The sequence below is a fragment of the Dunckerocampus dactyliophorus genome, chromosome 12 (assembly GCF_027744805.1).
Source record: "Dunckerocampus dactyliophorus isolate RoL2022-P2 chromosome 12, RoL_Ddac_1.1, whole genome shotgun sequence".
In the NCBI taxonomy this organism is placed as follows: domain Eukaryota; kingdom Metazoa; phylum Chordata; class Actinopteri; order Syngnathiformes; family Syngnathidae; genus Dunckerocampus; species Dunckerocampus dactyliophorus.
Window position 1 is genome coordinate 5,801,106 of NC_072830.1, and position 216,805 is coordinate 6,017,910.

The 216,805-nt window shown below is 43.6% G+C and overlaps 13 protein-coding genes, 1 long non-coding RNA gene and 2 other non-coding genes across 28 annotated transcripts; 8 read left to right on the forward strand and 8 right to left on the reverse strand.

The window, feature by feature from the left end:
* Positions 1–2,067: 2,067 nt before the first annotated feature.
* Positions 2,068–17,833, reverse strand: si:ch211-137a8.4 (cilia- and flagella-associated protein 251). Its single transcript, XM_054793472.1, has 4 exons — positions 17,683–17,833; positions 6,534–7,978; positions 5,143–5,595; positions 2,068–2,550 (listed from the first exon to the last, which is right to left on the reverse strand). The coding sequence occupies exons 2-4, from the start codon at positions 7,786–7,788 to the stop codon at positions 2,528–2,530; spliced, it is 1,731 nt and encodes a 576-aa protein (XP_054649447.1). The 5' UTR covers positions 7,789–7,978; positions 17,683–17,833; the 3' UTR covers positions 2,068–2,527.
* LOC129190857 (uncharacterized) lies at positions 7,005–30,167 on the forward strand. 2 transcript variants are annotated; one of them, XR_008573090.1, is made up of 3 exons: positions 7,005–9,872; positions 10,094–10,133; positions 29,686–30,167. It is a non-coding gene; the product is annotated as an uncharacterized LOC129190857 (long non-coding RNA). The 2 variants fall into 2 exon arrangements; XR_008573091.1 differs by lacking the exon at positions 29,686–30,167 and adding an exon at positions 11,763–14,825.
* On the reverse strand, positions 28,610–37,832 carry si:ch211-137a8.2 (uncharacterized protein LOC777613 homolog). Of its 3 annotated transcripts, none has more exons than XM_054793462.1 (12): positions 37,696–37,832; positions 32,048–32,215; positions 31,816–31,966; positions 31,558–31,740; positions 31,357–31,491; positions 31,097–31,291; positions 30,878–30,986; positions 30,683–30,811; positions 30,525–30,616; positions 30,293–30,454; positions 29,697–29,962; positions 28,610–29,181 (listed from the first exon to the last, which is right to left on the reverse strand). In XM_054793462.1, exons 2-12 carry the CDS (start codon positions 32,188–32,190, stop codon positions 29,007–29,009), a joined length of 1,740 nt encoding a protein of 579 aa, XP_054649437.1. In that variant the 5' UTR covers positions 32,191–32,215; positions 37,696–37,832; the 3' UTR covers positions 28,610–29,006. The 3 variants fall into 3 exon arrangements, with proteins under 3 accessions (XP_054649437.1, XP_054649436.1, XP_054649435.1); XM_054793461.1 differs by having other exon boundaries at positions 29,697–29,770; positions 29,834–29,962; positions 30,525–30,811; XM_054793460.1 differs by having other exon boundaries at positions 30,525–30,811.
* Positions 37,833–40,053: 2,221 nt separating this feature from the next.
* On the forward strand, positions 40,054–41,550 carry dharma. Its single transcript, XM_054793516.1, has 3 exons — positions 40,054–40,932; positions 41,022–41,227; positions 41,367–41,550. The coding sequence occupies exons 1-3, from the start codon at positions 40,644–40,646 to the stop codon at positions 41,481–41,483; spliced, it is 612 nt and encodes a 203-aa protein (XP_054649491.1). The 5' UTR covers positions 40,054–40,643; the 3' UTR covers positions 41,484–41,550.
* A 200-nt stretch (positions 41,551–41,750) lies between these two features.
* Positions 41,751–52,166, reverse strand: clip3 (CAP-GLY domain containing linker protein 3). The gene is made up of 14 exons (XM_054793457.1): positions 52,030–52,166; positions 47,718–48,106; positions 46,476–46,615; positions 46,255–46,348; positions 45,999–46,160; positions 45,817–45,935; positions 45,480–45,716; positions 45,218–45,353; positions 44,981–45,124; positions 44,777–44,908; positions 44,435–44,558; positions 44,292–44,359; positions 44,099–44,171; positions 41,751–44,020 (listed from the first exon to the last, which is right to left on the reverse strand). Exons 1-14 carry the CDS (start codon positions 52,149–52,151, stop codon positions 43,966–43,968), a joined length of 1,995 nt encoding a protein of 664 aa, XP_054649432.1. The 5' UTR covers positions 52,152–52,166; the 3' UTR covers positions 41,751–43,965.
* A 2,645-nt stretch (positions 52,167–54,811) lies between these two features.
* timm50 (translocase of inner mitochondrial membrane 50 homolog (S. cerevisiae)) lies at positions 54,812–81,554 on the forward strand. Its single transcript, XM_054793504.1, has 10 exons — positions 54,812–55,767; positions 55,853–55,884; positions 63,721–63,742; positions 71,777–71,835; positions 71,912–72,031; positions 74,557–74,661; positions 75,256–75,354; positions 80,313–80,469; positions 80,568–80,674; positions 80,753–81,554. Exons 5-10 carry the CDS (start codon positions 71,912–71,914, stop codon positions 80,849–80,851), a joined length of 687 nt encoding a protein of 228 aa, XP_054649479.1. The 5' UTR covers positions 54,812–55,767; positions 55,853–55,884; positions 63,721–63,742; positions 71,777–71,835; the 3' UTR covers positions 80,852–81,554.
* Positions 81,555–84,500: 2,946 nt separating this feature from the next.
* Positions 84,501–106,715, forward strand: dlc (deltaC). Of its 2 annotated transcripts, none has more exons than XM_054793454.1 (10): positions 84,501–84,696; positions 84,834–85,076; positions 85,151–85,211; positions 85,310–85,567; positions 86,058–86,249; positions 86,351–86,520; positions 86,600–86,816; positions 103,431–104,166; positions 105,920–106,037; positions 106,131–106,715. In XM_054793454.1, exons 1-10 carry the CDS (start codon positions 84,646–84,648, stop codon positions 106,134–106,136), a joined length of 2,052 nt encoding a protein of 683 aa, XP_054649429.1. In that variant the 5' UTR covers positions 84,501–84,645; the 3' UTR covers positions 106,137–106,715. The 2 variants fall into 2 exon arrangements, with proteins under 2 accessions (XP_054649429.1, XP_054649430.1); XM_054793455.1 differs by having other exon boundaries at positions 105,923–106,037.
* A 12,703-nt stretch (positions 106,716–119,418) lies between these two features.
* On the reverse strand, positions 119,419–123,975 carry LOC129190854 (cytochrome c oxidase subunit 7A2, mitochondrial). 3 transcript variants are annotated; one of them, XM_054793522.1, is made up of 5 exons: positions 123,768–123,975; positions 120,302–120,356; positions 119,912–119,998; positions 119,738–119,822; positions 119,419–119,574 (listed from the first exon to the last, which is right to left on the reverse strand). In XM_054793522.1, exons 2-5 carry the CDS (start codon positions 120,314–120,316, stop codon positions 119,516–119,518), a joined length of 246 nt encoding a protein of 81 aa, XP_054649497.1. In that variant the 5' UTR covers positions 120,317–120,356; positions 123,768–123,975; the 3' UTR covers positions 119,419–119,515. The 3 variants fall into 3 exon arrangements, with proteins under 3 accessions (XP_054649497.1, XP_054649496.1, XP_054649499.1); XM_054793521.1 differs by having other exon boundaries at positions 123,647–123,809; XM_054793524.1 differs by lacking the exon at positions 123,768–123,975 and adding an exon at positions 123,656–123,697.
* rnaset2l (ribonuclease T2, like) lies at positions 119,449–126,559 on the forward strand. 3 transcript variants are annotated; one of them, XM_054793499.1, is made up of 10 exons: positions 119,449–119,609; positions 122,927–122,977; positions 123,787–123,989; positions 124,204–124,271; positions 124,347–124,404; positions 124,470–124,537; positions 124,666–124,779; positions 124,854–124,902; positions 124,991–125,065; positions 126,264–126,559. In XM_054793499.1, exons 3-10 carry the CDS (start codon positions 123,792–123,794, stop codon positions 126,441–126,443), a joined length of 810 nt encoding a protein of 269 aa, XP_054649474.1. In that variant the 5' UTR covers positions 119,449–119,609; positions 122,927–122,977; positions 123,787–123,791; the 3' UTR covers positions 126,444–126,559. The 3 variants fall into 3 exon arrangements, with proteins under 3 accessions (XP_054649474.1, XP_054649475.1, XP_054649473.1); XM_054793500.1 differs by lacking the exon at positions 119,449–119,609 and having other exon boundaries at positions 121,371–122,977; XM_054793498.1 differs by lacking the exons at positions 119,449–119,609; positions 122,927–122,977 and having other exon boundaries at positions 122,989–123,989.
* On the reverse strand, positions 124,665–147,250 carry supt5h (SPT5 homolog, DSIF elongation factor subunit). Of its 3 annotated transcripts, XM_054793443.1 has the most exons (32): positions 146,417–147,250; positions 146,260–146,304; positions 145,274–145,402; positions 137,919–138,017; positions 136,378–136,531; positions 136,204–136,272; positions 134,625–134,636; positions 134,478–134,547; positions 134,334–134,402; positions 133,872–133,937; positions 133,758–133,788; positions 133,608–133,676; positions 133,267–133,518; positions 132,294–132,383; positions 132,159–132,229; positions 131,944–132,049; positions 131,694–131,784; positions 131,469–131,605; positions 131,207–131,362; positions 130,966–131,112; positions 130,742–130,888; positions 130,544–130,669; positions 130,334–130,418; positions 130,117–130,224; positions 129,941–130,043; positions 129,729–129,835; positions 129,530–129,635; positions 129,262–129,420; positions 129,014–129,182; positions 128,714–128,911; positions 127,007–127,102; positions 124,665–126,912 (listed from the first exon to the last, which is right to left on the reverse strand). In XM_054793443.1, exons 1-32 carry the CDS (start codon positions 146,609–146,611, stop codon positions 126,772–126,774), a joined length of 3,603 nt encoding a protein of 1,200 aa, XP_054649418.1. In that variant the 5' UTR covers positions 146,612–147,250; the 3' UTR covers positions 124,665–126,771. The 3 variants fall into 3 exon arrangements, with proteins under 3 accessions (XP_054649418.1, XP_054649419.1, XP_054649420.1); XM_054793444.1 differs by lacking the exon at positions 134,625–134,636; XM_054793445.1 differs by lacking the exons at positions 145,274–145,402; positions 146,260–146,304; positions 146,417–147,250 and adding an exon at positions 138,194–138,474.
* Positions 138,690–139,507, forward strand: triap1 (TP53 regulated inhibitor of apoptosis 1). Its single transcript, XM_054793525.1, has one exon. The coding sequence runs from the start codon at positions 138,822–138,824 to the stop codon at positions 139,044–139,046; it is 225 nt and encodes a 74-aa protein (XP_054649500.1). The 5' UTR covers positions 138,690–138,821; the 3' UTR covers positions 139,047–139,507.
* A 2,358-nt stretch (positions 147,251–149,608) lies between the features above and the next one.
* Positions 149,609–159,037, reverse strand: LOC129190812 (mucin-12-like). The gene is made up of 6 exons (XM_054793442.1): positions 158,910–159,037; positions 158,690–158,827; positions 158,486–158,611; positions 156,327–158,181; positions 155,941–156,166; positions 149,609–154,502 (listed from the first exon to the last, which is right to left on the reverse strand). Exons 3-6 carry the CDS (start codon positions 158,489–158,491, stop codon positions 151,394–151,396), a joined length of 5,196 nt encoding a protein of 1,731 aa, XP_054649417.1. The 5' UTR covers positions 158,492–158,611; positions 158,690–158,827; positions 158,910–159,037; the 3' UTR covers positions 149,609–151,393.
* Positions 159,038–159,999: 962 nt separating this feature from the next.
* Positions 160,000–206,813, reverse strand: plekhg2 (pleckstrin homology domain containing, family G (with RhoGef domain) member 2). Of its 3 annotated transcripts, none has more exons than XM_054793469.1 (15): positions 206,572–206,813; positions 195,293–195,373; positions 183,786–184,297; positions 179,327–179,427; positions 173,569–173,635; positions 173,189–173,235; positions 168,206–168,356; positions 165,184–165,315; positions 163,364–163,546; positions 163,199–163,291; positions 163,003–163,089; positions 162,773–162,806; positions 161,834–161,926; positions 161,618–161,719; positions 160,000–161,547 (listed from the first exon to the last, which is right to left on the reverse strand). In XM_054793469.1, exons 2-15 carry the CDS (start codon positions 195,339–195,341, stop codon positions 161,396–161,398), a joined length of 1,803 nt encoding a protein of 600 aa, XP_054649444.1. In that variant the 5' UTR covers positions 195,342–195,373; positions 206,572–206,813; the 3' UTR covers positions 160,000–161,395. The 3 variants fall into 3 exon arrangements, with proteins under 3 accessions (XP_054649444.1, XP_054649443.1, XP_054649445.1); XM_054793468.1 differs by having other exon boundaries at positions 195,293–195,376; XM_054793470.1 differs by lacking the exons at positions 195,293–195,373; positions 206,572–206,813 and adding an exon at positions 184,365–184,735.
* Positions 200,404–200,496, forward strand: trnar-ucu (transfer RNA arginine (anticodon UCU)). Its single transcript has 2 exons — positions 200,404–200,440; positions 200,461–200,496. It is a non-coding gene; the product is annotated as a tRNA-Arg (tRNA).
* trnar-ucu (transfer RNA arginine (anticodon UCU)) lies at positions 201,490–201,582 on the forward strand. The gene is made up of 2 exons: positions 201,490–201,526; positions 201,547–201,582. It is a non-coding gene; the product is annotated as a tRNA-Arg (tRNA).
* A 5,732-nt stretch (positions 206,814–212,545) lies between the features above and the next one.
* On the reverse strand, positions 212,546–216,324 carry LOC129190839 (P2Y purinoceptor 14-like). Its single transcript, XM_054793490.1, has 5 exons — positions 216,176–216,324; positions 215,987–216,094; positions 214,471–214,612; positions 214,151–214,404; positions 212,546–214,083 (listed from the first exon to the last, which is right to left on the reverse strand). The coding sequence occupies exons 2-5, from the start codon at positions 215,995–215,997 to the stop codon at positions 213,447–213,449; spliced, it is 1,044 nt and encodes a 347-aa protein (XP_054649465.1). The 5' UTR covers positions 215,998–216,094; positions 216,176–216,324; the 3' UTR covers positions 212,546–213,446.
* Positions 216,325–216,805: the final 481 nt, after the last annotated feature.

Consider the following 216,805-nt stretch of genomic DNA (forward strand, 5'->3'; position numbering starts at 1 on the left):
TGTGACACGTTTTCATGTTTCTATCATGGTTATCACACCGATGACAGATGATAAAAAATCTTTGCTGATGACAGCATCCTCTATCCGACGTGGCACACTTCACCTGTGTGACCTTGGAGTTTGCAATGTTCATTTAGTAAAATGGGGACAAGCTTGTGAACAGTGGCGGAGCTGCGGGGTGGCCGTGGTTACTCTCCAGTCGCCCCAGTGGCCACCTCCGAGGCAGAGGGCCAATTTTGACACTCGCGGCTCAGTGGTGCGGAACATTAGTTCACTCCAACCGCCGTTTCCGCTTGGACGCATTTCACTGCAGCACACAACAGAAGAAAGCTGCCTATTTCGTGGATGAGCTGTCAATAAAACCACTTCTTGCATGAGCTGCAAGCGGTCGGTAAGTTTTCCATGATTATTTTGGTCGGCTCTGGTCAAGTTTTCTCACTATATAGACTGGGCATGGAGACCAAGGAGTGTAGAATAAAGCGGGGTGCCGGTCGTCATCCACTTCCGCGTTATTCCCTGCGCGGGGTTTGCCGCCATGATGGTGAGCAGATTCCAGAAACTACATTGAAAACATGTCGTCGTTACACTGCTCAGCTATTAAAAACTGTGGTCACTCTCCGGCCATCCCACTGGCCATGTAGACAATTCAGGTATCAACTTATTGCCACCCCTATGTGAGTAATGGTGTCACCTTGGCCACCCCGATGAAAAGTGTCTGGCTCCGCCACTGCTTGTGAAGTTGAAGAAGTGGAGAAAGGACGCCAAAGAAGGTGAGAAAAGAATTTTAGTTGACCACTTGGACGGCGAACAAGTGTGAAAAAGAGCTTCAACAATCATGCTTGTTTTTGTTAACATTTTCGCAGTTGCTGCTGGCTGGGAACGCCAACCGGACCACCATGGTCTTCACACGCATGGGCGTGATGAAGACCACCACTGTGCCTGCGGTGAGTCATGTGATATATGTGAGTGCGCTTAACAAAGTCGTTTCTTTTTCTTGGACGCTTTACAAGGATAGGCTGAGGTGGGCGTCATCCTGTTGTAGCTCTTCGGCTGGGCCTGAACGTGTGACTTGCGATTCCCTGCCTAAACGCTAGGAGGCGGTGTTTGCCAACCATAGCTCTGCGGTCCACGTGGCCGTTGACCCAAGGCTAGGATTTTTTTGGAGGGGCATATCAAGTTCTGCAGGAGGGTATGGAAGGGGTGGAGCCAGTGTCACTTATGCCGGTGCCGAGACGTTTTTTAGCCTTTCCTAAAATGTGAAAAATATATAAAAATATCACAGTGTCCCCCCCTCCCCCTGCATTGACCCTTCATTACAAACCTCATAGGGATTTTGATAGTTTTAACACACCAACTGGTAGCACTTCTGTGTGGGGGGTGCACACACGTCTATTTGAATACAAAGAAATGTGCTATTATTGTGACTGTTACGTAAAAGGATGAGATTATCGATACACGGATTAATGAGGACCCAATAGCGTTGCAGCCAAAGGCTCACCCCCCCCCCCCCCCTTCCTCCTTCCCACTCCACCATGCTGACCAAAACAGAAGCCACAGTTAGTTTAGTTGTTAGATTTTAGTCTTTATTGTACTATGGTTTGTTTGTTTTTTCTTGACAATTTGCTAGCAGACGTGAAAACTGGACCAACAAAACATCATCATCATCATCTTCATCATCATCATGGTGATGAGCGTGATTCATGACAGTGACAGGATGTGCTCTTACAAAATAAGACAGAAGAACCAATCATAGTTTTGTCCACCACACGACAGTCTAAAACATTGAACACACAGCTGGAGACATTGCAGTGTTGCTGGGTGGGTGGGGGGGGGCAGTCTTCGGGGCGGTCTATATACTGGAGCAGTCTATTTACTGGAGTCCTGTTGGACCTTCATATCTACTTGGACGGAGGGGTGCTGGGGGCGGGGGGGGGGGGGGGGGGCGACTACAAAGCAAAACAGCTGTCAATATAAAACTAACAGTCTTTTTTTTCTTATTTTTATGTCATTTTAAATCCACCATCAGGGCTGGGTATAGACGGGGTGGCGGGAATAAAGGGGTTGGAATGTTGTTGTTTTTTTTCCAACTTTACATTTCCGCATTGTTTTCTTCTCTTGTAGACAATAGAAAATGTCACACATAAACAAGCAGAGAAAACAGGAGAAACAGTGTGTGTGTGTGTGTGTGTGTGTGTGTGTGTGTGCGTGCCAATGATGGAGGAGGATGGGGGGGGGTGAATTATTGCTTTCTGAGTGTTTATTTTTATTTTTTTCATTCACATGAACTCTCGCTGCCGCTCGCTCCTCGTCACCATGGCGATCTGTTAACACGTGATTACTCCTTTACTTGGGAGGGGAGGAGGGATGGAAGCAGGGAGGAGGAGGATGAGGGGGTGGTGGGGGCGTGTGTGGGGGGGGGGGCTGAGCGTGGTTAGGAAGGAGGATTTGAGAAGGAGGGGGGCAGGGGGGCGGGGCTCAGAGCTCCTTGCTCAGCGAATCCCGGGCAGTTCTAATCCTCTTTGTGGCCTCACACGTTTCCCGCCTTTTTGTCTGGTGAATGATAACAGAAGACATCGAAAAGAACAAGCATTAAAAAGAATAATAATAATAATAATGATAATAATAAATTATAGACAGACATGGTAAAAGGTTGACGTGTGCTTGAGTGCAAACCTCATTGTGCTGTTCAAAAAGTATGACATCATCATCACATATCAAAAAGACCGCACCAGACTAGACTAGACTAGAGTGGACTAGACCAGTGGATTGAAAAATCAAAAGGATGCGAGGGCCACTATTTACATTTTGTAAACAGGATAAAAGCAATCCAATGTAGATATGCTAACAAGTTACGTGTATATACATGTATATATGTGTGTTTTTGTGTGTGCGTGTGTGTGTGTACATACAGTACATACGTGCAGCTCAATGAATTATACTTTATTGATTTAATATTTTACTTATTTGTATTTCTGTAGCTCAATTCAAAAAGTGAAACTCTTATATTGAATAGATTCACTAGAGACACATTTGCCTAATGTATTTCTCAATAATTTGACGATTATAGTTTACAGCTAATAAAAATCTCATAAAATGTGAAAAATGGTCAAAAAGTTTAAGGCTGTAAACTCTTTGGTTCTTGCTCTAACCAAAAAATCAACTGTGAAAACTTCCGGAGCCGTTAATCAGTCTCTTTGTTGTAATCAAATATATTTAGCACAATATTCAGATTTATTGAGATGCGCCTGTATGTACAGTAATCCCTCGTTTATCGCAGGTAATTGGGTCCACTCCCGACCAGGACGAGTGAATTTCTGAGAGGACTTTAGACTTTATAAATTAAGTACTGTATTTTCATAGTTAGAGCACAGATAGCCTGTTTAGGACCTTATAAATATGGGTTTAACATTATTAGAGCCCTCCAGACATGAAATAACACCCCTATAGTTATTTTTACACTCATATTACCCAATATAGTACACAAACTAAGACATTTAAGACACAAATAAGTCTTGTGCTCATGTGTGTTTCTGTAAATGCGTTCCGGTGCGAGGGGAGTTGAGTGAGGAGTGGACAGGAAGTGACGTTGGGGGTTCAGAGTTGAGAGTTGAGCGTGGGTGACAGCCGCAACAGTAGACCGTGTTAGGGATTATTATGCTTGATCATTCAAACCTGCAATAAAAGCCTGTTGTTCCAGTGATCAAGTCTGGTGCTTGTGTTTCTCACCAAACATTACAGTACCATTACTGACACCTATTGACCACTGTAGAATACTACATATCATCATGTCTTTGAATGCGTCTTATGAATGCCTTACATTTGTATTTTAGTTCATTTAGCCATTTTTGTGCTTGAAAATGCTTAATTTAGGCGAACAATACATATAATTTCCTTACATTTTCATTTGTTTTAAAAACTGATAATCGGTAGTAGTCAACCACAAAACTGAGTTTATTTCTAGATATTTTTGTTAACTGAGAGTGAAGCAATGAAATTTGAAGCGTAACTTGGTGAGGGATTACTGTACTTTCGGCCTCACTTTAAAAAAAACTTTTTTAGTTTTCCGGTAGAATGTGCCACAGGTCACTAAAAACAGCAGCTGCGGGCTGCAAATGGCCACCACGCCGCACTTCGGACATCCCTGGACCAGCTTAAATATTACAAGTATATGGCGTAAAGATCAAATCAAAGAAGTGCGCTGCTTCAAAGGTGCCGTGCAAACATGGAGCCTTTCACGTGAACGTGTGACCACGCTAAGGCTTCGTTGTGCTACACCGTAGTCAGTCTGCCGGCACTTTGGATGATGTCTTGATTCTGCTATAGCTCTTCAGCGGGGGCTGAGTGCGTGACTTGCATTGTTTTCCTGAGAGGGAGCAACCACCGCTCTTGTTGACTAGCTGTTTAGTTTCCTGTGTGGTAATCCTGACAATGGCAACTGAAGCGTTATTTTTGGCAATTTCCCTCAATGGGTTGTTGGACATCTGGCAATCCTTGTTATGAGGCCAGGAAGTATTATACAGTATAAGTGCTTATGTTTGTGAATTTCTTTTTTGCTCCATTGTTTCTTTTGTTTTTTCGCGGATTTAAAAGTGGCGCTTTTGCAGCAGTGGAAAAATAGTAAAGGCAATGGCTACGGAAATTATCTGCTAAAAAAACAAAATCAATCACAGCTCTGAGGTTCGCGTCGCCGTTGACGGAATTTTGGCCGGCGCCATGACGCTGTAGCATAATGAAGCCTTTACCTTGAAAGGGTTCACTCGGTTAGCTGGCTGTGCTAAGCTAACCGACTACGCGCTCGCTCTGTGGCGTGCGCAACTGGCCGTTGTTGTGTGTGCGTGTGTGTGCGTGAACGTGTGACGCCCCGTGCTGGTGTGTTAGCATGCTAGCATGTGGAGGCAGCACCATGGCAGCCGTTGAGAGCGACGCACGGCTCCCGCTCTAACTGGTGGGCGGCTGCCGACATCACGCTGCGCACGATGGCCACCGCCGCATCTCGCAGCTCTCGCTTCCTCATCTCCTCTTCCTCCTCTCCCTCCTCCCCTAGCTCACCGCTAATGTTTGTTAGCGCCAGTCTCTTGTTAGCATCTCCTTCCTGGCCGCCGCCGAGCTCGTCAGAGTCCAGGTGGGCGTGATCTAACTCACCGCTGTTGACAGGCGCCGTGGCATTGATGACCTTGGCGTTGGCCTCCTCCTTGGCTCCTCCCGCCTCCTTGCCTTTCTTCAGGGGGCTGCTCTTCTTCTCTTCCTCCTCCTCGTGCTGCGTGCCGTTCTCTTCCGCCGAGCCGTTGGAGCAGCCATTCTCGCCATTGGTGACGGGAACTTCGCTCGGCGTCTGCTCCTCTCCCTTCTCCACCACCTGCTCGGTGCCACTCTTCTCGTCTTTGTCGTTGGTCTCCTCAGTGGTGTCAGTGTTGGCCGTGGCTCCACCCTCGGCAGCTTCCTCTTCCTCCTCCTTGGCGGCGTCGCCAAGGTCCACACTGGTGGACTTGCCTTTCCGCAGGATGAAGTTCTTGAGGGACACCGCCCGGCCGAAGTGGGACCGCTTGGCCTTCGCCGACTTTCCTTCTTTGCCCTCGTCTGTCACGCCGTCCTCACCTGTTTGCAAGGCAGAATAAAGTAAATAGAAAATAAAATAATAAACATAACCAATCAGTGCACAGCAGTGTCTTGAAGCTCCGCCCTACATGAGTGAACCACTGCTACTCGTATGAAATGTACCAAACTGAACTGTGGGGTGGAAATGAGGCTTTTGGACAACGTAAGAGAAAACACTTTGTGTGTCGTAACAGTGAACGTTAGCAAGGAGCTTGTAAGTGTCCAACATGACTAAACAGCTTCTTGACGCTTGTTTGGTGATCTTATCAGGAACATGGAAGAAAGCCTGGCATGTCGTCCTCAAGCTGTTCACACAATGCTGTGGGACGGCATTCCACTCCTCAAGGAGTCATCAACGTGCTTGTCGGTCACTCGAGCGCCAACAGCAGATCCCGCAAGCGTTCACTTGATACTCCATTCTCTGCACTCCCTCTCGGTGACGAACATCACACTGTGGGGGTGAGCCTTGTTGGCTTCTGGACTGTGGAAGTATAGGATTGTCTCATGGCGATGGTGATGAAAGGCTGCATTTTCCCACAGATGAAGATGCTAAGGTCTCTTTGCAGCATGGTCATCTTCTCCATCCTCAAACTTCCACAATCTGCACTCAAGGTTGAACACAACCTTCCTCCACGTGTTCATGCCTACGCTTGCTAAGTGCTGAAAGGGTGGTTGTCATCTTTTTGGGATGCCCACTCGGCATGCCGTCTCCGATATTTGATGGAAGTTGGAAGTTGGAATATGGTCTACAGCCTAGATCAGCCAAGATCTGACAAAAGAGTTCTTGGAGTTCGATGCTGGCTGGTGCCGCCAAAGAACCCCAAACCAGCCAAGAAGATGTTTATAGATTTTGAAATGGATGTTTTCTAAAAGTTTAGAAGAAAAAAAAAAGTTTCTAAAAACATTTACAGGAGGTTCACAAAGTGGGAGGGTCTCACCTGAGACAGGGGCTGCAGTAGCGTCGTCCTCCCCGCTGGGGGGGCACTCTGTGTTGGCACGCTTGGACTTGGGGATGACGCGCTTCTTGAAGGAGGTCCAGATCTCGTTGGCGTGTTGCGTCACCGTTGCTCCTCCCGCCACCTTCTCCTCCTCGCTTCCCTCCACCTTCTCCTCCCCGCCGTCGGTCTTGGCCTCCTCGGCCCCTCCCTCACCCTCGGCTTCCTCAGCCTTGGCTTCTTCTGTGTCTGGCGCCTCCTCCTGCTTATCGGAGCTCCTGGTCTTGGAGCTGATGGCGACCATGGAGGTGTCCCTCTTGAGGCCCTGGAAGGTCCAGGAGCGTTTGAGCTTCCACCTCTTTTGGCCCGACTCTTTGGAGTCCAACGTGGAGGAATCGCCACCTCCTTCTGCTCCTTCCCCGCTCTCCTCACCACTGCTCCTCTTGTGTGCTTTGTGGGCCATCAGCTTTTTGAAGGAGTGCCAGCGCTTCATGTGCTTGGAGGAAGCGGCTGAGGAGGAAGCTTTCTGCTCAGCATCCGCTCCTCCTTCTGCACCTCCTGCAGCTGCAGCTGCTCCCTCCTCTGTGGAGGCATTGAGTGCTTGGGGGTCCTCCAGGCGGTCTAGGGACTTGGAGCGTTTGGGAGCTTCTAGAGTGGCGGAGCTGCGATGGGAGAAGATCTTTGCCACAGGCCTCCTGATCAGCTCTCCCACTGAAGACACTTTTCCTTTCTTTTCCTCCTCCTTCTTCTCTTCCTCCTTTTCTCCGTTTGCCACCGCCTCCCCCTCAGCACCTCCTTCTGCTCCTCCCTCAGCCGCGGCTGCCTCCTCTCCTTCTTTCTCCGCCCCCTCGGCTGCACTCTCCTCCCCGCCTCCTGCTGGGATGCTGGGCTCCTTCTTTTTTCTGGCCGCCATCACCTTGCCCAGCCCGCTCTTGTTCAGGAAGGAGTCCAGGAAGGAGGTCTTGTGCTCTGCGTTTTCTGAGCTCTGAGGAGCTGTCACCTCGCCGCTCGATGCTCCGGCCTCCTCCTCCTCGCCGCCGGCCTCTGCCCCCTCCTCTGCCGCTGTGTCGTTATTGACAGTGTCTTTGCTGGGGACAACCTCGCTGTTGACGGCAGCGCCATCTTTGTCTGGCAGCTCGCTGTTGGCGCTCTCTGAGTTCGCCTGATTGGTCGCTTGCTCCGCCTCCGGCTGCTTGCTCTCCGCACTTTTCCCGTCTTCCTGAACTGCAGGCGCCGCGTCGGCTTCCGTCGCCGCCATTTCCGAAAGAGGGAAGAAACCACAACAAAAAAAGTTTGTTTCTTTCCTTCCCTGGCCTTCTACACTCCTCTTCCTCTCTTTCTGCTGATTGGTTCCTCCCGTAAGGTGGCGCTCTCAGCTCATGGAAAGCGGCGTGGAGAAGACTGGCATGGAAGGAAGCTACTCAGCATCCTACTAATCCTCCTGACTCCTGTGGAGCAGCAGAGAAAGGTAGAAAGAGTCAACAGAAGGAGACAAGCCAGGGAGAGTTTTTATGATTGACTGTGGACATTCTCCAGGTGTCTGTCTCGCTCTCTCTATCTCTCTCTTACACACACACACACACACACACACACACACACACACACACACACACACACACACACAGACTCCATGAATGAGTCAGCACGTCAATGACTGTGAGTCACTGGGGCGAGCACACGTTTAGATATTCTCTGAGGGATTCGGGTGGAGACAGCATCAGGTGGGCGAGTTGGGGAGGACCAAGTGAGAGAGGCATAAAAACTAACGTGACGTGATCCAAACTGGCTGCCATACTGGATTTCACACCAGAACCGCAGGTGAATGTCTCAGCCGTCGTACATCCTCAAATTACCGTACAGTCAAATCTCGTCCTCCCAACGCCCCCGTTTTTGTATGGGTCGGTTTTTGTTCAAAAATGTGTTGTACACCGTCGGTTGTAACAAACTAGTCGTTTTGCTGTGTACTGTATCGTTCCATGAAATCGAGTGCCCAAACAAAGCACCGTACACCTTGCTGACTCATTGTCCGTGCGTTTTTTTGAGCGAGACTGCTAAATAACCCGCCATGGGGTCAAAGAAAGTTCAGAGTGCCAGCAATTTGATAAAGGAGGTGAGAAACACTATTGAATTCCATCTCGACAGAATGTGCAGAAAGTCCACATCAACAATAACATCCATCAATTCGTCATTTATAATTATTTCTCATTGTTTTCTGCATGTAAAACAATAATTACTCTCTATAGAATGTATCTTTTGTTCATATTTTTTCGTGTCTTGATCAGATTAATTGGATGTTCATTATTTCATACTGGCAAAATTGCCTTGGTTTTTGTACATTTCAGTTTTTGTTGAACCTTGGAATGAATGAATAACAAAAACCGAGGTGCCGCTGTGTTGTCTTTTTCAAGTTCACAAGTGTTACACGGGTTTCGAGGTCAGGGTGTCTGGTGGTTTGATGGATGTCTTCATAGTGCACACACACAACATTTAGAATCGACTCAATGCTCTTTAACAGTTGACAAAATGTCAAATGTCTTTGACAAAAAACAAAGAAAGTTTTTCCCAACCTTTGCCGAGCCAAGTTACACATTTGACATTGGAAAAATGTCACAGCACACCACCAAACGAATGTATGGCAACAGGTTGAGACACAGGTTAATTATGTACCTTCTGCCGTCTCGTGGAAGAACATTTAATTTATACGTCGCTGGCATAGATAGATGAACAAAGACGCATTGTGATCTCTCACGGCACACTAATGTAAAAGGATGTAGTGGTTTTGTTGTCATGTTGTTGTGCCGAGTGAAGGCAGCCAAGATGCAAGTGTTTGAGTTGAATAATTCATCCACCACAAGTCCAAATAGTCCCAACAGTCCACACGCGAGCCTCACATGCGCTCCCCTTCTTGCTTTATGTGCTTTATCATCGTCGCATTCTCATCTCTTCATCAGTGTCAGTCGTCTCTGCAGGTTGCCGAAGGAGGAGAAAGCTGACACTTGACTGACAAGCAACACACATGAAACGAACTCCTGAGGAGTACTGAGGACTGCTGTGATAGATGTAGAACAAGTATTCTCAGTAGAAAGTCCCCTCAAGGTGACATTCAGCTGACCTTCCAGGTGAAATTTGGAATGTGGAAGGCTGAGTGGCGACAGCGTCCCGCCATAAAAGCCATGAGACCAGGTTAAATGGACCAGGCCTACAGGAGTGTCTCCACTGGGGCAAGAAGGTTCTTCGGATAATACACACGCCTCCTCAAAACTCAGCCGACACATGACTGAGACGGCGACATTTCACACACAGGTTAAATGGACCAGAACCGGCCTTTGGACCCGCACACCAGTGAGTCATATATATTTCTTTCAAATCAAACATGGACTATGACTGGTGACCACTGCAGAACATTTCTACACACACACACACACACACACCATTCAATCATTGCACAGCGGTGGTCCGCAGCAAGAGGTAAAGAGATCGAGTCCTGTATAAAGACACTTGCTGGAACTCGTAAGTAAACTCCTAAAGTTTCACGACTCCACATTTTTTTTTGTGCTTCACAGGACATGGGGATGCAAACAGGAAGTACTGGTCCAGATGAAGGTAAAGCAATGATTTGTTTGACGCGATATTACCCTTTCAATTTTAATGATGATGATTACTGACTTTCACACTGTTTGCCGACACGGAATGGGGGTCAATGTTCCGACTTCTGAGTTAGTGTACGAGCCGCCCTGTTGTGTTGGAAGCAATTGTCCCTGTCAGAGTGTTTTGATGGCCGCGTGGAAGCATGGCAATATCCCGCCATCACTGGATTCTGTGTGAAAGACCAATAACTTGCACATCTGTTAGGGTGCTTTTGTTGAATCCCTTCCACCAAGAACAAAATGCAGTGTGCCTGCAGTACCCCAATCTTGCACTAAACAGCGATGTGTGTGCAGCAATGGATCCTAACTGGAGATGCCCGATATTGGCTTTCTTACCGTTATCTGATATTGTCCACCCCTTCTTTATCAATACCGATATCGGCAGCGGCGTTTCCATCAAACTAATGTGATGTAATGAACATATTATGCTTCATCTACTGGGTGCATTTCACAAATAAACACTTTTTGTGCAAAATAGGACAAATACTGCAATATGCAATGTGGGTTGCGTGTGATTCCAAGTTGCCCCTGAAATGCTTGAAATTTCAAATTGTGCTTGAAATATATTTTTTTACAAAAAGCTGGTTTTCCCCCTTTACTAGTTAGGAACTGCTATTTTCCTGAAACTTACCTAGGTTCTACGTCTGATTACTAAAGAACGGGAAAAGGTAGAAACAAACTTTTTGTTTTTAATGAAAGACGGGAGTCTATTCTTTCTTTTGGTACGTTCCATGTTTATATAGCCATAGAACACATTATTCTCTGTGCCTTGAAAGATCCGTCAAAATCGTCTAAAATGGCCGGTACTGAAGGGGTTGTGTTTTGAAAAATGGCTGGGATTGAGTGAGTTAAATGTTTACAATCTAAAGGCGAAACCTGATGACACGGATGATACTGCAGACTTACGGAGCTTGTTGCTCTGTGGGGAACGATGCAGTTTCCCGAGGTCTCACTCGTGCACCGATATCATTATTGGCAGAGCAACCGATACCATTATGATCCAATATCTCATTTTTATGCCAATTTCGGTCATCCAAAACACCCTCAAAAGTTAAATTCACAGTTTTAAATGTTAGTGTAATTTACAATTAAAAAGGAGAGAAGAACAAGTGTGTAAATGTTGTGATTGCTATTTCCGGTAAGTGTGTGAAGTCTAAGTACATAAGTGGGCGAACTGAAGCATAACTGTGGACTGAGGTGCCCTTGTTGTTGTCGTCGTCGTCGTAGTTGTTGTCATTGCGATGGATTAGAGGCGCCGCGCTCCAGCAGCTTCCCGCCCTCACAGGGAAGGTCGGACCTTTTAGTGTGGCGGCTTTAAGCGCTGCTCTAATCCAGCGCCAGGAGAGCAGCCAATTTCAAATGGGTTCACGTCTCAACTTGACTGTTTCAGGACCTCTCGCGCTACCTTCGTCATATGCCTCGTGCTTCACTAGGGGGCGCCATTCGGTTGGCAGCACAGACTCAAAATGGAGAATGTGCCAATAAAAAGTACAGGCCTGGTTGTCATGGTGATGAAGCAGCTTTTGATAAGAAGCGACCCATTTGGCTGGGCTGTTCAACTCCTCACTTCCTGTTTCTATTTCAGGATTATATTTGGAAGCAAAGCAACTTTCAGTGCAGTTGTTTATGGCCTGGGCCGCACAGCAACCTGAGGGCAACACACCTTGGCCCCTGACCTCTGACCCCTCAGTGTTGCAGGTCAAAAGGAAAGCGGATTTGCCGCGCAGGCTGCAGTGAAGATGACACTACAAGCAAGCCTGTTAAATCCATCAGTGGATCAGCACAGGCCGCACGCAACGCTCGCTCAGGTTACCACTTGAAGGACGTCATCGTCATTGTTATTATCAATATCAACATTTTCATCATCATCTTCCTGCTGCAACTATGATGCTTGGATGGAAACCCCTGGAAGGACCTCCATGGACTCACTAGGTTTTGTTCATGTGAGAAGAGTCCAAGTTTAGCAGCACACACTCCTCGTTAATCAATTAACTGTCCCTAAACAGGATTGTTTACATTAGCCTTCGTTAGAGCCGCTATGGAGCACCAAAACAAGTCAGCCAGCTAATGAATACAACTACATGACTACAACACACCTACAACTATAACACAACCGCAATACAGCACGACTACAACACACCTACAACTATAACACAACTGCAATACAGCGCGACTACAACACAACTACAACTATAACACAACCGCAATACAGCGTGACTACAACACACCTACAACTACAACACAACTGCAATACAGCACGACTACAACACACCTATACTACAACACACCAACAACTACAATAAAGCACGACTACAACCCAACACACCTAAAACTACACTTGTAATACAACACACCTAAAACACAACTGCAATACAGCACAACTACAACACACCTGCAACTACAACACAACTGTAATACAGCACAACTACACCTGCGATACATCACAACTACAATACAACACGACTGCAATACATTACGACTACTATATGATTACAACTACAATACAACACACCTACAACTACAACACAACTGCAATACAGCACAACTACAACACACCTAAAACTACACTTCCAATACAACACAACTACAACACACCTACAAGTGCAACACATCTACAACTAAAACTGCGATACAACACACCTACAGCTGTAAGAGAACTGCAATACAACACGACTATAACACACAACTACACCACAACTGTAATACAACATGACAACAAGTCTGCAGCATGACAACACACCGACAACACCACTGCAATACAAAAGGATTCCAACATGACTACAACACGTCTACAACACTCCTACATTTGATAAAAAGTTGTACTGTCTTTCTTTTCTGCTGAAGGCTTTAGAAGAGAATGTGTATGTCAGGTGTAATGTCACCGCCTAGTGGCCTGGCATGCATATTACACTTTTCACTTCTTTTTCCCATATGCACTTTGACGTTGTCGTCTGTACGTGAAACTTTTCAAACTGGCTGCGGTTCATGTCATGTGGTTGTGGTGTAAACCGACAACGCTAGAGCCCTGCTGTGTGTTGCCGTGGTAACAAGATTTACTTGAGTCTTTCAACATGACGACAGCGATGACAACATAAAGGAGAAGAAGAAGGTGTTGAGAAGGTTGGTGGGTGGGACTGTGGTGGTCAGCAGCATGCAGTGAAAGGAGCAGTGTCCATAGCGACGTGCTATTATGGGTTGCCAGCTCAAGGCACCATGGGAGTCTTCTATAGAGCCTCAGCTCGCTCCTTCAACAGAGAGGCCCCTTCATGTCCTTTCATCCTCCTCTTCCTCAGACACAGACCAGCCTTTATCTGCCCATCATGTGCTCGCTCTCGCTTCTCTCTCCTCCAGCCTGACCCTGTTTTCTCCAGCCAGCAGCAGGAGGGGGTGGGGGAGCACATGCACAGTGAGAGTGAAGGGGAAAAGGCTGATTTGGAGGCTAAATATTTGATCCGTGGCTACGCTAGTGTCTGTAGCTTAATACCCTTTGGATGTTATCTCATAAGTCTGTGCAGCTTTTTCCTGCTCAAATAATCTCTACATCTCAACTCATCCTCCTCACGTCTGCTGGCTGTACGTGTGCACGTGCAACACATGACATTTTCATCTGTCAAGACGTCATTCATGGGCACTCTTGGTTTCCAAAGGTGAAGGTTCATCATTTCTTAGGAGTCAATGCTGGCCAAGTGGCTGGCATGAAGTTTCATCTTGTCAGTCAATCAATCTATCACATGCTGTCAATCATCAACTTTTAACCATCAAAGTTTAGGACCAGTACCTTCTCATGCCAGAGATTGTAACTTGTGATGAAATGTTAACACAACACACAATAGGCAATACACAGCATCTTCTCATTTTGTCTCTGAGTGTCTGATGACCTCCAACATGTCCTTCATCAAACATCTTCATCAACTTTGTCTCAGCGTTTACATATGTCCTCAGGCATGTGATGGCTTCACAGTGTGGCCTCATCCACCTTCTCATTCTACTCTAGCATCTTCAACCTCATGATGCGCAGTATCTCACTCGTCATCTCTCAACAATCTCACCCTTGTTGTCCTGCCACAGGCGCCATCTTCCTCCAACATCGCTCCTCATCACATGCATGCAACGACTCATCCGTCTGCATCCTCATTCCAAATACCTTCTCATTAGCCCCTCACACTTTTCATTTGGTGCACCTCTCTTATGTTGTCTCATATTCTCTCACTCTGTCTCATGCTGTCTCGTACCGTGTCATGCTATCTCATGTTCTGTCATGTTGTCTCAAACTGTGTCATCTTCTCTTGCATTCTCTCATACACAAACCTTCTCAATAGCTCCTCACATTTCTCATTTGATGCACCTGTCTTGTGGTCTCTGATGCTGTCTCATATTCTCTCATTCGGTCTCATGCTCTCCTGTGCCAAATCATGCTGTCTCATTTTCTATCTTGTTTTCTCATGTCTCATGCTGTCATTTTCTCTTGCATTCCCTCGTGCTGTCTTGTGTTCTCTCATATTGTCTCATGTTTTCTTGTGCTGTCTTGAGTTGTCTCGTGTCATGCCTCATACACACATCCACTGACTCATCCGTCTGCATCCTCATTCCAAACAAATACCTTCTCATTAGCCCCTCACACTTCTCATTCGGTGCACCTCTCTCATACTCTCCCATGTTGTCTCATATTCTCTCACTCTTTCTCATGCCGTCTCGTACCGTATCATGCTATCTCATGTTCTCATGTTGTCTCATGCTGTGTCATCTTCTCTTGCATTCTCTCATGCACAAACACAAACCTTCTCAATAGCTCCTCACATTTCTCATTTGATACACCTGTCTCATGCTCTCTGATGCTGTCTTATAATCTCTCATTCTGTCTCATGCTCTATCTTGTTTTCTCATGTTGTCTCATGCTGTCATTTTCTCTTGCATTCCCTCATGCTGTCTTGTGTTCTCTCATATTGTCTTGTATTCCCTTGTGCTAAGTTGTCTCATGCCATGCCTCATCCCATTCATCCACTGACTCGTCTGTCTGCATCCTCATTCCAAAAACAAACCTTCTCATTAGCCCCTCACATTTCTAATTTGGTGCACCTCTCTCATGTTGTTTCATATTCTCTCTCTCTCATACCGTATCTGTATGCTGTGTCATCTTCTGTTGCATTCTCTCATGCACAAACACAAACCTTCTCAAGAGCTCCTCACATTTCTCATTTGATGCACCTGTCTCATGGTCTCTGATGCTGTCTTATAATCTCTCATTCTGTCTCATGCTCTATCTTGTTCTATCATGTTGTCTCATGCTCTGTCATCTTCTCTTGCATTCTCTCATGTTTTCTTGTGCCCTCTCATGTTGTCTTATGTTCGCTTGTGCTTTCTTAAGTTGCCACATCACACACATCCACTGACTCATCCATCTGCATCCTCATTCCAAACACAAACCTCATTAGCCCCTCACATTTTTCATTTGATGCACCTCTCTCATGGTTTCTCATGTTGTCTCATATTCTCTCACTCTATCTCATGCTGTCTCATGTTCTATCGTGTTCTCTCATGTTGTCTCATTTTTCACTTGCATTCTCTCATGCTTTCTTGTATTCTCTCATGTTCTCGTATGCTGTCTTAAGTTGTCTCATGCCATGCCTCATCACACACATCCTCCAACTCATCCGTCTGTATCCTCATTCCAAACACAAACCTCATTCTCTCATGTTGCCTCGCTTTCCCTCACAGTGTCTTATGCTGTCTTATGTTGCCATGTATTCTCTCATGTTGGCTCATGTTGTCTTGTGTTCTCTCATGTTGTCTTGTGCTCTCTCTCATGTTCTCTTGTGTTGTCTTATATTGCCTCATTGGATCACTTGGAAACAAGCAATGCTGCATGAACTTATGCTGCTGCTACTTTGTGTTCCTTGTGCAGGACATCAAAAAAGAAAGAGTAGGTAACATCCACTAAACATTTGTTAACTTTCTGCTGCTACTTTGCTCAAGTTTCTCCTTCTCGTGCTGTGATTGGCTAAAGTTGACCACCTATCATCTGGCAGAACCCTCTACCACCAACAACAGACAATTGAGGCAGGAAGTAGTTTACCTCTCACCAGCAGTAATTCTACTTCCAGGTCAGAACTCTGATGCTAAGCTAATGTGTGACCATGTCAACAGTCACATGAATCATTGAACGACATCTCAGGACGTCTTTTGTTGACAAAGTCCTCCTCTGCTTCCTTTACTCACTTCCTTGCTACCTTGTGTCCTGAAGTCATGTAGAAGTTCATCTTGTTGTGGAGTCTTTAAAGAGGGTGCAAATCATTCTAACGTGTGTGTGTGTGTGTGTGTGTGCGGGGGGGGGGGGCATCCTAGACACAGCAGGTGCTCCAGCCTGCTGAAGACAGAATTTGCATTTCTAATCAGCCCCCACCCCCTCTCCCCTTCCCTCCATTTCGGGGGCAAAGCAACTTCTAACATGGCGACGACGTGTTTGGATGTCAGTGAACAATGCTCATGAAGTCACAGGAGAACTTTCATCACTGCTGCTCTCACAACACATGCAGCACAGCAATACACCATGAATACTACAGATAGTACTAATAGTGAAAATACAAGTGATGGTGGGTGCTAAATGGGCGGGAAGTATGTGGAAGGGGGTTGGGGGGTCTTTGGGGCTCTCAGTGAATTTGTCATTGAACAAAACAAGTGAAGCGCCAAATTCCCAACAAGCAGCCTCCTTGTCTATTGTGTGTGAGTGTGTGAGAGAGAGGGGCTTCATGCCCCCCCCCCCCCATGACCCTGCAGCATCAAAGTCAAACAGTTATAACATCTACAGTATAGTAATAACATAAATAATATTTCAACGTGTTTGTCTGCTTCATAGAAAATGGCTGAGACACCCCCCCCCCCCCCCACTACGCCTCATTACCACCCCCCCAACACACACACAAACCCACGTCTCCCCGCCCCCCTTAGCATCGCTCAGTCTTTGTGCGCGCGCACGGTGTCATTTTTGGCTCCATTCTGTTTTTTGAGCGTTTTTTCGGGGGGGGGGGGGGGGCGCATTTTGTTGTCGAGGCGCGCAGACAAGTTCGTGCGTGTGCGGGATTTGAGCTGCCTCGTGCACACGCTAGCGTTAACACACATACGCGCGCGCATGTATGACAGACGCACACGTGCAGGATGGACAAGAAAAACATCACCTCCGTGTGCTCCCTGCACACACGCACACACACACACACACACACAAACAAACAAACACACGTTTTGCCAGACAACCCCCCCACCGGTCCCCACCCCCATTGTGCCCCTCCGCCGCCCGCGCCAAAAAGCCCCTGTGGGCATCAGTGGACCACCAGAAGGTCTTCTGCAGCGACAGAGGCTTCTAGAAGCTTCCCGCTTCGTGCACATTGGTCGCCATTAAACATCAGAAGGACCTGTAGCCTCACCTGCCTCCCCACGACACCCCCTCCCCCGCTAAATGGTCGCGTGCATGGGTCGGGAAATTAGAAAATAAAAATAAAAGAGAAACTAACCTCCTTCCGTGCGTGTAAATCCGTGTGCACAAAGATAATAAGCTGCAAAAGACAAGACGACACCGCCGAGAAATCCTCCTAGACGTCCTCTCTCTCCCTCTGTCTCTGTCTCTCTGTCTCTGTCTCCCTCTCTCTCACACCCTCCCATCTCTCGCTCTCTCCTCCCCCTCCCCTCGTGTAATACCCCCCCCAAAAAATGTCTCTCGGTGTCCTAATGGGCGTGAGGGGTCTCACAGCAGGACATCAGCAAGTCTAACACGCGTGCATGGGACACCTTACCCTATGGTTGCCCTTAGCAACCGTGAAGACTATCACCGCCCCGCCCCTCACCAATTTAAACCTTATCTCTCCATATGGAGGGGGGGTGCAAATAATCTCCAGGATGTGAATGTGCTTGTGAAACGTCCATGCTAAAAATGCAAGAAGAATTCCCCCCCCAATGGCCGCTCCATTCACCTCATTGTGTGTGTGTTTGCGTGTGCGTGCGTGCGTGCGTGTGTGAGCAGCAGAACAATAGGGCCAAAGCATCAGGCTGAGTAAGAAAAGGTGGGGGGGGGGGTGTCACTCGTTCAATAGGAACTGAAAAATCTCCCACAATTCCACTCTGAATGTCCTGGCTCACGTCATGTCCACAATCTCTAAATGTCTCCATGAGTGCTAAATGTCCACTGGGGACGTTTGATGACGCTATTCTAGTTTCATCAGTTGTCACTTTGTGTTTGTGTCCACATGTGAGAGCCCGTACACTCAACTTTAATGAGCGTCTACTTTCACGCCATCGGTTGTCTCATGTCTCCTCATGGCTGCGTCCATCCTTCATGGAGGACCATTCATGTCAGGTGTGAAGAAGAACATGTGGCTGTCGTCCTGCAGCACCATTGCAAGGAGACAGAAAGGACCACAGGACACAGAACAGGGAGACATGAAAAGGACAGAGGACATGTTGCCAGTGTGGTGGTGTTTTGTAGTTGATTTCACATGACAGCTAGCATTGCTCCTCCTCTTCCTTCCTTCCTTCCTTCCTGGAGAATGTTGATGATCAGGAGGAGGAGGAAGGATGAAAACATGATGAGAATGATGAGGAAGGAGAAGCGGGTTGAAGATGATGATTATAATGAAGATGAGGAGGAGGAATGGATGGGAACAGGATGATGAGAAGGAGGATGATGATTATGATGACAATGAGGAGGAGGAAGAATGAGAACAGGATGATGATGAGAACAATGATTATGATGACGATGAGAAGGAGGATGGTAAGGAATGATAAAAACAGGATGATGATGAGGAAGGATGAGAATGATGATGAAAAGGAGGATAATGAGGAAGTATGAGAGCAAGCTGATGAGAACGATGATTATGATGAGGAGGATGATGAGGAAGGATGAAAACAGGATGAGGAGGAGAATGATGATAGAAGGATAACGACGAAAGATGACAACAGGATAATGATGACGATAATTAGGAGGAGGAAGGATGAGAATAGGATGACGATGAGGAGGAAAGATGAGAACAAGACAGTGATGACGATGATGAAAAGGTAGACGATGAGGACAAGATGATGAGGAAGGATGAGAATAGAATGATGATGATAAGGAGGAAGGGTGAGAACAGGATGATGAGGAGTATGATGATGATAAGAAGGTAGATAATGAGGAAGGGTGATAACAGGATGATGAGGAGTATGATGACGATAAGAAGGTAGATAATGAGGAAGGATGAGGACAGCATGATGAGAAGTATGATGATGTTAAGAAGGTAGATAATGAGGAAGGGTGATAACAGGATGATGAGGAGTATGATGATGTTAAGAAGGTAGATAATGAGGAAGGATGAGAACAGGACAATGCTGATGTGACAAGGAGGAAGGATGAGAACAAGATGATGATGAAAAGGTAGATGAGAACAGAATAATGATGATGATTATGAGGAAGGATGAGAATAGAATGATGATGACAATCATGATAATGAGAAGGTAGATATGAGGAAGGATGAGAACAGGACAATGCTGATGTGACAAGGATGAGAACAAGGTGATGATAAAAATGATGACAACAGGATGATTATGAGAAGGAGAATGATGAGGAAGGGTTAGAGCAAGATGATGAAGATGAGTACGATTGAGGAAGGGTGCAAACAGGATGATGATGACAAGAAGAATGATCATGAAGGACGAGAACAGGATGATGAGGATGAGAAGGAGGAGGATGCTGAAGAAGGATGAGAACAGGAGGGCAAGGATGAGGAAGGATGAGAACAGGATGATGAGGATGACAAGGAGGAGGATGATGAAGAAGGATAAGAACAGGATAATGAGTGTGAGGAGGAGGATGCTGAGGAAAGATGATGAGGATGAGAAGGAGGAGGATGCTGAGGAAAGATGATGAGGATGAGAACAAGATGAGGATGTGACTTCCCTGGAGGAAGTGAGGCACGTGATGACGTCGCTCATTACTTGTTCACTTTCCTCATGTGTCACCTTGTCGTCATGGCGATATCTTGATGACATGCTTTACAAGCCCCTCCCACTGTGGTGAATGTAGAGCGGGCGGGGCTTATTCCACCACCTCCTCTCCCATTGACCCCACCCACCAGCGCCACCACTTTACCTTGTCTTAGTAATGAGTGTTTTGTGTTTTGATGCTAGGAAGACAAATTCCAATGCTCACTGGAGGATTGACATCTGTGTGTGTGTGTGCGTAAAAATGTAACACACTCAAGGACACACGCACACACGCAGTCCAGTGTCAGCAGAGAGAAGGTAGTCTAAAGAGTCCTTTGGCTCTCGTGACAGCTGAGTGTGCGCGTGTGTGCGTGTGTGTGTGTGTGTGCGTGTGTGTGTCAACACAAAATGAAGCCAATGAGGCAGAAGAAGAAGGAAGAAGAGAGTCAGACATTGAAGGGTGATGGATGTAGACATAAGCAGCATAGAGACAGAAACAATGTGAGCTAATTAAAGAGAGACATCTTGCCAGGGGGAGGGGGGGCTGTTAGTAGGCCAAAGCAGAGGATGCTGGGTAATAAATAACATTCTTCACTGTGTCGTCACACGCTTGACGCGTCCTACTGGACAGCAGGTACGAGTCACATGACACACGCACACGTGTAGTAAGACTGAAGTTGTAAGCTGTCAATCATGTTGGGGTTGATTGATTAGATGCTGGTTCATTTGGGATGCAACGTGACAGCTGAGTTACCAAGACAATCACGTCAGTCATGTGACCCTGACCAGGATATACTGTATGTAGAAAATCCTCTTCTTCGTTTGTTGTTAACAACTTTGTTGTGCACGTTAGTGCCACTTGGAGGACTGGAGTGACTTCTCATGATTCACTCTACGTAAGTTTGGTGTGTGTGTGCTGTCACATCCATTTCTCGCTTGCTCATCCCTACTTGTGTATTTTCAGACGTGCACCGTGCACATGCAACACCATGCAGCGCTACCGTCAGGGTGGAGCTTAGAGCCACCCCTGGGCAGCGAGGTGCTCTGTGATTGGCGGAGGCGAATGAGCTATTAGTGGAGGTGTTTAGGCAGGATTAAGTCAGCTATCTAATCAATGTTGACTGCTACACTACACACTACACTACACACCTGCACACTATGCTGCACACTACATTAAACAGGCAGTCTTGGTGCAGAAGATGACGAGAGGAGCAAAAACTAAAGAAGAAGTCAGAAGAAGGGGGAGAAAGAGTAGAGGAAATGACGAGAGAAATTAAGAGACATGAGGAACTATGGAAGGGAAGAAGGAGGAGAAAAGACTGATGAAGGGGAGGAGATGGAGGTGGAGCGAGTCTCTTTTCATTGGCTACGCTGTGATGCATGGCAGCACATTACCCCCCCCCACACACACACACACACACACAGTGCCCCATTCACTGTGTGTGTGTGTGTGTGTGTGTGCAACTAAAGAGCAACAACTAAACACAAAGCTATGACTCATCATGCACATACACAACAAACACATTCCTCTGGTGTCCCTGTAGAAGCTCCATGCGTCGTCATGGCAACAAGTGGACATGTCTAGCAATATGGCCGCCGTGCACGTTCTTCACGCATGAACGTTCATCAGGAGCAACTTTGACGCGAGAGGAAGCAACTCTGTGCTTCCCAAGGCGCTTAAAGATAGAGTTCTTGACCTGCTAAACAGGCACGGATTTGACCTTTGACCCAGGCTCAGCTACTCTAGCTTAAGATCTGAAGTGATAAACACCCACCGAGCTTAGCCGCCCAGTGTGCGCTGTTGTCACCACTTTGATGGTGTTCCCCTCCTGTCCTGCTGGCGGAGCAAATTTTACAACACTCAAGTAAGCATCCCTAGCGAACCTTCCACACCAGGGTTGTCCAAAGTGCGGCCCGCAGCTTGTTTTTTTATTGGCCCGTAGCACAGTGTGATATAAAACTAAACAAAAAGAAAAAAACCCCAGTAGAATGGAAAAAAAAGAAGCAAAAAGGCAAAATGTAAAGAAAAGAAGCTGAAATGTTGAAAGCTTTGTCTTTAACTATATACAAAGGGTTTTTTAGTCTTTTTATAACATTTAAAAATACATAAAACTATCAAAGTGGCCCCCCGCATCATTCAGTATGCAGCCTTAGGTGGAAAAGGTTTGACGATGGTGGTAATGGTTGTGATGGTGATGTCATGATGATGAAGAGGTTTACAAGTTTCTGTATAACAAATGCTTCCAAGGAGGCATGTCGGGTGCTTCCAAAGATGAATGTCAGATCCTCCCAAGGAGGAATGTCTGATCCTTCCAAGGATGAATGTCGGATCCTTCCAAGGAAGAATGTCGGGTCAGACCCTTCCAATTGATGAATGTCGGATTCTCCCAAGGATGAATGTTGAGTTGGATCCTTTCATGCATGAATGTCGGATCCTTCCATGGATGAATATTCGTTCTTCCGAGGAGGAATGTTGGAGCCTCCAAGGATGAACGTTGGATCCTTCCTAGAGAGAATATTGGATCCTTCCAAGGATGAATGTCGGATCCTTTCTCGGATGATTGTCCAATACTTCCAAGGAGTAATGTTGGCTCCTTCCAAGGATGAATGTCGGATCCTTCCAAAGATGAATGTCGGATCCTTCCAAGGATGAATGTCGGATCCTTCCAAAGATGAATGTTGGGTCGGATCCTTCCATGGATGAATGTTGGATCCTTCCAAAGATAAATGTCGGATCCTTCCAAAGATGAATGTTGGGTCGGATCCTTCCAAGGATGAATGTCAGATCCTTCCAAGGATGAATGTCGGATCCTTCCAAAGATGAATGTCGGATCCTTCCAAGGATGAATGTCGTATCCTTCCAAAGATGAATGTTGGGTCGGATCCTTCCATGGATGAACATTGGATCCTTCCAAAGATTAAGGTCAGATCCTTCCAAAGATGAATGTTGGGTTGGATCCTTCCAAGGATGAATATCAGATCCTTCCAAGGATGAATGTCGGATCCTTCCAAGGATGAATGTCGGATCCTTCCAAAGATTAATGTCGGATCCTTCTAAAGATGAATGTTGGGTCGGATCCTTCCAAGGATGAATGTCAGATCCTTCCAAGGATGAATGTCGGATCCTTCCAAGGATGAATGTTGGACCCTTCCAAGGATGAATGTCGGATCCTTCCAAAGATGAATGTTGGGTCGGATCATTCCATGGATGAATGTTGGATCCTTCCAAAGATGAATGTCGGATCCTTCCAAAGATGAATGTTGGGTCGGATCCTTCCAAGGATGAATGTCAGATCCTTCCAAGGATGAATGTCGGATCCTTCCAAAGATGAATGTCGGATCCTTCCAAGGATGAATGTCGGATCCTTCCAAAGATGAATGTTGGGTCGGATCTTTCCATGGATGAACGTTGGATCCTTCCAAAGATTAATGTCGAATCATTCCAAAGATGAATGTTGGGTCGGATCCTTCCAAGGATGAACGTTAGATCCTTCCAAGGATGAATGTCGGATCCTTCCAAGGATGAATGTTGGACCCTTCTAAGGATGAATGTCGGATCCTTCCAAAGATTAATGTCGGATCCTTCCAAGGATGACTGTCGGATCCTTCCAAAGATGAATGTTGGGTCGGATCCTTCCATGGATGAACGTTGGATCCTTCCAAAGATTAATGTCGGATCCTTCCAAGGATGAATGTTGGACCCTTCCAAGGATGAATGTCGAATCCTTCCAAAGATTAATGTCGGATCCTTCCAAAGATGAATGTTGGGTCGGATCCTTCCAAGGATGAATGTCAGATCCTTCCAAGGATGAATGTCGGATCCTTCCAAGGATGAATGTTGGACCCTTCCAAGGATGAATGTCGAATCCTTCCAAAGATTAATGTCGGATCCTTCCAAAGATGAATGTTGGGTCGGATCCTTCCAAGGATGAATGTCAGATCCTTCCAAGGATGAATGTCGAATCCTTCCAAGGATGAATGTTGGACCCTTCCAAGGATGAATGTCTGATCCTTCCAAAGATTAATGTCGGATCCTTCCAAGGATGAATGTCGGATCCTTCCAAAGATGAATGTTGGGTCGGATCCTTCCATGGATGAACGTTGGATCCTTCCAAAGATTAATGTCGAATCCTTCCAAGGATGAATGTTGGACCCTTCCAAGGAAGAATGTCGGGTCAGACCCTTCCAATTGATGAATGCCAGATTCTCCCAAGGATGAATGTTGAGTTGGATCCTTTCATGCATGAATGTCGGATCCTTCCATGGATGAATATTCGTTCTTCCGAGGAGGAATGTTGGAGCCTCCAAGGATGAAGGTTGGATCCTTCCTAGAGAGAATATTGGATCCTTCCAAGGATGAATGTCGGATCCTTTCTCGGATGATTGTCCAATACTTCCAAGGAGTAATGTTGGCTCCTTCCAAGGATGAATGTCGGATCCTTCCAAAGATGAATGTTGGGTCGGATCCTTCCATGGATGAATGTTGGGTCGGATCCTTCCATGGATGAACGTTGGGTTGGATCCTTCCATGGATGAACGTTGGATCCTTCCAAAAATTAATGTTGGATCCTTCCAAAGATGAATGTTGGGTCAGATCCTTCCAAGGATGAATGTCAGATCCTTCCAAGGATGAATGTCGGATCCTTCCAAAGATTAATGTCGGATCCTTCCAAAGATGAATGTTGGGTCGGATCCTTCCAAGGATGAATGTCAGATCCTTCCAAGAATGAATGTCGGATCCTTCCAAGGATGAATGTTGGACCCTTCCAAGGATGAATGTCGGATCCTTCCAAAGATGAATGTCGGATCCTTCCAAGGATGAATGTCGGATCCTTCCAAGGATGAATGTTGGGTCGGATCCTTCCATGGATGAACGTTGGATCCTTCCAAAGATGAATGTTGGGTCGGATCCTTCCAAGGATGAATGTCAGATCCTTCCAAGGATGAATGTTGGATCCTTCCAAGGATGAATGTTGGACCCTTCCAAGGATGAATGTCGGATCTTTCCAAAGATTAATGTCGGATCCTTCCAAGGATGAATGTCGGATCCTTCCAAAGATGAATGTTGGGTCGGATCATTCCATGGATGAACGTTGGATCCTTCCAAAGATTAATGTCGGATCCTTCCAAGGATGAATGTTGGACCCTTCCAAGTATGAATGTCGGATCCTTCCAAGGATGAATGTCGGCTCCTTCCAAAGATGAATGTTGGGTCGGATCCTTCCATGGATGAACGTTGGATCCTTCCAAAGATTAATGTCGGATCCTTCCAAGGATGAATGTTGGACCCTTCCAAGGATGAATGTCGAATCCTTCCAAAGATTAATGTCGAATCATTCCAAAGATGAATGTTGGGTCGGATCCTTCCAAGGATGAACGTTAGATCCTTCCAAGGATGAATGTCGGATCCTTCCAAGGATGAATGTTGGACCCTTCTAAGGATGAATGTCGGATCCTTCCAAAGATTAATGTCGGATCCTTCCAAGGATGACTGTCGGATCCTTCCAAAGATGAATGTTGGGTCGGATCCTTCCATGGATGAACGTTGGATCCTTCCAAAGATTAATGTCGGATCCTTCCAAGGATGAATGTTGGACCCTTCCAAGTATGAATGTTGGATCCTTCCAAGGATGAATGTCGGCTCCTTCCAAAGATGAATGTTGGGTCGGATCCTTCCATGGATGAACGTTGGATCCTTCCAAAGATTAATGTCGGATCCTTCCAAAGATGAATGTTGGGTCGGATTCTTCCAAGGATGAATGTCAGATCCTTCCAAGGATGAATGTCAGATCCTTCCAAAGATGAATGTTGGACCCTTCCAAGGATGAATGTCGGATCCTTCCAAAGATTAATGTCGGATCCTTCCAAGGATGAATGTCGGATCCTTCCAAAGATGAATGTTGGGTCGGATCCTTCCATGGATGAATGTTGGACCCTTCCAAGTATGAATGTCGGATCCTTCCAAAGATTAATGTCGGATCCTTCCAAAGATGAATGTTGGGTCGGATACTTCCAAGGATGAATGTCAGATCCTTCCAAGGATGAATGTCGGATCCTTCCAAGGATGAATGTTGGACCCTTCCAAGGATGAATGTCGGATCCTTCCAAAGATTAATGTCAGATCCTTCCAAGGATGAATGTCGGATCCTTCCAAAGAATGTTGGGTCGGATCCTTCTAAGGATGAATGTTGGACCCTTCCAAGGATGAATGTCGGATCCTTCCAAAGATTAATGTCAGATCCTTCCAAGGATGAATGTCGGATCCTTCCAAAGATGAATGTTGGGTCGGATCCTTCCAAGGATGAATGTCAGATCTTTCCAAGGATGAATGTCGGATCCTTCCACGGATGAATGTTGGACCCTTCCAAGGATGAATGTCGGATCCTTCCAAAGATGAATGTTGGGTCGGATCCTTCCATGGATGAACGTTGGATCCTTCCAAAGATTAATGTCGGATCCTTCCAAAGATGAATGTTAGGTCGGATCCTTCCATGGATGAAGGTCGGCTCCTTCCTAGAAGGAATGTTGGGTCCTTCCAAGGAATGATGAGTTCATCAAGTGAGAGGCTGGTTTCCATGACAACAGTGGATCTGTTTACCATGGTTGAGCTAGTTTAGTTTAGTTTTTGACATCTTATTATTATGAGTGTGAGGGGGTCGAGCCTGGGGCGTGTGTGCTCATCATGACAATAGAACTGATGTTGAGCGAAACATGATGTCAAGCTGGCATCAGTTTTGGTGGTTCAGATCGAGGTCACATTGGGAAAAAAAGGATTAAAAAAAACATTCCTGAGTGTTAGCTTGAGTGGGCGCCATGTGTGGACTGTTTCATCACAGAGCAGCACGTGAGTGTCGCCAACGACCGCAAAGTGACACAAACTATTCACTCTCACCCCCCCCTCCCCGGGCCCTCCATAATCCCATTATGTGTGGCAATGAGCTGCCAGCGTCAATCAGCGTCGTCGTCATGCCAACGTGCCGCCGCGGGCTGGCCCCTGTACAGTCGGCCAATGGGGAGCGTCCTGGTTGATTAGCCACCCGTGATCTCGTTAGATGTCCCCGCCCTTTCCAGGGGGATACACCGAGGATGGAGGGAAACACAAAAAGAACTTTTGGGCTGACGCAACACCCCCTCTGGCAGCCATGTTGGACATGCTGGTAGTATGCATGAAGTGGTTACCATGACTTCTGGGAAGACCTTCTACGAGATTCCATTTGTGAGAGGTCATTGTTCTTCCACAGCAAACTCCTCCAAGCATGCCTTTACGGACAAAGTTGTTAGACACAGCACAAGTTTGTTGTTTCGTTCAACTTAATGTGCACACACCAATGCTAGCTCATAGTGCTAATGATGACATCATAATTTTGTCTGCACTTCATGTAGGGTACCCTGCATGGACATGGAAAAAAGCTGGAGGAGAAGTAAGTCATTTTCTAGACAACTGCGGTTGTTAGTGTGGAAACAATGCTAACTTTATGAAGCTGATGAATAGATTACCTCCACCAAGGAACTAACATGGACTCAACAAAAACAAAAAGTGGATTGATAAAGTCCAAAGATGTGTGGATTCATCCTCGTAAAGTCATGTGACTAAAGTGGATTAACTCAATTTATTCTGTGACCGTGCTCACACACACATACACACACACACTACAACAGCGTTTCTAAACAAAAGTCCTTCTCTTTGAACTGATGACATTTGGAGACAATTGGGGTGGAGAGGTGAAGAGGCGGCGCCACAGATCACCTGAGTGAGGCACCTATCACTGTGATGTCACACTGACAGAGTGGATCTCTAAAGTATCAGTCCAACTCCTACTTGGATGTGTCCCAGAGAGACAGGCCTACTGCTGAGCACACACACGCACAACTGGGACAGCCTGGTCTTAACTAGTCCGTCCTAAAAACACTTTTCTCTATTTGACTTCCTATTCCTTCTCGTGTGTGCATGATGTCGCTGGCAGTCGATGCAGTGTGAATGAGGATGTGGACATAGACAGCATGATGAAGACGGGACGTGTCTAATTGCTGCAATGTTTCCACTCTGGAAACTTTTGTCACACAACCGTCTGATGCAACAGCGAACATGAAATGATTTGCTCTTAACTCAATTGGAGACAATCATGTCCATTATTAACACAACCCCTCACTGACACACACACACGAAAGTGAAATTCAGCATATTTGAGTCTCTGTCATGCTCAGCAAATCAGACTAAAATGATGTCAAAACACACACACACACACACCTCCTAGTGACGGACAGTCAGAATGACTTACCTTGGTATATACGCTCTCTCGCTCTCACTCACTCACACACACACACACACACACACACACAGAGTGTAGTTAATCTCCACTTAATGTATTAACCGTATCACCAATCGCCATGATGATGCCTCCTGCAGACACGTGAGTGCAGCACGAGAACGACAATGCTAATGTCACATGCTCAAAGTTTTTGGCATAAAAGGAACTTAAAGCAAACACATTGTCATTTTATTCTATTTCTCTTTAGTACAAAATACATTTATCTTCATATGATTTTTTTTTTTTACAAAAATAAAAACAAGTGAAATGTTTTGGACTCAAACACATTCTTAACCACACACACTTTGATTATGAGCAATAAAACACTGACTGCTATGAGAGCATATGAAAAATACATGCATATATTTATTTGAAGTCAGACAGCTAAAACTTAGTTACCAATTAGCCATTTTAGCATTAGCTGTCTGGACAAACATCTTTTTTATTCTAGTAGTACTTTTTATTCCATTTTACTGTCATGAAGCATTAATGTTCCCCCACACCAACCCAACCCAAACCAACAGGAAACGAGGTGATTAAATGTCTTGCAAGGCAAAGGACTGTTTTACAGTGTCTCAAGTGGGCGGGGCTCCATTGACGTAGCTCAGGTGGAAGTTGCGCTGCGTTCTGCTCATGCCGCGGCGACACGGCGGCTCTAGGAAGTTCCAGAGTAGACAGGCCAGCAGGGAGACAACGGCGGCCAGCAGGAGGCAGATGAGAGCTGGGAAGGGTGGGGCCCGAGGAGCCCTGCTGCTGGGCGGGAGTGGGGGACAGGAGGTGTTAGCGTCTGAATAATAAATTCAAATAACGTCTTTTTCTGGCACTGAAGATGCAGAGCGGACTTTCATGTAACAGCTGGAGGATATACGACTTTATTTCTTTTATGACTTTTTTTCTCCTCTTTGCGACCACACACACACTAACGAGCCAATCAAAGACGTAATTGTAAAGTGTCACAGCCAGACTTTGTTTAGTCCATCCAGCTAACTAGCAGCCATCTGAACATTCTTATCAAGGCTCATTTATGCGCAACGTTAGATACGCACGCATCCTTCCGTCTTCACTCTTTTTGTCCCCAATTATTTCTCTCTATGGAAGGTTGTGGACATGTTGCAGTACCAGCAGAAACCATGGGGGCAGTGTTGCGATTTAAAGCCAAGCAGAAACGTTGCCTTAGAACGCATGGGTGTCTACACATGGTCACCACGTTCATGCCAGTAGAAGTATGTTGAATTTGTGTGTGTGTGTGTGTAGGACTTGTTCACCTTTGTTGAGGAAGAAGATGCTCAGCTTCATCGCAACATGACCCCTTCTCCTCCTCTTCATCATGATCATCGGTCTGAAACAATAACACTTCCGGTTCGTTTGTGTGGAATGATGCCATCCTCACAAGTGGACTGACCCGTGACTGCCGTCGCTCCCTCGTCCAATGAGGCCAGGAGTTTGAGACGCGAGAGGTGTCATCTTGGCAACGTGGGATCTCGGCGACGCCAGACAGCGCATGGACCGCCGGTTTGTCGGCGACGCTGAACTGCAACAACGTTAATCATCAGAGAGCAAAAGGCTCCGCCCACAAATGGCCAAACATAGGTAAAAACACAAAGTTGTTGTATGAGGTCCATTTATTTTCTTGCCGTGGATCAGTACTTGGCCAGAAGGAACCAAGGGGGGAACCTAAGACGTTAATAAGCAGAATGTGCGGCTAGAACTGTGCCTCAGTTGGTAGCCGCCCTCCACCACGGCCAAAAATCCTAAACTAATTAAGTCTTCCCCACCAGTCGTCTAGGGGGCAGTCATGCACATTTACTTTTTTTTTTCCCAGAAATAAGAAAGCTGATTGACTTATGGAGATGCAACCCACCTGTCCATCAGTCTGCACAGCTTTACAGCAGGAAGGCGGGGAGGGGCTCTGGCCTCCCAGCCACGCCCTCACACGCCCATCAAAGCCAACCGCCTCGCCGTCTTGGTCTTCTGGTGTGGAGGTCACCCAATGGTTCCAATGATGGTGAGCTGCGTTCAAGTCCTGCAAGTAAAGAAGAGACGCGTCAGCGAGGACCTGTCAATCACCACCAGCGTGCGTCCATGTGACTCACCATTTCCGCCTCCTGGTTGATGGCGTCATTGCTGATATCAGAGTTCAAGGAGCTGATGTAGCTCCGCCTCTTTAAGCGTGTGTTACACTCACCTGCAAGCCAAGACAAACAGGAAGTGACCAATGACATCATCTCATCTGCATCCTGGTACCATCCACCTGTGCAGGCGTTGAAGTAGGAGTCGCCACTACAGGAGACGGACCGTCCAACATCCACTGAAGGGTCCCACTCCAGGTGCTCATGGGAAGGTGAGGGTGGAGATGATGGAGGAGGAGGAGGGTGGCGGTCTGAGAGGAGAAGATGATGAGTTAGAAGTTTGAGGTTGTCAACAGCAACAAGAATCACTGAGCCACCTTTAAGGCTGACTGGCAGGTCCAGGGGGGATCCCTCCTCCTCGAACAACATCTCTGATGGACAGCCAGAATCTGGAGGCGGGGTCAGCATGAAGTCATCCTCAAACACCTGCATGAAGAAGAGGAGACAAGCATGATGAACACACACGCACACACACACACACACACACACACACACACACACGCACACGCACGAGTGCGTCATCGCAGGGTGCTCACCAGTTTCATGCTAAGCAGCCGCATGTGTGTGCGTCCGATGTTGTTGTACACGTGACTGCAGCTCCTCAGCAGCTCCAGCAGGTGGCGCTCCACACGCTGAGCGTCAGACGGCTCGCAAAGTTGGATCAGCCCCTCGCCGCGCTTCAGCAGGCCGCTGACCCGACCAGAGTTCACGCACACGCACTCCTGGAAGGCCTAATGTCGACCACACATGATGGTGACCTTGTGTAACACACAGACACACGCACACACGTACACACCTGGAGTTGTGCAAGCTTCTCACAGGTGCTTCCTGTCAGCTGTTGTACATCTAGTAGACGGACTTCCAGCTCAGCCAACCACAGAGCAAGCTCCTCCCTCTCAGCCTCAAACTCCTCCCAAAGGCACACAAAGTTCTGGAAGAGTTTGTCAATTTAGTTCGGATTCTTCTGGCTCAGACCTTCAGCGCAAGAAATTCTAACCGTGAGTCGTCCCGTTATGGACTCCAGCTTGACGTTGACGTCGTCCCATCGCTGGCCGCACTCCCTCGCCGCCACCAGCAGACGTGCCCGCATGGCGCCCTTAAATAGCCGAGTCAGCATTCGATTCTTGTGGGTCAGCCCGTCCAGCTGCACGAGCCGAGTTCCCGCCTCACAGCGCAACCTCTGTCAGCGCACACAAGATGACGTATGGTTCTAACAAGTCATGATTGGTCCTGATCTTTGTGACGTCTTCCTCACCTCAAACCTCCTCAGGTCCTCCTTGGCGCTCGCATATGTCACCTGGGTCCAGTTCTGGGAGCAGACAGCCTGTTCGGCCAGTTGCAGCCAAGCGTCCAAGTGGGCATGTTCCTTCATGAAGGCGTGCCACAGCAGCCAGCGTCTCTCCAGCCTGGAGGTGAGAAGAACCATCAGTGATGTCAGGACTTAGTGGATCGTTGATCATCTCCTGGTTCTGCTCCCAGACACTCACTGATCACACCCCAACAGGTCCCCATCTTGGCTCCAGCCGCTGGCAGCCGCCTGCGTGCTGGTCGGATCAGTCGACGAGTCACAGGACTCCATGGCGGTCAAGTAGTCACTGACATTGGAAGGGGGCGTGTCCGATTCAGACATCCTGACATCACCTCGTCTTCACCGCCTGGAGAAGAGGACATTGTTGAAACCAGCAATACCACTGAGTACCGTGGGGGGCAGTGTTGAGTCAATGTACCGGTACTTCCACCAAGCACACAGCGTCAAGCAAACTCAACTCCTACCACGTCTTGTCCTTCACTTGTTTGGCACGTTGCTTTGTGAAGCGTGTCACCGCCACCCACGGGGCTGGAGCGGAACATCACTGACTGGTACGTCCAGCGAGATTGCTTTTCTGCTCGGTTTCTCTTGCGCTACGTTAGCCACTAAGCTAGTCAACTGCTATTTGATATCACAGGTGAGCCTTGGCTGAGGTCTCCTGAGCTCTCGTTTGTCCTGTCGTGTGATGTTTCGTCTGTGTGTCAGCGATGTCACTCTTTGAGTCAGCTTCATCTTCATCATGATGACACTTTAGCTAGCTGCTGCTCTTTCAGCGTAAACGTTTAGTTCTTTCGTTTCATTCAGCCCTTGCTATTGTCTCCTGAGGACAAAAGGAGGAGGAGGACGGGAACAAAGACATCCTCTGTCCTCTTCAGTCAGGAGGGAAGGTCTCTTGTGACGTGTAGATAGGTTAGAAGGAGGTGAAAGCTTGAAAAGGGACGGGAAAAAGACAGTTCTCATGGTGTCACATGACCGCGTAGTCAAAGTTGTGGTATCGGAGATGTAACAGATCCAACATTTATTCTCGTCTTTCACGCCGAGCCCGGTGAAGCGGGATATTGCCATAACTTTGTGTGCTTCCAGCCATCAGATTATTAGATGACGTATAAAATACTGGCTGACAGCGAGGACAGGCCTGGAGGAGTCTCACGTATCCTCTTCCGTCCCGACATGGGACAAAATCCTGACATACTGTGACGGCTCTGATATTACCTTCAAAAAAGGTGGACTAAACCCCCCCTCCCCATGGCAAAAGCTGGCTTGTAGACAGCATGAAGGCAGCTGAAGGACCTCATGCCATCTTCAAATCTTTCCTTCAAAACCAGCAGGGCCCTTGCTGTAATAGCCCGTGTGACCCCCCACTCTAAAAAATAAAAGAAAGAAAAAAAGTCTCATCTAATAAGAAGAAAATGGACAAAGCAGAGGAAGTTTTTGGTGATTATGTGAGCTTTGGGAATCAGACTAACGTTTGTGAAGGTGTCAGCAAAGCTTTTTGTCTGCAGAGATGTTCATCTGGTGACCCAAATAGAAGGCTCCGGAGATATGAATTTTAAATGAGAAGAATTATATACGGCCTGAAAGCCTTCAGGCTGAGCCGAGGACGTCACGGCGCTTCAAGCTGACCTCAGATCAGAGCTCATCAGGAGATTGTGATGCTAAGTGGACCTGGACCTGCACGGAAAGCTCACCTCAGCATGGAAGGCAGCAGAGTGAGACCTCTGCTCTCAGACGTAATTGTTTGGACTTCCTGCTTGTAAAACAACAACAACAACTAGACCAGATGGATCCCAGGTCCAACCTGGTCTGGTCCGGTCAAATTCAGCGTGGTCAAGTCAGATTTTGTCCAGCCAGGTTTAGCCTGGTCCAGTCAGATTCCGTCTAGTCAGGTCCAGTCTGGTCTGGTCTAGTCTGGTCTATCCAGGTCCAGTGGTCAAATCTCATCTGGTAGAGTTAGGTTGAGTGGTCAGGTTTAGTCTGATACAGTTTGGTCCAGTCAGGTCAGGTTGAGGTGTAGTCTGGTCCAGTCTTGTCCCGTCTCCTCTTGGTCTTGTCTGGTCCAGCCTAATCCAGTGGTCACGTCTCCTCTGCCACAGTTAGGTCCAGTTAGATTCAGACTAGTTAGGTCCAGGTACAGTCTGGTCCAGCCCAGTCTTGGCCCGTCTCATCTGGTACAGTTAGGTCCAGTGGTCAGGTCTAGTCTGGTACACTTAGGTGCTGCCAGGTTTAGTTGTCAGATCTAGTCTGCTCCAGCAAGGACTGGCCTAATTCAGTCAGATTCAGTCTAGTCAGGTGCAGGTCTAGTCTGGTACAGTCCGGCCTAGTCTTTGTCCGGTCTCATCTGGTCATCTAGGTCCAGCCAGGTCCACTGGTCAGGTGTAATCCGGCACCGTTAGGTCCATTTGTCAGGTCCAGCCCTGTCATGATGCAGCAGACAGTCTTCTTTATGACATTATAACATTGTGTCCTTATGGCCACCAGAGGAGACATTATCCTGCAGATGGCGCCGCTCCGCATAAGCTTGGACGGCAGCCATGAGGAGGCGGAGCTACAGGATGTGACGACAACCACACTTCATCAGCCTGCCCTCACGCTGCCATTACTCCCATGAAGACACTTGTCTTATCGTGTCTCATGTCATCGCAGTGAGTCCGGGGAAAAGTGAGAACTTTGTTGCCCTGACAACAGATGGTGGGAAGCGGGTCACCTGGACCGAGGGTGAATGTTGAGTGCAGGTCATACGATACGTGACATGCTCGTCATGTGGGTCCTCAGGGGCCAGCGGCACCAACAATACAACCAAACCCACTATTCATTGACGTCCCACAAGACATAACACTATTTATTTTGAAGAACATAAGTAGCTCGGGTCAGAGGTCAATTAGGGCCATGTCCACAACATGGACAAAAGTATTGGGACACCTTTTTTTGTCAATGTGGTTTATTTCTCACCTGATCGTCTTGCGTGTGTTGGATTTTGTCACCTTCTTGTAACCCGACAGACCACATTGTGGCTCGTCCTGACGCCGAGAGCAGGACGGGCGTGGCTCCATGGCAGGTGATGAAGGTGTACATGTTCAACAAGCTTAATGTGGATGGTGTTTTCATGTCATGGTCAACTACAAGGACTCATTTGTCCTCTTCTCATTAAGTTGCTGGGGCGCATTATCACATGATCACGTGCAACACTATCCTCATTCCTGCAAGATGGTCTGGACCGCTTCACTCCAGCAGGTCTCACATTGACAGCATTATCCATATAACTACTATCACCTGTCACGTCCAGCATGGAAAATACTGTTTTCATCATCAATTGGTTCCAAAAGCTCCTACAAAAACCAAAATGTAGATTTTATAGAATAAATTATAGCTTTAGACAGAGAAAACAATGTGAAGTAATTATAAAATGACAAAGGATGGAACTTCTTGTTGATGTGGATCGACTAAAATAGTGCCTAGGTTCCCAAAGTGGGGTACGTGTACCCCTGGGGCAGGGGTCGGGAACCTTTTTGACGAAGAGAGCCATGAAAGACACATTTGAAATTGCATTTCCATGAGAGCAATATAATAGTTGCCATATAACATTGAATACAACTAAATTCATGCATTTGTAAGCAAGACCAACAATTTTAGAATATAAGTTTCTGAATTCATTCTTTTTAATAAGATTGGTATACTGAATCTAACCAATAATAAATAAAATACTTCTTACCATTAATGCGACTTCTGGTGCTGCATGGTTTTGCACCGTACTCCGTGTGTTTCTTTTTCATTGTCAAGAAGGGTTTGCTCTGCAGATTTAGCTAGCTGACTATTTGTTTAACTCATTCAATCCCAGCCATTTTTCCGAAGACAACCCCTTTGGTACCGACCATTTTAGACTATTTTGACTGATCTTTCAAGGCACACAGAATATTGTGTTCAATGGCTATATAAACATGGAACCTGCCAAAAGAAAGATTAGACTCCTGTCTTCCATCAAAAAAAAAGTTGGTTTCTACCTTTTTCCATTTTTTAGTAAACAGTAGTAGAACATAGGTAAGTTTCAGGAAAATATCTGTTCCCGACTAAAACCATCTTTTTAATGAAAAAGGTACATTTCAAGCATAACTTTCACTTAGACATTATTATTATCCATCCATTTTCTATGCCGCTTCTCCTCATTAGGGTCGCAGGGGTATACTGGAGCCTATCCCAGCTGACTTCGGGCAACAGGCGGGGTACACCCAGGACTGGTTGCCAGCCAATCGCAGGGCACATGTAGACAAACAACCATTCACACTCACATTCATACCTATGGACAATTTAGAGTCTCCAATTAACCCAACATGCATGTTTTTGCAATGTGGGAGGAAACCAGAGTACCTGGAGAAAACCCGAGTTTTATGAACAAGTTAGTTTGATGGTTATGTATTAAGCGTGTTCCCAACATTAAATAAAAGCATCAGTCATAGAAAAAATGATTAGACCACCCTTGTTTCTTCAGTTTCTTGTTCATTTTAATGCCTGATACAACTAAATGTACCTTTGTTTGGACAAATATATAACGTTGACAACAAAAATAGCTCACAACAGTTACAATTTTTGGCAGTACAATGCTACAGCTATCATGTGAGAACTATCATGACAGATTTTGGTTATCATCAAGAAAACCATGGAAGTTGCTCTTAAATTAAACTCTTATGAGCTGCATTTGTTGTCATCATTATATTTGTCCAAACAAATGTACCTTTAGTTGCATCAGGCATTAAAATGGATCAATAAAAGTGATGAAACAGGGGTGGTCTTATCATTTTTTCCATGACTGTATGTAGGACAAATACTTACCTATTTATCAGTGCTCATGTAAAACTTTTAGCAAAATTTGACCATGCAAAATACATATATTACTACTTACTATGAAATTAATTAACCAATAAATCATGTTCAATATTTCAAGTTAATGAAGATTAAGTGTGCAGGAGTAGGGGGTACACGGCTTCAAGTCAACTATCTAAAAAGGGGTACGCGACTGTGAAAAGTTTGGGAACCACTGCAGTAGTGTTTGTCAGCATCTGTAGCAGAATGCTATCGTTTGCAACTTTCTTTGGCCCCATGGCGGGTTATTCAGCAGCCGCACTCGATAAAAAAAACAAACAATGCACGGACATCGAGTCAGCAACGTGTAGGGTGCTTTATCCGGGCACTCTGGTGCAATATTGCATGAAAACCGAGGCAAAATGTAAGCAAGAAATGTCTACAAAAACCCAACGATAGCTATATTATAATATAATAGTGTCTCTGTGTGGCTGCTGCTTATGTCAGGGGTGCCCAAAGTGCGACCCGGGGGCTTTTTTTGGCTCGTAGCTCATTTTTTATTGTCCCGGTATCCTGTAAAAATAAAATGAATTCATGACACTAATTTGCTTTTTCACCTTTTACACAAAGCTAAGATGTTTTGTTCAGGTATTGACCTACATTGGATTGCATTCAGCACAAAACTGACATACTTCCTAGTAATGTTACTTCAGTCGGTTAGCCTGGCTTGACTAGCAGAGTGACACCTGTCACGGTCACGTGCACGCTCACACACACACACACGCTTCTAAAGTCATAACAAGGGGAAACACTGCCGTGTGACACACACACACACACACTTGTGAGCACGCTGTACTTGAGGCAAACCAGTTCTTGAGCGGTGTTAATGATCACCCTCAGTGTCACAACATCAGGCTGCAGACATGCAGGTTTGGGCTCACGTGACAGAGGAGGTACACAAACAAAGCAGGAAGCCAAATTAACGAGGCTGCGTTGTAATGAATAAACCAACATGATGGTCGGACGGCTTACCTGCTGACAGGTGACGTCATCCGCGGTAAACGCTGGCAAAGCAAAAAAAAAAAAAAAGACAGCAAAAAGAAAGTAGAAGTGGTTTGAAGTGAGTGCTTGAGCCACACTGAACAACATGAAGGTAACATGAACCTACCTGCTGCAGGTGGCCACGCCCCCTCTGCCGAACAGGCCCCACCCTCCGCGCACACCTGAAACCGCTCACGAGTCAACCTGTGTTTGCAGAGCGTGACCTAGTTGTTACTCTGAAATGACTTGTACGACTTTTCGGTGACAAGTTGATGGTGAAGAAATGACAGCGTCATCTCTGATGCAAAGCAGCTGGCTTGGTGCCTCATTTGCATATTTGCGTGCGATTGTATTTGCATGTCAGGTCTTGATGACAAGTCATTGGTTATTTTGTTAAACTCAGTTTGATCTAAGAACTTAGTGGACACACACTCACAGTGACCTGTCACCCCTTCAGGGCGCCCAAATGTCCTTTTGTCGTCTAAAGTGACCAATGACACATCTATTGTCCTCCTGTCAGCCAATAATAGTCCTATTGTTCACCCAGTCAGCCAGTCGGAGCGCTCCCTGCCTACAAACTGACCAATCGGCTTGCATATACCCTTTTTGAACCCCCTCCATCATCATCAACACACACATGCACACTGCTCGATTGAACCCCCCACCATTTTGCTGTAATGTGTGTGCTTGAGTAAAACAGGGGTGTCCAAACTTTTTCCATCAAGGGCCACATTCTGAAAAATCAAAGGATGCAGGGGTTCACTTTGATATTATTATATAATATTTTAATTTTGTAAAAGGCTAAAAAAAAAAAAAAGTTATCAATACAGTGGAACCTCGGTTGCCGTCCGCCCTGGTTAGCGTGTTTTTTTTTAACGTTGAAAATTTACGCCAAAATTTTCCCTCGGTTTGCATACATTTTCTGTTTAGCGTACAATATGGTGCGTGTCTTGTCACGTTATTAATACACTGTGTGAGTCCAACTGTGTTCTTAATGTATTTTTTATCACATAACTTTCTTGTTAACAGCCTATTAGCTTGCCCACACATGAAAACAGAAGTCGGCTTTCGCATTTATTCCCGTTTTTTTGTGTGTATAATGTTTTTCTACAATAAAAACGGGACAGTAAAAAAAAAATTTGTCGTGGGTCGCAAATGGCTCCCGGGCTGCACTTTGGACTAGCAACTTTGTGTTTTTTTATGTTGTGTATGTATTTTAATAACCAGAAGACATTTATTTTTGTGTGGAGGTCCAGTGGACTTGTTGCTCGATGACTTGCTGAAAGGCCACAGCTTCCATTCCTTCCAGCTCTTCATGCTACATGCTAGAGATGCTAGCTAGCAGTTTAAATGTGTTGTACTACTTTCAACAAATTTGCCCCCAAAAGATGTTTTAAGAACTAATGAATGAACGACACATGTTGTTTTCATTCCCAGGTGTAAGGAGGTGTGTCACAGAGATTCCTGAGGCGTTAAGTTGTTTGTGTTAAATAAAAACCACACACACACAATGAAGCAGAATCATTCACGTGAGGAGACATCCAGGACGAGGAGGAGGAGGAGGATGATGGCGGTCTTCAAGTCTGCTGAGCCCCCTGGCGGTCAGACCGGATAAGTGCACGTGCAGAATGTAGGTCATGATGTAAATGACGTAAACATAAACAACAACACGAAGATGAAGAATGACAGGAGCTTTCTCAAGATGTGTTCTTTATGTTCTGGTTCTTGCGGCGTTCCCTGCATGTGGGTCAACCTCACCTTACTTACCACCACGCTCCGACCGTGACAAACATAGTTTAACATATTTGCGCTCTTGAACGTGTCCTTTCATGTCTACATCAAAGGGAGTTTTAAAGGCGGATCGATACCATTCATCTCCATTCTCGCTATGTTGAACAATTTGTATTAAAACATGAATGGCGACATAATGAATGTCAATAAAAGGCTTTTTGTGCCTTTCATGTCGTAATTCTGCCGTCTTTGCTGCGCTGACGTTATAACGTTTAAAATAACGCATTACATGACGTCAGAGTGCTCGTGCAAGCAAACATGTGCTGTGCAGGATTGGGCAAATTACTTTTAAAATGATAGTTACAAGTTATTATCCCAAATAATCTAATTAGCAACAGAATTCCTCCTTCATAAATGTTTTGTCACTTTCGGTGTTTAATTGTCACCAGTAGAAAAAAAGCAGAAAGAACTGAACTGTATAGATATAAATAAATAAATAAATAAAAAGGTGTTAAATAAAAAGTGTTAAAACGAAATAAAATAAATAATATATGTAAATGAAATACGTTTAAAATAAGAGATGAATGCATAAATAAATACTGGAGTACAAATCTGACATGTACTTGTCATTGATAAATACAAGTTGATAAATAAGACACTCACGTGGACAAAACTGTACGAATCCAAACAATATCACAAAAGTTGGGGAATTGGAGTCCTTCAAATGAACCACAGCATTATACAGCTGTCAATTTGGCGACACCTGCTGGACACTTGCGATGACTGCACCTAATTTCTTTCCCTCAAGTCAAGAATTCATTGCGGCCAACACTGCAGCTGCTGCTTGTTTGCACACAATGTCTTCATGTTTTCTATCATTTTATTTAGACGTGACAAAATGCTGACGACAGAAGACTGACGATGAATGAATTGATGGATTAATGTGACCACAAAGAATAAGACGATAAATAGTGAAACTAACACCCTGTGTTGTGTTAATGAACTTTTAGCTGGAATGAGCAGTGAAAGAAGCATCAAAGAATGTCTGATGAGAGTTCAAGCAGCTCATTAGCAGATTAAACATCATCCAGGTGTTTGATGGCGGCACCACTCGACTTTAAAACTGGACCCCGCTGGACCTCCGTAGCTCACAAACGTCTTAAACATCCGAGAGAGAACTTTTTTGGAGAACTTCGCAACAGTCCATCATGGAGCAGAGCAGACTGTCGGACTTCAGCATCGAGCGCATCCTCTCCCTGGAGCTCGGACACAAGCCGACCGGACCCAGCTTTGCACCGGACCTCCATGACGCGCCGCCTGCAGGATTCGGCGAGGACGCTGTGAACTTCAGACCAGCAGCTCCGGTACCGATGCCGGCCTGCTTTCAGTACTTCGGGGAAACGTTCTACCCTTACGGAGTCGGCTTCCAGCACACAGAAGCGTGCAACTTCTACCAGAACTCCTCCATGTTCGTTTCCTTCAGCCCGAACTCTGCAGGTACCTTTTGGTTTGGACCAAACTCTGTCTTTGACTGCTGCTGCTGCTGCTAAACGTGACTAACCACGTCTGTCCCCCTCCTCGTGCAGATGTGCAGGCGGTATCCGGCTGCCATGGCTACCACCCGGCAGGACCTCCAGGCCAGCTGCCGCGCCAGAAGACCCGGATGAGGACAGTCTTCACGGACTGTCAGACCAAACACCTGGAGACCCTCTTCTCCATCACTGACTATCCTCCAGTTGAGGCGCGTGCACAGGTGGCCAGGAGCGCGGGCCTCAGCGAGGAGACCGTCAGGGTGAGTCTATCATCCTCAGCAGGGAGGGGCGCTCCCACACATCTGAGGGAGCTAAGCAGGCTGTTATTGCCCGACTGGACACTGGGGGCGCTGCACCGTCATCTTCTATTCTAAAAGGTGTTATTTTGTCTCCTGTCAGGTTTGGTTCAAGAACCGCAGGGCCAGGAGGAAGCGTCAGTGCAGCGGATCAAAGGTCAAAGTGCATTCCCCACCTCCCAGCGCAGGAACCGAGAAGCTCCTCAGAACCTTCGTTTGACTCACCTGCACGGGTCGAAGGTCAGCTGACACGAGCGCCCTCTTAGCCAGTATTTCATTTTTGTTATTTATTCAAGAGTGTGTATCGAATAATTTCTTTTTTGGAACAATTTACAATAAATGTTCATTTGGAAATCACTGCTGCTACTATTATTGTTACCTAACCTCAAAAAAAGGCATTCACTAGCCAGGAAATGAAATGAGAGAAATAAGCAAACATTTCAGTGTGTAGAGGTGATGGCGCATTTGAAATAAGCGTCGAAAGAAATAGAAAAGCAACATCAAATCACTTTAATTAGTAGAATATTGACTGAGTCGGCACAGTAGTCGTCATCGGATGCGTTTCCATGCTTAAAGACAAGTGAACAAAGTACACAGCATGCAGTGACTTTATGTTGGCATCACTACGCTGCCGTCTCCTTTTTAACATCTCTCTCTCACACACACACACACACACACGTACACACACGGGCACACACACACACACACACTTTGGACCGGAACCAGAACACCAAAAAAAACCCCACAAAAGAACTAAAAGTACACTTGGTGAGGTTATTGAAACAATAAAGGTTATACATTACATACAATACACAGGTAGTTAGTGGGAGGGACCAAAAAAATAATATATATATATATATATATATATATATATATATATATATATATATATATATATATATATATATATATATATATATACTGTGTGTATATACTGTGTGTGTGTATACATATACATACATATATATATATATATATATATATATATATATATATATGTATATGTATACACACAGAGTATATGCTCAGAAAACCACTTTGTCAATACATATTGACAACACAAAAACAAGAAAATGATTGCTGACTTTGTTCATGTCTGCTTGCTTTGTTTACTTGTAAATACACTATTGAATACACTGACATGTGCAGTATACCGTAAATACACTGCCAAAGTACAGTAGTACATGTAAAATGTTTTTAGCCTGCCGAGGAGAGTCAATTGGTGTGGTCCTTAAAACAAGTTGACAAGAGCTACGAGTGTACAAGCTAGTATCATATATTATGATAGACCTATAAATCTAGAACTACGAACTAGTGACACATAGTGGCCAGAGCAGTACATGACCTCCAAGGGGTCAGGGGCTCAGTGGAGCTTCAATGAAATCATGACACAACGCAGCTTACAGTATGACAACATGTCACGAAGCTAATGAAGAAACAAACGCTAACAACGCTAAAGAGACAATGATGGCTTCATCTGAAGGCCTCGCAAACGTTGGAATCCTTGTCGGAACTCTTTCAAGTCATTCAGTGACTGCTGGGCTGATTATCACGATCAAATATTGAAAGTATAAAGCTGTTAAGCAGTCGTCATACGCTTTCATTAAAGGCAGCAACGCAAAGACTTTGAAGACTTTTATTCTTTTCATTGTTTGGGCTGTTTAGCAGTTTTGGTGAATGAGATAAACTACATGGCCTTTGTTCAATAACGTTTCGTTGTGACAACATCTAACTGGCTGTTGTTCCTCTGTCGTTCACTTCCTAACTTGACGCAACACATCATCTAGGCCTCTTAAGAGGTCTTCAGACCAGAAGCAGCAAGAAAAAGCTTATTTTTTCTGTTTGAGTGAAAGCTAAAGACGTCATAAGCTGACCTGCTGGCAAGCTAACATGGTAACTAGTCATGTGCAACTGTGTTGGGAGCAGTGTTGCTAACTTTGTACTGTAAAGTAGCTATTAGCTGTCCTAAAAGATGCTAGAAGTTGCTAAACCACATCATCCTGGTCCAATAACACTCCCCATTTCTCTTTAATTGCCACGAAGGAAGCTAACAAGCTAATAGGTTAGTGAAAGTTGCGGTCTCCGGAAAACAGAGCCCCTACAGTTTCAGCAGAGAATTGCACGTCACATGCTTAAGCCCGACAAGGAGCTATGAAAGGATCAAGACTGAGTCGAAAGGGACGACGTAGTGACTACGCAGAAGCATAATAAGAGCAATACATGCTTTCATGTCAGTCTCCAAAGTCTCTAATAACACAAGAAAAAGTCGCAAGAAGGGTCTGAATACAAAGTCCCTAAGTTACCAACACTGGCTGGGAGATCTTCCGTTTTCATGTCATGAAAGAAGCAGAGAAGGTGAGGATTGAAGGCTAACTCTTGTCACTAACTGTCATAATTGTTTTGATACACAAAGCCACCAATGTTCTTCTCTAACGTCGAGACAAACCACGTGGAGCGCTAAAATCACAGGCTAATGCTGTTAGCCTACTAAACAAAGAGCAAGCTAAGCCAGGAGGTGAGATGCTAATGAAGAAAATACCTCAGGTGGGTGGGGTTCTTCAGCAGGAACGTTTGATCAAGATTTCAACAAGGCACTAAATATTTAAAGAAGAAGAAGGTGGACTGAGAGCAGGAGAGTGGAAGCTTTCACCGGGTTGGACGGGCGACAGCGATTGTTAGCTAGCGGGAGGACAGCGGCATGGTTAGGACTGCATCTCAGCTCGCAGCATCCACGGAAACCAACAGCAGAAGAGCAACCTGAAGCACATGAGGACCAGTTGGAGGAAGATTCATGAACATTTGCCATCTTTGCGTCCATGTGACGCGTGACCTCACCTGGATATGGAGCTTTCGGACGTCAGATCTTTCGGAGAACGTACAGTGTTGAAGTTACGCTTGGGCTGCGACACTGCAGGCAGGCAAACACGTCAGTTGCATTGAGGACACACCCTGGATTTTTGCAAGGTGCTAATCTTCACATAGCCTTCTGACGTTTGTGTCCTACACTACACTAGAAGACAACACTTACTGGTGACCTGGTGAACTTTCTTCACCATGGAGTTGTCGTTCTGTGAGGCATCTTTAGGTCCTCCAATCCTGTAAGAAAAGACAATCAAGACATCTTCTGTGACTGCACTTCCTTTTTTAAGAGTCGGAAACAAAAGCTCTTACCTCTGGACCCGTGAAGGTGGAGCAAAGACTCCATATTTGGGCAGGCAGCTGAAGTAGCGCACTCCAAACACCGAGCCGTCGTGTTTGCCTGTGGGCTGGTCCAGCTCAACACCGAACCAGAAACCTGCAGGATGTAAATGTCTGCAGCTCAACACCTTTGATACAACTGAAAGTTGTCAACATCGTCAGTAAATAAGCAATGGATTTGGTTCAGATAGGAAGCAGTCATGTTCTTAAGACAGAGCCCTGAGGGACACCACTTCTTCTGAGGCTCATGGCTGAGCTTCTGCAAGTTTCTGAGTCACTCAAATAACTTTGGACTCAAAAATAAATCACACATACCTGGAGCAAAGTCAGTTTTTCCAAAGAAGCGCACAATGCCGTGCTTCTGCCCGGCCACCAGGACCTGATCGCCAACCTCAATGTTCAGTCCTTCAGGATCCAGACTGACCACTGACGACTTTTTCTTCAGGGCTGCTCACACATATACAGTCAAAACGAGTTCTTCTCACTGGACTTGATTCTCATGCTCCCAAAGATACTTGCCTTTCTCCTTCTTCTCCTTCTCCTTCTTGGTCTTCCCTGCAAGGCGTGAGGCCAGGTCCATGCGTGGAGTCCTGGGGGTGGACGTGACAGATGAGACTGTCTGGTCCACAGCCTTGGAGATCTTTGACACCGGAGCAAAAATCCCTGCCAACCACAAAAGAGTTTATACTTTGGTGTGGGGCTGCAGCACTCCCTACTGGCAGCGAGATGGCAATGGCAGCATGGTGGTGGTGTTACCTAGTTTAGGTGGGCAGATGAAGTAGCGAACACCACCAACGCTGCCGTCGTTCTTTCCCTCGGGCTCGTCCAGCTCTACACCGACCCACTGACCACTGGCAAACTCTGTGGTACCGCAGAACCTCAATGTCCCGTTCTGAAAGACCAGTAGACATTTCTGTCAGAATGATCTCAGGCGTGATCCATTGCCTGGTGAGGTTCTGGTTCTGTGGAGGCGTGTGTCTTTGGTCTCAGCAGTGGCATGTTTCTTTGCGGTTCTGACCTTCATGTCATCCAGAAGAACGCGGTCTCCTAGCTTCATCCCCAGCGAGGACAGCATCAGGTTCCCGGGAATATTGTCATAGTTGGGCAGCGTGGCCCTGGGAAGGTTACAGCTCAGCGGGACGGCGTCCAGCAGCAGCTGCTTCAGCTCTTTGGCCACCATGGCAGCCTCCGCCTTATCCAGACTCATATCCATTGGGTCGGGGACCACTTCTGCTGGGACCTGGCCCTTCTCGTTCTGCAGAGAGAGAGAGAGAGGCCAAGAAGACTCCATCATTTGACTCCATGACAGCCTTATAGTAATGTCTTTGAAAGAATAAGAAGGGTCAAGTTCTGACCCGGACGGTGGGGTTGGCGCCGTGTTCCAAAAGACATTTGACTGCGCCCAGGCACAGGTTGGAGGCAGCGATGTGCAGCGCTGTCCCGTAATAGAAGTCACTGCACGTGGAGTTCAAGACTGCAAGGCAACACAGGACGTTAGAAGACACCTGATGTTACTGACACCTGCTCCAGCATCTACCTCGGGGTTTGGCAGCTTTGAGCAGGACTCGGACCAGTTCTGGGACGTCAAAGTAGGCGGCGTAGTGCAGAGCGTTCATGTTTGTCCAGCGGCTCCTCAAACTCACATCGGCGCCCAGAGACATCAATTGGCTGGTGAGACGCAGTGCTGCTGCCGGGTCACCTGAACGCACACAGAAGACCACGCTGAGACCAGGTCTACTTTTATATCCGCGGTTCTGCTGCAGTGCTGCATATATCCATCGGCAACATCTCACCAACGCCGTGTGCACCCGCCTTGCAGCTGTAGTGAAGCAGCGTCATGTCCGTCAGACCGTCACGGTCGTTCACATGGCAGCCACGTTTCAGGATCTGACACACAGAGACACATGTCAACCATCGTTTGGTCACATGATAAGAGGTTTTCTGCTTGAAGTAGACTGGCTGTTGTCCTCCATGAAACAGACCGGCACCAGCAGGGACCAGCGCGACTTCTCACCTCGTTTCCTATGACGTCGATCTTGTGCTGCACCTGGGGAACCCACTGACGCACGATGGCAAACAGCTCGGGAATGGTGGTGCGAGGGTCCATGAGGATCTCCAAACAGGCGGGGTCATTGGGGTCGAAGAAGGTGAAGGCTGAAGACCACACCAACAGGTTTAAGGTGGATTCACAGTGAGTAGTATGTATAATATTGTCCATGTAATGTGATGCACATTTAGGTGATATGAAAATGTGTACGTAAGCTAGTGTACATGACAGTGTGTATGTAAGGTAGTGTACATTTAAGATGGTAGGACAGTATGTAACATTGTGTACGTATACAGGTATGTACCGGTATTGAATTTCCCAGCTTCACTCTATCACCGAACCAGAAATAAAAGCAAAAATATATGAATGAACGAATCATGCTGTTTCATGGTTGAATGCGACCAATTCAGAAGATGCATTCAAGGATGTTGTGATGATATGTAGTATTCTATCCTGGTCACTAGGTGTCAGTAATGTTACATTGATGAGAAAACAGCCACCGCAGTAAGTAAACTTTCCCAAAGCTAACGTGTATGAGTCTATATTATGTTTTATTTATACCTTATATGTCTTATTTTCCTTTATTATGTCTACTATAACTGGCAATAGGAGTAATGTTACTGTAATGATTGGTGAGTGACACAAGCATCAGATTTGATCGCTGCAGATTAGAACGATCTCACAACCGGCACAATGATAATAACATAATAATCCTAATAATAAAACGGGCTACTGTTGCAGCCGTAATCCATTTCAAACTAAAACTCAACTATGAACCCCCGACATCACTTCCCGTTCTCCACACGTCCAGAACACGTTAACAGCAACACTCACGAGCAGGAGTCTTACTTATGTCTTAAATGGCTTATTTTATGTTATTATGTCTCTTATGTTGTGTAATAGGAGTGTAAAGGTGTATAGGGGTTATTTCATGTCTAGAGGGCTCTAATAATGTTAAAAAAACTTATTCAAAAGGCCGCAAACAGGTTTTCTATAACTACGAAAATATTCCATTTATATTTAAGGAATCCTACTTCGCGGAAATGTAATTATCACAGTCGGGTCTGGAACCAATTAACCACGATAAACGAAGGATTACTGTATAAGACAGCGTATATTTAAGGCCGTATGACAGTATGTAAGATAGTGTACATCTAAGGTGGTATGACAGTATGCATGTAAGGTAGTATTTATTGTGGTATGACGTACCGTAGTCTTTGGGAAGGGGTGCCTGGGCTGAGGGGTGCACCATAGCTCGACGTCGGGGCTCCTGGACAGGACTCTGGAGTGCAGACACTGACAGAGGCTCAGTCTCCGGAGGAGGATCACATTCCCTGTCCACTGTCTCCTCCTCCTCCTCCCCCTCGCGCTCTTCTCCTTCATCCGCCGGCTCCTCCTCCGTTCTCTCCTCACCCTCCCTCCCCTCCTCTATCTCATATTCCTCCTCCTCGTCTTCGTCCTCATCCTCCTCTTCCTCCGTCAGCTCCTCATCCTCGTCCCTCTGGACCCTCCCATCCTCCTGCTCCTCCCGGTCGTGCCTCTCCTTCTCCTGCATCTCCAGGTTCTCCTCTTTAGTCATGATAAGTGAAGCTCCGGGCCTTTGAGATTAAAAAATATGCAGATAAACACAAGACCACTTTTCATTTTGCCTCAGTCAGTAAGTCCAAGAACAAGTCTAAGAGCACTGGAAACAATGAAGGTAATGAGGCTGCAGAAAAGCAAACACCAACACGTCTGTGTCCATCTGATTGAAAGTCAACGCTGCATTTAGCAAATGGACAACAGCAGCCGCTCCCTTCCTCACAAACTAGTGCTCTCCTTTCACACACTAACAACTCCCACAGCATCTTTCACCAGGCGATAAATGCTTTATCGTGATGCAAAAACAGCTGTAACGTTTTAATGGGTGTTGTTTTACAATTTAGTTTCATATTTATTTGATGAAACCTCACACTTCCTGCAGTCACAACCATTCAGATGCTCTCCGAAAGAGTGGACCTGCCAAAAAAACAAAAAAGCCTGCTTTCACTGCTTTGTGTGTCAAAGGAGACGTCACTACAGTCAGAAGCACAAACAGCAGCATTCTTGTTGTTGTGTAAGCTATCTGTGTGCCGTCTCAGCTACATGTGAAACAACCCTGACTGTGACTGTCTGTTGCATCATGCATCCATGTGTACACAAGCTACTCCACAGTTGACATGTTCTTTTCGGTGTTTATAGTTTGTGCTGTCACATGGGTGAACAGCAAGCTACGCAACATGACCGTCTGCATCAGCGTGAACACACACATGTAAAATATTTTTAAAAAAGGCTTTTTGCTGCTGCAGAGTGACTGCTGTGCTCGACTTGCAGGATGCACGTATTGTCTCACAGCAATGATAGACATGCTCATTGATGTCCTTGTTTCATTTGATTACTTTGGGTCAGAAACGCAGAATACCTGTGTTGGATCTCATTTGACAGCGTACCTAATGAAGTGTCCATGAAAGTATGTAGCATGACATGTTAAAGAGCGTTACCATCGGCAGGGGACAACAAAACCTCCATAGTGGAGAGACCACAGTAATATTTTACAAGACAGTAATCACCTGACCCTCACCACTTCAAAATTTCGCAGCTTCACGCTATCATGGTTTTTCAAAAATATAATCATTAATAAGCCATCGCTGTTTTGTGGTTGAGCCGCAAGGTGGCTGAGTGGTTAGCATGTCGGCCACACAGTCGGGGGACCAGGAAGACCTGAGTCCGAATCTCCACTTGGGCATCTCTGTGAGGAGTTTGCATGTTCTCCCTGTGCGTGCGTGTTTTTTCTCCGGGTACTCCGGTTTCCTCCCACATTCCAAAAACATGTCAGGTTAATTGGCGACTCTAAATTGTCCATACAGTAGGTATGAATGTGAGTGTGAATGGTTGTTTGTCTATATGTGCCCAGCGATTGGCAGGGTGTACCCCGCCTCTCGCCCGAAGTCAGCTGGGATAGGCTCCAGCATACCCCCGCGACCGTCATGAGGAAAAGTGGTATAGAAAATGGATGGATGGATTTTTTGTGGTTGACTATGGCCTATTAGTCCAAAAATATGCTTATTTAAACAAATTGTATGTATTTTTGCCTAAATTAAGCATTTTCGAGCATAAAAATGCCTAAATGAAGTAAAATTCAAACATAAGGCATTTAGAAGACATTCAAAGATGCTGTGAATGATATGTAGTATTCTACACTGGTCACTAAGCCTCAGTAATGTTACATTGAGGAGACAACAGCCACCGCAGGAAGTACTGTACAGAAACCCAAAGTAAACTTTCCCAATGCTAACGTGTGTGAGTCTATATTGTCTTATTTATGCCTTATGTGTCTTATTTTCTCTCATGATGTCTCCAATATTGGGTAATAGGAGTGTAAAGGTGACTATAGGAGTGTCACTTCATGTCTAGAGGGCTCTAATAATGTTAAAAAATGTATCTAGAAGGCCGTACACAGGTTTTCAATGCTCTAACTACAAAAATATTCCATTCATGAAGAAGTAATCCTACTTTGTGGAAATTCACTTATCACGGTCGGGTCTGGAACCAATTAACTATAGTCAGCCCCCCCCCAATGGGACTGGCACTGGACATTACCACTTGCCAGGACTCAAACCCTGCATGAAAGGCAGCGGCATTTACCATTATACCATCAGGGATATTATTATAAATTCAGTGGAACTCGCTTACCGCTACACCCCTCAGACTGGCTGACTGACACTGACATAGCCACAGTTTAAATTCCTGGCATATTAACTTGGAATGGGCGATAATGAAGGATTTTGAAACCTACACGGGAGTTTGTTGACATGGGTTTTTTGGGCGTATCGAGTAACAAATAAACCACCCACACACACTTAGTAATGATGATTAAAGGACTCCCTGCATTGCTGGAACCTGTATGTAGTGTCCCAACTCTAAAATAACCACAATCCATTCTTCACAGAAACCGAGTCACCAACATGTGAATGCCTTGTTTGGACACTTGATTCCACGAGCTATAGGCAGTGTTTGGCCATACGATAACGGAGACATATTTTTGCAATAATTCAAAAACCGAGGTTCTACTGTATTAATATTAGATCAATATTGTCAATATATTGGAATATTTACAGGCAAGACAAGCATCTTCGTCTCTTCTGACTTATGTAGGACATTTGAATGTAGATGTGCAGCATGTACTCTGTTTGCAAGAGGGGGATGCGCCATGTGACGTGCAGTAGCATGGAGGCCATGGCAGTATCCTCATCCTCATCTTCATCCTCTCAGCCTCCATTTTACATCCAACGCGACCACTCTCACATACACAAATCGCTCCAATAAACATAAACAAATGCAGGATACATCCTCAGGCATCCTCAGGTCATAACTACTGCCCTGCGTAGTCATGAAGGCGAACAAAACAAAATGAAGGGCTGGCTTTCAGCTTCGGGCCAATGTGCGCAGCAAACGTGAGACGAAGAAAAAACGCCCCGCTGACACAAACACACACGCACACACCATGAGAGAATCATATATGGCGACAAAATACGAAATTTAAAAATAAAAAGACGGTTTATGATGATGACGAAAGAGGACAATTGATGTTTTATATGGACAGCGCCACTCCTCTTCCTCTACATCTTCATCATCGTGACCGCGCGCGCACACACACACACACACACACACACACACACACAAACTAACATGGCTATCAATCACTTGATTCGATCAAGATTAACTTGATTTTTTTACCTGTAAACAAGCCACTTGCTGCTAGGCGACGACCCTCTCTGAAACAACACCGAGATTGAGGATGAGGATGGTGATGACAGACCTCTCTCTCTCGCTCTCTGTATCTCCGCCCCCTCCCCCTAACCAGCCCATGTTGTTTGTTATTGTTCTGCCATCATTCAATCAATTAAAGTTTGTTTTTGTTTTTACAATTGCCTACGTGTGTTTTTTGTTCTAATCAGATGGCAGGAATGTAAAGACAAAAAAAAAACATTAGGACCTGCAGCAATCGAAAGAGCCACGTGCGCAGGTTGTGAACTGTCTAAAGTGAAACACTGCTGTAATTGTCACTATGATTGGACTTTTTTCCTTAAAAAGTTTTTTAGAATAAATTTATACTCCTATTCTCTCTATACACAAAATGTGTCACGCAAGTATTAATAAAGTCGTTATGTCATATAAAACAACGTTAAATTATAGGCCTTGATTTATTAATATGCCTATTTATCTTACTTTTAACGATGCACATGGAGGTCATTCATTGCGATAGAAGAAATATCAGGTGTTATAATAACTTTGGGCTTGTGCCCTCAACCAACATGGCAGAATTGTGTAGCAATCGAAGGTCAGACGCAGTCTTGCTTCTGATTGGAAGGTAAACTGAGAACATGCCTACTTGTCGTCGCAAAGTCCTCCCTCCGAGCAGAGTGGATAGTATGCCTGTCACTCAAACTACACGTAGCCAATCGGGTGGCTTTGTCCTTTAGTTGGAGTCGTAGGCGCTCACCGGCAACTGCCATCCAAGATGTCGGCAACGTGTGTGTTCCCCATGTGTGTGCGAGCGAGCCGGGGCCTTCTAAGGCTCAGAAGCGGGGTGGTGGGTACCTCCGCGCCCGCTGTAGTGGACATCGTACGGACACTCTCCACGGACAAACCGCCGACCGGTCAGGGTGGTGCGACGGGTGGTCTGGCCCAAGCGATTCTCCAGGAGAGGCTCCAACAGCAGAGTCAGGTGAGGGGCGCTGGATTTCACCAAAACGTCAACTTCAGCAGGGTGGGAAAGAGAAAACACAGCAGCACCGTAGCACAAGGTTGCTAACCAACCAATTTCAGACGCACTGGTGGGTGAAACAAACCACTGTATTGGAATGGCCAACCTGACATTAACTTATTTCACGTTCAAATATATTGCAGCGAGAGATAGCGACAAGCAGACCACATTGCAACGAGAAACGTTGTAAATAGAAAGCTTTCCTCGAAGGAATTAGAATAGAAAGAACCTTTGCTTAGGTTAGCTAGTAGTTTCACGATTAGCATGCTAGCACTGTCATTGACTGTAATTCTGGGGTTCCCTAAAGTTAACCATTATGAAAAAGAAACAGCACCTAGAGGTACATATCCGCAATGTTGTTGAATGTGTGCTTGTGACGCCAGTTAGTGATGACAGCTGGCATAATGTTAGCTAGTGTGCGCAATCTAATGTCATAACAGGAGCTTCATCTGTTCACCCTTGAAAGCAGCACCCTGCTCAGTGTTTAAAACGCTGCCCCTGAATGTTGGAGTTGTTAGATAAATGATGTTACCAGTGAAGGTTTGTTGGATGTGAAGGTCAGAGCTCAGCTCGTCCCCCGGTCTCTTTCCCTTTGCTCCCCGCCATCACCCTCGCCCAGTACTTTAGAGCCTTCCTTCGCCCATTTTCTTCCCCTACCTCTTTACTACTACTAACTCTTTAGACCACTTTCTTAGGCCAACTCCTTAGTTCGAATACTTTCTTAGCCTACCTTTTTAGACCCTCCTTAGCCCACTTTCTCTAGCCGTCTTTAGCTCACCTCCTCCTTAGAACACCTTCTTAGTCTACATATACGACAGTAAAGCTCCACCATTGGTGGGGGTTACGTATCGTGACCACCTGCGAATGGCGAAAAACTGCAACTAATTGAGACACATGCAATAAACTGCTTGCGTCTCCTCCTCCAAATCCTCCTGCTAGCTTCTAGCTTGCACGCTGCTAGCTATTTTGGATCGACATTTTAAATAAAAGGGACTGTTGTAATTATTACGTAGATTAGATTCAGTTCCTCTCCACTTCTATTCAATGGCCATTGTTCACTCGTGACGAAGAAAGCTAACAAGCTAATTGCATAGAAGCACAATCTAGGTTTAAGTCCTAAATATGCCTCACACACACATTTTAAATTATAAAATATATAGGTACTCGCAATGACTGATAATGGAAGATGATTGTTAGAAACCTGGGGATATTCTGATTCATACAGGTCATTGTATTGTTAGGGGACTGGACTGAACTGTTCGGGTTGTCTTAGAAGACGTTTCGCCTCTCATCCGAGCAGACGTCATCAGTTTATGCTCAATGACTAGGTTGGACAAAGACTAGTCTGACTAGATAGGACAGCTCTAGTCTGAGGAGAACTTGTGAAAGGGGAGAGTTGCGACCGATTCAATGCCCTGAGAATGACTGGTAGAACAGATGGAATCGGAGTCACGGTCTAGCATTGAGCCTTCCGCGCTTTTGTTGTTGTGGGGCCCCATTTAAACAAATGCTCGATGCTAATTTAAATAGGAAATACCATATATGCGCTATATGCGATAAACATTAGCGATTTAAATATCGTTTTGGGAAGTCTGCAAATATGACAACTAATCAGACATTAAAATGGACATTCCACTTGAACAAATGGTGCATAACATACTTTCAGGCAAACATTTTTCCATCGCTCAACAAGAGATAGGACTGACACATTGCACGTCCCAATGGCAGTCGCTCGTTCCTTACTACGGCAATACCCCCCAAGAGGGAAAAAACACCTGTTCCCAAGGCGGGGCACGACAGAAAATAATTAACAACTGAGTTACTCTTCTGTCTTTCTTATATCTTATATTGTCACAGCCACCATATTGGTTGTTGTGGAAGACAGCATACAGTATGTCCTAGTATCAATGAAAGCTTCTTTTTGCAACATATTTGTGAGCTGACCTGTGTTCAATTCATTCTTTCATCCAGGACCAATTTCCTCCAGAGGCAGATAAAGCTGAGGACGAAGGAGAGCAGACAGGGGGGGACAAGCAGCAGAAGCAGAACATGGCCTACGCCAAGAAGATTGTGTTCAGGTTGGCCGGACTCATGGGTCTTGGCGGGGCCGTTAGCATCGTCTACATATTTGGTGAGTGGACTTGTTCATCTTGTTTGTCTTACTGCAGTGATTTGCGGAGTGCGACAGCAGGGCGAGGCTGGAGTGCGACAGTGCACCCAATCTTGCTTGACTGACGTGTGAATGGAAACCGGTGCCATTTTGTGACTAACACCAAGAGACACATGCTGTTTAGTGAGAGAGCAGTCTGAAACAATGATGAAGTTCATTGTCTAGCTGCAGCCGGCTTTCATCATCATCCCCATTCAATGGTGAGACATGAGAGATGTTGTGACGGAGGGGTGTGATTGGTTTATCACTCCGCTGCTTCCTGCCTGAGGGACGGCCTCCCCAGGTGGGTGGAGCCTGCAGCTGTCACTCAGACTGAGCAGCATTCTGCATTTGCGCGATAAAATGAGTCTCAGTACATGGGTTAGTCAGACAGAAAAGACGTGTATTTCTAACATTTTGTAAAGAAAAATATATATTTCATCTGGGACAACGCAAATATTCAAGATTCGTCTTTAAGAGAGCCATTGGAGTGACGCTTTCATCTTCTGGCTTGTTGATTCCTTCTGTTTGTCAGTCACCCTCGAACAGGGGCAAACCTCATTTGGATTTAATGATACATTTTCCAGGGAAGGAATTATTGTGAGCGAATGAAGAATTATCAGGCTGCAGGAAATGTCACTGACGTCTCACATGCTTCCTTCAGACAGCGTCTCCCTTTGTCCTCCTCTCGTCATTACCTCGGAATATTAGCCTTGAACATTTGAATTATTGAACTTGAATATGCTTGGGGTCCTTTGGAATATATGGCACGTCTGCTGTGTGGATTATTCTTTTGTGACAGCCTGGAAATACCAGAAGATAATCTCAGAGATTTTGTATGCTCATCACACATGTTGTGGTTGCACTTGCATCAATGCACTCCATCAGTATGCATTCTGGAGGCAGCGATGTGGATGCATAGACAACATCTACTGTAAGTCTCCATATCTGTTGGACATTTCTGTGAGTTCACTTCAAATGCTCCAAAGAGACACAAGGACCTGATGGAGTGTTGATGTTGGAATATTACAGTCCTGCACTTGAAATAATTGTAATTGCATTCAGAATGTCAAAGCAGGCCTTTGCTCCTGTGGTTTATTGTGGCCACACAGGAGCTCAGTGAAGGTGTCAGTCAGGTGACACTTGACACTTATTGTATTGAGCTTAAAGGAAGTCTCTGCACTCATCAGAACTAGAAACTAGAAAGAAGTGATGAGACATGAAACGGGAGGAGACCAGGCCTGTCCTCCCGGATGTAGGCTGTATTCATCATCATCATCATTATCATCGTCAAACTGGATGAAAGCCGCTGTCTACTAAAAAATGTTAGTCATGTTTGAATTCATGTTCTGATCCATCCAGAGTTTAAAACCTGCAATGTATTCACATTTTTCTTTCTTTTTTATTCAGGCACCAATTCAGTTGATGAGCAAGGAAACCAGGTAGGTTTTACTCGCACACGCACACACACGCACACACCTAGTTGGCACACTTCAGCACGCCGCCGTGAACGTCGTCGTCTTTAACGTCCTGCTTGCTGTGTGAGCTGGTTTCACGTCCCCCGTCACAGGTGGGAGATCCTCTTCCTGTCACGTGGGGGGCGTGAGGGACACACTTCACAGGTGGCCGCTACGTCTGTCGGAGTGAGAGCACACTTATCTCACCTTTTTTTTTGAAGGCTCCTTTTGTCGACACTGCGTGGCCACGATGGCGCTGCTGATGAGGCGGCACATACGTGTGACGTGAGCCTCTTTCACACAGACTTGCCAACAGGGCGTCTTTTTATGCAGTCCACTTGCTCAACAAGCCGTTTTGTCGGTCTGAGCTGTGACTTTGGGAACGTCAGAGCCATCAAAGAACCCAATTATCCCACTTCCAGCATTTAATGACAGCTACTTGCGGTCCGCACTTCAAAGGGCACACTTCTCACACCGCGAGAAGACTTTTGTTGAACCATTCAGTCTCACAAAACCATTGGACTTCCACTTGGAGCTTCCTGCCTTCTTCCTACCACTTTGAAGCTTCCAGTGTGGGAAAGAAGTCTGCTCCTTTTTATTGACCCTTCTTAAGAAACTTGATTGTCATCCATTTCCATAACACTTGATGGCCTTTTCCACCTCCCTGCAGCCATCAGGTCTGGACTAATGTCCATTCATTGTAAATGGTAGGGACACCTTTTATGCAATTGTCATGTCTGTCACCTTCTTCCTTAAGCTCCTTCATGGGATTCATCAAATCTATTCATACAGTATATGACGATGTAGGGCATGTACAGTCAAAAAGTCATTCATTTTATTTACACGTTTTCATTTGAATACAGTGGTCAAAGAAGTATGTTAGCCGTCGCCCAATACCGGCATAATTAAAGTATAAGTATGTCTGATACCACCTGTAGGGATCTCTGATTCATGAGCCACGTCTGTGCTTTAATGTTATCAGCCAACATAGCCGTCTGCAGCCGTCCTCCTCACACACACACACGCGCGCACACACACACACACACACAAAAGCACTCCGCTTGTTGCTTTCATGGTCACACAAAACAGTCAGGCATCATGAAACGTCCGAGTTACTACAATATCACTGGGACTGTAGAGAGGAGTTTATTAAAGCATCATATAAAATCAACAATAATGATAATATAGCGACTCAGAAGTTATGTGCTGTGTTGTCCAACTGTCTGTGAAGCAGTGAACGCGTCTGGCTGAGCGCTTGCGTGTGTGTGGCTGCATGTTTGATATTCTTCTAGCTACATTTGCACCCGGCGGTAACCTGTTTGGTTCAATAAAGCAATTGTGGATGGCCGACCTCCTCGCCGTTATTATAGCGTCTGTAGACGCCCCAATAATTGTGATATTTCAGCAAACACAGCTCTGGTATCGGACTAGTATTGGCATCTGCAGATATCCAAATTCAGGTGTCAGGAAAATGTGGATCAGTGCATCCCCTACATTTACCGCACGTGCACATCCTGAGACAAGCGTCCGCGCCCAGCTTTCGTCAGACGGCACATGTTACGCATCAGTGTGACGGCACACTTATCTCACCTGTGCCGCCCTCCCCACCACCTCAACAACATTTGCTAGACAGCCAGTCTCTCGTCCAGTCAAAGACCTTGTGTTTGCGTGCGTGGTCTTGTGCAGGTTTTGTCTTGTCAGTAACAAAGTAACCACTTAGTAAGATTCAGTTCCAGCCGACACGACTTTAATAATTCTCTGTTAATTGTCTGTAAGTGCCGCGAGTGATGACAACTCTTTGTAAAACTCAATTATTTTATTCATCTATGAAAATATGTGCTTTGTCCAAGTAACAAGGTCAGTGACAGGCATTACATTTATTAACATATTTTTCATTTGGCTGCTATGGTGACATCTGATTCCAAATGAGAGGTGATGTTGGGGGGGGAGAGACAAGCATCTCTTTAGCAGCGTTCACTTCCTCCCAGCATCCATCAAAGAGCACACTTATCTCACGTGCACATCCTGAGACAAGCGTCCACGTCCAGCTCCCGTCAGACGGCACATGTCACGCATCAGTGTGACGGCACACTTATCTCACTTGCACCCCCCACCACACCTGCTAGACAACCACTTCAAAGACATTAAATCATACACATTGTAGCCCCTCAGTAAGAAAATAACTACTTTAGGGGTGTCCAAAGTGCATCCTATGAGCCAGTGACGGCCTATTGCTGTTTTTTTTTTTTTTTTTTTTTTTTTTTTTTATTGGTCCGCGACACATTTAAAAAATATGATTTACCAAGAAAACAAAAAAAATTAAAAATAAATTTCATTACAATATTATTGTCATATTATGACGATTTTTTTTAAAAGTTGTAATATTATGGAAAAGAGACAAAATAAAGTTGGAATTTTTGGAAAATTTAAAACTTGTACAGTAATATTATGGGAATAAAGTCAAAATATTACAAGACGATTATTTTACAAAGATTATTTAAGAAGAAGAAACATCAGAAGAAATTGACTTTTTCACCCATATCACAAAGCTGAGATGCAGTTTTATCTTGACACACACACACACACACATACATACATACATACATACATACATACATACATACACTGCATGTGTGTGTATATACAGTATATAACCTCTTACCATATTTATGTGTGTTGCTTTACAAAATATCAAAGTGACCCCTGCATCCTTTCATTTTTCAGTATGTGGCTCTAGGTGGAAAAAGTTTGGACAAAAAAAAAAAAGGAAAAGGTTTGGACACCACGGGTCTAAGGGTTCAATTCTAATTCTATTTATGTACTGAATGTGATGACTTTGAAACAGTGATGGACACAGCAGACGACCCACCATCACGCTAAAGTCTGAAGGTGGGGTACAACAGTGAGTCTGTTCTGATTGTTATTTTCAAAGACTTAAATGTGACTATTTAAAAGTGCTTAAATGTAGTTGTAATCATTTTTAAATGCAGAGGAATGGCGCTGAGTGTCGTGTGGGACAGAGGTCATAGGTCATTTTTAGCTGCAGTGATGCTGTGTGACCTGCAGAGGGCAGCGGTGCACATGTGCTGTACACAGAAGGACGGCAGTGGTCAGTGTGGACCACTGATCTGTACTAATAAATCTGGATCGCACGCGCCCCTGCAAGCAGCTGAAGCCACAGAGAGGCCATCTTACCACTCACATCTCGTTCGTAGCAGACTACATTGGCGCAGCGTACATAGTGTACAAAGCAGATGAAGAGGCTAACAGAACATCTATATTTTAAATTAAAAAACGGGGAGATTCTCCCATTCCTTCAAGTAACGCAACCTTCGTCCCTTAAAAACGATTTGATACGTTTTTCTCCATCTTTTGGCTATATTAAATGTACTTTTTCCCCTTCCAATTCTCATTGCCTTTGGGACAAAATTCTACTCTGCACCCTGGCTCAGCACTCCCCTATAGCAATGCGTAGTTTTACTCCTCTAGAAAGAGATTTTAATTTGAACTGCATATCCCATCCCTTTTTTCCACTAAAATCCATGATCATGATCCTTGACTTTTTTTTTCTTTCATACAATTCACTATGCTCTCGTCTGTACAAAATATGAATCATTAAAGAGAATGACTTTGGCCAAGATTTAAAATCATTTAAGAGTTTGCTGATTTTTTTTGTTTGTGTTATGAAATAGAAATAACCTCTGATATAGAAATATATTTTAACAAAAACCACAGGAATAATATGTAATATAATATGTAATAATATATAAACATTGTCTCCATATGGGGGTTCATTTTAAATTCGGGTAAACAAAAAAAAACAACATATTTTTTAATATTTGCAAGCAACCGCAAATTATTTAGTATTCTAGTCGCGGTTGTTTGTTTAGATATCTTCCACTGCCCCCTATGTAAAGCCGTTATGACTCAGGTATTGTATGGTATGGACGGAATTTTAAAAAATTATCATACCCGAGTCCTTATGACTAAGCTCAAGCACACCTGTTGTGCAAGGTAAGACTAACCTTGCATTTAGTGTGAGTGGGTAACAAACTAACAACAGACTTAACAACTCACAAGTTCTCACATAAGTCATTATTCGAGAAGTGTTTCTTATGAGTGGTAATATGTCATTGACCAATGGTCTATCCAGATTTATTAGTACAGATCAGTGGTGTGGACCTGGATGTTGTCTGGTCACACGCTCCTCACATATTTTGGAACTGCTGAATGCTTCCTGGTCAGCCGGCTCACTTCAAAGTGCAGGCACACTTATTCCACCTTCCTCGTGCTTCACTTAGCCCAGTTGTCTTCTACATGCACACTTGTTATCACCATGACTTCCTGAAGAGCCCCCTCAGAGGGGCTTTGAGCTTCAACACTGGACACTTCTCACCTGCAGAAGGTAGTCCAGCCCGGATACAGTCGCTCATTTGGACTTTAAATGGCCACTTGTTCCGTGACATTAAGCACAAGGTGTCCCCTGTGATCATGTCACATGACACAAGATATCAAAAAAATAAATAAAATTGCCTCCACTGAGGAGGTAAATTTTTCATCGCGGTCTGGTTGTCCTGCTAGTTAGTAGGGTTACAATAAAACAAACTCATTTAGGTAACATTTTGACATATATATGCAAATACATCTAAATGTTGAGTTTTAGTGCAAGTCAGAACCTAAATTATAGTTAAATTAGCACCTACGTCACTCACACTGTACACAGCACAAATGAGAGAGAGAAAATACCCTGATAAACCACTAAATACAAGAATTAAACCAAACGTTACCTTACTTTTATCCCTGCGGTTCTCTTGCACACTGGAAGGGGCGTTGCAAGTGTTGGAGAGAGAGGCTTATTGGGAGGAAAAAGTCTTAATAATGAGACCACTACGCTGCTTAGTTATGACAGTTCATTTCATAGAAGCAGATCATTTACCATCTTCAAGAAAACCATCTTATTATTTGATGATGGTCGTGGCGTTGGAGCGGCTCGCAGCAAGCATTGATTTTTCTACCGAGCGTTTTCACTTCCACTTTCCTTTTTCTTTTACAAGCTGTGGAAAATTCCTTAAAAAGTGGACAAAATTTGTATATTTTCCTTTTTTTAAGTACTGGTATGGCCACCATTTCAAAAGTATCGATTTGGCACTGGTATCTAAAAGATACCCAACCCTGCCTTTTAGTCAGTTTGGAGACTTTGTGTGGTGTGTTCTGAGTGACATTCTACTTTGTAGTCGGGAGAAGCAGGAAGCGTGTGTTTGTGCTTTGTTCAACACACTAATGAAGGGAAAAGTGCTCATTTTCAGCGTGCTGTGATGCAAATGTTAGGAATCCAGTCACTTAGGACTCGTTAGTCATGGCAACATTTGTGTACGGATCTCACAGGGATACACTATAATGTGTTGGGAGTTGATCCCAGGCTGGCTGTGGGAACCCACTGCCCCCCGTTCTCACAGAGCCGAGGTGCCGATGAGGGCTAAACGGCCTCGTTCACACCTGGCTCAGACCGAGGAGTTCTTTTACAGCTGTCACTTCTCTGTGTTAGTCTGATGACCGCATGAGAGGCGAGCTGTACCGAACTCTCGCAGTGTTCACCTCGGCTTTCCCGCGCTGATGGCCGCCGTCTTGTTGAGTCAAATGTCTCTTTTGTTGACCCCTGCTGAAAGCTTTTAGTCCTCATCATTTGATTGGTCAGTTGTCTTTTTGATAAGTTTCCTGATTGGCCTCCCACCTAAATCAACATTAATATTTCATCACGTTACCAGAACCTCCATGAGAATTGAGTTGAGATTGATGCGTGGCAACCTCCTTAATGGTTGCAGTGTGTTTTGTTTTGTTCTTTTTGCTGTTTGGGTCCTAAAAGCTCATGGGACAGTCAGGAAGATAGGCGTGGGATTTGGGGCAAAGTAGCTCACGGTGCGATATTGACAGAATATTTTGTGGATGATCACAATGCAGCAATAATCAATACAGCGGAACCTCGGTTAGCGAATTGAATTCAAGAAATAACTCACAGCAAAGCAGGATTATTTATCATGTGGTGTGTAAGACAGGAGCAACATCAAATTAAAAGCACAAAAGGAATACACACCCACCATCCGTCAGTACGAGTTTGTTTTTCAGAGAGAAGATTATAACATCGCTGTTTGATGTGTGTCAGAACAGGCTAGCATGAATTAACTTGAAGTTGTGGACCGGACAAATATTTACATTAGCACTCAACAACGTCATCAACGTTATCTTACCGTTATGCATCCCCACATAGTATCAGCATTGGGACCAAATATGAGATAACAGAAAAATGGAAAAAAATACAGTATACAAGTAGTAGTCGATCTGTGCAGCGTGGGAGAAAGATAGTCCTTTCAAGGACCGTTGAACAAAACTCGCAACAAACAACATAAACATGGAAAAACTGAGGGATTTCTAACAGTATATTAATTTTTGAATAAAATAATGGCCCATATTTCCAAAATTGACATCCATTTAAAGTATTTTTTTATCATTGCAACTGAAAGTTTCCCGCGACCCGGGCCCTGGCCCGTCCACGGGGCCGAACCGGTGGTTGGCGACCCCTGTCCTTGTGGATCTGGCTGCCACATCGCCATCTTTGTCCACATTCACATATTCAATGAAGGTAAAACTGACGCGAAATGTTCATTTATCATTTTCATTCGTAATTTGTATGCAATTTGAAGTATTTTCTGCATGTAAAACTATTAAAACGTGTTTTCTGTTAACAATTTTGGCTTTCTGGAACGGATTCATTGAATTTACATGATTTCTTATGGGAAAAATTGATTCGTTAGTTTACAAAGCCTTTTTTAGTTTTTTTTTCTTTTTTTTTAAATCAGTGGGCAGTAACAGTATTGATATGTGTTGGTGGTGTATTGATGTACTGTGAGCGATCACCATATGTTGCAAGCTCAATCATTTGTCCCACCCCTGTCTTTGAATGCTATTTGCTGGGTTTGTGTTGAAAAATAAAAGACCTATGAGGCAGTTGCTGTTTTGCTATTCAGCCACCAGGTGGCACCCTTCACCCATATGTTGTCATGGTGCAGACTGTTTGGCATTAAGACTGACACTCGTTTATTGTCATAATTTACATAATATGACCTTGCACAGAAGTCCCCTCACTACAGAGGTTGTTTTTCAGCACGTGGGGGCTGTTTTCTGGTGTGTGTCATTGCATGGCGTATGCAGAGGGAGCGTTGTGCCCCTTGTATCCTTGTCGAGCTGCGGTTCGTCATTCACTCCCCTACATTTTCTCTGCTTTAGATTGTAAATAATAAGTTTTCTTCATGGTAAGTTTAAAAGAAAGGGATGGATGGCGCTATCTGCAGGGGGAAACCACTGCTGTAGCAATGAATCCAGCAGAGGCCGCTGTCTCACAATTCAATTCACTCAACATTTTCCAGCAGCTTTGACAAGACGTGATGTTGTGTAGCTGCACAATTTGTAAGCACAATACTGTATACTGTATGCCAGAACTTGTTTCTTCATGTGTGCAACTGAATTTCAAATGGGTTTAGTAACTGAGAGACATTGTAGGTTATATAGTATCAAAAATAGGCATTTTTAGGGCTTTTTATGAGTGTTGTGTGCGATCAACTGTATTGCTATGACTGTTGAGAGAATCACACCTCTGGCTTTTTGATCAAGAGCCACATTCTAAACCTCTCATCCATGACTGCAATGTGTCACAACTGAATTATCTCCATTGTTTGTCTGCATCACAATCTGGACAGTTGTCATGTGACTGTCAACACACGCACACAGTGGATATATGTATAATCGTCATTTTCTTGTCTGTCACAGATTCCAGATGAGTTTGACAAAGGTGAGTGTGACCTTTTTTCTTACATTCAGAACTCGAAGTGTTCAATGCGAGGTAAACATGTCTCCATGACAACACATTTCCTTGTGTCCATTAGTTTTAAGACTTAACAAGGCTTGTGAACAGTTTTTCACTCTGAACCTTTCCACTGTTTGTCTGGTGAATGATTGTAAGACTTCACACATGACATGTCAGTGTACGTGCATGCAGAATAAAACAGCCGCAGGTATCAGATTAACATAGTGCACTTAAATGCATGTGTGTGTGTGTGTGTTACCTAATGTGCGCATTTTTATTGACATTTTTGGCATTTTTGACCTGTGTGTAGGTGTCAGTGTTTGAATGATGGATCACTCTACAGACCATCAGTGGCACTGCCAACTGCTGTTTGTGTTCGTTTGTGCGTGTGCGTGTGCGTGTGTGTGTGTGTGTGTGTGTGTGTCTGTGTCCGTCCCAACCATCCATATGCCCATGACCCATCGTACTTCCATCCCCCAAACTGCCATCTGACCACCTTAAACACAAACACCTTTTTATTTAGTGATGGTTGAGCTTTCTTCCATCCATCAGACAGAAGCACACTTCTTGATGCCATGACACAATAGATTCTAAAATATAAACAAAAACTATTTCCTCTGGGAAAGTTCCAAAACCAACAACATGTAGTGGTGGGACATTGTATTGTTAGCTGACACAGAAGAGTATGGCTACGCCAACATCTGGTACATGTACAACATGCCTTGTAATCCCACCCCTAGTCTGTTGTCTTTTCCATTTACTTTCCTCATGAAATTGTCCAAATCATGTTTCATAAGATGGGGTTCTCGTGGTTGTGATGGTTCTTAGCTGCAGAGTGACAACTCCTTAAGATCCTCGGCACCAATTAGACCCCCACTTTAAACGAGTTCTGATCGTCCGCAGATACCAATAAACACTTTGTCAATAGCTTTCTGCTAGAGGCCCAGTCTGTCCCTGCACACATCCTCCTCTTCAACCTGCCGCTCAATCCTCCCCCTCCATCCATCATGAAATAGTCCCTGTGGGCCACTTTGTTCTCATCTGTGTACTGAAGTCCCTCTCTGTCTGTCATTTTATCACCCTCCTCCTCCTGACTTGGTCTCTCCTCATCTTCCTCAAAGTCCATAGCTATCCATCCATCTGTCTCCATCCCTGCCATGGCTCTGAATGCCAGACGGGGGAGAAAACTGATAAAACACAAATGTCTCCACGTAATTCATTATGATGTCTGTAAACTGAGAATAAACGGCGGCCTTTGCACCAAGGAGCAGAATATGGTCCAGAAGGCCAGCAGTAGTTTGGATGGAGGAGGGAAGGACTGATTTATGAACAGAAGGAGGTCTGCATCAGCAGGACTGCACCTACAGAACCAAATAACTATTGACAAGTGAGAGTATTGGTATCAGCAGGCTATCACAATGAATTCAACCGGACCATTTTGGCGCGACAGATTGACCTCCCAGCTGTCCCACATGTGCCAACACACAAACGCACACACACACACACACACACACACACACACACACACACATTAAAAATAATTAAGCACAAACATCCAGACAAGCTTTAAGTATTGCTCTGGTTTCATTGGAAATAGAATGACATCACCATTCCGACGACAAAGACAGCTTGGTCGTGTTTGTTGTGTGGATGATGTCAAGACATATTGATTTCTGTGAAAGCTGATAAATGCTATTGAATGGCGTTCGTGCTCACTTCCCATCAGCCCACCTCAAATAATAAGAGCCCATCATGACCTCAACAACCTTTTGGGGACTTAGGGCCAAATCATCTCTGATGGGCTTAGGGACCGGGTTAAACGTTGATGATCCCTCAGGGAGCAGAGATGAACTAACTATCCTTGTTTTCCTCCTCCAACTCGCCCCTCGCTTTCTTCCCCTCCTCATCACAAACCAAGCCAACGTGGAAACATGCACACAAAGCAGTGACGTCACGAGAAAAACTATTTTGCTAAGTCTTACTTTCCTCATGTGTGATAGACTAGTACAGTCAAACCTTTTTCTGCGAAAATGTTTGCCTCAGTTATCGTCCATTGTCTCGGTTTTTGTACAATATTATACGTAACAAATAGTCCGTTTGCCATGTACAGTATCATTCAGCGAGTTTGAGTGCCCAAACACAGCACCGTACAAACTACTGAGTCACTGTCTGTGCATTTTCTTTTGAGTGCTACTGCTAAATAATTCGCCATGGGGCCAAAGAAAGATGTGAGTGCTCGTAATTTGATGAAAAAGGTGAGAAACACCACTGAATTACATCACGCCAAGATGTATGGGAAGTCCGCATCGACAGTATGTCCCTTACATTCAAATTATTTCACAATGTTTTCTGCATGTAAAACTATAATTATTTTCTATAAAAATGTTTTTTTTTTCATATTTTTGGGTATCTGGAAGGGATTAATTGGGTTTACATATATTTTTATGGGAAAAATTGTCTTGGTTTTTGGATGTTTTCAGTTTTGTATTGGTGTATTGGTGATGTACACGTGCATCTAAATAAATTTGAATATATTTGGCACGTTAATTTCTTTTAGTAGTTCAATTCCAAAAATGAAACTTCCCTACCAAGAGTGAAATATTTCAAGAATGTATTTCTTCATTTCTTCATAATTTTGATGTTTATAGCTTATAGCTAATAAGACCCTCAAATTCATCCATCCATTTTCTATGCCGCTTATCCTCACTACGGTCGCGGGTATGCTGGAGCCTATCCCAGCTGACTTTGGGCAAGAGATGGGGTACAACTTCGAGTCCTAACACCCATGTTTTTGATTGGAGGAAGCCAAAGTGCCCGGAGAACATGCAAACTTCACATAGAGATGCCCAACGGAGACTCAAACCGAAATCTTTCAGATCTCGTGACTATGTGGCCAAGATGCTAACCACTAGGCCACCGTGTGGGCCCTCAAATTCAATATCTCATATGTGAAAAATTCTCCAAAATGCCATTAAGTAAACGACTGGTTTGTGCTATGATCAGAAAATAAACTGCAAAAACTTCCTGAGTCTGAATTAGTCTGAATTGAACTCCGGTAATCATAAATAAACATTTGAGACGCCCCCCGAGAGTCACAAGAAGACAATTTTTGCTGGTGCCTGACACTTTTATTGTGAAGAGATCTGAGGTATTTTGTTTGCATGGAATTATTTATTGGCGGTAGTTTGTGTTTGCATGTGCTGTAATCAAGGCATGCATGGTTTAGTGCTTGTTTACAGGAACAGCCATCACATTCCTGACTTGTGATTTCACTTCTTCATGTGGTGAACATTAACAGCAGGTACACACACACACACACACACACACACACACACACACACACTTTAAAGAGGCCGGCCCACGCTGCCGTTTGTCACCCAGAGAAAACAGACGATTGACAAAGGAGGAGGAGGCTGTGTTGTGCAACAGATGCTGGGCCTGTTTTAGACCCCCCAACACCCACCCCCTTTTGCCATACATCTCCACTTTTTTCCCTCCTTCATCCATCCACTGAAGTCCTCTCTCGGTGATGTCTGATTTCTTCCATCCATCATTTACTACTACTCCTGTGCACCTCCTTCCTCATTAGCTCCACCTCTCCTCTGGCCACACCTCTCCCTCTTTCTCCTTACATTCCTTAGCCGTTTCTCTTTTTCCTGTGTTTTCATTTCTTTCCTCCATTAATGTGCTTGCCCTCTTTCCCGCCCAGCTTGTTTTCTTTTCCTTCTCCTTCTCCTCCCTCCATCATTTTCTCTCTCCATCTTTCTTTGTTGTTTGTCTAACTTTGTGGGTAAATTTGCCCGGCGATGATCAAATCACCTGTGCTGTCCCTCTTCTCACTGTAAATCAACTCCTTTGGTCTGGCTCGGCCCACCGGGGATAGTCGGAGACGGACACAGGCAGTCGCGATGTGACAGGTCCTCTCAGCGAGGCCCCTCGCACAAAGACACAACTTTGACTATGAAAGGAGGGACCGTTATGAGGGAGAGAGCAGATGAATGGCAAGGAAGGTGGCCTCTTTCTTCCTCTCCTCTGCTCCCCCGCTTTCTCTTTCATCTCTTCTTTACACTAAATTCTCTTTCCCTCTACTTACTCGTCTTTCCTGCTACTGTTTTCTCTCCAAACGAGGATATATATAAAATGTATCCGTTCTTAGTGGAGGAGGAGGCGGCACATCAGGTCATAGTGATGTTGACATAGGGAAGCTTTAGGAATGTTGGCTTGCATGTTGTTGTTGTCAACACTTTGGGTCTGATGTGGGTGGTCACATGTTCAAGTGCTGATGGTGATCAGGCTGATTCCTGTAGTGGTCCTTATCTGTTCATACATTTGATTCCCTCCAGGTTCTGGTTCCTTTCACACAGTCCTCACCCTCAGTCTATCCAGCATAGTCTTCCAAATAATCCAAGCAAAGCAAAATAACAGGAGAGGCGCTGCTTGGATTCATCACATTTCGTGCTTACGCACTCTCATAAATTACTTTAAAAGTACTTTCCATCTAAGTGGTTTGTTTTGTAAATGCGAGGCTCTCTCGGGAACAAGTTGCGTGTGCGCGGTGGAGTAAAATACGTAGTCCCGCGTAGCTACACTGAGAAAGGACAATGTCGCCGCCCCGCGCCCTCCCTCACCAGAAATCAAAGACATTGCAAGAAACGGCAATCGACACTGGCCTCCAGCCCGGTTGAAGCCACTCAACTGCCACGACCATCATCAAAGATTGCTGTATATCCTTGAACATGTGAAAGGGTCTGCTCCTCTGAAATCGACAGTGATAACTCCTGTTTACTACATTTACACGCTCTTTACCTACGATTGCGTGTCCTCCCAGAACATCAGCATCATTAAACAGTCATCGGCCTGATCACTGGTGGTGTTGAAACGTCATACAGAAGAGAGGTGGCGGACCTCATAGCTTGGTGTCGTGATAACAATCGCCTTCTCAATAGAGATAAGACTAAAGAGATGATCATCGACCCAAGAACAAGGGAAAAGGAGCCGCATAGACCCCTGTTTATTGATGAGGCTGAGGTGGAGAGGGTGAACACCTTCAAGTTCCTTGGCACACACATCAGCGAGGACCTCACCTGGTCTCACAACACCCAACAAATTCTGAAGAAGTCCCAAAGGAGACTGTACTTCCTGAGAAGACTGAGGAATTTTGGCATGTCCACCAAAATCCTTAGTTGCTTCTACAGATGCACTATGGAAAGTGTCCTTACCGCCTGTAACTGTACAACACTTGATAGGAAGGCACTCCAGCGGGTGATCAAGACCTCACAGAACATTGTTGGGGCAGCCCTCCCCTCACTGCAAGACATTTATAAATCTAGAGTCCTACGAAGAACACACAACCTCATCAAGGACAGCACACATCCACAACACTCATTCTTCACACTCCTACCGTCAGGCAGACGCTACAGGAGTTTGAAGTCCAGGACCACAAGGCTGGCAAACAGCTTTTACCCACAGGCCATCAGGCTTCTCAACGAAGCACTCGCACACGCCACACGCAACACAAGCACACACTCATAGCACTTTATTTATTTATTTATTTATTTTTATTATGTTTCTGTATTAATGTCTCTTCTGTTGTTGTTGCTTAATTTATTGGTATTAATGTTTCTTATGTTCTTATTCTTTCTTGTGTTTTCTTTCTTTTCTTGGGAGAATGAACAGAATAAGAATTTCATTGCATAGTAGAACTGCTGTTTTACCATGCACATGACAATAAAACTCTTGAATCTTGAATTTAATACTAATACTAATTTGATCTCTTTATGGCCTTCATGTATTCTGTGTAGTGTTCTTCACAAGAATGTAAACAGGAAGAAGGTTTCGTGTTCGGGCTAGTGAGATTCTAGCAGGCGCTTTCTCACCACAACTCAACCAAGTCTGTTTGGAACCAGTTCCAGGTGGTCTTGGATCAGATGGTTTGGTTTCACAGCTGGGTTGGATTACTGTGGTCACACCGTTTCTAACTAACAGCACCAAGTCGGAAATCAAACATGATTTAAAGTGGACCAATGTGTGCTATAGGAATGGGCCAGTTACTGGTTTCAAGGTATACCACGGCGTGGAACATTTTCTGCGTTATGAGAGAACGTGGAGGTCCACATGGACACTACGTGAAAATCCTTTGTCATGTCCCGTGTTATTGCTTGCACTTGGAACTGGGCTTTGATGTGTTGAAATCACGGGCGTGGGTCTTAACCGTTGCATCACAGACGGCACCGACGTTGGCTTTGGTATAAAGGTGGAACGTGTGTCCTTGTAGAGTTTTGCATCCTGTAGCGCACAGGTGTCTAAATTCCGGTTTGTGGAAAAAAAGCATTTAATAGCAACGTGCTTATGATGATCTGCGCAGTAAAGTAAATCTGTCACTTCCAACTATTCCTGGAGAGTTACCAAATGTAAGTGGCCACATTATTATATATAGCACTGATTGCACAACCACTGTTACTAAAGGTGGCAGATTCGGACTCAAAAGTAACAATCGTTTAACTACAACAAAGCATGCTGGGAAACATGTGATCCGCCCATTCCACAGCTGCAAACTCTTTCGGGTTACACCTCTCGCGGATTGTGATGTTTTTGTGTTGACATAAAAACATCTGTCTTTTTTATTTTTTTTTATTTAAATGCATATGTTCCACTTCCATCATACTCCATTACGTCATTTAAAAAAGGGCTGGTCAACAGATTTTTTTCCTCTTCTTTTCAATACAGATATTTCAGAATAACACCTTTTTAGAGCTGTAATTCAAACACAGTGAATCCGTGATTACAATCTCATACCGGCCCATATTTACTGTGCCAGTATGAGAGCACCAGACTAGATTTGACTCATTATTCCTGAGAAGATTGAAGTACAAACTATGGCAGTCACATGTAGAACTAACTAACTAACTAACTAGGTATGCACTTGTTTGGTTATTATGTTCCTCTTTCCAGAAAACTGACAGGATGACAAATTTTGGTCCCTACCCTCTTTGTGCTTTCCTCCTCCGTGCATCCTCTCACCTGATTACCATGATAAGAGAACCCCCCACCCCCCCATATTAATCTGCTCCAAACACACATCACATATATGCACTAGGATGATATCATAGGGATGCAGTGCAATACACACACACACACACACATTCTGTGCCTCTATTATGGGATATGTTTGGTCTGGGGTCCCAAGGGAAAAGTTACCTTACAGCCACGCTTACACACCCACGCTGCGTGTGTGTGCGTGCATGCGTGTGTGGTTAAGCGTAGTGATGAGAGATGTTATCACCCCACTTTATCTTCCCTTGACTCAAATGTGCATCATCTCTTACGCCACCTGAGCAGTCTTGATAGTCAAATTATTAGGTACAACATGTCACAGCAGGAGAGCTGTGTTACAAATTCTGTCGCTGTCAGTATGCTGTTTGTTTTAAAAAATGTTAACTATTGCACTTGTACAACTGCACTGTATAAAAGTGTGTTTGTAATAGCTCATGGTGTGTCCGATGAGTGTGTATGCAGTGTAACCCGTGAAATGTCTAATAGCGATAGGACTGTGGCAGATGGCCGCTGCTTCCTGCTTGAGCACGCTGCTCTGGACTCTGGGGGATGGCATCCCTGGGGACAACAGCGTCCGAGCATCAGCGTGTGTCTGCTTAGAGGAGCGGGCACGTGCGTGCCACAGTTGTAATTGTGTTCGTAGTGAAGAGCCCATGGCCCCATGGGAAGCACAGTCTTTATTATTATTAGTCATTAACGCGTTGCCAGCTGGGGGTGTCATTAGCTGCTTAGCTAGCTTATCAGCCCAGTCATCAGCAGGTTGCATCGCTAACGCCGAATAATCGCTCATCTGGACTGCATGGGTGTCATCTGTCTGGTCACAGTGCGTCTACGTGCTCCTCTTCAGTTGTTAATGGACATAAATCACCAGACGTGCACGTGGATAAGAGCCGAGCCTTGCGTCATGTAATTGAACAATGCAGAATCATGAATTTCCAAAACTTGACCTTGTCGCCTGTTATTCAGACCTACCAGTGGTCCAGCAGCTGAGAAGAACCTTCAAGTATTTCCAGGACTACAGACAGGTGAGTGGAACTACGTATAGGCTGTCAGTCTGGTTCATGCTTAAACCGAGTCCTGTTTGTTTTTTGGTGGTGTCAGATGATCATAGAGCCCACCAGCCCCAAATTGCTGCCAGACCCCCTGAAGGAGCCCTATTACCAACCTCCATACACGCTGGTCCTGGAGCTCACTAATGTGCTGGTGCACCCGGAGTGGTCGGTACGTCTACACCCACCTGATCCTGTCTGGTCCACCAGGCTGCTACTTTTATTTACAGGTGGAGGGTATCAAGTGTTTGTTTGTGAGGCATGGCAACAAACCACCTGTCTGCTGGGACCCCCCCCCCCCAACCTCTCATGATACACACCCACTCTTTGTTCACCTCCCTGACAGGTGTGCAGCAGCAATAATTTGACCTGACGCCTCACAAACAAAAAAATTCAATTTAAGATGTCATCTGGGACACAAACTGTCTTGTGTTTTTATAACACACACACGACAATGAAACAAAGTCCTTCAAGCTTCATAGCCAACAGGGGAACCTGGGAGTTACGTTACGTTTCGTTTGAGCTGACTGTAGCCATCAACGCCCACACACTTCACGTGTGCATGTGTTTACCCTAAATTAAACCATTATATTGGTGATGGACCAGAAGCAGAAGACAGGGTGTCCAGCAAGGGACACATGCTGAAAAATGAAAGGGCCATTTTAACATTTTGTAAACCAACACATGTAGATATGCTAAGAAGTTATTTATTTTTTTAAAACTGCCTCTTGTCTTGACATAGGTGAAAAAATGTATTATTAGTATGAACTTTGGTCTTTGTTCTTTTTTTCCCTGATTTAATTTCCCACATTTTTTAAACTTTCTTCTAAAATGATCTTTGTAAATGTTGTTCTTTTAATATTATAACTTTATTCCCATAATATTTTGACCTTATTCCAATAGCTTTCCCCAACCTAATTTTCCAAATATTACAACTTTATTTGTTTTTAATCTCAGCAAAAAAACATTTTTTTCTTTAAAATTTCAACTCCATGCTACTAAAATGACATTTTTTTCTTCATAATATTGTGAGTTTATTCTCATAAAATTGTGAATTTTTTTCCTCTAAGACTATGATGTATTTTCTCTTAATATTTTGACTTTATTCTTGTAAAATTACAATTGTTCTTTCCATTTCTGTTGTTTTCTATAATTTTCCAGCTATTTCAAATTTCTTCTTGTAAATTTTCCTCTCTTAATTATGACTTTATTCCCATAATATTTTGACCTAATTCCCATAATATTGTTATAGTTCCCAAAAATTACAACTTTATTTTGTTTTGTTTGTTTCTCATAATATTACAGCTTTGAAAAAAATCACAATTTTCTTTAAAGGAGACTTCTTATACTTATTTTCAGGCCTTTGTATCGAGTTCTGGACTCTGTTATTTACTCCACCCTCCTCCAGGTACGCCTCTCGCCGAGCCCACTCTGCTGTGATTGGTCACACTCCCTCTGCTCGCTGTATGCACGCTCTATAATGCTACACAGACAACCACTTTTGTCCGATTACTTACAAAACAAACAGTTAGGGCACTGATAAATTGTTACTTACAGCTGGCTCTTCTGACTCTTCAACACGACCAAGTAACGTTGGAAAGGCGTCGGACTTCATCAACAGTTTGGCGGATAGTCGAGCTTCGTATTGTCCCATGTTCACAAAACAGTCCCGTATGTGAAGTGCCGTTGACAGATGAGCATATTTTTCTCTTGCTGGCCGGGAATCAGCAACTCCAGCCACTTCTACCTGATGCTTGCCTCTTTAGGCACACCCGAACAAACACTTCCTGGGAACCATACGCGTTAAAACGGTGAACAGAGCAGAGCGAAGCAGAGTGGGGGAGGGTGGCCTACAGCGTGTGCCTGGGCATGCCCATATGAGGAAGTCCGGGTTGTGTTGACGTCAGTGGAACTTGGTGTTAAAAAATCTGTGTGGAACATAGCTTGCAGAACCATCCAAAACTGCTTTCAGGTGTCATTTCCAAATGTCTGACGTGTTGGCATCGTTTAACGCGACAATACAACATTGTAACATTTAGAAGTCAGAAAAGAGGGAAAGCATAACAGTTCCCCTTTAACATTTCAACTTCATGCTACTAAAATGACATTATTTTACGTTATTCTCATGAAATTCAGATTTTTTCTTGTTAAATCACAAATTTTCCCCTTAATATTTTGACTTTATTCTCGTAAAATGACAGATGTTTTTCCCATTTCCCATTCCCTGTTTTTCTCTCAACTATTTCAACTTTATTGTAAATATTCTTCTTGTAATTATGACTTGATTCCCATAATATTTTGATCTTCTTCCCATCATGTTATAACTTTTTCCCCAACCTAATTTTTCAAAAAATTACAACTTTATTTTGCTTTGTTTGTTTATCATACTATTATGACTTTTGACAGCATCCTGCAAAGTATGTTTCCTTAAGTATTTCAACTTTATGCAACTAAAATTACATTATTTATATATAAAATATTCCGACATTATTCTTAACAAACTTTTTTCTCTTAATATAATATTTTTTTTCTTGTCAGTTATAATTTAGACTGCTGTGGGCCAAAAAAAAGACAGCTGCGTGCCTCAAATGGCCCCCGGGTCGCACTTTGGACACTACTGCCCTAAATAATAAAATAGTGATTCATGATGGACTGGGATTGGGATCTGGACTCACTGCTTTCTGTGTCTGCTTCCAGCTGGCCACTGGGTGGCGCTTCAAGAAACGGCCAGGCATCGACTACTTGTTCCAGCAGCTTGCCCCACTGTACGAGATCATCATCTTTACTGCCGAGACTGGCATGGTGAGACACACACACACACACTTGTGTTGTTTATCCCCAAACAATGTGTTGCTGTCATGCAGATGTGAGCTGATAGTAACGTTTATTTGAGCACTTCACAAGCTGTCATATTGTCAGAAGCTCACATATTGTTTAACCAATAGTAGCTCTTTAAATTCTAAAGGAGAGGCCTACAGGAAGAATAGCACTCATGTTGATAATGTTGCTATCATTTTTGTATGTGAGGTGTGTGTGTGTGTGTGTGTGTGTGTGTATACAGTATGTTAATTGCTTTGCTAATGTCTGCTGTTCACATGCAAAAAGTCTACAGACGCTCCGTGGACTAGTGTGACGCTTTGACATGCTAAAAGAGTCATCAGCTCCATCTCTGTTTGGCTTGTTTGTGTGTGTCAAGTGTGTCCCTTTGTCCCCCAACGCACACAAACACACAACAGCACCAAGCTTTGCGGCACACTCCTGCAGTCTCCTCTCATTTACATTTCTTTGCGTACTGTTTCTGCTACTTGGTTTCAGTTCAAACCACCAAGCATTCTTGGGTGGTCTTGGTATTGACAATTCAACTTTATGGTTTATTTTCAACGTGTGTTCATCCAGACGGCGTATCCTCTGATTGACAGCATCGATCCTCAAGGTTTCGTCCTGTATCGCCTCTTCAGAGACGCCACACGCTACATGGAGGGTCATCATGTGAAGGTGTGCGAGTTTGTGTGTTCTTGTGAATCATCACGTCAGAAGAAGAGAAACACCTGTAAGATGGAGGAGAGTTGCTACATTACCCCCCGTGTCTGCTCGCCATCATTGATTCCTCCTCGCCACAAAAGACATCCTTAATCCCCCCCACACACCCCGCACCCTAGCCCCCTCAGGCCTCATTAGCCTTTTGCCTGGTTCCTCCTCTTCCTCTTATCTCACCTCCCTTTCACCCTCGTTTGGGTCGTCGCTCATCTTCGTTCCCGCTAACCCCCACCCTGCCCCATCTAAAGCTGCCCCGACGCCCCCCACACCCACCTACTCCTAACTGTCGTGTGTGTGTGTGTGTTGTATTGAGGGGACAAGGAGCCGGGTAACCTACTTCTAGCATCTCATCTCCATAACACGCCAAGATGATGCTGAGTGCTCCATATGCCGACACACAGAGAGAGTTCCTGCTGTGAATATGCCGAGAGAAAGTTCATATTGTTTTCATGTGATCTTCCTTACGAAAGTATTGTGAATTCTAAAAAGCAACGAAGAAAACAAAAAACAAAGTTGTAATTTTTGGAAAATTACGTTGCCAGAAAAAGTTGCAATGTAATGACAATAAAGTCAAAATGTTATGGGAATTGGGTCAAAAATTACAAGAAGAAAATTGACAAGAAAATGGTGGAAATAGTTGGAAACTTTTTAACAAAAAATGCAAAACTGGTAATTTTACAAGAATAAATTCAAAACATTAAGAGAAAACAGTTTTATTCTAGCAAGAAAAACGTCACAATTTTATGAGAATGAGCGTAATATTATCAGGAAAAATCATTTAATTTTAGCAGCATAGAGTTGATTAGAGTTTCTAATTTTGGGAAAATTAGGTTGGTTACAATATTTAATCTAAAGTCTAAATTTCATGGGAATAAAGTCATAATATTAGGAAAAGAAAGTCTACAATGATTTTTTTTTAAGAAGATAGTTTAAATATTTGGGGAAAAACAGCTAAAATGGGAAGCAAAGTTCACACTAATAATACACTTTTTCACCTATATCCCAAATGTATAGAATTTCTTAGCATATCTATACAAAATATGAAAGTGGCCCTGGCATCCTTCCATTGTTCAGCACATAGATACTTTATTCAGTATACACCCCTGGTGTGTACTTTATTACATACATTGTTTGATTTAGGACGTCTCCTGAGTGGAGGAGTCAAGTAGCGGTAAATTAAAAACTAGCTGACGTGATGTGCAAGCGTTTTTTTTTGTTTTTTTTTTAAACAAGACTCTCCAGCCTAACGAGCGGCACATAATGGCCACAGCCTTTCTCGCAGCATCCTGCTATTGTTGGCTGGCCCGCATCCCAGCGTCTGGATCAGACGTCTTATTGTTTGACGGTCGCGGCAGAGAGGAGCACAACAGTCGGATTAACTGCAACGTGCTTTTGTGCCTTCCTCATGTGGACCGCCTTCCGCTCAAAGTGCACATCTCAGCACATCACTAAAGTACTGGCAGCATCACGCCTTCAAAACAACTCGTCAACTCTTACCGTCTCATCTTAGCCTCTAAATGTATGAAAAGATGTAACGGCGCACGCCAACACATCGTCAGAGTATGCTTGCAAAGTCAAATCCGGGGAGACTTTGATGCAAAGTGAGCTCATACTTAACAAGGTGTTTACTGTGCTGCTCTCTCTTTTTACTGCACATAAACGTGTCTGTTAAATGACGCTCAGGCTTTGTGGCCAAGTCCTCTACAGTATGTGCACTACTTTAGGCCGTGCATAATGCAACCTTGTGACATGCACAGCTGCACTCCAGCTGTTACATTTGCCATCGTCATGTTTTACTTACTGTGACATCAAAGTTTGTGTGGTCAGTCTGGACCAAAGTGTCCATGTTGCAGATATCGCTCTCATCAGCGTTCCCTCCCCCGGATTCTATAGCACTGACGCGTCACATTACCTTAAACAACATTTATTATATTGTATTACAGTAACCCCTTGCCACTTTGCGCTTTGAATTTCGCAGCTTCACTCTATCACATTTTTTCAAAAATATATTAATTAATAGATCATGCTGTTTTGTGGTTGAATACAGCCAACTAGTATGCTTATTTTATGGGGGGTTTTGCCCAAGTGAAGCATTTTCAAGCATAAAACTGGCTAAATGAACAAAAATACAAATATTAAGCATTCAGAAGACTCATTCAAAGTAGTATTCTACACTGGTCACTAGGTGTCAGTAATGTTACTGTAATGTTACTGTGAGACGCACAAGCACCATAGGATTTTATTGCCGGTTTGAATGATCTCACAACAGGCACAATGAGCCCTAATCCCAGAGAATCACAATGTTACGACAAAGTATTAGGGCCACATTGAGGGAAAAATAATCATCTCTGAGATTTTGAGAATAAAGTCGTAAATTTACGAGACTTAAGTTGTGCATTTCGGAGAAAAAACTTGACTTTATTCTCGTAAATTTATTGTCAAAATCTCTGATTTTTTTTTCTTAACATGGCCCTAATACTCAGTTTTAAGCAAGAAAATTGTGATTTACATTTTGGGTTTTTTTGTTGTTTTTTTTTTTATTTTTTGCAGAATCGTGCAGCCCTAACGTAAACTCGGGAGCAGAACAATGATTTTATTTGCTGTCGCCACATTGCTTTATTCTCACATACGGATGTTGGCAAAGCTGCTGTACCCGTTGCGTTATCTCAGACCGCAAATCATCATCTTCACTCTCATTTTGACGGAACCTAGGACCTGCATGTACAAGGTCAGCCGTAAACAATGGGGCAGGTCAGCTTTGTGTTGGAAATCCCCTCCGCTGCACTTGAAGTATTTCTGCGCTCGCAGACTTTATAGGCCTTGATTGTGTTTTGGCTGTGACCGTGTGAAGGACCGATTAACAGTCAGACGCAACAGAACCAGTTTCCTGTTGTTGTGTGCCTTTGCATCACATGCATGTTGCCTTTATTAAAGCAAGACTTTTCTGCGTGCTTGGCAGCTGCTCACACTCACACACAGTTGGATTCATGAAATATACTCAACAAAAATATAAATGAAAGACGTTGGCTTTTGCTTCCATCTTTCATGAGCTGAACTGATTTTCTATGAAGTACACAAAAGGTCTTATCTCTCTCAAATATTGGCTAAATAATATTGTCCATCCTCCTCACAGGTGCGGCATATCAAGATGCTTAGACGGCATGATTATAGCACCGGTGTGCCTTAGGCTGGTCACAATAAAAGGCCACTCCTAAATGTGCAGTTTTATTGTACTGGCAGAGAACACATTTTATGGTTTTTACCGCCGTGATTGCTGTGTACTTATCACTGACTAACCAAATACAGATTTTCCGTCTTATGTTAATTCATTTTACCTATGAAAAGGAAGCTTGGCTGTTAAAATACATCTGTTTGATACGTATGAAAACTGACTTCTGCTAGAACCTAAGTTTCCCAAAGTAGGGTATGCAAACTCAGAGTAGAACTGCTGCTCCTCCGTATTGAGACGAGCCAGATGAAGTGGCTCGGGCATCTGGTCAGGATGCCTCCCTGTGGAGGGGTTCAGGGCAAGTCTGACCAGTAGGAGGCCTCGGGGAAGACCCAGGACCCCTTTGAGAGACAATGTCGTTCATGTTCCAACACATTGCACAACGTTTACCAACTTGCTTTCGTCAAGGACGTTGGGGAAGCGTTGAGTGCGATCTATATCGGTGATTTTTGTTGGTAAATTTGAGACGATGAGACGATCATCACACGTCCAACTCTCTGTCAATGTAAACAAGTGAGGACGTGGGTCGGCCATGCAGGGACACGTTTGATAGGTTAGATGAAGGGTGTCCAAAGAGAGGCCTGGGGGCCATTTGCGGCCTGCGGCTGTTTCTTTTTTTTATTGGCCCGCGGCACATTCTAAAAATATAATGTACCAAGAAAAATGGAAAAATCAGTAATTTTACAGGAATAAAGTCAAAATATTAGGAGAAAAAAAGTTATAATCTAACAAGAGAGTCCTAATTTTACGTGACTAATCTAGTAATATGAGTAAAAATAATGTCATTTTAGTAGCATACAGTTAATATTAATAAAGTCGTAATATTATGCAAACAAACAACAAAATAAAAGTTGTAATTTTTGGAAAATTAGGTTGGGGGAGAAAAGTTATGTTACATATTATGGTAATCAAGTCCAAATATTACAAGAAGAAAATTGAAGAAGATTAAGAGCAAAGTTGAAATATTTGGAATTTTGATAGCTTTTATTATTCGATTTTATTTTAGAGCATATAAACGTGACTGTGAATTAGTTTGAAGAGCTTCGCTGTTAGCCTCATCAGCTCAGCTTGACTGCCGTTTCATGGAACCTCACGTCAAGATGACACCTGACGTGCGCGACTGCGAGCCGGCACACAGATGGTTGCTGTCAATCACGCGGGCGGCCGCGTATGATGAATGACGTGTCTCAACAAAGGCGCTCATTGACCGCGCTGTCAGCACGCCCGCCGCTCTTGTCACTTTACGTGAGCGACCACGTGGCACACGATCAATCAGAGTGGTGCTTCCTGTGCGCTTGCTCGTCAGGAACACAGATATTTTTGAAGCTCTCATGTCTACTGTGAGCAAATTATTGTTGACTTTTTGTGTTTAGAAATGAGTGTTGAACAGCACGCTCACGGGCACTTTTGTAGGTATTCATTGGCTGTGAAGAGGACTAATGTGTCCACTGGGGTTAACAAACACACACAGCACCATTTAGAGGGGGGTGTGGATGGGAGCACCAGATGAGCCTGGTGTTGGACAGCAGCGTCCCTCTCCATCTGTCACACACACACACACACCAGCAGAATGCATTAGAGAAAGTGTGTGTTTTATTGTAAATATTAAGGAAGATGAGGATGTGATCAGGCTGTACTCACCCTGCGTGTGCATGTGTGTTTGTGTGCGTGTGTTTGCGTGCATCAGGACGTGTCGTGCCTGAATCGTGACAGCAGCAAGGTGATCGTGGTGGACTGTAAGCGAGAAGCGTTCAGCCTGCAGCCTTTTAACGGGATGGCCTTGAAGAAATGGGATGGCAACTCTGACGACCGAACGCTCTACGACCTCGCCAACTTCCTGAAGAGTAAGAACACGCCACGCCTCCTGGACTTCTTCTTCTGCTGTTTTTTTGTCCCACCGCCCACCCATCCTTAATACCAATCATGTCATCCGCCCCATCAGCCATCGCTCTGAGTGGTGTGGACGACGTCCGCTCAGTGTTGGAGAACTACGCCATGGAGGATGACCCCATTGACGCCTTCAAGCGCAGACAGGCTCAGCTGGCACAGGTGCGGAGTCTAATGCACGCTAACACATATGTGTAGGTTTGCGTTGACCGTGTGTGTGTGTGTGTGTGTGTGTGTCAGGAGGAGGAGCAGCGTCTGTCAGAGCAGTCCCAGCAGAAGAAGCAAGGCATGTCTCTGGGCTCCATCGCCTCGCGCTTCTGGCGCTCCAAACAACAGTGAGCCCCGCCCCCTCTCTGACTCATACTAGTCGCTGCCACTGAGGGGAGGGGCCATAGGACAGCCGGGAGAGGAGCCTTGGTCGCAAATCATGTTTTGGTGGGATGGGCCTCGGCGCGCAAAGGACACGAGCAGCCTCCAATGACATGAAAGAAACACTTCCTGCTTTTTGGACGAGAGGTTTTGGTCACCTGATTGGACAAACAAGGAGGGATGCAAGTCGGGTGAAAACTCTTGGGAGTTCTTATCTGAGACCAGCGCCGCCGGCGTCAAGATCTGACCAGAGCTCAGCTCGCTAACCCCCGCCTCCCTTTCCCTGCGCCAAAATGTCTGTCTGTCTGTTGTCTGCAAACTCACTGACGGACTGACGGTGGACTTATCTTTGTATCAATAAACACAAACAACACCACACCTTCGTTGGCATTTCATTTGAATGTGATGACGGTGAAACACCAAAGATGGTGGCATCCACCATCTTTCTTTTTTGCCAACTATTTCTTGCTAATAAGTCTTTGTGCTTCGTGGTGTCTGCTCTTCATCAAACACATGAAGGGCTTCCTCTCCACAGAACTCACAGAACTCTTCACGCTCTCTTTGTCCTGCTGCAGTTTGGACTCCAGCTGAACCTGCTGAGGTTCTGCTTCTTGTGTTTGTTGAAGGCAGTGTGATGTTGTTGTATGGCGGCGTCTCCAATAAAGGGAACCAATCAGAGACAACCTTGTTTGATTGCTGTCTTTTGTGCTGCGCTTCCTCTTCCTCAGCAGGTCCACTTGCATCTCAGGAGGACTCCTGTGGCTCCTCCCACATAGAAGGTGTGATGTCATGAATGTGATGAATATTCTTCACTTCCTGTCAGGGTGCTGTGAAAAGAAAGCCCAGCAAAAAGATGCTATTTTCTAAGGTTCCTCCCGTGAGTCATGGCCTCTAGAACCATCATCTCATTCTCCTTTACGGCGCCATGGCCTCCTGGCGAGAAGCAAAGCTGAAACAGGAATCTTCTAGAAGTGAGAGCAGAAGTCCTGCTGAGTCCTCAACCTGTAAAGCTCTTTGTCTTTGGGCCCTATCTTTGAAGACCACCAGCGCCGCCATGTTGGACCCGGAGAGCCGCAGGAACTTCTTGTTTTGGTTCTTTAACAAGCCCATAAAGTTTAGTGTTGAAGCTCATTAATTCCCCACAAAACACAAGATTCATGTTAACATAAATCGGATGCAAGTGATCTGGTGGCTATTTCATATAATCGCTGCACGCTTCTGCAGTGTGTGTGTGTGCGTGCGGACTGTACTGCTGTCCACTAAAAGCATGACGATATTTTTGTTGTCAGTCTAAAATAAACGTGTCTTTTCATGTTTTTGACGGAGATAAACAATTAACAGTGACGAGAAGTGGTTCTATGACAGGTTCTGCAACGCCTTTGACATGCTGATGACTGTTTCCGTGAAAACTCAAAAGTTTACAAGGTTCAAAGTCCATCACAGAGCTTCTGAAGAACTCTGACTTGGACGTGAAAGACATCTCATATTCACAATGGTGAGTTCTTTCGTCAAGCACAGGGAAAAGATGGCCGATATTGTCTGTAATGTTAGAGTGGAGTAATGAAAGTAATCAGTAAGGGTTAACTAATGAATGGTGGCCATCATTCTGGTTACATGCACGTGGTGTATAAAGTTAGTGGTGGTGGGGGGGCTGCTTTATGTTGTCCACCATTTGACCCCCTTCGATCTCAACAGGGTTTAAACACCAAATGCAAAGATGCTAGAGTAACACTTTACATTTTGTTTTTAAAACTTTTACTCATGACAAACATGAAAACATAAAAACAGAACAGCAGGACGCCTGCCAGTTATAGACCCTTATCTCCCACCCTTGAAAAAGAAACTGTTTTATGCTCATAAAAGGTAAAAAATTGAAGATAAGGTTTTGAATGTGAATCACGTTTACAAGTGTGCGTTATTGCTGCATCGAGGCATGAATATATAATTAATATTTAAATAGATGAAGTAAGATTTAATTATATTAAATAAGAAGCGACTGTTGATTTGAGGTGTAGCAGGCACGCAAAGGGGCGGGGCTGAGACGTCTGGTGATTGACAGCGGGTGACGAGCCGTTTGTCGGTGGGACTCTCTGCGCACGCGCTTGCAGGTGCGAGTTCTCGCGCCTCACATTTATGACCTCACACCTTGGCAGACTTTCCCACGCGCCCTGTTGCTTGGCCACGCCTCCTCGGACACCTCAAAGCGACACGCGGCCTCACACCTGGACAAAAGCTCGCGCCGTTTGGGCACGTGTGCACGGCCGCACGCGCAGAGGGCGCGTGGCGTGCACGTCGTTCACGCGGTGTGGTTTGCAGGGGGTGGGGGTGTTGGCACGATCAATAGGCAGATGGCGTGTGATCAATATGTGCATATTAGTGTGTGCGTGGAAGTTTCCTGGTGCGGCGTGCACGCCGACTCAAGGCTCTCTGTGGAGCTCATCGATGACATCACAGAAGACGGACTTCAGAAACGGAAGTGCACTTCTGATCTGGGTCTGGTCTACTTTCTTCTTGATCTATTTATCTAGATCCATCTGTGTAGGCTGTGTGTGCATGTTGTGGCCATTGTGTGCAGTACACGTACACACGTATACGCAGACACACACGCATATTGAAGAAGCGTGCCTTGTGTCGCGTGGGGTGGAGGAGGCACGCGCTGGCCTCGTTAAGAATAACAATAGGGGGCGTGGCAGGCCGCGGCGCCAAAAAGGCAGAGGAAAACTTTTTAACATCTGCTGACGTCATATGGTCGCTTAGACATCACCAGCCATTCACTTTTGATGCTGTCCATCATCACGTTACCTTATTGACACACTGATGCGTCATTGTCTCACACACACACACACACACACACACACACACACACACACCTCCTCAAGACGCTTTATGATGTGTGTGTGCGGGGGGAACAGTAAAAGGAGCATTTGGTCCTCTTGTCACCTGACAGTTTGTTCTATTGCATTATATAGTGTGCGTGTGTGTGTGGTGGGGGGCAATCAAAGCAGCCCCCCACCACCACCCAGGTACCACTCGCGCGCGCGCGCACACACACACACACACACACACACTACACAAGCACACTTTAAAAAATGTCCTCACCACCAAGATCGTTAGGTAGCATTCACACTAAAATACATTTAAATGACTGTCACGTGATATTGTGTGCGTGTAATATCAGTATTAATAGTAGTACATAGTTGTAATAATAGTAGTAATAATAATGCCAGCAATAATAAATCCATTCTCACCTTTGTAAACTTATTAAACTTATTATGTTTAATATGCATAATACTGAGTTCACCTGTCAATACGCACAGTGTGTACATATTGATCAGTGAGTTATTTAGAGCATGTGATGATTTGTAACATGTATACAGCTGAATGAGGGAGGAAACTGTTTTTCATGTACTTGCTTGTACACACTTTGTCATTCAATAGCAACGGAAAGCGTGTCTAAACTTTTGACTGTTCATAGACTGATGTGCCACACATTAGCATTAGGATACCTGCTCTTCAAGGTGGACATTTCTTGCAGCGTGCAGCCTTCCTCCGCCACCCCACCCCCTCCTTCAGCTATAAAAGAGGAGGTTGCGCGAGGTTGCTACAGTCCAGAGTTCAACCATCCTGTCGCTCTTTGCCCCAATAGACAAACAACAAAAACGTTCTCTCTCGTCGGAATCGCGCACGCACGACACTTGACGCCCCCTTGCTGGCATCGTTTGGACTTTCGGTTCTGTTGGACATTGTTTCAGAGTGGACCCGCCATGACGCGCTGCCTGCTGCCGTGTCTGCTGCTGCTGCTCACGACGCGCACGGTGAGTCCTCCGTGCGCCCTTACGCGCGGCATGCCAGCAACCCTTGACAGCTTTCCACCCGACTACCGGTGGGTCACGTGTTACCGGACAATGCGGTAAAGGCCATTAAATGTCAACATGTGTCCCCCATCCAACAGGCGATGTCTTCGGGCGTGTTCGAGCTGAAGATCGACTCCTTCACCAGTCACCGGGCTGTGTGCCGCCATTCGTCCCGGGACTGTCACATCTTTTTCCGCGTGTGCCTCAAGCATTCCCAGGACGTCATCAGCCCCGAGCCTCCGTGCACGTACGGGACCGCGCTCACCGAGATCTTTGGCGTGGACCCTGAGTCCATCAGCGGGAGCGCGCCCATCAGGGTACCCTTCCTCTTCAAGTGGCCGGTAGGTGACCACAGCGACGCTTGCTTTAGTCCCCCCCCGACTCCCCACAGTCACGAACCTGTCTCTCCCCACAGGGAATATTCTCTCTGATCATCGAGGCTTGGAATGCTGAGTCTTCCGGACTCGACTCAACAGGTATGTCTTTTGCAGTACTCATCTTCACCACCAGGTGGCACCCAATGGCATATTATGTGTTTTGGATGTCACATTATGGGTGCTAACCCCCCCCACAGAGAACCAAAACAACCTGATCAGCCGCTTGGCGACGCGGCGCAAGCTGAGGGTGGGCGAGGAGTGGTCCCAGGACGTGCACTATGGCGAGCAGAGCGAGCTCCGTTACTCGTACCATGTGGTGTGCAACGAGCACTACCATGGCGATGCTTGCTCCGCCTACTGCCGACCTCGCAACGACACCTTTGGACACTACACCTGTGATCAAGATGGCCGCCGCCGCTGCCAGGACGGCTGGACGGGCGACTACTGCTCTGACCGTGAGTCTTCTCCCTTTTCTTCTTGACCCCGCCCCCTGCCGGCCTTCCCTCCATTTTTTGGTGTAACGTTCCTTCAAGGGGGAGATGGAGTCGGGAGTGGGTAGGGTCCTTGGTGTTTTTGTCCAGTGTCCATGAAATTGTTAAGTCAAGCAGTCGTCAACGCTGCTCGCAGCCTGCTGCTTCACTCGGTGTGTGTTGCTTTCTTTTGTTCTGAGCCCAACAATGCATCCCCATGGCGGGCCCCTGCGGGCCAGGTTGGCCCAGGCCCACCCTCCTGAACAGGGACACGCGCTGGAGCTTAATGAGCGCTGCCTTGCGTGAAAAGAGACAGCATGTGTTGCTTTTGTTGGTGGGCCAGCTGCTTGGCTCGCTACTTAACAAGCACTAGTGTGTGTGTGTGTGTGTGCGCACGTGTGAGGCCCACAGAAGGGGAGGGGCTCGCTGTGTGCTTGAAGTGGACTCATGTTCTGTCTTCCTTGACTCCCATCAGCCATCTGTGCGGCGGGCTGCAGCGACGAGCATGGCTCCTGCGACGCCCCCGGCGAGTGCGCGTGTCATCAGGGCTGGCAGGGCGAGCGCTGTGACGAGTGTGCACGCCACCCGGGATGCCTGCACGGCACCTGCCAGCAGCCATGGCAGTGCAACTGCAAGGAAGGCTGGGGCGGCCTGTACTGCAACCAAGGTGAGTGTGCTCATTTGTTATAATACGAGGCGTTCCTGAAGGCTCTGGCCCCGGACCGCTGCTGTTCTCCTTTTTGTGACGCTCGCCATCGCCCCCTGCAGACCTCAACTACTGCACCAACCACAAGCCGTGTCAGAACGAGGCAGCATGCACCAACACTGGCCAGGGCAGCTACACGTGTACGTGCAAACCCGGATTCACCGGCAAGAACTGCGAGGTCCAAACCAACGAGTGCGACAGCAACCCCTGCAGGAACGGCGGCAGTTGCAGTGTAAGTCAGCTCTCTGTGAGCATCCACATTGTCTTCTGGACGCTCACCAATGCCAGGAATGTTCTGGTCTCTCCCACAGGATTTGGTCAACGGCTACTCATGCGCGTGTCCTCAGGGCTTCCGGGGCAAAAACTGTGAGATCAGCGCCATGCAGTGCGTGGACGAGCCATGTTTTAACGGCGGGACGTGTGTGGAGAGTGCTGGCGGAGGTTACAGATGTCTCTGCCCAACCGGCTACACCGGCTCCAACTGCGAGATGAAGAACAACAAATGCAGCAGCAACCCCTGCGCTAACGGTAACTAGCAGTCGCCATCGTTAGCGCTAAGCTAACTGCGTGAGTCACCTGCATGTGAAAGGATGTTGTTGACAGAGAAAGAACGGACGAAAACAATGACGCAGATATCCTGGCTGTCTGCATTCAAAACAAACTTTCAAAATAAAAGTTCCAGGGCAGGAGCCAGCACGTCTTATCTCGCGAACAAATATGTCGTCTTTGTTGTCGTGGTAAACACGTCTCCTGCTCTTACTTGACTTCCCGAGTGTGGGTTGTGGGTAAGAATGCAGCCGTGGCAGCGCTCCGGCCCAACAAAGCCATCAGTGGCGAGCTCCTGCACGGCTCATTTGTCTCGCAAAATGCACACTTGTTTGCCAAGAAGCTCAGGAAAAAGTCTCTGAAGACGACTTTGCTAAAAACACAGAAGGAACGAGCTGGAAGCCATCTTGAATCTGACACCCAGACAAGTTATGGCTCCGCTAGGAAAGTACAAGTGCTGCTTTTGACAATTATTGCAGCATTATCACTAGTTCATGGCGCTTATTGTCCATCTGTAAACATTCCCAAGTACCGTTGCCTCTTGCAACACCAGCAGGTCACCAATGCCAAATATGGCCATGCTCCAAATACGTGTTTATTCTGGCTGTCCGTGCACGCCTCGTATGTGTTAAACACGCTTCCTGACTGTAAACGCCTTTTCTTATCAACAAGATGTGACTTCCTGAAAACATCAGTTGATTCATTTCTCTTTCCATCTGCATACTCGCCCACGCACACTTCTCTGGTTCCCTGGAAGCCAAACAATGTCCGCCAAGTGGCCAACTTTGGTACAAAATGAATGGCGATGACTTACTAAACTAACTTTTTAAAGGAGCCATCCATCCATATTCTATGCCGCTTCTCCTCATTAGGGTTGCGGGGGTATGCTGGAGCCTATCCCAGCTGACTTTGAAAGTCAAGTTTAGACTACATTTAAATTCCATTGAAAGATAATGTATTAAACAAACATGTCTATAACAATATTAAACGAACGCGCTTATAAAAGATCAAATTAAACAAAGGTGTTTATAAAATATGACAGTGTGTTTGTAAAAGATGACGTATTAAACTAACATGTTTTATAAAATAGAACGTATTTAGCGTGTGTTTATAAAAGATAACCTATTAAACTGATGTGATTATAACGTATTTAATGTGTTTACAAAAGATGACGTATTAAACTGACGTGATTGTAACGTAATTAACGTGTTTACAAAAGATGGCCTATCAAGCTAACATTTTTTTTAAAGATAATATATTAAACGAACATGTTTATAACATATAAACTAACACGCTCATAAAAGATAAGGTTAAACTAAAGTGTTTATAAAATATGACATATTGTGTTTAGAAAAGAGAACATATTAAACTAACATATTTTATAAAAGATAACGTATTGAACTAGCGTGATAGTTAAGGATGGCGTATTAAACTAACGTGATTATAAAACATTTAACATGTTTATAAAAGATAACGTATTTAACGTGATTGTTAAAGATGGCGTATTAAACTAACGTGATTATATAATATTTAATGTGTTTATAAAAGATAACGTATTTAACGTGATTGTTAAAGATGGCGTATTAAACTAACGTGATTATAAAACATTTTACATGTTTATAAAAGATAACGTATTTAACATGATTGTTAAAGATGGCGTATTAAACTAACGTGATTATATAATATTTAATGTGTTTATAAAAGATAACGTATTTAACATGATTGTTAAAGATGGCGTATTAAACTAACGTGATTATATAATATTTAATGTGTTTATAAAAGATAACGTATTTAACGTGATTGTTAAAGATGGTGTATTAAACTAACGTGATTATATAATATTTAATGTGTTTATAAAAGATAACGTATTTAACGTGATTTTTAAAGATGGTGTATTAAACTAACGTGATTATATAATATTTAATGTGTTTATAAAAGATAACGTATTTAACGTGATTGTTAAAGATGGTGTATTAAACTAACGTGATTATATAATATTTAATGTGTTTATAAAAGATAACGTATTTAACGTGATTGTTAAAGATGGCGTATTAAACTAACGTGATTATATAATATTTAATGTGTTTATAAAAGATAACGTATTTAACGTGATTGTTAAAGATGGCGTATTAAACTAACGTGATTATATAATATTTAATGTGTTTATAAAAGATAACGTATTTAACGTGATTGTTAAAGATGGCGTATTAAACTAACGTGATTATATAATATTTAATGTGTTTATAAAAGATAACGTATTTAACGTGATTGTTAAAGATGGCGTATTAAACTAACGTGATTATATAATATTTAATGTGTTTATAAAAGATAACGTATTTAACGTGATTGTTAAAGATGGCGTATTAAACTAACGTGATTATATAATATTTAATGTGTTTATAAAAGATAACGTATTTAACGTGATTGTTAAAGATGGCGTATTAAACTAACGTGATTATAAAACATTTAACATGTTTATAAAAGATAACGTATTTAACGTGATTGTTAAAGATGGCGTATTAAACTAACGTGATTATATAATATTTAATGTGTTTATAAAAAAGATAACGTATTAAACTAATGTGCTTATAAAAGATGACGTATTAACTAAATGTGTTTTTAAAGATAACAAATCATAATAACCTGCTTATAAAAGATGACGTATTAAACTAACGTGTTTTTGAAAGATAACGTATTGAACTGACGTGATTTTTTTTTTTTAAAGATGACGTATTAAACTAAGGTGTTTTTTTAAAGTTAACATATTAAACTAACATGATTGTAAAAGATGACGTATTAAACTAACGTGTTTTTAAAGATAACATATTAAAGTAATGTGCTTATAATAGATGACGTATTAAAGTAATGTTTTTTTTTAAGTTAACGTATCAAACTAACATGATTGTAAAAGATGACGTATTAAACGTGTTTTTTTACAACTGCTACATCACGGTGCAAACATCGCGCCCTCACTTTATCGCAAATTTAAAAGAAAAAAACATTAAATAATAAGTGATCGCTGTTTTGTGGTTGACTACGGCCTATTATTAGTAAAAAAAAACAAAAACATATTTAAGCAAAGTTTACGTATTTACACATTAAGCACATAATGCACTAAGCATTAAGCATTTTCAAGCATAAAATGTTCTAAATAAACTATAATACGAATACAGTTTACGGCAATACAAGATGTTGATGAACTGCCACTACGTGTCATTGGTACCACGCACCAGACTTAGTTGCCAACGACAGACTTTATTTACGGCACAATAGGCACAATACAGTAGTAACACAATAACAATAATAATCATAATAATAACACGGGCTGCTGTTGTGGCCGTACTTACTCCAGCTACAACCCAAATCTGAATCCCCGACATCACTTCCTGTCCACACGTCCAGAAGAAATTTATGGAAACACGCACGAGCACGAGTCTGCACGAGTCTGCACGAGTCTGCACGAGACACGGCCACCGCTGGCCACCACGTAGCTCCGCCACTGTATTAAACAAATTCATTTTTTAACAATAACATATTAAACTAACGTGATTATAATGTATTTACAAAAGATAACGTATTAAAATGTTTTATAAAAGATGAGTAGTAAACTAACGTGATTTATAAAAGATAATATATGAAACAAACATGTTTTTAAAGGATGTCGTACTAAACCAACATGCTTATAAAAGATAACGTAATAAACTAACGAGTTTTATCAAAGTTGATGTATTAAACTGATGTATTTTTTAAATATGACATGTTAAACTAACAAGTTTGTTTTAAAGATAACATATTAAACTAATGTGAGTGTAAAAGATAACATATTAAATTAAGTATTTAAAGGGTGTCCTATTACAGTATACTAAAATGTTTTTTACAGATAACGTATTAAACCAATGTGTATTTTAAAGATAATGTTTTAAACTAACGTGCTTTTAAAGATGACGTAGATGATGCAGTAAACGTGTTTATAAAACATGATGTACTAAACTAACGTGCTTTTAAAGATGACGTAGATGATGCAGTAAACGTGTTTATAAAACATGATGTACTAAACTCACCTGCTTTTAAAGATGAAGTAAATGATGCAGTAAACGTGTTTATAAAACATGATGTACTAAACTCACCTGCTTTTAAAGATGACGTAGATGATGCAGTAAACGTGTTTATAAAACATGATGTACTAAACTAACGTGCTTTTAAAGATGACGTAGATGATGCAGTAAACGTGTTTATAAAACATGATGTACTAAACTCACCTGCTTTTAAAGATGAAGTAAATGATGCAGTAAACGTGTTTATAAAACATGATGTACTAAACTCACCTGCTTTTAAAGATGACGTAGATGATGCAGTAAACGTGTTTATAAAAGATGATGTACTAAACTCACGTGCTTTTAAAGATGACGTAGATGATGCAGTAAACGTGTTTATAAAACATGATGTACTAAACTGACCTGCTTTTAAAGATGAAGTAGATGACGTATTCAACGAGTTTATAAAAGATGACGTTCTAAACTAATGTGTTTTTTTAAAAGATAATATATTAATAGATAATGTATTTAAAAGAATATGTATAGAACTAACGTGTTTTGTAAGGATGTCGTTTTAAAGTAACGTATGAAACGAATGTGTTTTTTAAAGATAACGTATTAAATCAGTGGTTCTCAATTTTCTATCATGCCCCCCAGGGCATCAGCCAGTCCAGACTGAAGTCGAAACCGAAACCAAGAAAATGCAACAAAATGGAGAGCTGTGACGCATGCAAGCGTATTCAAGAGTCAAACTGCATGTTGAGTACGATACATTTTTCCATGTTGGCAGGTGTGCACTAACACTGAAAGTACTCCTGCTTATAACAGACAACGTATTAAACGTACGTGTTTTTTAAAGATAACATATTAAACTAACGTTGGTGAAAGGATGACATTAAACTGATGTGCTCAAAACAGGTAATGTTTTTTAAAGATTGATGACAACAAAGTGTTTATAAAAAGTAACGTACGGTGGAACCCGCTTAAGTTGCTCCGTACTCTTCCGTATATGTTGACATGTGTTGCAGCATTGTTAATGTCCTCATTATTGCCAAGCAGCTTGAAAAGACAACATAAGTACTAACTAGTTACACAATATTCCAACACCGTGACGTCCTGTTGCGTGCAGAATAAGTAATAAAAGCATGACGGTGTTAACCTGGATTCTACACCCAGTTTTGTTTAGATGGTTAGCCATCGGAAGAAATATATGCACATGTACGAAAGTTTTATTGTCATTGTAGTCATGCCATGCAAGGAATTTAGCGAAGGCATCTCTCTTAGATAAAAGTATAAAATATTATAATGTGGTGGTGTCAACACAACACTGTATAGCTTATAGCAAGACACACTCCAGCAACTCTTCTCTCTTGGGCGGGCTTCAAATAGCAGGCAAAAGCCACTGCTCCCTATAGTCCGACCCATGAATTACAGGTCAGAACCATACACAATACTCCCGTCGCTACAAGATCATATCAATACAGAAGAATCGAAATAAAAATCTGCACAAAGGGATGAAAACCATGTCAACCAACTGCGGTAGTTTAAAAATTCTTTATGATGAGCCATTCTCTTATGTTTCTGGACAAAGTCACAAGTAAATGTGCAATCAATGCTAAGTTTCCGTTTCGGCTACGCCGGCAACTTATTATGTCCTCGTCAGCCAGCCAGTACAACGGGCGACAATATAAGCGAGTTCCACTGTATTAAACTAATATGTTTTTAAAAGATAACGTATTAATGTTCTTAAAAGATGATGTATTAAACTAACATGTTTATAAAAAAATAACATGATTTAAAGGAAAACGTATTATATTTATATGAGATGACATATTAAACCAGGGGTGTCCAAGGTGTAGCCTGAGGGCCATTCACGGCCCGCGGCTGATTTTTTTTCAATTTCCCCTTGGCACATTTAAAAAAAAAAAAAGTTGTTTTACGAGCAATTTTTGGGAAATGCGGTTGAGAAAAAACATAATATTACGAAAGTCAAAATATTATGTCATGAAAATAAATGTTATGAAAAAAATATGAGAAAAAAGTTGAAATATTTCTAAAATTTAACAACAGTTCATAGTAATAATACACGTTGTCACGTATAACACAAAGCTGAGATGCAGGCTGCTCTTTATTGAAATATACTAAACTTAGTAGGATATCTACTTGTACATGGGTTGGTTTACAGAATGTAAAATATCTAAGTGCTTCTGTAGCCTTTGATTTTAACGTATGCGGTCCTCACTGGGAAAATTTTGGGCACTCCTGTATTAAACTAACGTGTTTATAAGTGATAATGTAATAAACTAAAGTGTTTTTATAAGATAGTGTATTATATTTATAAAAGAAGACATGTTAAAGTGATTTGCCAAACGATGACGTACTAAAATGGCGTGTTTATAAAAGATACCGTAATAAACTAACTTGTTTTTATAAGATAACATACAGTATTATATTTAAAATATACATATTAAAATAATGTGTTATCAAAAGACGACATATTAAAAAATAATGTATTAAACTTAACGTCTTTAAAAGATGATAACGTATTAAACTAACAAGTTTTAAACCATGACAACATGACAAAATAACACATTTTAAAAAGATGATTTCTTCTGATAAAAGATAACATACGAAACTAAAGTTTCTTTTTAAAGCATAACATATTAAACCAATGTGTCTATAAAATTAAATATCACGTACTTTGCAAAGGTTGAATGGGGATGACTGGACTCTTGTTGTCTGTTGAAGATGTGTGAAGTCTCCCTATTTATGTCTCTGGTGGGACCGTCCTGCATAACGATAGGTCTTTTGCCTGACTGGTGACAAAACAGCTCAGTGAGTGTCCACTCTTCCCGTGGGCTGAGACAGTCTTTGGGAGAGAGATGTCAGGACATTGTTGTAAGCAGACAATAGATGATGGCGCAAAGCTCCTCCTCCTCACAGGCTGCACCATGGCCTAGTCAGGAGATCCGGGTTTGAATCTCAGTTGGAACATCTCTGGGTAGAGTTTGCATGTCCAGGTACTCCAGACACTGGCTTCTTCCCACATTCCAAAAGTATGCATGTTAGGCTAATTGGCAATTCTGAATTGTCCATAAGGTGTGAATGCTTGTTTCTCTATATAACAGCTGCCAGCAAGTGTGGCTGTGCAAGTGTATGTTGGGAAACCTCACTCCCTTGGCCTTAAAAGCCACGCTGAACGCTGGGTTGACAGTCCGGGCTTTTAGCCCAGCGGTCAGCGCTCTCAACTCCCATTCCGTAGGTCCTGTGTTCGAGCTGGCTAAAACAGGCAGGTTACATATACACTGTATGTGCCCTGCGATTAGCTGCCCGGTGGTCCAGGGTTTACCTCGCCTCTCTAGCTGGGATATGCTCCAGCTTAGCCGTGACCCTAATGAGGACAAGCTGTATAGAACATTGAAATGGAAATCCTATTTCAAACCAGTAGTCTTCCCTAGCCAAAGAAATGTTTCTTCTTTTTGAGACGGCAATGAACTGATGACAATGGGCCTGAAGAAACTGCTTTCCTGTGTTGTGCCATGCGTTTGTATAAGAGTTGTTTGGTCTCTCCAATGTAGACGTCATTGCAGTCTCCACTACAGTGAACTGCAAGAATAAAATTGCTGAGTTTGCTTCTCGGGATTTTGTCTATGGGGTGAACCAGCTTTTGTCTGAGAGTGTTGGTTGGTTTGAAATCAATCGTTATGTTTGGAAAAAATACTTCAGACAAACCAGATACGTACGGGACCATCTTGATGATGCCCTTAATCTCCTGGTAGATCTGACAATGGCCCAGTGCGGATACCCACAGATAGCCTTCCTGATATGTGTCTGTTCCTTGTCTTTCGTTGTCGGTAGTGGGTATCTTCTCTGCGCTGTATTCAAGGCTTCTGATAACCCCAAGCTTGTGTTCTCATGGATACTGGGAGTCAAAGAGCAGGCACTGGTCTACTGGGTAGGTTTTCTGTAGACCTCAGTATTGAGGCTTTCCCTGCTCACACTTCACAGTCCAAGAACAACCATGCCTTGTCTTTGATGTCTTCATGAGTGAAACTGATGTTTCCAACTACAGAGTTAACGTGTTCAGCAAACAAATGTACTTGCAGGTTTTGATCTTAAACCATGTGGCGTCAACATATCTAAACCAGTGGCTGGGCTGAGGACTCCTTTAATGGAGTCCTGTACTTTTCTTTCCGCTTCTTCCATGTACATGTTGACTACAATGGGGGAGACCGGTTGGAAGTAAGTGCGAAGACAAAGATGGAGTAGACCGCATACCTGGTGGGGAGTGAGGTTGGTTCTGTCCTGTAGACTGGAGTATTGTTTCAGTCTTTCCCTGACCCATCAATGAAAAAACATGAAATGATAGAATGGTTTCATGTTTGGCGAGTCTCAGGACCTTACAGTCTGTGGAGTTGTGGATATGGTAGGAGATTTGTCACCTATCGTCTGCTTACAACAGTGTCCTGACATCTCTTCCCCAAAGATTGTCTCATTGCACAGGAAGGGTGGCCACTAAAGAGCTGTTTTGCCACCAAGAAAGTGAACAACCTATTGTTATGCAGGACGGTCACTCACCAGCCACGGCAGGCAACAATAACAACAACAACAACCCTATTGTTACAACCCCCAGGGGACACACCCACCAGCGACATAAATAGGGAGACTCCACATCTAAAAATGTAAAAACAAAGAAGCCTTTTGGTTATAAGGTGAAACGACTTCAACCTACAAGGAGAATCCAGTTGCCTTGATGCAGCCTTTGCGGATTACCATGACCTGGATGACTAAGACTCTACACAGACAAGATTACGTATGAAACTAACGTGTTTTTAAAGATAATGTACTAAACAAATTGTTTATAACGTATTAAACCAAGTGTTTATAAAAGATGACGTACTAGGATAACATGTTTTTAAAGCTAACGTATTAAACAAAGTGTTTATAATGTATGAAATTAACGTGTTTTTTGAAGATAACGTATTAAACAAAATGTTTATGAAATATGATGTACAAAAATAACATGTTTTTAAAAGAAAACGTATTAAGCTAATGTGTTTATAATGTATCAAATTAACGTTTAAAGATAACATATTAAACTAACATGTTTTTAAAGATCTGTGTGGAGTTTGCAGGTTCTCCCTGTGCATGCGTGGGTTTTCTCCGGGTACTCCGGTTTCCTCCCACATCCAAAAACATGCAGGTTAGGCGAATTGGCGACTCTAAATTGTCCATAGGTATGAATGTGAGTGTGGATGGTTGTTTGTCTATATGTGCCCTGCGATTGGCTGGCGACCAGTCCAGGGTGTACCCCGCCTGTTGCCCGAAGTCAGCTGGGATAGGCTCCAGCATGCCCCCGCGACCCTAAAGAGGAGAAGCGGTATAGAAAATGGATGGATGGATGGATGTTTTTAAAGATAGCGTACTGAACTAAAATGTTTTTAAAAGAAGACATATTAAACTGATATGTTTTAAAGATAACATATTAAAATAACATTTTTACAAAGCATTGAACTAACACGTTTGTTTAAAGATAACATATTACACTAGTGTTTTTTTTGAAAGATAACGTTTAAATAAAGTGTTTATGAAAGCGTATGTGTTTTTAAACATAATGTATTAAACTAAAATGTTTCTAATGTATTAAAGTAATGTGTTTTTTAAAGAAAACATATTAAACTAACATGTTTATAATGTGTTTAACATGTTTTTAAAGATAGCATATTAAACTAGTGTGTTTTTTAAAGAAAACATTAAACTAACATGTTTATAATGGGTTTAACATGTTTTTAAAGGTAACGTATTAAACTAATGTGTTTTTTAAAGATAACGTATTAAAGTGTTTATGAAACGTATTTATAGCGTATTTAACTAAAGTTTTTTTTTAAAGACAATGTATTAAACTAAAGTGTTTATAACATTAAACTAACATGTTTTTTTTAAAGAGGACGTATTTAATGTGTTTTTTAAAGATAACGTATTAAACAAAGTGTTTATGAAAGACAATGTATTAAACTAATGTATTTTTAAAAAAAGAACATATTAAACTGTAAAAGAATAGGTAGTAAACTAACATGTTTTTAAAAGATGACATATTAAACTAAGGTGTTTGTAACGGCTGACATATGGAATTTTCATGCTAATGGTTTGATTCATTGTTTTCACTTCAGCATACATGAAATATCACAATTCACAATTCCACCTGTCCATAAGGAGTAGGAAGAAGCAGAGCTTATTCAATCCCACCCCCTCTTTGTTTCACAGCAAATTGCTAATACATTTCACAATTGCTAATACAATTCAAATCAATTGCTGATACATTTGTTCATTTCCCATTCAACATGTTCCCTTTGCCAGTTCTGAATAACACGAGAAATGATAAAGCAATATTACAACGTGTTACAATGAAGTTGAGGTTTGTAAATCTGTATCGACAAATTGCTGTAAATTGCATAAAGTGCATATGGTTTAGCATAGTATTTCTCTGTGATTAGCATAGTATTTCTCCGTGGTTCAGGATTCTTCTTCCTTGTATTTTGTAAACATCGGCTGCTTGTACTGTTTCTTGAAATAGCTCATTTTAGTACATTCTTTACTCAATCCGTTCTATAATTTCATTCCGCATACTGATATGTTGAAGGTTTTTAGCGTTGTGCGGGATTATAAGTGTTTTAAATTACGTTTTTCATAAGGTCATATTTCTCTTCTCTTGATGAGAAGAATTGTATTGTGATTTTGGGTAGTCGGTTATTTTTTGCTTTATGCATAATTTTAGCTGTTTGAAAGTTTACCAGGTGAACAAATTGGAATAGTTGTGATTTTAGTAAAAGAGGGTTTGTATGTTCTCTACAGTTAGTGAATGAAGTCTACTTTTATAATTATTTCCCTATATCTCTGCACAATAAATTAGATATGGTAAGACTAGAGAACAATAGAGAGTATGGAGTGATTTTTGGTCCAGAACAAATTGTGTCTTATTCAGAATAGAAGTATTTCTTGTCACTTTATATTGGATATTTTGAATGTGGGAGTTCCAACTCATTTTGTCGTCTATTATCAAGCCTAGAAATTTATTTTCATTAACTCTGTCAATGTCCATGGCGTCTATTTGTATTGTGCGTACGTATCCTTTCTGCTATTACCAAATAGCATTATTTTAGTTTTACTTAGGTGCAGGGATAATCGGTTTTTATCAAACCATCTTTTTAGTATGGTCATTTCATTTGTGAATTTTTTAAAATGAGCTCTAGTGGGCTTTCTCCAGAACAGAATACAGTAGTATCGTCTGCAAATAATGCTAGCTTTAGGTCTTTTGTGGATTTACAGATGTCATTTTTGGATAAGTTCAACAGTTTTGGCCCCAGTATCGACCCTTGGGGTATGCCGCATATTAAAACTAGCGTGACATATTTAACTAATGTGTTTATAACGTATTAAATGAATGTGCTTTTAAAAGATGCCATATTACACATTTACAAAACATAACGTATCAAGCTAACACGTTTTTAAAACATAATATATTAAATTAACATGTTCTTAAATATGACAAACTAAACTAACGTGTTTTTAAAAGATAACATATTAAACGAACATGTTTTTTAAAGATAACATATTAAACTAACGTTTCTAAAAAGTTAAACATATTAAAATAACATTTATGACGTAGTAAACTAACGTGTTTTTAAAATATAACGTATTATACTAACACGTTTTTAAAAGATAACGTATTAAATGACAGCTGTATTTAATTTAGTTGTCACAGTTTAGCCATAGTTTTAGTCCTTTAGTCTACTAAAATATAAAGTATAAAGGATAAGGTTTAATTTCATTTCCCACAATTGGTTTTAATTGGTTTAATCATCATCATCAACTTTATTTCAGACACATATATGGTCCATAGAACATAAAAAAAAACACACACACACACACACAATCAAAGATGGCTATCCCTTGCTATATAGGTTAAGGCGCCAGTGTTTCCACAAACTAGGAAAGAACCTGACCGAGCTTTGTACAGGGTTGGTCAGCACATATATGATGCTGTATACAGAGCATGTTAACCTACACATACATCTGTACATGAGGTTCCGTAACACAGCAGCACAAGTTGGTACAGCAGCCTGAACAAACATTTGACTGGCACTAGTCCAGCGGGGCACCTTAAGCAGCAGAATTAATTCAAATAGTTTTTGAAAGCACCTTTATTTCTGATGCCTGCAAAGCATCTCAATAATAAAATTCATAAGATAAAGTAGTCCTGCTCTCCATCAATATATCAATAAGTGAATAATTTCACACTAATCTTTGTGTGGTATTATTTTACCTGAAATTTAATTTACATTTAATATTTTTTTCGGGATGTTCATGTTTTAAAAAAAAAAGTTAGATGACAATACAATAATATGACAATACAACTACTGTACGAAGTAATAAATCGACTTTGCATAACGCAACAGGTCTCCTTAATGCAACTCTCTGCTCTTTCTCAGCAACAAAAACAGCAGCAAACATAACATATGAAAATAATAACATATTAGATTAGATTAGATCAGATGAGATAGATAGATTGCGCAAATTATGGCTTTTCTTCGCTTTTCTTCAGGATGACTCACCTACAGATGCCGCTTATGTTAGTTGTGTTTTTAGCGGTGATAATGGCTCCACATGGTTGACACAGTGTCTTGTACTCCCTTGCGTCAAACATGAAATATGTTCATATCCCTATTTTCTTTCTCCCAGCATAGACATATTGCAGCGTGTAATTTATTACAATATTGCAGCATGCGTGGAAACTCCAACAGCTCTACCTCACAAAGACAGTAGTTCTGATTGGTTCTCCTCTGACATACCCCACCCGCCCTCTCCCACACACAGCTAAAATAGCTGTGACTGCATACAGAGTGAAACTTTGGTTAGCAACCAGAAGGTTCGACTCTAAACGAAATGAACGCAAACCAAATCTGTTTATCCATCCATCCATCCATTTTCTACACCACTTCTCCTCATTAGGGTCGCGGGGCATGCTGGAGCCTATCCCAGTTGACTTTGGGCGACAGGCGGGGTACACCCTGGACTGGTCGCCAGCCAATCGCAGGGCACAAATCTATTTATTCCATAAGAAATAATGTAAATCTAATTAATCTGTTTCAGAAAACACATAACACGTTTTTATAGTTTTACATGCAGAAAACAATTCAAAATGAGTATGAATGCATATAAATGAAGACGTGATTGTTTACAAAGACATGATGTGGCCGCGAGATCGACACAGGCACCACCTTCCTGTTTTTCCACGAGTTATTTCTTGAATTCAATCACCTCAATAACACAAAATGGAAACAAAGATAAAGAAGGTGAGAAACACTATTGAATTTAAGAAATAACTTGTTACAAAACACAAAGTTGGTGGTGACTGATCTCGCTGCCACATTTGTCTGTCACATGTGTCTTTCGGAACAGTCACGTCGTCAGTGAAGGTAAAAGTAACCGTAACTGTTAATTTATACATTTCATTCGTCATTTATGTGCATTTAGAATTGTTTTATGCATGTAAAACTATAATTGTAAAACTATAAAAACGTGTTTCGTGTTAACATTTTTGAGAGTCAAACTCTGATGACATCATAGATGGGCGCCGGAGCTGACTTTTGCTTCCTGTTTCCATGTGTCAGCATGCTAATGGGATGCTAACAAGGACGAACACAGTTGGACTCGGGCAGTGTCTTAACAGCCCAACAAGATGCACGCAATATTGTACACTAACCGGAGAATGCCTGCAAACCGGGGCAAAATTGCGGCATAAATTTATGACGTTAACCAAAAACACGCTAACCTGGGCGTACGCTAACCAAGGTTCCGCTGTATTCCTAACTTGTCTCCGCTGCCTACAAGACCAAATTTAATATGATTGGATTTCGTTTTCGCCTTGTAGCTATTTGTTGACCGAATTTTTTTGTCAACATGTATATGTTTTGGTTAGTTACCATTTTGAAAGGTCGTTGACAATGATGAAAACGATTCTTCGACAAAATTATCATAGAAAGTAATAAAAGATGACATATTTCAGTAACATGTTTTTAAAAGATGACATTAAATGAACGTGTTTATAAAAGATGACGTACTAAAACGTGTTTATAAAATAAAATATTAAACTAACGTGTCTATAGAAGATGATGTATAAAATGAACGTGCTTTTAAAAAGATAACATATTAAACTGACGTGTTTATAAAAGATGACATATTAAACGAACATGTTTTTCAAAGATGATGTATTAAATTAACATGTATTTTGTTGACCTGTGCTGGAACACTTCCACCACCCTCTGTCCCGCCCCTGTTGCAAGTCTTCGAGTTCTTATGTTGTCATGTGTGCTTATTTGTGCCTATGCTGCCGAGGTTTTTTTTTTATTTTTTGCCAGTCCCACACTGTACTCCCCCATAGGAGCATAGTTTTGGAGTTGTTGTTTTTTTCTCCTCCCCTCTCCTCTTGTTGTCCCCTTTCCTCTCCCCCTTTTATCGCCCACTCATCACATCCTGTCTACCCCCCTATCATATTGTATGGTATGTTGTATTTGTGCGGATGGGTGATTGCACAATTTCACGTTTCTAAAAGATGACACAATAAACTAACATGTTTTTTTTTAAGGATAATGTATTAAACTAACATGTTTTTAAAAGATAACGTACTAAACTAACATGTTTATAAAAGACAACGAATTAAAGTAACATGTTTTTAAAGGAAAACGTATTAAAGTAACATGTTTATGAATTATAACATATTAAAATAACATAAGTATGGCGTATTAAGCTAACGTTTATTTTTATTAAAGTAACTTGGTTTTAAAAGATAATGTATTAAACTTGTAACTTGTACAAGGTAACGCCAAGGTTCCCAAAGTGGGGTACGCCAATTGTAATAGATCAGCACCTAACGCCAATTAGCGCCTAACACGCACAATTACAAGTGTGCCTGAATGCCTCACGGCACAAGGAGTACGGAGCAGAAAGGAGACAGAGCACGAAGTTGGTCATTTCTCTGTGTGCATCATATGAACAAATAAGTAAGTTTGGTGATTATTTTATACATTAAGAGTGCTTAATCTTGAAGATTTCATTTATATTGGTGTCCCAATCCCCGCACGGCGCAGCGGTGAAAACCTGTCACTGTGTGTGGGGATTCTCCCGAAAATCATTGGTTGTGTGTATTTTTGTACTTCGGATACTGCGTTCTCGTGATTGTTGAACTTGCCCCTTCAATTTGGTATTAAATTAATATGCAGACAATACTAGCCATTGTGAGTGGACAAAAAAAGTGATGCTAAAACTCAACTCACTCTTCCAGAAGGATGCCAACATCAGACTGGAATAAAAGATATGTACGATGATTACTTATCTATTTATAAGCGCTAATGTCAACTTTAGCAAAATGTGACCATGCAAAATACACGTTTTTGACCCGGAATTACTATAAAATCAATTAACCAATTATGTTCAATAGTTCAAGTTAATGAAGATAAAAAGGTGTATCTTTTTAAGTGTGCAGGCTTCAGGTCAAATATCTGAAGAAGTACGCCACTCTAAAAAGTTTGGGAACCACTGAGATAACGTATTAAACTGACATCTTTTTAAAAGATAAAATATTAAAACAGTGTTTATATAAGATGGTGTATTAATGTAATGTGTTAATCAAAGATAATGTAATAAACTAACATGTTTTTAAATATGGCGTATTAAACAAAAGTGTTTATCAAAGATAGCATGTTAAACTGACATGATTTTAAATATGGCATATAATACTAAAGCTATTTTAAAAGATGACTTATTAAAGTAACGTTAGAGGTACTCGATGTTGCCTCTCTTTCCAAAATCTGATGTTGTCCAGCACTTCATTACCGATACATCAAATGGTACCGATATTGGCAGCAGCTCTTCCCTCCAGCTGTCATGTAATGAACACTTTGTTTCTTTTACTGAATGCATTTTACAAATAAACACTGTTTATATACTGTTTATATATAGACATATACTGAAATATGCAACACAAGTTATACAAAAAGTGCCAAAACGCTGCGTGCGACTCGTCCAGAGGTGTGATAGCAGATTAGGGGCATTGAAGGAAGACGCCTTGCATAACCAGCGCTGTACGTCATGTTCTGCATGACAGGTTGGATTTTGGTTTTCCTTAGTTTTCACGTCGTTTCCAGTTGTGTGCTCTTATTTTGGTTTTCTATTTCCTGTTTGGCAGTTTGAATGTGTAGCCTGAAAGGCACGTGAAGTGGGACCTGTTCCTCATGAGTAGTCAACGCAGCGCACAAGAGTGCAAAATACTTTACACTTCTAGCAAATGAAATATTTTCAATCCAAAGGCGGAATTTGATAATTATGATGGAGCACAGACAGAGAGAGAGCTTGTTGCTCTGTGCAGAACATCGTCACTCACGTGCCAACATCAGAAAAAGCGACGCCAATAAGTGGCCGATATAATCGGACATCCCTAACTAACGTGTATGATAAAGATGAAACTAACGTGTTTTAAAATATTAAAGGTTTTTTTCCCGTGCAGGCGCGCAGTGTTTGGACGTGGGTCAGCGGGTCGTGTGTCGCTGTCGTCTGGGCTTCAGCGGTCCTCACTGCGAGACCAATGTGGACGACTGTGCTAGCAACCCTTGCCGCAACGCCGGCACCTGCGTGGACAGCATCAACGACTTCACGTGCACGTGCACGTTGGGCTTCAGCGGCAAGGACTGCTCCATGCGCTCCAGCCCCTGCGACCACTTCCCCTGTGACAATGGCGGCAAGTGTTACGCCCACTTCTCGGGCCCCGTGTGCCAGTGCCCGCCGGGCTTCATGGGCGCACACTGCGAGTATGCCGTCAAGACCACACCCCCCCCGGTCCCCCCTCCTAAGAATGGCAGCTTTCCTGCGGCGCTGGCCGCCGCCTGCATCTTTGGCGTGCTGACACTGACCCTGCTGGTGTGCAGCGCCATTTTCATCTTGCGCCAGCTCCGCCGGGGCAGGGAGCTCACTGCGCTTTCCACGTCGGTCAAGAACGACCTGGAGACGGTCAACAACCGCAACGGCGTCATCGGTGGGGGCAGGGCCAGAAACGTCAGCTTGGCAGGAGCGCTGCTGAGCGGCCTCAAAGAGAAGGAGACCTTCCTCCTTCCTGGAGGACAAGTCAAAGTGTCCAACAAGGATGTCGCGCTGGTGGGCGGAGACGACGGGGCAGTCTTTAAAAACAAAATGGCCGACTTCAACCTAGCCAAGGACGAGCAACACAACAAAAACATGTTTGACCGGTATGGACCCCATTATTATTACTAGTAGGAGTAGGAGCAGGAGTAGGAGCAGGAGTAGGAGCAGGAGTAGGAGCAGGAGTAGGAGTAGGAGTAGGAGTAGGAGTAGGAGTAGGAGGAGGAGCAGGAGGAGTAGGAGCAGGAGTAGGAGCAGGAGCAGGAGCAGGAGCAGGAGCAGGAGCAGGAGCAGGAGCAGTCGAATTGTCATCATTATGATAATGACAATGATAATATTTATTATTAGTAGCAATAGTCTTGTCATTATGATGATGATTATTATTAGTAGTAGTCATAGTAGTATTAGTAGTAGCAGTATTGTCATTATGATGATGATTATTAGTAGTAGTAGTAGTGGTATTGTCATCATTATGATGATGCGGATTATTAATAGCCATTGTTATTGTTATGATGATTAGTAGTATTATGTATTATGATAGTATTTGTATTGTATTATTCGTAGTAGTAGTAGCAGCATTAATATTGTTAATATTTAGTAGTATTATTAATATTGTCAACATTATTATGATGATGATTAGGATTATTATCAGTATCATTATTAGTAGTATCATAATAATAGTAGTGGTAGCATTTGTATTAGTATTGTCATCATTATGATGATGTATTATTAGTGTTGTTATAAAACAATAATAATAATGATTATGATTATTACTAGGAGAATTTGTATTATTAGTATTGTCATTATTGCTGTAATTATTATAAGTTGGTAATGGTTAAGTGTATGTGGAACATGCGTCACAAAGTTACATTGAAGTGCATCACGTTTGCATTTGCACACGTCAACATGTCTGAAAAGGAGTAGGAAGAAGCAGCACTTATTTAATCCTGCCTCTTCTCCATTTTTCAGCAATTACTGGTGGTTTCTTCGCTTCCTGTCTTTAACATGCACCAGTTTGCACCAGTTTTTTTTGTTAGTAGTGAATGAAAAGGATGACGTTGGATAGTACAGTTGTTGGAGCATGCATATTGTTTGTTCAGTAATATAGATAGATCAAAAAGAGTCATTAGATCATAACTAATATAAATACAGTAGTAGTAACATAAATACAGTAAATTGATTAAAATTAATTGAAAATGAATACATAAAGAAGTATTTACCTGCGATTGACTGGCGACCAGTCCAGGATGCACGCTGCGTCTTGCTCGAAGTCAGCTGGGATTGGCTCCAGCATACCCGCGACCCTAATGAGGACAAGCAGCACAGAAAATGGGAGGATGGACAAAGAATTATACATAGATAAATGAAAAATAATTAGATAATAAATAGAAAAAATACATACAGTAGATGAAAAGTAATTTGATCATAAATAAAGTAATACAGGATAAACATACAGTTGAGATAGTACAGTCATTAGATAATAAAGTAATATACATCCATAGATGAGAAATAAAGTGGTAAGTAAAGTAAGTGAGTAAAAGTAATAATAATGCTTTAGCTAAGTAATGAGAGCATGAGAATAACAGTAATGCAGAAGTAACAGTGACAGAATATGTGTGTCGTGAATGGATAACTACTCAGTACAGTCCGGATAAAGCTGACATAAAGCAACAGTAATAAGTCAAAATAAACGAGCTACGCTGTACAATAAATGGGCAGATAAACACATTATGTATACAGTATGTTCCCAACATGATGAACTAAGCACACAATCACATAGCAGATAAGTATTCATGCCTTACACACTGATAAGATGATAAAGGTATTATTATTCTCTATAATAACTGTGTGTCTCTCCAGTAGAAACAAGTGTGACTCGTCCGTCATCATTCCTCCTCTCAGTTTTGTCAAAGACGTCTGCTATCAGCCTGTCTTCATCATTCCTGATCAGGTGGAGCAGTGTGTCTTTGCTACTGAGGTGAGGACGTGTCACGCACACAGATGTTGCGTGTTCAAGTCATGTGACGCTGTGTGTTCGCTGACGACTCAACGCTCTCTCTGTCCTCGGCAGGTGTGACCTCCAGCCGAACAAGGTTAAAGACTCGCTGTCCAGGACAGATGAACTTTATTTAATATTTATTGCTGCGCCACGGAGACAAAAGAGTGGGACATTGTCCCCGCAAAGACACGAGCAGCACAGACTGAATGTTCCTGCGTTATTTGCACTATTTAACTTTATCATGATTGTTATTTCAACAATATAACGTGTGTGTTTTTATATGTCAACTTTCAACTGTGGATCCAACCAGCACAGAGACCGGTGCCTTAGTCAAGCTCCTCAATCACCACCACCTCAAGTGCTTCCTGCGGCATTTCAAAGTAAGAGCAATCAAGCCGACAGGAAGAGGAAGCGAGGGGGACCGTGCCATCAAGTGCCTCCTTTCAGCAGCAACAATCCAACGTTAACAATCAAGCGTTAGCAGCTAGCTAGCACAAATGCCTACAACATTCCTGAGACTTGTGTCGACGCGCTGGCGTGGAAAACGTTTTACTTTTGTGTACGCCGCCTGCCTTCATCTGTTTGATACCAAAAATATGTGTGCGTTTGTCTCCTAATTTATTATTTAATTTGTACATAAACATGTATTTATGAGATCGGTGTGTATATATATATATATATATATATATATATATATATATATATATATATATATGTATATATTTTCAACAAATATATTTTTCATAAATAAATGAGAAAATCAACATGGACCACTCTGTATCTGTGTTACATGGATTGTCATGAACTTCCTGTTAGAAGAATAAGTGTTTCTGTGACAATTTAAGGTAAAAAGGTCGTCCGCTAAAAAAAATTATCCATAAAAAAGGGTATTTAAAATAATTATAAATTTTAAAAATGGTCCTCAGTCAACATTTTAATGTGTGTGTTTAAGAATTGACACAAACTTCCTGTGTGTAATAATAAGAATAAGTGTTTCTATGACTATTTTAGGGAAAAAGGCCCTTTGCAAAAAACAACAATTTATGATTATTAGTTTAAAATAATTTAATCTTTTAAAACATGGTCATCAGAAAATATGATTAAAACAAAAAAAAATAAATACAACTTTTTAAAAAAGGTCATTAGTCAACATTATTTTAATGTGTGTTACAAGAATTGACAAGAACTTCCTGTTTACAAGACCTTTCTACAAGTATTTACAACTTTGTTCTCTCTATAAACACAAGCAGTCACTTCCTGCATCTTTGCTAGTCACATGACCATTTTAGGTTTTAAAAAAAAAAGTAAAATTATTTAGTATTTATTTTATTTTTTAGTGTCATCAGCAAATTACAATTTTGAAAAATGTAATACATTTTAGAAATGGCCATCAGTAATGTTATTTTAATGTGTGTGTTTTACATCAATTGACATGAACTTTCTGTTTATGAAGTGTGTCTATTTACAACTAGTTTCCCCCTTTAAACACAAGTGGTCACTTCCTGCATCTTAGAAGTCACATGACCATTTTAAGCAAAAAGGTGTAAGTAAAAAAACGTTTAAAAAAATGTAAAAATATTTTTTAAATGGTCATCAGCAAATACAAATTTAAAAAATTAATTAAAAAAATGTTAATCAGTCAACGTTAATGTGTGTTAACGTTAACGTTTTAATGTGTGTGTGTTACATGAATTGACTTCCTGTTTATGAGAGTGAGTGTTTCTCTTTATGACAACTAGTTCCCCTCAAACACAAATGGTCACGTCCTGCGTCTTACAAGCCACACGACCATTTTAGGTAAAAAAAGAACAAAACAAAAAAAAAGGTGGTAAAATTTTAAAACAAATTATAAAACAAAAAAACGGTTATCGGAAAATTATAGTAATTTCATGAAAAAATATATATACTGTATATATGTTTTACTTTGCCACCTTCTTTGTAAACGTTTTCTTTGTTTGCTTTTACTTTTGCTTTCTTGTTGCCATGACAACTGTAACTGGCCTGGGTCAAACAAAGCGTTGCGCCAAGTGTTCAAAAGTCAGACAGTGGAGGTTTTGTTCGTGTTTACTGTCACGCTTTCCCTCTGTGTGTGTGTGTGTGTGTGTGTGTGTGTGTGTGCGTGAGTTGCTCACATGCTAACGCGCTAAGTGAGACGGCGTACCATGGGCAGACAAAGTCCACATGGAGACGTGACAGGACAGAGAAGATGGACATCTGAGGCGTGAAGAGGACGCGCATGAAGAACACACACACACACCTGTCATCACTCCGTCACCCTCTGTAACCTCTGACCCCGCCCCCGTCTGTTTCCCAGCTTGTCTGGGATGATGAGGACCGCGTGTCCGTCCTCCAAGAGGAGACAGGATCAACATGATCATCAGGCCTTGTGGGAGGTCGGCCTTTGATGGAAACGACCAAAATCAGTTCAACTGCTTTGCCCCCGCCCACACAATCAGCCATGAGTTCAGAGGTCATCTGAGGAGGAAGTGAGCATAGGAGAGGTCAAAGGCCAAAGTGTCTTCTGGTCGTCTTCTCTGTGACGACGACGTCACGGCCGCTTGCGCTGTCGGCCATGTTGCTTTCTCTGCCACATGCTGCTGTCACTTAAACTGTGTGTGTGTGTGTGTGTGTGTGTGTGTGGTCACATGACCATGTTGTAAATCTTCAACACCCACACGAGAACTTTCCAGTCTAAACATTGATGATAAGTAGAGTCATGTGACTTCAGCAACAACAAGTCAACATGAACGTGGGGCTAAAGCTAAAACACCTTCCACCCGCCTCCCGCTGAGCCTGAAATCATCATCATCATCTTCACTTTCATTTCACTTCCTCCTTACATCCGTCTGCCAGTGACCTTTCACCCCGCCCATCGTGGGAATCCTGTCAGCGGGTGAGTTGGCATGACGGTCATGAGGCCATGATGAGCCTAGCAGAACAACCCCCCCCCACACACACACACACACCTGTCTGAATCCTCTCTCACACACACACACGTGCAAAGACGATGTTTTGATGGTAAAAGAGGATGTCTTTGTTTGGGCAGTTAGCAGGTTTAGCTAACATTCCTTTAATGAATCATTCAACATGGAGGATCAATCATTAGCTCTGTGCTCCCCCTACAGGCTTTTTATCACTTCCTGTGACCCTTATGACACATTTCTACTTAATAGTGATGGGCGATACCACACTTTTTTATTTGATACAGTACTCATGACTGTTTTGCCAATTTTTTTTTTTTTTATATGACTTTTTTTTTTATACCAATAAATTACTTTTATGGCATTTTTGTTTATATCAATCCAGATTACTTTCTGGAAATTTTTTGAAGTGACAATATGGATGAATTTTATGGCATTTTATGCTGATACAATACCAATGACCACTACGGAGCCCCAGAGGGGGCATGGAGAAGAAAAATTGATGGGTAATTTTTTTTTTAAAAAGACGTATTTTTGCGAGAGAACGCAAAGTTTTCCGGTCATAGCTTGCCTCCACATAGCGAAAATCAGGAGGAAATGCATCATTTAATTTCCGTCTCCAGCACTTCCGCATCTTTTACTGCACAATTGTAGAAGTATAAAGTGATACTGTAACTATAAGAACAAGTTTTCAACTCCGCGATGGTTATTCAGCTCGTCTTTTGAAAATAAAATGCTAACATCCCGTCCGAGCTGGTGTTGCTGGAAACATCTCTTTGAGTACTAGTACTTGAAAGGAAATACACTGATTAGCCATATATGGGCTTCTTTCACTTGTGTGCAGTGCTGGTCCTGTAAGTAAACATATCAGTCACACCAGAAACTCAACGAAGGTGCTGCTCTTAATTTTTAAAACATCCGGTCTGAACACGGACGTACAATGCTCTTGATGTAAATACAAAAGTGTCTCGCAAAAGTTTTGCATTCTTTTGCAAAACTCTTCAATTCCCCTCAGGGGACAATTTTTTTCAGTGCTGATGACTTTTTTGGCATTTTTTTCAGTACCAATGCAGATGATTTTTTTTGCATTTTATTTTTATACAATAGCAATGAATATTCCATTCCATTCCATTTTCCTCCGCTTATCCGGGTCCGGGTCGCGGGGGCAGCAGTCTCAGTAGGGAAGCCCAGACTTCCCGGTCCCCGACCACCTTCTCCAGCTCCACCGGGAGGACACCAAGGCGTTCCCAGGCCAGCTGTGAGACATAATCCCTCCAGCGTGTACTAGGTCTTCCCCGGGGCCTTCTCCTGGCTGGGCATGCCCGAAACACCTCACCAGGGAGGCGTCCAGGAGGCATCCGGACAAGATGCCCGAGCCACCTCAGCTGTCTCCTCTCGATGTGAAGGAGCAGCGGCTCTACTCTGAGCTCCTCCCGGATAACCGAGCTCCTCACCCTGTCTCTTGGGGTGAGTCCCGCTACCCTACAAAGAAAACTCATTGCAGCCGCTTGTATCCGCGATCTCGTTCTTTCGGTCATGACCCAACGCTCATGACCATAGGTGAGGGTAGATCGAACGGTAAATTGAGAGCTTTGCCTTCCGGCTCAGCTCTCTTTTCACCACGACGGTCCGGTACAGCGACCGCATTACTGCAGACGCTGCACCGATCCACCTAGCGACCTCACGCTCCAACCTTCCCTCACTCGTGAACAAGACCCCGAGATACTTGAACTCCTCCACCTGGGGCAGGACCTCATTCCCAACCCGGAGGGAGCAATCCACCCTTTTCCGACTGAGAACCATGGCCTCCGATTTGGAGGTGCTGAGTCTCACCCCAGAAGCTTCACACTCAGATGCAAACCGTCCCAGTAAACGCTGCAGGTCACAGCCCGATGAGGCCATCAGGACCACATCGTCTGCAAATAGCAGAGATGAGATCCTAGTGCCCCCGAACTGGACTCCCTCGACACCTTGGCTGCGCCTAGAAATTCTGTCCATGAAAATTATAAACAGAATCGGTGACAAAGGGCAGCCTTGGCGGAGGCCAACGTTCACCGGAAACAGGCTTGACTTACTACTGGCAATGCAAACCAGGCTCCTGCTCTGGTTGTACAAGGACTGAATGGCACGTAGTAGCGCGCCACCAATCCCATACTCCCTGAGCACCCCCCACAGGACACCGCGAGGGACACGGCCGAATGCCTTTTCCAGGTCCACAAAGCACGTGTAGACCGGTTGGGCAAACTCCCAAGTACCCTCCAGGACCCTTGCAAGGGTGTAGAGCTGGTCCAGTATTCCGCGACCAGGATGAAAACCACATTGCACCTCCTGTAGCCGAGGTTCGTACCCTTAATGGTCGTACCCTTCTCTCCAGCACCCTGGAATAGACTTTCCCAGGGAGGCTGAGGAGTGTGATCCCCCTATAGTTGGAACACACCCTCCGGTCACCCTTCTTGAAAAGGGGGACCACCACCACAGTCTGCCAATCCAGAGGTACTGTTCCCGACTTCCACGCAATGTTGAAGAGACGTGTCAGCCAAGACAGTCCCGCAACATCCAGAGCCTTGAGGAATTCAGGGCGAAACTCGTTCACCCCTGGAGCTTTGCCACTGGGGAGCATTTTGACTACCCCAGATACCTCAGCCACGGTGATGGAACTGTCCGCGTTCCTATCCTCAGTCTCTGCTTCCTCTATTGAAGGTACAGTCAAACTTGTCTATAGCGGCCACTAGAGGGAGTCTGCAAAAGTGGCCGCTATAGACAGGTGGCCTCTATAGACAGGTTGGCATCCTGTTTGAATGTTAGAGGAAAATGTAGAGGAAAAAAAAGAAAAAAAAGGGAAAAAAATAATAATAATAATGTTGACCAGTAGATGGCACTGCGGACTGCGGATAAAAGTTGTACAGCACTACTAGGCTTGTTATTATCATGGTTCATGGTTTTAATCCTGAACATGCATGAGTCAAACAGTAGCACATCACATAGTACAATTCACAATTTTGCATGTCCAAAAAGGAGTAGGAAGAAGCAAAGCTTATTTAATCCTACCCCTCATCAGTTTCACATCAGTTGCAATACATTTATTCACCTCTTGTTCTTCCAAGTGTACTTTGTAGTTCTACATGACAATGTAGTGCAATCATAGCCAAGGTTTTTACTTACTAAAAGGAAGCTAGAGGCTTAATAATAACTGATAACTGATAAAATACTTCAGTTAAGTACAACCGAACTCAGTTTTGCTCCCACTGCCGCATGCATGCTAGCATATGTTTTTTTTTTATTGTAGCGTCGCTGGGAGCACGTCCTGTTCCCAGCCTACTTTGCGGTAATGTTTTGGTGCAAATGCTCTTAAAGTTACATGTTTGACCAGGAAATAGCAAGCTCAAAAGAAGACGGCTTTTTTATGTGGAACAACTGACAGTTTGTGTGGATCTTGTGAATGATTGTGACTGAGCTAGGACTCAGTAATTAAAGTCTACACACGACGCCTTCATTGATTGAAAAACAAAACTTTTTCGTGCATGAATCTTCTACTTGAGTTGGTAATTTGGCTGCTATATGCAGTCAGATATTGACCAAGGGAGACAAAATGGGTGGCTGCTGGCTGCGTTGGACAGGTGACTGCTATACACAGGGTCTATAACATGTAAATTTGCTGGGGGGGATTTTTCAGTGGCTGCTATAGGCAGGTGGCCCTTCCATAAAGGTGGCCGCTAAGACAGGTTTGACTGTATGTCAGTGGGATTGAGAAGGGCCTCAAAGTATTCCTTCCACCGCCCAACTATATCCTCAGTCGAGGTCAGCAGGCTCCCGTCCCCACTGTAAACAGTGTGGACCGGGCACTGCTTCCCCTTTCTGAGGCGCCGGACGGTTTGCCAGAACCTCTTCGAGGCCGACCGAAAGTCGTGTTCCATGGCCTCACCGAACTCCTCCCACACCCGAGTTTTTGCCTCGACCACCGCCGAAGCCGCGTGCCGCTTGGCCTGCCGGTACCCGTCAGCTGCTTCAGGAGTCCCACAAGCCATCCATGCTCGATACGACTCCTTCTTCAGCTTGACGGCAGCCCTGACCTCTGGTGTCCATCGGGTGCGGGGCTTGCCGCCACGACTGGCACCGACCACCTTGCGGCCGCAGCTCCGATCGGCTGCCTCAGCAATGGAGGCACGGAATAGAGCCCATTCGGACTCGATATCCTCGTCCTCCCCCGGGATACAGAAGAAGCTCTGCCGGAGGTGAGAGCTGAAGACTCGACGAACAGGAGACTCTGCCAAACGTTCCCAGCACACCCTCACTACACGTTTGGGTCTCCCGGGTCTGTCCGGCATCCTCCCCCGCCATCTAATCCAACTCATCACCAGGTGGTGATCAGTTGACAGCTCAGCCCCTCTCTTTAACCGTGTGTCCAAAACATGCGGACGCAGGTGTGATGGTACGACTACAAAGTCGATCATAGACCTGCGGCCTAGGGTGTCCTGGTGCCATGTGCACTTATGGACATCATTATGTTGGAACATGGTGTTTGTGATGGACAAACTGTGGTTCGCACAGAAGTCCAACAACATCACACCACACGGGTTCAGATCGGGGAGGCCGTTCCTACCAATCACGCCCCTCCAGGTCACACTGTCATTGCTCACATGGGCGTTGAAGTCTCCCAGTAAAACGACAGAGTCACCAGTTGGGGTGCTCTCCAGCACCCCTCTGATGGACTCCAGGAAGGCTGGGTACTCTGAACTGCCGTTTGGCGCGTACGCACAAACGACAGTCAGGACCCTTTCCCCAGCCCGAAGGCGTAGGGAAATGACCCTCTCGTTCACCGGGGATGACTCCAACACAGAGGCACCGAGCCTGGGGGCTATTAATAAGCCCACACCAGCTCGCCGCCTCTCCCCTGCAGCAACTCCAGAGTAGAACAAGGTCAAGCCCCTCTCGAGGAGTTTGGATCCAGAACCCAAACCGTGGGTCGAGGTGAGTCCGACTATATCTAGTCAGAATGTCTCAACCTCTCCCACAAGTTCGGGCTCCTTCCCCGCCAGAGAAGTGACGTTCCATGTCCCAAGAACCAGATTTGGCCGCCGAAGACCAGGTCGCCTAGGTGCCCGCCCTCGACCGCCACCCAAAACGCCACCCACCGCAGGTGGTGGGTCTACGGGGGGGAGATCCCGTGTGGCTTCTTCGGGCTGAGCCTGGCCGGGTCCCACGGGTGAAAGCCCGACCACCAGACGCTCGCCTGCGAGCCCCTCCCCCAGGCCTGGCTCCAGGGTGAGGCCCCGGTATCCCACTTCCGGGCGAGGTGCGGTCTCTCCTCGTGTGTTTGTTCATACGGATCTTCTGAATCACTCTTGGTCTGGCCCGTCACCCAGGACCTGTTTGCCTTGGGAGACCCTACCAGGGGCATATAGCCCCAGACAACATAGCTCCTAGGATCACTCGGGCACACAAACCCCTCCACCACGGTAAGGTGGTGATTCATGGAGGGGACCAATGAATATTTTGGCTTTAAAATAAACAAATAAATAAATACTATACCGATACCAATGATCGACCAGTCCAGGGTGTACCCCGCCTCTCGCTCGAAGTCAGCTGGGATAGGCTCCAGCATACCTGCGACTCTAGTAAGGATAAGCGGCATAGAAAATGCATGGATGGATGGATGATACCAATGATATTTTGGCATTTTGATTTGGTACAATACCAATGATATATTTTAACAATACCGATACCGAAGACTTTTTCTGTATTTTTTTTTTTTTTACACAAATACGATTACTTTTTGGGGCATTTTATTTCGATACAATACCCATACCAATTACTTTTCTGGCATTTTTTTAAGCAAATACCGAAACCTATGACTTTGGCATTGTTTTGTCTTGATACAATGACACTCGTGACTTTTTTGGCATTTTTATCCCAATAAAACGTGACAAATATTTTTTATATCTTTTGACCAACTTCAGTCCTGATCAGGTTAAAGTTAAAATTCTGAAATCAATCAAATATCTGGTATTCATGTGAAAAATTTAAGATTTATAAAAAGTAGGTTGCAGTAATATGTGATGGTCCGTGGTGGTCACGTGACATGGATCAGTTAAATTTTACGCTACGGGGTGGGGGGCCTTGCAGCATAAAAGCCTGTATGTAGTAGTAGTAGTAGTACTAATACGTGACACATGCTCATTTTTCATTTATCAATTAGTATACTTTAAGAGCCTAACTGATAATAACTCTTCACACGACATGTGCTCAGTCCATGAGCAACCAAGGTGGTGCTCTCGCATGTTGGGAGGGAGCTAACAAGCTAAATGCTAGGAAAGTTTTGTTGGTTAAAATGGTAATAGAGTAAAATGTTTGTCACTTTTTTTACCTCATGGTCCTAGTTTAGCCTCATTTTTTATTCCTTCACTAAATGTTAGCTTTTAGGAATATTAACATCCAGGTGTGTTAGCTTTTAGGAATATTAGCATCCATGTGTGTTAGCGTTTAGGAATATTAGCATCCAGGAGTGTTAGCGCAACAGAGGAAGCAGCTCCTCCTTTTCCTGTGTGACCTGTGATAACCTCTCACCTGCACTCTGCGGACGCTGGTCGCCATTAATTGTGCGGTAGGAAAGAGGACGTGGTGGCAGATAAAGATCCGCTGGCAGCCATCAGGGATTGTTCCCAGCTGGGGAAGAAACCAACAGCTGCTTCCTGCTGCTCCAAATTGTCCATGTCATGTGACAGGAAGTCGGCATGAATAATGTTCTTGCTTCCTGTGTGACCTTTAGCCTTCTTCTACTTTCGCCATGGAGGAAGGATGGAATGTTGTGGCGCTTGATTAGGTACACCAGCTCATGGGGGTCTCTACAAAGACCAAGAAGTTGCTACATGCTAGATGCTAATAGCAGGAAGGCGCTAATTAGCGGCTGAGACCAAACATAAAACAAAAAGTCTGCTCTAAAAATAGACCTCTGCTTTCCGTAGGGAGACAGGACTGGACCGCTGATGTATTTTGGTTTTGTCTCGCTCTCTTTGGCGGGAAAAGCCGGCCGTGTCCTTCACGACACTTGAGATGAAAGTATGTTGGGAATATTTCAGTGCACCTCAGGGGACATGATTGGACACGGTCAACTTCCTGTGCAGGATGCCAAAAGACGACACCTGACTCAGTGCTTCACTGTTGCTCTAGGAGGCACAGGACACTCGTGTCCCATTAGTTTTGCATCTGCTCTGCTCTGCCTACGGCGGGACGCAGGGGATGGAAACCTGCGGACGGATGTAAGCAGCCAATCAGTGAATGAGCTGACAAAAAGACGGCCTGCTGTTTGTCTTTTCATTTCGAAACACAAGCCCCAGAAAAACAAAAACAACGCCAAGGAAGACATCCGTTTCCTGTCTGCTCTTCCTGTTCCCGAGAGCGCCCATCCTGCAGCTAATTAGCGCTCACACTTGTACTGGTACCTCATTCGCTGACTCGTTTTAATGACCAAACACTAATTCCTTTGTTTGTTTAATCATTTACTGCTATCTTGAGTGTAAACAAACCTGCGGTGCTTTCAGGTGCTCCAGACAAGACATACTAGGATGCAAGCAGGAAGTGAAGGTAAGCTAGTAGCACTAGCCTGTAGCATCATCAGCAGAGGGTGACAGTCACATGACGTGTGCGTCACTTTCACTTCGTAGCGCTCCGTGATTCCTGGAAGAGGCGTCCTCTGCCTGGAAACGAGCGAGAGGAACGGCTAAACAGGTCTGATTGGCCGCGGTCATGTTTTTTTTTGTTTTTGAACATGTTGAACAAGTTACGTTAAGGAACATCACGTGGTTTGCACAATTCAGCGTGTCTGAAAAGGAGCAGGAAGAAGCGGAGCTCGTTTAATCCTCAAACGTCCTCCCGGTTTTGTAAGTCACGTGCCTTCCTGGCGTAGAAAGTTGACCAGCCGCTGCTCTGTCAGAGCGGCTCATCGACTGTGCATAATGTTGAGCCGGTCACAATCGCATGGTGAATGCGCGTGCTTTGCTCCATTTCATCCATGCTACAATTTGTTTTGTGACCTGTTCTTTCAGTGTGTCCTCGTACATTGAAAATACATTTAAATTCATCAAAAAAAATCTACAATTATAAATAATTATAATCATAATTATTAACAACATGCTCCACATACATAGATACATAAATAAATTCATTCACACATACGTAAATGCAGATATACTGTATATAGATACATACATACATGACAATGTACTTAGGTGCACTTGTTTATTTTAATACTTGTGGAAAGGCTTTTATTTTTTGCTGCATAATTTAAGTGGACTGTAACCAATTTTTGATCTTGATGAAGTGAAATTGTTGCGGTGTGTTAGGTGTGCAGAGTGGAGCGTAGCGCCGTGTCACCTCTCATTTGTCTCCACAAACAATGGTGCTTATATAAGAACATTCCAGGCATATTTGCACACAACAAAATCATTTCAAACAGCGTGCGGCAGTGTGTCTGCTCCAGTCCACGCAGGAAGTGTCCACTTGGATTTGTACTTCCTGCTTGGACAACACAAACTTTGCCTTACAGGTTAAAGATTTTGCCTCCTCTGGACAGGCACTAGCTGTTGGACACACTGCAGAGGGGTTGAAGGTCACACAACCAGGAGAATCTCATTCATTTCCTGCTGACACACACACGCGCACGCATACACATTGCGAAATGCTTTCACTTTGATTGCCGCTGACGTTGGTGGCATCAAGTATAGTGAGCCCAAACAGTAGTTATGTCAACACTGTGCATGTGTCAATCATCAAAGTGGGCGGAGCCTTGTCTGCAGGTAGACCAATTTGAACATTTCACTAAAATGATAACATCCCAAATGTCATTATTTATTACCCCTAAGATTAGCCCAATATCTCACTCTAGCCAGAATCCTGACCCTCATTCTAGTCCTAGGGCTATCATAATCCCTCAATCTAGTCCTAGTCTTATTATAATCCCTCATTGTAGCCCTAGGCCTATCATAAACCCTCATTTTAGTCCTAATCATATCATAAACCCTTATTCTAGCTCTAGTCCTATCATAATGCGTAATTCTATTCCCAGTCCTATTATAATCCCTATTTCAAGGCCAATGCCAATCATAAATGCTCACTTTAGCCCTAGTCATATCATAAATCCTCATTTTAGTCCAATCGTAATGCCCGATGCTAGTCCTATCATAATGCCTAATTGTAGCCCTAGGTCTGTCATAAACGCTCATTCTAGGCCCAAAACTATCATAAACCCTCATTCTAGTCCTAGTCCTATTATAATCCCACATTCTAGCCCTAGGCCTATCATAAACCTTCATTCAAGTCCTACTCCTATTATAATCCCTCATTCATGCCCTAGGCCTATTTTAAACCTTCATTCTAGCCCTAGGCCGATCATGATGCCTAATTCTAGTCCTAGTCTCATTATAATCTCTATTTCTATCCCGAGTCCTAACATAAAGCCTCATTTAAGTCCCAGTCATATCATAAACTCCATTTTAGTCATACCATAATGCCAAATCTAGTTCTAGTCCTATAATTATCCCTCATTCTAACCATAGGCCTATCATAAACCCTCATTCTAGTCCTAGTCCTATCATAATCCCTCGTTCTAGCCCCAGGCCTATCATAATCCCTCATTCATTTGTAACCCGCCTGTTTCAGCCTGCCCCGCGCTGGGCTCGAACAAAGGACCTTCAGAATGAGAGTCGAGATTGCTAACCGGGCTAAAAGTCCAGAGAGTCAACCCGGCATTCAGCACTGCTCATAAGGCTGAGAGAGAGACGTTTACTAACGTGCACTTGCGCAGCCAAACAGGCTGGCATCTGTTACACTAGTCCTATCATTAATTCATAATTCTAGTCCTATTTTATCATAAATTACTCATTTTATTCATAATCTCAACATAAAACCTAATCCTAGTCCTATCAAAAACCTAATTTTAGTCGTATTTCTATCATAATCCCTCATTGTAGTCATCGGCCTATCATAAACCCACCCTCCATCATAACGTCATCATTCTAATCTTAGTCCGATCATAAAACCTCATTCTAGTCCCGGTACTATAAGAAATTCTTCATTCTAGTCCTAACAGAATTCTACCGTTATTATCCGAGATTAAGTGATTCATTTGTAAATTGAGTTGAATGCAGTTTGTGGCATTTATATGGAAATGGCGCCCTCTGGTGCACACTAGGGATTGTGGCGATTAAAATCATCTGACTGACACTGTCTATCAGCGCATCAATGCGTCAGCTTTCATTTGTCTGAAAATATTAGCTAAGGTTGAAGGTCCTTCCTTTTAACTAGATAGCTACACGAGGTCGCTTTAAACTTGATTAATGTTTGTTCTACAAGTGAGGATGTGAGAATTATCAGCAAAGTAAGAAGAATGTGGTCATCTCTGACATTCTTATATCAACACTTCTTTGAGAAACAGAGAACACTGCGGCTGGGAAGCTTCTTTATACACTTTGACATGGATGTGAACTCATCATATAGTTAATACACAGTCTTGTGCAGGAAGTAGACGGAGCCCAGGTGAATCTAAGCCTTCTTGTGAGGCATGGAGGCCACGAGCAGCCAGTACATGGAGTAACAACTTCCTATGGAGGACAACAATACTGACATGTTGACTCGTGTAAGTGTACACGTCGATGTACTTCAGTGTAACTTTGTTTTTTGTTCTGCTTGTTCCAAATGATCAAAACCATTACCAAAAACCCAAAAAGGTCAGTGATTGTACTTGAAAGTTTGAAAAGTGCTGACCTGCAATAGTCAGTGTCATCGTGGCGCGGTACAGAAGAACATCACCCACCCCCCCTTTGATGTGGACCGGCAGTCCATTGTCCTCCTGTTACCCATACAAGATACAACGCAGTGTGTATTAGACAAAGGCGGCCACTAGAGGTCGCAAAGTGTTAAGCCACCACTTGACCAAACCTGAAAGAGTTTCTGGGCTTCTGGAACTTTGTTCCTCAGATGTCTGTTAGATGTACTGAAGGTCCGGCCGATCAGAGCCGGAACTCTCTGGAAGCACAAGTTGGAAAAGTTTCACTTGGTAAACAAAGACACGTGCCACAATAATCCCAAACACAAAACAGTCTGTGGCGAAATTGAAAAATGAAAGTCGTGTTTATTAGTTGTAGTGGAAGCCCTAAACAAGGTTAAGTAAATGGAACTGTTAGCGTCATTGGCTATTTCGGAGCGACACACTGAGCCTCAGTGCAAAGGTCAACTGCCTCCTGTGTCAGCAAAATGTCATTTGACCTCTTTTGAGAAGCATTCCACATGAACCGCATGCACGATGGGGAAGAAAAGAAGACCATTTACCACAAACTGATTCATGTCTGCCAGTCAAAAGTCCTCTGTCGCTGACTGCTTCACCCTATCAAGGACACACACGCACACGCACACGCACACGCACACGCACACACAAAGTGAATGTGTGCCAGTGAACTATGGTCCGCTGCAGAGGACAAACGGCAACACAACTTCCTCTTACTGTATGTCTGTTTCTCTTTCCTCTTTGTGATTCAAACTTCATGAGAAAGCAATGTTGAGCATTTAGGAAGCAGTGCAAACATACAGTATGGAGTTTAATTATCCTCTATCTTAGTCTATCGTCTATCATCTGTTCTACATTGACATACATCTCAATTACAAAAAGCAAGTAGAATTCCTTTTTTTAATAAATTAATGATATTTGTAGTTAGAGCATACAAACACTGTTTACGACCTTCTAAATATGTTTCACATAATTAGAGCCTTCTAGACATGAAATAGCAAGCCTTTTACACTTTTACACTCGTATTACCCAATATAGTAGACATAATAACAGGTTGCAGGCGGACAGGGAGTGGCGTCACGGTTTCAGAGTTGAGTTTTACTTTGGCATGGGTTGTGGCTACAACAGTAAACCCTATTCGGGATTACTGTGCCTGTTGGAAGATAAAACCTGCAATAAAATCATGTTGTTCCGGCAATCAAGTCAGGTGCTTGTGTGTCTCCCCGAACATTACTGACATATAGTGACCAGTGTAGAATACTGCATATCATGATGTCCTGTGTGAATGAATGCCTGTATTTTAGTTCATTTGGCCATTTTTATGCTTGAAAATGCTTAATTTAGGCAAAAAAATATGTACATTTTGCTTACATGTGAATAGTTTTTTTTTAACTACTAACAGACCGTATTCAACCACGAAACAGCATGATTTATTAATTCATATATTTGTGGAAAAACTGTCATACAGTGAAACCGTGAAATTTGAAGTGGCTTTTTTTAATGTACTTTTTTACTTGTAAATTGAAGAAACTTGAATGATTTTGCCGTTCATTTATTAATCATGAATATGATTACCTTACAATAAAATACTGGACAAAGACTTTAGACACACAAAAAGAAAATACTTTGAACAATTATTCAATTATTATTCAATATTCAATTCAATTTCACAGTACAACAATAAAAGACAAGGAAGCACAATAATAGCATTGTTAAACAATACAAATTTCCATATAATTGTTTGGACAAAATCAAGTCAACAGTGCAAAATAAGTAAAAAACTATTGTCTGTCTTTGGCTTTTTGCCCCAGAGCCCTCCTGTGTCCAAGAACTTATTCCCTGAATTTGCACACAATATAACAATATGAACAACACAACAGAAAACACACACACACACACACACACACACACACACACAATACTTGTGAATATATACTGTATGTAGAATCTAGGGCTGTCAAAAATAGCATGTTAACGCGGGTAACTCATTTATTTCATTAATTCCGTAATTTTTTTTTGCGTAATTAACGCATACGCATCATGACAAGAGATGCCTCTCTGTTATGACGACAGACGGCGGCACAGTGTAGCTCCACACAGAGTCAGACGCTCTTTTATAACTTTATTCTGACCTGAGCACATCAACAGTAGTATATGTATCTCCAACTCACAAACACGCCTCGAGTCCGTTTAGCCTCGGAACGACACTTACTCATTGTCACACGATGGATTCAGGGACACACCGAACATCACAACAACGTCTTTATTATGGGTGTATGTGTGGTCTAAATAAACAGCAAGACAAAGAAAAACTATAAGTGGATATTCGTATCACCTACTTTGTAACTCTAAATACGGAAGTACAATTTTCTGCAACTAAGTATGCTCGGAAACCCCAGAAAATAACTCAAAACATGTGAACTAAACTTAAGTTACGTGGCGTCTTTGAACGCAACCCCTCATTACTCATTATAACACGGTTAAAGTGTGATTCAAATGTTCTGCTATCTGCTAACTAGTGTTAGGCAAATAGAGTTTCAGACATGTGCTATCTTTTAGCTTGATTTAAATTTTCAGTTAATTTGGAGCTGTTAATACATGCATATATATTATCCTGTCCTGTCTTTTACCTTTCTTTCATTAAAATACTGTAAAAATTGGCATATTTCAGACATAGTTGCAAATGGTGATTAAGCATGATTAATTTGAAAACTGATTAATCTGATTAAAATTTGTAATCATTTGACAGCCCTGATAGATACTGAAAAATGGCAATCTTCATCAGGCTAGTACTGATCCGATACTGACGCTACCCTTGGTATCAATACTATCGATATTTGGATCGAGCCGCCTACCGCCTCCAAACGTGCTGTACTTCACTGTAACCTTATATACTAAATGTTCTATATAAACAATTACCGTTCTTGTCTTCAGTTGAATAAAGAGCAGTGTGAAGCTGTGATGTCAATATTTTTGTTAACGTTAACATAAACAATATTTGGTTACTAATATTACAACAGGCATGCGAGCATAGCTTTTCACTTCCTTCTAGGGACTTTCTCCTCTGTTCACTTCCGTCATGAAATAATTCTAGCATATACAAAGGAGAAAGTATAATAGTTTTTCTGTCCCCCCCCCCCCACGAGTTACATTTCCCTTTTTATCTAAAGGAAGCCAGTGTGAACGTACACAAAGGTCAGTGCATCAACGCCACATTTCTGGTAAGCCCCCTATTTCTTTGTCACTTTATCTTATCTACATGACACTTATATTATTACTTTCTACTCTAAGTACTTCTAAAGATGACTTTGTGTTATTCTAATAGACTGATCATGGAATGTTTACATTTGGATCTTATCATCTGACTTATTGTTTCCTGACCTTACCGTGATAAGTGAATTAGGAAGTAGAATTCCTTATATATAAATCAAATATGTTCATAGCTAGAGCGTAGAAAACCTGTTAAGACCTTGTAAATACAGGTCTTAACATTGTTAGAGCCCTGTGACATGACATAACACCCCATTACTGGGTTTCGCGTGACGTCATATTCGGCTGTTGTGAATGACTCAACGAGATGGAGGGCAAATAGGCATACAGGTATGCGTAGCTAGAAGTCATGTACAATCAAACGTTATTACTAAGGTAGTCCATCACAAAACCAAAAAACTCAGAGAAGGATCGCTGCCGAACCCGTCTCCAGTTGAGTGGAGTCGAGTATGAACACGATCCAGATTGCAGTGCAACAAGCAGCATTTATACTAAAACCAAAAGTTAAAATATAGTTGGAACTCGAAAATGCTCATGAAAATGTGAAACGCAGAAATAATTGCCTCATAACAGTAAATTACAGATGCTACGTTGCATGAAAACAGTGGAACTGAACTCACTGTCCCTACCGCCCCGTAATGGCTCAAAGGCAGACGAGGCGAGGTGTCCCTGGCCCGGCTCCACCCTGGTTCTGCTGAACTCCAGAGCAGCAATGACAATGAAATATGTTTTAAAATGTACCTTTTCCAAACTTCTGCAGAACCAATGACGATGTTCTGCTCGCTGCTGTCTCTTCTGGTGTGTCTGAGTCCTGCAGCTCTGCTGTCTGACGTCACTGCTGCGTGGGAAGGCCACGCGCAGGACTACAAACATGGCCGACCATACGAAGAGCTGAGCAACAGTTTGCCTTGTTCATGGAAGTGTCTCACGTTCACGCTGCAATGGCCTGCAGGCTTCTGTCAGGTGACCCTCTTCATCCTCACTGCTAAACATTCACTCATTCACAAGCCGAGTGTTGTAAAGGTAAAAGGGAGAGAAGAGGTGATGTAAGATGTGAAGAAGAAAGAAAATGAAGGAAGTTAGACGCGAGCAAGGATGCATTACAGGAGATTAGGAGGCATGGAAGGAAGGAAGAGTTTTTTGACCTTCCAGGAAATGATGTGTTTCCATCTGTCAGTCTCTAGACAACATTTCTCTGTGCAAGATTCCTCCCAGTGTCAACACGTGGTTGATCCACGGCCTGTGGTAAACATCATCAAGTTAGTAAGGCCTCACCTTTCACCTCCCCGGTGACCCCATGTCGTCTCTCTGTGCTTTCAGGCCCATGAAGGCGCTGAGATGCTGCAGCTGCTGGCCCATCTTCTTGTCTGACATTCAGGTGAGACGGCAACAGACGACCGTGCTGAGGTGCTGACAGATGATTGCTTCATGTTGTCCCCCCAGGAGGTGCAGGAGTTTCTGGAAGAACAGTGGCCTTCTTTAATCAAAAGCAGATCCAACTTCCATTTTTGGTGCGAACCATCAGGCAAGCTGCAGTGGTCGGGTTTTCAGGAAGCTTGTGACCACAGAGACAGGAAGTCACTTTGTGATGCATCCTATGATACACAAGGACCACTGTGTTGTGTGTGTTGTGTACCAGGAAGGAGGAGTGGGAGAAACATGGAGTGTGTGCGGCGTGCGTGGAGGGATTGAACTCTCCGCTCCAATACTTCCAGACATGCCTGAAACTGCGGCAACACTTCGACCTGCAAAAGTTAACACACACACACACACAACCATGACAACCTGTGGACATGTTTTATTAAAAGGTGCACGTGCGTGTTGCAGAGTACTGGAGGATGGTGGGATCAGGCCGTCCTGTGAACGACCCTATAAGGTAACAACTTCCGAACGTGACACCAAAATCAGCTCAGTATTCTGTGAAGGACGCTCAAGTGTGTGTGGGTGTGTTTGTGCACTGACAGCTGTCTGAGGTGTTGAACGTTCTGGTTCCTCTAATTGGCGACAAGTGTGAGATCCAGTGTGTCACAGACGACCAGGTAAATCAAATCTAAAGGCTGGACGCCCCCTTCCAAACCCTCTGTTGGTTAGCCGTCCTTGCTACATCATTTCCGGTTTTCCACTCTTCCGGAAGGGTTCGTTATAACAAAAAAAACCGCAGCAAGTTGAGCAGCTGAGCGAACTGATTCAGAGTTGGTTTTATTGCCAACCTTCACGCCAGCAGTAGTTCAAACACAGTCAGCGCACGCCCTCAGTTAAGAAATAACATTCATAGCGAGGTCATCAGTTTTACAACAATAACTCGTCGTTACAATACGTTAGTTTTACGTGGATGTTGCCAGTCGCCATTGTTTACTATGACACCGGAAGCTACCCAGTCATACCCCCTATCGTTTTAACGGAGAATTGCACGTCAAACGCTCGCCACCTGAGGACCGCAGAGCTATAAATGCATCAATACGCTGTCAGAAGGGCTGTCCTAGTCAGTGGCGGTTCTAGCTATGGGCCACATGGGAAATTGCCCAGAGCGGTATTCTCTGGAGGCGACGCGAGGGGGGAAAGAACAAAAAATCCTAATGTTCAGCGCTCATCATATCCTCATCAAGTCAGCGTATGTGTGGCAGATGGGCGCCCTCTACAGGCGTGATACTCGAGCCCCCAACTAGTAGCAACTCGCTACTCAAAAGTGAGCAAACATTCCACCACGTGATGTGGATCTGCAATTTAAGGGGAACTTGTGAAATATTTTGGAGCACCTGTCTGTAGCTGGGAAAAAAACATGTTAACAGTTGTTGGAGTGTGTGTTGAGGTGGAGGGAAGGGGGGCTGTGAAGGCTTGAACTTGAAGGATTTGTGCACTGGAAAAAAATAATTTTCCATTCTGTTTGTATGGTTACTATTTTTTGCTGATTAATATATTTTAGGCTTTTGTGGCAATTTCTAACTTAATACATATATTTTGTAATTACAAAAAATGTCTAAAGAAAAACGAGTAGTGGGAATTTCTGTCAGGGGGTCGGGGGTGGCACAGCTTCAGCCCGCCCAGGGCGTCATTCAAGCCAGAACCGCCACTTGTCCTACTAACGGCGCTGTCGCATAATTTGGTGGTGTGACATGAGATTTTTCCCGTCACATATGCTATAAAGGTTGGGAAACACTAGTTGCTCTTGGGATGCAGTTTTAGATATGAGACACATGAAAGAAGAAGAAGAAAAAAAAACTTTTGTGACCCCTTCAGGAACGGGAGGTGTGGTTTCAGGTGAAGATTCGTCTGTCTCGCAACATGACTGTGGGCTGTGCTCACCATGACTACAACCTGGGGACCACACCCATCTCCAAAGGACACCCCTGCCCATCTGAGGGCTCTTTCTACTTCTTCCCCATTGACCACCTGCGGCCGCTGCAACCCTGCGAATGACAACACAGCGCCAGAAGCTGCTTCCACACCACGGCAACCTCGTACAAGTTAATACTTACACAAATGTGACATACATGACGTTTCCTATTGTTCCCTTTTACAAGCTGATTAAAAAAAAATACAATATGTGTTGGCCTGATGACAGTTTATTGAAGCCATGGTAACTAAAAGCCAACTGAGCTGGCAAGAATTGAATCAAACAAAAAGATGCAAACATAAAAAAACAGAAGGATTCATAAACATTTATCTGGGCAGTAAAATTCTGATGAGCCACACAAATCCATGTGATGTGTGAGAGGGAGGATGTGGCTGTGTGTGTGTGTGGGCCTCAGTGACCCAGACATCCCAGGAACCTCAGGTTGAGGATCATCAGCTGCTTGTCAAGCACTTTGCGTACGATGCCGTCGTCGCCGTCGATGCTCAGCAAGATCCCAGTTGCCTCGCGGTGTTCTCCCAGAATGACTTTCACCTGCAACCACACAAACATCCCCACACCGCTTTCACAACCGTTTTAATGATACCTCAAAGGAGAGCGTCAAAATAGTTTGTCTGGAAGCACTAACTTTGTCGTTCTTGGTGGGGGTGACCGGCTCCAGGTGGTCGCTGCTGACACTGACGACCTTCTCGGACTCCTGCATGAACACAGAGCACATCCCGCCCTGCAAACAGGAGAAGACAAGTCGTCCTCTTTGTGATTCAAGTATTTAATTATCCCTCCCAGATGCAATTAATGTTTTATCTGTTAGAACTGCAAAAAATAAAATATAGTGAAACTCGCTTATCCCGACGCCCCTTGGACTGGCTGGTCAACATAAGCGGTAGTCGACATGACCAATACTGAAACAGAAACTAACCATTGTTTGCACATTTACTTGTGGTTTTGTCCAGAGACAAAGAAGAATGTCTGATGCTAAAGGATTATTCAACCTACGGCACGTTGTTGACATGGTTTTCCCCCCATTTGTGCATATTATTATTTGGATTCTTCTATTTTCAAACGATATTGGAGTCCATGGCCAAATGCTCTCAGCAGAATTTTATTATTTTTATACTTCACACTATTTTATGTGAACCTGAACTTAGTTAGATGCATGTTTTGGAGTAACACGAATACATGAGAAACAAGTTGTTCAATAATATTTTAGTACAATAAATAAAATAAATTAACCAAATTAAAAAAAGACAAATAGCTGAAGCCCTTTGCTGGGATGTCCATCGACATACAGTATGTCATCTCTGCCTTAAAAGCTGGCAGCTGTACCATTACACACCACCAGGGGGATAAGACCAAGTTCTGCCATATTTGGGCCATCGCAAGGAAACATTTTCATGTCATTTTTCAAGTTTTCAAGTATTTTACCATTTCAGCCTATCATCCACATGGAAACTGTGTTCTGGGTGCCCTGAAACGGTATTTTTTAAAAACGGCTTGCAAAGTGGGAAAATCTGAAAACACCAGCTTGTCGTTGCCATATAGACAACCAAGTTGCTACTTTCTGAAATTGATGACATCACTGTCCTGTTGCAGTCACGTGACCAGAAGTGACAAACCAACACAGCAACATAATATTGGAATGTTTCTAGTGGCATGACTCACACCAGTCAACAGTCTCCTGATATTTTGTTGTCTTATAATCCAAAATGGCTCACAGAAGTAATTCCACTTCTCGTAAGTCTACACAAGTCGAAGATGATGGACTTGTGCGCATGCATTCTTTCTTCTTCTATTGTTTGGTGTGTCACGTGGTTCAGTCTGCCTGCCCATTTACAACACCACATGCAGATCTGCCTTGTGTAACTAGGTTTTCACCTAGTGATCCGTTCATGGCTGGATGAGACTACTAATCAGGCACAGTGTGGACACAATTTTTTTATTTTTAAACCGACCCTAAAAAAATAAATAAAATAAAATAAAATACCAGGTACGTTACCGTGTGGGCAGGGCCCTACTCTGCTGCGTGATGCCAGTCATTGTGTTGTGGGAACGAGCATGGTGTCTTGTCTTTTATTTTTTTTTCTTCTCTCTCCTGCCTCAAGCTGACTTGCTCAATAACCATCAGATGGCATCACTACGCCTCACGACAGCACATCCATTGCACATTTGTTGAATTAGGTGGATGCTTTTTTAATAATTATTACATATATCTAATAATAATAATAATAATAATAATAATAATAATGGACTGGGACGGGTTGGTGACAAAAGCGGGACCAACTTAAGCAGGTTCCACCGTAATGGATGGCAACAACAAGATATTCAAGTTTCTCACTGTGACACTCCTGATGACCCCTGTCTGTCCCATCAGGTCCATAAATGAGTCCTTGACTCGAACCACGATGTCGGTGGTCACCCAGTCACTGCCACCCTGCTCGATGTTGGAACCTGGCGTGTGAGGGTTGTAGCCACCAGGAGAGGGCGCTCCGGGGGTCATGGGGCTGTAGCCGACTGGACTGGGACTAGGACTGGCCTGTGTCAAAGACGAGGATTACATGTGTACAGTTGTCCTGTTTACCGAGTAGATAAGCTGTGACATCAGCAGTCATTCTGCGATGAAAAGTATGGACGTTACCTGGTAGGCCATGGGTGAAGGGGTTGGATGGTAGCTGGCTGGAGAGTGTGTGTTCTGATAGCCTACAGGTGAGGGTGCAACCTGGTGGTAACTCTGAGGACTAGGACTAGGCTGGTAGGAGCCTTGAGGGGAGGGGGCAGCATAGGGGGAATATTGCTCTGTGTTGTACCTGCATGGGCACATCGTGACATGTAGAATGTTTGGTCGGAGAGCAGAAATCAAACCTGTGTCCATCAGACAGTACTCACATAGCAGGTGTGCCAGGTGTCTGAGGGTTGTACTGATTGTTGACCTGTGGGGAGGGGACTTCTGGGTAACCTGGTGTCTGCGGGTTGGGGGTCCCCCCGTAGCCCTGAGGGGAGGGCGAGGGTTCGTCATCATAGCCAAAGTCGTACTCCTCATCGTTCCTGAAGAGACAAGACCAGGAAATATTACCATTAAAGCATTTTCAATCAGCTGTGGGAACCCCGATTGTGTTTGTGTGTATGTTTGAGCGCGTGTACGTATACACTTCACCTGGAGGGTGTGTTGGGATTGTTAGGGTCCCACGCTCCGCTCTGGCCAGGCGTTCTGCTCCCATCATGCAGTGGCGTCTGCGAGCCGCTGTGAGGTGTGCGGCTTCCTGGTGGGGAGAAAAGAGGGTGTGTGAGAGCATGGCATTACCCTAGGCCAAAATCATCTTAAAGATGAATCAATCACACAGCAAGCATCTCACCGTCATGCAGCGGCGTCTGAGAGCCACACATAGGCGTCCTGGAGCCTGAGCCGTACATGGGGGTGCGCCCATGGGTGGAAGTCATTCCAGTGTGTTTCTGTGCGCCCCTGATGAATAGGAGGAGTGTGGATCCATGTTATAACAATGTGTTGCAAATTATGGTAGGAAAAAAAAAACAAACAAAACAAAAGAGTTGAAAGATGGTGACTCACATGGTGGTTAAGCGCTGTCTGTCTACTGAGATGGTCTGACAGGTGGAGTGAAGCTCCACTCTGGCTGTCGACTCTGTGGCGTCCTTCACCACACCAATGTAACCTGGGACATGTCAACATACTCTATTGGAGATGAAATACAAACACCGTGGCTTTGTTATTGTGACCTTTGTTACCTTTATAAGGACCCTGAGAGATGCGAACTGTCTGACCGATCAGTTCGTTGTCTCTTCGACCTCGGCCTCGCCCCATACCGCCTCCACCTCCCCCTCGCTGCTGTGCACCTGCAGGGTGATGACACTTGCATCAAACACCCGGGAGACCCAAAGGTGAAAGCAGCCCGAGGTTTCCACTAATGGGTCACATTTAAATGAGCCAGAGGGAGTCACTTACCGCCGCCGCCATGGTGCATGGGGCTGCTGATACGAGGGCTCATGGGAGCGAATCCTGCCACTGTGAAGTTGGTCACGTCTCTGGGCTGAAGGACACAATCAACTGTGTCAACACGTGCACCAACTGAGTTCAGTTAGTTGATCAAGAGATGGAAGCGGGCATGTGAGCAGACAATGCAAGTGGATGAATGTCAAACAACGAGGGACTGACCTTGGAGCCACCAGCCAAAACGAGGTGCCGGGTCTTGCATACAAACATTCCTCCGTTCTCCACAAGCTTCTTACAATGCAGGAAAGCGAATCCTCGGAAAAGATGGCGAATCTCACCTTCACGCCCCTGGAGGTGGCACAAACTTTTAATTTTAGCGTGAAAGCCACATTATCGAATGAAAGCCATTAGTGTCCTTACCGAGTGTGGGCCGTCAATGACCTTGACGATGTCTTTTACGTGGATATTGTTCTGCTCCGAGTCCAGTGCCACAGCAAAGCGGTTGTCCTTCTTGCGGTTGACAGCCTGGTGGCGCACCGTCAGCACTTTCCCGTGCATGTTCAACACCTGTGAGGGGAAGGGCTCAGTGGCATCACTTGTTCACGTCTCTAAGGCTGCTACATGTGGACACATGGAAAAATCACCTGAAACGTCTCTCTCTCCAGCCGCACAATGACTCCCACCGTCTGCGGGTCCAGCTGCACCAGCTCTCCCCACTCGTGCTGACCCCCCGCGTCAACGCCAGATGCCGTTTCTGAGCAGAGCTGCAGATCTCTGGGCAACACCTTCAGCTGCAGGCAGGAAATGAGCCGGAAACAAGCAGATAGGCTCATCAGGCTGACTCTGTACTCCAATGAATAATGTGTGATGGAGACGAGCAGGAACCTCATGCATGGTGAGGTCAGAGAAGAGGATGACGAAGTTCTCCTCCACTCGTACGATGAGACCTGTGTCACCTTCATAACGCCCGGCAATCACCTTCACATGGTCGCCCATGCGGAAGTATTTCTTTAACTCGTGAGCTGGGAACTCTAGGGGGTCCTGCAGAAAGGTCATATTGTTGGGACTGAGGATTGTGAAGACTGTATTGTTCTCTGAAAAGTGTTAAGTGTGGTGCATACGGTATACAAATGGTGGGTATGTGTACCTTCAGGTCTTCATGCTTGGGCATGATGGTGATCTTGTTGCCGTCCACACTCAGGATCTTTCCCTGCAGGTTGATCAACTCCCCCTCACACACCTCCACGTTGTCACCGGCCTGCAAGTTGTGCTCACGCTCCTTACCTGCAAACACACACACACACACACACTTGGTTGTACCCAGCCGACACTTTCAAGTGCTCGTTACACCCTCAGTGGCCTCCTCGCACACCTGACTCTGTGACCACCTCCAGATCAATTCCCTCTGGCTGGTCTTCAAACTTCTCCAGCTCTGACAAAGTGGGCTTCACACCGTCTGTTATCTGTCTCAAGAGGACACAAACACTGCATCGTAAAAGTCTTCAAATCAAGCTACATGTGCACACAGGGTGTGGTTGACTTAGTGGACACTGAATGTAATGTGCTTTGCACTGAATTAAAGAACGTTTAGTGAGGGAATCATCAGAAGGCATTGTGCTCACCACAGCCGACATGGCAAAGCTCTTGAACAGGAATCCCTTGCGGCTGTAACGGTTCCCCTCGAAGATCATGAAGTCTCCGTCATGGCTGACTTCCCCTCCAAGCGACCTGTCAATAAAATATTCCCACAGCAGTCAAATACACCTGAGTATTGTTTTTAAGTGACTTTGTCGTATTGACTTTACAAGATATTAGTAGGCAACCTGTGAATGCCTACCTGATCTTTTCAGCATCAAACAGCCTCTGAGCAGGTCTCTTGAACTTCTTTCTCTTAGCAAACCAGTCTTTCTGCACACAAACAAAAAGAGGTACAAGTCACTGACCACTGTGTGTGTGTGTGACCTCGACCTACCAAGCTCATCTTGGCCTTGATGCGGTCCAGGTCAATGCGAGGGATCATCTTCAGGGAGATGGTGTTCTGGCTCGGCTCGACGTAGTCCACCTGGAGATCAAGCAACAGAAATCCACTCATGTTAAAACAACACTTAACTACTTCACTAATATTAGGGATGTCCCGATCTGATATTGATATCGGCCCGATACCAGCATAAAGAAAACAAACAAAAAAAGATTAAATCAGCCTGCATCTCAAAACTCCGATATTGGTACTCCGAGACTAGCAGTCAATTCCAGACTCTGCCTCACTGCGTCTATCCAGCATCAACTGGATAGAGCCCAAGTGATCATCACAACAACAGTGTTTGCTAGTGTGCTAACAAAGTAGCAAGGAACAGGAATGTTGTCAGCCACGTGGCAGTAAAAAGCCATTGCAGCTGAGCGCAATATTTGTCATGCACAAGTTTCCCATGGTGGCACAGAACTGTGGAAGTTCAATACGACCAACCTTATCGTGAACATGAAGCGGTATCACACGATAAACTCCCACGGGATGACAAAAAGTCCATTAGCTTTAACAGTAAAGAGCGAGACCTTCTTGTGAGTAATGTTGGGTTTAAACATTTCATTGAGCACCTCGAACATCTCTATATTACGCCTAGCTACCACTACATTGTAGATGAAACTATACACCACATGCATAAGCAAGTAAATGGGTGAGTTTTTCCCCTAATATCACTTGATCAAGCCTTTTCTAACAACACACACTACAAAATAAGTCATGAATGCATGTATGAGTCATGCTTTTCTAATATTCCACACTATAAAATAAATAACAGAAGTACGCATAAGTTATGTGATATCGAATCAATATTGCATCAGCCGATATTCAAAGCTGCAATATCAATATTGGATTGGAAGTCAAAAAGTTATATCAGGTCACCCCTAACTAATGTGTTGCCGAGGAAACCAAGTGTTTCCAAAAGTACCTGTGCAATGTCGTCTTTGTACAGGCCTCGTTTGAGCCTGACCCAGGATTTGGGCTTCAGGTTGGTGACCTCTTTGACCACTTTAAGGACGTCCGTCATTTCCTTGATGGGAACCATCTGCTGGTTCCACAAGCCCATGCGAAGGTTTCCGATGCCCTCGATGGCCGCTTTGACATGCGTCTGCTTGTAGGATTCCACGTAGATGTAGCCCTTCACGTGGTCGGGGGCCACCACAGACTTGATCTGGAGCGGCTGTGGGAGCGACAGTTAAGCTTTAAACTTCACTCTGTGCGCACAAAAAGAAAATCGGACTCTTAACTGCAGTCTTCAAAGCTTCTTACTGTATCAGTAAACTGATAGGCGATAAATTTCCTCATCAGCGCGATGGCTGTTGTCCTCTCCTCCCCAATCTGAGAAGACATGACACCGTGAGTTAGTGTGTATGTGTGTGTGCACGTGTGAGATGAAATGAGGAGTTGCAGGATTCTCACCTTACACTTGACTGTCCACAGATTAGGATCCCTGACAGTGATAAACACAGTTTAAGGCTCAAACAAGTTGCTTTGGGCATCTTGTTTTTGATTGGTGGATTGCTGTTTACATACTTGACTCCAGGAAGTAGCTGCTGCTGTGTGATGTCATCAGAGAGCTCCTCGGACCCTCGAGAGTAGCTACACCACAGAAGAAGAAAAGACAAACTCCATCAATCTGCATTGGAATACTGCACTTTTAATATTGACTAGTATTTTAAAAAATGCAGCACTTTTGTTTGAATCATTAAAACGTTAAATATATAATAGTGACTGTAGGCCCGAAACTACACTGGAATCCAGAAATAGCGGTGAAAGGTGTCACTTACATAGCAAGGTCATGAGAAGTATGCAAATAAGAAGTGTTAATAAATAAATAAATAAATAAATAAATAAATAAATAAATAAATAAATAAAACAACTAAAAACCCTTTGCGTTGAATACTTTTGCCAAGGACTTTTATTAGGAAAGTGTCAGAAGCTCAAAGACGGGAAAGAACAGACAACATGGCGCCAAAGAAAAAGCAAAATACTCACCGCTCCCCTCCTGAGGACTTGGCGTACTTCCTCATGTAGTATTCCCCCAGCGCCTCCTCTCGTGAGTCTCTGTGCATCACAAACAAATGTGTTTGTCTGAGTAAAATAATCGTCCCGTCTAAATGTAAGCCACATCATGGTCACCTCCAGAGGTTCTGCAGCCTTCTGGAACCAGAATGATCGTCATCCAGGACCACGTGGTCGATGTTGGACGCTTAAAGAAGCAGGCAGAGAAGAAGAGCTTGAACACAATGACACAAGTGTTTTGTGAGCGATGAAGACGAGACTTACCTTCAGCCTCCTCTGTGCAGGAGCACGGCCATAGAGAAAGAGGAGGGAGGATGAGGGTGAGGTGCGGGGGTTGACATGAGGGTTGAGGCGTAACGCAAGGAAAGGTGGAGGATGAAATTGTTGAGGAAGAAGATGAGAAGACAGATATTGAAGGTGGAGAATGTTGAGTGTGGGAAAGAAAATCAGGGTGGAGTCGGGCAGTGGCAACACAAAGCATGATGGGAGAAAAACAAAAGCAGACATTAATGATGACTGCAGACACAAGCAAAGTCCGTGTTGGCATCCCGTCAGTGCACGGAGCTACTAAAAATGCTCTTCTAGTGTTCCAGCTTTCACAAATATGATATGTAGACATAGTTAGGGTTTGGCTTCTAACATGTTGTCATGGTGAGTGATGAAGACAATATTGCCAAGGTTTACCACCTGTGTGAAGTCTATGAAAAGTCTTCTGCATTGCCTAAAAAACTTTGACTTACCACAAGAGACGATTGGGGAGAACTTAGAGCATATTAATGTTCACCCAGCAGGCATAAACTTCTCACATTACCCAACAGAGGTTTGTGTGTCCATCATTTTATCATGATTACACTTGTTAATGGGCAGGAATCTGGTTTCACACTTGGGATGGGCATTCATCAGATATTTCTATCATGTACATCATCATGTACATTGTATCACCAAAATGTTATTCTGTAGCTGGGACATTTTTATACAAATGGATGGAAATGACTGGAAGAAATGGTTAACTTGGCAGTAACTACCAGGGGATGCAATTATTCCCCCCCCAAGGGACCCTACCTAGGGGATCAATAAAGTTCTAAATCTGAATCTGAATTAAATCAGGCCCAATCACTTTGCTGCCTAAATGGGCTACCGTAGAAAAAGTGAAAGGGACCATAATTTGGTGTGACAATTTGTGGTAAATATGTCAATACTGTATACGTGTGCAACAGTAATAAGTACAGATAGTGTGTCAACAGACAAAAAACAATTTATTTTCAAACTTGGCTCATTTGAATGTAACAATGTTTAGCTAGGATCCTCAGAATGTGTTCTGTATTTGTTTGCTGTATTTGTTTCATGTGAACGTGGCAGTCACTGTCCACTTATCTGCATTGTTGGAATGCAACTCAAAAAGGAATTTATAAGGGGAAAAACGTGCTTAATAATAAAATTGTTTAATGCCCATCCCTAGTTGAGACAATGAGTGATGGCGCTACCTGCGCGGGCCATACAATCACAAGTGTGCTGAGAACATTAAAGTGTGCAACATAAATGAAACATGTAGGGAGGTGATATTCCATTCTCTTTCAAACACAAATGACGTGAGTTTAGAGGGAAGAAGAATGTCAATTACCGTTAGCTGAAGAGGACATGCACGACAGAGAGGGACACCAACGACAAAGAGATTCAGAGGTCAGACAACACACACGCTTCACGACAGTTCACACTAGTGCCTTTATCAAAACAAAGCTTGTGTTCATTGTTTCATGAAGACATATCCCTGCTGCGTTTGTGACCTTCATTCAGATATTTAAACCCCACTGGGAAAGCCTTCTACATGTATTTAGTTCCTCACCCTTCTCCAGGATGTCCTCCGCTCCTACCTCCCACTGATCTTCCTCGTCCTCGTACTCATCGTCCACATCTGGGAGAAGAAAGGGTAGTGTTTGGAGACAAAAAAAAAGGTTAAGGTTAAAAACAACACCAAACAAGCAAAACAAGAAAAAAAAGAAAGATGGGCTCTTCGTACCAGCTTCGTCCAGAATGAACCCGCCATGTCGCGGCTTCTTCCTTGGACGGTCCTCATCGTCTTCCTCCTCCTCTTCATCATACTCGTCCTCATCCAGGTCCTCGCCCTCCTCCTCTGCTACCTTGTCACTGCCCACTGGACTGGCCGCCTCCTCCTAAACGTCAAGACACAAAGACACACACTGAAACTCATTTTGGCTAGATTACTCGCCGCCTGTCTCTAAGATATCTGCACCACTGTCCGCTCTAAAACTCTAGATCTAATCCTGACTGTAAGTCTATAATATGGACTATCTGAGAGAAAACAGTGGGTGTTTACATGTTGCTGTGTCATGTTTAACCCACTGAAGGCAAAGTGGGGAGCATTCAGTTTGCCACTGCCGTACAAATGACTACATAGCATGGTTTGTTTGCACTCAATCTGGACTATGGACTGAATTAGACAACAGTGAGGTTGACAATACTTTATTATCTACCATTTGTTCCTGTAAAATGTGAACTGATCCACTAGGGTTTCCGCTACACGTAACTGACTGTTGCGGTGCGCCACGACAAAATAAAAGGCGCCACACCTTAAATATTTGTTTTTTAAATTTTTTTTACATCATATATTGTATGAATGGATATATATGCTATACCGATACATATATAGCTGATTTTTAAACACACATATTGACCACAATTAGTTTGAACACGATTTAAAATACCATAAAAATGTTTCACTGCGCTTTATTTTGGTAAGCGTTCACCGGAACCGCCTGTCTGCCTTGCTGGCACTGTGCATGTGACCAGGTCTTGTGTTGACTTTCACTTTGTTTCTTATTAATCGGGAGAATTAAGAGCCCGTAAAATGTGTAGCCAATTGACGACAGCTTGTCACATGCTAAGCCCATCTATGCCATCTTGTGTGATCGCTCGTTTCAATCTCATTCCACTTTCTGGTATCTTTGTTTACATCCCTGGCTGGCGGCATCTAGCTAGCTCAGAGCTACAAGTGCCTATTAGGTTCATGGGATACAACATTCATCGATCATCACCACAACTTACTTTGTCACTTCAGTCTTCTCTCTTGTTATCATTCCAATACTAATGGCTTGTCTTCAAAGTTGTGCAAAAGAAACACGTAGTGTGTACAGCTTTAACAGTGACGCTATCACAGGGGTCTCCAACAGGTATCTCACCAGCTGATGTTGAATAGTTCACAAGAGAACATTAGCTTCACCTCTTAGTATTTTAAGTGTTATAATCAAACATGACACGTGTATTTAATGACAAATGAGCACACAGTGATGTGCTTTGTAAATAAAGTGCCATTTCAATGTTGACAGTGCTCTCAGCAACACAGCAGCAGTACACCACCACAGCTTCAAAAAATCCTAGGGGAAACCCTGTCCACTGTGGGACTAACAAAGCGATAGTGATGTACCGTATGCAGTTCAATTAATTTTATAGTCAAAATGTTGAATGTGCGACACACTATGCACAATTGGTTAATGTTGTTATTGTTAGCTTATAGCTGAAGAGCAGTTGGCATTAGCATACCTCCTCCACCTCTTCGGCCTCACCGTCGCTGCTTCGCTCACTCTGGTTGTCAGAGAAGTCGCTGTCCTCGCTGTCAGACATCTTCCTGGTCCAAAGTGACTGAAAGAAAAAACAACAAACAACAATGAAAACAACTTGGCTTAAACGCAGCCTGGTCGGCTCAAGCTAAGCTAACAACCTCGCGAGGCCGATCGGTGTCACTATGCTCTGGTTGGCGCCATTGATACCTTCCTGGTAGCTTAAAAAGCGCCTGCCACTAATGAAGTGTTACTTACCTGTTTTACTTCACGTCTTGCAAGATAACTGCTGAGTGAAATGTGTGAGAAATGTCAGCTTGTTTCTATCACTCAAACGACTCTCACGCAGCCAGTAGACTCGCAAGATTTCCGGGGAACTGGCAAGTCTCGCGTGACTTTGGGTAGCTGATATGTCGAAAGTAAAGACGTTTCACTCGGACCTATGCTTAATTTGAAAACGAAAACAACCTAAAAGGACGGGAGTGGATAAGGTGGCGGTAGCTATGCCTTGGGTTCTGCGAGAAGATAACGGAGAACATGATTATTCAATGATGACACGTGGATCATAAAATTTACCAAGTATCTAATCAGATTGCTCGCACGTCATCTCGTATACTCCTCATAGCCATCAGGGGACATTCTTGTATCTATCCATCCATTTTCTGTACAGCTTCTCCTCATTACTGTATCAGGATTACCTTCAATTAATTTTTGATTTGACTATTTCCACAAAGCATATTTGAGGGAATTGCAACTGCTGGACGAGTGAGCGTACTCTCAAAAAACGATCTTCGTTACGCTCTGACGCCAGCCGTAGCTTGGTAAATCTGCTGAGAGTGTGCGTGTGTTGGAGGTGTTTAGCTCCTCGTTAAAGAGCTTCAGCAACATGAACAGCGTGGGCGAAGCCTGCACGGACCTGAAGCGGGAGTACGACCAGTGTTTTAACCGCTGGTTCGCCGAGAAGTTCCTGAAGGGAGAGAGGAGCGGCGACCCATGCACGGAGAGTTTCCGGGTGTACCAGCGCTGCGTGCAGAAGGCCATCAAGGACAAGGACATCCCCGTCGACGGACTGGACTTCATGGGGCCCAACAAGGACAAGCCTGAGAGCTGATGTCCTCGCTGAGGGACCAATAAGTCAACTCTCCCAGCGCCGAACGGCCCCATCGAGGCTGGGCCTTATGAGCATGCGCACAGAAAGAGCTCAACCGGAACTGAAGTTGTTTTTTTTAGTAATTGGAACAAAACGTGAATTCTGGATTGAACTGATGTCTGCTTTTTTAATAGCATAAACAACTTTGAATGTCGACGGAAGTGCATTGATCAACATTAACAATCTTATTAGCACATTTAATATACGTCTCCTCATTCACAGTACACTGTTTTTCAAACACATGATTTGGACCTTTTTGTTTCTTTACGTTTGTTTTTTTCCACCATATTTGACCCTTGGAGCACACTGCAGACACGGATGATGAAGACAAGACTTTTCTCTGCGATCTTTGCAGCAAAACAGAGTGTCATTTTTGTGATGATTGATGTTCATTGCCCAATAAAATGTCTGCTTTGTTCTGACTTGCACGTTCTTCGACGTGTTCTTTGCTAGTGAAATGTGAATTGACTAATAGTTGGACTAATAGTTCTGACAGCTTGCTCTGTGTGTGTGTGTGTGTGTGTGTGTGCGTGCGCGCACGCGTTCATGACACGACAACACAGTAAACTGTCTGGGCGGGGGGAATTGTGAAAGACTTCTGTGTACTGATAAGACTGTTGTATCACATTTCTTGAAGAGGTGGATCAAGGTTAACCTGCCACATCCATCACTGCAGAAGAATGTGGTGCTAATGCAATGAAGGATTTTTGGGGGGGGAGGGCAACGTTTTAAGCTCCAAATCCTGCTGCGGAATAAGAAATGTTGTCTCGTGGAATATAAAACAGTCTGTTCACAGAAACCTGCATTAAGTTTAATTGTCAGCAGGGCAAAACTCCCATCCAAAAGTGTCTCCATTTGGAACCGGTGCAGAGAAGAAAGGCCTTCAGATGGCCTCCATGTTGATGGCCTGCACCGTTTTGTTAAGCTGTGAGAGGAACTCTTTGGCGTCTTCCTCCTGGTGGAGCTCACACTGACAAGACTCAGACTCTGGCTGTGTGGACAAGATAATCTAAAATCAGTGTCTGAAAGTCTATTTGTGTAACATTGATGTCTGTTATAAGTAGAACATTTGTAGCCTTTTTCTGTGAAGTCCAAGTGTCCATGAACGCAGCAGCAACTTGTACCTGGGCGGTACGGGATGCACTTGATGCACCTTCTGAGAAAGAAGCTAGCTGAGCACTGGTAGCAGTTTTGCTAGAATGAGCTTGCTTCCACTACTGAGCTGTACTAATAAGACTGGATAGCTCATACGTCGCACGCCGGAGTGAAAGCCGCTGAAGCCAAAGAGACGCCATCTTACTACTCACATCGCGACTACATTCGCACAGCGTACATAGTGTACAAAGCAGATGAAGAGGCTCGCAAAACATCTATATTTTAAATTAAAAAGCGGGGAGATTCTCTCATTCCTTCAAGTAACGATTTGATACGTTGTTCTCCATCATTTGGTTATATTAAATGTACTTTTTACCCTTCCAATTCTCATTGCCTTTGGGACAAAATTCTACTCTGCACCCTGGCTCAGCACTCCCCTATAACAATGCATAGTTTTACTCCTCTAGAAAGAGATTTTAACTGCATATCCCATCCCTTTTTTCCACTAAAATCCATGGTCATGATCCTTTACTTTTTTTTCTTACTTTCATACAATTCACTATGCTCTTGTCTGTGCAAAATATGAGTAATAAAAGAGAGTGACTTTGGACAAGTTTTAAAATCGTTTAACATTTTGCTGATTTTTATTTTTTTTGTTTGTGCTATGAATCTCAATACAATCTCCATCTCAATACAGAGAAGACCAAAGAGATGATCATCGACCCAAGAACAAGGGAAAAGGAGCCGCATAGACCCCTGTTTATTGATGAGGCTGAGGTGGAGAGGGTGAACACCTTCAAGTTCCTTGGCACACACATCAGCGAGGACCTCACCTGGTCTCACAACACCCAACAAATCATCAAGAAGTCGCAAAGGAGACTGTACTTCCTGAGAAGACTGAGGAAATTTGGCATGTCCACCACAATCCTTAGTTGCTTCTACAGATGCACTATGGAAAGTGTCCTTACCGCCTCCATCACTGTTTGGTACGGTAACTGTACAACACGTGATAGGAAGGCACTCCAGCGGGTGATCAAGACCTCACAGAACATTGTTGGGGCAGCCCTCCCCTCACTGCAAGACATTTATAAATCTAGAGTCCTACGCAGAACACACAACCTCATCAAGGACAGCACACATCCACAACACTCATTATTCACACTCCTACCGTCAGGCAGACGCTACAGGAGTTTGAAGTCCAGGACCACAAGGCTGGCAAACAGCTTTTACCCACAGGCCATCAGGCTTCTCAACGAAGCACTCACACACGCCGCACGCAACACACACTCATAGCACTTTATTGATTTATTTGTTTGTATTAATGTCTCTTATGTTGTTGTTGTGTTGTTGCTTAATTTATTGGTATTAATGTTTCTTCTGTTCTTATTCATTTTCTTGTGTTTTTCTTTCTTTCTTTTTTGGGAGAATGAACAAAACAAGAATTTCATTGCATAGCAGAACCACCAGTTTTACTGTGCATATGACAATAAAACTCTTGAATCTTGAATCTTGAAATACAAATAACCTCTTTTCTGATATAGAAATATATTTTATAACCATAATGTATAATTACCATAAACACATACAACCACACACACAGAAAAAAAACAGTAACACTGAAACAAAACCATATGCTTTGGGTAAGACAATATGTTGTTTGCAATCTCAAACATACCGGTATGCATGTTCAGTAATATTATTTTCCAGAACATATCATATGAATGAATCCTTTTACGTCAGTCATTCAGCGGCAAAAAAAAAATGTGTTGTTGATCCAAATGAAGGGTCATGCCGGGTCAATGTATCAATTCTGGACATACATTTAATCAGAGGAATTTTACACGATCGAAAATATCTGAGAGATCGACAGTGCAAAACCCTTAAATTATCAATCATAGATCAACATTTCAATCATACTTACACGTGAAATGTTCGTCCACAGCCTTTGAACTGGCGATTTGTGCAGTTAATAGCTGCACATGCAGGCATCTTAAGTCGAAATTTGTGTCCAATCCGAATTAATAAAATAAATTCACCACGAATGCAACAGCTTGCCCGAGAAGTGTTTCTTGCGAGTAGCAATATGGCGGCCGTTGGACTTCACAAGTCATCGCCAATGAGCTATCCAGATATATAATACAGATCAGTGGCTTCTCGGACAATGACTTATGTGAGAACTTGTGAGTTGTTAAGTCTGTTGTTAGTTTGTTACCCACTCACACTAAATGCAAAGTTAGTCTTCAGACTAACCTCGCACTACAGGTGTGCTTGAGGTTAGTCATAAGGACTCTGGTATGATAATTTTTTAAAAATTCTGTTGATATCATACCATACCTGAGTCATAACGGCTTTACATAGGGGGCCGTGGGGGATATGTAAACAAACAACCGCGACTAGACTACTAAATAATTTGCGGTTGCTTGCAAATATTAAAAATGTTTTTTTTTTTTTTACCCGAATTTCAAATGAACCCCCATATGGAGACAATGTTTATATATTATTACATATTATATTACATATTATTCCTGTGTTTTTTGTTAAAATATATTTCTATATCAGAAAAGAGGTTATTTCTATTTCATAACACAAACAAAAAAAATCAGCAAAATGTTAAATGATTTTAAAACTTGTCCAAAGTCACTCTCTTTTATGATTCGTATTTTGTACAGACGAGAGCATAGTGAATTGTATGAAAGTAAGAAAAAAAAGTCAAGGATCATGACCATGGATTTTAGTCCAAAAAGGGATGGGATATGCAGATAAAATTAAAATCTCTTTCTAGAGGAGTAAAACTATGCATTGCTATAGGGGAGTGCTGAGCCAGGGTGCAGAGTAGAATTTTGTCCCAAAGGCAATGAGAATTGGAAGGGGAAAAAGTACATTTAATATAGCCAAAAGATGGAGAATAACGTATCAAATCGTTTTTAAGGGATGAAGGTTGCATTACTTGAAGGAATGGGAGAATCTCCCCGCTTTTTAATTTAAAATATAGATGTTCTGCGCGCCTCTTCATCTGCTTTGTACACTACGTACGCTGTGCCAATGTAGTCAAGATGTGAGTGGTAAGATGGCGTCTCTTTGGCTTCAGCGGCTTGCATGGGCGGTGCAACGTATGAGCTATCCAGACTTACTAGTACAGATCAGTGGCTTGCTTCCCATGTGGAGTATGAAGTGTCCATCCAGTATTAGACAAATAGATTTTTAGACCCGTGTTGTATCTTTTAGCGTGATTGACATTCATTTAATTTGGGGCCGTTAATACATACAAATACAGGTACTACTCAGAAAATTTGAATATCCTGAAAAGTTTGTTGTATTTCTGCAATTCAACTTAAAAGGGTGTTCTCTGCCTGTCGCCCGAAGTCAGCTGGGATAGGCTCCAGCATGCCCCGCGCCCCTAAAGAGGAGAAGCGGTATAGAAGATGGATGGAACTTAAAAGATGGATTTGACATATTATATAAACAAATAATATGCAAATCAATATATTTCAAGTTTTTATTTATTTGGATTTTGCTGATCAGGTCTTGCAGCTTAAAAAACTCAGGAAATTAGAATATTACATAAAGTCAATGTAAAAAAGGATTTTAAATAAAAAAATGTTAGACCTCCAAAACAAACTTTTGCACCTGTACTTAGTACTTGGTTGGGGCCCCTTTAGCCCGAATAACTGACATTTCCGGCGTGGCATGGATGCTAACAGTTTGTGGCATATCTCAGGGGTTATGGAAGACCAGCATGCTTCAATTGCGGCCTTTAGCTGTTCTTTACTGTTTGGTCTCTTCTCATACAGTTTTCTCTTGACAATGACCCACAGATTTTCTATGGGGTTCAGGTCAGGTGAGTTTGCAGGCCAATCAAACATGGTAATCCCAGGGTCGTTGAACCACGACTTTGCACTTTTAGCAGTGTGAGCAGGTGCCAAGTCCTGGTGGAAGATGAAGTCTGCATCTCCATAAAGCTGTTCCGCTGAAGCAAGCATGAAGTGCTGTAAAATGTCCTGCTAGACGGCTGCGCTTATGTTTGACTTAACGAAGCACAGAGGATCAACACCAGCAGCTGACATGGATCCCCAAGTCATCACAGACTGGGGAAACCTAACACTGGACTTCATGAATCTTCTATCATACTCTTCTCCAGTCTTCCTCCAGACTCTGGGACCTTTGTTGCCAAATGAGATGCAAAACTTGCTCTCATCAGATATGAGGACTTTTGACCACTGGGCAACAGACCAGTTCTTCTTTTCTCTTGCCCAGAAAGGCGCCTCTGGTGCTGATTACTATTGAGGAGAGGTTTGACAACAGGAATTCGACATTTGAAGCCCATTTCCAGCATCCGCCTGCATGTTGTTTCTCTTGAAGCAACAACTCCAGCATCGGTCCACTCCTTATGAAGTTCCCCCCCACTTTTGAATGGCCCTTTCCTGACCACCCTCTCCAGCCTGTGGTCATCTCTTCGGCTTGTACACCGTTTTCTTCCACACTTCTTCCTTCCACTTGTTTGTCCACTCTCAATTCTCATTGACTTGAGAGTCAATGAGAGTTTTCTGCACAACTGTCAGCAGTCTTCCCCTTGTCGGAACTCTTCTGAGCCAACCTAAGACAGACTTTTTAAAGGCTCAGGACCCTTTTGCAAGTGTTTTGGATTACTTGCCTGATTAGAATTGGACTCTGAACCTACAAAACTGAAGCTTTTCACAGTATTCTAATTTTCTGAGTTTGTGGATTTGTGGTTTTAATAAGCTGAAAATCTTAATCGGCAAAGTTACAACAAGGAACTGCTTGAGAAATGTCAATTTGCATGTAACGGCTCAATAAAATTTGTTGGTTTCATCTTTTATATTAAATTGCCAAAATAAAACAACTTTTACTTGATATTCAATTTTTTTGGGGAGTACCTGTATATATAATCCTGTCCTGTCATTTATGTTTTTGTTAAACACAGAAAAAATATTATTTCATATTTCAGACATCGTTTCTTATGGTGATTAATCATGATTAATTAATTTAAAAACTGATTACATTTCAGCCCTAATAATTATACATGTATATAATCCCTGCAAACTATGTTGTGTTGTCACTTCCTGTTTCGTCACCTGGAGGGGGAGTTGCGCCGCGAGGTACTTGAGGCCCCGCTCCAGTGGGGGTTTGGGATGGACTTCCCACTCCATGAGGAGGACTTTGACCTCTGCAGAAAAACACTTGAGGGTGGTGATGGGACAGCGCTGCAGACAGAGAAAGAAGTATTATGCTGTAAAGACACCATGTGGAACCTCAGCAGACATCTTTGGCCCTTTTAAGGAAGGCCTTTGAAAAAATAAAACAATGCTTCAATTCTTTCATGTTCACATCCTGGGACCGCACGGTGGTCTAGTGGTTAGCACGTTGGCCAACAGTCTGGAGATCGGGAAGACCTGGGTTCGATTCTCCCCTGGGCATTTCTGTGTGGAGTTTGCATGTTCTGCATGTGCGTGTGGGTTTTCTCCGGGCACTCCCGCTTCCTCAAAAACATGCAGGTGAGACTCTAAATTGTCCATTGGATGGTGAATGGTTGTCTGTCTATATGTGCCCTGCAGGGTGTACCCCGCCTGTCACCCAAAGGCTCCAGCGTGACCCTAATGAGGATGAAGCGGTATAGAAAATGGATGGATGTTCACATCCTATCTGATGTTTGTTTTAGAGAAGGAGAAGATCAAAAGGACAAGAGGAGAAATGCTGATGTTATTGTAGGCCAGCTCTGTGAGGTAAATCCAAAGTCTGATAAATTGCTAATAGATTTGAAGTGACATTGTCCTGCATGGCTGACATGGCAACACATAGAAGCTTAAATCTGATTGGACAAAAAAAATCCAACATACAGCATACAGCAATACAGCCAACAAACACACTATGAAATGTAGATAATAGACTGTTTGGAATACATTAATACAAATTAATGGAACAAATATATATATTATTATATTATTAATTATTATTATTAATAATTATTATAATTTATATATATAATTTACACTGTAAATAAAACTGATAATATTTAGGCCAGCAGAGAAGGCTTTGCTGACCCTGACGGAACACCACTGACCTTGTAGTCTGTGAAGGTGGGTGTGTAGAGCTTGCAGCCTACACACTTCACAGGGAGAAACACAAAGTTAGCATCTTTTCACGGCAAACAACAACACATTTCCTTTAAGTACTGCGTAATTAGTTATTGTCAGCAATGCAATCTACTCTGCTCGTACCAGAGTCGGGTCTTTCTCCATGAGGATCTCCACCTGTTTGACGACGTCCCTGCTAAAGACTTTGGCTTGCACGTCAAACAGACAGGTGACACATAAAACCATGCCCATAAGAGCTAACCTTCCTCTCAGCATGGTGCCATCATCCTTAACGCATCCAGGTAAGGAGCCACAAAGTGAGGAAGGCGCCCAAGACATCTGCCATCAGACAGTGCATATGGTCTAGCTTCCACAGAGATGAAGGAGAAGCTTAAAAGCCCATACTGTTGTCTTTTCCTGTGTTGTGCAGTCCTGGAGTCCGTCCCACATTGTTGCTGGATAGACAATGAGGGCGGCGTTCTGCGCCGCGCCTCTTTTCCCTCTTTTCCCACACAGCTTTTTTTTCCCACTCAGAGACAAGCTCCATGTATCCAGCACATCTTTATTAGTCACTCAAGGATTATGTAACTTAAAGATAATCTTTGCACTTACTGGAATTTTTCATTTAATTTTAGACAAGCTATTATTTTTTTCACTTCCTGCAGACCTGTTTCCACCAATCAGTACATACAGCATGTCCATGAATAATATTAACTTGTTTTTTTTTAAATATCTATTATTTTGGTTGATACAGCCCCTTTCAAGGGATCCAAGGACACTTATGGTAAATCATACAAAGTCCATTAAAAAGGTTCCCAAAACCAACACTTAATGTCACGCTTTTGTTAAGCTTGTTGAGGGTGGAGCTAAACACACCTCTGTCCATTGACTGGATGGAAAATGGTCACTTCTGTGCGACAATACAAAAGCGCTCCAGTGGCTGCCCACACACTCGGGATTCAGCATTTGCAACTCCGCAAAGTTGCAGATTTTTCGTAAAAAAAAAAACATTTTTTAAAAAGCTTTTTTTTTTTTTTTTTTTTTACACAGAAAACACATCTAACTCACCCTAAATCAGTGATGATGTATAAATATGGAATAATACAGGTAAAATATACAGCATACATGTAACAGGCCACGATATTTACATACAGTCGTCCCTCGCTACATCGCAGTCTGAACATCGCTTCCTCACTCTATTGTGGATTTTCAAAAATTAATTAATGAATAATTGCTGTTTCGTGGTTGACTATGGCCTATTAGTAACAAATATTAAAAGACAAGTCATATGTAGTATTCTGGTTACTAGGCGTCAGTAATGTTACACTGATGAGACATTACCTTACATTACATTACCTTAACTTGCACCTCATACTCAGCCCTGAATACAGAGTCCAGCATGACATATAGCGAAAAAAAGTTATCTTCACATTCCATGTGGAAGTGGTACGTTTTTGGCTTCTTACTTTGTCCTTCTTCCCCACTCAGTTGGAAACCCTTTCTTACATTTAAAATAAATAAATTGGAGGCTAACTAGTTAGCTCGGTAGCTTGCTATGCTTAAAGTAGCAGCCGTTTTATATCTCAAAAGAGATCTTGCAGCCTGTGCGTTAGAGGGCAATGTGGTGTAAACAAACCTAGTAGTAGTATACTGTATGTACCTGTATGTCGGATGCATGTCAGCCTGGCTGTCTTGTATATCAATCGAGTGGCAAACATTATAGTGAGGCCTGATGATAGGCTGATGTCAATGTATTTTTTAATACCATGGGATCAACCCATGTTACGTTTGAGATACTACAACAACAAGGAACGTTCCCAATGCTAAAGTGCGAGTTATTGTGTTATATTATCATTTATCATGTCTATTACACTAAGTAAAACAAGTACAAAGGTGACTATGGGGTGTTATTTTATGTCTATAGGGCTCTAATTATGGTAAAAAGCATTTTTAGAAGGTGATAAACAGGTTTAAAATGCTGTAACTACAAAAATATTTGATTTCTTAATATTGAAATTCACTTATCTGTATGGACCAGGCACTGCTTCCCCTTCCTGAGGCATCGGACAGTTTGCCAGAACCCCTTTGAGGCTGACTGAAAGTCATGCTCCATGGCCTCACCAAACTCCTCCCACACCCGGGTTTTTGCCTCGACCACCGCCAAAGCCGCATGCTGCTTGGCCTGCTGTTACCTGTCAGCTGCTTCAGGGGTCCACAAGCCATCCATGCTCAGTAGGACTCCTCCTTCAGCTTGACAGCAGCCCTGACCTCTGGTGTCCACCATCGGGTTCGGGGCTTCCCGCTACGACTGGCACCAACCACCTTGCGGCCGCAGCTCCAAACGGTTGCCTCAGCAATGGAGGCGCGGAATACGGCCCATTCAGATTCAATATCCTCGTCCTCCCCCGGAATGTAGGTGAAGGTCTGCCAGAAGTGAGAGTTGAAGACTCAACGAACGGGAGACTCTGACAGACCTTTCCAGCACACCCTCACTACACGTTTAGGTCTCCCAGATCTGTCCGGCATCCTCCCTTGCCATCAAATCCAACTCAACACCAGGTGGTGATCAGGTGACAGCTCAGTGCCTCTCTTCACCTGCATGTCCAGAACATGCGGACGCAGGTGTGATGATATGACTACATAGTTGATCGTAGAGTGCGCATGGTGGTCGTTATGGACAAACTGTGGTTCGCAAAGAACTGTTTTTATTCATAGGATCTTCTGAACCACTCCTGGTCTGGCTCGTCACCTAGGACCTGTTTGCTTGGGAGACCCTACCAGGGGCATAAAGCCCCAGAGAACATACAGTAGGATCACTCGGGCACTGAAACCCCTCCATCATGATAAGGTGGTGATTCACGGAGGTGTCCATTATACAAATAAATTCTTTAAAAATCATCCAATGTGATTTTCTGGATTTTTTCCCACATTCTGTCTGTCACAGTTGCTGTGTAGCTATGATGAAAATTACAGACCTTTGTCATCTTTTTAAGTGGGAAAAACTTGCACAATCGCTGGGCGTCGGAATACTTTTTGGCCGCATTGTCCCACTAGTCTCTATATGACAGTTCTCTGGTGTTTTTAGGAATCTGCAGTACGAGTCTTAGTCGCTCCCAAGTTTAAACTGAATTTGCAGGGTTGCCTGATGTCCTTCCAAGGCTGGATTTGGCCCACAGGAAGTCAGCCGAATAGCCCTGGTCTTCCCTCAATGTGCCTGATCATTATCTACTCACTGGAACTGTATTAAACTGGACTGAAGTAAACCCTTGGCGGAAACACGGTGTTGAAAGTAGTCTTGAAGTAGTTTAAGATCAGCCAGTCGATTTATTTGGGTTTTGCACAGCACACTTTTATTTGATGTACAGGTTGTTCACATACAGACTTCCCTTTTTTGAACAGCACATTGTCTATGTGCCACTGGTGCACAAAGTAAACAGCCCAGCTCATGTTTCACATCCACACAGTGTATAAAGTACTGCTGCAGATATGTTTTGTCCCGATGATCCACATAACTGGCCATTCAGGTAGAGCCTATCTAACCTAGTCTAACTTGCACATGCATGCACGACTCTCAATGACATGTACACTACATTGATCGTGATCACTCCTTTCTTTCACTGACAACTGACATACTTTACATTAAATTACCATTTGATTTTTAGCACCAAGCAATTCTTGCACACAGCTTGACTCCAGCTAGGACCAGCCTTAAAGGAAAACTGCACTTTTTAATATTACCTTTGTTAATATGCAGGTCACATTATGTAAATGGGGCATTGTTGGCGGTTTTTTAATTTTTTTTCAGGAGCTTTACAGGCAGAATAGTCCCATTACATGCATTCTTAGCTGCGTCTTTTTTTTTTTAGCTGTTTTTATATCCTTAGAAAGCACAGAAAAGAGAAATACGTGTTCATGTCTTACATAAGGATTGTGGATGATGGGCAAAATAAAAAAAAAAGTCCAGTTTTCCTTTAAGCACTTACAGTATCAATCAATGGGAATGAAGCTATTGCAGTAATATTGCTGAGGGGACATGAAAGTCCAAAACTTGTGAAGACATATTTCAATATTTTTTCATGTAGTCATCCTGCTGGTGTATAGATACTGTACATCAGGGAATGCACTGGGAAACATCATAAGTGATGTTTCCTGATATCATTGGGTGTTTCGGCTCTCACAACATCAGACACCGACACAGCCAGAGCTGATCAGACTTGAACTTGTGTCCCAGCAGCATTGGCCCACTTCTTGCATTCCTCTGGAAGCTATCTTTGCAGCTTCTGTGGTAGATTAGATTACTTGTCTTGCAGCTCCTTTGATGCCATGCAGGGTGCAGGTCTTACAAAGAAAGCGGGTCGCAAAGCCTCAACATTCCTCAGTGAGCTCATGGTGCTTAAGCCGCTTGGCCTCCTCCTTGTGGTTGTTCGTTAATTCCAGGAAGAGAACCCCGCACCACGTCTGGTGTCAAGGGGGTCGATGTTACGTGCTCAGGGAACTTGAACTGGTGTTGCAAACAAATGGATTAGTCTGAACGTTCCAGACGTGTTATTTCCAACACAGATGTCAGGGCTGACGCATGCACCTAACACTGTGCAAATCATCAACTTGACTCAAAAGTTATTAAGTGCCTTTCATAAATAAACAATAAAATAACAGGAATACAATTGGTTAACTAATTCATAACCCAGAGGCCAAAAATAACCCAGAGGCTTTGATTAAATAAAACAAATAATAATAACAATACGTAACGTCGCTGCATTTGTTTGACTTTCACTGTAGCTGTCACAAAAGATTTACAGATTTATTTTAAATGGAGTAGGAGTAGACCCGCACCTTTAAATGTCCACATCTACTCTAAAAACATTCAAAGTTGTGTGCTTTTTCGACACGAACAGAGTCTCTGAAGGCTTCCACATGTTTTCCACACACAAGAGAATCTTTCACTCTTGAATCATTGCGTACAAGAATGTACGCTGAGTTTGTATCTTGGCCAGTCCTCAAACATTCCAATGTTTTAATGTTGCACTTAGAGATTGAGAATGATCACTTTGAACCAAGTGGACTCATTCTGATCTTTTTATTTCCATGCCTTCATCAAGCAATGAGGGATAGAAAGTCTCTTCATCGCTGGCTGCAGTTATGAGGAAGAGGAGAAGACATGTGTGACAATCCATTAACACTGACTCTTCTTGCTATCTGCAGTTGCCCAGATCCAGATCCACCCTGCAATGGTTGGCTCACACTCACATGGGCGGTGCTGAAGGATGTTATACGACCACTTCCCGCAATCTGGAGGTTGACTGTTGTGGCATAGCTGGTCTTCTGGTTGGACACTTTGGTAAGAGATGACGCCAGTGACGGTACAGATGCTTCTACATTGCCTACATGGACTTGAGAAGGTGCATTGAGTTGGGACTGGTTGTGAGCAGCTGAGGGTGAGGAAAGGGCCACACAGGGTGAGGAGTAGAGGTTTTGTTCTTGCGGAGGTCCGCCAACATAGGCACAAATTAGCTGACTCCGACAGTTCCCCTCTTCCAGCTCCGGATCGCCCCAATCTGCTTGACTGACAGCCAGAGAGGAGTTTAGGGACTGGGAAAGTGAGATTTGAGGAGAAGGAGTGCAGGAACCACTTGCATAGAGGCCGTCACTTCCATTATACGTCTTACAAAGCATTTGTCCATCCAGCCAAGGTTCACTGGGGAAAGGCACACTAAAGCTGCCCCTCCCTGGACTAAATCTTCTGGGGGAGGCTGGAGACTGAAGTCCTCCTCGAGGGTTCAGGCCAGATGGTGAACTTCCATAGGAGGACCCTGCACTCCTTGGACTGGTTGGACTAGACCCCTGCTGCTCAAAAGAATCTTGATAATTAGCAGTACAGCCAAAAGACCTTTGACTGCTCTCAGCCCAGGAGTAACGCAATCCATCAGGTCTACTCTGAGCTGGGCTAGGGGGTCTATCTGACAGGTTGGAAAGAGACCTTCGTAGAGTATGAGACTTTTTTGAGGATCCATAAACCCAGAGGGCAGAAGGAGATGCAGCTCTTGTTAAACCGTGCAGAGAGGCGGAAGGAGGAGGGGAAGTGGGTGTGGAGGCATTTGGAAGGCTTGGTTGGCCTGGACAAGAAAAAGGCAGAGAAGGAGAGGTGACTCGTGGATTTCTGGGTTGGGGCACTGCCACATCACAAGTCCAAACTGACACGCCGATAGGTGGCGGGGAGAGGATTTGAGGGCTGAAATGTGAGGAAGACTGACTTGCGGAGGAGATTTTAGGAATCTCCAAAGTTAGACCTAATGGATTATGGTAACTTGCACCTCCCATCCGTGAGCCTCTGGGGTGGGGAGGCTTGTTTGCCATGGGTGAGGAGTAGTGGTGCTGAGGTGGTGGTGAGCAGAGCCCATTAATGGAAGCAGGGCTCACACATGGGGATGGAGATTGGACTCTTGAGTTTGGCTCGGATGCAGAAAAAGGCCGGGCTACACGGTTGTGTGACCCAAACGACAAACGATCATTGGTTTGTTGCGTGGTGGTGGTACTGGTGCTTCCATTACCTAACTGCATCCTCTGTGGACTGGCTGACCAAGGCCCGCTGCTAACATCATAATTACCACTTGTATTGTTGAAGTGTGTTGTGGTCAAAGGAGGCAAGTTAGTATTATTGCTGTTGTTGACATTCTGTGAGGAGTCCAATTGGTGATAGCGGGACTGATGAAATGGAGCACAGGTGGTTGACAAAGGTGGATGATGACTCTGCCTCATATGTGAAGAAGAAGAAGAAGAGCTTTGAAAAAGAGAGTGAAGAGTTGATGATGGAGAAGAACAGGTGGAGCGGAGAGAAGATGGAAGATACCGTGGATATTGATTCCCATCCGTTGTGCACCCCAAATAGGAATGGGCTGGCGTGGTGGAACCTTCCTGGTTTGAAGGGAGCCGAGGTGATGGAGAGCACCGCCGTCGGTGAGAAGATGGTAGGGATGGTGAGGAGGAGGGATTTAATGTGTTTGAGGTTTGGACTTGTCTGACATTGTTCTTTTTTGCCAAATTTTGACTGATGGACTGGCTTATACAGGAGGCAGCTAAAGACCTTGTGAATGTGGAGGATGATGGAACGGGAGAGGAACAAGTTGGAGAGCGGAGGGAGTAAGAAATTGTAGGGGAGGAAGAAGGTCCTGCTTCTATGGATGAAGACTTTCCACTGAAAGCAGAGGAGGCAGAAGGAACTTGCTTGGAGAAGCTCCTTCCAGTTAATGGAGGCGAAGAGAAACAAGCGGGAGTTTGTGAAACAGTGTCCGCTGAAATAAAGCCCTTGTTAGACAGGGGGGTGGGAGAAGATAATGGAAGAGCCCTAGGTGTGAGGTTTGGTGCAGTGGGAGAAGGAGATGTGAATTTGAAACTTGGTCTAAAGGCAGGGGAGGATCTTCTGACATCTGTGTCCTGGTCAGGCGTGGCTTTGGGTGGTGATGTCCCCGCCAGACAGCACACATCCAACAATGCTTGAGAAGGAGCGCAGCATCCTGTGGTAGGGCTTAAGATGGGCGATCCTGGACCCTGGTGGTCTGGTTTCCAGGAACAGACTGAGAAGGGCACTTCAGGTTGTGTTTGGGAAGGTTTTGATTCCAGTGATGGCACTGGACTTGGTCCCTCTCTCTGATGTCTCAGGAATGCTGGTCCAGTAACTTTAAGCTCTTGCGAAGATTTCCCTGTTTGTGATGAATACGTCTTTAAATCACATTGGATTGTATTCATCCCTGGGAGATGTTGTTTGCTCGGGGGTCCAGGGACTGCAAGAACTCCAGTTCCTCCTTCCAGCATGTTACTTCCAGATTCTTTCTGGGGCTCCTCTGGAGGCTGTTTGGATTTTGGTGAAACCAAAGTGTGGCATTGTGATGGTGTCAGACTGTGTGTTGATGATAACATCAACACAACCTCTGCCGGGCTTGGCTCTCCATCCCTGCGTCCAGTGCAGACGAAGTATTCGGACCCTGTGTGAACACTGTGTATATCTTGGCTTGGTTGTGTTGTACTCTCACTATGCTTTGGAGGAATCTGGAATTCTGGAACATGTTTGTCTTTCTCAGCTGGCAAATCTTGTTTATACTTGTACTGACCAGCTCCATCTTTGGAAATATTCCCATGCGATATGTGAGCAGACAGACTGGAGTGGTCATGAACAATGCTGTTTACAGATGTAGAGTCTTCTGTGTAAACATTGATTCTTTCACTCGACTCTGACCTACAGAAACCAGGAAAACAGACCATTAGGACACAAAGCAGACATGAAATTAAGACACAATGGATTAGATGAAACGTAAGAAGGAATATAACTAAATGTATTTACGAGGGGTGGTCCAAACCGATACTCAGTATCAGTGTCAGTTAGACGCTGATCACATTTACTTCATCAGATATCAGAGAAAAAAAATCTAATCCCGCCAATCTGATCCCAAACTATCACATAAATGCTCAATTTAACATTGCACAAAATGCCCTAAACAGAGACGCAGCGGCTGCAACACACCATATCACGCCCCACCGTTGTCATGTCAGTTGTGTGGAGTTATTTTACATTCAAAGAACAGAAAAGTGGATGAGTGAAATTTGCGCGACACAAGTGTGTCAAGGGGCGGCAGAAACGCTTCATCTTTCACCACAAACATTTTTCAGACTTGTGGTGTAACTATGTTAGTTAGCAAACAGCTACAGATTATATCGTTCCTGTTTCCACGTCTTAGCATGCTAATAGGCTGCTAACAAGGACATTATGTGATAAAAATACATCAAGACACCGTTGGAGTCACACAGTGTAAGAATAACGCAACAAAACGCACAGCATACTGTAAACTAACTAGAAAATGTACAAGTACACACACAAAGGCACATTTTGGTGTAAATTTTCAATGTTAACCGAAAAACACGCGAACCGGTGCGTACACTAACCGACATTCCACTGTAGTTTAATTGCTTCCATTAAAGTTGCTGTGCTGAACGCTCCTATCACAATAGCTACACCTTGCCATTGGTTATTTCACCGCACCCCTTTTTCGCTCGAGCAAAGACTTTGCTGTTCCACTTCCTTTATTCACATTAACATGTGCTGTTGTCGCGCTCGTCTACTCGAGCGCAGTGTCTCTTCTGGTCAGTGTGGTCACGTGACAAAAATTAATAACTCTAAAAGATGTGGAAACAACACATGCTTTTTTCACTCACTAGTATTAATACTTTGAGACTAATCCATACTCATTCGATACTCATGTGAGTATGGATATATCTTCTATAAATATTATTCACTTTGATTTGGATTATTTTTAAAGATGTTGTGTGTCAAAAATGCTATTAAAAGCTGTGTGCGTTTTAAGTTTAAATAAAAAGCAACATCAGCAGTATTGCATCACGAGTCATTCTATGGGCAATTTAATTTATTCCTCCAGGTGAGCAGAATATTTATTGCACAGTTTGAACAATTGTGTTTTTCCATGCCTATCTTAAGCAAAGTACATGCATACTTATCTATTATCATACATAACAACAAAGGAGAAAAGAAGGTTGGTATCAGTATTGGATTGGATTGGTATCAGCTGATACACAATGTTGCAGTGTACCGTACATGAAAAAGTGGTGTCAGGCCATCCCTACTATTTTTAATAAATGCATCTAAAGCAGCAAGTGTCTACCTGTGGGTGTTACTGGCAGCCTGGTTGACACTGGATGAAGAAGTGGGTGACGCTGCGTCTGGTGTGATGGGGACCTGAGGAGGTCTATGGTCCATACGATTGTCTTGGTCTCTGTTCAGAGCTGAGATGAAGTCCCTGGGCCTGGAGAGGCTGAATCCGTTTGTTGTGATTTGCTGGTCTTTGACTAACACAAGCGGGTCACTGGGCACCGCCATCTCCTGGACGTCTACAAGAAAACGTTGATGAACAAATGTCAGTCCAGCATCACACCTAACAAGAAAGCACTGACAAAGTGATGCTCTAATAGAAGATAACACTCAAAGTCTTAATGTCAAACTACTAGATTTGAAAGTCAAACGTTGTAATGTTTAAAAAACATTATTTACCATTTCTTTTGCTCTCTCCTTGTGTGGTAATCTTCTCCTCCAAGCTCCTTTCGTCCTCGAGGGTCACCATATGGTTCTGCTTCTCGCTGTTAGCCTTGGTATGGGTCTGTCCTTTGGTAAGGACTTGTGACATGTTCCCTGTCTGATGATGTGATGAAGATGTCTGATCTGTGATGGTGCTGCTATTGACTTTGGTCTTGGAGAGTCTTTGGGCTTCGTTTTTGATGTCCGATTTGGTTTTTGGCTCAGCATCAGTCGTTCTCGGACTTCGTTTGTCATATTTTAGCTGTTTGTTCATTTGTGTTCCACATTTATTGTGAAAATCCCAATGAGCTTGGCTTGTGGTCTGAGTTGAAACACCACATAGTCCAGTCAGATCTCCGACTTTGTTGCGAACAAAAACGGTCCGTTTTTGATGCAATGGCACCTTCATGGTGCTGGCTTTTGCACTGTACATGCGTGCCAGTGTTTGGACTTTGCTGAGGATACGCTCAGAGTTCTCCATCAGCGAGGGGTCTGCCACAGGGTTAGCCTCAAATAAACCAATTCCTGTGATGTCTGATAGCATGCCCTCAAACAAGGCCCGGTTAGTTGTGACAATCCTGGACTGCCGGGAACCTCGTCCAAGTTTAATTTGACTGGGAAGTTCTTCAAGGTTTCTACTGGTCTTGGTTCTAGTCCACGTGAATTCAGATTTCTGACATGGTGGGGTCTCTGAAAGAGGTCTAGAGGATTTTTTCAGATTTCCATTTGGTTCTTCTGGTTCTTTTTTGTTATATCCAGACTCATTCACCACATCTTGCTCTGAAGAAGCACTTGGACTTATTCCATTTCTCTCTGTGCTCCGGCATCCATCTTCTTGTTGTGGGTTTTCACCTTTACTGTTCTCTGCTGCTTCATTCCGTTCTCCATCTGACTGCTCTTTGCAGGCTGTTCCATTTTCCACCTCAATCTCTTTGTCAACTTCAGTGGGCCTGATGATGGTGGATTCATTTGGAGTCTCACTGTCTTCCACCTGGATGGAGGTTGGTGACTCGTCAGTGAGACTTTTGTGTTTGGCTTCCAAATGCAGGAGCTTTATGGGTTTATCTACGTGTTCCTCGTGATCCTCAGTATTTTCTGGAAGTTGGAGAGAGGTACAGGGATTTATCTCATGATCAGTCTCTGTTTGGGTTGGTTCAATTGTCTGTTTCTTGTCCCTGTTTTGGTGACCACTCAAATCAAAATGGGACACAGATTTTTTCACCAGCCCCATGGGGATCTGCGAGAAACTGTTCTTCCTGAAAGACGTCTCATCTTGTCCCTCTCCAGCGTCTTCACCTGATTCCTCCTCCTCCAGCTCAGCAGCTGCCTCGTAGTAGCTCCTGATTTTTTCAATGATCCTCTTGTCACGTCCAGAAAGAGCAGAGCCTCTATTTGCTTTACGACTTTTGGTGGGCTGATGATAGTCTTCCTGATTTGAGAGGCAGTTGATGGCCTCCTCCTGCTGGAAGTGACTACTCGCCTCGCCGTCCTCCACAATTGAGATGGAAGGATGAAGCTGCGTTGGGGAAGAAGGTGTTGGTGTGGAGACTGTGTTCTTTTTTTGGGCTTCTTCTGTCATTGTCCTAAGATCTATCTCTCTTTCCACCTCTTCCTCCGGATCCACTCCCTGTTCCTCTTCTTCATGAACCGTGGTAGCACTTTCACTTTCGAGTTCATTTTCAGAGCCAGCAGTCTGCTTTCCGACACTTGTGTCATCTTCCTCCTGGGGTTGCAATGTGAGCGTCTGCTCTGGGCTGGAGGCCACTGGAGGCAGCGGGCAGGTGAAGTTCCTTTCCTGAAGTTCCTCAGCAGCCTGGTCCAGGCCCTGATCCTAAATAGAAAAGAACGAATCGTAACTGAGTGTTTGATTTCCTTCACCCTGTTAAACGAAGTTGTGCTCATGTAACAAGTGCTAGCTGGTGCATCAGTGCAAAAGTACGTTGGTAAAGACCTCACTTCCTGACGCCTTAAGCGTCACGCTGGACGTCGAGTTGACAGCTCAGTCTTTTAGCTCAATACCTCGCACTCTGACTCATTGTGCGGACCCTGGTTTGAGCCAAGGCGGAACACTAGGCTGGCTGGACAAGGCAGGTTACATTGGTGCCGTGACCCGGACCCAGACGGGTTACACTCACCGCCATAACCAGTCCCTCCCTCGCTCTGGTCTGGTTGATGAACTCCAGAATCTCCTCTGTGATGGACAAAGTAGGAGGAGCGCATAGGGCGGATAACTCCTCTTCGTCATCTTCCTCCTTAGCAAACTGAGCATTAAGGAAAAAAAAATAATTTTACGTGACACACGGCTTCATTTACTCTGTTATTTCTAAGCTATATGTTACTTTCTCCTCCTCTTCCTGCTTGTGGTGCTGCTCGGCCCGCTCAGACTCCACCTCGATGACGGAGGATGCCAGTGTACTGCTGCTTCCTGCCGAGCCCAAACTGTCGGCCCGGTTCAGCTCACCCTCGCTGTCCGCCTGCTGCCAACACATCACTGATGTTTAGTCTGGCTGGATGCCGCTGCTCAAGTTGTACTATTAAAAGGAAGTACTACGTTCTTACCTTCAAGGCTGGAAGGAGGCACCGCGTGAAGATGAAGAGTTGGTGGAGAAAGGAGAAAAATGTTAAGCGACACCACGGTCATGTGACCTAAGATAAACGTCTGTGTAGGCTCTCAGTCGTACAGGAGTTGTCCATCGAGGAAAAGGCTTCTTGAGACGTCATCTGTACTTCTGTGAAGAAGGTGTCGGACGTTTCGCTCCTCATCCGAAGAGCTTCGTCAGCGAACTAATAAGTGCTGGTAGCTTAGGCCTTAAATACAGTAAGAGTGGGCGGAATTGGTGTGCCAACACCCTCCTCCTATTGGTTCGTTACACTAAGCCTGGGCGGAGTAGTGGTATAATCCTATCCTGTTATTAGCACCTCCGATAAAAGGGAAGTGTCGCTCCCTGAATTGGGTATGAACGACTCTGATACTGGCTTGTTAGCATCTATTGTTCTGGCTCGGCCCTGCCTTCACCTCATTTGCAAGACTAAGAGCTGTGGGTTTTGGTCTCAGTAACCTGCTGAACACAGGGTCCAAATTAAACCTCAAACCACCATTCCGATTCAATGATGGGTTCTGTTGTTTGACAAAAATAGCTTCCTTTACTCCTCTTTCAAACCATCTGTTTTCTTTGGCCAAAATCTTTACATCGCTGTCCTCAAAAGAGTGATTGGTAGCTTTCAGGTGTAGATGTACTGCTGATTGAGGACCACTAGCATTGTCCCTGCGATGTTGATAAAGCCTTTTTTGGAGCATTTGCTTAGTTTCCCCAATGTAGTGCTCTTTGCATTGCTCATCTTTACAGTGGATGGAATAGACCACATTGCTCTGTTTCTGGTTTGGAGCCTTGTCTTTAGGATGCACTAATTAGGATGCGACACTTCCCTTTTATCGGAGGTGCTAATAACAGGATAGGATTATACCACTACTCCGCCCAGGCTTAGTGTAAGGAACCAATAGGAGGAGGGTGTTGGCACACCAATTCCGCCCACTCTTACTGTATTTAAGGCCTAAGCTACCAGCACTTATTAGTTCGCTGACGAAGCTCTTCGGATGAGGAGCGAAACGTCCGACACCTTCTTCACAGAAGTACAGATGACGTCTCAAGAAGCCTTTTCCTCGACCTAAGATAAAGCTGGTCGGCCAATCGGAGGGACCTAAAACCTTTAAGAAGGATCTGAACTAATAAAATACACACTTTGCCTAAGGCATGGGGTGCCCAAATGTTTTCCACTGAGGGACGTATGGGGGCCAGTTTGATATTTAACATTTTGAATATATGCTAAGAAGTTTGATGTATTTAAACAAAAAGCAGACTCCATCTGAAGCTTTGTGTTATAGGTGACAAAGTGTATTATTAATATGAACTTCTACCTACAACACATTATTTTTAACAAATATTTCAACTTTATTCTCATGAATTTTTTTTCTTGTAATATTATGACTTTATCCCAAAATATTTTGACTTTATGCTCGTTATATTACAATTTCCTAACCTAATTGCACATTTACTCTGTTTTGTTTGTTGTCATGATTGTCATGATCGACTTTTGAAAAAAATAACATCTCTTTTGTTTTTAATATTTCAACTTTATGCTTCTAAAATATTTTGTTTCATCATAATATTACGACTTTATTCTTGTAAAACATTTTTTCTCGTAAGATTACCACTTCTATCTCTTATTACAGTCCCCATGCATTCTGCATTACAGAATCACGGGTGGCTACGATTGGCTGGCGCCCAAAGTCAGCTGGGATAGGCTTCAGCATACCACGTGACCCTAATGAGGATAAGCATCATAGAAAATGGATGGATGGAAGAATCACGGATGGAATCAGCCAATAAAAACGGAATCTACTGCTAAATGCGGAATCTTGCGGAAATTGACATAATGCAAATGAAATGCTGTCATCGTGAGGAGGAGGAACGTTTGACTGGGGAAGCATTTCTGGGGGACCGCTCAATCGTGGTGGAATCTCATTACAAAAACCAGCCTGGCCCCTCCCAAACTAAAAATGCCAAAACGGCGACCTGAAACACCAGCAAAAGTTGGCCAAAAAATTTCAAAACTCATCATGAATGGAAGTTAGTGAGGTTAGCTTACTTTAGCAGAGCATGCTAGTGCATCTGCGTGCGAGTCAGGCTGCATGGGTGTGTTTACACCGTGTTGTGTTTTACCGCCTGTTAATGCAAACAAGCGTTTTAGGATGCCCGCTGATGTCGTGCAAGTTCTGAGTGAAACAAGAATGAAAGGCACGTTTATTTTGCTACCAGCTTGTCTTAACCGTCAACAGACATTCTCAACACACACTTCTGGCCTTTAAAATAAGAGCGCTGTTTAACACATACTGTTTAATTGTGTAAACAAAATAAGGGTGTCATAAAAATACCTTAATAACGCAATTGGAATTGTATTGGTGACAAGCACGGGCATTACAGTTCAAGAGGAGTTTGTAGTAATGTGTGCAGAACTGACATCCCATTAGAAAATTCACTCGTGCGTTAGCCCGAGACGGGTCTCATGAATGATAAGTGAATCATCATTTTCTTCTTTTTAGAAGCTAAAACTGCTGGTAAGCACTTGGTAGATTGACTGATTGACAGGATTTGCTCACCGTGTGGATGAAAAGCTGCTTCGATGTCCTTGGCTGGAGCTGCAAGACAAACAGAGAAAGCGGTTTGTCTCTTAAAGTCTACTCTTCGTTTATCTTTTCTAAAGTCTACCTGACTGCCTCCTGGTGCGTCTGTAAGGCAGATTTCCCTCCAGCAGCAGCGGCAGACCCTTCCTGCTTTTTTCAGGTGTGTATGTTAGCAGTTCTGGTGGTTCTGGAAGGTTGGGGGGACAGACAATCATACGTTTCAGACTTTCTGATTGGGATCAAAGTGTCGAAACCCAGAAGCTCCTTCAGAAGAAACGTGATGTGTGTAATGAAGTCTGACCTGACTGCCGTCTGCCGCGGTGATAGGCGTGGATGTCGTCCAGTTGTGGAGAAGCTGAAGACTTCTTCAGATGGTCCTGGCCCAGGTGTGGGGCTGAAAGGGAGCAAAGAAGTAGTGTTAGGAAGTGACTTTTCTTTTGACTAATTCTACAAGAAAACTACATGGTTCATGTGCGTGAGAATTTTTTTTTCATATTTACAAACATGTAATAGTCCCACTTATTTATTCATGTAGCTATTGTGAGCAGTGACAGGGGAGGCATCATGAAATTGACAAAAACGAATCCCGATAACATAAAATAATAAATATTATTGGTCCATTGAACTGTTGAAAATGTATATTCTGTATACAGTCCTCCCTCGCTATGTTGCAGTTTGGATATCGCTAATAATAAAAAATTATACAATTATTATTAAAAAATAATAATAGTAATTCATTATCGCTGTTTCGTGGTTTACTATAGCCTATTATTAGTCAAAAAATACTGAAAGACAAGTTATATGTAGTATTGTGGTCACTAGGCATCAGTAATGTTATGAGACATGACTTTAATTTACATTACCTATCACACTGCATGAAGACTGGCTACCAGGGATGAGCCGGATACTCGTTTTAGACGAGTGCTCTAGGAAACTATTAAGATATTGCATTTATAAATAAGGAATCCAACTTTGCGGAATTTCACTTAAGTCAGGTCTGGAACCAATTGATCGAATTGACTGACTAAACGAGGAATCGCTGGCACAGCTCGATGAACAAAGAGACATTGCTTGTAGTAAATAACTAATCATGTTTGTGCTCATTAAGAGAAGTGGTTGTCAATCACTGATGTATTCATTTTCTGCTGCATAGTGTTTTTATTTTAACGTCAAGTAGCACTAGAATGTCTGAAAAAGAATCACATCATAAACAAGTGTGTTTTTCTGAGCGTTCACTCACACTGATAGAAGTTGTCTCCGAGAACCTGTCTGGCCTGAAGAACATGAACGTTAATTAACATAAATCAAGCAGAAACAACACAACATGAGGTCACAATGACGCCGTTTCAAAACAATGCAACCTATTAACGTGGAGACACACAGTGAGGTGTGTCGTCCACACCAGCAGGGGGCAGCAAAGGCCAACAGAAAACTGATTCTGCAACTACAGTATTTCATGTTTCTTGTTACCTTGTGTGGGAGAGAAGCGGGATGGTTTTCAACGATGAGTTTCTTTAGGTAGTGTACCCACAGCCTCTTCTCCTCCATGTTTTTAGTCTGCAGTTGCCAAGCAGCCATGAACACAAAGAACACAACTATTAAGTGCAATCGCACAACACGGCCTTTCTTCTTTCGCTAACGCTAGAAGGAATCTCCCAGAAGTCACCTGGACCACGTGCTGCTGTTTGGGGATCATCTGGTCGGACACTCGGAAACACAGCGGCTCCTTCAGCGTGTCGACGAGGAGGAGATTACAACACTGCAGTGCAGGAAGACAACCAAGATGGGAATGGTTCTCCATATCGATCAATTAGACGTTCCTGGGACTTACAAAGATGTGCGTGCTGTACACAAACTGCTCCACGCGCTTTTTGGCAATCAGCAACATCTTGTCAAACAGGAAGAATGCTCGCTCCTTCTTTACTCTGTGCACCTTAAAGGAACCTTCCAGAACCAGCTCACCAAAGCCGCTCAGGTCTGGACCGCTCCAATTCACCAAGAGGGACTCGATTTCCTGTAAGGACGGCGGCAATTAACGGTCACAATGGCTGGGTCTCAAATGAAATACTTCTGTCAGTACAATTCAATATGTATACTATTATATCACATATAATATAATGTAGAATATATCGTATGTATCTCCGTCTATTTGCGGATTTCTTTTCTTTGCTTTAATTTGTAGATACTTTGACATTTTTTAAGGTAACATAGAGTGTTATAAATTGTAAATAGAGCGTGGTTTGATCGAGTCACTCAACAAGTTGAAACACTCAACATTTTCCAGTGGGAAGATGCTTTGACAAGACGTGATGTTGTGTAACTGCACATTTTGTAAGTCTAATACTGTACACTGTATGTCTGTAATTGTTTGTTAATGTGTAAAACGGAATTGTAAATATATTTAACAACTGTGAGGGGAATATTATAGGGTTTTGGCATTTTTAGGGCTTTTTATTGCTGGCACCTTGCAACTTTCTTTGGCCCCATGGCAGAGACAGTACAGTCTCCTACAGTGTGAACAAAATTTCAGCAAACATTTTTGACGAAATCGACTGATACGAAAACTGAGGTTTGACTGTACTTAGTTCCTAAAGGTGCACATTTTGACAGTGTTGTGCCGTCCCTGCCGATTTCATTCAATTAATTTTTTTATGGTAACTTAAGCAGAAAGTAGTTTTAATTGCGCTATCTGCAGGTGTTGCCCCTATGAATCCAGCAGAGGGTGCTGTCTCACAAGTCAATTCACTCAACATTTTCCAGCAGGTGTACAGCGCAGGTGTGAAGCGCGAAGACCGAAAAAAACACATAAATGTAAGTAATTACGCATAATTATTAACTTTCACAGTAACGTCGCCCATGGTTTATTACAGTATATATTCGATCATTTGCTACTCCACGTAAATATCCGCCATGTTTTTCGAGAGTAATAACTAGCCGGCTAACGCCGATATCTGACTTCACTGCAATCTACCGCATTTATTGTGCACTGCACTCTGCTGTGTTTCTCAGCATGAACACACGTATGCACTCAAAACACTAAGTTTAAGTACGGACGTGCGTACTCTACTTGTTCACCTCTACCTGCAGCTACAACTGAAGACGAGAATTTTCTTGTAACCAGCTGTGTGATGAGGATCAGAAGATGAAGACATTTCTATTTTGCATACGTTCGTACTAACACTTGTGCATCAGCTCGTTCACACTGAGAAGTACGGCAACTCAGAATAGTAAAAATGGACACTTAACACCCTCAATAGTTGCCATCTTGGCTGCGTAGCGGAAGGGGAGGGACTAACTTGAGTGGCTGCAATTGAAAATGAAAAAACATTGCGATCGTCATTGTGCGCAAGTGCAACAGTAATGGATTTGGGACGGCAATACAAAGCACGCAGTGTACACAGTATACATATTGAAGTGTACTGACAGAAATGTTCCATTTGACACACAGGAAAATGTGTCTGATGAAGCTGCTAAATAGCAACACTGCATGGCGGTCACGCTAACAGCACACCAGTGTGCTGGTAATGACGTGAACACCTGCAATAACGGAAAAGGTGGAATGCAGCAGTCAACACTTGGGGGTCACCTATTTGAACTCCAGTGCACGTCTGTGTTTTCCATGTATACTTGAATGTTAGCCTGTGCCGGTACCTGCAGGCGAATGGCGTGCTCCTGTTTCCTCTTCATGTCGTTGATGTACCAGGCCACCGCCGTCATGGTGATGATGGCGTCCTCCACCACCTCGTAGCCCGGATCGCTCTTGTCCAAGTGTTTGGAAAGTTCCTGGGATGAGAGGGAACGTGCATGTCCATAAATGTCCTTCAAGCTCAGTTGTCCGTTTTGGACAAAAATACTGGGACACATCCTGGAGGACTCTTGACAGCGAGAACAGCTTCCACTCTGCTGGGAAGACTTTCTACAATATTTTAGAGTGCATCTGTGAGACAATTTTTTTTAATTTGTGGTGTTCACAGGCAGTACGATGGCTGAGTGGTTAGCATGTTGCCCGCACAGTCAGGAGATCGGGAAGGGTTCGAATCTCCGCTTGGGAATCTCTGTGTGGAGTTTATATGTTCGCCCCGTGCATGTGCGTGGGTTTTCCCCGGGTACTCCGGTTTCCTCCCACATTCCAAAAACATGCATGTTAGGTTAATTGGAGACTCTAAATTGTCCATAGGTGTGAATGAGTGTTTGTCTACATGTGCCCTGCGATTGGCTGGTAACCAGTCCAGGGTGTACCCCCCTTACGCCCGAAGTCAGCTGGGATTGGCTCCAGCATACCCCCGCAACCCTAACTAGGATAAAGTGGCATAAAAAAGGGATGGATGGATGTTCTTTCACACCAGACCCATTTTAGAATGCTCTGGAAAGGCTTTGAAAGATGCGAGAAGACAGACGAAAACAATCAAACACAGCTGAGGATTATGGGAAAGTCCAACAAAGTTTGACACATGCCTGAGCAGTGTTTAATAACAACAACACAATGTCACACAACAAAGTCTTTTCTTCAGTTAGTCCTTCCTTGGATGAGAACCAGAGACAAATGTGTGTGTGAGTGTGTGTGCGTGTGTCTGTGTAGTTTGAGTCAGCCCACGGGTCAGCTTGACAAATACGCAACACATGTTGTTGCTGGTTGACACTGCAGGTTGTTGCTCTACCACACTGAGCCAGCAGAGCATCATGTTGTCCTCACTATTTCACATTCTGTTAGTATATATTCATCATTTGGAGTTATGTTCTCCTAAAAACACAATAACTGTTGCACATGACATAAACATTAAATAACCACACTGAAAATACAGCAGACTGTGTTGTGCATTAGGCCTAACATGAGGAAGTAGGTGGTATGTGATATATGAACGCTACTCACAAAAACCTTTTCCTTTCGAGTGGAGTTTCAGGATGAACCTTAAATGCACTGTACAGTAATCCCTCGCCACTTTGCGCTTCAAATTCCGTAGCTTCTCTCTATCATGGTTTTTCAAAAATTATACTAATTAATAAATCATGCTGTTTTGTGGTTGAATATGGCCTATTATTTGTCCAAAAATATGCATATTTAAACAAATTGTATATATATTTTTGCTTAAATTAAGCATTTATGAGCGTAAGAATGGCTAAATGAAGTAAAATACAAATACGAGGCATTCAAAGACGTGATGATATCTCGTATTCTACACTGGTCCTAGGTGTCAGTAATGTTACTGTAATGTTTGGTGAGACACACAAGCACCAGACTTGATCGCCGGAACAACAGGCTTTTATTCCAGGTTTGAATGATCTCACAACAGGCACAATAATCCCTAACACAAGATACTGTTGCGGCCGTAACCCACGCCAAGCTAAAACTCAACTCTGAACCCTTGATGTCACCTCCTGTCCGCCCACCCACTCTACTCCCCTAGCACTGGAACACATTTACAGCAACACAGACAAGAACAAGTCGTATTTATGTCTTAAATGGCATATATTCTGTTATTATGTCTGCTATATTGGGTAATATGAGTATAAAGGTGACTATAGCGGTGTTATTTCATGTCTAGAGGGCTCTAATAATGTTGAAATATATTTATGTGATGTATATGAATGCATGGTAAATATGCTGTATATGTAGTACAACCTAGTATAGTACAACCTAAATAGTGGGGTGTGAACCCCCCGGAGGCAAAGCTACAGTAGGTATTGGGTGGGGTGCAATTCTCTCTGATACGCAAAATAAACAAAACGCATTAAAACAAAAGCGCTAGCTCGATGGTAATTTACACTGGGAAAATCCCATATACTGTACATGCTAGCAATTAGCATTAGCGGTTTACATGGTGGTTTCCAACACCTCCAATATGACAACTAATTAGGCATTTAAATGTACATTCCACGTAAACTCAATAAGATACAGGAGTGGCACATTGAACTTCTCAGTGGCAGTAGCTACTTCCTGACTCTGGCAATAAAAAAATGTTCCCCCTGTGGGGTGAATGACAGAACATTAGCATTTATGTGCAGTGGAACATAATGTACTTGTATAAAAGTACTATACGAGGTGTAGTACATGTCGTGCCTTGGGGCAAAGACAGTGGTTTCATGTGATTTCTGGATTGGTTTAAAATGTGTAAATGGTTGGTCTGGTATGGTCAAAATTGTTAAAAAGCTATGGTTAAAAAGTTCAAGTGGGACATCTTCTCCAAAAAGAATCGTTTCAGTAAAGAGTGAGTGGTGTTGCCATTAGACAATCTTTGTCCTTTTTCCCACTCTGGAGAAGCGCAAGCTATCAACGGCAGAGATGAAGACTGAAAAAGCTCATAAACACGCTGTATTTGTGCTAAAACGTTTGAGCCTCGGGAAACTTACGCCTTTGTGAGTATCCATGTGCACAAAGCACTTAAATAGCGACCACAAACATTGTTGAATTATTACTTTAAATCTGTTGGTAAACTCGATGTTGTGTCGTTAGCTGTTAGCAATGTATCATGTGTTTTGGCATATCTAATGTACATTTGTAGATAGTAATTGTAATGTTTTTTATATGTCACAGTTGCCACACACATACATGCAAAAAGCTTCACTAAAGCAAGAAAAGTAAGCTTTGTGTAGGGAGTTTACTTTGTTGGTTTGCTGGCTGTCTAGCAGCATACAGGGACGTGTTGTGAGGACAGCACGGTACATATGGTGTTACCTGAAGCAGGAGGTGGTACTTGAGGATGCGCTGCACAGGTTTGAGGAGGTACGTCTCCAGAGGTAAGGAGTGGTTTAGAGTTGTCTGTCTCTCCTGGAAGAAGCGGACTAGGCTTTGGTTCTTCATGCAGTCCCTCAGAACCGCCACAGAACTGATAGAGACAGAAAGACCAGGCAATAACAGCATGATTAACAAGGTCGTCTTTTATAAAAGCAGGGCCGTGATCATTCATCACAGCATGAACGACCGGGAAATGTAAAAAAAAAAATGACGACGCTTGTTGACGCTCATCGCTCATCCATCAGGATGAAGGAGGTGGCAGATGGGAGAGATAATACAGGAAGACTCAGCAGCTGCTTGGAACTTTGACAGACTTTTATTGTTGCGTTTAGGAGAAGACACAATGAGAGAGAGGGTGGTCTAGAAGATGACGGAGAGCTTTGCGTCCTCCTCAGGCACATTCAGAAAGACAATAAAAGAAGAAACAATATGGTGAGCAGACAATGGACGAAGACCACGGAAGAGGATGAAGGACGAGACAAGAGAGGGAAAAGGAGTACAATGAAATAGCAGACAGGATAGGATTCCTCATTTGTTTCACAGTCTCACCAGCATCCATTAAGAGGCGGCGTGGAGTGGAGGACGGGAAGAAGGAGGTCAAGGTAACGATGGAGGCATTCAACTCTTCATCATTTGTAAAGCAAGCAGACTCGAAACTACTCACTTGTCACACTTTAGTTGGTTAAATTCTAGCTTCTGACACTGTTTCGTCTTTGTGCTTTTTTTTGAAGCCAGCTTTGTTTAGGGGCTGAGACGGAGCAATGAGGCAAGTGGACGCAATCTGCAATTAGGACGATTCATAAACCCTGCTTCCGCACCAGGAAGACGCCAGATTATTCCACATGGTTCCCCTGTGTACCTGATTACTTCTTTATTCTTCATTTCCTTATTCTGTTGCCACGACTACCATGCTACGTTTTTAATTCCAAGTTTTGTATGCATAGTCTATTTGTTATAAGTAAGTTTTTGTTTCTACCTTTTACTCTTTTCATTCTCTGGCATCTTTGCAGTCTGCCTTGTTGCTCCGCTTCCAGGTCAACTTCTTTCCAGCCTTAAGCCGCCCTGTAGTTTTCTGCTTATTGGACACTTTGGGTTTATTTGTCATTACATTTTTTGCCAGAGCTTTCCACATTCTGTCTGCTTAGAGGATTAACTCTGCATATGTTTTGCTTTTTACGGCTTTTTGGCAACACGGCAGCCTCTTGAGGATTACGTCACGTGCAGCAGAGTGCCCTAATGCTGGTCAGTTTCATAAAAAACATAAAAACCAGGACATTTTTATCACTTTATCACTTTCTTCACAAAAAAAAAATCAGGACGGCCAGGACAGGACGTGAAAACAGAACAAGTCTTGGCAAAACAGGAAGTTTGGTCACCCTACTTATGCTGAGTAAGGCTGATTAACATCCATCCATCCATTTTCTCCTGCTTATCCTTGTTCTGTGTCACAGGAAGCTGAAGCTTGTCCCTGCTGATACCCTGGACTGGGCGGCATACATGGCACATACAAACAAACATTCACACTGTTACTGGGAACTGAACCCACGCTGCCTGCGACTGAAGTCAGGTGAGTCAACCGCTAGGCCACATGTAAATACAATAAATGTATTATCACATCAGTGCCTTCCGCTTCTGAAGAGTGACTAACAGCAATGCATTTTGACCACTGAACACACCCGTACACCTCGCTGACCTCCAGGCATGCAAGCCCAAGCCCGGAGCCTAGCCCCCAACATCTGGCTGGAGGTACTAGCACATGCCACACCGGCTCACCTTGCTCCGCAAGCAACAAGCGTTGAGTGACAAGCATGCAGAGGCTGAGAGAGAGGGAGTGACAGAGCGCAGCGATGTGCCTGCGCGCATGACAGTAATTATTACACGTTAATATGGCTCAAAATCTGCCTTTGCTACCTCAAAATTAAGGCACAAATATAACTCCATAGACGTGCACCTCCAAAAAAAATCTACGGCAACATGGACCGTTAGGGCTGACTGTTGTAACGCATTGACCAGCCCCTCTCTCCTCAACCACCATTCTCACCCACGACACTAAGCCAACAAGCCAAATAGAGTTGTGGTTTGCTCACAGAGCCGATGCCACAAGCCCACAAGAGGGAATCGGGGGGTGTAGATCTTGTGCAGGTTCATGGCAAGACCACAGATCTTGGGCTCAAAAACGTGACCACAGCGCGAGACCATCAGCGACTTGCTGATTAACATGTACACATGAATATTCGTACTCCTTGTGTATGCAAATACAAAAAAGCCAAAAAGACAAAAGCAACCTTAACCGGAATATTGCGTGCATGTAAACGTGGAAGAAGAAGCGGGCAGAGCAACATCATGGCTCTACTGGCAACCACTAGGCGTTTACATCAGAGAAGTCAAAGTTGGGCCGTGAACTCTGGGACGCAGGCATCGGGCCGAGTTCTGATCAATGCTTGCGTCTTCTTAACTGCCACAAACCAAATGTGATTTAGGATGTGACATCACCACAATCCTTGACGTTCATCTGTTCAAACTCGGCCTTGGAGACCCCCTCCCCTGAAGCCTCCCCGAGTCAACAAGTCACGGCGGCCGTTTTCATGTTCTGAAAGAAAACTATTTCCACGCTGCTGTTAGCAATTTCAGATGACAATCAAGCTCAACTCTTGGACCACTTTGCTCATTCAGATTCTTTCTCCTACAATGAGGGAAAACCAACCAAATCTGCCCCCCCACCACACTCAAACCTCTGCTCCAGAACGTTCACGTCCAAACGTGACTTTCTGGACTGACTGTGCTGTCATTCCAAGTAAAAAAAACTCTCATGGATGCAGAAAATGCAGGTGAAGCATGATAGGTGGCCACACAGATGCTCCCATTCAACTCCATGTCATAAGTGCAGACTTCAAACTGCCATCGAGTGAACATCAGTCAAGTAAAACCAGATTTATGATGAATAATGTTGTGTCGTTACGGCCTTTTTTCATCTGTAAGCTGCTGCTTTCCAAGTGAAAGTAAACAGGCAACGAAACATGACACAACCTGTTGGTGGAAAAAAAAAGCTTGTCGAATGGCATGAACAGCCATTTGGTTGCAGAGGGAGACTCTCAAGTGAGCAACTGATGCAAAGACACACATCATGACTTTGAAATTCTGGCACAGGTCTGACTTTTCCTTTTGGTTGATCAAGATTGTTATATTCAGCTCTCTTACGGTGGCCAAAAACATTTTTCACAAGCTTTCATTTGAAATCACTCAAACGGTGATTCTCAACTGGTGGGTCGCGACCCGAGCCGTTTTCAGTGAATTGCAAAAAAAATTGTCATGACCTGATGTCCCTGAATGCATGAGTGCCATTTGCTTGCTACGCCACCACAAGGTGCGTGCCATGTTTATGGGCAACTTGGCCATGCTTAAGCAGGAGGGTAGGGACATTGAGTGTGAACTTAACGTGCCGTCTGTCCCACACACAGCTAGATCGCCTTTATATCTGCTTCATTTTCACGCCCAGTTCCATCTACTGACCCAGGCAGCGAGGGGGTCTCCAGCAGTTGCGTAATTGCTGCAAACAGGCCCTTTAAATATAAGATATTTAAGAAGTTTGGGTTGGGTCACTTGTCACTGAGCGATTGGGCGATGGCAGCCAAACCAGTTGAGAACCACTGCACTAGAGTTCTTGCCTTTATGTCGAACAGTAGAGAAAGATGATCATGTGATCGGGTAGATGCTGTAGGTGGGGTGTAAATCTTTCCATGGTAGGGAAGACGACAAAGGCAAAGTTGATTGTCGTGATTTATGAGCAGCCACAAAAAACAACATGACAAGAACCACGTTCATGATTCTGCTTTGGGCTGTACCAGTTAGTGACAAGGAAGCCGCTTGAAGGATGGAGCGTAACGTACACGTCTTTGGCTCCATGTGCTGATTTATGGCTGCCGTGCACTGCAGGAAAAAACTCAAGTCAGCAAGTGTGACGGCGGCCCACAATGTTACAAACAGGCACAGTCGTTCTTTTTGGACCCTGCACTGCTGCACGGGTCCAGTAGAGGAGGAAGTGATGCAGCTGCAAAACACTGGGGACACATTTTTGGTTTGGATGACTAAAAGCATTTGACCTACTTTTAATACTTTTTTTTTTTTTTTTTTTTTTTTTTAAAGGAGGCAAGAAGCAGTGATCTTAGTAAGATGATGCCAAGGTTGATGTGTGTGTTGGCCTGTGAGCCACACATGGTCATAGAGGAGAAAGTTTGAGCCCACAGAGAAAACACTCTTCCATATGTTTATAGCACACACGCACACACATTGAGAAGAAGGAGCAGGTGTGCCCGAGGAAAACCGAGTCGACATGAAATAAACTTCTTAATGAGTTAAGTGAACAAACTTTATTTTTTGGGGCTACATTCCTTGCTGATGTATTTACTGGCCTCGGGATTCTGGAGGACAAGCTGACAGGAAACAGAACTCAGAGCCAAAAGTCTCCCCAAGGAGGGTGGGGGGCGCAGGGAGTCCAAGTAGAGTCAGGTTTAAAGTCCCGGTAAAGTCATAAGTCTGTCAAATGTCGACATGTAGACAGTAAAAACATGCTGACATCATCATCATGATGCTATTAGGTCCTTTAGTGGTCATCATTAAACTCAAAGGACACAAATAAGGCTTAAGGACAACCTGATTCCACATTTTCACTCATGTTATTCTGTCTGTAAGACCTTTCTAGCACATTTCCCCGCACAATCGTTACTTAGCAGGCTACATTCTGCTTCAGGGAGTAAGACAGATGACAAAATGGACTCGACCAGTTGTATTCTGGGGCTGCTGAAAGTGAAATTAAACAGCTAACTAGCCAAATAACCAACAGCAAGGAAAGCAATACTTCTCTCTCCTTCACTGCTAGCATATTCTTACAATGTACAATGACAGGAGAAAACAGAGTACACTCACTTGGGGTAGTTCATGCAGTACAGCGTGTAGATGTCAAAAGCTTCACTCTGTTCACCAAAGAAGAAGAAGAAATGAAAACCATGTTGTAGTATGATAACGAGCATTTAGCATAGAATGTGTTGTCATTTTATTCCACACATCATGAAGTCAGCACTCTTTAAACATTTTCATAGCACTTGTTATTCTGCTGCAACAACGTTACCACTGTACACACACTTCTATGCAGACACACACTTTCACTGGGTGTTGGTCTGATCCTCAGCAGCACAAGTTCATAAACAAAGTGACGTGTGTGTGTGTGTGGAGTCAATGACCTACTGCCTGTGACCTGCTTCCTGTCATACACACACACACACACACACACACACCGCGTTCCTCACCCTTTCCACAAAGCAGTCGGCGATGGCGGCGGCGTGGGGGCTCCTTTCCAAATCCTCCAGAAGTTCGCTGAGGAGAGAGCATGAGAAGATGAAATGATATTCTGTACTTTGCGTCACTCCTTTCTCCTGTATGGAGTTCTCCTGTCAGTCGCTCGTGTGTTGGAATGCATCCTGAAGAATATTCCAGAAGATGCCTTGTAGGATACATGGTGGTGGTCATAGAATGTAAAACACATGACATCACTTCCTACGCCATAGTTTCTACAGGAGGTGCTTTCCTCCTTGCTGCAACATGAGAACTCTGAGGAGGACTCCACAAGTTGACTTTTTACTTCTTGGATGTGTTGCTAGGCAGAAAATCTGCAGCCTGACACCTGCTGCTCGCTGGCCATTAAACCACTTGAACGGCTTTAACTTTACGACTAATATGTTTGAAGACGAAATCACAGTTAGCACCTCCAGTACACGTCAACTTTAATGATGAACGCTCTATGGACACATGAATGAATGGATGGATGAATGAATGAAACTGTGAATGAATGAATGAGTGTGTGAGTAAGTGAATGAATAAATGAGTGAGTGTATACATGCATGAATGAAAACTGAATGAATGAATGACAGATGGAATGAGTGAATTAATCACATGAATGAATAAGTGAATGACTGACTGAATGAGTGAATGAATAAATGAGTGAGTCAATTAGTGAATGAATGACTGAATGCAAAAGTGAATGAATGAATCAATGCGTGAATGAATGAGTGAGTAAGTGAATGAGTGAATGAATGAATAAATGAGTGAATACATGCATGAGTGAGTGAGCAAGTGCATGAATGACTTAGTGAATGCATAAATGACAGAATAAATGAATGAGTGAGTGAGTAAGTGAATGAATGTATGAGTGAATGAATGAACAAATCAGTAAGTGATTGAATGAATGAGTGCATAAGTAAGTGAATGACAAAATAAATGAGTGAATACATACAACAATGAATCAGTCAGTAAGTGAATGAGTGAACGAACAACTTAGTGAATGCATAAGTGAATGAATAAAGTAAGTGAATGAATGAATACGCGAATGACTGAATGAATGCATGAATGAGTAAACGTGAAAGAGTGAGTAAGCGAATGAATGAACAAAGGAATGGATGGGTGAATGAATGAACAAATGAATAGATGGTTGACTGAATTAATTAATTAAAGACCAACTGAATGGGTGAATGAATGAGTGAATGGATAAATGAATGAGTGAATCAACAAATGAATGAATGGGTGAATGAATTTAAGACTGAATGAATGGGTGAATGAGTAAAGGGAGGACCTCCAAATGTCTGGATGTAAAGTCGTCATGACACCTTCATCATAAGTCAGGTCGCTGTTGTCATGGTAACGTGACAACGTCAAGACTTAGCGTGTCACATTTAACCAGGTCAGCAAACATGGATGAATCCAGAACAGACGAGAAGTGTGATGGCACGCCAACAAGAAGCTTCCTGACCACAAGAATCTTGTTCCCACTAAACAATAAACAACCACACACAAAGACTCTCCCCTCCTCTTCCTCCTCTTGTCCCTCGCTCGCCCTTCTCTGGCGCCAGGCCTCGTTTGCGGGCGGCACACATGGTTAGAGGGGGCTGGTGGTGGTGAGGGTGGTGAGTAAAAGACATGAAGTGCACATAAACACTACACACCTCCACTTCATAACACACTCCATCACCTCTCTTCAAGACAACCCCTGACCCGAGATGACCCCGGCAGCGCCCCCAGAGATCCCTGGTAGGGGCCAAAGCAAACACTCCAAGAGTAGACCCTCTCTTTCACTGAGGACACTCAACATGGACGATTCATTGTCATAAAGTCACCAAAAGCCGCCTAAAAGTCAGCAAAAGTCCCATTTTCCAACAAATGGGACTGAACTTTGAGTTAGCTGTCATTCTTGTGGCACAGCAGCGAGATTCCAGGAAACTTTTTATAAATCAATCTGATGACCCTGCAGAAGCAACAGGCTTGACAGCAGTACATCAAAGAAATAATAGTTGTGAGTTCCTAGTACTTATCTCGACGCCCCTCCGACTGGCTGACCGATGTCGACATCAGCGGTTGTCAACATAGCCAGAATTGAAACGGAAACTAAGCATTGCTTGCAGGTGTGCTTTGACTTTGTCCAGAGACATAAGGAGAATGGCTGATAAAGGATGTTGTCAGTTTGTTGACTTCATTAATTCCTCCATTTGTGCATATGTTCATTTAGACTGGAGTTGGCTTAACTTAAGCAAGTTCCACTGCACTACACAAGTCCCTGAAGGTTGGCTGGAATTTGAAAAAGTACCTGCCCAAAATGGCCAGGAGCATCATGTTGGCCACGGTTCCCGTGGTCCAAAGTTCCTGCACAGTTCCTGCACAATGCTTCTCAAAGGTCATCTTAAGAGCGCCACCACCAATCTACTATTATGAGCTTAGCGCGCTTTTGTGTGTTCACATCTTATCCAGCCACTACGTGGAAGCGTCAGCGCGGTGCCAGCAGGATAATTCTGGATTGGAAAGGGTAAATCTTTATAATTTGCTTGCCTAAAAGTAGTCAAATTGCAACGTAGGAGAAATGAAAATGGCTGCAAAGTATAGCGTGCATGTCAGTCGGCAGACCACCTCCCTGCAGCCTGGGAGCACAAACAAGATGGCAGCACAACACCCGCACCCCCCCCCAAACACACACACGCATGCACACACAATGCCATTTCCTAAACAAATGAATGAATTGTCGGAAGCCGGACTGAATATACAGACTTCCTGCACACTTTTACTCTTTTACTTTGACTTTCTGTGCCGGAGATAAAAATGTTTGTGGCCAGTAAAGACGCCATTCTGAACATCTGCTTGTACTTGATTGCGGGCTGCAGCTTTCCTCTTGTAACATTACGACACACTTGTGGCATATTAGACTAGCGATGTGTATGAAAATAACATATGAGAGCTCTATTACAAACGATGAATCATAAGTAGCTGGGACATAGACGACACTAGCGATGCTCGTTAACATACTGATAATAGTAATAATAATAATAATAATAATAATAATAATACAGGCGGTCCTTGTGTTACAAAGTTTCATGGTTAGGGATGCAGTCCTATAAATTATTGAATTCATTATATTAGTTATTAATTTTCAAAAGGAAAAACAGAACTAGTTACAGAGGTGGAAGAATACGTGGTCATGCGTCGCCATACTAAGGAAGTACAACGTTTTGTTCTTTTTAGTTCACTTTTTTCCCGTCACTCAAGCGTGACACAGACTCTTCTGATGGTAGCTTGTCAGAGAAAAGGAAAGTGAAAAGTGAAGCGAAATTAGACATCGCAAAATACTGTACTCAGAAAATGGAGAAATGCTGAACAACATTGGCTGCATGCCGGGTCCATGCCGCTGAAATGCGGCGGCCATCATGAAGGATAAAGATGGTATCTTTGAACATGTGAAAGGACCTGCTCCTATGAAACGGACAGTAATAACTATGAAGCATAGTGGTCTCATTATTGAGACTTCCTTCTCTCATAAGCCTGCCTCTCCTTGCAGTGCTCCTTCCAGATCCACTTTTTAAAAATTACTATTTCATTAATTTTTGTATTTTATATTTTTATTACTGCACATGTGGGACGTAGATGCTAATTTTGGTATAAGTTGTGACTTACACTAGACCAGTGGTTCTCAATTATTTATCACTCCCCGACTGGGGGACAGAAATTTTTTTGCAAATACTATTGAGAAACTGATAATATCAATTTAATTATCTGTACTGTACAGACTGAACTTGAAACTGAAACCAGCAAAATGCAACAAAATTGAGAGCAGTGAAGCATACAAGCATATTCAAGAGTCAAATCGCATGCTGCGTACCACAGATTCACACATGTTGGCAGGTCTGCACTAATATCGAAAGTCTTCCCTGCCTCTAACGCCCCCACCTGACAGTTTACCGTTCCCCCCCAGGGTACCCGCCCCACTATTTGAGAAGCACTGCACTAGACTGAGTACCTCCTGTAATCAAATTATACACCATATTAAGTAAAGTGTGTGGAAGAGGAAAACAGTAATAGTTAATGATAATACTTTCCAGTATTACGTAGCGTACCTCTATACAGGCTGATTGGTAATAATAATATGTCAAATCTATTTAAACCTCCCTTAAAGTTTGTGAATGTGCCGACTGCAGTACCAGAGTCCACCAATGGGGCAAACTGCCTGACACGTATATTTGGCCAGTAGGTTGAGCATAGAACTACTTCTCTTTGTGCACACAAACACACACACACACACAGTTTGGTTGCTGGATGATGTCGCCGCTATTGTTTTGTCTGTTCTTTTTTGCAATGTGCGTGTGCGTGTGCTCTTAGAAGAGAAGGAAGACAGAGAAAGCGGGTCAAACGTTGACGCTGCAGGAAGTCAAGTTGAGGTTTGAGGGGATTTCTGCTTCACTTTGCAGAGCTTCACCTCATTAGCTCGTTAGGGACTCATTTACTTCATTAACGTAAACTTCATTAGACAGCTCTCTCTCTCACTCACACACACACACACACACACATGCACACACACACATGCACACACAATATTTCCCATGAGAACCAGGGGCAGGAAGTCTGGAAGGAATGAAAACTGTGTGTGTGTGTGTGTGTGTGTGTGTGTAGGTGTGTGTGTGTGTGTGTGTGTGTGTGTGTGTGTGTGTGTGTGCGCATTTGAGCTTTTGTATGTGACTTATGGGAGTGTTTAATAATGTGTGTGTGTGTGTGTGTGTGAGAGAGAGAGAGACAGAGTGTGTGTTGGAGCAAGCACACACAAAAAAGGAAGTGTGAAAACAGAATTCTCAGCAGGGTGTGTGTGTGTGTGTGTGTGTGTGTGTGTCAGCTATAATATATTTATGAGGACCAATGTGACCGTTAACCCTTTGTCCTGAGAAGGTCTTGGAGACCTGAGAACATTTAGGCTTTTCCAGTCCAGGTCAGACTAAGTCCAGGTGTGGTTTCAGGTAGAAGGTGATGAAAGTCACATGGAGATGACTGAACCGGTGGATGTCTGCTGAGGTTCTGGACATGGACCCCTCACAAGGGGACCTGATGGTGACCCCGGATCCTTCTGGAGGTGATGAGTTCTTGCTTGGGCTGACCCCAGCAAAGCATCATGCACTGCAGCCCAGTCTGTCTGCACGTGAGCGTTCTCACACTAGCGTGACACACAAAAGTCAGCGTTCTGTCTCAGTAGAGCCACAAGAATCCGATCCGCTCACATGAGCTCAACAGCTGCCTTCAGCTGCCAAAATCCCAAACTTTTTTATCCTCGGATCTTGGTCCCGGTGGGAGTCAAACCCGCGGCCCTGGCAGCGTTATTGCCTTGCTCGAGTGGCCCAATGTTTCCATCTTATCTCGCTCCATCTTTATGAGACTCTCTGAGCCAAAAAGTGTTGCCACAAGATCTTTTCCAGGATCCCGTCCAACAGAACCCAAAAAAAAAAAGACTTTCTTGTTTCAACAGTTTTCTACATTTTTGAGAGAAGACGGCAAAGCGACGAGAGAACATCTGCAGGACTGTTTCTCCGTCATCTCTGAGCGAGATCAGCTCAAGCGGAACCAGGGGCCTTTAAATTGGACCTGATTGTACTGTCAAAACAAGCCACAGCTACACTGGATCAACTTTAGACCAAATGCTCTCTCTCTCTCTCTCTCTCTCTCTCTTTCTCTCTGAATATGCAAATGCACTTTAAAGAGGCGACCTACCTGTTGAACTCATAGATGTCCTCAATGTTGCAGAACAACGTGCTGACCTGCTCCGGCGCCAGAGGAAGACCACCGCAGTCGATGATGCAGCCCAGATAGTCCTGCAAATGCACACACACACACACACGCACACACCCACACATGCACACACACACACACACACACACACGCACACCCGCACACTAGTCACAAATGACCCAATATGGCTGCAACAACAAGACTGTGAAGTGTTGTATCTTTGTATTGTATTATACATAAACATACACATATAATGTACATTCGTTAAACAAAAAACTTTAAATCAATTAATAATGAATTCATACATAAATCGGCATAATCCAAATTAAATAATTGTAATAAATATAACAAATATAAGATCTGGGTTCGAATCTCCGTTGGGAATTTCTGTGTGGAGTTTGCATGTTCTCCCCGTGCGTGTGTGGGTTTTCTCCGGGTACTCCGGTTTCCTCTCAAATTCCAAAAACATACATGTTAGGTTAATTGGAGACTCTAAATTGTCCATAGGCTCCATAGGATAGGCTCCAGCATGCCCCCGCGACCCTAATGAGGCGAAGCGGCATAGAAGATGGATGGATACCAAATATATTAAAACTAATAAATTGAATTTAAAATGTTTATATTAATTTATCTTATACTATATATATCTATTAAAACTAATATATTTTTTATAATTAAATACAACATTTTTTATAATTTTTTATAACTAAATACATTTTTGTTCAGGGCACCCAGAGTGTGTCATAATAATGGCGCCAAGAATGAAGAAAAATCCAAAGACAAAAATGTGCTCCAACCTGGTGCTAGCAAAGTGTACCCAATAAAAAGTCCACATTAATCATGAACAGGAACGACACCAGGAGCAGCAGAGTAAATAAACGCAGAGATGAGTGAATAATGATGGAGACATGAGGAACGTAGAAGGAGGACATGCAAGGTCTCGTGAAAACAAACCAAACCAGAAGAAAAAACACGTTTAGTGTTAGTTAGACAGTTAGACAGTAAGTTAGACAGAAAGAATGACTTTTGGACAACTATAGCAGCACTATATGAGCCAAACAATCAATGAGACCATCAAAATGTTACGGGAGGAACACCTCTCCATCAAGTCCCACTTGACTTGTAGCACACAAACAAATCCAGACAGTGGGAGTGCTACAGCACCAACTAGTGGCCTAGCATGCACACTACACTGCAGTCTTGTCTGCGTCGCTCTCTGTGCTTTGATGCACAACTTTGCTAACATGCTGACTAAAGTTAAGTAAAGTTAAGTAAAGCAACACAAGGCAAGGCGAGGTAAGGTAAGGTAAAGGGGGAGTTACATCCTAGGTATCCTTTCTGCTATTCCCAAATAGCATTATCTTAGTTTTACTTAGGTTCCGGGATAGTCGTTTTTCATCAAACCATCTTTTTAGTCTAGTCATTTCATCTGTGACTTTTTTTATTTGCTCTTGTGTACATTCTCCAGAACAAAACACAGTCGTATCGTCTGCAAATAAGACCTGCTGTAATGTAACGTAACGTAACTTAAATGTAATGGAGCGCAATGTGACATGGTGCAGCATAAAGTGAAGGAAAGTGCAACGTAACATAAAGTAAATGTAGCGTGGAGCAGTTGTGACATCATTGCGCGTAAAGTGAAGTGATGTGAAGTATCGGTACACAACGCAACGTAACATAATGTAACGTAGCGTAACGTAACTTCAATGCAATGCAACACAATGTGACGTAAAGCAGCATAAAGTGAGGTGAAGTGGCGTAACACAACATAACGTAAATGTCATGTTACGCAATAACGTAGCATAAAGCGAAGTGATGTGAATCAGCGCAATATAACGGAGCGCAAAGCAAAGTAAAAGAATGTGGATTAAAAAAGGAAACACGTTCTCCATCTTGTTCTCCTCCCAGCTGGTCTACTTGTCTTTGTCACATTCCACTTTCAGTCTGTTGTTTGTTTCTCTGCTTGCCTCCCCCCCACTACACCCTCCTCCCTGTTCCCCAAATCTCCCTGCAATCCTCAAGTTGAGCTCCGCTGGCTTTCCCACAATCCTCCCGTCTCTCCGTCTTTGCCCCACCTCTTAATACTCTGGCGTCCCATCATCTTTCACCCCCCCTCCCCCCACATCCAGCTCCTTGTCCCACTTGGCCGGCGGTCAGCAGCAGCAGCAGAGCGTCTCGTGTTGCCTCTATTTTCTCCCTCCAGAAAGGACAGAACCTGAAGGATCCAATCTAATAAGTCCACTTAGTAGGACTTATTTGCCAATTTCCCAGAAAGGAGAGGAGCCAGGTGGAAGGACTTTCTCTAACAAAGCGTCCACTTTCTGTGTGACCGCCTTCTGATTCTTACACACACACACACACACACACACACACACATAGAGGCCTATTATGGACGTTGGTTCAGATTCCCACAAAGCGTGACATCATGTAGCCTCAATCAAATCCAGATTTCAACCAAACCACAAATAGAGAGAGGGGTTGGGGGGAGGACAGAGGCTTTCATTCCACATACTTGATCGGAAACAGTTTGTGATATGGTTTGTTAACATTATACAAGTCCTAACTACACATTCATCAGTCACAGTGTCGTCATGCACATGCTGAGTTTGGAATGTTACAAAGATTTTATGAGACACTTCCTGTCCACCTCCTTCTCGTACCCCAACACGGTTGTCCTGGGACTGTTAGAACATGATGTGTGTGTGTGTGCTGATTGTGGTGTGTGCTCATTGGGGAAAAAATAAAGAAAGACCATAGAAATCTGCAATATTGTGTGCATGGAAACGTAGTCAATGACTTACTAGAACTAAAGGAGAACATTTCTATAGGAATTGCATGTGAATGCTGAAAAGCGAAAGCTGAATTGACATGCAGTACTGAAAATGTGGTATTACGGGAAAAGTGGGACTTTTGGGGATGACTGCTGGGCTGACTGTTTTGATGCTGGAATGGTATGAATGGGTTGAGAAATGAGGAAAAATGCCATTTGCTTGAAAAGGAATTTTGGCCTGGAAAATGTGTAATTTTCGAAAATAGCTAGTCAGAATGTCTCAAATGAGCTGAAGGTTTGGACGTTGGAATGGTGTGGATCAGTTGAAAAATGTGGAACGTTAAAAAGTTTCCATTCATTTTCAGGGGGGATTTTGTTGTGGAAAATGTGGAATCCCGGAAAAAAACGAGACTTTTAGGAATGTAGACAATGGATATCCGGAATGAAGGTTTGGATCCTTGAACGGTCCGAATCACTTGACAAAAGTTTCCATTTATTTTCAAACATGACTCTCATGTGCAAAACAGATCATAAAGTCAAAAGAAGAAATGTGATGAGAAACGACACAGCTGATAAACACCATCACAGCCCAGCACTGTGTGTGTGTGTGTGTGTGTGTGTGTGTATTGGCAGACGATGAAAGTGTGTATTGCGCTTCAAACGGACGCTTCTCTCTCAGCTCACACTTTTGGAGGAAAACCAACGTGCATGCGCCTGGCGAGAGGCTCGTGCACCGGAAAAACACGCTTGACGATGCAAAGGGAATATGAGCGCCATCGCAAGTGCCACACCAAGACAACAAGAGCCCCCTCATTGGCTTGATCTAACTTGTCACTGTCACATGAAATTCCAGTCCTCACTTGGACTGGACCACTCCTCAACACAACTGAACAGCACTACAGGTGGTTTGAGACCAGTGTTGGTCCACACCAGAGGTCCAATATGGTGGACACCAACTACAGACTACAACGATGCTAGCGTGAAACCATCCTGAAAGTTGACACAATGATGAAGACATAAATGTTTTGGAGATGTTACACATCCTGCTCACTGGTCGTGTGTGTGTGTGTGTGTGTGTAGGTGTGTGTGTGTGTGTGTGTGTGTGTGTAGGCCAGCTGCAGGTGAACTTCCCTGCAGGCATTCACACCTGGCCAATAAATCTTGTGCACACACACACACACAAACATTCAAAATGTTGCCTCGTTCTCACATCTGATTGGCTAACAGACATGACATCATGATCCTTGCAGGTGTTGCTGTTCTGTGACAGAGGGGGTGTCGCCAACATGTCACTCACAGTTAATGAATGCAAGACAATAAAGAGGTAAGTGGCGTCTCCGTCAGTACACTTTGGCAAGTACACTATTTGCTAAGTGTAATTAATCCCTGAGGTCGCAAATTTTGACAGTGCAGCGCTGTCCCAAATCCATTACGGTACTGTTGTTGTGTACTTACCGGAAATGACGACGTAATATTTACCAACTTGAAAAGGTTTGCTACTCCCTCCACTTTCGCTATCTAGCCAGGAGTCGCCATTTTCACTGTATTGAGTGCACTGCATTTTGCCATACTTTTCAGTGTTAACGCACTTATGCACTCAAAATGTTAAGTGTCACTATAGAAGTGCACCAATGGAGACGCAGCATTAGTAACGTGAATTCCGCCCCTCACCTCCACGATGCTCTTCAGATCTCTCACGTATGCTTGCTCCGTCTCCACGATCTCCATCACCACTCGCTCCAGCCGCGACAGCTGCCTGGGCGGGGCCCCTGAGGCCACTGCCACGGGATTGGCCAGATGTCCGGTGGGGGCGTGGCCTCCGCTCACCTTGGCAACGCATCCTCCTCCGCCTGCTCCGTGCGGTGTGACGAGGGGAGTGAGGTCCAGGCTGATGTCAGAGCCGTTCCTCTTGGGCGTTGAAGATGAAGACAAAGAGGCGGTGTATGCGGGCACGGCGCCGTACGGCAGCGAGGAGGAAGATGAGGAGGAAGAGGAGTGCGAGGCATCCTGGAGGGACACCGAGGAGGTTGAGGAGGACAAGGACAGCGAGGCGGGACGCTCACAGTCGGAGCAGACGGTGTTGACGGACGTGCACGAGGAGGACGAGGCTCCTCGCTCGCCCGAGGACATCATCCTACCCACAATCCCACTCAGTGAGGACACTGAGGAGGGGCGCTTGGCACCTGTAAGGAGAAGACCTTTTAGCATCAATAAACCTGATATAAACAGACAACCTCTTTCAAGTTTTACCCTAAAACCCAACGTCTAGACGCGAAGAGAAAAGACACCCATCATCAACGCTCTGTCGGTAACACGTGTCTGCAGGAAGTTAGACTGTGTGCAAATAGGAAGTGTCTGTACTTCCTGTTTGTCTTTTCATTGAAGAGCAAACAAGAATGCCCTCAGAGCGAAGCGTCACGGTCAATTTGAGGACAACATCCAAGCTGATGTCATCTAAAAATGTCCCAGTCTGCTGCAACGACACATTCAACAACAACTTCGTGTCATCAGTTTCACACGTCCACACAACCCTGAGTGCACGCTTTTCAGGAAGCACTAAAACCCATTTAGTGTTGAAATTCTAGGACAAACAGTATGAGAGAAAACAGAAGAACAAACCCCCCACCCCAAAAAAACAGTTTTAACCTCCCCAGTGCTGATGACGACCAGAACATTCTGCAGGTGTTGCCGAACAGGTGCTGATGTGCAACACACACACACGTCTTAGAAGTTCATTCTGGACAACCATGAACCAACATTGTCAATAAAAGTGACGATTTGGCCCCACAATCTTGTTGGTGAACCACAAGATGACTCAGTGGGACTGTATTATAAATGTATTTTCTGTACGAGTCCAATCATTTTTCACATTTTCTTAAGAAAAAATGTCTGACTTTGCACATTTCCTGACCAGGGAAGAAAGCCAAGATGAGGCTGCTGCAAGTGTCTCTTGTTGGCCCAGCGCAAACCCCGAGTGTCATCTGCTGAGTTGCATCACGGCACCTGCCAGTTTGCATTTGTCAGCATGTTGCCAATAATATAATGTTGCAGAAATGTTTATTATGACTTTTACCATGACTTTCTACAGCCTGGGTAATGTCTTTAATGTAAGTGTGACATCATTATTCTTGCTAATCGGACAATAAAATACGAGGAAATGTCAGACGAGGGGCACTTGCAGTACTCGCTTCATCCTGAGGGGTGGCGGTGTACGTGAGCTGGATGGTGCTTGTCACTGCCGTCCTTCCATAGAGAGGAAAAGCCAGCATTTACTTTTTTGGACAGCTGGAGAGCACAAGTGAAATGGAAGATACATGAATGAATGAATTTGACTGCCAAAATGGAGGATTGTATAAGCAAGCTCACCAGGAGGTGATCAGACTTTTACAACAAAGTATCAGAAGAACACAAACATGTTTCAGTTAATGAAAAAATGTAATATATGGGACAAAGGAGTATTTGAAAACATGATCCTCACCGCATGTCACTGGTGATAATAAAGGACCTTTCAACCTCTGGCAGCTTGTTGACATCCTCCATTCGTGCATATTTTAATTTGGGTTCTTCTGTTTTCATGTGAAATTGTAGCAACAGGGGTATTGCGTATGGTTCTGAGTTTTTTGACTAAGCGGGGTTGGCGACCGATTTGATTGGATTCCACTGTACCAAAATAAAGTGAAAAGAGTGCAACACGCATACCAGGCCACAAGGTGGGAACGTTACTTTGTAAAGAAGCATGATAGTCTTTACAGTAGCCTTCATCAGCGTATATGTGACTTTAAAGCATTGGGTGAAGATACGCTGGTGTGAATGTATCAATAAGCGAACAAACAAAGTATTTATGTGCTTTTCGATGTCAGAATGGAACACTGATGGTCTTAATAACTAACTTGTGGGTTTTTTTACTGCCATGACCACATAAAACCATGTGATCCCTTCAGCTGTTCCCCTCTTGGCATGAACAGCTAAGAAGGAAACATCCTCAAGTGTGTCTCATCAGGACCCTGAGGTCCTCATGGTGGTCCTCATGATGGTCCACGTATTCTCAGCAGATGAAAGATGAGAAGTATTGGGAAGAAAACATGGAGTCTAGAACAGCTTCTAGTCTCCTGGGAAGACTTTCTGCAAGGACTGTGGACGTTTGTGAGGTGAGAGGTTTCTCACATTGGATGTGTTCTCGTTATTCCACAGCAAACTCCTACAAGCATGCCTTTGTGGACCTTGCTTTGTGCGGTGGGAACACAAAAGGGTCTTCCTCAAAGTGTTCCCACAAAGAAGAATGAAGGTTGAGGGACAAGTATGGACTCCTGTCCAACCTTTCATTGATTCATTCAGTGTCCATCCATTTTCTATGCCGCTTATCCTAATTAGGGTCATGGGGGTATGCTGGAGCCTATCCCAGCTGACTTGAGGTGACAGGCAGGGTACACCCTGGACATATCGGTATGGTATGATTTATTTGTTTCAGACATGCTTAACAAGTTACATTGAGGACCGTCACATGGAGGAGTAGGAAGATTTTCATCCTACCCCTTCTTTTACTAATAATTCATTCACACCATAACGTTTCCATGTCGTCAATTACAATATTTTGTTCACTTCCTGTGTAAAAGGTGTTTGTGCAGTGTTAAGAAAAAAAAGAAATGAGAATGTTAAATTAAGGATCAAATAAGATTAAAATGTAATATAAGTAAGTAAATGTTACAACAAATAACAATAAGGAAAACAAAAAGATAAGTCAGAATATGCAGGGACATCAGATAATAACCAAGTAAAGCAAGACAGAATAAATACACATTGTAAATAGCGGAGTTGACTGTGTTGCCCCATATTTCATGTACAAGGCTCTAATAATGGTAAAAATCTTATTTAGAAAGTCCATCTGTCCATCTACAGTATGTTCTATGCCGCTTATCCTCATTAGGGTCGCGGGGGTATGCTGGAGCCTATCCCAGCTGACTTCGGGCGAGAGGCGGGGTACACCCTGGACTGGTCGCCAGTCAGTCACAGGGCACATTTAGAAAATATTCCATTTATTAATGTTGAGACCTACTTAGCAGAAATTCAATTATCTGGAACCAATTAGGGCCGCACGGTGGTCTAGTGGTTAGCACATTGGCCAACACAGTAACAGCTTGGAGATCGGGAAGACCTGGGTTCGATTCTCCCCTGGGCATTTCTGTGTGGAGTTTGCATGTTCTCCCCGTGTGCGCGTGGGTTTTCTCCGGGTACTCCGGCTTCCTCCCACATTCCAAAAACATGCAGGTGAGGTTAATTGACGACTCTAAAATTGTCCATAGGTATGAATGTGAGCGTGAATGGTTGTTTGTCTATATGTGCCCTGCGATTGGCTGGCGACCAGTCCAGGGTGTACCCCGCCTGTCGCCCGAAGTCAGCTGGGATAGGCTCCAGCATACCCCCGCGACCCTAATGAGGAAGAAGCGGTATAGAAAATGGATGGATGGATGGATGGAACCAATTAACCTGTGCATCAGGTAAGAACTTATTGGACATGTACCATGAATGAAACGTACAGCTTAATATTGTTGAATTTCGCATATTGTCGATTGTTGATGACTTCAAGATGCATCAAGTCTTTGTGAGTTGTGTCTTTTCCTTGTAGTTGAGATGACGCCATTGTCCAGTTCCTTGATGTCTTTTGAGTATTTTGGTTTCCTCCCGTCCTTCATTGAACGTGAGGTAGATTTTGCATCCCTTCAGGATGTTGGCATCACTTCAGGTCAGACTTTTTTTTTTTTGCCAGGTCAGATTTCCGTGTCATTAATGACCCAAAATGATTTTCCAGGGACGCTGAAAATTGCACAAACATGAAATGGAAGACCGAAGCGTGTCTGAGAACGCTGCCATGTTACCTTGGAATTTCCCTTTAAGTGCGCGCTGTGAAGCGCTGAGGCGGAGTGGAATCCACGCTGTCATTACAGCCACGATGGCTCTTCGCCGTACGTGCTCCTTATACGGTCATGTGACACAGGCATCAAACTTTACGACGCTCTGCCTTGTCATCAGCTGTGCAGCAACATGTCATTACATCGTCATGCATGTTCACGAGCTGCTCACCTCCATCTCCACCGACAAGCTCCAACACTTACCAAAACCATTTGTGGGCCTCACACTGGGAGCAGATGTTTGAATGCACTTTGACCCCCGGCTTTGTTCTAACATGTCCCACAAAATAGTTGAGGAAACGCTGGATGACGTTTGAAGCCGATCACTGCTGGAGCCACCAATAAGGAAGCACTGCTCATGTCACACGACGCCTGCCAACATGGACTCAAACTGACCATCCATCCTTCATTTTCTATGCCGCTTAACCTCATTAGGGTCACGGGGGTATGCTGGAGCCTATCCCAGTTGGACTGGTCGCCAGTCAATGGCAGGGCACATATAGACAAACAACCTTTCACACTCACATTCATATCTATGGACAATTTAGAGTCGCCAAGTAACCTAACATGCATGTTTTTGGAATGTGGGAGGAAACCGGAGTACCCGGAGAAAACCCAAAAAATCCTGACTGTATGGCCAACATGCTAACCACAAGACGCCTGTGCGGCCCTCAAACTGACTAAGATTTGCTAAAAAACTATTTACATCTACAGTGTACTTCACTTGTCAGCTTCTGATTGTGTTTCTTATTTGTTAGCTATTCTACCTCGTATTTTTGCACATCTAGCCGTATTTGCACCGTTGGCATTTCTTTGTTGATTGTCCATACTATTCTGGCTATGTAGCATAGAAGAAGTATACATGCTATAATATATACAGTATAATCTCCTTTACAATTCACTGTATATACACCTTCTTTTACTCCTTGTTTATGCTGTCTAATTTAATTGCACCGTGGAGGGAAAAAAACGTAATTTCGATACTGTATGTCCTTGATACAGGATAAGCGGCATAGAAAACGAATGGATGGATGTCCTTGATATATGGTGAATTGACAATAAAGACTCTTGAATCTTGAATGTTTCCCTAAATAGTCTGTTACAGGGTCAAACCGTGGCTATCATGAAATCACGTCTCCACTGTACTTCAGGGTCAGCGTGTGTGGAACACAGACACACGTGCACACATCCTGAGAGTTTCCCTGTGTTTACGTTGTGTCATCTCGTCCGAAGGAAACTCCCCTCGACAATCTGTTTGCGTGACCTCTCTGCAACCATCACCATCAGTTTCTTCCTCATGATTTTGTCCAGCGTACAAGGCTGCCACATCATAACACAGCAAAGAAAGGTTTGCGTTTAAATAGAGGGCTTCTGCATCGTAGCAAACTTTCCTCCTATGTTCAAGTGGAAGAATTCCTGCTCTGAGTGGTTCCTCGATTTTTAGTCATCGGCGGGTTTTCCTCTGCAGCCTGTCTCATAGTGTAAGTGCTGTGGTGTCTGCTCCACTCCAAATAGGAGAAGCAAACTCCATAAGTGGTTGTAAGTTTGCCTTGTAGATGGTGATTCGTGCTCTGAGAGGGAGGAGGTTTTTAGTACGTCCCAGGATGTATAATCTCCTAGCAGTTTTCTTAACAAGTCCTTTGATACAAGTAGTCCATGTTAAGGTGTTAGTAATGATGACCCCAAGGAGAGTAACGCTTTTCAATGGTATCAACTTCATTTTCAGGCTGATTCTGCTCTCGTTTCCTGCTGATAAATGTTTTTTTCCCCAAAACCGTGCACATAAGACGGCTGGTTAAACAGCAGCCTAACAGAAAAGTCATTCACTGCTGTCTTCATCTTCCTTGTCGGAACTGAACAGCCTCGAAATTTCTTCATTACACACTTTTTTGTGTTGTCATCTCTCTCTCACTTTTGTTGCCGCACTCAGTGTCACTTTTGGCTCGAGGCAAATTAGCCGTTGAACTTAACCTGTCCTCTTCATGCAGTAGTCCAGCCTTTCAAAACTCCTTGGTGATTGTGGATTTTTTTGACACTGCTCCATGCTGTCAGGATCCAATGGCAATGTTGCGCAAAAGTTGCTATATCGACCGCCTTTAACTCGAAGTATGCGAGATGTCACAAGATTAGAACGGGACCATAAATTAGCCGAATCACTGTATTACAACAAGCAAGAAGTGTGGATTATGTAGACGCAGCTTGGAGGAAGGCCTGCATCATCTGGGACTGCCAGCCGGGACGAAACAGCAGCATTGCGGAGAAGCGAGTCGCCTACCAATGCTAGCCACTTTAGAGAGAGATGGAGGCGGTGCCACAGGAGACGACCAGGCTAAAGACTAGACTGTGACACTAATTCCAGCAGTTCTCCAATTGATCTTCTTTCATTATAATTCATTAGTTGTGAGTACCTAGACATGTTATACAGTAGTACCTCGCATAACATAAACCTCCTTTTACGTAAATTCCACTGAGTGTAAAGAATTTATGTAAAGTTTTTGCATCGTATTTACGTAAGAAATTCCATATAACGTAAAGTGTCAAGTCGGTGCAAGTTTTTTTTCCAATCAACTTTATTACAAATTGCAAATTCAGACTAACAGCGTACACTTGGTGACGCCTTCTGATGCATCACGCTCTCATTGGCTGATTTTCCGGGCACCGCCTCCGCTCTCATCTCATTGGCTGATTACCGGGGCACCGCCTACGCTCTCATCTCATTGGCTGACTTATACAGCCCGTACATGAGTTGTGTGAGAGACAGGCTTCTCCCTTCAACCTCCTTTCCTCTTCGTTGTCGCCCTTAAACTAACTTAAACAATGAAGTTAAGTTACAAAATAAAATTTTGCACACAGCATTATCGTGTAGTGTGTGTGCGTTTGTTTGTGAGACCAGCTGACTCATAGACTCTTTGAGTCGCGTTTCGACTCAGGCTAGTCCTCCTCCTCCTCCTGCCTCCACTTGGGTGCTCCTGATCAAGACATCTCGTGAACGGTAAGATTGTTTTTGTTTTTCAGTTTTATTCATTTACAGTAATCTTATTTATTACCTTATTTTATATTGGAATGTTACTCTACTATGTTTATGCTAACGTTTTCTTATATTTTCCCACCATATTTGGTGGACTTTGAATATTTTGAAGGGCCAAAGGGGTGAGTTTGGGAAGATCTTGGAACGGATTAGGCTATTTACATGTATTTTACGCTTTGTAAACTCTATAACATAAAGGTTCTCGGGACGGATTATTTACGTTGTAGGGGCGTCTACTGTACTTTAAAATGCCTTTAATTGGCCTGTGAGGTATATTATAAAGCTTAGACTGTCAAAAATAGGCATTTTTATGGCTGTTTTTTGCCATTTGTTGGGGGTCTCAGATTGTAAACCTACCAAATAGCAGGGATCTACTGTATTTACATTTAAACTAAGCCTTCTTCCTGGATTTCACTGTCTCTGTCTCTCAATTGGTGCACTTGCGTACTTACACCCAAGTGGTGAATACCCCTTCCCTTTGGCCCTCGGTTACAAAGTGAAGGGATAAGGGTAACACCAAGGGGAAGGGCTCAGGGGTAGAATTGGGAGTGGCCCTTAGTCTTTGGAGTGCATAAGTGCTTTCACACTGAGAAGTACTGTGCACTGTCGAGACCCTGATGTTGCACTCAAAATGGGAAACATAGTGCGTTCACTTTGTCATACACTTACCCCTCTCAGAAGACGCCATGTTGGCTTTGTAGAGGAAGAGGAGGTCACGGTGAAACGTAAATGCAAATATGCTGTAGTTGGATAGAAGCCTGTATTGCTGTGTCTGGAATGGAATACTTCTGGCAGCGTACATTGTATATTTAGTTACTGAGTACACACATTATGACAGCCTAGTGCCATCCCAAATCCATTATCGTTGTTGCACACTTAGTGGAAATGACAATCGCAATTCTCTTCTGTTCATTACTATCCACTGGATGCTCCTCTGCCATTATTTCAAGTTAATCCCTCCTCTTCCGTTATGTAGCCAAGGTGGCCACTATTGAGGTTGGTTAGCGTCCATCACGGCAACATCCAGGTGCTGACAGTACACCGCATTTTGCTCTGCTTGTCAGTATAAAGGCATTTATGCACTCACTTATGCACTTCTGGAAGCACGCAATGGCGCCAAGTGAGACACAGCAGCAGTCAAAACTCATGTCGACCATTTCTACGGTTTTGAGCGCAACATCCGGGCGAATTGAGACACAGCCACGCATCTTTGTGTTCAGGTCAGCTTGCGTCTGATTGTCTGTTTGTCCCATGCAGGAACATTACAGCTTCGGTACATTCCGTACACGTGTGTGTGTTCTCTCTGCAAGGAGTTCTGTGGGCTTTTTAATGCAGGGCCAGAGTGAGGTGCGGCCGCAAGTGTGCATGTGTGTGGGGGGGGCTGGCTTTGAGGTGTGTGTGTGTGGTTTTGTGGGGGGGGTTCAGACTGAGCAGTGATAGGCTGATGACGCTGACCAGATTCTTGGTTCACTTCAACAAACAAAAACACAAGTGGCGCTATAAAGGATTCCTCTTCATCCACTCGTCTTTTTCTTCCCCGTCTGATTCCTTGAACTCCCAGCCCCCTCCTGCTTGTCTCCCCCTCCCCTCCTGCTCTCTCTTCCTGGAGGCTTATCTCGGGCGTTGCTTTATTTTCTGCTTGGTTCTTTTCTATGGTTACCATCAACACAACGAAAGTTTACTTATTCTGTGTGTGTGTGTGTGTGTGTGTGTGTGTGTGTGTGTGTGTGTGTGTGTGTGTGTGTGTGTTTCTGCACTTCAGCACCACAAATCATGCAACTTCCTGTGTGTGCATGTCAGGAAGTGAAAGCGTTGGGACTAATAAAGTCAGTTGTGTGAGTAATTACAAAGACCGATTGTGTTTGTCTTTCATTGCAACACTTTAAAGTTACCTTCAAAACTTTTTGACCGTCAACACGGCTGATGTTTGCTAGCTGACGTGCACCTTGCAGCTTGTCATCAGCTATATAAGACTTAGAAAAATAAGTTGACAACAATCTTGAGACTGTGCATAGTCATTTACCAGACAAGAATAAAAACAACATTAGAGCGACTTAGAGCATCTTATAAAGAACAGCACTAAGAAAGCAGACCTCCCTCACTATTTTATGGTTGGAAACACTAATAAGAATGATATGAATGAGGTAGTTGAAATGTTTGACAATTATTTAGTAAATATTGGACCAAAACGGGAAGAATAAATTCCAAAACTCTGGACAATGGACGAATGGAATGAAACCATAGATAGGAATCTCAATTCCATGTTTCTCACTGATGTCACTAAAAAGGAAATCGCTGACATTGTCAAAAATGTTAAAGCAAAAACATCAACTGATTGTAATGGAATTGAAATAGAAACAGTTAAAAGGGTTATCAATGAGGTTGTACAACTGTTAACATGTATGAGTAACTTATCATTTCAGACAGGAAATGAAAATAGCTAAAGTGGTTCCAATTTTCAAAAATGGAGATAAACATCAATTTACAAATTACCAACCAGTTTCAGACCGACCAATTACCCCAATTTTCTAAAATGATCGAGAATCTATTTAATAACAAGTTGGAAAAATGTATTAATAACAATAAATTACTAGCAGTTAGTCAATACGGACACAGAGCTCACATTTCAACTTCTATGGCACTGATCGAGGCAATTACTAATGCTATAGACCAGTGGTCCACAACCTTTTTTGACAAATCTCCCGTGGACCAGGGGGCAGTGGGGGTTGGGGTTCGTACATTATAGCGATCTAATTTATCTTATCTCTGGAGTTTTTCCGGAGAGATTATGAGATGATTACATCGCTGTTTGACGTGTGTGGTAAAAGGCAGTGTGCTAGCATGAATTAACTTGAGACAAATGTGCACATTAGCACTCAATAAGCCATCAAAACTTACCTTTATGCATTTCCACATAGTATCAGCATTTAGGACCAAATATGAGGTGAAAGAAAAATGATAAAAATACAGTATAGTAGTCTATCTGTGCGACGAGAGAAAGTTAGCACACGCACAATGGACATGCATCTAGTGAGACGGATGTAACAGAGAGAATCCGGCAACTTTTAAAAATAAAACATCATGGATATTATTTTTTCTTTCTGTCCGGACCGCTACCAAATGACCCACGGCCCGGTATCGGGCCTCGGCCCGGGAGTTGGATCACTGCTATAGACCACAGAAAGTGTGCAGTTGCAGTGTTCATGGATCTTAGAAAAGCCTTCAATACAATTAATCACAATATTTTAAAAGCTACTTAGCAAACAGGAAGCAATTTGTAAAGCTAGGAGAATACACATCTATGACTTTAAATATCATGTGTGGAGTACCCCAGGGGTCAATATTGGGACCAAAACTGTTCAATTTGTATATCAATGATGTTTGTAAAGTGACAAAGGACTTAAAGCTGGCATTATGGGTGGATGATACTACTGCTTTTGTTCTGGGGAAAGGACACAAGAGCTAATTAAAAAGGTCAAGAATGATATAGTCATATTAAAGCCATGGTTCGATAAAAACAGATTATCCTTGAACTTAAGTAAAACTAAAATAATGCTATTTGGAAATAGCAGAAAGGATACATACGATACATACTGTACATACGGAGTAGACATTGAAAGAGTGAAAGAAAATACATTTCTTGGGATCATAATTGACAAATAAATGAGTTGGAAATCTCATATAAAAAATATACAAAAAAAGGTGGCGAGAAATACTTCAATACTGAATAAAGCAAAATTCGGTCTTGATCAAAAATCACTCCACGCTCTTTACTGATCTTTGGTATTACCATATCTAACTTATTGTGTGGAAATATGGGACAATAATTATAAAAGCATCCTTCACTCACTCGATGTACGGCAAAAAAGATCGGTGAGGATAATTCATAATAGATATACATATGTACATACAAACCCTTTATTTTTAAAATCACAAATATTAAAATTTGCTCATTTAGTACATTTTCAAACTGCTAAAATAATGCATAAAGTTAACAATAACTTGGAATGGAATAATATTACATCCAATACAGGAAGTGAACAATATGTACTACACAAGATGTGGAACGGACGGGGGGTAGGATTAAATACCGGGAAGCTTTCCTACTCTTTTTGGACATGCGGAACCATGAAATGATCCATGAGATGTATTCCATTGTAACCAGCATGCATGTTCAAATAAAATTAAACCAAACCAAACCAAACTATGTGAAGATTCAATAACAAGAGTTGAGTGAAGCTGACCTGTGTTGCTGGACGATCTGGGACTCCCCCGCCGTGACCCCTCAGGCATGATGCGATGATGTCACAGCGAGAGGAAGAAACCTGCTGGAGAGGAGAGACAGAGAACATGTTCAGCTTTCTTTTGCTTCTCGTCTCCACAGGAGAAGAACTGTCGCGTTTGGCTGGAAAACAAGAATGCGTGTTCACTGAAGGACGACGACCTCCTGCAAAGTCATTGATACACGTTGACCCAAATTTGTCCATTGTACTACACGAAGCAGAAGAAGAAGAAGAAGGAGCAGCTGTCTGCATGCAGAAGAAGTGGGTCACACCAACAGGGAGTAGCAATGCAGGTTGATGGACATTCCTTGTGCTGTGTCGCAAATTAGGATTTCTTATACTGTGTATGAATCAAATATATTCATAGTTAGAGCATTGGAAACCTGTTTACAACCTTCTAAATATGGATTTGTAACATTATTAGAGCCCTCTTTCCATAAAATAACACCCCTACGGTCGCCTTTACACTCGTATTAACCAATATAGTAGACATAATAACAGAAAATAAGCCATTTAAGGCATAAGACTCATGCTCGTGTCTGTTGATGTAAAGGTGTTCCTGTGCTGATGTCATGGTTCAGAGCTGACTATTAGCTTGGCGTGGGTTACGGCCACAACAGTAGCTGGTGTTAGGGATTATTATGCCTGTTGTGAGATAATTCAAACCTGCAATAAAAGCATAATTCAAACCTGCAATGTTCCGCCGATCAAGACTGGTGCTTGTGTGTCTCACCGAACATTACAGTAACATTACTGACACCTAGTGACCAGTGTAGGACTACACTACTTATCATCATAACATCTTTGAATGGGTCTTCTGAATGTCTGATGTTTGTATTTCAGTCAATTTAGCCATTTTTATGCTTGAAAATGTAGGCCACAAATACATAAAATTAGCTTAAAGGTGCATACTTTTGACTAATAATAGGCCGTATTCATCCACAAAAACAGCATGATTTATTAATATATTTTTGCAAAACCGTGATAGAGTGGAACCACGACATTCTAAGTGCAAAGAGGCGAGGTTTTACTACACTTACATCAGTACTCTTTAATAAGTATACTGTGTACACTATGGCTGTGCCCCCTTCTGTACTTACTGTACACTTAAATGTGTACTATGTACACTGCAGACATTGTAAAGCTGTCCCAAATCCATTACTTTCGCTGTGCTCTTAACAGAAATGACAATGTGTCCGCTTCCTCTTCTTTTCTCCTTTTTAATTGTGAATTGCAACCACTCGAGTTAGTCCCTCCCCTTCTGCTACATAGCCAGGATGGAGATGGTTGAGGGTGAATACCGCTGCACACTCACCAGTTTGGGGCGTGTTGAGTGTAACATCATCTGCATTTTGCTGTACCTCTCAGCATGAATGCACTTATGCACTCAAAATGGTAACTGTAGGTGTGGACATGGACGATTTGGAACACAGGCTTCATCTTTTGAGTGCATAAGTGCATTTAGGGCAAAATGCAATGCGATGTCAGTACTCGGATGTTGCACTCACAACGCCCAAAATGGTGAGTGCCCAGTCCTGGACACTTACCACACTCAATCATCGCCATCTTGGCTATGTAGGGAAAGGGGAGGGACTAACTTTAAATGAACAGAAAAACGACTGAAAGGAATGAACAGAAGAAAAAGAAGCAAGTACATTTTAATTTAAATTGTGATCATCATTTAAGTAAGTGTTTTTTAAATGTGCACATAGTTTGATGAGACTTTTAACGTGTCATCTTCTTACAAACGACCTGATCTAACTTTTTTTGAATTTGGGACAGCACTACATTGTCAAAGCCCTCAGGAACTAAGTACACAGTGTGGACAGTATACATTATGAAGTATTCCATTTGAAGCACAGCCTGTGTACTTCATTCTTGAGTCTGCAAATTTGTCGTTGCACACTTAGTGGGAACAACAGTCACAATATGTACCCGCTTCCTCTTCTTCTCGCCTATTTAATGGAGAATTGCAACCACTCGCCCTGCCACTTCCGTCAACATTTCCATCGCCTGATAAAATATGCCCCACTTCTTGATTGTACAGTAATTCAAAATTAATTGAAGAGTTTTTCTGGCTTGCGTGTACCCTCTGCTTCACATGAAGCGAAAGTCTCTCCCCTTCCGCTACGCACCCAAGATGGCGCCGATTGAGGCTGGTAAGTGTCAATTATTGCGCAGTCCCTCATTTTGATCGTTTCAGTGTGAATGCACTTATACACTCAAAATGCTAAGTGTAAGTACTCGTGAAATGACATGTATGAAAATATGTGTATTAGCGTCTTCTGAGCACTAGTCATGTGACGCAACGGAGCACGTGTTGGACTTCTAACAGATATGTGAGGACATTCAAAGGCTGTGGGTTTGAGTCCCACCAGAATTAACTTCAACTCTGAATAATAAGACAAGATGGCTCACAAACACATGTTGGGTTGTTGGTTTGTTCACACTGCAGGAAATTTTTGTTTCTCAGCTTGACATCAGAGAATTTTTAAACATGTCCATGGCAGGAACTTAGCCACAAAATCTCTTTCTAATGAAAAAATGTTTGAAAATAATGACTGTGTTGAAACAAAAGCATGTAAAGCTGCAGGAGAAAACAAAATGAAAATAAAATACAGCAGTAGTTAAAAAAAGAAGACTGGTAATAAGAGGCAGCAGGATTGGACACCAAACAAAAACAACACAAGAGAAGAACACGTTTGTAATGTCCTAAAATGATGTGACAAGCTTCACGAAACTCTCTAAAAACACTATGCTATGCTATCTACATGTGTGCTGATGTTTATATGACATCACTCAAGCAGGGAGGCCTCCCAGGATCCATGCGCCCCTCCCTCCAAAACCCAATTCTCTTTAGACAGCTTTACTAGATGTTCACTTTAAGACAACATTGTCAAAGAAGACTGCTAAATGTCCATGTGATGGTACGCTGACGCCTAACCATCTGTAACACAGTGCTGGGTGTCACATAACACTGCGGTGCAATGGACAGCATGGTGGCCTTGTAGAAGACATGTGAAGTAACGCTTTCAAAGGTTGAGATTTGAGATTTTCAACAAAGCATCATCATGAAAGAAGACTGTTTTTCAGCAAAGACCTTCACACTAGAGGACAGAATCATCTGCCCTGTCCAAGTCCACAAACTATAAACAGTCCAACACCTCAAAAACTATGACAGGCTGTGGTCTACTGCACCTAACGCAGGACAGAATATGACTCTGTGATGCAATGGATAGTGTGCTGGAGTTCTAGGTAACATGTGACATGAGACATTCAAAGGTTGTGGGTTCAAATCCCACAAAAAACCTCTTCTTCTTCCTGACTGAAGTTTTGGACAGCATCGTGAAAGAATACTGTATAGTACTTTATTTATCCCACAGCAGGGAAATTCACTTGTTACAGCAGCAAGCAAGATACGCAAGTAAAGAATACATAGTGACACATGGTTCAAGTGGTGCAGGTGTTGTAGAGCCTGACAGCGGTCAGTATGAAGGACCTGCGGAACCTCTCCTTCTTACACTGTGGGTGTAACAGTCTGCTTCTGAAGGAGCTGCTAAGGGAACCCACAGTGTCATGTAGCGGGTGAGAGGTGTTGTCCATGATGGATGTCAGCTTAGCCAACATCCTTCTCTCCCCCACTTCCTCCACGGAGTCCAGAGGACCGTCCAGGACTGCTAAATGTCAACGCGATGGTACACTGACTTCTAACCATCTCTAACATGGTGCAGGGTGTCACATGACTCTGTGGTACAATGGACAGTATGTTCTTCTCAAAGACATCTGAAGCAAGACCACGTTCAGACAATGTTGGAGGTCATTTAGGGGCCACTCTGGCTGTACTTATGTAAAGACCCCTAAAACCAGTACTATCACTGCGTCCCCCACAGGACACACAAGAGGACGGAACCATCTGCCCTGTCAAAGTCTACAAACTATGACCAGTCCAACGCCTCCTGGAGCCCTAGAGCTAATGGTCTACTGGACCAAAAACATCATGGAATGTGACTCTGTGGCGCAATGGACAGCGTGTTGGACTTCTAGAAGGGACATGAAGTAAGTCATTCAAAGGAGTTGTGTTTTTCAGAAAAGCTCTTAATCTTGACTGAACCATTTCAAGTTTTGTAGATTTTTCTCAAATGTCCAACAGACTCATGACTTTGCACTGAGGCCAAGAAACACACTTGGAGCAGGGACTCATTCCCTATCAAGTTAGAATGGTCCACCATTTTCCTGCAGAGCAGGGTGATGACCCCTGAACCCTTCACACCTGCACATTGTCCCAGTGTCCTGTGGTAGACCAGCAAAGCCCTAAAGTCCTCAAAATGACACTCCAAACGGGTCCCAGGGAAACCAAAGCCTGTTCAGACCATGTTGTAGGTTAGTCAGGGACCACTCTGGCTGTGGTTCTGTGGTTATGTGAAGACCAGATAGCCTAAAATCAGTACTGTCGCTGCCTCCCCTATAGGACACACTAGAGGACAGAATCATCTGCTCTGTCAAAGTCCACAAACTATAAACAGGCCAGCAACTCCAAGACGCCTACAGCTTGTGGTCCACTGGACCTAAAGCGGTGCATAACATGACTCTCTGGTGCAATGGATAGCACACTGGACTTCTAAAAGACATTTGATGTAAGACATTCAATGGTTGTGGGTTTGCGTCCCACCAGTGTTGAGTTTTTCTGCAACATGACTGAACCTTTTCAGGTTTTGGACAACTTGGTGAAAGAAGACTGCAAAATGTCCACCTGAATGTACGCTCACTCCTTACCATCTGTAACATGGTGCAGGGTATCATATGACTCTGTGGTACAATGTACAGCGCGTTCTTCTCGAAGACATGTGAAGGAAGACCATGTTCAGACCATGTTGGAAGTTCTTCAGGGACCACTCTGGCTGTAGTTGGTGAAAACCAGATAGCCTAAAACCAGTACTATCGCTGCGTCCCCCACAGGACACACTAGAGGACGGAACCATTTGGCCTGTCCAAGTCTACAAACTATGACCAGTCTAACACCTCCTGGAGCCCTACGGCTAATGGTCTACTGGACCTAAACTGCTACCAGTTGTGACTCTGTGGCGCAATGGACAGCGCGTTGGACTTCTAGAAGGGACATGAAGTAAGTCATTCAAAGGTTGTGGGTTCGAGTCCCACCAGAGTTGTGTTTTTCAGAAAAGCTCTTAATCTTGACTGAACCATTTCAATTTTGTAGATTTTTCTCAAATGTCCAACAGACTCATGTCTTTGCACTGAGGCAAAGAAACACACTTGGAGCAGGGACTCATTCCCTATCAAGTTGGAATGGTCCACCATTTTCCTGCAGAGCAGGGTGATGACCCCTGAACCCTTCACACCTGCAAATTGTCCCAGTGTCCTGTGGTAGACCAGCAAAGCCCTAAAGTCCTCAAAATTACACTCCAAACGGGTCCCAGGGAAACCAAAGCCTGTTCAGACCATGTTGGAGGTTAGTCAGGGACCACTCTGGCTGTGGTTCTGTGGTTATGTGAAGACCAGATAGCCTAAAATCAGTACTGTCGCTGCCTCCCCTATAGGACACACTAGAGGACAGAATCATCTGCCCTGTCCAGTCCACAAACTATAAACAGGCCAGCAACTCTAAGACGCCTATAGCTTGTGGTCCACTGGACCTAAAGCGGTGCATAACATGACTCTCTGGTGCAATGGATGGCACACTGGACTTCTAAAAGACATTTGATGTAAGACATTCAATGGTTGTGGGTTTGCGTCCCACCAGCGTTGAGTTTTTCTGCAACATGACTGAACCTTTTCAGGTTTTGGACAACTTGGTGAAAGAAGACTGCTAAATGTCCACCTGAATGTACGCTGACTCCTTACCATCTGTAACATGGTGCAGGGTATCATATGACTCTGTGGTACAATGTACAGCACGTTCTTCTTGAAGACATGTGAAGCAAGACCATGTTCAGACCATGTTGGAAGTTCTTCAGGGACCACTCTGGCTGTAGTTGGTGAAAACCAGATAGCCTAAAACCAGTACTATCACTGCGTCCCCCACAGGACACACAAGAGGACGGAACCATTTGGCCTGTCCAAGTCTACAAACTATGACCAGTCCAACACTGCCTGGAGCCCCATAGCTAATGGTCTACTGGAACTAAACTGCGACCAAAGGTGACTCTGTGGCGCAATGGACAGCGCGTTGGACTTCTAGAAGGGACATGAAGTAAGTCATTCAAAGGTTGTGGGTTCGAGTCCCACCAGAGTTGTGTTTTTCAGAAAAGGTCTTAATCTTGACTGAACCATTTCAATTTTGTAGATTTTTCTCAAAAGTCCAACAGACTCATGTCTTTGCACTGAGGCAAAGAAACACACTTAGAGCAGGGACTCATTCCCTATCAAGTTGGAATGGTCCACCATTTTCCTGCAGAGCAGGGTGATGACCCCTGAACCCTTCACACCTGCAAATTGTCCAAGTGTCCTGTGGTAGACCAGCAAAGCCCTAAAGTCCTCAAAATAACACTCCAAACGGGTCCCAGGGAAACCAAAGCCTGTTCAGACCATGTTGGAGGTTAGTTAGGGACCACTCTGGCTGTGGTTCTGTGAAGACCAGATAGCCTAAAACCAGTACTATCGCTGTGTCCCCTATGGGACACACTAGAGGACAGAACCATTTGCCCTGTTCACGTCCACGAAATATAAACAGGCCAGCAACTCCAGGACTCCTACAGCTTGTGGTCCACTGGACCCAAAGCAGTGCATAACATGACTCTATGGCTCAATGGATAGTGCATTGGACTTCTAAAAGACATTTGATGTAAGACATTCAAAGGTTGTGGGTTCGTATCCCACCAGTTTTGAGTTTTTCAGCATAGCTTTGCATCATTACTCAACCGTTTCAGGTTTTGGACAACAGATAATGGTCTACTAGACCTAAACCACCGCGAGACATGACTCTGTGGCACAATGGACAACGCGTTAGACTTCTAGAAAGGATATGAACTAAGTCATTCAGTGGGTTTGCGTCCCACCAGAGTTGAGTTTTTCAGAAAAGCTCTTAATCTTGACCTAACCTTTTCAAGTTTTGTAGATTTTTCTCAAATGTCCAACAGACTCATGTCATTGCACTTAGGCCAAGAAACACACTTGGAGCAGGGACTCATTCCCTATCAAGTTGGAATGGTCAACCATTTTCCTGCAGAGGAGCTCAGATTTGGAAGTGATGACCCCTGAACCCTTCACACCTGCACATTGTCCAGGTGTGGTTGTGTAAAGACCAGATAGCCTAAACCAGTACTATTGCTACTATTGCTACTATTGCTATTACTATAGGACACACCTGAGGACAGAACCATCTGCCTTGTTGAAGAGACTCCTATTATTTTGTAGTCCTCTGGACCAAAAGTGAAAGACAAAATGACTGTGGCGCAATGGATAGCTCATTGGACTGCTAAAAGACATTTGATGTAAGAAGTTCAAAGGTTGTTGGTTTGGTTCCCACCAGAGTAGAGGTTTTCGGCATAGTGCTGCATCATGGCTGAACCTTCTCAGGTTTTGGACAACATTGTGAAAGAAGACTGCTAAATGTCCATGTGATGTTATGCTGACTCCTTACCATCTGTAACATGGTGCAGTGTGTCACATGACTCCGTGATACAATGTACAGCGTGTTTTTCTCAAAGACGTGAAGCAAGATCATGTTCAGACCATGTTGGAAGTCCTTCAGCGAGTGTGAATGATTGTCTATCTATATGTGCCCTGCGGCCAGAAGTCAGCTGGGATAGGCTCCAGCATACCCCCGTGACCCTAATGAGGATAAGCGGCATAGAAAGTGGATGGATGGACCCCTGCAAATTGTCCCAGTGTCCTGAAGCCCTAAAGTCCTCAAAATGCCACTCCAAACGGCTCCCAGAGAAACCAAAGCCTGTTCAGACCATGTTGGAGGTTAGTCAGGGACCACTCTGGCTGTGGTTATGTGAAGACCAGATAGCCTAAAACCAGCGCGATCGCTGTGTCCCCTATAGGACACACTAGAGGACAGAACCATCTGCACTGTCCAAGTCTACAAACGGTAAACAGGCCAGCAACTCCAAGACTCTTGTAACTCCTGTGAACATAGCTCAACATAACACAACATGACATAACTTGACTCCGTGGCACAATGGATAGCTCACAGAAGACGTGATGTAAGATATTCAAAGAGTCCCACCAGAGTTGAGTTTTTCTGCATCGTGGCTGAACCTTTTCAGGTTTTGGACAACATTGTGAAAGAAGACCGCTAAATGTCCACGTGACGGTACGCTGACTTCTTAGCATCTGTAACACAGTTCATGATGTCAAATGACTCTGTGGTACAATGTACAGCGCGTTCTTCTCAAAGACATGTGAAGCAAGACAATGTTGGAAGTCCTTCAGGGTCCACTCTGGCTGGTGAAGACCAGATAGCCTAAAACCAGTACTTTTGCTGCGTTCCCTACAGGACACAGTAGAGGACAACCATCTGCCTTGTCCAAGTCCACAAAGCAATACACAGGCCAACAACCCCCGGTCTCCTACAGCTAAACCAGTACAGAACATGACTGTGTGGCGCAGTGTGTTGGACTTCTGGAAGTGATATGAACTAAAACATTCAAGAGTTGTGGGTTCAAATCCCATCAGAGTTGAGCTTTCCAGCATAGGTCTTCATCCTGACTGAACCTTTTCAAGTATTGGACAACATTGTGAAAGAAGACTGCTAAATGGGTTAGCATGTGGTTAGCATGTTGGCCACACAGTCAGGAGACCTGGAAGATCTGGGTTGGAGCCTCCGTTGGGCATCTCTGTGTGGAGTTTGCATGTTCTCCCAGTGGGTGTGAGGTTTTTCTCCAGGTACTCCGGCTTCCTCCCACATTCCACAAACATGCATGTGAGGTTAACTGGCAACTCTAAATAGGTATGAATGTGAGTGTGAATGGTTGTTTGTCTAAATGTGCCCTGTGATTGGCTGGCAACCAGTCCAGGGTGTACCCCACCTCTAGCCCGAAGTCAGGTGAGATAAGCTCCAGCATACCCGTGACCCGAGTAAGGATAAGCAGCATAGAAAATGAGTGGACTGGTAAATCTTCATGTGATGGCATGCTGACTCCTTACCATCTGTAATACGGTGTCACATGACTTGAGTTAGTCATGGACAGCGCATTCTTCTCGAAGATATGTGAAGCAAGGCCGTGTTCAGACCATGTTGGGGGTCCTTCAGGGACTACTCCGTCTGTAGTCGTTGAAGACCAGATAACCTCAAACCAGTACTATTGCTACAGGACACACTACAGGACAGAACCATCAGCCTTGTCCAAGGCCTCAAACTATAACAACTCCAAGACTCCTACAGGTAAGACAGTACAGAACATGACTCTGTGGTGCAAAGGACAGCATGTGGGACTTCTCAAAGTGATGTGAAGTAAGACATTCAAAGTTGTGGGTTAGGGTCCAACTAGAGTTGAGTTTTTCAACAAAGCTCTTCATCTTGACTGAACCTTTTCAAGTTTTGTAGATTTTTCTCAAATGGCCTGAGGCAAAGAAAGACACATGGAACAGATACTCATTCCCAATACAGTTGAAATCGTCCACCATTTAGAGGTGCTGACCCCTGAACCGTACAAACCTGCAAATTGTCTTCAAAATGGACACTCACGGGGTCCAAACTGCTCCCAGGGATCTGGTCTATCCGTGTCATTCAATGGCAGAGCCCAAAACCTGTTCAGACCAAATTTGAGGGTCTTCAAGGACCTCTCTGGCTGTAGAACAGCACCAACTTCCTTGTCCGAGTCCACAAAGTATACACAACACTCCTACAACTTGTGGTTTACTGCACCTAAACCAGGACAGAGCATCTATTGTTCCTCTTGGAGCAGATGTAAAACAGAACCTATTATTAATGTCCTTCTACCCACACCTCTAAACACCTCCAAAAGTTCTGAACGTGGTCCATTCCCAATTCATATGTCTCTATCTCTTTCAGGATGTCGGTAAAGTTCTTGCAGGGTGTTAACATTCATGTCCAAGCAGTCCAGACCACTTTGGCTGAGCTGCTATGTCCAAGGTGGTCTCTCTCAGATGTTCTGCTACCAAGTCGACACATGAAAGACCTTCAGCTGAAACCTTATGTTTATTTTGATGGTCATGTGCTGCCAAGACAGCCAAAGTCATATAAACATCAACATGCACTTGCTCACATGATTTGGAAGGGGCAGAGCATGTCTTCATGGATGTGTTTGATCCTACTATGTGTGTGTGTGTGTGTGTGTGTGTGTGTGGTCTCAGTGGGTCATAGTGTGCCAACGCCAGCTCGCGACAGACGGACGCACAATAGCGCCACACAGCCATCGCCTGCTGTTTCCATTGTATTCACACACACACACACACACACACACACACTTACTAGTCATTTAGCAAAAACAAACACAAATGTTATAAAAAATGTCCCTGAGGTCGTACACGTTGATATTCAACCAACTTTTCATGTCAGCGTGGAGCGTCAACAAGAGGAAAGGAAGTTAGGTCACATTCAGCACAGTAAGACACCATACACTTACCGCACTGTTAGCATTTTATACTATTAACAAGGCTTCACTTCTTTTTCCACTTGTATGTCACTTAAGAATGTTCCAATGGGACTTAAAACATTGCTTGTACACTTAATAAAGCTTTCATGATGGCCACAGCTTGACCCTGGAACAGACTATTTCTACTTCCATGGTTTCCTGTCTCTCATTGCGTTGTGTGTGTGTGTCAGGAGTACAGTACAGTTGTAACTTAAACTGACACTTGAGTGTGTGTGGTCGTGATGTCACGTCTGACCTTTCCCAGCATCAGTCCGGTGGAGATGTTCCTAATTAATGGCACGTCCATCTCTCACACTTCCTGCTTGTTTTTTATGGAAACACAATTATTGCTTCATCCTTGCACAGACGACTTTGTCTTTATTGCTGCAGTGGAATAATTCATTTGGGTTGTCTAAAAAGGTGTTGCTCAGTGCTGCCCCTTAGGCCAAAATGCTAACTGCAGCTGGACAATCATACAGTGTCCACGATAAAGATCATGATTCCAATAAAGAGTTTATTTAAAAAAATCCACAAAACCTAACTTTTAGCCACCAGAAAAAACATAACACACTTTCGTGTTATTCTGATGTTATTTCTCACTTCTCAGCAAAAGTTGGACATCGTGCACATTTTAAAAGGACGTCTTCGATACGTGGGTGTGTGAAAGTTCGACCATACCTTGACTTCCAGCTGCTCTTTGGCCGCCACGCACGCGCGCGCTCACTATTCCTGACTATGCGTGCGTGTGACGCGCGTGCACGGTCCTCCTTATGCTGCAAAAGTCAACAGAAGAGGAAGAAGATGAAGATGAAGAGTCCATCGCGCCTGTGACGTCATGTCTGCTTGTCCGCCGCGTCCACAGAGAGAAATGTCCACTTCCACGCTCTTCGAGACGGGATCTGACGATCTAGAGACCAGCCTGACCCAGTCTGCTGCTGGAGGGGGTGGAGGGGGAGGGATGGAGGAGGAGGAGGAGGAGGAAGTCCAGAAGGAGGAGAGAGAGAGGAGAACAAAGTCATGTGGAGAAAAAGTCTGGAATGTTTCTCATCTTTTCTTGCTGACATCTTCACCGTAGATGGCCTTTGCCTTTCAGCTGACTCAACACACACACACACACACACACACACACAAACACAGAACTAAACAGAACCCAGCTAGCCCGGCTCCCTGTCTGATTGAGTCCAACATCTGCTACACGACGCAGTGTCTCCTTAAAAGACTGACAAAGAATGTGTGTGTGATGGTGGAGGAGACAACTTGATGGAATTCTCTCTCATCCTGTCACTTCATGAGGTACAACATCCACATCCACATCCACATACATCAGATCAATACAAGAAAAATACTTCTTCTTTCCAAAGAATAATGATCATTAAGATAAGTGTACCTAATATGCTTATATACTCCGGTATTCCGGTTTCCTCCCACATTCCATAGGTATGAAGGTGAATGATTATTTGTCTATATGTGCCCAGCGATTGGCTGGCGACCCCGCCTGAAGTCAGCTGGGATAGGCTCCAGCATACCCTGCGATCCCAGTGAGAATAAGCGGCATAGAAAAAGAATGGATAGATGGATGTATGATTATGATCATTATTATTATGAACAACTAGAAAGCTGTTTTAAGTCAAATATGAAGATTTTAAAAAGTAAAAATCATCTTTTGTCTTTATATAATATTTGTAATAATAAATACTGTATGTGTACACAAGTACTGGTAAACTATTAGTGTGTACAATTATTATGTAACCACATGAAAAAACACAAAACATTTATTTTCATCAATTGCTGCTTCATCTCCTCTGAAAGACTTGTTCCAATGTTGGACTTCACAACTCATAACATATTTTAATAACGATTAAATCATTTTATTTAAACAATAGGCAGAGGGCCAATAATAAAAAATACGCTTCCATCCAATAAATACTCAACTTTAAACATGTTAAAAAATCATCATATGCTCTAAATACTCACTAGTTATTATGCACACACTGTGTGTATTTAGGTACAGTATCGTGTATTGTTGTCTGCTGCGCTTGCAGACAACACAGACGGTCGTCATGGAAACCACAAGTGAGGCTCACCTTTTAAAAGACGGATGTGTCACCATGACACATCATCATCATCATCAAACCTGAATCAGAAACTTCTGCTTGAATTCTTCATCCGACTGCAAGACAAGAACATAACATGATAGAAAAACACAAACATACCATATAAACCTTTGTATACTGTATTTCAGCACTTTCATTTCTGTGCAGTTACCAGTCACAAGGAGATTTTACATAAACGTGTGATACACACACACACACACACACACACATGCACACGTATACATTTCCTGCACATCAATACAGCACTACTATAAAGGTTACATCAGTTACGTACAATTTTAGAACTTTAAAACTGTTACAACATTTTAGAACTTTGGCCTGAAACTTTTGTGCACACACACTTTTGTTACAGTTGCGGAACTGTAGAACTTTTAGAACTTTGGCCTGAAATGTTCACAAACACACACACATACACTTCCTGTACACCACTATGTCACATACTATGAACGTTACATCTGTTACTTACAATTTTAAAACTTTAGAACTTTTAGAACTTTGACCTGAAAGTTTGTCACACACACACACACACACAAACATGTTTCCACTTCCTGTACATCACCACAGCAGATACTTTGAAAGCTGCATCAGTTACTTACATCCATCCATCCATCCATCCATTCATTTTCTATTCCGCTTATCTTCATGTTTTAGAAATTTGGAACTTTTAGAACTTTGGCCTGAAACTTTGACACACACACACACACGCACACACACACACGCCTACACTTGCTGAACATCACAACAGGACATACTATAAAAGTTACATTTGTTACTTACAATTTTAGAACTTTGGCCCGAACCTTTCTTTCACACACACACACACACACACACACACACACACACACACACACACCCACGCACACACACACACCTGCATGAATTTGCACACAAACACAAAAGGGTTAAAAAGACACATTCTTGCACACATCTGTACATCCTTCTGCACCATTCAGACTTTTACAGTGGACAAACACACACACACACACACACACACACACACGGAATGCATACACAAACAGAAGCAGATGCTGTGAAAAGTAGACAAACACACACAGGGAGTGTAAACAGGCTTTTCCTAGTGTGTTATTCCAAAGTCAGACATTCCACTTCCCTCCATGCTGTGTGCTGCCTCCTCAACAAGAGTTCAAAGGTCAGGGGCAAACAAAGGGCCAACATGGCCAACTTAAGGCCTCAGACAGCCAGGAGGTTCTCAACAGTTCTGACGGGTTCTGATGAACAGTGAAGCCCAAACTAGTGCTGACGTTGCATCGTCAGCATGTTATTCCATCCTGTTGATATTCCAGCTGAGTCGCTGCACATTTCCACTGCTAACGACACGGCGGCGGCCATTTTGGCTCCGTCTGGTCAACACATCTTTACCGTAAACTGGCTGCTGTGTGTGTGTGTGTGTGTGTGTGTGTATGTCAGTGACAATGAATACAAATAAAATCAAGTGAAGAAAATGAAGAAGACGTGAGAAGAAAATGGAGGAGGAAAGAGAATGATGAGGAATGTGTGGGTCAGCACTTTGTGGTTCTGGCAGCCACAAGTCAGTTTTTAATATCAATCAGCTGACTTATCCAAAGACACAACAGGAAGTGGCATCCTGCCGCCATGTTATCAGGAAGTCACATACCTTCTCAGAAATGTCGGTCAACGTGTCTTCTTTTTTTCTATAAAACTTTCCAGTGTCAATCATACAGTATTCACACTACTGCACACAGGGCCCCCTTAGTGGCAGTCCAAGTCATGACAGCGCAAAAGATGGAAATCAGGTGGTTTCCACCAACGGGTAAATACTCATCCTCAACTCCACCCCTTCAGCAAGCCTCTATGTCTCGCTGAGAGAGAAGAGGAGGAGAGATCGGCTCATCACTTTTTAGCTGAGTGAGAAAGAGTTCTCCTCAGACAGGAAGGTGACTGGTGATGAGGCGATGACGGCGTTTTCACACCTGCTCACTTCTGTTCGCTGGAACCAAAAGTGGTTCACAGACGCAGAGTCTGGACCAGAGGCCAACCCACAGTATGCAAGGTGGTCTCGGTGGTTCTTCACTGGAAATCATGTAGTCACATGATGTTGTAATCACATGACTAATAGATACTTATATCTGACACCAATAATCCCACCTAGTGTGTGTGTGTGTGTGTGTGTGTGTGTGTGCTGACATTCCTTCCAGACATGTCAGCACAACATCTGCTTCCTGGCAATGCTCTTATAACATTGGCATGCTAACTGTGTGTGTGTGTGTGTGTGTGTGTGTGTGTGTGTGTGTGTGTGTGTGTGTGTGTGTGTGTGTGCGTGTGTGTGTGCGCGTGTGAGACTATACATTATACGCTGCGGTTGAATCATAGCTGTGTAATCATTTATAAAGTGTAAAAGTGTGAGGTCGGGTGAAAAAGTCTTTATTGTTGTCACGTTTTTAAGTCTGAGGTCTAAGTTAAAGTACATTTTTATTGTACAGTATGTCAACTTTACACAAAGAAAGAAATAAAAGTTTAAGTAACTTTATTTTGGTACCAAGTGTGACATCATGACTCACACACACACGCGCACACACACACACACACACCTACACACACAGCACTTTGTTGCCGTGGATACGCTAATGACAGAGTCAGGTGAGGTGAGAGTTGATTGGCTGAGACACAGACAAGCAATAAATGTTATCTTGTAATCTAACCTGACTTGATGGCACAACAGTGTGTGTGTGTGTGTGTTTAGGTGTGTGTGTGCGTGTGTGTGTGTGTGTGTGTAATGATCAAGGATGAAGTCATGTGACACCTTCATGATGTCATTTGACAACTTGCTTGTTTGTCTTTGCTTGTAAAAATAAAATTAAACAAGACCCGCACCGGAACATTACGAAGGAGGATAGGGGCCACAAAATGGCCTGAAAAGTTTGGACACCTCTGGTCCAGTTGCTGACAATGAAACCAAGACACACCCCTCTTTGTGCCAACCAGCTGTCAGTCAAACGCAGACACTTGTCAATCACTAACATGCACCTGTAGCTCCTTCCAATCAAACCTCTAGCTGCTGACTATGCAGATAGAGTAATGACCAGGCATTCACTTGTCTTTAAAAGATCACATGACTAGCTGCTTCTTTCTCACACGCACCCACACACAAAACTGTTTTACCATCTTCTTAGAGAAAACAACTCCTTCTGCATGTTTCCAAAGGTCCGAGCACTGAGACCCAAAAGCTGCAATTATCTTTTGCTTGACACGATTATCATGGGTGAAACTAATGTGCCACAATACTTTTGATTTATGTTTTACACAATGTACTTTGCGGTGGACAACTGTATTTTCATAGCTGTTTTTATTATTCTATTTGATTTATACCCGTTTTACTTTGTGTGCTGTGCTGCCTTTGCAAGTCAGTGTTTTGTAGTAAGTCTCAAGTCTTTAACCTATCGTCTCGAGTCAGGTCTCGAGTAAAGACGCGCAAACCTTTTTGAAATAAAAAAAGAACTGTGTCACAGGATTCAGGATTTATGTACACTGTTCCTTCGCTATATCGCGGTTCACCTTTCACCTTTAAGTGCAAGTTTGCATGTTTTTTTTAACAGCTATGACTGTGCATTGTGTTCTGCGTCTTTGTGGTGTATTAGAGTGAACTATCGCTGCTCCGTTGTGTCTGTTATTGTATTTACTACTGCTACCAGTAGAGGGTGTTGTACACTCGTGAGAGTCCAGCAGGACAAAAGATGTCGTCCCTCCACGTTGTCTGAGTATGTGTTTATGTGCCTGTACGAGCATATTAGGAACCCACAGTAGCGCTACAATAGCCGGCTAAATGTAGAGCCACAACAATTCTGATTGGCTAAGGGAGAACCCACGCTTTGTGCTCTGCATCCTTATTGGCTAAGGGAGACCCCGTCCATTGTGTTCTGCGTTCATACTGACTGTAGACCATTGTCAATCATTCTCCTTTGTGCAGCACTGCCGTGTTTTCTGTTTTATGATCGCTAGCAAACAGCTTGCAGTGACTCTGAACTCTGCATGTATGCAAGTTTTCCAACATTGTCGACGAAACGTTCTGCACCCAAAAGGCAGAGGAATCCAACCATCGCACAAAAAAGTTGGACTTCTGGACATGCTGAAAGAAGGGAGAAGTTGCAGCTGTAGGACGCCATTACGCAATATTGTAAATGAATCTTCGGTTCAAGGAGGAGGACGAGGAGGAGGAAAATACGACGACAGGAGCAGTATGTTTTAACAAGAATACAGCTGAGCGGCGCCAGGACGAAGAGGCACAAAGAGCTTCGTCAGCGAACTAATAAGTGCTGGTAGTCTAGGCCTTAAATATTGGTTCCTTAAATATTGGTTCCTTACACTAAGCTTGGCTTTTTAGTGTAAGGAACCAATAGGAGGAGGGTGTTGGCACACCAATTCCGCCCACTCTTACTGTATTTAAGGCCTAGACTACCAGCACTTATTAGTTCGCTGATGAAGCTCTTCAGATGAGGAGCGAAACGTCCGACACCTTCTTCACAGAAGTACAGATGACGTCTCAAGAAGCCTTTTCCTCGATGCAGTTTTTATAGTTGCTTAAATGCCCATTCGGCATCAACCAAGTTTGTCATGTAACAGTATATGTAAAAGTAGTAGGAGTGATTCCTCCTGTCCACCAAAAAAGCATGGGGAAAAATGTGTTGCTTTCAGTCTCTTAAAAGTTTGCTACCAAAACCACCTCAAACGACTGCAGCCGTTTTGGGAAGACACATCTTCTATTTGATTGGGCAAACCCCAAGAAAGTACATATTACTGGAAAGCCTGTCCTCTCCGCAGTACAGCCACTTTTATTCTTGCATCTTGTGTTTTGCATTTGAAATAAGGCTGTGAAACACTCGTCTCATTCAGAGGACAACAACTGCTGAGTGTTCTTCCAAGCTGTCTTCATGGCAGTACGATGGGGCAGGGGGCAATGTAATGACATACCAACAGGGGGCGCCTCTGACGTATAGTGGAAGAATAAAAAAATTCCAATCAATTAATCAATCAATCAGTCTGTGAATGAAGTCATAGTTCATGGAGCGTTGAGAAGCAAAGTGAGGACAAAAAAAGATGGGAAGATGTAAGAGGAGGAGGAGGAAAGATGACGTCAGCTCAAATTGAAAGCAGTTGTGTTTCTGTGTGTGTGTGTGTGTGTGTGTGTGTGTGTGTGTGTTTATTTTAGAACCGTTCCCACGACACGAAACGACCCGGCCTCTCTTCCTCGCTCTGCTCCAAAAATGTCCCGTCTGCTGCCTGCTAGCCTAAAAAGGACAAAAAGCAACAAAAGAAATGGGGGGAGAAGAAAAAGTGTTTGACAGACGCTGGTCACATCTGAACACTTTGAAGGGTGACATCTCTGCTTGTCACCATGGCGACAGGAGACCCCAGTACAATGTTTAGAAAAAACAGGAAATCAAAGATGGACGTGTTTGTCAGTCAAGACTTGTAAGTACTAGAAGGACAAGTGGACGTCTTCTTGCAAGTGTCCACGTCCGTGGCGTGCTGTTTCTGTCTCAGCTGAGCACGGAAGGCCTTGCAGAAAAGGAAGTAAATGAGCGGGTCGAGGCAGACGTTGAAGGCGGACAAAGTGACGGTCACGTCCTTCCAGTAATGGACATTACACCAGTAATGGCGCGGTATGAGCGCGTAGGGGAGGCGGACCAGATGGTAAGGAAGAAAGCAGACGCAGAAGACGCTGACCAGCACCAGAATTTTCCGGCGGGCCTTGGCCAGCCTCCTGGCGCCGCAGGATGACGCTCGACGCTGCTGTGCTGCTGCCAGCCTGCGGGAGGCGCTGTAGTAGAAGAATAGCAGGGCAAGGAAGACCAGCAGGAATATGGTGGCGGAGACGGCATGGACGACCTTGTAGAGAAGACTGAGCTGCTCACTGTGAAGGTCGCTGCAGCTCGCTGTGCCATCAGAAGGAGACGGAGCCTGCTGCGTGACCAGTGACAAGATGATGTAAGAGCTTGTTATGGTGAGAAGGACCAGCCAGGTCACCAAGGAGGCGACGCGAGCCGTCCTCACCGACTGCAGGAGGTGACGTCCAGAAGAGTGGACAATCCTAAAGTACCTGGTGGGAGGAGCCTGTTCAGCATCAGCGCTCACTTTCAAGACAAGATGGCAGCCCGAGGGCCTACCTGTTGGCGGCGATGTAGCCCATGAAGAGAATGCTGGCGTACATGTTGAGGTAGAAGGTTGCTGCTCCAAAGTTGCAGAACACCAGGCGGACCCCGGCAGAATCCGTAGTGTTATAGGCAATACGGATGGGAAGACAAAGACACAGCAGGAAGTCCGCGGCTGCCAGGTTCTTTAGGTAGATGCCGATGCTGCTGGACGTACCAGTGCCACACAGGTAGACCCTCAGCGTCACACCATTCAACAGCAAGCCCACCTGGAGACAAAATTAATTAGTCCTCCTGTGGACTGAAACACAATCATGAGTCTGTCAGAGTCTCACCAGGAATACCAGGCTGTAGACCACCACGAAAAGCACCCGGGACCTGGTGGACTGGCTGCACAAGGGCATCCCGTCAAATGCCTGATTGTCGGGGGAAGACTGATTGGAGGCCGCAGTTGTTCCGAAAAGGACGCTCATGTTTCTGAGGAAGCAGACCGTGAGGTCACATATACTCTAAGGTATGAGGTCCATCAAAGATCAATTCATCTACAATGGTAGAACTTAGTCTCTTCATCCAGATACATAAGGAGAATGCCTGATAATAAAGGACTTTTCTACCTATGGCAGTTTGTTGTCATGATATTGAAGCGACGGGAGTAATGTGTGATTCAGGGGTTGGCTTATAGGGGGCAGTGGTGATTGCTTGCTAGTTAGAGCCAGCCCAAGACAGAAGGAGAGTTGTTGAGCTGCATCTTGCTGTAAGGCAATAATTCTCAACTGGTGGGTAGATTTGATGTAAGTACTGAAACCTTTAGACAAACTTTTTTTTCAGAAATAATTTTTAATTTGTAGATTTTAAAAAATGTAATTTTTGAATTGATTTGCTGAACTGATCATGAAACTTGCATTGAGCTGGCACATCGTGTTATTCTACACTACCTCAAATTAAAACAGCACCTAAATGTCTCTTCAAGGGACTGTTTCCAACAACGCCAGCGTTTAGCAAAGGCTCCTGCGCATGTTTGTCTTACCTGGGGCGTGGTTTACAAGTTCGGAGCAGGAAGAGGGCAGGATAACACCTTTAAAAGTCGGTGTCCTCTAAGCAGCCACGTAACCGTTGCAAACATTTTCATTTTACATTCAAAATTTAATTAAATAAGATATTTAAGAAGTTAACATTCAAAAATGTTCACAATTTGGGTCACTGCTTGTCATTGAAGGGTGATGGTGGGTCCCATAGCCAAACCAGTTGTGAACCACTGCTGTAAGGTATACAGTACTGGTTTTTAGACGCCAATAAAAGGCTAATTTGTGCACAGGCAACCGGCCTCATCCTCATCCTGCACACATCACAATATTTTATACTCTTATCTAACAGTTGCTGCACTAATTTCCTTGTATGTCTTGGCTGTTAATGACAATACAATAAAGCTGTCATGCAAGCACAAATCTCTCTTCCGGTGGCTAATAATAGAAGAAAATCCAAAATACAGTAAATGTGTGAAGAATCTAGGTTAATAGTGCCATGCTTTTAGGAAGTCACTGTGTGCACGTTTTAATGCTGTGTAACTTCACAGTCTTTATGTTGGTTTAGTAATAATGAGGAAGCTAATAATACAACATGTTGACATAAAAAGAAACTATTTTCATAGAAATTACTCCTTTGGTCCCCAAGACAAAAGCTGTCGCCCGATTATGTCGTTGACATATGTGGGAACGTTTTAATAATAATAATAATAATAATAATAATAATAATAATAATAATAATAATAGTAATGTGGTGGACCGGGACCTGATGAGTTATTCCACATAGACAGTTTGGTGACATAAGCAGTATAGTAGAAACAATACTTACATTTGTGACATCGTCGTGAAAGATGTAACAGCCGAGAGCAGGCCCAAGGAAGCCTGAGATACAGAAAGGCCTCAAAGGACAGGACGACTATCTACCCTGCAAAAACATCTGGAAAAGAAAGACTCATATGAAGGAGACATCGTCAATCGTCACCAAACAACAGCAATCACTCAAAGAGTCACAACTGACCTAAGTGTAGAACACTGGAATGAGCTTCTCTCCTTAAACTGATAGAAGAAAACACGCCGGCTGACCTAAAGACACCACAAATGGGCACACACACACTGACTCACATCACACACAAACACACACATCACAAGCTGCAACACCTGCTCTCCCCACCTGTGTGCTCTACTGACTGAGCTGGCCACTTCCTCCTGTGCCGCCAGTTCTGCTGCTGCGGCGTGTGTCATGTGCATGTCACACACACATACAGGCTGCTTCCAGTAAAGAAGACAAAATAAATAAATAAATGTTGACTGTGTTCAGACTGTGTGACGTTTGCAGAGGTTTCTCTGAGCAGGAAGTGGACATGTGGAAGAACTGCAAGTGACAAACAGTCAAATGAGCAAAGGCGGCTTTCTGTAAGGTCTGAATTAGAGGTGGGCAGGACAACACAAATATCAATATTATCAATACCTTGGTAATATCGGTATTGGGTCTATGTTAGTGTCATGAGATTGATATCTTTTAGTTCTCTTATATGTTTATTTTCACAAATATCTAGGTTTTTTGTGGTGATGTTGAATGATATTGTATATATTTATTATATTGTGTACAAACTCAGGGAATAACAGATGGGTTTTGGAGGCAAAAAGC

What these genes read in the sequence shown, in the direction of transcription:
- si:ch211-137a8.4 (XM_054793472.1), bottom strand. Translation starts at nt 7,788, where the DNA reads ATGGCGGCGACGGAAGCCGACGCGGCGCCTGCAGTTCAGGAAGACGGG. An exon ending in TACTGCAGCCCCTGTCTCAG is followed by an intron (nt 5,596 to 6,533) that starts GTGAGACCCTCC and finishes CCTTGCAAACAG; the next exon opens with GTGAGGACGGCGTGACAGAC. An exon ending in CACGGCGCCTGTCAACAGCG is followed by an intron (nt 2,551 to 5,142) that starts GTGAGTTAGATC and finishes ATCATTCACCAG; the next exon opens with ACAAAAAGGCGGGAAACGTG.
- si:ch211-137a8.2 (XM_054793460.1), bottom strand. Translation starts at nt 32,190, where the DNA reads ATGTCTGAATCGGACACGCCCCCTTCCAATGTCAGTGACTACTTGACC. An exon ending in CTGTGCAGACTGATGGACAG is followed by an intron (nt 29,963 to 30,292) that starts GTGGGTTGCATC and finishes ACGTTGTTGCAG; the next exon opens with TTCAGCGTCGCCGACAAACC. An exon ending in CATCTTCTTCCTCAACAAAG is followed by an intron (nt 29,182 to 29,696) that starts GTGAACAAGTCC and finishes CCCGCCCAGCAG; the next exon opens with CAGGGCTCCTCGGGCCCCAC.
- dharma (XM_054793516.1), top strand. Translation starts at nt 40,644, where the DNA reads ATGGAGCAGAGCAGACTGTCGGACTTCAGCATCGAGCGCATCCTCTCC. An exon ending in CTTCAGCCCGAACTCTGCAG is followed by an intron (nt 40,933 to 41,021) that starts GTACCTTTTGGT and finishes CTCCTCGTGCAG; the next exon opens with ATGTGCAGGCGGTATCCGGC. An exon ending in TCAGCGAGGAGACCGTCAGG is followed by an intron (nt 41,228 to 41,366) that starts GTGAGTCTATCA and finishes GTCTCCTGTCAG; the next exon opens with GTTTGGTTCAAGAACCGCAG.
- clip3 (XM_054793457.1), bottom strand. Translation starts at nt 52,151, where the DNA reads ATGTCCACTACAGCGGGCGCGGAGGTACCCACCACCCCGCTTCTGAGC. An exon ending in GAAGGAGAAGAAGGAGAAAG is followed by an intron (nt 44,909 to 44,980) that starts GCAAGTATCTTT and finishes ATGTGTGAGCAG; the next exon opens with CCCTGAAGAAAAAGTCGTCA. An exon ending in GAAAGTTCACCAGGTCACCA is followed by an intron (nt 44,172 to 44,291) that starts GTAAGTGTTGTC and finishes GCCTGCCTGCAG; the next exon opens with TGTCGCAGCCCAAGCGTAAC.
- timm50 (XM_054793504.1), top strand. Translation starts at nt 71,912, where the DNA reads ATGATCATAGAGCCCACCAGCCCCAAATTGCTGCCAGACCCCCTGAAG. An exon ending in TGGTGCACCCGGAGTGGTCG is followed by an intron (nt 72,032 to 74,556) that starts GTACGTCTACAC and finishes GTCTGCTTCCAG; the next exon opens with CTGGCCACTGGGTGGCGCTT. An exon ending in CCTCGCCAACTTCCTGAAGA is followed by an intron (nt 80,470 to 80,567) that starts GTAAGAACACGC and finishes CCGCCCCATCAG; the next exon opens with CCATCGCTCTGAGTGGTGTG.
- dlc (XM_054793454.1), top strand. Translation starts at nt 84,646, where the DNA reads ATGACGCGCTGCCTGCTGCCGTGTCTGCTGCTGCTGCTCACGACGCGC. An exon ending in CCTTCCTCTTCAAGTGGCCG is followed by an intron (nt 85,077 to 85,150) that starts GTAGGTGACCAC and finishes CTCTCCCCACAG; the next exon opens with GGAATATTCTCTCTGATCAT. An exon ending in CGGCCTGTACTGCAACCAAG is followed by an intron (nt 86,250 to 86,350) that starts GTGAGTGTGCTC and finishes CGCCCCCTGCAG; the next exon opens with ACCTCAACTACTGCACCAAC.
- LOC129190854 (XM_054793522.1), bottom strand. An exon ending in AAGCCCAGAAACTCTTTCAG is followed by an intron (nt 119,823 to 119,911) that starts GTTTGGTCAAGT and finishes TATGGGTAACAG; the next exon opens with GAGGACAATGGACTGCCGGT. An exon ending in GATGACACTGACTATTGCAG is followed by an intron (nt 119,575 to 119,737) that starts GTCAGCACTTTT and finishes TGTCCTCCATAG; the next exon opens with GAAGTTGTTACTCCATGTAC.
- rnaset2l (XM_054793498.1), top strand. Translation starts at nt 123,762, where the DNA reads ATGTACCTTTTCCAAACTTCTGCAGAACCAATGACGATGTTCTGCTCG. An exon ending in GGCCTGCAGGCTTCTGTCAG is followed by an intron (nt 123,990 to 124,203) that starts GTGACCCTCTTC and finishes TCCATCTGTCAG; the next exon opens with TCTCTAGACAACATTTCTCT. An exon ending in AGTGTGTCACAGACGACCAG is followed by an intron (nt 125,066 to 126,263) that starts GTAAATCAAATC and finishes TGACCCCTTCAG; the next exon opens with GAACGGGAGGTGTGGTTTCA.
- triap1 (XM_054793525.1), top strand. Translation starts at nt 138,822, where the DNA reads ATGAACAGCGTGGGCGAAGCCTGCACGGACCTGAAGCGGGAGTACGAC.
- supt5h (XM_054793443.1), bottom strand. Translation starts at nt 146,611, where the DNA reads ATGTCTTGGGCGCCTTCCTCACTTTGTGGCTCCTTACCTGGATGCGTT. An exon ending in AGGCTGCAGAACCTCTGGAG is followed by an intron (nt 134,403 to 134,477) that starts GTGACCATGATG and finishes TGTGATGCACAG; the next exon opens with AGACTCACGAGAGGAGGCGC. An exon ending in TGTGGACAGTCAAGTGTAAG is followed by an intron (nt 133,677 to 133,757) that starts GTGAGAATCCTG and finishes ATGTCTTCTCAG; the next exon opens with ATTGGGGAGGAGAGGACAAC.
- LOC129190812 (XM_054793442.1), bottom strand. An exon ending in AGGAGAGAGCAAAAGAAATG is followed by an intron (nt 156,167 to 156,326) that starts GTAAATAATGTT and finishes GTTTTCTTGTAG; the next exon opens with ACGTCCAGGAGATGGCGGTG. An exon ending in GCTGCCAGTAACACCCACAG is followed by an intron (nt 154,503 to 155,940) that starts GTAGACACTTGC and finishes TGGTTTCTGTAG; the next exon opens with GTCAGAGTCGAGTGAAAGAA.
- plekhg2 (XM_054793469.1), bottom strand. Translation starts at nt 195,341, where the DNA reads ATGCCTGAGGGGTCACGGCGGGGGAGTCCCAGATCGTCCAGCAACACA. An exon ending in TGTACAGCACGCACATCTTT is followed by an intron (nt 163,292 to 163,363) that starts GTAAGTCCCAGG and finishes CCTGCACTGCAG; the next exon opens with TGTTGTAATCTCCTCCTCGT. An exon ending in CCGCTTCTCTCCCACACAAG is followed by an intron (nt 162,807 to 163,002) that starts GTAACAAGAAAC and finishes CATGTTCTTCAG; the next exon opens with GCCAGACAGGTTCTCGGAGA.
- LOC129190839 (XM_054793490.1), bottom strand. An exon ending in TCTACAGCCTGGTATTCCTG is followed by an intron (nt 214,405 to 214,470) that starts GTGAGACTCTGA and finishes TTTTGTCTCCAG; the next exon opens with GTGGGCTTGCTGTTGAATGG. An exon ending in GGCTACATCGCCGCCAACAG is followed by an intron (nt 214,084 to 214,150) that starts GTAGGCCCTCGG and finishes TCCTCCCACCAG; the next exon opens with GTACTTTAGGATTGTCCACT.